This window comes from Sinohyriopsis cumingii, chromosome 3, assembly GCF_028554795.1.
Source record: "Sinohyriopsis cumingii isolate HCF-2022 chromosome 3, ASM2855479v2, whole genome shotgun sequence".
NCBI classification, from domain to species: domain Eukaryota; kingdom Metazoa; phylum Mollusca; class Bivalvia; order Unionida; family Unionidae; genus Sinohyriopsis; species Sinohyriopsis cumingii.
In genome coordinates, this window is record NC_142963.1 from 153636202 (window position 1) to 153924559 (window position 288358).

A 288358-nucleotide genomic window follows, 5' to 3' on the forward strand; every position below is an offset into this window, starting at 1 on the left:
CATTAAACAAAACTACACTATATATAGAAGACAAACTACACACAGTTCATCTAAAATATATAAAAAAATGCTCAATTTAATTAGATCTAACCAACTTCACACAGTTCTATAATTTTGTTTACCTCAATGACTGGGAATCTGTAAACCATAGCATCTACTGAAGATAGCTTTATTAGATACATCTGTAGTCTTACAATGAAGCTGGCGTGGAGCCACAATATACAGTGAATAAAAGCATTTACTTGTTTTACAATATACAGTGAATAAAAGTATTTACTTGTTTTACAATATATAGCTGTAGTACGGATGACTTTGTTAAAAACACCATAGTAGAATCGGAAAATTCTAACAATCATTTTCGTTCTTATATGAATTTAAATTACAATTCCAAAAATCATAATTTTATTAAAATTATATGAATTCAAATTACAACTCCTAAAATCGTACATTCTTAAAGTTTCTAAAATATTACACCATGAGTAGTGAATGGGGATCCTATAGGGTCTATGGGACTTATCATTAAAAATACCCTTGGGAACATATAGGGTCTATGTAAATTTAACATGGAGAAAAATCGTGGGAACATATAGGGTCTATGGGAATTAACATGGCCAAAAACCCTGGGACAATATAGGGTCTATGTAAATTTAACATGGCCAAAAACCCCTGGGACTGTATAGGGTCTATGTAAAATTGAAACAGGGAGGGTCTCTATTTTTTTTTTATAAAAAATTTAAATTTTAAAAAAAGGGGTAGGCAATGGAAAGGCTATCTCTTTTCGAGAAATATGGGGGCCCTAAAAAGGGCCTTTGGTTTATGTTAATATGCCCTTAACATAAAGGGCATTTGCGACATCTTCTTGTCCTCAAACTTCGTCTTACAGCAGGGCCATACATCAGAGTCCTCTTGAGGCAACCTTGTCTCTCTATATAGACTCTTCTTATCCACAGGCTGCTGCTGGTCCTGTGGACAACGGTCCACTTGGATCGGACATACATGAGCATGTCCGTCCTGAACATCATTGTTGACACAAGGGTTGAAGATTCAACGTCGGTCCACATGTTGAGGCTCCGAGAATAGGTGAATCAATGCAGTGAACTGCGCTTATTTATAGGGACAGAAAGGATTGAAACGGATTGAGTTCATTCACCAATCCGAACACGCGTTACAGAATTCAGTCAGCCCGCATCCAATCCGAAGAGAGCAGTCTGTGACGTCACGTAGTCAATATAGATTCGCTAGCGCTTGTGTGCAGTCAATCTATGCGACAGTGATTCAACATGACGGAAACTCAGAAAACGATCCAATGGGGTGCACCAGCAGGGGAGACCGCCCAAGGGAACCCGGACTTACTTTCAGAAGAGGTGAATTGGGATTTTGTGGATTTTCTCTCCTCGCAAGAATTTGTTCCGGAACCTTCGTTACCTTCTTCACTACCGCAAGTGGAGAATTTTAGACAGAGACAGAAAGAAGAATTGGAGAAATTTATACAACGACAAAAGGAAGCGGAACAGGCTTTTCTCCTACAGCAACAGCAACAAGAAGAAGAGGTAAGAAAAAAACAACAGCAACAACAGCAAGAAGAAGTAGCAGCAAAGAAACAAGAGGGTGAAAATCAAACGGTTACGGTACTGTTGGACATTTTAGCGGAGTTAAGAAGTCTGAAACAAATGTATCAGACTTCTTTATCACGACCGAAGAGAATACGACCTTCCCGAGCTAAACACGTCAACCCTGTGACTAAGCCTACCGTACCACCCTTAGTGATTTCAACCCAATCATTATCATCAACATTACGCAGTCCAGAAGTAGGCCTTGGCCGTGGCAAAGGCATAAGGCAGTTAAAGTTGATTGCTTAAACTCACCCCTTCACCATGAAGAAAAAAGGCCCTTTTCAGGGCCACCCACATTTCTCGAAAAGAAATACAATTTCAATTTGCCAATAACTCAAAAAATAAACCCCATCCATTTTACCCTTATATTACGTGTCTGTGTATGAGTGCGTGAGTGCACGTTCTTATTTTAAAATCAAAACTCAAAGACACTTACCTTATATCATTAATTTATTCTTTTATCCATTTTTTACAATCCAATTCACAATTCACAACACACTTTAATAAAAAGTTCATTGACTTCTTCTTTCTCCTTGTTTAGTCTCTCTGTTTTTTAAATTTCTTCACCGTCTTTTCCTCATTTTCTTCCCTTCTTCTTTTCTTCTCCTGTTTCTTTGCCTCTTGTAAATAGAATTGTCTTTTTTCTTCCTCTTCTTCCTCTGAAGAATCCCTCTCTTCTTCCGAAGAATCCCTCTCTTCTTCTGAAGAATCCTTCTTTTCTTCTGACTCCTCTTGTTTCTTTTTTGGGCAATCTGGAGACCAATGTCCTTTTTCTTTACAATAATAACAGGTATCTTGACTTTTGTCTTTTTTAGTCCCTGTTTTTGTTCTTTTTTGACGGTCTGGACACTCTGAAGACCAATGCCCTTTCTTCTGACAGATATAGCAAGTATCTTGACTTTTATCTCTAAAGGAAGGAGAGTAGTCCGTAGGCTGGTCTGAAGAGAATTTTCTAATGACCCCTCGCAAAGCTCTGACGAAACGTTCCATCTGGTTAGTCTCTTCCATCGTTGTGCTCGGCTTGAGAGTGAAATGAATAGTGAAAGGATAAGACACACACCCTTTTATATACGCTGGTCTGCTATCACTATAAAGTAGCTCATGGTGTTTGAACTTGAGTCATTTGACTTTTTGCTTTCAAGATGAAACGATCTAATTCATTCGAGAAGAAAGAAGAAAGTAAGAGGCAGAAACGTGATCTATCGCCTCGTACCAGGGCTGAAATCTTGGCACAAATTCATGCCAGTGATTTTGAAGAGGACATGAGTGAACCAGAATCAGAACCCTCTAAACCAAGTTCACCACCCTTAGTCAACCCTGAAAAATACTATTCCATTCGGAGACGGAAAAGCGTTCCTCTAGAAAATTTAGAACCACGGCTTACAAATACACGGTGAAGTTTAAAGATTTCAAGTCCGAAGTACCGTTAGAGAAAGCAGAAGGGTTCATCACCGGAGTGTGGGATTCTCTGCTCACTGCACTCAAGCAACAATGTCAACCCAAAGAAGACGATCGCTTGAGACTTTCCATACAACACGACGGTTTGAAATCCCCTGTTTGGATCGAGTTTAGCACCCCTGCAGAATTGACCGCTTCCAAAGTCATGGACAAGATTCAACACGTGCAACAATCTAATGACCAGTTTGACATTACCGATGGAAAAGCCACATTGGACATGACCCACGTCTCTCCTCCTCAAGGGACCGGACGCAAAAAGATGTTATTGGTGAACGACCTTCGCAGCATTAAGCGTAGCCTTGTCCAAATTCACAATCCTCATGACCAGATGTGTTTAGCCCGTGCCATCGTGGTGGGACGAACCTATGCCAACAAGAACGACACGGCAGAATGGAAAAGAGACTGGGAGAACATTCGACAATCGGACCGAGCCAAACAACGAAGTGAAGCAGAACTCCTGTTACGACAAGCTGGCCTGTCCAAAGACACACCCTGTGGCATTCCTGAGATGCAAAAATTGCAAGATGTCCTAGCTCCACGATACACTTTGAAAGTGCACCCTCAAGAAGTGCGCGGACCTCTGTTGTTTCGAGGGCAAGACTTTAAGGACGGAAAATACATTCATGTCTATTATCACGATGACCATTTCGATACCATTACCAGTATCACCGGATTCCTGGGATACGGTTATTACTGTGAGAAATGTGACCATGGTTATAATAATCGAGAGCAACACAAGCATTGTGGATCGAAATGCTCAGGATGTTTGGCCTCTTCACCCTGTCTGAGCGAAGAACCAGTGCCTTGTTCAACTTGTCTGCGCACGTTTGTCAGCCCTACCTGTTACCAACAACATCTGAAAACGCAAGGTTCACAGAAGAAATGTGCTTGTCAACTCCTGAGATTGTGCCCTACGTGTGAACAAGTCATACGTACCAATAGTACCAAGGCACACGTATGTCGAGGAAAGAAAAAATGTCACATTTGTCACCACATCGTGGACTTGGAACACCAATGTTACGTGCAAAAATACCAACCCCCACCAGAGAAAGAGGATGGTCACAAGAAGAAAGGCAATTTCATCTTTTTCGATTTCGAATGCATGCATGAGACCGGCATTCACATTCCTAATTTCTGCGTGGCTCATCGAGCGTGCGAGAAGTGCATTCAAGAACCTATCTTCAGTCATTGCCATCACTGCAGCAAGATTCCTGGAGGGCGTGAAAAAATCTTTCGGGGACCGAACACGTTAGCCAATTTTGCCCAATGGGTCTTAGACCCCATCGACAAGACGTGGAGCCAAGAGGACATCGAACTTTACGGAGATTGTCATCGTCATGCCACGGTGATGGCTCACAATTTCTCCGGATACGATGGACAGTTTCTTTTGAGGTACTATACGGAACAAGGCACCGAACGTCCTAAAGTGACTTTGAACGGAGCCAAAATCATTTTCATGCAAGTGGGACAAGTACAGTTTAAAGATTCGATGAGCTATTTGGCCATGCCTTTGAGTCGAATGCCTAAAACGTTTGGAATGACAGAAATGGCTAAAGGGTACTTTCCACACTTTTTCAATACGGAAGCCAATCAACACGCCGTTCTACCCCATTTACCCGAGGCTCACTATTACGACCCCGACAACATGCGTACCGAACAACGAGAAGCTTTCTACGCTTGGTACCAGGCTCACGCCTCGGACCCTTTCGACTTTCAGGAAGAAATGTTAAAGTATTGTCGTTCCGACGTGGACATTTTACGACGTTGCTGTGGAAAATTTCGAGAACTGTTCATGGAACACGGAGGGGTCGATCCTTTGAAAGAAGCTTGCACCATTGCCAAAGCGTGTTCCTTAGTGTATCGACAACGATTCATGCCTGAAAACACCGTGGCTGTCATCAGTCCTCAAACGACCCACTTTGTCAAACGTCAATACTCGGTCAGAGCCCTACGTTGGTTACATTACTTGTGCGACAAGGAAGACAAGTGGATTCAGCATGCCCGCAACGGAGGGGGCGAAAAGACCATCGGAACGTATTCGGTCGATGGCTGGGACTTAGAAAACCCCAAGATAGTGTACGAGTTTAACGGTTGCTTATTTCACGGATGTCCCGTCTGTTACCCTGACCGTGGCACTAAAAATCAGTTTTTGCAACGAACCATGGAAGACTTGTACCAGGACACTTGTCAGCGGCGCCTAAAGTTAGAACAGCAAGGATACCAAGTGGTGGAAATGTGGGAACACGAGTACGATCACCGTATGAAAACCGATCCCGAGTTTAAACGCATCGTGGAAAGTTACCAGTTCATGGACCCGCTGAAACCGAGGGATAGTTTGTACGGAGGAAGGACCAATGCCACCTGTTTGCTGTACCAAGCCGACGAAGAGAAAGGAGAAGAAATCAAATACTTGGACGTGTGTTCGCTGTATCCCTACGTGTGCAAATATTGTCGCTTTCCTGTAGGGCACCCGCAATTGCTGACGGAACACATCGACCTGAAAAACATTCGACAATACGAAGGCTTGATCAAGTGTAAAGTTTTGCCTCCCACGAACCTATACCATCCCGTCTTACCTCACCATTGTCAAGGCAAACTGATGTTTCCCTTGTGCCGTACTTGTGCCGAAACGTGCAACCAAGACCAACCTTGTCAGCACAGCCAGGAAGAACGGGCCTTGACGGGAACCTGGGTCAGCGTAGAATTGTTCAAAGCTTTGGACATGGGATACCAACTGTTAGAAGTGTACGAAATTTGTCACTTTCCCAAGACACAACAATACCGCAAGGGTGATCCCTGTCAGAAAGGCATTTTCGCTGACTACGTGGATGCCTTTTTGAAACTGAAACAAGAAGCCAGCGGCTATCCTTCCTGGTGTCACACTCCCGAAGGCCAATTACAATTCAAAGAGAAATACTACGAACAAGAAGGCATCACTTTAGACCACATCGAGAAAAACGAAGGCAGGCGATCGTTTGCCAAAGTGATGTTAAATTGCTTGTGGGGTAAAATGGCACAACGACCGTGTTTACCCAAGACGGAATATTTGACAGAACCTTCCCGCTACTTCCAGATGATTCACGACAAAACCAAATACATGAAACACGTGGACGTCGTTCGAGAGAATTTAATCTTGGTCAATTACGAAGAAGATCTGGACTTTGTACAAGACGACCCTTTTGGAAATGTCATCATTGCGGCTTACGTGACAGCTCATGCTCGCTTAAAATTGTACGAAGCTTTAGAACTGTTAGGGGAACGCGTCCTGTACTTTGACACGGACAGTTGCATTTACATCCATCACCCGATTCAACATCATCCTGACATCGAAGGAGACCGTTTAGGAGCCTGGACAGACGAGCATCCCGACGACAAGATTCTAAGTTTTGTCAGTGGCGGTCCCAAAAATTACGGCTACGAATACCGTGACAAACAAGGAGAAGTGCACACGACGTGCAAAGTGAAAGGACTGACTCTGAATTATCGTACCAGTCGAGTGGTCAACTTTGGGGTATTGAAAGAAGCCTTGCAATCGGGAGAGGATGGAAACTTTAAAGTGACCACTTACCAACCGAACAAGATTGTACGTTTACCCACTCACCACATCGTCAGTCGACCTTTGGAAAAAGTTTATCAAATCGTGTACCAGAAGCGAGTTCGACTTCCCAATCATTTCACCTTACCGTATGGACACGTTGGTATTAAACATTGGTTGTAAGAGGATAGCCACTCACCAGAAAGATGACTTCGTCACAGCAAGAATCGAGTGAGAAACCCGATGAGAACTCCAAGTTCAAACCCTACCATTTTCCAGTCTTCTTACCTGACTATTGTGATTGTGCCCGTCGATTGGACACGTTTCAGAAATGGCCTACGGATAGGGAAGGATTACCTTCTTCGCATGTTTTAGCTAGAACAGGATTTGTCTACTTGGGACCTGAGTCAGAATTGGGATACGAGGTACAGTGTTTCGCTTGCGGACTGAAGTTACGAATGGATCTATGTACCTATAAAGATTCAGCTATTCTGGAACATACTCGATGGTCTCCGCACTGCCCTTACCTTTCTATGGCCTTTCCACCCATCACACTACGGTACAATGTTGACGGTACCTTAGAGACGGTACCTTCCGAAACAAGACATAAAAAACGTAAAAAAGGAAAGATGTACAAGCTGGAGCCTGCATTGCGACTAGTATAAAAAAGGGCTATGGTCAAGATCGATAGTTCATTGTGACTACCAAGACCGAGCGAACAAGATGAATACTTTGAAAGAGACATCGTTCCAGTTTGGGGATTGTAAAAAAGTTGTATCTTTCTCTAGTGTGACTAATACTGGATGGATAAGACCCAGGCATTGCGACGGAAAATGTCCAGAAGGAAACTGCGATTGTCCATGTGGTTACCATTGTAATTGCGTAACGGAGTTTGCAGACGAGTGCGATTGTGAGCCTTGCGATGGGACCGATGCTGTACGTTGTGACCTGAGCGATGCCGTAAAGCATCATGGGAACTTTAGTGCCCCTACCCCTATCATGGAAAGTGATGCTGTGCGTGTCAAACCTGTGGGATGCGAAAGCGATGCTGCTCGTCCTCTTGGACATTTTACTGGGTTTCGTTTTAAAGGGGAATGTTCACCTTCACGTCTACCTCCCTACGGATGTCATCCAGCCCTGAGCAAACTCCTACCCATGTCACTCAACCCTCATCGAAACGAACCTGTGAAAGACGAATATTCGTTTCCTGTGCGTTTGTCGGAATACTGCGACTTTGAAAATCGTCTTCAATCGTTCAAAGGAAAATGGCCTAAGTATCTGGGAGGACCGACCCCCGAAGAATTAGCCAGAGCCGGATTTTTCTACTTGGGCGAAGGAGATAAAGTCAAGTGCTTCAGTTGCGGTGTGTCACTTCACCACTGGGAACCGCAAGATTCGGCCTACGTAGAACATGCTCGATGGTCACCGAATTGTCATTACTTACCTTTAGTGGGACCGAGACATTGAAGTAACTTCTTACCATAATAATTTGTTCATGGATACTTTACAAGAGAACATTCGTGCTTTGCCTGTGGAGTTGAGAGAACGCATTTACCGAGAGCTGGTCAAAATACAAGTCAAACGTAAAGAACAATTGCATCCGTTACGTCACCGGTGTTTGAACCACTGGTACCTTCAGGCTATACAAGGACTGATTGAGTTGAAAGTGTTCCATTGGACAGACATTGATCAACGACCTCCTGGTTATAAAAAGGAATGGTTTGGTATGGACGATTCTATCTACTACATTGTAAACGTACTGCATCGAATTCCAGAGGAAGAGTTAACGAATTACCAACATCTTTCACGCAATGTCAACTTGGTGAAAGAGGAAACTTCTGAACGAATTGTAATGTGTAGATTAGTGGTGAAACGATTTAGATTCGACAATGAATTAAAACCATGTTTGTGCAAACAGTACATTTCTTGTGTCAGACCAAAGAGGATTTAGTATGACCTATTCATGGATACTTTACAAGAGAACATTCGTGCTTTGCCTGTGGAGTTGAGAGAACGCATTTACCGAGAGCTGGTCAAAATACAAGTCAAACGTAAAGAACAATTGCATCCGATACGTCACCAGATCTTTAACCACTGATACCTGAATGGTATAAGAGAACTGATTCGTCAGAAATTCTTTCAATGGTCAGACATTGTTCAAAACTTTGAGGTCGCTAATGATCGACATGTTCATGATTATGGTTACTTCGAGATTCACCTAGTGCAACGCATTGAGGAAGACAAGTTAAAGGATTACAAACATATTTTACGTGGAATCTGCTTAGCGGAAGAGGAAACACCTAAACGAACTCTGACGTTTCGGTTACAGTATGCAAGATTTAGATTCCCTACTGGAGAACGAAGATCTCTGGCTAGAAAGTACGTGTATTGCATCCAAAAAAAAGAGAATATAAAAACAGGCTGCCATGCCACGGTTTATGTCACATGTCATCCAACAGATTCCGTGGAAGGAACTCAATGACCATATTCAAACCGTGGATCATTACCATCAATTATTACAAGAACTGTATCCATTCAATTTGGGACGACAAGTGGTGTGTGTCTTAGTGACTTGTTTTTTGGGATTTCGTTTACCAGCCGATTCTTTGTGGACTTTTTACGATCAGTACTTACCACCTCAATGGCCTTAAATGGTCACGAAAAACTCCTTTTGCTCAAAGCCTTGCGTTTTCATCTGGATACTTCTCGACCTCAACAGGAAAAAAAGATTCGTCAACTTTTAGCTACCCAAGACGTGTATGACGATGTGTGTGTAGCTTGTGACTTACATCCCCATTGGACAGATGTCCGTGCTTGGAAAGAATGGGGTTTTGAGGCTTGGACCCAAGAAGTGGCCCAGTATGCACGAGAGTTGTTCAAGGAAAAAAGTTACTTTTCAACCCGTGTTAGTGACGGTGCCAGAAGAACCCGTCACCCAGGACAGGACTGTCGTGGACAGGCCTGAAAGACCCTTTCGGGAGGACACTTGTGTGACCTTACCCCCTACTATAGAACTGGTTAGAACATTACCCAAAACATGTGACTGTTGTACAGACACTTGTGTTTATTCCACGTTCATCGTTATCATGTGCCTTTTATCCTTGTGCTTAAGCCTTTGGCTTTTATGCATTTTTGTCTTTCGTATTCATGTTTGAAAAAAAACATTCAATAAACGTGTTCTGAAAAAGTATATAAACTCTTGTCTTGTTTGTTTTCGTGTCACAAGTGACATTTCTGACACCATGGCTACCTCTACTGTCTCTGCTCCCTCTTCCTCTACTGTCAAAGTCATCGACGAACACTTAGATCGTGCCAGTTGGGAGGCTTTGTATCTTCGCCATCCCTTTAACATGCTCATTGCTGGACCTAGCGGTTCAGGCAAAACCGAATTCGTCAAACGTTTGATCGAACATAAACATCATTTGATCGACCGACCACCTCAACGAATCGTGTGGTGTTACAAAGAGTGGCAATCGGCGTACAGCCTCTTGCGAGAAAGTCAAGGCGATTCCATCGTGTTTGTGGAAGGCATTCCTAAAGAAGACGACGGCATCGTCTCTGACTCCCGTCAAACCCATTTGGTCATTTTCGATGACATGTTAGGAGAAGACGAAGAAGAAATTAAATTGTGGTTTACGCGCAAAGGGCATCACCGTAATGCCAGTGTCGTTTACATCACCCAAAATTTGTTTCAACAAAGTAAAGCCCATCGTACCATCAGTCTCAATGCACATTACGTAGTCTTGTTTAAAAGCCCTCGAGATAAATCGCAAGTGCAAGTCTTAGCCAAACAGTTAGGGACACCTTGGCTGACTCAGGCGTACGACGATGCCACTCAATTGCCACACGCCTATTTACTCGTCGATTTGAAACCTACGACTCCCGAGGATTTGCGATTTCGTACCCACTTGTTTCACCACTGGTGCCAAGACGGAGGGCCTGTCCTGTACACGTCTCCGTCCTTGACTTCATTTCACTCCCCATAAAAAAAATCTATAAAAACCTCAGACCCTTTTTCGTCTGTCTCACTCTCAGTGCGAACATGACGTCCCTTCAGTCGCATCTTCCCGTCAAATTGATTCGTGCCTTGTATGGCATCAGTCGAGAGAAAGATCCACAAACACGAGCTCGTGTCTTAGAAGCTAGTCTCAAAGAAGTCTTACGATGGTTCACGGTGACGGCACGTCAATTACTCCAAGGAATCATTCAGATTCCTCATCAAACCAAACGCTTTTTCGATCGAAACAAAGTCGCTTTGGTCCAATTGGCCGATCCCCGCATCGACACTCAAACCAAAAAACAAATCATTTTGAAACCTGGAGGGAGCGGTACTCTAGGAGGGGTCATCATTCGCTCTCTCTTAAGATGCGATCCTAATGCCCCCAAAGTTATCCCCAAGACAAAAGTCCAACGAAGCCCCAAGAAGAAAAAGAAAAAGACCAGGTCCCCAAGAAGAATAGCTTCTCCAGTGGCGGGACACTCCTCTTACCAGACACCACCCCGGAAAAAGAAAAGAAGCCCCCAGAAAAAGAAACAGAGAAAAAGTCCCCAGAAAAAGAAAAGTCCACAGAAGAAAACTAGTCGCAAGAGAGGCACCTCGGCCAGGACGCAACCTTACACTCGCAAACCACGACCTGCCACGGCAGTGACTGCGTCTTCGGCAGCCTCACGTTTGTCCACTTCTCCGTTGATGTCACCAGGAACTGAAGAGTACTTGGAGACGTTGATCACACCAAGAACTTCTCCGTTGATGACCCCCAAAAGAACTTCCCCAGTGGCAGGACCCTCCCATTTAGCGGCAGTGGCTGCTGCTCACAAAGTACCTTCTCCCAAAATCAAAGTCCAAGAAAGATCGGGCATGTTACAAAGTTTACTGGATTTGTCCAAGCAAGAACTGGCTCGATTTAGTCCGTTGCGTACCCCTGCACGACGTGTCATGCCTGTCCTCAAACTGATACGACGTAAAGACAATCAGTGACGACGCGTACCAGTATAAAAAAGACCTGTGACCAAGTCGGGGTATCAGTGAACTTGTAAAAGATGTCACCTCCAAGAAGCCACAAAAGAAAGAGACAAAGGCAGACGCGTCATCCGACAAAGCGCTTAGCCAAGCATCGACGTTACCCTAAGAAAAGACACAGTCGTTCCAAGAAAAAGAGGCGTCAACAAAGGGGAGGATTCCTTGGCGATTTTGGGAAAAACATTGTCACCTTTATGACAAAGCGATAGTCCCAAAAAAAAAGATAAAAGGGTGTGCGTTAAGTCATCGACGTTAGTGTCTGTTCGGTGAATGTCCCGGAACCCACAAGCAAAAAATGTCACCCTCCAGAAAACCCCAAGGAAAGAAAAGGAAAGGACTACCACCACGTTTAGCCAAACATGGGGACCTGTTATCTGTCCTGTCCAAAGCTTCTCCACCCCTACGAAAAAAACTCATTCAAACGGCCTCCAAAGAGGTCATCGATACCGTGTGCGAATGTTGTTTGAACGTTTTGAAAGGCACGATCCCTTTGTCCAAACACCAGAAACAATGCTTAAGCAAGCATCGTCACGTTCTTCGCCAAATGGTTCGAAAAAAAATTCCCATTCGTCAAAAAAAGAAGATGTTGGTCCAACGTGGAGGCATTTTACCTCTCTAGTTAGGCCCCATACTGAAAGGAGTCTTGGGAACCATGTTGGGAGGACTGGTGGGAGCAAGATAAAAAGGCCCTCGGAAGTCCCAAGATCTCAGAATCGACCCCTGACAACCCCATGGAAGGACGAAAACTAGCTTTAGTGCCTTACAAACGATGGATGGAATACCATCGGTGGCAAGAACAACGTACCCCGCATTTACCTCCCAATCCCCATTTGAGCGAGATGTCCCAGTTACAACACGAATTGCAATCCTTGATGGATCGCCAAGATTTGTCCGAAACAGAAAAATCGCAAAAGTACGGTCAACTCTTGCAACGACTGCAACTCTTTCACCAGAAAGCTTTAGACGAAACAGCTCTACCCACTCTGAAAGATTTTAAGACCTTGATGAAAAGTCCAGCACCATCACCAGTACCAGTACCAGTACCACCAGTACCCGTGACCAAGACAGAAAAAGGAGAAGAAGAGGAAGGGTTTCAAACTCCACCAGAAAAAGTACGCAAGTTAACAACACCACCTACCTCCAGAATTGGATGGATTAAAAAGATGATGGCCACCCCTTCTTCCTCACAAGAGAAAAAGAAAGTGAAGACAGAAGTGAAACAAGAACCGATATCCCCCGCTCAGACATCCTTCTCCTCTTCGACACCTATTGATGGCCGCACACGCAAAGCATTGCAATCCAAGAAAATACCCCAAGAGAAAAAGAGTAGCCTCTTCCAGGAGTGGGTGCCTTATTAACACACAAACACAAAAAATGGAAAAAGTCTTAGCCAGCATTTACTACGATCCCTCGCATCCTGCAGGTTACGCAGGAGTTCAAAAATTGTATCGTGCTGCCAAAACGCGACTGAAAAGTCTCCGTTTACCTCAAGTGCAACGATGGTTACAAGAACAAGCTACCTACACTTTACACAAACCCATTCGACGCAAGTTTGCCAGAAGTCGCACCCGAGTGGAAGGCATCGATCATCAATGGCAAGCCGATTTAGCCGATGTCTCTCATTTGGCCAGCTACAATCGTGGTTACAAATATTTGTTTTGTGTCATCGACGTCTTTTTCCAAATTTGCCTGGGTCGTGCCCTTGACTTCCAAATCGAGCAGCGAGTTAGTGCGAGCCCTACAACGGGTGTTGAAACAAAGCGGTCGTCACCCTCTTCGATGGCAAACGGACAAAGGCACCGAATTTCTGAACCAAGCTTTCCAAAAAGAATTAAAGAAACGTGACATTCATTTTTTTACCACCGAGAATCCCGAAACCAAAGCCAGCATCGTGGAACGTTTTCAACGCACTTTGAAAGAACGCATGTGGAAATATTTTACGCATCACCACACTCTGAAGTACATCGACATCTTACCGCATCTGGTGCAAGCGTACAACCAATCTTACCATCGAAGCATCGGACGTGCCCCGCAAGACGTGACTCCCGACAACGAAGTGCTGGTGTTTGAGCGCCTGTTCGGTACGTCCCCGACGAGGGCTGTCCCCAAGAAAAATGGAGAGTTGACCGTAGGAGATTGGGTGCGCATTGGCAAAACCAAACGCACTTTCGACAAAGGTTACTTACCTAACTGGACGACCGAATTGTTTCGCGTCACTGGACGAGTGCATGGCCGTCATCCTACCGTCTATAAATTGGAAGACATGAACGGAGAAGTACTCAAAGGAACGTTTTATTTGCCCGAGTTACAACGTGTCACCAAAAAAGAAGACGACGTGTACGACATCGAAAGCATTCTCGAACGCAGAACCCGTAAAGTGGGCAAACGACGTGTCAAAGAAGTCAAAGTACGTTGGAAAGGATATCCACCCAGTTTCGATTCTTGGATCGACGCTTCGCAAGTCATCGACTATAAAAAGAAGAAGTGACCATCATGCCCTTTCACACAGCAGATGCAGCTACGTCGACCACTTCTTCTTCACCTAGTTCTTCTGTGCAAGATTTACAAAAACAACCCTTGTGGGTGTGGTGTGGAGAACGTGTGCCTAAAACGCAAATCGTCTTTTTCTGCCAAATCTTCGTGGTGTATTGTGTCATCGGGGCAGCCATTGCCAATGTGAGTTTGCAACAAGGAGACAAACAATTGTGGACCATTTTATTGAGCAGTTGCATCGGTTACCTGCTTCCCAATCCCTCCCTGAAATTCTCCTCGAACGGGAACGTTGTGTCCAGTGCCAGTGCCAGTCACCACTCCAACAACCACACCCAGAACCCCATTTTGGGCGGAGACACGCCTCTGACGTCCACTAACCCCTCAGACAGCCACAGAACTCTAGAATTATGAGTCACCAAAACCAATTTTACTTAACCTTACCCAGTGACAGTTCCATGGAGGTGTTTCCCAACAACACGTTGTGCTGTTACACGGCCAAATTACCTCAAGCCATCCCCTTAGATCACGAAGCCCATTGGGAAGTGGCTTTAGTGGAAATGATTCACCCAACCCAAGTCCACAATGTCATTCCCAATCAAAATTTTTTCACGGTGGAAGTTCATGACGAGCAATTGCAACAGGAGTTGGATAAGAGAACCATACCTGACATTAAAACCTATAATGAGAAAACTAAAACGACCACCTACCACTTGTTCATTCTCCCAGGCTATTATTTCAGTGGTCATCATTTGGTCAGCGCCATAGCCTCCAGGTTTAATGGCGTGTTTGGGAAAGCTTTTGAGATTGTCAAGAACAAAAGTGTCACCATGGAGTACCACAAAGTAGCTCGTCGCTTCTTGATGAAATTTGAGCGGAGTAAAATCGTGTCCATTGAATTTTGTCCTGAATTGTTTGACATGTTGGGCGGTAACATGGAGCTGAGGAAGAAATTAAAAGAAGAAAAAAACGAATTACCAATCATTTACGACAACGCGACTTTTGGCCAGTATTTTAATACCCCGGTAGAACTGAACCAAGGACTGAATTTGATCTTTGTGTACTCCGATGTAGTGGAATACAACGTGGTGGGACACACCTCCGTACCGTTACTGCGTGTCATTCCTTTCAAAGTGGATTCTGCCACAAACGCTGACGAGGAAGGTGGAAACACTTACCACGTCCACCGCGAATTTGTCCATCCTCACTATTTGCCGGTCAGCAAGTCGTATTTGGACACGGTCAACATTACTATAAAAGGAGATCTGGGACAAAATATTCCATTCACCAAAGGAAAAGTCACGGTGAAACTCCATTTTCGAAAACGGTTCTCTCACGACTCGTAAGTAAGTCATGTATCCAGTGTACCAAGGGGTGGCTCGACAACGAGGACACAGTTTAGGAGATATGTTAAAATCGGCCTTTCGTTCGGTGGCCCCGGTGTTGAAACCGATGGTGACACGAGGATTGCACGCCTTGAAAGATGCGGCACTGACACAAGGCAAAGAATTTCTCCAAAATGTCATCATCGACAAACAAAACCCTAAAGAAGCCTTCATGAGGGCAGGCAAAAATGTCTTGCTGCAAACGGGAAAAGACATTTTGGGCCGACGAGACACACCTATAAATGCCCTGCACGCTACCGAGTCAGGCATTCAGCAAGGACAAGGCAGAAAGAGACGACGAAGAAAACACCCTTTCACCAGACTTCAAGCGAGAAAGGCCAAGAAAAGAAGAACCGTTCGAGACTTAGACGTTTTCGATTATTGAAACACAGAAAAAAATGATGCACCGAGAATCTTGCGCTTGTTCCAAGACGGAACTGGATCTGTTTGCCATGCCCCCCACGATGATGACGATGCAAGAATCCCAATGGGTGGAATTTCATCCCGTCTCCTCACTGACCGATTCTGCTCCCATCGAGTTTGAAATCAAAGGACAGCCTGAAGATTACATCGATCTGAATAGCAGTTACTTGTACTTGAAAGTCAAAGTTCTAGATAAGGGAGGAGATACTATAAGCGGCGATGAGAAAGTAGCTCCCATCAACAATTTCATGCATTCCTTGTTCAGCTCAGTGGACTTGTACTTGAACAACAAACTGGTTAGCAGCAGCATGGATACTTACCCTTACCGTGCCTACCTGGAAAATCTCTTGACGTACGGAATAGATGCCAAGGATACTCATCTCAATGCCTGTGTGCTGTGGCAACCTGACGAAGCGGGCGAATTTAATGAAACAGGTCTTGAACCTGACCCCAAATCAAAAACAACCACCAATGAGGGATTTGTAGAACGAAGAAACAGAATCAAAGATGGACAGAGTTTAGAACTGATGGATCGTTTGCATTTGGACATGTGGTTGCAAGAGAAATATTTGCTGAACGGGGTAAATGTCCGCTTGAGACTGAATCGTAGCAGTGCCGCTTTCCATTTGTTGGCTGATACTGCTGCTGGCAATCCTAAAAGCAAAATCGAGGAGGCCAAACTCTACGTACGACGCGTGGAAGTGTTACCTAAAGTAGGTAACGACATCAGTCAAACGTTGAGCAGAACGGCCGCCAAGTATCCCATCCGACGCGTGGAAGTGAAAACGTTCACCATTCCCGCTAACCATCATTCCATGATCGAAGATCATCTGTTTCAAGGACAGTTACCCAAACGTTTAATCCTTGGTATGGTCGAGAATTCAGCCTTCAACGCAGCCTTCAATGAAAATCCTTTCAACTTTCAACACTTCAACGTGAAGAAAATCGAAGTCAGTCGCGATGGCAAGACCTTGTGTACCCGACCTTTCGAACCTGACTTTGCCAACAAAAATTACTTGAGATCGTACTTGTCCTTGTACGAAGCCACGGGCCAGTTAGGAACCAACACCAGTCACGGCATTGAGTATGAGGATTATGCAGGAGGCTATGCTTTGTGGGCTTTCGATTTCACTCCAGACCAAGGCAGCGACGAGGGACATTTCCACCCTATAAAATCTGGCCAGATTCGTGTGGAACTTCAGTTTGCAGATAAACTGACAGAGACAGTGAACGTCATCCTGTATGCAGAATTCGATAATACGATAGAAATCAACAGTTTGAGAGAAGTCATTCTAGATTACTAGAAACCATGAAAGATTGTTATCCCTCTTTACCTAGTGGAGAAACTTTAAAGATGGAATGTGAGGAGACCGTGAAAAAAGAAGAAGTGATCATGATGAAGTCGAGATGGCCAGAACAAGAAGCCCATTTAGTCTCCTGTTTTGCCAAACACTTGGTCGACAAAATGACGGAATTGATCAAGAAAAATTGCTATGGATGTCAAAACGATCATCCCAGTCAAATTCATCACGATAAATGCCTGATGTTAAGTCAAGAAGAAAAATTGGACGAGTATCTGGACGAAGCTTGGAGTCTCATCTCGAACAAAGACGTGTTGCACCAGTGGTATAAAGACTTGCGTGAACATTCTTGTCCACCATTAACCACTCAAGAGATCCATCGTATCGAAGCTCTCCTGAATCAGAGTGAGGAAACAGAACGAATAACCGTTTATTCGTAGACATTTTCAAGCAAAAAGTCAGGATCGAATTGACGACTTATTATTACCTGTGAAGAAGAAGAAGAAAACACACAAATCAATGGATACCTGGGAACTTTATTACCTTTTGAACCACAGTTCGTATACGGCTACTTGGAATCCTGTCGTCTGTGCTAAAGATGAACTCCCTCATCGCAAACCTAAAGACCATCAAGCTTACGTGATCAACACGGACGACAGTCATCTCCCAGGAACCCACGGGGTAGCCGTCTACTTTCCTCAAGAAGGATGTGTGGAATATTTCGATTCGTACGGATTGCCCACTTTGGAAGACGATATCATCGACTTTATGAGAAGAAATGCTCAAACCACCCGATTCAATAATGTGAAATTACAAGGCACAGATTCCTTGGTGTGTGGACAGTACTGTGTGTATTTTCTGCATCATCGCAGCCTGGGCTATTCCTTAGAACATTTAGTGACTCATTTCGATCCTCGTTCTTCTGCTAGAAACGATGTGAAAGTAGATCGATGGTTTTGTGGCCATTATGCTTATCTTTTGTCTCAAGCTAGGAAACGTAGTGTCCATCAATGGCCTAATGATTTCCAACAGTGGAAATCACAATTTCATTCACAACGTTGTCAGCCCTGTTTAAAGTAGATTGTGCATTGAGAAAAAAATGTTTGTGATTTGAAAAAAATTGTTTGATGTTATAGTGTTGGATTATTGTTAAAAATGTTAGAGTTGTTGTTTAGTGTTAAGTGATTTTTGAATAAAAAATGTTGTGTTTTGAAAAAATGCTTTTGTCTTTTGTTTAGCTATAAGAATGTTGGATTGATGCTCTTTCATTTCTTACTATCCCTCTCATGAACGTTGCGGCTCGAAAAAACCGTGTGGGGATGTTTTCCTTCACGTCCGCGCTTTGACTTTAAGAACCGGTTTGTTCCCAGTCTAACCATCCATTGTCGACTCATCCTCCTACGAAGATGTGCTCCAAACTAGCTAAGCTCAACGAAGCCTACGTGAATTTGCATAGGGTCAGACACAGTCTGATACCGAAGCCAGAAGAAATAGAGAATGTGAGAATGTTAAAAATCACTGAAGACCTGATAGAAGAGCTCTTCAGAGAAGAAATGAACAGGGAAAAAGAAGAATGGACAGAGAAGTACAGACTTCAGAGACAGCAGCAACAGCAGCAACAACAGCAGCAGCAGCAGCAACCTGAAGCTGACAGAGGCTTTGTCGATTGCCGTAACGACACCAAAGAGTTCTTCTTCTCTTTCCGAAGAAGCAGACCTATCGCCAGAAAGTCTATCCTCAGAGGACATCGCATTCTTAGAAACTAAAAAAGGAATGCCATAGCAAACAAAAAAACAGCCCTTTTCAGGGCTACCCAATACTCTAGAAAAGAAATAACGATTAATTTGCCAATGTGTGTAGGTAGAGTAGTGTGAAAATAAACACTAACTCTTTATGAATAGTGGAAGTGTATTTGTTTGTGTGTTTGTGTTAGTAAGTGGTTAAGTAAGTTGGTATGGATAGTAGATTAAAATGATGTTTGTTTTTTTTTGGCTGTTAGAGGTGTATATTTGGGGTTAGATTGAATTGCTTTGCGTATGTGGATAGTCTATTAAAGTGATTTATAAAAAATTTTATAATAGTGATGGGTAGCATAAAAAGTGAGTGAGTGTTTCTTTTAGGTCCGCGCGTTGTTGTTTTTTGGTCATGATCTAGGTAAGATGAATTTTATGTTTTTAGGGGGATGTTTTCCATCACGTCCGCGCTTTCACTATAAATTGAAACTCGCTGGGCAGTCTAGCTACCCTTGTTGATTGATCAACACAGCCAGAAGAATGAATAGCAGAATAGTGAAACTGTTAGAACTCCAGATGCACCTGGAATATGCCAGGCGCATAGTAAACGAACTATCAGCGGAGGCTATCATAGAAGAAGCAAGAATGAAAAAAGAAGAGGAGGAGAGAAGAGAGAGGGAAGAAGAGGAAAAGAAAAGAGAAGAGAGGATGTCGTTCAATATTCCCGAGACAGAGGATTGGGGTGTTGAAGCGAATCATCCTCCCTCTGCGCTCCCCAGAAGAAAGGTGAAAGAAGACTGGGGAATAAGATGCGTGTGTGGCGCCAGGCCAGGAAGGTGCAACCATTAGATAGGTGCATCAGGAGTTCAAAAAAACCAACAGCCCTTTTCAGGGCTACCCAATACTCCAGAAAAGAAATAACTATCGAATTGCCATTGTGTGTAGGTAGAGTAGTGTGAATATAAACACTAACTCTTTATGAATAGTGCAAGTGTGTGTTTGTGTGTTAGTGTTAGTAAATGCTGAAGTAAGTTAGTATGAATAGTAGATTAAGGGTTTATTTATTAATTCTTAGTGTATGTAGAGAGTATAGTTAGGGTTATATTATATGAAATGAGAAAGTAGGGGGATGTTTTCCTTCACGTCCGCGCGTTGTTGGGTCATGATCTAGGTAAGATCCATTTTATGTTTTAGGGGGATGTTTTCCTTCACGTACGCGCTTTCACTATAAGAACCCACAGTGTTCGTCGTTCAAACCATTCTGCAAAGAATAAAAAGAAGATGGCGTCAAACCAAATGGACAAAATACAAACCTTGCAAGACGTTTTAGACAACTTAGGAATAATGGAACAGATGCTAATAAGACTGGTTGAAGACCATTATTCCTATAGTCCCCATCGTGTAAAGATGGAAATTAATAACTTAAGAAAAGCAAAGGACAAGATTAGTTGCGTTATGAAAGAGATAAAGGAGGAGAAGGAGGATGAAGAGGAAAGAATAAGAATACGCAAATGGAACGAAAAAATTGAAAAAGAAGAAGAAAATGAAAAGAGGAAGAAAGAAGAGGAGGAAGAGAAGAAGAAAGAAGAGGAGGAGAAGAAAAAAAAGAAAGGGAAGAAGAGTGTAGGAGATAAAATAAGAACTTGGTGGAGAAAAAGAAGAAATTAGAAGAAGAAAACCCAAAGGCCCTTTTCAGGGCCCCCATATTTCTCGAAAAGAGATAGCCTTTCCATTGCCTACCCCTTTTTTATTTTGTTTTTTTATTTTTTTTAAAAAAAAAAATAGAGACCCTCCCTGTTTCAATTTTACATAGACCCTATACAGTCCCAGGGGTTTTTGGCCATGTTAATTCCCATAGACCCTATATTGTCCCACGATTTTTGGCCATGTTAATTCTCATAGACCCTATATTGTCCCACGATTTTTGGCCATGTTAATTCCCATAGACCCTATATGTTCCCACGATTTTTCTCCATGTTAAATTTACATAGACCCTATATGTTCCCAAGGGTATTTTTAATGATAAGTCCCATAGACCCTATAGGATCCCCATTCACTACTACCATGTCGTAACACACACACACACACACACACACACACAGATATATATATATATATATATATATATATATATATATATATATATATATATATATATATATATATATATATATATATATATATATATATATCCCTTATTCCAGCTATAAACTTATAAACTTTCCTGAAGATGATGATGACAACGTTAGATATATTTTTGATGGTGAGTTACGACAGTCATATTTGAAAAGGGTATATGACAAAGATAAACTAGCTTAAAATCAAGAAAGCAAAAAGTCGGTTATGATAGATGTGTTTAGTCTTGTAGGGTTTTGTGACTTTGCTAAATTTATTGTCAAATTAAATCGCCTTTTTGATTCAACCACAACAAAATTTACTCAAAGTGTATTCTTAAAAGAACTTCAACTTTTTAAAAATGAAACAAATAAATGACAGGGCCTCGTGATGACGTCAAGGACTGGGGACCTAATAATGTCTTCAAGAACAGTGGACTAAAAATAAATAATCTAAATACCCTCGCTTGTAACAAGCGAATACTATATATAGTTCATCCAGTGGGCAAAATACTTTATGATTTTTGTATCCATTAGATTAAATATATCCGTTATTCACTCGAAGCAAGCAATTTTCTATATATTTAATGTTTAAAAGTATTGGGTAAAAATATGTATAACAGACTGAAGTAGAAGATTTTGTTAAGATATCCCACGTGATAATTTCAGATGTTTACCGTTTATGTTCTGCTGAATTTTGTGTATATTCGCTCGGAAAAATATCAGTAAAAACATAAATATCGTTTAAATAAAAGGAAAGAAAACAAAATACGGAAAGAATTTTTTTTTAAAGGATCTTCCATGACTTGAAGCTTATATTTGTGCCCGAGAAAAGACCATACTTATCGCTATATACCTGATGCTAATATTAGTACCCCAACTTCGTCTCAGAGGTACCAACATTAATATGCGTGTATCAACGGAGCAGCTGGCTTTGTGGGGCATACTATAAACAATTTTGAACAAGTTCCTCACACAGACTAAAAGAAATTAAATATTCCTCTAATATCAGAATTGCTACATATCTTTGTCGTAATATTTGTAAAATAATATTGCTTACCTTCTTTATTATACGTATTTTTTCATTTGAATCATCCGCCATATTAGTTCAACTGATAACCACTTCGTTTTCAGCCTCAAACATAGCCTCCTGATTTGGAAACGTAAACAGATCGTAGTAATTTGGTAAACATTGAATAATGTAACGTCACATATCCAAACATGGCATAGCCAGCCTTATTTTGAAAACGAATTACAACGAGAATTTCGTGGTATCTGTCATGGTGGACAATGTACGGTTAGCGTAAACATTCCACTATAATTTACCTGATATACTTTTAACAACTTTGTCATGTACAAAATTTACTGAAAAAAGTCTACTTAAGTAGTAGATTTTATCTACGGTCATCTTTTTTTCTTTGACATTAGTTGTATATCCTCCATTGTTAAGTATACGATCAGGTCGTAGCCTCAGCCATATTTAGGTTACGGCATCGTAGCTACACTATAGTCTGTCTGTACATCCCCATTTGTTTGTACCCCCAACTGATTTCAAAAAGGAGAAAGTTTAGTGTGATAAAAAGTGCACAGAACTAAGTCAATTGAATCATTGATTTATAATTTCTACTGACTGTGACCAGTATGGCACTAATGCTAGCAACTCCTGCACCATTTCATGCTTAACGGACTTTCCATACTAACACGGCGCCATCTTGCGTACACTATAGCTAGTTTATTTCCATCAGACAACATCATGACGTTGTTCATCCTGTTCGGCAACTGCTGAATAATTGCGTAAATTAAATAACGTTGAGAGTTTAGAATTATTATATCTCTCTGCATACATGAACATAGAAATTAAACCGCTTGTTAAATCCACATGAAGAGCAAATTTGTAGTTGTCATTATTTTCCTTTGCTTGATTCGACATTGTAAATATCGGAAGCAGACGACTTACGTATGTACATATGTAGTCATGATGCACCCCCTCGCTGAAAATGGACTTGTCCAGAAACTGGAAATGGATCCGAGCATGTCCGTCTATTACACTGAAAACTTCCGTTAAGCATGAAACGCGCATAAGATGACCGGTGTTACGGCCACTCTGCTCAGAGTCAGGTTAGAAACTATAAAGCAATGAATGAATTGACTAAGTTCCTTGCACTTTTTATCACATAAAAGGTTTCCATTAAAAACGGTGTTTCCTTTATTTTTTTTTACAAACAAACGGGTTTGTATTACCACACTATAGACATAGTAAGCGACAAAGTGGCGGGTCTAAGTTTATAACCATATTGTTGCCCATTGAGTGAATTGAAACTACATTTTTCGAATTTCACTCCAGTGAATTATCAAAATTATTTATATTACAAAATACACTAATTAACAGGCTAGCATAAAATAAGATGCAATATTGGAGTAAAAGACACTTGTTATGTGCCATACATTCCATGAAGCAATGATTTACCCTCGCGTGATGTCGGATTGATGCTGTTTCGACCAGTTCCGGTTAACATCCGCTCCGCATTGATTTTGCTATGATAAGTCTTTACCGGATCAATTTCAGTTAAACGTGTACACATCCGCACTCTTTTCTCTCGTCGCTGCAAAAAGAATGGAAAAATAGTTATCACAGCAATGTTTCCATTATTAAAGGTGATATAACAGCGTTGAGTATTGACAACAGTGTTTTTGCTTTTTCTTTTTCTTTTTAAAACGATTAACAGCTTTTGATTTTGAAGGTAACCCCACCAAAAAGACCCCCAAACTAACAAGTAAACTTAGAACATGTTTTTCTTAGATTTGCTTTGGTTGGTTTTATGAGTTAAATGCTATTTTTCTGCACGTGATAGGCGGCCAGTATAACTTTTAGAGGCAGAACCGGGGAAAACCCCAGGACCCAGTGTCCCACGGGAATCAACCGACAAACTTTCTCACATACCAACTTTCGCAGAGCCGAGACTTGGACCAACGCGGAACTAAGTGAAATGTAAATGATCTGAAATGGGAGTGTCTTAGACTACTAGGTACCCCAGACTTGCTTCGATTTTCTTGCATTTACAAGGGATGCGTGAAAGCAAATGAAAAATGGGAGAGGTAGAACATATAATATTGGACCTAAATTAATAAAGCTAATTTTTTTCTTAATAGTGACAGTGCAGAGAATATTACTGTAAGTATTTGATTAAAAGTTTGTCATATTTTATTTCTTTTGAAAGCATAACTTATTCTAAAAATGATAGAACCATACTGTATCTGACCACCAACAAAGACTGTCAAAAATTGGCAAACCATTTCGTTTCTAAATGCATTTATTTATTCACAAAAATGTTTCCCGTACAGTTCAGTCAGTTTTACAGGACCCTGCCAATATTTATTTATGTGTGCAGAACTTGTATACCAGCATGCTCATTGTGGCAACATGACCGTATTCATAGCCTTTTCCTTTCTTCTATTTCGTGTTCTTTTTTAAAATAATTTTTCAAAACTTCTTGTTATCAGTTAAAATCAATAATTTCCTCATCAAAATATAAATACCCACGTATCGCTATCGATACTGTCGCAACAGATTAATATGCAGGCAGGCATCATTAACTGATTGCATCACACCACGCAATTATAAACGAAATTGGAATATGCACCCACGTCTCCACCCCACCCCCCAAAACTCAAACAAACATCAACAATTTAGGAATAAAATGACATTTAAAAGAAATGGCACCGGAAATTGGTTGAAGTATGTAAAAACCTTGGTATTTTTAATTTTCATGTTATTTTGCCTGCAGTTTCATTATTCCAGTTTTTAATAGTTGCAAACATCAAAGACATTATGAAAGCAAAATAAAGTGGGAAATGCAGGAATTTAAAAAAAAGAAAAGAAAAATGTAACCACGTAAGTTGCGATCATGAAAAATATGCCCATTAGCTTTATCCTTTCACATATTTGCGAATATAATAAAAATGTTGAATGATCTGTATATGTGGTCAGCCTGATTGACTTCTCCTAGGTTTCTTGCCGCAAAAACCATTGGAATTATCACGCATTAGTTTGTGAGACCCAACACCGAAGGGTCTGTTTCAGTAGGATATACTCACTTTTAAGTGTTTCCCTTTTAACAAAATACCTCTGCCTCTAGCTGTCAATCAATACTTTCATATTCAACATTCGGATGGACCAATGACCGATCTCCTAACGGGCTATGCGTGAATCATTACGCAATTGTACCTTTGGATACATTTTACACCTTAAAGGGACATATTGCACCGATGGTTGGGCTCCTATTTTCCACCACCTGTCAAGTAAGTTTATTCAAATTGTATTTAAAAAGTGACTAGCTTTTTTGGCTGCTTAAAATAACTTTTATTTTTGATGAAAATTTTACGTTAAATTTGTAATAACATATAATATCCAGTATGTGAGCTGAATACCTCTCATGTTTGATGTTCAGATATCCATCCCTAGCGTATATAAACTGACACACAAAAAACATACAAGTTACAGTCACTCATTACATAGGAGGTAACATACAAACTTCACCAAAAATGAATAGACCCTTTTTCAGCGTCCTTAGAAAAGGCCGACATTCACAAAGAACGCAAGAACATGTTGTCACAAGCAGCAAATAATCATCCACTATCCCTGATCTCCGTTCTATGCAAAATGCTACAAAGGAACATTATTACGTCCAATCTACCGTGGCATATAAACCAAAGCAACCTTCTCTGTGTCCTACAATATGGATTCAGAGAAAGTCGCCCCTGCAAGATCCAGTTTGACATGAAGGTATATTTAGTCAGAAATGCAATAGTAGGTAAACAGACTGACATAATTTAAAAAAAAATAGATATTAATATATCCTCTGACGAATCATGAATAGTTTTATGAGGCAGTGCGCCGCTTGTCTCTTTCACTGTATTAATTATTTGGCTTCATACTTAATGTGTCTCATCTACTACAATAATTACTTGGCTTCATATTTAATGCGTCTCATCTACTACAATAATTACTTGGCTTCATACTCAATATGTCTCATCTACTACAATAATTACTTGGCTTCATACTTAATGTGTCTCATCTACTACAATAATTACTTGGCTTCATACTTAATGTGTCTCATCTACTACAATAATTACTTGGCATCACTCTACCTTGTATCTTCCATTATATTAATTACTTGGCTTCACACAACATGTGTCTCTTCTACTTTATTAATTAGTTGGTTTCACATTAAATTTGTCTCGTCTGCTACATTAATTACTTGGCTTCACACTACATTGGTCTCTTCGCGTCAGTGCCACCCTGCTGGTTGATAATGCTGCTCAGTTAAGTGAAGGACTCCATCTCTTCCAGGGGACTTCCCTGCAGTGTGACTGGGTTGATACTGGCATAAGTGATCTTGAGGATCTTGGTCTTGTCTTTGTGGATGCTGAGGTCAACCTGTGCTGATGTGGCTGCCATTAAGTCGGTCTTGTCCTGCATTTGCTGCTGACTATGGATCAAGAGTGTTAGGTCATCGGCAAAGTCCAGGTCCTCAAGTTGATTCCACAATGTCCACTGGATCCCATTTCTCCGCCCATTGGTGAACATCTTCATAATCCAGTCGATAGCGAGAAGGAAGAGAAACGGCGACAGCAAGCAGCCTTGCCTCACGCCAGTTTGCAGTAGGAAGCTGTATATGTGCTATCCTGCATGAATGACTCTGCAGGACATTCCATTGTAAGTGTTCTTGATCAGGTTCACCAGCTTGTTTGGGATGCCACAGTGGCGAAGAAGATACCACAGTGTCTCTCGGTCCACGCTGTCGAATGCCTTCTCGTAATCGACAAAGTTGATGTAGAGTGAAGAATTCCACTCCAACGATTGCTCGATTATGATGCGATGAGGAGCTATTTGGTCCGTACACGATCTGTTTTGCCGGAAGATTGCTGGCTCATCTCGTAACTGTGGGTCAACGGCCTTCTTCATCCACTCCAAGAGGACCCGGTTGAAGACTTTCCCTGGTACTGATAAGAGTGTGATTCGTCTGTAGTTGGAGCAGTTGCTGGGGTCGCTTTTCTTTGGGATCTTAATGAGGTGTCCCTCATTCCAGTCCGTCGGTATTTCTTCTTCCTCCCACATCTTCTCAAAGAGGTGGTATAACATTTCCACTGAAGCATCTAAGTCTGCTCTGAGGGCTTCTACTTGGATGCCATCAGGTCCAGCTGCCTTGCCGTTCTTCAGCTGGGTGATGGCTTTCCTGATCTCGTCTCTGGTGGGATTGTCACAGCGTATGGGGAGATCTGCGTTGGCTGGGTGGATTTCTGGGGGATTTAGTGGGGCTGGCCTGTTCAACAGTACTTCAAAATGTTCTACCCATCTATTAATCTGGTGTTGTGTATTTGCTATGGTCTTTCACTGCTTGTCCTTTATGGGTCTCTCTGCTTTGCTGTACTTGCCGGACAGCTTCTTGTTGATGTCATACAGCTTCTTCATGTTTCCACTTCCGGTCGTTTCTTCTGCCTCTGCTGCCATTCCTTCAACATAGTTTCTCTTGTCTATCTTAATGCTTCTTTTCACTTTTCTGTGGGCGTCAGTGTACACTTTTTGTACCTTTACTTTTTTAGTTCTTCTCCTACCGACCGAGTCATACCAAAGACTTATAAAAATGGTACATGCTGCATCTCTATGCCCTCAGTATTAAGAGGTTAGTGTTAGGACTGGTGAGCCTGGTGTCATGATAATATGAGTAGGTGGGACATGATGCTACATGTCTGCAGCATGATGCCCCAGTGCTAGACATCACTATAAACTGCCACACTGCAGACATCGTAGCGATATGACTGAAAAATGTTTAAAGCCACGTTAAAAATCAAACTTACACACACACACACACACACACACACACACACACACACACTTGTCTATTCTACCGTATTAATTACTTTGCTTCATACTATAAGTTATTTCTTCTACTACACTAATTACTTTGCGTCACACCGCTTCCAAATGACAAATCAAAGTTCACTTTACTCTCTTTCTATGATCGTTTAAAAAATGGATGTATCTAAAGATTACTACAAATACTCTCCTCCTCCTCTTTACAACAATACAATACTGGAATTCTCTCTCTGAAATTCATACTCTGCTTACTAACATGGACCTGTTTAAATTGGCAGTCAACGGCTTCCAAAAGACACAGACACACACACGTACACAATTATGATATTCTACGTCATTCACTGTGTCCAAATTTGAACATCACTAATCTTTCACTCGATCAGTCATAATTCAAGTCATTGTTCTGGCTGAAATGTATATCCCCCTTCAAACATACGAGTTATATACAACGATAGGACCTGAAGTATCAGTCTGACGAGGAAGTACATAAAAATAATAAACAAAGCCAATAATAGGACAATAATGAGTACCAACTGAGAACGGGGAGGGGGGATAATGAAAAATACGCAATCAAGTTATGACCTCAAGAATGGGAGAAGTACACATTTTATACAAAATTGGAAAGTTTGGAACTCGAGTCTAGTAATTTAAAATCTTACTGGACAATAGTCCAGCAAATCAAAATCTTTTTGGACAATACTCTAGCAATTAAACATCGTATTAGATAATAGTCTAGTAATTCAAAATCTTATTGGACAATAGTCCAGTAATTCAAAATCGTATTGCACAATAGTATATAATTTTGAAATATTATTGAACAATAGTCTAGCGATTAAAAATCCGATTGGACAATACATCAGCAATTCAAAATAGTTCATTTTATTGCCTAAGATATCATCACTAGCTTCATATCATCTTTAATTATTGAGTAAATTAAAAAGATATTAATGAAACTGAAAAAAAATCAGTTGTCATAAGGATTATTTTGTTTCTGTTTCAAATACCGATGATAAGGGTGCAATTCTTCCTACTATCAAATTATGTAATGTTAATGTTCTGATACTGATGTTATTAATACTGATGTTGTTAATACTGATGTTATTAATACTGATGTTGTTAATACTGATGATGTTAATACTGATGTTGTTATTAATACTGATGTTATTGATACTGATGTTATTAATATTGATGTTGTTAATACTGATGTTATTAATACTGATGTTATTAATACTGATGTTGTTATTAATACTCTCGTTATTAATACTGATGTTGTTAATACTGATGTTATTAATACTGATGTTATTAATACTGATGTTATTAATACTGATGATGTTAATACTGATGTTATTAATACTGATGTTGTTATTAATACTGACGTTATTAATACTGATGTTGTTATTAATACTGATGTTATTGATACTGATGTTATTAATATTGATGTTGTTAATACTGATGTTATTAATACTGATGTTATTAATACTGATGTTGTTATTAATACTCTCGTTATTAATACTGATGTTGTTAATACTGATGTTATTAATACTGATGTTATTAATACTGATGTTGTTAATACTGATGTTATTAATACTGATGTTGTTAATACTGATGTTGTTAATACTGATGTTGCTAATACTGATGTTATTAATACTGATGTTGTTAATACTGATGTTGGTAATACTGATGTTGTTAATACTGATGTTATTAATACTGATGTTGTTAATACTGACGTTATTAATACTGACGTTGTTAATACTGATGGTATTAATACTGATGTTGTTAATACTGATGTTATTAATACTGATGTTATTACTGACAATGAAGCACGATATATTAGTCAGTTATTCAATGTTAATGTTTTATGAATCTGATGTTATTACTGAATAGTAAAATAGATATTGTCCATTAATGTACTGTTAGTGTTTTTAATACTGATGTTAGTACTGACAAGGAAACACAAAATATTTTTAAAACATGTACCATTAATATATATATATATATATATATATATATATATATATATATATATATATATATATATATATATACAGGTGTCATTACTAACAAGGAAACGCCAGATAATATTGTCATAAGGCATGAAGATCAGATGGGAGAAGTCGCAAGTTACTGGAGAAAAACACAAATTTCAACATGATTTCTGAAACACTTGTACTACTTTGTACGACACAATTAACTTAAATTAAATATCTATCTCGGTGGAAAATTTCACATATTAACTGTTTACAAAAAAAGAAAGACAAGCTCACTCAAACTATAATCACATTTCGTAATTAAGTTGTGCTGGAAAATTGTTCGAGTAAGTAATTTTTAAAACAATTATGCAATTATTTTATAATCTTTTAAGTCGAATTTTGTCTAAAGTCTACAAGGTATTCCAGCTTATTGATATATACGATAAAATTTGTCAAACGTTTGATTCTAATAGGTACAGGTGCAATGTATTTCGTGACAAGTCTTAAGCTATTGACAGAGTTCATCAGTTATTCAACAGAGTTGGAAATGTTGTTATTTTAAACATTACTGTATCAGTGTTAGAAATGGTAAAGCTTGTGTACCACAAGGACTATATTAATCCTACTAAGCATATTTACTACAAGGACTATATTAATCTCAATAAGCATATGTACTACAATGACTGTATTAGATCCACTAAGCACATGTACCAGAAGAACTGTATTACATCCATTAAGCATGTGTACCGCAAGGACTGTATTAAATCAACTAAGCATGTGTACTACAAGGACTGTATTAGATATATTAAGCACGTGTACCACAAGAAATGTATTACATCCATTAAACATGTGTACCACAAGGACTGTATTAAATCCACTAAGCATGTGTACCACAAGAACTGTATTACATCCGTTAAACATGTGTACCACAAGAACTGTATCAAATCCACTAAGCATGTGTACCACCACAATGACTATATTAGTTCCACTAAGCTTGTGTACGACAAGGACTGTATTAAATCAACTAAGTATGTGTACGACAAGGACTGTATTAAATCCACTAAGTATGTGTACCACAAGGACTGTATTAAATCCACTAAGTATGTGTACGACAAGGACTGTATTAAATCAACTAAATATGTGTACGACAAGGACTGTATTAAATCAACTAAGTATGTGTACGACAAGGACTGTATTAAATCAACTAAGCATGTGTACGACAAGGACTGTATTAAATCCACTCAGTATGTCTACGACAAGGACTGTATTAAATCCACTAAGTATGTGTACCACAAGGACTGTATTAAATCAACTAAGCATGTGTACCGCAAGGACTGTATTAAATCAACTAAGCATGTGTACTACAAGGACTGTATTAAATCAACTAAGCATGTGTACCACAAGGACTGTATTAAATCAACTAAGCATGTGTACCACAAGGACAGTATTAAATCAACTAAGCATATGTACCACAAGGACTGTATTAAATCAACTAAGCATTTGTACAATCACAATGACTGTATTAAATCTACTAAGCATGTGTACCACAAGGACTGTATTAGATCCACTAAGCATGTGTACAATCACAATGACTGTATTAAATCTACTAAGCATGTGTACCACAATAACTGTTTTATATCCACTACATTTCATTAATGACATCAGTTATATTGTTTGTCGTAATGTAAACCATGCTAAGTTATTTAGTGATGATAATTGTTGTATTCGTGTTTCCAATAATTTGTTGGTTATTGAAAATGATTTACATTCCTGTTTGCGACACTTGTGCCATTGGGTCCAACAGTGGCTCGCAACATTTAGACTTCTCAAACAGAATATGTCTGCATTATCTTGCTTAGGTTTTAACACTTTTCTATTTTTAGTTTTTAAATACTTTTTTATTACCTTTCTTGATAAATATAAACATCTTAGCCCAACATTGTTTTCCGATGACAAATATAAACATCTTGACCCAACCTTATTTTCAGATGACAAATATAAACATCTTGACCCAACCTTATTTTCCAATGACAAATATAAACATCTTGACCCAACCTTGTTTTCAGATGACAAATATAAACATCTTGACCCAACCTTGTTTTCAAATGACAAATATAAACATCTTGACCCAACCTTGTTTTCAGATGACAAATATAAACATCTTGACCCAACCTTGTTTTCAAATGACAAATATAAACATCTTGACCCAACCTTGTTTTCAGATGACAAATATAAACATCTTGACCCAACCTTGTTTTTAAATGACAAATATAAACATCTTGACCCAACCTTGTTTTCAGATGACAAATATAAACATCTTGACCCAACCTTATTTTCCAATGACAAATATAAACATCTTGACCCAACCTTGTTTTTAAATGACAAATATAAACATCTTGACCCAACCTTGTTTTCAGATGACAAATATAAACATCTTGACCCAACCTTGTTTTTAAATGACAAATATAAACATCTTCACCCAACCTTGTTTTCAGATGACAAATATAAACATCTTGACCTAACCTTGTTTTTCAGATGACAAATATAAACATCTTGACCTAACCTTGTTTTCCGATGACAAATATAAACATCTTGACCCAACCTTGTTTTCCGATGACAAATATAAACATCTTGACCCAACCTTATTTTCCGATGACAAATATAAACATCTTGACCTAACCTTGTTTTCCGATGACAAATATAAACATCTTGACCCAACCTTGTTTTCCGATGACAAATATAAACATCTTGACCCAACCTTGTTTTCAAATGACAAATATAAACATCTTGACCCAACCTTGTTTTCAGATGACAGATATAAACATCTTGACCCAACCTTGTTTTCAGATGACAAATATAAACATCTTGACCCAACCTTGTTTTCAAATGACAAATATAAACATCTTGACCCAACCTTGTTTTCAGATGACAGATATAAATATCTTGATCCAACCATGTTTTCAGATGACAAATATAAACATCTTGACCCAACTTTGTTTTCTTGACCCAACCTTGTTTTCAGATGACAAATATAAACATCTTGACCCAACCTTGTTTTCAGATGACAAATATAAACATCTTGACCCAACCTTGTTTTCAGATGACAAATATAAACATCTTGACCCAACCTTGTTTTCAAATGACAAATATAAACATCTTGACCCAACCTTGTTTTCAGATGACAAATATAAGCATCTTGACCCAACCTTGTTTTCAGATGACAAATATAAACATCTTGACCTAACCTTATTTTCCGATGACAAATATAAACATCGTGACCCAACCTTGTTTTCCGATGACAGATATAAACATATTGACCTAACCTTGTTTTCAGATGACAAATATAAACATCTTGACCCAACCTTGTTTTCAGATGACAGATATAAACATCATGACCCAACCTTGTTTTCTTGACCCAACCTTGTTTTCAGATGACAAATATAAACATCTTGACCCAACCTTGTTTTCAGATGACAAATATAAACATCTTGACCCAACCTTGTTTTCAGATGACAGATATAAACATATTGACCCAACCTTGTTTTCAGATGACAAATGTAAACATCTTCACCCAACCTTGTTTTCAGATGACAAATATAAACATCTTGACCCAACCTTGTTTTCTTGTTAGAAAGAGAGCGATCACATTGATGATACAATTGGGTGAAATTATTAGACGTACAATGAGGCTTGAACCGACATGGCAGATTATCTTTTTCACCCTATGATATGCGTGCAATGTTATATGTTATAGTGAAATCAATTTAAGGAACTCAGTAAACAACCCTTTGAATACGTGTATTGTATTAGTCTCTGATCAGTACATATGCTTCATCTAGTGCTATCGTTTCGAACTGAGCGCAGTTATTTCTGCCTCGTGGAACTAAAATTTGACAAATATATAAAACTTTAGCTACTTACCTGTTTATATGGCACGTTAAACACAAACACACACACGCGCGCGCGCGCGAGAGAGAGAGAGATATAGAGAGAGAGCGCTTGCAGACAAAGAGGGAGATCATATTAGTGTTTGCTTAACAACGAAATTTATGTCTTTATAAATCAATATAACTGACTAATATAGGCTGTTAGTACTGAGCAGCCACTACACGGGAAGATACTATTTGCTTTTAATGCGAATTTGACAAAAATGTACTTGAATTCATTACAGAACCTTCCTGCCGTAGGAAGAGGCTCTTCAGCACAGTTTATTTAGTGTAGCTGGTTTATAGAAATGAACTATATGATGTAAGTTCATTAGCAATGCTGGAGAACGTGCTGTTTGGCATTGATACGACAGAAACGAACCCTAAGGTTAATTCAAACATTAGTATATACAATATTATACAATATTCTGCATCGTGTAGTGATAAGTTAATAATCATGTTTATGACATTAATTTGAAGCGTCTATTGCCGCGACAAAATCGAGTTTTGTGGTTTGTTTGAAAATATCTAAAGTCATTCATAGTAGAGAGCAATGATGTTGAGTAAAATAGTAAATTCCTTTTGTTTAAGACCACCCATTCTCAAAAGAAAAGATATCATGAATATATGAGGACAAAATGGCATGACCTCCAAATAATTCTACATTTCCTAACTTAGCACTCTTTCTGTATTGGAAAATATTCAATTAAAATTAGTACGAAACTTTTTATCATTATAAAATATTTATAAAAATGTATTTCTGCAACATAAAATATTCAGTGATATTAAGTCTTTAATTAAATCAAAATTCTCATTTCAAGAAATTTGTTTCTTACATGAAAATTCCACTTCAATAATTAAAAAAAGAAAAGAATTTATATGTGCTACTTTAGTCGTTGCATCATTGAATCTGGTACGGCAGGTTTTCGACAGCATCTTCACCATCTTCGGGTACTTTAAGTTACTTTAATACTTTTTGTTCTATTATTCACACTGTGATTTATCAGGAGCATATTTTTCATAATAGTTAATTTTGGACGCAACTGAAACGTTACTAATGATCAACGTTCGCTCTCATATAAAGTAAAAAGATTTAGAAGTCGATATCACCAGGCAAAATTTGTTAATGGACAGCAAAGGATTAAGATCTTATACCAAAACTTTATGCCTCTTTTTGTACGCGGCCAATACTGACTTACTTTCTGATATGCACGATGTGACAGAATTGTCATTGTCTTTGATACCTGCGGAGTTTCCCACCATAACTCTTTATTTTCTAAAGTATAGTAGATTGCACAGATGAAGACAGTGATGTGTGTGTGTGTGAGTTTCAGTCACATCGCTTCGATGTCTATAGTGTGTCAGATTATAGTGATGTCTAGCTGGGCTTCATGCCGCAGACATGTATTATCATGTTCCATCCAGCAACATTATCATGACGACAGGCCGACCTGTCCTAACACTAACCCATTAATGCTGAAAGCCTGGCGAGGCAGCTGGTTGTACCATTTTTATGTCTGTGGTATGACTCGACCGGGCTTAGAGCGAGTGACCCCGCATCCGAGGCGGACGTTCTAATCACTTAGGCCACTAGAGCAATCACGGTGATATATAAAGACAGCGATATATAAAGACAGCGATATGTAAAGACGGTGATATGTAAAGACAGTGATATGTAAATACAGCAATATATATAACGAGAGTGATATGTAAAGATGGTGATATATAAAGACAGTGATATGTAAAGAAGGTGGTGTGTAAAGACGGTGATATGTAAAGGTAGCGATATGTAAAGACGGTGATATGTTGTTGTTGTTGGGTTTAACGTCATTTTTCAGCACACGATAGGCTATACATGGCGGACAGTATTAATGGTGGAGGAAGAACCCGGGAAAACCCCAGAAAGAACAACCGACCCACGAGAATCTACTGGCAACGGTGATATGTAAAGACAGTGATTCGTAAAGACGGTGATATATAAAGACAGTGATATGTAAAGACAGTGATATGTAAAGACAGCAATATATATAAAGACAGTGATAGGTAAAGACGGTGATATGTAAATACAGTGATATGTAAAGACAGTGATATGTAAAGACGGTGATATGTAAATGCAGTGATATGCAAAGACAGGAAACATATTCTTAATGGGATGGCTTTTTCTTTGACTAGAACTAGTCTTGAACATGTTCACAGTGTAAGGGCACTGTTCAAAAGAGCAGTCTGGAACTAATTTTCTTTGATTTGATTCCACCATCAGTTGGTGATGGTGTGCAGTATTAGTGCTAATATGTCTGTACCCTTCTGTAGATAAGAAACTAAACATAATTCTGTCTGTATATCAAACATATATAATGCATGTTGTACATATATCTCTGTTTATATATACGACCAAATTATGGAACGATTTATACAAAATACATATTCTCTTAATTATTATGAATGTTACAATTCAGGTAAACCTCATCCTACATTACTGCATTGACCGTGTGTCTCGTGATCAATTTGTGTAATAATACGTTTTTCATGTGTACGTGTATTTACCGTGTGTCTCGTGATCAATTTGTGTAATAATACGTTTTTCATGTGTACGTGTATTTCATTTCATCATTCAATGCCGTATGCTTGCAGCAGACGTATCTTCAACCACAGTATATAAAAAACACAATTATATACAGTATTTTATTATTTTCTATGGTTTCTAACTACTGTATCATTGCATGGTTTCTACTGTTTATTTAATCACATTTTGATTATTTTTGTTCGTTGTTTCTGCTAGTATTCATTTGGTTTTTTACTTTCATTATTTGATAACACACATATGCGAATAGTTTGCGTTTTATTTTTGTCTTTTGATGAAGGACATTAACTAAGTAGGTATTACTTGTAAAATTGTCCATTTGCACATGTAGGCTGCAATAATTTATGTTTTTGTCGAACCGAAACTGATTGTAACATATTTAATTAGGTCTCATCACCAATCAGTACTATGTAATTGATCATTTCTAAGCTGTGGTGAATAGGTGGGATGTTGTAATTGAACCGAACTAGTGTACTTAGATGCTGTCGTCATCTTCGCTAGAAACGGTTCTGATACATTAACCCAGTGGTCTAAAACTCAAACCACCCTGAGGGCCGCATGAGGGCATTTTTGATGGCTCAAGGGCCGAACCGCCTTTGTTATCTCTCATAACACCTTGTGACGGCAATCATTTTGCGTGCCACATGGACCCTGTAAACCTATCTACATTGGTTAACAGATCGGAAACTTCAGCTAGCGAAGATCGGTTGTCTCGAGTGTCGAGAGACTTAAAAGACAAGAACAACAACTATGGCGCCGTATTTAAACTTACTTAAGGTGCTGCGAGATAAATTTATGAATGTAGGATAAATTTTGAACAATGATTTTGCCCCTGGATACTTGACATTTAGTACGGAATTACAAGCAGAAAGGAAAATGGGTGATCCTTAAACGTCTTCGGTCAAAATAGTCCTACAATGAAGACATAGCATATGTTGGTTTTGTTTTAGATCATCGTCACGGTCCTAAATGTAGGACTACGGTCATAACTGTTCAGGCTACACTACAGATTCGTCTCCTATAGATGGCTCAAGTCCATTATGACTGACTCATACCCTAGTCCTAAAGTGTAAGACGCATTTCCTGATATTTATAATTTGTATTGTATAGGCGACCTAGAGAAAACCCCACAAATATCGGGGGAGGTGACTTACACTGTTGTACTACCATAGTCCTACAATGTAAGACATAGCACAATTTGTTTTTAAGTGATATGTCTTACATCCAAATGTATAGCATGTTCCAATGTCGCTGACATCAGAACAAGTAGTCAGAGTTTCAGGAATATCTCACACATTTGGCAGCATATATTGATACTCATCCACTAATTAATGTGTAATTAATATACTTACTGTGCTGTCTTTATCCTGGTGGAATGAAAATATGACACTAGCAAATGGATGCATTTTCATGTTCCACTGACATACATTTGAATTTGTTGCAATGCGATGGTAGTCGAGGTATGCCAAAGTTTGTTTAAGTAGGTTCGTGTGACGGATATGTTTCTTGAACGAAACAAAATGTTGCTTTACAGTTCCAATAGGCATAATATGTTTTTACTTGTTTCATTAAAGAAAAATATTTCAGCTTAACCCGATTTTGACATTCTTGGCTTTCATCGCTTTCCAGCCAACTGAATTGTAGGCCAATGAAACTTGAAAACAGGTCCATTCCTTTTGTGAGAATTTGAATTTATTAGAGAAAAGACATCAGGGTAAGTAAAGTCTGACAAAAACATAACTTTACTTTGTAGGAAAGCATTGTTATTGGTTGCTAGTTGTGTGTGATAGTTCTGAAAATTTGACTTTTGTTATTCTGTTAGTCGACATCAAAACACGCTACACAGTGCCATTAGTTAGGCAGTAAGACCCATCACCCCCAGAACAAAAATATCGGGTGTTTTGTCTTGCATTGTAGGACTAGGACAACCCCTGACTGATAATATATTCATGTTTACTCTAGGAGTAAAGGAAAAGTAAAAGTGCAAAATTTGAAAATATTAAACCATGACCATGACTATGACCGTATGTTGTACTTTACATTCCTTCTAATGATAGTTCATAAGTAGCAAAGTTACCATAAACTCAAGTGTCTTAAAAGTTACAGACCTGAAAGATTCCATATGTGCAGTGTAGGATGAGTGACATTATGACACAGCTAAAATGTCCAAGTTACTTGACCTGCAGGACATGTAGCTAGCAGTTTTCCATCCCTGCTCAATGTGGTAAGCGACACCTAAGAAGGATGATGTACAAGCAGTTTCAACGCTTAATCTCAAACAACTTTAAAGTTATTTAGTGGATGGGAATGTATAATGACCTTAAAGATAGCACCCCCAGTTTGACAAGTGACACATCTTTGTGTGATGATGTACAAGTACATTTGTAGACTGATTTTCCAGCATACAAACTAAATATCACTCATTATGACATACAGGTTTGGATTTTTAAACCTTGTTAAATCTAAAAATGTACACAACTAGTCAAAATATGAGTCAGCCTGTAGTCGAAATCAATCTACCAGTAGTCAAATATTATCAGTCTGCCTGATGTCAAAATCAGTCATCCAGTAGTCATAATATGAGTCAGTCTGCCTGTAGTCACAATTAGTCTACTAGTAGTCAAAATATGTCTGCCTGTAGGTCAGTCTGCTAGGAGTTGAAATATTGTCAGTTCATCAGTAAGTCAAAATCAGTCCACCAGTAGCAAATGTCAGTCAACGAGCAGTAAAAATTGGTCTCAGTACCAATAGTCAAATTATTATATCTACAAGTTTTCTGCATATGACACAAATACGCACACCAATAGTCAAAATGACACATTGACAAATCTAAACCAATTGACTAGTAATCAGTATATTATACAGACAAATTACAATTTTTGAATGAACACCTGTTCAAATTAATTTTCCTACAGTGTAAACTGGCCATTACAAGTCATATTGGCAACAAAGATCATTTAATAATTAGAATTTCATGAAAGGGGAAAAAATACCAATATCCCATGAATCTCCTGAAATTGAGACCAAACTGGTCAATAGACTTATTCCACCAGATTAATACTTCTTTATTTACTTTATTACATAATTTGTATACAAAATTTTGCACGTACCCTAAGCAAAGATGAATGTAAAAGATTATGATTCAATCAGAACTAAGTATGTATTTTTAATATATTTTTCAGCAAATGCAGTAAACTCAGTCATACCAGATGTGATTGTTGCTAATTCAAGGTAAGATATGCTTTGTGCAAAATGCAGTTGAAAGGTCACTCATTTGGAAGAGCATAAGACTATTATTCCAAGGTTTGTGAGTTTGATACCTACTCAGACCAGCTTGTTTCAGCTGCCTCTCTCTGTCCTTGGAAACGACACCCAGCTCCCATTTCCTCAGCATAATATTGTCAATAATGTTTTGAAAGTGCCATAAAAATCCAACCAACAACATCAGTATGCAGGTGTACATTCTTTCACACACATTGACACTTTACAGTCACAACAATTTTCTCTGAAATGTGTGGACAATAATTTTTTAATTTTGATATCAACAACTTGTTGTTTGGGCAGCCATTGTTATGAAGACAATAGACTTGTAGTTGAAGAAAATTGTTGTGTAGCTATTATTATTATGATGATGATTGTTATTATTATTATTATTATTATTATTTTATATAGAGAGCCATGCTTCGTGACCGTGGCTTCAGCTACCTGTTGATTCACTTTTGTCTATTTGTTCCAGGAAACACTGGTATGCCAAGATTAAATCAATTTACCATCAATCATAAATGACATTTACTCAATGGGCTGAATTCTATTTAATAAATGGCTTTAAGATTGAGAATTAATTTCTAATTAAAGTTACTGGGAAAATAAAGTAAAAGAAAGACAAATTCCAAATTACATTTTTGCAACAAATAAGGTTTTGGTTTAAATTGCCAGACTGTTATGGATAGTGATCACCATCCATGGTGGATGTCTTACTGTGAACACCTTAGTTTTTCTCTTTCTTAAAAATTACTCAACATTTTATTCCCTGAGGAGTAGATTATGCCTGGATATCCATGAACAATTATTATGAAATATTAACAATGTTATTTCCATACCTTGGAAACAAAAATGCACTGTTTATAGCATGGCATGAATACACAAACTTCTTAACAGGTATGTGAGAAAGATTGCCAGTAGCTTCTCGTGGGTTGGTGGTTCTTTCCTGGATTTTCCCAGGTCTTTCCTCCACCATAATTACTGGCTGCCATGTATAGTGTGCTGAAAAATGGCATTAAACCCTACAACAAAAACAACCAACCACATGTAGCTTGACTATTGAAGTCTCATTCTAACGACATGTAGCTTGACTATTGAAGTCTCATTCAAACCACATGTAGCTTGATTACTGAAGCATCATTCCAACCACATATAGCTTGACTATTGAAGTTTCATTCCAACCACATGTAGCTTGACTATTGAAGTCTCATTCAAACCAAATGTAGCTTGACTATTGAAGTTTCATTTGCTTACAAGTATGTCTAATTATTTCATCCAGGTATGATAGGAAATAAAATGGCTGGCTTTCCATTTAATTCTAAAAGTACATTAATAAGTCAAAAGGTGACAGAATTAATATACTGTTCACTGTAAGGATGATCAGAAGAATTATCAGAAACAAACTTGATACTTTAAATATTTCTTTTTTTATAGAAATAATTGGGTTAAAGAGTGTTCGCTGATTCTTCCATGTGAAAGCACCCAGTTATTAAATATTTTAACATGTGAAAATTATTTAGACTGAAAAATAGTATAACTTGTCCAGATTTGGACCACAAAGTCAGTAGAACCCAATGATGCCAATGTTATGTGTTATCTTGATGATGAGGTGTTATGCCCTACCAAGAATGTTGTATGGGCATATAGCATTTGCCTTGTTTATACTTCATATATTAGTCATCCATATGTCATAAGGGAATGCAGTTTCTGCCTTGTTTATACATTCATGTATTGGAATCACACTGTCATAAGGGAATGCATTTTTTGCCTTGTTTATACATTCATGTATTTGCCATCTCAGTGTCATAAAGGAATGCAGTTTCTTCCTTGTTTATACTTCATGTATTTGCCATCTCAATGTCATAAAGGAATGCAGTTTCTGCCTTGTTTATACATTCTTATATTTGGAATCGCAATGTCATAAGGGAATGCAGTTTCTGCCTTGTTTATACTTCATGTATTTGCCTTCTCAGTGTCATAAGGGAATGCAGTTTCTTCCTTGTTTATACTTCATGTATTTGCCATCTCAGTGTTATAAAGGAATGCAGTTTCTGCCTTGTTTATACTTTCTTATATTTGGAATCGCAATGTCATAAGGGAATGCAGTTTCTGCCTTGTTTATACTTCATGTATTTGCCATCTCAGTGTCATAAGGGAATGCAGTTTCTGCCTTGTTTATACTTCATGTATTTGCCATCTCAGTGTCATAAGGGAATGCAGTTTCTGCCTTGTTTATACTTCATGTATTTGCCATCGCAATGTCATAAGGGAATGCAGTTTCTTCCTTGTTTATACTTAATGTATTTGCCATCTCAGTGTCATAAGGGAATGCAGTTTTTGCCTTGTTTATACATTCATATATTTGCCATCTCAATGTCATAAGGGAATGCAGTTTCTTCCTTGTTTATACTTCATGTATTTGCCATCTCAATGTCATAAAGGAATGCAGTTTCTGCCTTGTTTATACATTCTTATATTTGGAATCGCAATGTCATAAGGGAATGCAGTTTCTGCCTTGTTTATACTTCATGTATTTGCCTTCTCAGTGTCATAAGGGAATGCAGTTTCTGCCTTGTTTATACTTCATGTATTTGCCATCTCAATGTCATAAGGGAATGCAGTTTCTTCCTTGTTTATACTTCATGTATTTGCCATCTCAATGTCATAAAGGAATGCAGTTTCTGCCTTGTTTATACATTCTTATATTTGGAATCGCAATGTCATAAGGGAATGCAGTTTTTGCCTTGTTTATTCATTTATATATTGGAATCACCATGTTGTAAGGGAATGCAGTTTCTGCCTTGTTTATACATTCTTATATTTGGAATCTCAGTGTCATAAGGGAATGCAGTGTTTGCCTTGTTTATACATTCATATATTTGCAATCTGGTTTTGGTAAGGGCAAATAGTGTTTAATTTTTATTTCTGCTGCCCTTGGTTTCTTCCAATAAAGCTAAAACTGAGATAGGTCTGGAATTGTTTAAAAACAATCACAATTGATTTTTTCAAACTAACTTTTTTGTTACCAGTTGTATATTTAACAAAAACAAAGTCTACTCTATTCTTACATTGTTTAGCATTGGATTAAATACACGATCCTACACTGTTTATCGTTGGCTCATGTCCACTGTATTCTTAGACTCTGGTTAGTATTGGATCAAGTCCATTGCAATCTTAGACTCTGGTTAGTATTGGATCAAGTCCACTATATTGTTAGAGTGTTTAGTATTGGATGAAGTCTCCTTTATTCTTACATTTTGTTTAGTGTTGGATCAAGTCCACTGTATTCATACACTCAGTCTAGTATTGGATCAAGTCCACTATACTCTTACACTCAGTCTAGTATTGGATTAAGTCCACTGTATTCTTACACTCAGTCTAGTATTGGATCAAGTCCACTGTATTCTTACATTCTGTTTAGTATTGGATCAAGTCCACTGTATTCTTACATTCCATTCAGTATTGGATCAAGTCCACTGTAGTCTTACACTCAGTATAGTATTGGATCAAGCCCACTGTATTCTTACATTCCATTCGGTATTGGATGAAGTCCACTGTATTCTTACACTCAGTATAGTATTGGATCAAGCCCACTGTATTCTTACATTCCATTCAGTATTGGATCAAGTCCACTGTAGTCTTACACTCAGTATAGTATTGGATCAAGCCCACTGTATTCTTACATTCCATTCGGTATTGGATGAAGTCCACTGTATTCTTACACTCAGTATAGTATTGGATCAAGCCCACTGTATTCTTACATTCCATTCAGTATTGGATCAAGCCCACTGTATTCTTACACTCATTCTGGTATTGGATCAAGCCCACTGTATTCTTACATTCCATTCAGTATTGGATCAAGTCCACTGTATTCATACACTCTGTTTAGTATTGGATGAAGTCCACTGTATTCTTGCACTCAGTCTAGTATTGGATCAAGTCCACTGTATTCTTACACTCAGTCTAGTATTGGATCAAGTCCACTGTATTCTTACATTCCATTCAGTATTGGATGAAGTCCACTGTATTCTTACCCTCAGTCTAGAATTGGATAAGTCCACTGTAGTCTTACATTCTGTTTAGTATTAGATTGAGTCCATTGTACTCTTTCACTTTTACCTAGAATTGTATCGAGTCCACTACATTCTTAACTTCTGCTTATTATTGGATCAAGTCCACTGTAGTCTTACATTCTGTTTAGTATTGGATCGAGTCCACTGTATTCTTACACTCAGTTTAGTATTGGATTAAAACCACTGTATTCTTACACTGTCTGTTATTGGATCAAGTTCACTCCATTCTTATATTGTATTTAGTATTGGATCCAACAATTTTTTCCCATGAAAACAGTTCACCAAACATATATTATTTTAATTAGGTGAATATTTATTCTCAAACGGCTAAATTGTTAGTCTAATGTCTACTCAGTTTGATCATGTTCTCTAAGCTTTACACAAATGGTTATAACTCATCCATAAAATGTCACTGCTATTAGAAAACTCTTGTATTTTAGAAATTTTTTACAAACACTAACAGGCCATTTTTTCCTCAAAAGTGAAGGAGAAATGCTAACTCTAAGGTCATTGAATTTAGTATGAATAATTAATATGCCATTAATCATGACCATAAAAAATGAAGATAACTTTCACATGAAATGACTTCTAAGTATATTTGACTGACTGAGAATATTTCATGAAACCCGTATGACAGCTATGACATTGAGTGACCTTGATGATATTGCTACCCTTACAAATGTACTACACTTTAATCTTCTCCTGAATTCCTTTATCAGTTTTGTTTAATCTGCTGTGAAGACATTTTGATTTTGAAAACACAGCACCCCAAGACCTTGGTATAATTTCTGTTTATAAAGCCTACATTAGTACAAAAAAGTGAGACAAGAAACATCATGAAATTTGATGCTCTGATAAGTCATTGTGCAATGCATTCACGTTCCTATGACCTTGGGGTCAAGGTCAGTCATATAAAATTTGTTTTTTTTCTTCATTTGCTTATATTTCCTCAAACAGTTGATTGATTTTGGACCTACTTAACATGAATGATTATGAATCAGTTCACTCAAGGTTATGACCTTGGACACGATCTCATGATTTTAGTGCTATCATGGTCTCACCACGCAGACTTCGGCCTTCTTGTCAAATACAGCATGCAAGCTTTTATGACATTTGAAAAAGTATCCTTTTTTACTATGGTGAAAACTAAGTAAAGGATCTTGATTGCTCTAGTGTATCTTGCTTTGAGGGGAAAGAAATTATTAATTCTATTTCAGGCACTGTGAAAATGGGGTGTTGAGAGATGATGGGAAATGTGAATGTTTGCCCTGCTGGACTGGATTGGACTGCAGCAAGCATGGTAAGAAGCCACTTTTAAGTCAATTCGTTCTTTTTAATACGGTTGATATGTACATGTGGGAGCTGCAGATGGCAGACTGTTCTATCACCTTTACCAATCACTTCCATCTCACCTCTGTCCAAAAGTGTTCAAGCCTCGGGCTTGGCCAATGTTGGTATGTGTGAAAGCTTGCCAGTAGCTTTCTATGGGTCTGTGGTTCTTACTGGGATTTTCAAAGGCTTCTTCCTTCATCAGTTTTACTGAGCACGTGATTTAGCCTATCATGTGCTGAAAATAGTGTTAAACACACAACAACAACACATACAAATGTGTTTCAACTTGGCCATTGAAGGTATGTTAAAGGAAGTTTATTTCTTACCTTTGAAGGTATATTTAGGGAAGTTTATTTCTTACCTTTGAAGTTGAATATGACATTACACCTTGCTTGAAGTAGGCAAGAAATGTAGAGAACAGACAGAACACTGTACTGTATTATAGAGAGTAGGTAATGCATGTACTTATTCACTCATTATGGACAGCAGAACACTGTACTTATTCACACATTATAGACAGTAGAAGACTACTTATTTACACATTCTGGACAGCAGAAGACTACTTATTCACACATTGTGGACAGCAGAAGACTGTATTTATTCACACATTATGGACAGCAGAACACTGTACTTATTCACACATTATAGAGAGCAGAAGACTATTTATTCACACATTATGGACAGCAGAAGACTACTTATTCAAACATTATGGACAGCAGAAGACTACTTATTCACACATTGTGGACAGCAGAAGACTGTATTTATTCACACATTATGGACAGCAGAACACTGTACTTATTCACACATTATAGACAGTAGAAGACTACTTATTTACACATTCTGGACAGCAGACGACTACTTTTTCAGACATTATAGAGAGCAGAAGACTACTTATTCACACATTGTGGACAGCAGAAGACTGTATTTATTCACACATTATGGACAGCAGAACACTGTACTTATTCACACATTATAGACAGTAGAAGACTACTTATTTACACATTCTGGACAGCAGACGACTACTTTTTCAGACATTATAGAGAGCAGAAGACTATTTATTCACACATTATGGACAGCAGAAGACTACTTATTCACACATTGTGGACAGCAGAAGACTGTACTTATTCACACATTATAAACATTAGAATACTATTTATTCAGACATTATAGACAGCAGAAGACTATTTATTCACACATTATGGACAGCAGAAGACTGTACTTACACATGGACAGCAGAAGACTAATTATTCACATTATGGACAGCAGAAGACTACTTATTCAAACATTGTGGACAGAAGAAGACTGTACTTATTCACACATTATAGACAGTAGAAGACTACTTATTCACACATGGACAACAGAAGACTACTTATTCACACATTATAGACAGTAAAGGCTACTTATTCACACATGGACAGCAGAAGACTAATTATTCACACATGGACAGTAGAAAACTACTTATTCACATATGGACAGCAGAAGACTGTACTTATTCACACATTATGAACAGCAGAAGGCTGTACTTATTCACACATGGACAGCAGAAGACTGTACTTATTCACACATGAACAGCAGAAGGCTGTACTGATTAACACATGGACAGCAGAACTTCTGCAGAAGACTAATTATTCACACATGGGCAGCAATAGACAAATTATTCACACATTATGGACAGCAGAAGACTACTTATTCACACATGGACAGTAGAAGACTACTTATTCACACATGGACAGCAGAAGGCTGTACTTATTCACATATGGACAGCAGAAGACTGTACTTATTGACACATTATGAACAGCAGAAGACTACTTATTCACGCATTGAAGAGAGCAGACAGCACTCTACTTTATTCACACAGTATAGCACACTTTGTTATACTAAGACATTATAGAGAACAGATACTTCATTTTCAAAAACTTTATTTCAGACATTAATGCAACACTGTGTTTTTCCCTGTGCTGTTTTGCAACTTTTGTCATAATACATTCATTAAAATTTAATGAAAATAAAATGCTTCAATCTGCATTATTTATTCTGTCTTTTAGTGGAAGTTAAGCCCTACTTTCCCCTAGGGATTGACTACATCAGCATATCAAACTATGACAACTACACAAAGTGCATATACACAGTTCGGCCCCAGGTGCCATCTTGTAAGAACAGTGAGGAATGCCCATGCGCTGCCCATCTATCATACCATATCACACGAGGCAATGAGAGGGGCTACTTTACTATTGATCCTTCAAAAGGGGACATTTTCAGGACCAGAGGGGTTGATATCGCCAGTGGTATATATGAGCTTGAGATAATGGTCAAATCTTTGAGAGAGAACAATAAAAATGATGAAGACAGAATGGATCTGGTGGTGCAAGCAATTTCCTACACTGACGATAATGCCAACAACAGGTACAGCAATGGTGGTCCAAATGGATACGAAGAGGAAGTATCAACATTAGAGAAACCACTTCAGGAACATCCCCACCACATTCACAGAAGGGTAGGTGTTTTATCTCTTCCAATCTTTCCCAAGTGATATATATATATTTTCTACTGAGTTTTTAATGGTCATGGGTTCAGATCCCCCATATTTCTGATGTCAGTCCAGCTGTAAATTGGCATACCTGTCAGTTCTCACAGAGAAAAATAAAATCCTGATTTTTTGGGCCATTCCATGCCAACCTCCTGATTTTTGCAGAGAAATTCTGATTATTACATTATGTGTGATGTGATGTGATTTTGATTTTTAACGTAGCTTTAACAATTTCTCAGTCATATCGCTATGATACCTGCAATGTGGCAGTTTATAGTGATGTTTAGCACTGGGGCATCATGCCGCAGACATGTAGCATGATGTCCCACCCAGTCACATTATCCTGACACCGGGCCGACCAGTCCTAACACTAACCTCTTAATGCTGAGCGCCAAGCGAGGCAGCTGTTAGTACCATTTTTGTAAGTCTTTGGTATGACTCGGCTGGGGATCGAACCCACGACCTCCCGCATCCGAGGCGGACGCTCTAACCACTAGGCCACCGGAGTGGTTTACATTATGTCTGTCAGTATTTATTTCCCCTAAAAACAACCTTACATAAATAAATATATCTTATGCAAACCACAGAAGCCATGTTATGTTCTACTACCTGTGAATATTGTTTTGATGAAATAATTATTATCACACTACAAAGAATGTTTTCTTCAGTAAATAGAGTGTGAAGTTTAAGCATTAATTACATCAATTTGTGATTTTTTAAAAAACCATATAACAACACTAAAATCAAAATATAAACCACAACATAAAAGAAAACTATAACAATAAAATTGTCAGCAATTAGTTTAAATCCAAAGAATGATCACTGTGAATGCTGTAGTATCTCCATCCATTCCCACTCAAGAAGCTTATGCGAGTGAATGCTTTGCATTACTGTACCATGTATACAAATGTTCATTACCATCATGTAATTAAAAGAAGGACAGACCAAGCAGCTTACGTGTCCTCAGAAAACTAATTCAGAATAAATGTTATTTAGTCAAAAGTGCTAAATGCTGTTCGAGTTGAGAATTAAAAAAAGATTGGGTATAAAACGTGTGAAAAATAAAATAGTTGCCACATGTACAGTAATTCGAGACTAAGTGTTTAGTGTTTAGGCACCAATAGTTACAGTAAAATAGGGCAACGTTTATTTGCCAATAAATTGCTGGTGGTTACATAACACACGCTGTACAGAATGGTTTCTTTGAATTATGTCAGAGGCCAGTCCTTTTCGCACAAAAATTGCAATGTTAACTGTTAATTAATCACACTGGTTTTCTTGCTTTCCATTTAAGACTAACATTTAGCTATTGTACAATTTGGTCACTGTTGACCAGAATATGAAAAGAGGGCATATCCAGGGGGAAAAGAAGATGCATTACAGAGAAATTGTGTGTCCTTTGAGAATTTCACGCAAATTGGACATGGAAGATTAGTATATATTTAGTGAAAATGAAGCTAAAAAATGCTGAGAAAAACCTCCCAATTTTTGGTCCCAATCTCCCAATTTTTTTATTTACTCTCCCTACTTGGCTTCTGAAAAGTTTACAGGTATGAAATTGGTACCAACATAGTGATTTTAAATCCATTGTTTTGCAACCTGGTTCAGTTTGGAAATGTTTGCTGTGCATCAAAAGTTTGCTTCCAGGATCTCGTATTGAATTATGGAGGCAAAATGTAGACTTGTGTGCCATTTCATGAAAACCATAACCCAGGCCTGTAGATTATTTAACAGTTGTTTTCCAGCATAGTAGCATTATTGGGTGGGTTAGCTCAGTTTTAACCTGTAATGAACTGACATTCAGTCTTGAGTAATTCATGCATGACTTTGCTTGAGACAGCACAAGCTAGTTTAAGCTATAATCTCCTTACTAACATTGAAAGCTATTCTAGAAGTAAGATGCATGGGAGTCCTATCACTTTTCATTGGATTAGATTAGTCTGGAATGCCATCACCTCTCATCTTTAATTAAAACTACCAAGGACATATACCCTTTTATTTATTAGTCCTGTGTCGATTGGAGGAGATTTGTACATAATTTATATTAGTCCTGAGTTGATTGGAAGAGATTTGTACATAATTTTTATTAGTCCTGAGTTGATTGGAGGAGATTTGTACATAATTTATATTAGTCCTGAGTCGATTGGAGGAGATTTGTACATAATTTATAATAGTCCTGAGTCGATTGGAGGAGATTTGTACATAATTTATAATAGTCCTGAGTCGATTGGAGGAGATTTGTACATAATTTATACAGAAAACATTTAGAAATTCTGTTTATTCTTAAGGGAAGGCCTTACTGGTAGTTTGAATGTGTTCATATGTAAATTAAACTTGTATGGTGGGGAAATAATTATAGTATTGATGTTGGCAAAATTCCATTTGTGAAAATACTTTTGGAATCTTAATTGCTAAGCTTTATTTTTGTTCTTTGTATTTCAGGCAGTTGACACAATGAACTTGACATTCACTATTGAGAAAGTTGCACCCTATGACAACCTGACAATGATAAAGGTCGGCAGTCGTGTAATATTCCGTGTGACTGTCACATTTCCTGCAGTGGAGACAGATTTCTACATGGAGTTATTCACCCCTGACAACACCACAACAGTGATGATCCTGTGTAATGTTCAGGTCACAATTGGCAATAATCTACATATCACCAATGGTACCAGTCCAGCCATACAGTATGAGTCAAAGGATGGCAGTGTCCTGGTAAATGTCTGTCTGTCTGTCTGCCTGCCTGCTTCATTAAGCTGCTTTCAATGCCCTTATTAGTTCTACAGTGAAGTAGAATGGACTGAAATTTGATCATTATCTCTCAAGTTTCTTTATTTATATACAATACCTTACAGTTAATGAATGTGTTAATTACCACACCTTTATCTTTATTTATATACAATACCTTACAGTTAATGAATATGTTAATTACCACACCTTTATCTTTATTTATACACAATACCTTACAGTTAATGAATGTGTTAATTACCACACCTTTATCTTTATTTATATACAATACCTTACAGTTAATGAATGTGTTAATTACCACACCTTTATCTTTATTTATATACAATACCTTACAGCTAATGAATGTGTTAATTACCACACCTTTATCTTTATTTATCTACAATACCTTACAGTTAATGAATGTGTTAATTACCACACCTTTATCTTTATACACAATACCTTACAGTACATTAATTATGTCTGCTACAGTGTGTCAAATGGCTTCGACATTAATTATGTCTGTCACAATGCATCCAAAGGCTTAGATATTAATTATATCTGTTACAGTGTTTCCAGTGGCTTAGATATTATGTCTGTCACAGTGCATCCAATATCTTAGACATTAACTATCTCAGTCACAGTGTGTCAAATGGCTAAGATATTAATTACGTCTGTTACAGTGCATCCAATGTCTTAGACATTAATTACATCTGTTACAGTGCATCCAATGTCTTAGACATTAATTATGTCTGTCACAGTGCATCCAATGGCTTAGTCATTAATTATGTCTATTGCAGTGTGTCAAATGGCTTAGTGACATAGGCTGATTCAGTTTACTTTCAGTTTCATGGCCTCGCTCTTAGTGATCAAATACTGTCATTTCACACTTGCACAGCCAGAATATTGACTGATAACAATGCTTCAAATCAAATTGTTTTGTTAATATGGACGCAGTAATATGGTCTTCATATGGTTTTGGTCAACTTGTTTACCTGGAATGCACTAATTCCCTATTGACCCAGGGCACTGTGCATCCATCATGGGGTGGGGATTTCCAAACTCAACTGAAACATAGTCTTCTTGAAAGAATATTCTGATGGAGACAGTGTTTGAAGCTTCTTGATACCTACACCAAAGGTATCAGCAAGCATTTAGCAGGTTATATTTAATAGAATGCACAGTACTTACTTGTGAAAGCACATACAGTAAATAAAACCATGTGAAATCTGCAGGGGAAGTAACTGTGTATACTAGATTAGTACATACTTTGAAATGGTGAACTATAAGCCAATTGATGGTTGTTAAGTAATTATCTATGTACTTTTTGTTTGTTTATGTCATTGCTGATTGAGTGCTGACACCTGGGCATTTATGCTTACATAATATGTACAAATTCATCTTTTATTTTTATTGCCTAGTTTTTAGAAAATTTTCACTAATGACTCAGAAGTGTTGTTAAGGTATATAATTCAGTTTTCAAAACTTTATAATTATTTTGATTCAGAAGTGATATGCTAATGACTGGACAGCATAATTGATAGGTCACATGGAGATTTATATTTCAGAAATCAAGTTAAAGTAAATAAAGTAAACAAAAACCATAGGGCTAAATGGTCTTTACATACAGTATGATATTCATAAACAAAAACCATAGGGCTAAATGGTCTTTACATACAGTATAATATTCATTAACAAAAACCATAGGGCCTAATGGTCTTTACATACAGTATAATATTCATAAACAAAAAACATAGGGCTAAATGGTCTTTACATACATTATAATATTCATAAACAAAAAACATTGGGCTAAATGGTCTTTACATACAGTGTAATATTCATAAACATAAACCAAAGGGCCTAATGGTCTTTACATAGAGTGTAATATTCATAAACAAAAACCATAGGGCTAAATGGTCTTTACATACAGTGTAATATTCATAAACATAAACCATAGGGCTAAATGGTCTTTTCATACTGTATAATATTCATTAACAAAAACCATAGGGCTAAATGGTCTTTACATGCAGTTTAATATTCATAAACATAAACCATAGGGCCTAATGGTCTTTTCATACAGTATAATATTCATAAACATAAACCATAGGGCTTAATGGTCTTTAGATACAGTATTATAATATTCATGAACATAAACCATAGGGCTAAATGGTCTTTACATACAGTATAATATTCATAAACATAAACCAAAGGGCCTAATGGTCTTTACATAGAGTGTAATATTCATAAACAAAAACCGTAGGGCTAAATGGTCTTTACATAGAGTGTAATATTCATAAACATAAACCATAGGGCTAAATGGTCTTTTCATACTGTATAATATTCATTAACAAAAACCATAGGGCTAAATGGTCTTTACATACAGTATAATATTCATAAACATAAACCATAGGGCTAAATGGTCATTACATACTGTATAATATTCATAAACAAAAACCATAGGGCTAAATGGTCTTTACATGCAGTATAATATTCATAAACATAAACCATAGGGCCTAATGGTCTTTTCATACAGCATAATATTCATAAACATAAACCATAGGGCTAAATGGTCTTTACATACAGTATAATATTCATAAACAAAACCATAGGGCTTAATGGTCTTTTCATACAGTATAATATTCATAAACAAAAACCATAGGGCTAAATGGTCTTTACATACAGTATAATATTCATAAACAAAAACCATAGGGCTAAATGGTCTTTACATACAGTATAATATTCATAATAAGGACAAGGTAAATTAACAATACAAGAATATTAGCATCAATAAGAACCATTGCCTGTCAGTTGTGACATTTTGTATGCTAGTATATCACTAAATGAAATGGGCCCCATGACAATACCTACAACTCCTACCTTATAACAGTTACAGAAACCAATGGCAATAAACGATCTTCTAGTGAGGGATGGCTCTGTATACATTTATAGTATCAACTGGAACCAGTGTTAATAAAGGATCTTCTAGTGAGGGATGGCTCTGTATACATTTATAGTATCAACTGGAACCAGTGTTAATAAAGGATCTTCTAGTGAGGAATTGCTCTGTATACATTTATAGTATTGGGTCTCCTTAATCTTGGCGTTGGTGGAGGGGAGCAGGGTCCATTCAGATCTAGAGGGTCTTGATTTTACCTTGGGTTTTGGGTGAGTGCAGCAATATACATTCAAATCTAGAGGGTCTTGATTTTACCTTGGGTTTTGGGTGAGTGCAGCAGTATACATTCAAATCTAGAGGGTCTTGATTTTACCTTGGGTTTTGGGTGAGTGCAGCAGTATACATTCAAATCTAGAGGGTCTTGATTTTACCTTGGGTTTTGGGTGAGTGCAGCACTATACATTCAGATCTAGAGGGCCTTGATTTTACGTTGGGTTTTGGGTGAGTGCAGCAGTATACATTCAAATCTAGAGGGTCTTGATTTTACCTTGGGTTTTGGGTGAGTGCAGCAGTATACATTCAGATCTAGAGGGACCAAGTTTTCATAACCTTGGTATTACCTTGTGTGTTGGGGGAATTGGCAGTGAAAATATTGTCTTATGCTTGAAAAATAATTGAGAGAATTGAATACAGATATAACTTTTTGCAATTCATACTTGGTAAAAGTGAAGAAGATAATGCCTGATAAATCTAAAAAGTGGTCAAGATACCAGTACGCACAACAGACCTCTTCATAAATTTACAAAATATTCCATATTTTTCATTGTCCACTCCAGTGGCCTAGTGGTTAGAGTGTCTGCCTTGGATGCGGGAGGTTGCAGGTTCGAACCCCAGCCAAGTCATGCCAAAGACTTATTAAAATGGTACTTGCAGCTGTCTCACTTGGCACTCAGCATTAAGAGGTTTGTGTTAGGAATGTTTGGCCTGGTGTCAGGATAATATGGCTGGGTGGGACATGAAGCTACATGTCTGCGGCATTATTTCCCAATGTTGGACATAATTATAAACTGTCAAACTGCAGATATCTTAGCGATATGACTGAAAAATTGGTAAAGATAGATTAAAAATACCCCACCACACACACACACTATATATATTTCCTTCATTTTTCAAAGGAAATTCCAGGAGGTAACTGGAAATTTAGTTATCTAGCAAAACTTCAGGTTGACTCGAGATTTGTCCAGCACTACAGAAAAAACACTACAGTGTTCTATATATGCTTTCATTTTTCAGTATGATAGGGCTATGATCTACTTTGGCAATGTGACTCGCACTGGAGCAGGATCAGACAACTCTATAGTGGTGACATATGAGGCAGTTATGGTGAGCAACCCTTCCACTCAGAATGGCGCAGAATATTGGGTCAGTGCTGGAGCTGAATATAACAGTGAAAGTGAGGTCTGGGTTGGCCAGGCTTCCTTTACAGCCAATACAGTGGATATGGTAAGGCCTCAAAGATCCGATTTCTGACTTAAGGCAAATTATCTTTTAGAAGAGTTACATATTTCAGGACTCTTAACTTCACCGTTAAACTTTCATTCATCACTTTCTTGCAGCTAATATTTTTTATTTTGTATTTACATTCGCAATCCATATAAAATTTACCTAATCTGTCAATGTTGTCTTTTGACATTTATTGCCAGTGTATCTACGTCATAAAACAATGTTCTTGAATTCTATCATTTACCAAAATCCCCCCTCCCTCACTCTGTTGGTCTAGTGGTTAGAGCATCCACTTTGGATGTGGGAGGTCATGGATTCGAATCCCAGCTGAGTCATACCATAGACTTACAGAAAAATGGTACTAACAGCTGCCTCGCTTGGCACTCAGCATTAAGAGGTTAATGTTAGGACTGGTCGGCCTGGTGTCAGGATAATGTGACTGGGTGGGACATCATCCTACATGTCTGTGGCATGATGCCCCAGTGCTGGACGTCACTATAAACTGCCACACTGCAGACATCCTAGAAATATGACTGAAAAATTGTTAAACCTATGTTAAAAATCCAAATCACACACACACATACACACACACCTCCTTTGTTTTGGAATGGCAGTAAGGGGAATGTGGCAACTTCACTGCCTTACCCAAACTTGGAAAGTGTCATTGAAATGAGACAATAATGATGCTTAATGTTGTATATTTCTTTATTGATATCACTGAATTTGGACCCCAACTATTCACATGACAATACAGAACTAGACTTTCCAACAATATTTTAAAATTGTCAGAAATTGTATCCATTGATGATATAGTTAAGCAGATGAGTTTGAAAATTAAAATATGTGTTGAAGGAACCAAAGTTATGCAGTCTGTACAACCTCTATACACTTTGCCAGCTGAATTTCCTGTACAGCCTCTTTACACTCTGCCAGCTGAGTTTCCTGTGCAACATCCTTACACTCTGCCAGCTGAGTTTCCTTTACAGCCTCCTTACACTTTGCCAGCTGAGCTTCCTGTGCAACATCCTTAAACTTTGCCAGCTGAGTTTCCTTTACAGCCTCCTTACACTTTGCCATCTGAGTTTCCTGTACATCCTCCTTACACTTTGCCAGCTGAACTTCCTGCGCAACATCCTTAAACTTTGCCAGCTGAGTTTCCTTTGCAGCCTCCTTACACTTTGCCAGCTGAGTTTCCTGTACATCCTTCTTACACTTTGCCATCTGAGTTTCCTGTGCAACATCCTTACACTTTGCCAGCTGAGTTTCCTGTGCAACATCCTTACACTTTGCCAGCTGAGCTTCCTGTACAACCGTCTTAAACTTTGCCATCTGAGTTTCCTGTGCAACATCCTTACACTTTGCCAGATGAGTTTCCTATGCAACATCCTTACACTTTGCCAGCAGAGTTACACTTTGCCAGCTGAGTGTCCTGTACAGTCTTCTTACACTTTACCAGTTGAGTTTCCTGTACAACCATCTTAAACTTTGCCAGCTGAGTTTCCTGTGCAACATCCTTACACTTTGCCAGCTGAGCTTCCTGCGCAACATCCTTAAACTTTGCCAGCTGAGTTTCCTTTACAGCCTCCTTACACTTTTCCAGATGAGTTTCCTGTACATCCTCCTTACACTTTGCCAGCTGAGTTTCCTGTGCAACAGCCTTACACTTTGCCAGTTGAGTTTCCTGTGCAACATCCTTATACTTTGCCATTTGAGTTTCCTGTGCAACATCCTTACACTTTGCCATCTGAGTTTCCTGTGCAACATCCTTACACTTTGCCAGGTGTCTACATGCTGGGAGTCTTTGCATTTTTCATCTGCAGCCCCCCCCCCTTTATCTTTTTCCTTAAAACTGTTTTTTATTTATTTATACATATACATGTACTCATGAACCTCCTCCCTTGTCCTTGTTTAGTGGTGTCTCCTGTCTCTCCTGTTATTCACTGAAATCTCCTATGTACATAATTATTATTGAAAAATTAAATTTGTTCAATTTTTCACACTTAGATTCCATTGTAGTATATTTACAGTAACACTGCCTGCCATCGCATGACTGTAAACTGACATATGCAGGGCAAGACAGTTTGGTTGCTAATTTCAGAAACCATATAACAGTTACAGTTCCTTTGTTTCTGTTGACATGGTCATTTGGCTTCTGTGCTTGAAGTTTGTTGAGATGGATTATACTATGTGTGAGCAGAATTAATCCCAAAGGATTAAACATTGATTATGGTTAGGTTACTAAAGAGCCCAATCAGCATTAGACATTTAACATTATTTTGATTAGACATTTAACATTATTTTGATAAAACATTTGACATTGTTTTGATAAAACATTTAACATTATTTTGATTAGACATTGAACATTATTTTGATTAGACATTGAACATTATTTTGATTAGACATTGAACATTATTTTGATATAACATTTAACATTATTTTGATGTAACATTGAACATCATTTTGATATAACATTTAACATTATTTTGATGTAACATTGAACATCATTTTGATATAACATTTAACATTATTTTGATATAACATTGAACGTTATTTTGATATAACATTGAACAGTATTTTGATATAACATTTAACATTATTTTGATAAAACATTTAACATTATTTTGATTAGACATTTAAAATTATTTTGATTAAACATTGAACGTTATTTTGATTAGACATTGAACATTATTTTGATTAGACATTGAACATTATTTTGATATAACATTTAACATTATTTTGATGTAACATTGAACATCATTTTGATATAACATTTAACATTATTTTGATGTAACATTGAACATCATTTTGATATAACATTTAACATTATTTTGATATAACATTGAACGTTATTTTGATATAACATTGAACATTATTTTGAACGTTATTTTGATATAACATTGAACAGTATTTTGATATAACATTTAACATTATTTTGATGTAACATTGAACAGTATTTTGATATAACATTGAACATTATTTTGATATAACATTGAACATCATTTTGATATAACATTTAACATTATTTTGATAAAACATTTAACATTATTTTGATTAGACATTTAAAATTATTTTGATAAAACATTTAATATTATTTTGATTCTCCCTGAAGGGTATGTTCTGTTTCAGTGCTTAAAGTTGTCAAGATGGATTTGAGTCTGTACAATATATGATTGAAAGTCTGTACTATGTATGATTTGATTCTGTACTATGCATGATTTGAGTCTGTACTATATATGATTGAAAGTCTGTACAATGTATGATTGATAGTTTGTACTATGTATGATTTGAGCCTGTACTATGTATGATTGAAAGCCTGTACTATGTATGATTTGATTCTGTACTATGCATGATTTGGGTCTGTACTATATATGGTTGAAAGTCTGTACTATGTATGATTTGAGTCTGTACTATGCATGATTGAAAGTCTGTACTATGTATGATTTTTGAATGTGTACTATGTATGATTGAAAGTCTGTACTATATATGATTTGAGTCTGTACTATGTATGATTGAAAGTTTGTACTATGTATGATTTGAGTCTGTACTATATATGATTAGAGTCTGTACTATGTATGATTTGAATCTACTATGTATGATTGAAAGTCTGTACTATGTATGATTGAAAACCTGTACTGTGTATGATTGAAAGTCTGTACTATGTATGATTAGGTCTGTACTACGTATGATTGAAAGTTTGTACTGTGTATCATTTGAGTCTGTATTATGTATGATTGAAAGTCTGTACTATGTATGATTTGAGTCTGTACTATGTATGATTGAAAGTCTGTACTATGTATGATTTGAGTCTGTACTATGTATGATTGAAAGTCTGTACCATGTATGATTTGAGTATGTACTATATATGATTGGGACTGTACTACATATGATTGAAAGTCTGTACTGTGTATGATTGGGTCTGTACTACGTATGATTGAAGATCTGTACTATGATTGTTTGAAAGTCAATAATATTTATGATTGAAAGTCTGTACTATGTATGACTTGAGTCTGTACTACAACAATTACAAGGACTGCCACCAATATAATCCAGGCTAAGATCTACAATAATTACAAGGACTGCCACCAGTTTAATCCAGGCTGAGATCTACAATAATGACAAGGACTGCCACCAGTTTAATCCAGGCTGAGATCTACAATAATGACTAGGACTGCCACCAGTATAAACCAAGCTATGATCTACAATAATGACAAGGACTGCCACCAATATAATCCAAGCTAAGATCTGCAATAATGACAAGGACTGCCACCAATATAACTCAGGCTAAGATCTACAATAATGACAAGGACTGTCACCAGTATAAACCAGGCTATGATCTACAATAATGACAACGACTGCCACCAATATAAATCAGACTAAGATCTACAATAATGACAAGGACTGCCACCAATATAATCCAGGCTAAGATCTACAATAATGACAAGGACTGCCACCAATATAATTCAGGCTAAGATCTACAATAATGACAAGGACTGCCACCAGTATAAACCAGGTTATGATCTACAATAATGACAAGGACTGCCACCAATATAATCCAGGCTAAGGTCTACAATAATGACAAGGACTGCCACCAGTATAAACCAGGTTATGATCTACAATAATGACAAGGACTGCCACCAATATAATCCAGGCTAAGATCTACAATAATGACATGGACTGCCACCAATATAATCCAGGCTAAGATCTACAATAATGACAAGGACTGCCACCAGTATAATTCAGGCTAAGGTCTACAATAATGACAAGGACTGCCACCAGTATAAACCAGGTTATGATCTACAATAATGACAAGGACTGCCACCAATATAATCCAGGCTAAGATCTACAATAATGACATGGACTGCCACCAATATAATCCAGGCTAAGATCTACAATAATGACAAGGACTGCCACCAGTATAATTCAGGCTAAGGTCTACAATAATGACAAGGACTGCCACCAGTATAAACCAGGTTATGATCTACAATAATGACAAGGACTGCCACCAATATAATCCAGGCTAAGATCTACAATAATGACAAGGACTGCTACCAATATAATCCAGGCTAAGATCTACAATAATGACAAGGACTGCCACCAGTATAAACCAGGTTATGATCTACAATAATGACAAGGAGTGCCACCAATATAATCCAGGCCAAGATCTACAATAATGACAAGGACTGCCACCAATATAATCCAGGCTAAAATCTACAATAATGACAAGGACTGCCACCAATATAATTCACGCTATGATCTACAATGATTACAAGGACTGCCACCAATATAATCCAGGCTATGATCTACAATAATGACAAGGACTGCCACCAATATAATCCATGCTAAGATCTACAGTAATGACAAGGACTGCCACCAGTATAATTCAGGCTATGATCTACAATAATGACAAGGACTGCCACCAATATAATCCAGGCTAAGATCTACAATAATGACAAGGACTGCCACCAATATAATCCAGGCTAAGATCTACAATAATGACAAGGACTGCCACCAATATAATTCAGGCTAAGATCTATAATAATGACAAGGACTGCCACCAATATAATTCAGGCTAAGATCTACAATAATTACAAGGACTGCCACCAGTATAATCCAGGCTAAGATCTACAATAATGACAAGGACTGCCGCCAATATAATTCAGGCTAAGATCTACAATGATTACAAGGACTGCCACCAATATAATCCAGGCTAAGATCTACAATAATGACAAGGACTGCCACCAATATAATTCAGGCTAAGATCTACAATAATGACAACTGCCACCAATATAATCCAGGCTAAGATCTACAATAATGACAAGGACTGCCACCAGTATAATTCAGGCTAAGATCTACAATAATGACAAGGACTGCCACCAATATAATTCAGGCTAAGATCTACAATAATGACAACTGCCACCAATATAATTCAGGCTAAGATCTACAATAATGACAAGGACTGCCACCAATATAATCCAGGCTAAAATCTACAATAATGACAAGGACTGCCACCAATATAATTCAGGCTAAGATCTACAATAATTACAAGGACTGCCACCAGTATAATCCAGGCTAAGATCTACAATAATGACTAGGACTGCCACCAATATAATCCAGGCTAAGATCTACAATAATGACTAGGACTGCCACCAGTATAAACCAAGTTATGATCTACAATAATGACAAGGACTGCCACCAATATAATTCAGGCTAAGATCTACAATAATTACAAGGACTGCCACCAGTATAATCCAGGAAGATCTACAATAATTACAAGGACTGCCACCAGTATAATCCAGGCTAAGATCTACAGTAATTACAAGGACTGTCACCAATATAATCCAGGCAATGATCTCCTAAGAAATGCTAAAAATATTTGTGGTAAGGTGAGGATGAACTGCATGAAGTTACAGTGAAAGGACTGACTTGATATGATGATGTGCATATTTTAATATTAAACAAGTGTATATTTGTTATATAGTTGTAATTTTGGTCCATTTGCACTCTAAAATTGGTTTGATGAAAATCCTCTTATTTGAGGCAAACGTTCCTGACTAGACTTTGCAACTCTCCTGTTTTGTCCTGACCTGTCTTTTTCTGTCACATGTTGTATGTATACATACATTTCCAACACTTGTTTGAAAAGATTTAATAGAGTATACCATGTTTATTGTTATCAATTGAAAAAGAATTAAGTCTCAGTTAATTGTCTGATCCCAAAAGGATTTGCATAGTATATCTTTGTCAAGATGTTTCACATCACCCTGAATGAAAAAATCTTGAGTGTTCCATAATACTTACTTTATTTCATGCAGTATGTCAGTATTCTGATTTAATTTCTTGTTTAGACTCTGCCAGGCACACCCAACATTAGCATCAGCGGACCTGTCAATCTGGAACTGGGTAATGCTGCCATCTACATGGTAGATATGTTTATCCCGAATCCCATGAGTGACATAGTCGTGACAGCCTTTAGCCCTGCCAACACCTCTTCTCTGATGTCCATATGTGCTGTAAGGCTTGATAGCTATGGTAGTAACTTTGGCTGTGGATTTGATGCAGATGGGGTAATTGTCAGCAGTGTTGCTGATCCAAGTGGGAAAGGAAACACCGGTGGCATCATAAATTTGGGCAAGATGCTAAACAAAGGTACTGATACATTATGCAGGCATTCAGATAGCTTTCAAAGTATATTTGATTGCATTTTATACTAAATTTTACAACTTTTTAATAGTACATATTTGTGTGCATGTGCATGCCTTTTAATAGTCCATGTTTGTGTGTGTTTGTGTGTCTTTTAAATAATCCCACCCCACTTCTGACCAGTGAGTGAAAAAATAATTTAACACATTTTGTATGTTTATCTCAGTCAAGTTGGCAAAAATAATTTTTTCTGTTTTGTAGGTGAAGTGCCATGAACTTTGTCATTCTTTCAATCAAAGAATAATTCAGTAATAATAAATTATTCCTAAACAATCAAAAAATCTCTCAGCAGTCAATAATATTTGTAACAATTGTTGAAATACTGATTTCATGTTTTATTACTGCAGAACAGGAATTTGCCATATTAATCTAGTAATGCATTTTCGTGTTAATTTCTTGACAAAGGTTTGGGATTATTTGAGATACAAAGAGGGATCAAACAACTGTATGTTGATACAACTGTATATTGATACAACTATATTGATACAACTATATATTGATACAACTGGAAAGGTTGCTTCCTTGCTCTGGATAATTCAAGCTTATTAACATCTTCCCTTACTCAGAGCATACATTTCTTAGATATCTTTGAGTTCATGAATGTTTGGCAATATCACACTGCCTTCATCAGCAACTAATGTTGGTCACTAAACGGCATGTAATCAGATTACAGATTTATCAGTAGCAGAGAGCCTGAGGTGTGAGGTTGCAAGAATTCTAAAGAATAGTAAATTGCCCCACCCACGCCAAGTAATATAACCATCTAGGAGAGAGAAGCCACATGGGAATTAGCGAAAGATAAAAATATAGTGATCCTACCAGCGAACAAAACACATAGACAGTATTACTCAACATGGCTGATGATCTTAATAAAATGGAACTGTTGGTTGATGACAAAGGACACCCACAGTATTACTCAACATGGCTGATGATCTTAATAAAATGGAACTGTTGGTTGATGACAAAGCACACCCACAGTATTAATCAACATGGCTGATGATCTTAATAAAATGGAACTGTTGGTTGATGACAGAGGACACCCACAGTGTTACTCAACATCGCTGATGATCTTAATAAAATGGAACTGTTGGTTGATGACAAAGCACACCCACAGTATTACTCAACATGGCTGATGATCTTAATAAAATGGAACTGTTGGTTGATGACAGAGGACACCCACAGTATTACTCAACATGGCTGATGATCTTCATAAAATGGAACTGTTGGTTGATGACAAAGCACACCCACAGTATTACTCAACATGGCTGATGATCTTAATAAAATGGAACTGTTGGTTGATGACAGAGGACACCCACAGTGTTACTCAACATGGCTGATGATCTTAATAAAATGGAACTGTTGGTTGATGACAAAGCACACCCACAGTATTACTCAACATGGCTGATGATCTTAATAAAATGGAACTGTTGGTTGATGACAAAGCACACCCACAGTATTACTCAACATGGCTGATGATCTTAATAAAATGGAACTGTTGGTTGATGACAGAGGACACCCACAGTATTACTCAACATGGCTGATGATCTTAATAAAATGGAACTGTTGGTTGATGACAAAGCACACCCACAGTATTACTCAACATGGCTGATGATCTTAATAAAATGGAACTGTTGGTTGATGACAAAGCACACCCACAGTATTACTCAACATGGCTGATGATCTTAATAAAATGGAACTGTTGGTTGATGACAAAGCACACCCACAGTATTACTCAACATGGCTGATGATCTTAATAAAATGGAACTGTTGGTTGATGACAAAGCACACCCACAGTGTTACTCAACATGGCTGATGATCTTAATAAAATGGAACTGTTGGTTGATGACAAAGCACACCCACAGTATTACTCAACATGGCTGATGATCTTAATAAAATGGAACTGTTGGTTGATGACAGAGGACACTCACAGCATTACTCAACATGGCTGATGATCTTAATAAAATGGAACTGTTGGTTGATGACAAAGGACACCCACAGTGTTACTCAACATGGCTGATGATCTTAATAAAATGGAACTGTTGGTTGATGACAGAGGACACTCACAGCATTACTCAACATGGCTGATGATCTTAATAAAATGGAACTGTTGGTTGATGACAGAGGACACCCACAGTGTTACTCAACATGGCTGATGATCTTAATAAAATGGAACTGTTGGTTGATGACAAAGCACACCCACAGTATTACTCAACATGGCTGATGATCTTAATAAAATGGAACTGTTGGTTGATGACAAAGCACACCCACAGTATTACTCAACATGGCTGATGATCTTAATAAAATGGAACTGTTGGTTGATGACAAAGCACACCCACAGTGTTACTCAACATGGCTGATGATCTTAATAAAATGGAACTGTTGGTTGATGACAAAGCACACCCACAGTATTACTCAACATGGCTGATGATCTTAATAAAATGGAACTGTTGGTTGATGACAGAGGACACTCACAGCATTACTCAACATGGCTGATGATCTTAATAAAATGGAACTGTTGGTTGATGACAGAGGACACCCACAGTGTTACTCAACATGGCTGATGATCTTAATAAAATGGAACTGTTGGTTGATGACAGAGGACACTCACAGCATTACTCAACATGGCTGATGATCTTAATAAAATGGAACTGTTGGTTGATGACAGAGGACACCCACAGTGTTACTCAACATGGCTGATGATCTTAATAAAATGGAACTGTTGGTTGATGACAAAGCACACCCACAGTATTACTCAACATGGCTGATGATCTTAATAAAATGGAACTGTTGGTTGATGACAAAGCACACCCACAGTATTACTCAACATGGCTGATGATCTTAATAAAATGGAACTGTTGGTTGATGACAGAGGACACTCACAGCATTACTCAACATGGCTGATGATCTTGATAAAATGGAACTGTTGGTTGATGACAAAGCACACCCACAGTATTACTCAACATGGCTGATGATCTTAATAAAATGGAACTGTTGGTTGATGACAGAGGACACCCACAGTATTACTCAACATGGCTGATGATCTTCATAAAATGGAACTGTTGGTTGATGACAAAGGACACAGACAGTATTACTCAACATGGCTGATGATCTTCATAAAATGGAACTGTTGGTTGATGATAAATGACACCCACAGTGTTACTCAACATGGTTGATGATCTTCATAAAATGGAACTGTTGGTTGATGACAGAGGACACAGGCAGTATTACTCAACATGGCTGATGATCTTCATAAATTGGAACTGTTGGTTGATGACAAAGGACACCCACAGTGTTACTCAACATGGCTGATGATCTTAATAAAATGGAACTGTTGGTTGATGACAAATGACACCCACAGTATTACTCAACATGGCTGATGATCTTAATAAAATGGAACTGTTGGTTGATGACAAATGACACCCACAGTATTACTCAACATGGCTGATGATCTTAATAAAATGGAACTGTTGATTGATGACAAAGGACACCCACAGTGTTACTCAACATGGCTGATGATCTTAATAAAATGGAACTGATGGTTGATGACAGAGGACACCCACAGTATTACTCAACATGGCTGATGATCTTAATAAAATGGAACTGTTGGTTGATAACAAAGGACACCCCCAGTGTTACTCAACATGGCTGATGATCTTCATAAAATGGAACTGTTGGTTGATGACAAAGGACACCCACAGTGTTACTCAACATGGCTGATGATCTTAATAAAATGGAACTGTTGGTTGATGACAGAGGACACTCACAGCATTACTCAACATGGCTGATGATCTTAATAAAATGGAACTGTTGGTTGATGACAAAGGACACCCACAGTATTACTCAACATGGCTGATGATCTTCATAAAATGGAACTGTTGGTTGATGACAGAGGACACCCACAGTGTTACTCAACATGGCTGATGATCTTAATAAAATGGAACTGTTGGTTGATGACAGAGGACACCCACAGTGTTATTCAACATTGCTGATGATCTTAATAAAATGGGACTGTTGGTTGATGACAAAGGACACCCACAGTGTTACTCAACATGGCTGATGATCTTCATAAAATGGAACTGTTGGTTGATGACAAAGCACACCCACAGTGTTACTCAACATGGCTGTTGATCTTAATAAAATGGAACTGTTGGTTGATGACAGAGGACACTCACAGCATTACTCAACATGGCTGATGATCTTAATAAAATGGAACTGTTGGTTGATGACAAAGGACACCCACAGTGTTACTCAACATGGCTGATGATCTTAATAAAATGGAGCTGTTGGTTGATGACAGAGGACACCCACAATATTACTCAACATGGCTGATGATCTTAATAAAATGGAACTGTTGGTTGATGACAAAGGACACCCACAGTGTTACTCAACATGGCTGATGATCTTAATAAAATGGAACTGATGGTTGATGACAGAGGACACCCACAGTGTTACTCAACATGGCTGATGATCTTAATAAAATGGAACTGTTGGTTGATGACAAAGGACACCCACAGTGTTACTCAACATGGCTGATGATCTTAATAAAATGGAACTGTTGGTTGATGACAGAGGACACCCACAGTGTTACTCAACATGGCTGATGATCTTAATAAAATGGAACTGTTGGTTGATGACAGAGGACACTCACAGCACTACTCAACATGGCTGATGATCTTAATAAAATGGAACTGTTGGTTGATGACAGAGGACACCCACAGTGTTACTCAACATGGCTGATGATCTTCATAAAATGGAACTGTTGGTTGATGACAAAGGACACCCAGAGTGTTACTCAACATGGCTGATGATCTTAATAAAATGGAACTGTTGGTTGATGACAGAGGACACCCACAGTGTTACTCAACATGGCTGATGATCTTAATAAAATGGAACTGTTGGTTGATGACAGAGGACACCCACAGTATTACTCAACATGGCTGATGATCTTCATAAAATGGAACTGTTGGTTGATGACAAAGGACACCCACAGTGTTACTCAACATGGCTGATGATCTTCATAAAATGGAACTGTTGGTTGATGACAAAGGACACCCATAGTGTTACTCAACATGGCTGATGATCTTAATAAAATGGAACTGTTGGTTGATGACAGAGGACACTCACAGCATTACTCAACATGGCTGATGATCTTAATAAAATGGAACTGTTGGTTGATGACAGAGGACACCCACAGTGTTACTCAACATTGCTGATGATCTTAATAAAATGAACTGTTGGTTGATGACAGAGGACACCCACAGTGTTACTCAACATGGCTGATGATCTTAATAAAATGGAACAGTTGGTTGATGACAAAGGACACCCACAGTGTTACTCAACATGGCTGATGATCTTAATAAAATGGAACTGTTGGTTGATGACAGAGGACACTCACAGCATTACTCAACATGGCTGATGATCTTAATAAAATGGAACTGTTGGTTGATGACAAAGGACACCCACAATATTACTCAACATGGCTGATGATCTTCATAAAATGGAACTGTTGGTTGATGACAAAGGACACCCACAGTGTTACTCAACATGGCTGATGATCTTCATAAAATGGAACTGTTGGTTGATGACAAAGGACACAGACAGTATTACTCAACATCACTGATGATCTTCATAAAATGGAACTGTTGGTTGATGACAGAGGACACCCACAGTATTAATCAACATGGCTAATGATCTTCATAAAATGGAACTGTATGTTGATGACAAATGACACCCACAGTGTTACTCAACATGGCTGATGATCTTCATAAAATGGAACTGTTGGTGGATGACAAAGGACACAGACAGTATTATTCAACATCACTGATGATCTTCATAAAATGGAACTGTTGGTTGATGACAAATGACACCCACCGTATTACTCAACATGGCTGATGATCTTCATAAAATGGAACTGTTGGTTGATGACAGAGGACACTCACAGTGTTACTCAACATGGCTGATGATCTTCATAAAATGGAACTGTTGGTTGATGATAAAGCACACCCACAGTATTACTCAACATGGCTGATGATCTTAATAAAATGGAACTGTTGGTTGATGACAAAGGACACCCACAGTATTACTCAACATGGCTGATGATCTTAATAAAATGGAACTGTTGGTTGATGACAGAGGACACCCACAGTATTACTCAACATGGCTGATGATCTTAATAAAATGGAACTGTTGGTTGATGACAGAGGACACCCACAGTATTACTCAACATGGCTGATGATCTTAATAAAATGGAACTGTTGGTTGATGACAAAGGACACCCACAGTGTTACTCAACATGGTTGATGATCTTCATAAAATGGAACTGTTGGTTGATGACAAAGGACACCCACAGTGTTACTCAACATGGCTGATGATCTTAATAAAATGGAACTGTTGGTTGATGACAAAGGACACCCACAATATTACTCAACATGGCTGATGATCTTCATAAAATGGAACTGTTGGTTGAGAAATGCTTACTATTTATTATTGCTGATTGTAAACCTTGGTTGCCTTTTAATGTGACTTGATGATTGGAAACCTTGGTTGCCTTTTAATGTGACCTTTGCTGATTGGAAACCTTGGTTTCCTTTTAATGTGACCTTTGCTGATTGGAAACCTTGGTTTCCTTTTAATATGACCTTTGCTAATTAGAAACCTTGATTTCCTTTTAATGTGACTTGCAGATTGGAAACCTTGGTTTCCTTTTAATGTGACCTTTGCTGATTGGAAACCTTGGTTGCCTTTTAATGTGACCTTTGCTGATTGTCCTGCAGGCTCAGAAGCACCCCTTGACAGTTAGCTTGATGAACAAAATTATGATCTTGACAGAAGTAGCATTGGTTTTACCTAGTACCAAGCATTGATGTTATCTAGTACCAAGCATTAGTTTTACCTAGTACCAGGCAATGGTGTTAACTAGTACCAAGCATTAGTGTTATCATAAGAAACATTGGTGTTTCAATTCTACCCATATTTATGATATCAGACACTGTTTCATTATGATGACTTGGAAACTTAAAAGGAGTTTTCTTTAAGTGTCTGATGCACAAAAAAACCCAATAGCTTACAGTAGATATCCTTTGGAAAATTCGCAACCAGATGTTATGATCTGTATAGCTGCTAGACTGTGTGGTTGGAGAGTCCACCAGTTGCCTGCTTCATCACAGTCAATGGCAAATGGTGCCAAAGGAGTTGTCTCTTCACATTAACCTCCTAGAAATGAAGGCCATAGCAAATGCATTTTATTTCTGGAAGTATCATCTCTAGGGCAAGGTAGTTCTCATCATGTCAGACAACTTATTGGTAGTGGCCTACCTCAAATGGGATGACCAAATCACTTGACCTCAATGTTCTGGTTTTGGACTTTTTTTCACAGGTGCTCCCAGTTGAAGATAGGAGTCCAATCCTGGCCAGCTCACTCTCATACAGCGTGGTCTATTCTGGGCTTTCATCAGATTCAATTTAATTTTGGGGGCATCCCACAACAGTCATTTTAGAGTCAAGGTGGAATCACAAACTGACAAACTTTGTTTTTCTTTCCTGTCTGCCCTTCCCTCACTTCTGGTACCCACTTTAAACATGATATGAGGGGTCAGAAATGCAATTGATTCTGATAGCCCCGCAAAACTTGGACGAGTTTTGGGTGAACAGTTAGTCCATTCTAGTGACATGTCCTGCTGAATCCCCCAACCTGTTGCCATGGTTGCCAGTGTTTCACCCCTGCCTGGACAGGCTTCGCCATGCCTGGTTAGGATAGTCTTGTGTAGAAATGTGCTTGAACTTTAAGTTATGGAGGGGGCATTATGAGCTGCAAGGCCTTCCACTCTGAAGGGTTATGATGAGGGTAAGTGGTGGATTTTCAAGTCTGGCACAAAGACATCAGCATGAATCCTGCAGTTGACTTCATTTTTTCTCAGAGTTTTGAGCAGAAGAAGTTAGCCCCTTTACTATCAAAGACTTGCACTCCATGCTCTTTGGTACATTCATGCATCACAGTTATCTTAATGTATTTGATGGAGAAAGTAATTCTTATCTGGTTACATTAAACCATCCCACCACTTCGTACATATGCCACTTTGTACTTATACATCCTTGTTTGTGTATCAGTTAGCTTAAAGTGGTGTAGTTGATGGTGAGCCAAATAGTGGTGGAAATTATGGGCAAGAGTTTCTTTCTATTGTTGGTTTGTTATGTGGATGAGAAAAACTATATTTTCGTCTTCCCAGGATTGTAGGTTTTGATAAGTAGTGGAGTTTATTTCCTAACATTAATGTAATTAGGAAGGAGAAAAATAATTTACTAAAGAATTTACTTTTTAAGGCTGTTTTATTAAAAATATTTAGAGTTAGATGATTTCTAGATCTCCAACATGAGTCAGTATATCTTTTAATGTTACCCATATTTAAAGGATTAGACATGGCTTCATTATGATGACTTGGAACCATAAAAGGAGTTAGCTCCCCTGGCCAAGGAACCAAGTGAACTTAAAGTATGTCCATGTAATCATGGTGTGTCCTGTGTAGTCCATCATCTATTAACACATTTTTCTTATACTCCTGAGGCCCTATTTCTGGTCTATTTCAGTCAAACTCCTTATATGGGCATGTGTATCATGGTGTGTCCTGTGTAGTCCATCATCTGTTAACACATTTTTCTTATACTCCTGAAGCCCTATTTCTGGTCTATTTCAGTCAAACTCCTTATATGGGCATGTGTATCATGGTGTGTCCTGTGTAGTCCATCATCTACTAACACATTTTTCTTATACTCCTGAGGCCCTATTTCTGGTCTATTTCAGTCAAACTCCTTATATGGGCATGTGTATCATGGTGTGTCCTGTGTAGTCCATCATCTGTTAACACATTTTTCTTATACTCCTGAAGCCCTATTTCTGGTCTATTTCAATCAAACTCCTTATACGGGCATGTGTATCTGGTGTGTCCTGTGTAGTCCATCATCTACTAACACATTTTTCTTATACTTGACACCACAATTTCAATTGACTCGTCGTCACCATACAGTTGGGATACAGAATTTGAGCGGCAACCATTAGCAGTATTTGAACCTGTCTCTATGGATTTTGTACGTACAATCATGATGGAGAGTGCACCAAAGTCATGTGAACTTGATCCAATTCCAACATCACTGCTGCTTGAATGCTTAGATCCAGTATTGCCTTCACTAACTGATGTTATTAATACCTCTCTCTCATCTGGGGAATTCCTATCATTTTTCAAAACTGGCATTGTAAAGCCTCTGCTGAAGAAACCAACACTAGACCATAATGATTTAAAGAACTAACGCCCAGTTTCTAATTTCCCGTTCATTTAAAAAATCTTAGAAAAGGTTGTTCTATCCCAGCATGTATCTCATCTAAATTCAAATAGTCTTTTTAGCAATGTACAATCTGCAAATTGCCCTTGCCACAGTACTGAAACAACTCTTCTAGTTAATGACATTCTCTCTGTGTTGGATAGTGGAAAGATTACAGTCCCCACCCTCCTTGATTTGTCTGCAGCATTTGACACAATCCAGAATCAAATACAAAATTTATTCTCTGTGCTACATTTCACTGTTGGACTCTAGTCCAACATACCTATCTGACCTCACCCATGTGTACACACCAGTAAGATATTTATGCTCCTCTTCTGACAATCGTATATTCATTATTCCAAGTATGAAAACAAAGTCATATGGACAGCATTCTTTTGCATACCAGGGCCCAGCAACATGGAATGAACTGCCCACTGAACTTAGACACAAAGACACAGTGATCACATTCAAGAGGGCTCTCAAAGCTCACTTATTTCAACTGCAAGAACAAACTTAAAGACCTAATAATGTTTCCTACCTGAAATGTTCTCAGCATGTTTTTTATTTTTTAATGTTTTTCTAATTTCTTGTTGTTTGCTTTGTAATAATATTATGTTTCTTATCTTATAGGTGTTGTTAATGTTGTAAAGCGCTTAGAGTTTCTAAAAATTAGGCGCTATACAAAGTCCTCATTATTGTTATTATTATACTCCTGAGGCCCTATTTCTGGTCTATTTCAGTCAAACTCCTTATATGGGCATGTGTGTCATCAAAATCTCAGATGAATTTGATAATGAGCCAGATTCATGCATACTAATGAGATGATCTTGCATCTGATTGGCTGAGTTTGTTACACTTTAGAGGTCATATTGCTGATTTGATTTTGATGAAACTTGGAATATATACTTATGATCTTGGAGCAAGATATGCCAATATTTTGCGGTGATCTTGCATCTGATTGGCTGAGTTTGTTACATTTTGGAGGCCATGTTTCATAATTTGAGGAAACTTGGAATATGTTAAGATCATATAGCAAGATACACACATACTGAATGGGGTGATCTTGCATCTGATTGGCTATGCTTTTTACTCAAGGTTTTTAGCTTTTGCTGGGTTTGCCTTGAATGCTTTTCACTGATAAGACGTCACCATTATTCTTAGTTCTAAAATGGGGTAGCCTACAATATTATGCAGATGCTGTATTTCTGATTGTGCCGTCATATATTACTGAGGATATAATCATATTGCCCTCGAAGGGTGACTATTATAGAAGTTGGATGCTATTATAGCGGTTGGATGCTATTATAGAGGTTGGATGCTATGGTGTGTTCTGCTCTGTTAATGTGGCCTGGTAATATATACAATTGAGAAAGAAATATTTTGAGGAAATCTATTTCTCAGACAATATTTGCCTGATATCAGTATTGTTATAACCTGCAGATGTGAGCATCCTTGTTGTTTTGCCAGGGGAGGTAATAAGGGAAGGGTGTTTTCCCTTTGTCTATATGATAAATGGACTGGAAAGTACATTTTCATCTTTCGGGGAGGACTGGGTTTGGATGAAAGAAACATTTATCTAACAAATGTTAATCATGGTAGATTTGATTATAGAACCACAATTACCTTTCTAATTTAATCACTGCAGATATTGTGATAGCATCTACATTCAGACAATAGATAATATTTTAGAAGACTCATATTGCCCATGGCAACTTGTGACTTAACAAATACATGCAGCAGAGTTGCATGAATCTCAGCCATGGACACAAATTGTACAGAAATGGGGTGATAATTTAGAACTGGTTTTCAAATTATCATATTGATAATTTGGGGAAAAACCTTACAATATGAACAGAAGACATTTCCCACTCATAGCCTGTAAATGCATCAAATTTAGAAAAATGAATTGAAAATTTTGTGCTTAATCTCATCATACATTCAGCCCATTTCCATACAGTACATGTCTTCATCCCATCTCCATACAGTACATGTCTTCATTCCATTTCAATACAGTACATGTCTTCATCCCATTTCCATAAAGTACATGTCTTCAGCCCATTTCCACAGTACATGTCTTCAGCCCATTTCCATACAGTACATGTCTTCATCCCATTTCCATACAGTACAGGTCTTCATTCCATTTCAATACAGTACATGTCTTCATCCCATTTCCATAAAGTACATGTCTTCAGCCCATTTCCACAGTACATGTCTTCAGCCCATTTCCATACAGTACATGTCTTTATCCCATTTCCGTACAGTACATGTCTTCAGTCCATTTCCATACAGTACATGTCTTCAGCCCATTTCCATACAGTACATGTCTTAGCCCTTTTCCATACAGTACTTGTCTTCAACCAATTTCCATGCAGTACATGTCTTCAGCCCTTTTCCATACAGTGCTTGTCTTCAACCAATTTCCATGCAGTACCTGTCTTCAGCCCATTTCCATACAGTACATGTCTTCATCCCATTTCCATACAGTACATGTCTTCATCCCATTTCCATAAAGTACATGTGTTCAACCCATTTCAATACAGTACATGTCTTCATCCCATTTCCATACAGTACATGTCTTCAAACCATTTCCATACAGTACATGTCTTCAGCCCATTTCCATACAGTACATGTCTTCAGCCCATTTCCATAAAGTACATGTCTTCAGCCCATTTCCACAGTACATGTCTTCAGCCCATTTCCATACAGTACATGCCTTAGCCCTTTTCCAAATTACAGTACATGTCTTCAACCAGTTTCCATGCAGTACATGTCTTCAGCCCTTTTCCATACAGTACTTATCTGCAGCCCATTTCCATGCAGTACATGTCTTCAGTTTGTTGGGCATAGGAGAAACTATAAATGTAAAAACAAGTAACTGTTGGCAATAATAATTATAAAAGTGCAACAAAAAATTAAATACTTGATAGTTTTCTTAATAAAATGTTGCCTCCTACATATAAGATCATTGAACTGAAGTGTATTTCCCTTATTACTCATTTGATGCAAATCTTCATGTTAAATTTAGAAATGCAATGATGGCCCAATTGTTCCAGCTGTAATTGGTAACCACTGTATCCTTTTGCTTTGTAGTGATATGTTTGTGTCCTTCCTTGGTTCTTGGCATTATTCCACTCTTTGGAACCGCTCTGGTGGCCTAGTGGTTAGAGTGTCTGCCTCGGATGTGGGAGGTCATGGGTTCGATCCCCAGCCGAGTCATACCAAAGACTTACAAAAACGGTACTAACAGCTGCCTCGCTTGGCACTCAGCATTAAGAGGTTAGTGTTAGGACTGGTTGGCCCAGTGTCAGGATAATGTGACTGGGTGGGACATCATGCTACATGTCTGCGGCATGATGCCCCAGTGCTAGACATCACTATAAACTGCCACATTGCAGACATCGTAGCGATATGACTGAAAAATTGTTAAAGCTATGTTAAAAATCCAAATCACATCACATCACACACCACTCTTCTATGGTACTGACCATAAAGTCTTATACTGTTTGGTAGACATGGATCTTGCTGTACACTAAAATGATGTATATACATGCACCTCTTTTTACAATAAAATCAGGCTTGTACATGTACCTCTTTTTACAATAAAATGATGTACTTATGTGTACCTATTTTTACAACAAAATCAGGTTTATGCATGTACCTCTTCATGTACAATAAAATCAGGTTATACTGGTACCTCTTCATGTACAATAAAATAAGGTTTATGCATGTACCTCTTCATGTACAATAAAATAAGGTTTATGCATGTACCTCTTCATGTACAATAAAATAAGGTTTATACATGTACCTCTTCATGTACAATAAAATCAGGTTTATGCATGTACCTCTTCATGTACAATAAAATAAGGTTTATACATGTACCTCTTCATGTACAATAAAATCAGGTTTGTACATGTACCTCTTCATGTACAATAAAATCAGGTTTTTACATCTACCTGTTTATGTACAATAAAATCAGGTTATACATCCACATTATTTACAATAAAATCAGGTTTATACATCTACCTGTTTATGTACAATACAATCAGGTTATACATCCACATTATTTACAATAAAATCAGGTTTATACATCTACCTGTTTATGTACAATACAATCAGGTTATACATCCACATTATTTACAATAAAATCAGGTTTATACATCTACCTATTTATGTACAATACAATCAGGTTATACATCCACATTATTTACAATAAAATCAGGTTTATACATCTACCTGTTTATGTACAATACAATCAGGTTATACATCCACATTATTTACAATAAAATCAGGTTTGTACATCTACCTGTTTATGTGCAGTAAATCAGGTAAATACATGTACCTTTTGCTGCTCAGTAAACTTAGGTGTATATATGTACTTTCAAACACACACACACACACACACACACACAAACACACACACACACACACACACACAAACACACACATAAATACACAATATTCTCATTGAGACACTATGTTCAATTCCTTTGCATTCTTTGAGTGCTCCACAATTGAACATAAATGCTTTTTGCCCAGTAAGAGCTGTGATAGTTGTAAAAACTGAAATTAGTGATGCCAGAGTGTTTAATAAACGTTTTCCATTCCATTGTTTTCTAGGGTCTAGAGATGATTCTGTGGGTAACTATCAACCAACAAACAACAGGATCACAGTCAAGTTTGCAGCTCAACTGTATGATGATCTTTCCTTTCTTCCTGGCCTCTATGACCTTGGTATTGCTGTGGAAATAGATTCTGTACAGATTTTGACATCCAGTTATGCTGTCACAGCACTTGCACAGGCAGATCTTTCATCTGTTGTAAGCTTTACTTTTCTGTAACCTTGACAAATTGCTATATTTAGGGACAAACTTAAACATGGAAGTTACAAAGTCTTGAAAATATATAATGTGCTATAAGGTAGTTAATTACCTAAGGTAACCTTGTGTCTCCCACATGTAAGCCGGATGACAGGTATCACTTTCCTGGACTGATCAAAACACCTAGGGTAACTTTGTGTCTCCCACATGTAAGCCTGATTACAGGTATCACTTTCCTGGACTGATCAAAACTTTGACATGTAAAGATTTTGCTTCTCATATCCGAGGGGATATAGCAGAGTTGCATCCATGAATCTCAGCCATGGACAAAAAATTTGCAGAAATGAGAAGATAATGCAGAACTGGTTTTGAAATTATCATACATTTCACATTTAAATGACTTTGGTTCCATTTGACTTTTTTACTGTTCATGCATGAATCATTAAAGTGGGTGATTGTATAAATTTCTCTTTCTACTACACCCAAAAGAGAAGAGTCACTGTCCTTACATTTCACTTTCTACTGACTCGGTGTTTGCTTCATTTATCTCATGACCACATAGGCTTTTGTTATGCATACTATCCTCTACTGAATCATGAAACCTAGCAATGCCTCTTCATGAGTAATACTCCTCATTTCAATAGTAGGATCACTATCCATGATATTTTATGCTTCATTGATTGGGATTACATTTTATGTGTTTATTTGTCAGCTGTTCATGCTAAAATCATTAAATTGATGATAATACAGGCCTTACGTGTAGTGCTTATTCATGGAAATTATTGATGCATGAAGCACGTACTGCAGGCTGTCAATCCAAGGTTGCTGAAAACTTTTGAATTTCACCAAGTAAAATCTATTTTGTAGGGGTGGACAATGATACTAGTGGTTTAAGCAGAATTTAAGAACGTTGATGGGAATGAAAAAACAACACTACCTGTCTTATCTCAGCTTAATATTTTGATATGATGTGAAAGAATGTTTTTTGTCATTATTTTATGGCTTTTCACCATATATATGCATGTAGGTATAGATATGTGTGTAGGTATAGATGTGTTTAGGTATATATATGTATGTAGGTGGGTTGGTGGTTTCACACAATAGTGGGCCATATAGTGCAATTTTAAGTTCAAATTTCACATTTTAAAATGAATAAAAGTTATAATTTAAGGATTAAAGGTTTTTATTCAAAAAGAGGCCAAGAACACTTTAGTCTGAATATATTTTCTTTATGTCACTGAAAGTAGCTTCAGGAAACTAGTGGAGGTGAGGTATGTATTTCTCGATTATGTATTTCTCAGTTACGTTCTGGTTTATAACCTCCTTGCAGAGAAATGTGGTTGGGTAAAACGGAGTCCTTATGTCTTATTTTCTTCTTTACATATTTAATCCAATTATAATACCTTAGGAGAACTACTACAACCTTGCAAATCTAGCCTTTACAGATAAAACGTTTTTAGTTAAAAAAAAGGTATGAGTTATCTGCCCACTTAGGTTGTGATCATGCAGAGTGATCTCCCATAGATATAGGAATTGGAAGCAAAACTGATGAATATCTCTGTTACTACTTCTGCTCATGCTGAGAAGTGCATTGTCAGCAAGAGAGACCTCGCAAAAACCAGAATCAACATTGATATAAGTTGGAGGAATTCTCACTTCATAGGGAAAGTAGACTCCATCTATATTTCCAACTTCTCTCTCTATCTTGAGAAAGTTCTGCCTTTACAATTTTAGCCACACTTTGTCATCTTTACACACTTAATCGTAATTAGGTGCTTGCACGGGTACCCTATGCAACTTCATAACTAAATTGGGACTGTTGTTTTATTATGTTAAAGTGCAAGTCCCTGAGACAAAACTCTTAATATACATGTATAATATAATGTATGTATAATTCCACAATAACCGGCTACATACATGTAGTTTTCTTTGCTAATACGTTTAGTGTCAGGATGCCATGCTTTATTGCATTTACCTCTATGGGTCATCCTTGAACCTCTTACACGTTGTAAGGTGAATAATTTTGGGCAAATTCGTCTGTTGTTGTCCAGGTAACACTATAAAGCGTACTGGTGTGGGACATTCTAAAGTGTTGTGAGCAACAAATCCACGTCGAAGTTCGTCATATGCCTGGATGCCTAAACATAATAGCAGATTCTTCGTCTCAGAACATGCAACTCACACAGACAGAATGGTCTCCCATCCCTTGGTTTTCTCTCAGATATGCACCCAATGGAAATGAAAATGTTTACACAGTGGTGACCACAAGAACACAATCTGCCACCACTGGCATCTGTACCTGAAAAAGCTAACTTCCTCTTTTGGCTTTTTGATGAGAAAAAGCTAGCACCAAGTACAAAGAGGTTACCACTCTTTGATCGCTGACATCTTTTGTCATTATGGAAGAAAAGATATCAGACAAAACAAAGACTTATCCGACTTCCTCTCTAACTTTGATTATACATGGCCAGAAACATTGGCCCTGTGCCCAATAAGGAACCTGTCATGGGTATCGACATGGTTGAACAAAACACCATTTGAACCGCTTTCAAAGGCATATTAGGTTCACCTTTCATACAAAACCTGCTTCCTTAACACATTAGTGATTGCAGGCAGAATCAGTAAAATACATGACCTAACCGAATTACATGCAATGCTGATGAGATGGGTCAGTTTCCTCTTTCATTGCCAAGCACTGTCCATGATGGGCAATCAGACTTTTGTACTGAAATCATTGTCTACTCTGGACACTTCCACTCAAGGTCACCTACAGGATCCAGTACGAGCTCTGAAGTGCTCACATGGATAGAGCCATTGCCACAGGCATCACCTTTGACCGGAACTGTTCTCTAACTGATATTATCCTTGCAGTGGGATGGAGATTGAGCCCACATTCTCGATCTGGTAGACATAGCACAACAGTCTGCCTTCATTTAACACCTTTATAAGATGCGGCTTTCTATATCTGCCTGGATTTGCAGGAGGGAAAATGTTTCCCTTTCCAAAGTCACTCACTGACAGATGCAGTCTTCTACAGTCAGGTTACCCAGATGCTGTCTCACAAATTTTAGAGGACTGAAATTCTCATTTCTTGGGTAATGGGATGTACCTCCCACCACCTCTTACCTATTCTCCTAAGGTGTTATGATTAGGTAATGCATTTAAAGAAGAAATTAATTTTTTCTAGTAAAATATGTTTCTTTGCAAATACTTACCCAGTCATAATGCATATACACTTGCCCAGCCTTCATGCAGTTACATTGATATAGAGAGTGTGCCTTTCAGTCCAGTAGTAACTGAGATATTCATGGGTTTTGCTGCCAGTCCCTATATCAAGGGGAGATCACTTTGCCCTATTGTCACCTTGGCTGGTATATAACTTTTACCTCCTTTTAGCTAAAAGGTTTTATCTGGGAGAGTTGGATTTGCGAGGTAGTAGTAGTTCTTTTAAGGTATTATGATTGTGTAAACATTCATGAAGAAATGTTTTACTAGAAAAAGTTACTGTCTCTCTGTCATGGGGAGGGTTGCAATTGTTTTGAAACATTGTAAACATGTTAAGTGAGTAGGTCTTTTCTGCAATGAATTATGGCTCTTGTGACAATCCATTATATTTTTGTTGAATGTAGGATTGTGCAACTTGTATCAGTTTTCACTATTGTTCTGAAAATTGGTAGTTATTCTCAACATCATGCAGAGATGTGCACATCACTTGGTTGTAATGCCATGATAATTTGACCCATTATGACATGCAACAATCACTTGGTTGTAATGCCATGATAATTTGACCCATTATGACATGCAGCACATCACTTGGTTGTAATGCCATGATAATTTGACCCATTATGACATGCAACACATCACTTGGTTGTAATGCCATGATAATTTGACCCATTATAACATGCAGCACATCACTTGGTTGTAATGCCATGATAATTTGACCCATTATGACATGCAACACATCACTTGGTTGTAAAGCCATGACAATTTGACCCATTATGACATGCAACACATCACTTGGTTGTAATGCCATGACAATTTGACCCATTATGACATGCAACACATCACTTGGTTGTAATGCCATGATAATTTGACCCATTATGACATGCAACACATCACTTGGTTGTAATGCCATGATAATTTGACCCATTATGACATGCAACACATCACTTGGTTGTAATGCCATGATAATTTGACCCATTATGACATGCAACACATCACTTGGTTGTAATGCCATGATAATTTGACCCATTATGACATGCAACACATCACTTGGTTGTAATGCCATGATAATTTGACCCATTATGACATGCAACACATCACTTGGTTGTAATGCCATGATAATTTGACCCATTATGACATGCAGCTATAATGTGGTAATAAAATTTGTAAGCATCTTTCTAGTTTGTTTCTAGATTGTGATTTTGAAGAAGCTGTGTTACACGTTATCAATAGTGAATGCTTTTTTCTCACATTCCTGTAAGTGTATGATCATGTTTTCTCACATTCCTATATATGTATTGTCATTTTTCTCACATTCCTATATATGTATTGTCATTTTTCTCACATTCCTATATGTATATGATCATGATTTCTCACATTGTTATTATGTGTATGAGCATGTTTTCTAGTGTGGAACATCTGTGGAGAATATTTCTTTCATCAGATGATTGTTGTGGTAAAACATATGACTTCAAAATTGTGTTTTGATTGGCGCATGATCACTTTGGTATGTTTGTAGGACATTGTCATTTACATGACATCACAACAGTCAGCTATTTACATGACATCAAAACAGTCAGCTATTTACATGACATCAAAACAGTCAGCTATTTACATGACATCAAAACAGTCGGCTATTTACATGACATCAAAACAGCTATTTACATGACATCAAAACAGTCCGCTATTTACATGACATCAAAACAGTCAACTATTTACAGTGACTTTAGTTTCATTTATTTTATACATCTGTATTTTAGTTTCATTTCCAGTTTACATTGAAATGTTTGATTTGGTTTTGTGGGGCTGAGAGCTATTTTTCAGCACATGGTAGGTCATACATTATAGCCAGTAAATCTGGTAGAATAAGAACCGGGGAAGACCATGAACAAAACCATTGACTTGTGTGAAGGTACTGGCAATCTTTCTGATATATCCATGTTGATAAACTTGAAATGATGCATTCAGAGGTGAGATGTGTGAGTGATCTGTGAAGATGAGTTCTTAGTTAACTCTGTCCCAGAAAATTTTGGTGTAAACCACATATTATATCATCTCTCGAAATATGAAAACATTTTTAAGGTACATGTTGACCTTTTATCTGTATCTGTACCAGCTGGGGGAAATTTTTAGCTTTACCTGTAATTGACCTGAAGAAATTGTGGTATGGTTTGTTGTCCATTTGACCATCCATCCATTAGCACATAATTTTGTTATAACTCCTCTCAGAGTACTTAAAACTTGACACATATGCTCATCCCATGGTCCAGATTTTTCTAAATACAAATGAAACAGCTTGGACTTCCAATATAGCCACATTGGCAGCCATCTTGAAAATCTTGTTGTTATTACTACACCTGAATGGATGGTCATATCAGTCGGGGGTTTTCACCCCAAATCTTCTTATAATGTCTTGATGTTCCATAATGAAAATGGTGCTACTTGAACATATGAAATATCTGCCACAGTGACCATCTTGAAGATCTTGGTATTGCTACTCCTCCTTAATGAATGATCATATCAGAATGGGGTGACTTTTTATGATGTCGAGTTGTCTATTTGACTGTGAACAAAACTGGTGCCATTATGGCATCCAACATGGACACCGTGACAGATATCTTAAAAATATTGGTATTGCTACTTCTCGTTGACATGGGGTTTTAATCAAAAGAATTCTTCTGATGTCAGTTGGTCCGAATTGAGGATGGTGTCATTCTTGCATTCAGTACTATCATTGTGAACATATCTGTTAGTTTCATCAGCATTAATGAATGGCTAGACAGCTTTTACATCATTTTTCAGGTCAAGGCAGCAATGATGGTATTGCTGAGATTCTGCATTAAAAAATGCATGATCATAACATATCAAATGAAGTTTAGCAGCAGAGGGGGTGAACAGACCGAAACTAAAATAGTACTGAATAGACAAAAACAGTTTCGGTTTACTTATTTCGACGATAAACCTTTCCATGTAGACCATAAAATAAAAAAAAATATCCCTGAACGTCGAATAATTTCTCTCGGAGAGACTCTTTGACGACCCGGGAAATGCAATAACATCCTCCCGCTGACGTTCTTGGTTTACTTTAATAAATCTGAAACTATTTCCCCGCGGGGTCGTCATTGACACGGTCGGTCGGTCCAGCCCCCCCCTCTGCTGCTCTGGGAAATGAGTTTCCAAGGAAAAACATTTTTATGTTAACCATACAATGTATCAAGTCCGATACGGTATCGTGTCCGCGGGTCGTGTAAATTTATTGTTACAAATCCGTGCGGGGTTCTTTGAGCGCGACTAAAGAAATTTTTGAATTTATTTATGTCCATATCGCCGCTACACCAGGTTTGATGAATATTTCTCAGCGTATGAACATCAACTCCATTAAACACAGCAAGAAGATTACAGTTATCCCTGATTACTTTTGGTATTTGTGTGTAACGTTGAGTAACATAAATCACATCAGTGTTTTTATGACGACCCCGGGAAAATATTCTTGCAGGATTTTTTTGCTTGTCCAGCATCACATCATCATACACTACTAGGTTATTTATTTCCCCGTTAAGGTCTTCCACGGACGGAGCTTCTTCAATATCAGTTATAAATTCAACAACATCCTCGTCGCCGTCTTCACTCAGCGCTTTTGCACTCTCATTAAAATCTTTTATAACATTATAGCATCGCTGATCATCTACAGATGGTGCTACCAAATACAGCTTATCCCACTTCATCCACTTCATTATCATGTTCAGTAGCAGTTGCGTTTTACCTGATCCTGACGGTCCTATGATGATCATTCTGATAGAATTTGGTAGCACGGAATTATGCTTGACTGGTTCTTTCCTTCGCGTCGCAGAAAAATCAGTGATCTCCATTTGTATATAAAGAATAATAATTATGGATTTATATTGTGTAAAGTGCAAGGCATGAACCCCTACAAACGACATAACAACCATTACAACAAAAAATAACAGACAAGCACTCTCTGGTAAGTGTGTGCGATGTGGCACAAAAAAATTTAGATTTCAAAAAAAAAGCGAGGAGGTGACATTGCAGCCAAACTTGGAAAGCTCCCCGGAACTCCCTGGGCAAAATATCCAGGAGAAAAACATCTTCCGGGATACAATTACTGCGGTCCAGGGACACGACTAGATATCAGACTTGATGAACAATCTAAACCAAAACCGGGAGAGTATCCGATAAACGCTATCGACGCAGCGTGTCACATACATGATGTTGCTTATCTAAGTAAAGATCTACAAGACAGGCATATCGCGGATGTGAAATTAATTCATGCACTAAGCGCCATAAAAAATAAATCATTTAAGGAGTCACTCGCCAACTGGTTAATAAGATCAGCGATGAAATCTAAATTAGCATTAGGTGCTGGATAATTAATAAAAATGCAAATGCAAGCGATTTATTATTCCCCGGCCGGATACTGGAGAGGTAACTCAGCAATTAATAAACTCGCCAGCGCAGCAAAAGTAACACGCAAGGTTGCCAAAAATTGGCTATCAAAACAAGCAATATGGCAAATCTACCTACCACCACCTCGACAAATCAATTTTGCACATTTTGATGTTAGTGTGCCCAATGAAGTTCATCAGGCTGACATACTATTTCTGCCTCATGATACTGTCCGTAGAAAAACATACAAATACGCGCTAACAGTAGTTGATGTTGCTAGTAGATACAAAGAAGCAGAACCGTTAGCGACTAAAACAGCGTCCGAAGTCGCCTCTGCGTTTAAACGAATTTATCAACGAGGACCTCTAAACTGGCCACGATTATTACAAGTTGATCCTGGCAAGGAATTTCAGGGCGCGGTGTCATCACTGACAAAGCAGCATAACGTTACCATACGACGAGGACATACTGAAATTCATCGGGATCAGGCAATTGTTGAGCGATTTAATAGAACACTCGCTGAGAGATTATTCGGATACCAGTACGCGAGGGAATTCATTTACGATACGAGATCTCGTGAATGGGTTGCAAGACTGCCAAACGTGATAGCCGCACTGAATAATGAAATTACCAGAACAACAAACATGAGACCTGTAAATGCAATCACAAAAAAATATATACCCCCCGTCAGTGAACGCGGACAACAGCAACAAAATGTTTCAACGCAGCCAGGGGCGCTAGCGTCCCCACTGCTGGGTAATGTCACCGTTAGGTATTTATACGAACCAGGCGAACTAGAAGGAGGAAAAAAAAGAGCAACCGATCCCACATGGAGTGTTACTACACATAAGATATCCAGCATAACCAGATCAACTGGGAGAAACGCAATCTACACATTAGATTCGACTGCTCCTCAACGCGGATTTAAACGCGAGCAACTTCAGGTGATTCCCGAGGATACACAATTACCACCCCGATCACTAAAGTGATCCGCACTGAAGTGATTCAATCATTTAAATAACTGCAGCAACACCTCTGCGTCGGTTACACTCAAGACAGGTCAACATCACATTTTCACGTGTATGACCGCGACTGCTATCTATTCTATCTACGGTGAATTGCCTTGGGTCGTTTTTCGAATACTGCCACAGCAATAAACAATTACAACTCGCACAGTGATTATTCTGCTGTTGTTGTAATTGTATTACAAATTCAACATCCAAACTTTGTTTGGGATCAAACTCTCTACCATTTTTTTTGTCGCTCTGTTTGTAACCGGCTAATTTCTTTCTTATTGTGTCATCAGCGATTGAGCTGTCGTTGACAACATCATCTAATACAATTCTTCGTAACTGACCTATCCTTCTTACTCTTGACATGGCTAAATAAACTAAATTTGACCACTCGATGCGATCATCAACAATCCAAACTGTTGTATCTGAAATAGTTAGTCCCTGCGAACTGTGGATGGTCATAGCGTATCCTAGCGTCCACGGGGATTTGCTCATTTTCAGTGCCTGTTCAACAGCATCAACATCAACTGTGACAATATCATTTAATACTAAATTCTGTTTCTCCGGACCCGACGCAGTCAGGCGCCCTGGAATATCAACATCAATATTCTGCAATCGCGTATCAGCTGGTCTATAACACAACGGCACTGGCAACATGGGAAATTTCTTCTGATGTAACTGAAATAACTGCTGCTGAAGTGTGTCCCTGACTATCTTTCTACTTGCCACAATTAAATCACCTGGTTTCCACGTTTCCCAAAAGTCGCTCAGCGAAGTCTCTGGAATTATTTCACGCATTATCTCACACTGGACTTTATTGGTTTGTAGCCTGATCAGTGCCTTAAACTCTTTCAGCGTTTTATCGAGTGATCTGTGATCGTTAGTTATTTCCTCATAATAATCTACAAAAGTTTTCAGCCACTCGTGTGGAGATTCACCTGTAAATGGCGGTGGTTGACCATGATCGCCGCACATCACCACTGCGGTATTTTTCTTTAGCAGCCAATCCAGAAACTGTTTTAATGTATCCAACGGCACAGTGTCTATCTCATCCCAGATGATTTTCTCGGGAATATATTTCATTCCCATTCGTTCAGGTGTCCACGTGCCGCCGCTGTATTTGAAAAAACTGTGATACGTGCACGCGTTAACATCCCGTTGTCTCATCTCCCTGGCAAGTCTGTGTGTGGGAGTCAGCACGACCAAGTCAGAACCGCGAAATAATTCAATCGCCCGAGTTGTCTTGCCAGAACCACCAGGGCCGTTCAGATAAACTGTTTTGTGTCTTGTAACAGGATCGTGCACCGGCGGCAACAACGAAGTTGCCCCCGACGAAACCGTCGAAGACATTTCTGCGCTGCGATACTCATCCTTAATTTCAACGTCAGCTGATTCACAATATCCTTGTAACATTTCATTCTTTATTCTCCACGAGCCCCACGATGGATCATCCGATATAACATTATCCAACAGCGCTGAGTGTTTTTTATCAATATAAAATGAATCCGTTGCAACTCTCACTGCGACAACAGGGAATCTATTAATCATCGACAACAAATTTATGGATACATAAGCTAGCATCGAAGATCTCAAATGTGTGTACTGAGATGATTCTCCGTCGATATAACTAAAAACAGTCCCTAGTTTTTCCCCGTTTGACAGAAACACATCTTCGCGGTTACAGAACATGTTGTTCGTGGCTGCATCAGCGACAACAAGATCCAATTCAGTCTTGTCCATGATTAATCGACTGTGATGTTGTTTATGATCATACGCTCCACCTTGAGTGAATTTCCCTATTATTCTTCGTCCTAGATCTTTTGCTGTACTTTCGTCATTTCTGAGTTTGTTTTTAAGTACTTCAGGAGCTTTCTTGATGATAGCGTTGATAGAAGTTTCTGGATGTTCTCGTGACCAATCTTCGATGACTTCTTCTAACGTAACCGGCGTTGGAGTTGGCAACCAAACTTCGGTTTGACGACAATAACATATAATCGCTTCGCTGACCGTCAGCGACAACAGTATTCGACTGTCAAGCATGTATCGCAATAACACTATCGGTGCCCATCGCTTCTCAACGAAATGTCTGCCAAACCAAACATAACACACAGGATGTAAATCCTTAGCGAATTTAAACGACGACACACAAGCAAATCCGGTCAAGTCAAAATCAGGCAATGGTCCGTTTACAGCAACTCTTGTCATCGAGTTTGTAACGTGGCCAAACCGTTTAAAATATTCGCTGCATTCTCCACGCCCAAGGAAACTTCCTGGATAACACGCCGTCATGTCGACGGATATCATACCGCGGTGATCATATCGAGTATTCCACAAACCGCCGTGTCCGTATTCAACACAGCTCTGTTGGATATCCGCAAGAAAACTTTTCGGAGTTGGTCTCCATGAATTTCGTTCCCGGGCTACATGTGCGGCAACACCCGGGACAGTAAAACAGTGTGTCAGTAATGTATCAGTGTTGCCCGCATGATATTTTTCTGCGAGTTTTTTCATTTCCTGCTGTAACGCCGTTGTTCTATATATTTCCCCGTCGGGTCTCACAAACTGATCATATTCTCCATCTTCGGTACTTCTGAATAACCACACAGACACTGGATCGGTTTTACTTATCTGATAAATAAAATCAAACATAGAACCGTTAGCGGTTCCGCTTTGCAATTCCGGATAATACTTCACAACACGGTCTCGCGGGAATATCCTAACCGAGTCAGTCCAGGCGTGACTGTTATGATCGATAATAGTTATTGATGTTCCACGGGAATTGTATTTTGACTTATACAATACCTCACCGGTTAACGATGAAACCGTTATAGGAAATTTTAGTAATCGCTCTAGCTCAGCAACATCATTTATTGACGCTCCTTTATCCGCTACTCGTGTCGCCCACGCTGTTATTTTAGTTTGTCTTAGCGGTGTTAGGCCGTTTCCTCGCATTGCATTTTTAAAATGTTCCATTACTCGCTCAGCTACACAATTCAACACCGACACCTTCATCGGTTTGAGTTTATCAACGCTTGGTTTCTTCATCGGATAAATTCCATAAATGACTGCGGTCACAGGATACGCTCTGGCATAATATGGTATATCAATCCCAACAAGTACTCCCGGTTTTGAGTCTTTACTTAACAGAACGGTTTTTCCACGAACGCCTCTGGCATCAAGAACAGGGTCTAGTTTGTCTCTGATAATCCACTTTCCGTCGTCGACTCCAACAATAAATTTTATCTGTATGAAATATCTTCTATCGTCGAGATACCCAATTATGTTACGCGCGATTGTATCGTTCATGGTAGCATCAATGATAACGCTCGCGTCGGGGATAATTTTATACGAAGACCACGTGTGTGCGGCACCATCACGACGAAACTCTTCTTTGGCGTTCTTGATAACACCAATTACCGTTGCTAACTCTCTTCGTTGTGGATCAGCGGTTAACCGGTCAAGATCGAATCGAGAACCTGCGGGTTTTATTCTGGATAGTCTTTCAAATTCCTCCATATTATAATTAAGACAAGTATTTAAATAGACAAAAATATTATATATAATGAACGGAAACTCAAAGAGTTTCTCATGCAAGTGGATCAAACTAAATTCATAAGCGCCGTGTAACAGACGTTGCAGAGGCGAATACTGTGGACAACATGCTCAACAGGTCCGCGGCGGGAGTCTAGGACCGATACCGTGTATCAGATGCGGCATTGGAGTACGAGGAAAAACGCAATTATGTTCAGCGTGTGGTGGAAAACGCTATCGAGAACTAAAACGGTATTATGATAAAAAATATCCAGCCTCGAACACTCTCTCGGAGCGTGATTACATAAATAAGTTTTCAGACAAATTATGAATTAGACAAATGATTTGCTTATAGTATAATGAATCAAGAATTCGTCCCCGAACAAGAATTTGTTCCACATCCAACTATTCCAAATTATGAAGCGTCACACGATGGTACAGTCAGACACTGCCGGCGACGGAAACCAATCGGTATGGTATCCAATACCGGTTATCTAAAATTCCATGCTGGAGGAAAAGATTATCTCTGTCATCGTTTCGTCTATGAATGTTTCCATGGATTGATCCCTAAGGGTCTTGTCGTTGACCACGTTGACGGGAATCCGACCAATAATGCCATAAACAATCTTCGGATGGTCACGCAACGCAAGAACTGCTTACTGGGTAACACAGGTCATTGTAAAACAGTTGGAAAACGGGCTGTTAAGTCTCGAAATACAGAGACGGGCCAAGAAATGATATTTCAATCAATGGCCGCAGCTGGCAAATATTTCGGTATTTGTCAACCTTCGGTACAACGAGTCGCAAATGGGATCTACAAAACAGCATTTTCAAAAAAGCTCAAACAATATATTTCATTTTCCTACATACAGCTTATCCTCGACGATAACTCGTAAACACTCTCATGCAATTTAAAAATATAAAAAATATAATAATATGAATCACGAAAACATAAATGTCATAATTGTTGAACTTGAAAAATTGCAACAGCGTGGTTTTAATATTTTACTAAACGCTGAAACAATTATGTCAGATTTTGAATCGTTGAATGAGCGCGCCGGCAAGAACAATCTCGCCGCGTGTTATAGGTTCATTAAAAATATACAGAATTACGTTTACGGGTCACTTGCGTCGATAACTGACGATCAGGTATCTGAATTCGTTCCACTGTGCGGCGCAGTTGAGAAGATCAGGCTTGGATTGTCACAACAATATGAGACTCGAAAATTAATCAACACCAGGGTACGACGGCTACAAGGTCACATAAAGAATCTTGGAAACGCTAACACTTCCGAAAACTCTTCGAGTTCTGACACGGAAATGCCTACGGGTACTAGTGTTTGTGACTCCGTCGACGAAGTATAAGTGCGTGGAAACGCTATGCGTGGAAAACTCTTTGAGTTTCACACACTGAAAGTGTCTCACGCTTTGTACATTTTCACGGTAAAAAAAAATAATACATTTTTTTTTTGCCCTTGGAAACTCTTTGAGTTTCAGGGATGCTAGCATCGCCAATTTCAGATTTTGGAAATGTTTTACATTTTCAGGATTAACTCGAGCGCGGGCGCATCAATACAACAATGAGAATAGTTCATAATCTGTTCTCGTTGACACCAAACTGTGATCATATGATTTTGCTGTAACTGCGTCAATTGTGACGGAGTTAACAAGAAGTCTTCGTTGCCATACACGTCAACGATTATTTTAACGGGGAAATACTGTTCCGGGGGCTGTCCCGAGAAACTCTTTGAGTTTCCAAATGCGGTTTTTATTGCCTCGTAAAGAATTTGCTTATCATGAATATGAACTCGTGCGTGAATGTATTCACATTGATACATTATATACAACCGTTTTTTTTAAATGCGTGCGAGAAACTCTTCGAGTTTTCAACGAGAAACTCTTCGAGGAGAAACTCTTCGAGTTTCCAACGATAACTTATGCCGAACCACCGGGGAGAGCATTTTAGGATTTCACCAGTAAGTTCACCGAGATTGTCTCGCCACGCAGGTCCAACAAATTTCCCCGTTGGTCGGTGAGTTTGAAATTTATCGTTGACAACCACACGGTATGACACCGCAGATAGACCACATTGATTGGTTCTTGCACAATCAGAAAACCAGGGGGGTCTTTTGGTGTGAACGTATACAGGATAAACCCCTGTTGGGCCGTAGTATTATCTGATGCGCTGTAGCTACCGTCGATGACGTCACATACAAGATTGACCGCGATAACATCTGTGATATTTACGATCCCCGGTGAGATGTGTCTGCCGTCCGCGGTAGTGCTGTTGTCGTGCTTGAGAATAACCGGCTGCGGTTTTGTTCGCGTGTACGCGGCGAAAATATCTTCGAAAGATTCCGCGACAAGATCAGAGACCGATTTTCTCAGCGTGTGCGCGTTATATCCAGGAAGTGTAAAATCTGGAATATCCTTCACCAAAATACCAAATTTGGCTGCAAACTCCGATCTTTTTCAGTTTCCATAATCATCTTTGTAATCCAGTAGATTCTGAATTATTTTTTGATTTATAATTTCCATCGCGGATGCGAGTTTGTTTAGTTTTTCTATGGCTGTGATAATTTTATCGCGTGAACTTGTTAAATCAGAAATATAATCTTGAAAATATACTCGCAACAGTTCTAGCTGTTGTTTATGTGCTTGTTTGATCGGATTAAAAAAATGAGCTTCTATATCTTCTGGCTGGTATTGACGGTATTCCCCCCCCATGAAAGCTGCCTCTATTATATCTACGGGAATTCTAGGTGATGTTGAAAACCAGGCTTCTCCGGATATTAATTTATCTACAAATAATAAATAATCCCCGACGAGGTCGTGTGGGTCTTGCTTAACGGTCTCGAAATCTGATTTTTGGGGTGGTGGTGGGCCCGGTTCAGGTTCGGGTCGGGATCGTGGCCATCCTAATACGGTCCGAATTGAGCTGTTGTAAATATCCACGGCGTATCCCGGTGTTGAGATTTCAATGACCGCAGACAGCGTTGGTTCGTGCGCGGTCACAGATATTTTGGCTTCCTTGCCGGTGATTCGTTTTATTTGGCGTTGTATCTCATTGTTGATTTCTTCGATCTGATAACTCCCAGTGGGTAGCGTAATTGTATCCCATTCAAGTTCACGTTGTTGTGGGTCCGCGCTGGGTCTCCCGAACACGAACGAATTATTCGGCTGCAGATCACCAAATGATTCCGACCTGATATTGGGCCAGCTGTGATACACGCTGAGCTTTGCCAACGCGATTTCGTTCACACGAATTGGAGTTCGAAAATTAATACCAAATTCTGGTGTCGTCGAGGACACTGAGATCATTGTGGTCCTTACCGGTGTTGTGTTTGTGACTATTTGTTGAAGCAGTTCCGTTGACATTATTTATTTGTTTAGTTTTCAAATAGTCATTGTACGCATCTGACATTAGTTTAAATTCAGAATCTGATATCGACGCGGCGTCGCTACTTTGCACGTCTAACGATGATGATATCAGTGATGATAATTTCTGATATGCGGTCGTGGCTGTATTTAATTTTGTCGTGTAATCGTGTAATTTTGTGTTAGCACATGATGATATTTTTTTTGCTATGATGCCGAAAACTCCAGCTGTTGTTGTGGCCGCACAAACAGAGATCGTGGCGGCGACTGCTGCAGTTACCGGAGTGACCGCTGATAGTATTACTCCCGCGGATGCAACAACGGCGGATACTGAATAAACCATAACGTCTAACACTGTTATGCGTCTGCGGTATTTTTTTACTTTTTGGGATGTCGCGTCGATGACAGTTTTTAACTCAGATTGCCACTCACGGACTTGATTGTATCTATACGCGGATGCTTCCATTATTACTTTACCCGGTGACCAATTAAGGTGTTTCGGCGACAAATTCCAGACAATACCAGTAATTGACTGTGGCTAATCCTTCCGGATTTTCGGCTTCCAGCGTAAAAGTTTCTTCGGTTCTTTTGTTTATCACCACAGACGCAACTCGGGAAAACTTGCTAGTTAAATCATGTCTGGTAGATATCTTAAATTCTACAGCAGAGAGTACTGTCAGTCTGTATATTCCAGTAACATCTGCAGTATGTGTAATAGTCTTGTTTTGTTGTGACCATGTTTCCCTTCCTGATTTTATCGTACACACAAGGTTTTTTGGGGTTACTCCGGCAGGAATTTTAATTAAATTAAATTTTTCCATTATCTGCGGAATTCCATTTACTACGTTATCTAATGTTTCCTTAATTTCGGTGAGTTTCATACTGACGGCATTAGGTTTCCCGAAGAACTCATCTACGGTGTTAAGAACGTTTCTGCGAAGTCTTCCAAACTGGGTCACATGAACATCATACTCAGCTCGTAACGTGGATAATTTGGTATCTATGACGCTGTCGGCTGTGTCCACATACTGTTTGTTTGCTGCATCGTCGTTCGAGGCTGGATCTCTGAGTACGGTTATTTTGTTTCCATTCATGCTGAGTTCTCCTGTCATCGTGTCACCGTCTTTTTTCACGCACTTGTCAACACCTTTATCAATACTGTCTTTGATGCTTGTGATTGATATATTCGAGTCCTTGATCCGGCCGCCATCACTAAATGCAACGAAGTTATCCTTGGTAGCTCCAAGAATTCTGCGAATTATATCATTCCACTTAATGTTGCTCGTTCTTAGTTTTCCTTGCCTGTCTTGAAAAATAGCAACTTCATCTGGGTCAACTCCAGCTATATTCAAAAGATTATCGACTTCATCTCGGGTCGCATATTTTGAGAGATCAACATCTGTGCTTGGTTTACCTCTTCGTGTGAAAGGTCTTCCGTAAATATCCACCATTATTCTTATTGCTGTTTTTCAAATGCGAGCATGAAAATGCTAAGCATTTCTCGATGCGGTATATTCATGCACTACTCGATGCGGAGACGTTGCTGGATTTCTTGAGATTGCATCAAGAACATTTAAAACCTCGTTCCCACAAATGGGCGGATCAACTAATGTTTGTGTTGGTAGCGTCGACTGCCACACTGGAACATTATAAAATCTGCTGACATACCTGAGAAACTCAACTGGCGGTGCTAAACCGTACGAATCAAAATAGATAATTCCACGTGGATCGATCGCGTAAGCAACCCAGTGAGTTCCAGGACCGTCTTTGTTGTCGAGATTGATAATGCCAGTTTCTGGATTATTTGGTCGTTGCGGTAATTGATCTCGCATAAATACTCCTCTGAAATGTTTTATACGCAATTTTTTAACAGCATCTAATAAATCAAAATTGCTCATTGGAGACTGCGTCTCACGAAGCGTTTTTAAACCCGTTTTGGGTACCATGATGCCGGAGTTCCTGGTAGTCTTAGCCCTGATCCGCGAGCGGATCTCCCCTTTTTTTTGTATCCATTTCCGGTTGCTTTCTTTAGTGCCATTCCAGCTGCGGTTCCAACTGCACCAAGTGCTGCTGCCTTTGCTACGGCTGGTGCTGCCGCGGCAATCAACGCCGGTATTGCTGCGAGAAGAGGAAATATTCCACCGGTTTTAGTCATGTCCTTGATAGCTGCAGCAGAGAAATTAAGTCGGACACCGGTTTTTGCTGTTAGTGCCTTATTAAAATGTTTAATCTGAGTATTAGTCAACGACAGCTTGTCTGGACCACCAACAAGTTGATCTCGTTTTAGTGTTATTGATGTCCCGCACGTGCTTGCGTTCTTTGATTGCAATTTCTTTGTCTGACCGGAAGTCAAGGTGACATTAACGTGACTGTATGACATTATATTTCAGAAACTAATCTAATTGTTACATGTTTTCTACGGGAGCGTCAATAACTCTCATTCGTCCGCCAACACCTTCAAGCAGCATTGCTTTATCGGAGAGTATAACCGCGACAGCTCTAAAACCAGCAGGCGGGCCGGCGGGAAACTCACCTACATGAGCTTTGAAGTGTATATCAACGACAGATTGTTTGGTTAGATCCAAATGTTCCAGCGAAAAGTAATAAATCGGATACAACGTTGTGAAATCCAACTGTGATATCTGCAAGCCGGTATCAATATTTTGATCACGTCCCATAAATGTCATCAAACGATGATACGCACGCGCAACTTGATTATTTTCAAAATCTATCACTATATCTTCGGATGGTTCTTGATGTCCGTTTATTCGCAGCGAAACTTCAGAGACAGCAAGTTTGTCAAATATCATATGACTCTGTAGTTGGGAAGTCAACCTCGCATTTTGCTGGAGTGCAACAAAAATATGTCGCGGCGCTGATATTCCCTGTTGTGATGATATATGCCACGTAAACTGCCCGAGACCGGCACCTTGAATGGAATCTGTTGATGTTGTTAACCACGATATCAGTGATTTACCACCTGTGTCCATAAAAGAGAGTAACCGTTGCTCTTCAACGAGTGATGGAGACATCACTGGCATCCACAAAGCAAGCTTGAATAATATTACTTTACCGCCAGCAACACCGTCTTCTCGCCAGATGGCGTCAACGTCATCACTTTTTCGGTTAAGTACAACTGTATGTTTGGCTCCAAAAATAACCCTTCTGACATGTCTGCAAAATCCAAAGATGTGAGACAGTGGAATTGCGCATGAAAATCTCCTACGGTCACCTGATAACATTAATTTACGCGTAGCAAAACCTAAATTGTACTCTGGACTAGGCCTTAATATTGGAAATGCAGCACCTGGTCTGGCCGCAAATCCAGCCGGTTGCGGGTCTACAGCAGTGCCTTGTGCTGTTTGGACCGGAATAACAGATCTGTGTTCAGGATGATCAGAATTATCCTTAGCGAACATCATAGTCGGACCAGCTGATCTAGTGTAATCATCTGAGTATCTCGCTAATCCCAGGATTGTTGTAGCAACGTCAACATTATCCTGAATTATTTCAATTTCTCTTCCGTCAATGCTGTATGAAGCACTTTTGAACAGCGCCATGATACCGTTGTTAACAAAACCAACTCGAACATTAGCTCCGTATGCTGTATTAGCGGCAACATCTGTTACAAGTTCACCCGTGACTTCAAGAAATGCTTCAGCGGGCAGGAAATATCTACTTGTATCCTGGACTCGTAATTCAATTCGTCCGCGTTGATTAGGTACTGTTGCCTCATAAGAATAATACTGATAATCGCGCACGGACTCATCTTTTAGTGTTGGTGCATCCATGTCGAACGCTGGATCAGATATAGGTTTAAACATTTTATATAAAATTATTGTCTTCTAAAACGAAATCCGCTTCCTGATATCAGGCTTGTATTTATTTGTTCGGGTGTTTGGGTTACAAGCTCTGCAAGTTTTTGATTGGCAGCCTGATTTATTACTTTACCGACATCCGCGGGCATAAGTTCAGTACTGGCCAGTTTCACCGGTGGTGGTTTTTTTAATCTACGAGTTAACCGTAACAGTCTATCCTTGATTGACGCGAATGCCTTCCCGGCGAGATCACCAACAGATCCAAGGGCTTTATCCTTGACAACATCAATAGCTTTCATCGACAATTGTTTTGCAATCGGTAACACCTTAGGGGCTATTCTTGAAAACAAACCAGTAACTGTATCGCCGAGACCATCTCCGTAGGTTGCTCTGTAGACTGGTAATCGCGAGTTCACTACGCGGACTGGTAACACGCTAGCGTGTCTAGGTTGAGAATTGTGCACGATCATTTATTTAATTATTATTTCTCTAACTAAATTTGCTAGTCGCTGTAGTAACCATCCGCGAGTTCATCAATGAGCCCCCGGTATGTACTTATATCCATAAGACCACGCTGAAATAGTCGCTGACAGATATCTGCGGCTTCATTTATAATTTCCGGAGAGTTGTTTCCGGCACGTCTTCCTCCGATGAGAACTTCTAGTCTGGACACATCGTTGACGACGCTATCAGGACAGATGTGGTCGTATCCGCTGCCTGTTTTCTCTTTTTCTTGTTGTTCTAATTCAGCAATTTTTTTGTTTATTGCGTTAATTTCTCTTTTATTTTTATAATATGCAGCAATTGCGGCTTTGAGTTTAGCCTTATTTTCCGGATTGCTTTGGTCCAGTTCCTCTGTTTTTTGTTTATTTATTGAAAGATCGAACTGTTCCCTCATCAGTTTATCTTTTTTCATTATTAATTCTCCTATTTGTTCGGGCGGCGGAATGGACGACAAAACAGGAGTGGAAAAATCATCATCGTCATCGGGAGCGCTAGCGCCCACGGGTTTACGCGATAAAAATTCAGGCACTGGATCGGGCAGTGTCATTTGCGGGGTCTGTTTTAGAGCTTGTGTTTTCTTCGCCGGTATTTTTGCCTGCTTTTTCATTTCCCTTTCCTGTATTTTTGCCTGCCTTTCACTTTCCTTTGCCTTCATTCGTTGGTCTCTTAGTTCCTTATTAACCCCAATTACGCCAGTTTTTATAAAATTATAGGTATCATCAATGCTAGATATCCGAGAAATGCCTCGGTTTACTTTATAAACATAATCCCGCCACTCACCCTGAGTCATACCCGAGCCAGCTCCTGGTTTTAGAAATTCTTGCCGGTTAGGATAATTTAAGACAATCCAAGCAGAAAACTCCCTAAGCTCATCTATGTTAGTAAGCGGAATATTTTTTATTTCAGTAATACCATCTTCGGTAAATTTATTAATAAATGTTTCCTTAGCAACTGTCACTACTCCGGCGGCACCTGGATCAGCTGCGGCACCTGCATCTGCCTGTTGTTGTTTAAGTTCTTCTATTGCTTGAAGTAGCCCTCGTTTTGATTTGGTAGGGTCAGCAGGATCAGGTTTTCCTACAATTGCAGTTTTAACTTCACCAGTAGCTGCTGTAATAGGCTTAAATAATTCCTCCGCAGATGTTGCAAACTCAACTCGCGCTTCTTGTCTTGCTTTTAATTTTTCTTTGACGGAATCACGAACCGGAAGAAATTTTTTAATCGCGGCTAGTCGTTGTCGTGCCAATCTAGTTGTAAGTGCTTCTCCGATATTTGCCATTATTTATTTATCAATGATTTAATTCCATTAACATAAAAATGTTTTTCCTTGGAAACTCATTTCCCAGAGCAGCAGGGGGGGGGCTGGACCGACCGACCGTGTCAATGACGACCCCGCGGGGAAATAGTTTCAGATTTATTAAAGTAAACCAAGAACGTCAGCGGGAGGATGTTATTGCATTTCCCGGGTCGTCAAAGAGTCTCTCCGAGAGAAATTATTCGACGTTCAGGGATATTTTTTTTTATTTTATGGTCTACATGGAAAGGTTTATCGTCGAAATAAGTAAACCGAAACTGTTTTTGTCTATTCAGTACTATTTTAGTTTCGGTCTGTTCACCCCCTCTGCTGCTAGTTTCCATACATGAACTTTGAAGTCAAGGTCGTAGGTTATAAAATGATATCAATGCACTTACCTCTCAGGGTAGGGGACAAACATTTGCCTCCTATGTATGAAAAAAAGAAGATATATTTTGTAGAAGAAAATATGCAGGGGCAAATTTTAGAATCAATTAGTTTTATATGGTTGCCTCAATAACTTATCTTTTATTTTAAAGTGGTTTAAAGAATATTGTTATCTGTTTTGTAGATAGAAGAATATAAACATTCTTTTTTTGGACTGAAACCTGAATTGCTAATCATGAACCGTTTCTTACAGGAAACGATATTTTACCCTTTAAAGAATATTCTGTTTCAACCCCATTTTATTACAGATTCCACCCAGTGTTACACTAACCCCATTTTATTACAGATTCCACCCAGTGTTACACTAACCCCATTTTATTACAGATTCCACCCAGTGTTGCACTAACCCCATTTTATTACAGATTCCACCCAGTGTTACACTTACCCCATTTTATTACAGATTCCACCCAGTGTTACACTAACCCCATTTTATTACAGATTCCACCCCGTGTTACACTAACCCCATTTTATTACAGATTCCACCCAGTGTTACACTTACCCCATTTTATTACAGATTCCACCCAGTGTTACACTTACCCCATTTTATTACAGATTCCACCCAGTGTTGCACTAACAGCTGTCACTACAAGTGTAAATATTGGAGACCCATTTGTTGTTGAAATTGACATCACAGTGCCCAACACAATAGCATCACAGTATATTCTTGAGGTTTTAGCACCAATGAGTGGAACAGATGCCCTCTACCAGGTCTGCCAAGTCTCTTTGGTATCAGTGGGGCAAAATATGCCATGTGTGGACAGAGACCAGACTCCAGTGTACACAGCCAGAAATGTGCCAGGAACAGTACCTGACAGAGCGGTAATAAATTTTGGGTTTGTAAAGTGGCTGGCTATGAGCAATGACACAGCTGATAATGTCATCAAGGTCAATGCTGTTTTCAAGGCTCTTAATCATCCATCAAACACAGCTCTTTCCATAAAATTGCTGACTTTTATTGTACATTATGGGGACGGCAACGTTCAGGTCAGCGTAACAAAGAATATCACCATCAATTCAACGACTTCAGCTCTTACTGTAGTGGTAAGTTGTGTTCATACTCAAATACTTTTTTAAATATAGTGATGACAAAATGCTACATGGATACATTACTAATGGTCAATATAGTGATGACAAAATGCTACATGGATACATTACTAATGGTCAATATAGTGATGACAAAATGCTAGATGCATACATTACTAATGGTCAATATAGTGATGACAAAATGCTACATGCATACATTACTAATGGTCAGTATAGTGATGACAAAATGCTACATGGATACCTTACTAATGGTCAATATAGTGATGACAAAATGCTACATGGATACATTACTAACGGTCAATATAGTGATGACAAAATGCTACATGCATACATTACTAATGGTCAATATAGTGATGACAAAATGCTACATGCATACATTACTAACGGTCAATATAGTGATGACAAAATGCTACATGCATACATTACTAATGGTCATTATATCATATGTTAAATTTAATTTATCTGACAACACAATATTTTTATGCATATATATCTGTGTGTGTATTTATATATATATATATATATCTGTGTGTGTATTTATATATGTATATATATATCTGTGTGTATTTATATATGTATATATATCTGTGTGTGTATTTATATATGTATATATATCTGTGTGTATTTATATATGCATATATATCTGTGTTTGTATTTATATATGTATATATATCTGTGAGTATTTATATATGCATATATATCTGTGTGTGTATTTATATATGTAAATATCTGTGTTTGTATTTATATATGTATATATATCTGTGTTTGTATTTATATATATGCATATATATCTGTGTGTGTATTTATATATGCATATATATCTGTATTTGTATATGTATATATATCTGTGTGTGTATTTATATATGTATATATATCTGTGTGTGTATTTATATATGCATATATATCTGTGTATTTATATATGTATATATATATATCTGTGAGTATTTATATATGTATATATATCTGTGTGTGTATTTATATATGCATCTATATCTGTGTTTGTATTTATATGTGTATGTATATATCAAATTGTGAATACAATATCAACTTAAGATTTTTTATAACTTTGAACTGAAATGGCATATAGCAATTTTTAAATGCCTGATATTTTTTATTATTATTTTGCTATAAAAAATTCAATGGTTTTATTTGTTTTCATATGTCTCAATTTTCATGGTCTTTAAAAAATAAATTCTGAGTACATAAATTTGTGGATTTGCCTGTCGAAATTGGCATATTTGTGGTATTTCATTTTGTGAAATAGCCTCTATAGAGGCCCAGACTTTAGAATAGAAGAAAGATATGCTGACATCAAATGAGAGTCACTTTTAATTAATGGTATCAGTAATAGACTGCTCAGGTGGCCTAGTGGTTAGAGCATCCGCCTTGGATGCAGGCGGTCAAGGGTTCAGTTCCCAGCTGAGTCATACCAAAGACTTTCAAAAATGGTACTAACAGCTCCCTCGCTTGGTGCTCAGCATTAAGAGGTTAGTGTTAGAACTGGTCGGCCTTGTGTCAGGATAATATGACTGGGTGGGACATCATGCTACATGTCTGCGGAATGATGCCCCAGTGCTAGACATCACTATAAACTGTCACACTACAGACATCATAGCGATATGACTGAAAAATTGTTAAAGCTACGTTAAAACTCCAAAGCACACACATGTATCAATAATACTAACACCTGTATGAGCACAAATTAAAAAAGGAGCAAAGGAACGGACAACATGAAACAAATTGGTTATTAAAGTAAATAGTGTATGAACTCTTATTTAAAACACTGTCCATAAAGTTGCACCTTCAATTACTTTTTGATGACCTTGCTGTTAACACAATGACTTAAGAGTGATAAAATTCAAATTAGATCCTCATTAGTTTGTATAATGTCATTATTCCACATGTGAACCAAACATGTACCCAGCTGCCAGTTCCTTGAAGCATTAGATAGGAATATCAGTGTTCAAGGATCACCAAAGTAACAGGCAGGTAATGTCAATATTCAGGGATCATTAAGCAGTAGGCATCCAGTGTCAGTATTCAGGGATCATTAAGCAGTAGGCAGCCAGTGTCAATATTCAGGGATCATTAAGCAGTAGGCAGCCAGTGTCAATATTCAGGGATCATTAAGCAGTAGGCAGCCAGTGTCAATATTCAGGGTTCATCAAAGCAATAAGCAGGGAATGTCAGTGTTCAGGGCTCATCAAAGCAATAGGCAGGCAATGTCAATATTCAGGGATCATTAAGAAGTAGGCAGCCAGTGTCCATATTCAGGGTTCATCAAAGCAATAGGCAGGGAATGTCAGTGTTCAGGGCTCATCAAAGCAATAGGCAGGCAATGTCAATATTCAGGGATCATTAAGCAGTAGGAAGCCAGTGTCAATATTCAGGGTTCATCAAAGCAATAGGCAGGCAATGTCAATATTCAGGGCTTATCAAAGCAATAGACAGGTACTGACAATATTCAGGGCTTATCAAAGCAATAGACAGGTACTGACAATATTCAGGGCTTAACAAAGCAACAGACAGGTACTGACAATATTCAGGGCTTATCAAAGCAATAGACAGGTACTGACAATATTCAGGGCTTAACAAAGCAATAGACAGGTATTGACAATATTCAGGGCTTATCAAAGCAATAGACAGGTACTGACAAACTTCAGGGCTTATCAAAGCAACAGGCAGGTACTGTCAATATTCAGGGCTTATCAAAGCGATAGACAGGTACTGAAAATATTCAGGGCTTAACAAAGCAACAGGCAGGTACTGTCAATATTCAGGGCTTATCAAAGCAATAGACATGTACTGACAATATTCAGGGCTTAACAAAGCAACAGGCAGTTACTGTCAATATTCAGGGCTTATCAAAGCAATAGACAGGTACTGACAATATTCAGGGCTCATGAAAGTATGAAGTTGCTGAATATATTGCAAGAAAATGGAATCACTCTTGTTTGAGCCCGACACTTTAGTTTTGAGTAAGTTTTAAATCTAAATTTCATATGCTAGTATAATTTATTCTTGTCTTACATTTTCAATAATGCTTGTGTTTGAAGATGTTATGATTTTTCTTTTTGTTCTCTATCCTTACTTATTTCACAAGCTATCAGTTTAAGGCAGTGAGTGAAAATTATATCTACTAGATACTGTATGCATATGTGTCTATTGAAAATTATATCTACTAGATGCTGTATAAATATGTGTCTATTGAAAATTATATCTACTAGATACTGTATACATATGTGTCTATTGAAAATTATATCTACTAGATACTGTATAAATGTGTCTATTGAAAATTATATCTTCTAGATACTGTATAAATATGTGTCTATTGAAAATTATATCTACTAGATACTGTATAAATATGTGTCTATTGAAAATTATATCTACTAGATACTGTATACATATGTGTCTATTGAAACAATGTAAAATGCTGCATTATTCTATCACCAAAAGTACTGGTGATTTGTAGACTGTTATTTTTCTGTCATTCATGTACCCATTGGGATTGAACTTTATTCTTGTTTTTAAAGTACATTTACCTGTATGTGTGTTTTGTAATCTTGCATATTCATTTTTTTCAGTCAACAAAATCTAAACAGCTAACAGTATTTCATGAATGCAGTTTTTATTACAAAATGAATGTCACAGTTTTTCACTGTTTATGTTAATTTTTATTATGTGTCATGTTTTCAGAACAATACCAATCCATCATTTTCCATGTCGTATGCGTTTGGAACTGAGAATGTTCCTGTCACTGCCACAGCAAAGGTTCTACTTCAAATGACCACCAGCAGGTCTACAGTTTACCCCACCACGGATGTTGAGTTTATTGTGCCGCTTGGTGACACCTCAGCCATTTTCACCCTCTGTAAAGCCAAACTGGCTAGTGTAGGCAAGAATATCCCCTGCATGGCTCCAGAATGGATCAATGCCAAAGTTGCATACTATTCAAAGTAAGATATTTTGATCTCAGTTTAATTTTTTGGTCACTTGATGTCAGACTTAAGATGCATCATTAGTTGTATTATGATTGCATTATGGTATTACAGATTTAAACATGTTTTTTATTCCAGGTATCTGAAATCCAGATTTAAATGGCTGGTATTATCATCAGAGTGTATTCTTGAACATAACATTTTGAAGGGTAATTCCCTCCTCCATTTGGGGGCCCTGAGTGGGCAAGTGGTCTAAAGTGCTCACCTTTATTGATCATGCCTGTCTCACCTTTTGTCTGCATGGGTTCGAGTCTCAGGCTCAGTCATTGTGGGTATTTGAGAAAGCTTGCCAGTAGCTTCTTGTGGGTCAGTGGTTTATTCCGGGGTTATTCTGGGTTTTTCGTCCACCATTGATACTGGCCACCATGTATAGCCTTGCTTGTGCTGAAAAATGGCGTAAAACCCTACAATGACCACAACTCTCCTCCATTAGAAAAAGATTGAATTTTCAAAATATGGGAGAAATTAAATAAAGAAATAATGGTAGGGCTTGAAGATGTGATGCATTTATTAATGTGTATTTTGTTGACTTTTCAATTTGAGAGATTAGTAAGTAAATTGAAATTGTAAAGTGATAAAAGAGAATGTTAAAATTGTGTTCAAATGTTTGCCAGTCTTTGTTATTTACAATTGTTAGTTTGTTGAACATTTAGAAATGTTAAAGTCATCTTATACATATATGTCAAAAATGAAATAAGCATTTTTTAAGACTCATTACATTTTTCTGACCTGTGCAGTCTGAGAGATGTTGAATATTTCCCATCTGACTCTCCATGCTGTAAGAGGCGTTAATGGAGGCAGGAACCATGGTGGCTCATTGTTTAACATGGCAATCTGGTGACTGGTATTCTATCATTGGATCAGTCTGGTTTGGCTACTGTGGGGTGTCCTTGGCAAGGCACTTTACTCCTGTTGCCATAGCATTAAATAGCCTATTTATGTTGCTAATCCGTAAAACACCAAACCAGTCTTATCAAGTGTCCATCGTTTTTGTGTGTGCCATAAAACACCAAACCAGACTTGTCAAGTGTCCATTGTTTTTGTGTGTGCCATAAAACACCAAACCAGTCTTGTCAAGTGTCCATCGTTTTTGTGTGTGCCATAAAACACCAAACCAGTCTTGTCAAGTGTCCATTGTTTTTGTGTGTGCCATAAAACACCAAACCAGTCTTGTCAAGTGTCCATCGTTTTTATGTGTGCCATAAAACACCAAACCAGTCTTGTCAAGTGTCCATCGTTTTTTTGTGTGCCATAACACACCAAACCAGTCTTGTCAAGTGTCCATCATTTTTGTGTGTGCCATAAAACACCAAACCAGTCTTGTCAAGTGTCCATCGTTTTTGTGTGTGCCATAAAACACCAAACCAGTCTTGTCAAGTGTCCATTGTTTTTGTGTGTGCCATAACACACCAAACCAGTCTTGTCAAGTGTCCATTGTTTTTGTGTGTGCCATAACACACCAAACCAGTCTTGTCAAGTGTCCATCGTTTTTGTGTGTGCCATAAAACACCAAACCAGTCTTGTCAAGTGTCCATCGTTTTTGTGTGTGCCATAAAACACAAACCAGTCTTGTCAAGTGTCCATCGTTTTTGTGTGTGCCATAAAACACCAAACCAGTCTTGTCAAGTGTCCATCGTTTTGTGTGTGCCATAAAACACCGAACCAGTCTTGTCAAGTGTCCATCGTTTTTGTGTGTGCCATAAAACACCGAACCAGTCTTGTCAAGTGTCCATCATTTTTGTGTGTGCCATAAAACACCAAACCAGTCTTGTCAAGTGTCCATTGTTTTTGTGTGTGCCATGAAACACCAAACCAGTCTTGTCAAGTGTCCATCATTTTTGTATGTGCCCCATAAAACACCAAACCAGTCTTGTCAAGTGTCCATCATTTTTGTGTATGCTATAAAACACCAAACCAGTCTTGTCAAGTGTCCATCATTTTTCTGTGTCATAAAACACCAAACCAGTCTTGTCAAGTGTCCATCGTTTTTGTGTGTGCCATAAAACACCAAACCAGTCTTGTCAAGTGTCCATTGTTTTTGTGTGTGCCATAACACACCAAACCAATCTTGTCAAGTGTCCATTGTTTTTGTGTGTGCCATAACACACCAAACCAGTCTTGTCAAGTGTCCATCGTTTTTGTGTGTGCCATAAAACACCAAACCAGTCTTGTCAAGTGTTCATCGTTTTTGTGTGTGCCATAAAACACAAACCAGTCTTGTCAAGTGTCCATCATTTTTGTGTGTGCCATAAAACACCAAACCAGTCTTGTCAAGTGTCCATCGTTTTTGTGTGTGCCATAAAACACCGAACCAGTCTTGTCAAGTGTCCATCTTTTTTGCGTGTGCCATAAAACACTGAACCAGTCTTGTCAAGTGTCCATTGTTTTTGTGTGTGCCATAAAACACCAAACCAGTCTTGTCAAGTGTCCATCATTATTGTGTGTGCCCCATAAAACACCAAACCAGTCTTGTCAAGTGTCCATCATTTTTGTGTATGCTATAAAACACCAAACCAGTCTTGTCAAGTGTCCATCATTTTTCTGTGTGCCATAAAACACCAAACCAGTCTTGTCAAGTGTCCATCGTTTTTGTGTGTGCCATAAAACACCGAACCAGTCTTGTCAAGTGTCCATCGTTTTTGTGTGTGCCATAAAACACCGAACCAGTCTTGTCAAGTGTCCATCGTTTTTGTGTGTGCCATAAAACACCAAACCAGTCTTGTCAAGTGTCCATCGTTTTTGTGTGTGCCATAAAACACCAAACCAGTCTTGTCAAGTGTCCATCGGTTTTGTGTGTGCCATGAAACACCAAACCAGTCTTGTCAAGTGTCCATTGTTTTTGTGTGTGCCATAAAACACCAAACCAGTCTTGTCAAGTGTCCATCGTTTTTGTGTGTGCCATAACACACCAAACCAGTCTTGTCAAGTGTCCATTGTTTTTGTGTGTGCCATAACACACCAAACCAGTCTTGTCAAGTGTCCATCGTTTTTGTGTGTGCCATAAAACACCAAACCAGTCTTGTCAAGTGTCCATCGTTTTTGTGTGTGCCATAAAATACTGAACCAGTCTTGTCAGTGTCCATCATTTTTCTGTGTGCCATAAAACACCAAACCAGTCTTGTCAAGTGTCCATCATTTTTCTGTGTGCCATAAAACACCAAACCAGTCTAGTCAAGTGTCCATCATTTTTCTGTGTGCCATAAAACACCAAACCAGTCTTGTCAAGTGTCCATTGTTTTTGTGTGCCCCATAAAACACCAAGCCAGTTTTGTCAAGTGTCCATCATTTTTGTGTGTGCCATAAAACACTAAACCAGTCTTGTCAAGTGTCCATCTTTTTTTAGGGTTGATTTGTTGTTTTCTGTACGTTTTTGTACTGTCATGATCATGGTCTATTTTTGTTATTATCAATCAGAATGAAACAGAGATTGCCAATATTTGACTGATATCACACTATTGTATTTGACTGTTATCACACTATTGCATCATACTTTGCTATTTTGTTTGATTTCTGATTATTTTGTTGCTATTAGTTTTCATTTCTGCCTAATGATGTCAGAAGGGTTCCTTTATTTGACATCAGAATTGGAAAATGAATTGTGATTGCATCTTGCAAGGTGATATTTTATGGATGTATAAATATAGATTTTCTGTAATGTATGCATTTAAAACTTTTCATCTACTGCAAGTTTAGTGTTAAATCAGAAAGAGCTGAGTGTTGGAAAAGAGCCTAAATCCTCCAAACCGTTAGACTGATTTTGAATTCAGCTCCTTCCAAAAATGGACAATAATAGAAAAAGATATTTACGATGCTGCAGTATTGTTTCCTTTGCTAAGGTTACAAACACATGTTGTGTTGCAAGATATCTTGATGGTGTCATGAGTACAGTTTCCTTTGCTCAGGTTACAAATGTGTTGTATTGCAAGATATCCCAATGGTGTCATGCAGTATAGTTTCCTTTGCTGAGGTTGCAAACACGTGTTTTATGGCCTCATATTGCAATAGTATCAGTTTGCTTTACTAACATTTGCTCTTTACTGTTACTTGGTTTAAGACTAACGAGTTGTAATAGTAGTGATGAGACTTTTGTACAATTTTTTTATTTCTGGTTTTCCATGACATTGATTACTAGAGTCTGATTGCCCATACACGACCCATATTTCCATATCAGAACTTTACATATGGCTATTGGATTTCAAGCATTTGCCATGTAACTTTATAGTGTTATTACCAAGAATGATTTTCCCATGACAAATTCCTTTCTTTAATTCTGTGCTGAGCAAAACCATGCACACACTGCTAACTGACTCAGTATTATGAAGAAGGATTTTTCTGTAATACAAAGCAATACACCAATAGCTAATTGTATTTATAGTTAAGCAGGATGAACTCATAATGCAAAGTGATGCCCTCATTGCTAATTGTCTCTGTAATATAAAATAGGATTATCCCTTAATGCAAATTGATTCCCTCATTGCTAATTGTCTCTGTAATATAAAGTTGGATTATCCAATAATGCAAAGTGATGCCCTCATTGCTAATTGTCTCTGTAATATAAAGTAGGATTATCCCATCATGCAGAGCAATGCAACTAGTGCTAATTGTCTCTATTGCATAAACTAAGATGATTCCATAATGCAAAGTGATGCCCTCATTGCTAATTGTCTCTGTAATATAAAGTAGGATTATCCCATCATGCAGAGCAATGCAACTAGTGCTAATTGTCTCTATTGCATAAACTAAGATGATTCCATAATGCAAAGTGATGCCCTCATTGCTAATTGTCTCTGTAATATAAAGTAGGATTATCCCATCATGCAGAGCAATGCAACTAGAGCTAATTGTCTCTATTGCATTAACTAGGATGATTCCATAATGCAAAGTGATGCCCTCATTGCTAATTGTCTCTGTAATATAAAGTAGGATTATCCCATAATGCAAAGTGATGCCCTCATTGCTAATTGTCTCTGTAATATAAAGTAGGATTATCCCATCATGCAGAGCAATGCAACTAGTGCTAATTGTCTCTATTGCATAAACTAGGATGATTCCATAATGCAAAGTGATGCCCTCATTGCTAATTGTCTCTGTAATATAAACTAGGATGATCCCATAATGCAAAGCGATACACTTATTGCTAATTGTATCTGCAGTATAAAGCAGGATCATCCTATAATGCAAAGAATCATCTAATTGACCTTCAAAGTCTAGGTCATAATTTTAGGTTTTACTCACTCATGATTGGAATACAGTAATACCTATCAAGACTAAACCCATGGGACAAAACTAAAATTTGGGTTTCATTGAACATTTTTTCCAATCATAATAGCTTTGGAGAACTACTACCTAACAAACCCAGCCCTCTCAGATAAAACGTTTAGGTAAAAGAACTAAAAGTTATATGCCCACCTAGGTGGCAGTCAAGCAGAGTGATCTCCTCTTGATACAGGGAATGCTGGCAAAACCCATGAATATCTCAGTCACTACTTTTGCTCATGTCAAGAAGCACACTCTCACCACAAGATACCCCTCAATAGCCAGAATGAATTTTGATACAAGTTGATAGAGTTCTCATTTGTAAGGAAAGTATACTCCATCTTTATTTCCAACTTTTCTTCCTGTGTTGACAATGTTCTGCCTTTACAATTTTACCACGCTTTGTCATCTTGACTTTAGACATTCAGGTATGGGTATGAGCCTATGTGACTTCACCTTAAGTTTGGGCTGTAATTTGTTTTTATGTTTGTGCATGTTCCTGGAACCTTTAGAAAACTCTTAATATATGTATGATTCCGATACAACTGGATGATTACAGGTGAGTTTTCTCTATTAATATGTCTAGCATCTGGATACCATGCTTCATTGGATTTACCTGTACAGGTCATCCTTGAAATTTCCCACAGGTAGTATGGTGAATTAGCTTTGTTTTATCTGGGTGCTTTGTAGCTTTGTCTGCTATCACTAATTTTCAGGTAACACTACAAGGTATAGCTCTGCACTGATTTTTGTGTTCAGTAATAAGAGACCGGTGCAGAGCTACTACAGCTGCTCTGTTTGTCTTACAGATTAGACTATGGACAAAGAAACACACAGTTAAGGACAATGATATCATGTTGACATGTCCTCGATGTGAGAATTTTCTAGTAGATAAGGGAGATAAATCAACAAAGGACACTCCAGTTACAAAATGTCAGGACTCTACATGATCAGAGACAGCCCCAGCACCAATGTCACCACAACAGGACTAATAATTGTTGGCAATACCTATAGGCCTTGCCTGTACATCTCTTAATGAACAGTGAGAAAAAGAGCAAAACAAAGCATTATCTGACACAGCCAATACATGGACCAGTTACGTGTATCTAACATCCCATAACCCATTCCAAGTATTAAGCCTCGGGCGACATCCTTTATTAAAAGATGGCTTACTTTTGTTTTGATGAACCTAGGCTTTGTATAAGGGATCATATGGGTAAAAGGCTCAAAATATACATGATAATTTACTAGAAGTCAATCAGGGCCCCGAGTGGTCTAAAGCGCTGTCCATTACGGATCACTGCCATCTCACCTCTGTCTGCGTGGGTTCGAGTCTCGGATTCAGCCAATGTGGGTCTGTGAGAAAGCTTGCCAGTAACTTCTGTGGGTCGGTGGTTCTTTCCAGGGGTTTTCCCGGGTTCTTCCTTAACCATTAATACTGGCTGCCATGTATAGCCTATCATGTGCTGAAAAATGGTGTTAAACCCTACAACAACAACAACAACAACAACAACCAGAAGTCAATCTGTTGTCCAGTCTAATGAACCCAGTGTATACAGGCATTTATGGACACAAGTCTAACCTAAATACTACCTCATTATTTAGGATGCCTAGCTTAATACCTCAACTTCGAACAGATGTCACTTCATAATTCTCTCAACCCTTTGTCAAACAAAGGAAACTCTTAAATCAATGACAGGTTAGAAATCACTGTTTCTCCTTCAAGGCACTCCATGAATTTAGTCAGCAGCAGACCTCGACCCTCCTTCAGGGCACTCCATGAATTTAGTCAACAGCAGACCTCAACACTTCTTCAGGGCACTCCATGAATTTAGTCAGCAGCAGACCTCAACACTCTTTCAGGGCAATCCCATGAATTTAGTCAGTGGCAGACCTTGACACTCCTTCAGGACACTCCATGAATTTAGTCAGCAGCAGACCTCAACACTCCTTCAGGGCACTCCATGAATTTAGTCAGTGGCAGACCTCGACACTCCTCAGGGCACTCCATGAATTTAGTCAGTGGCAGACCTCGACACTCCTCAGGGCACTCCATGAATTTAGTTAATGGCAGACCTCAACACTCTTTCAGGGCAATCCATGAATTTAGTCAGTGGAAGAGTGAGACATTCATTAAGGGCACTCCATGAATTTAGTCAGTGGCAGACCTCGACACTCCTTCAGGGCACTCCATGAATTTAGTCAGCAGAAGAGTGAGACATTCATTCAGGGCACTCCATGAATTTAGTCAGCAGAAGAGCGAGACATTCATTCAGGGCACTCCATGAATTTAGTCAGCGGAAGACCTCAACACACTTCATCACCTCATTCTGAGGCAGCTCAAGGGTCATCAGCCTCACCTCATGCAAGCAGAGATTATACACTTGTTCTCAGGTTCCTTTGTCACTTTGTGACTATACCATGTCGCAGGAGACTCAGACTTTAGAGCTTTGATTGAAGAAGTTTTCTGTGTTTTACCACCAGAGTTCTGCCATCCTCCTTCAACCCTATCAACCACCAGGACCAGAGATCCAGTTTCTGTTGATCTTATCACAAAAAGAATAAGGATCCAACTTCCACTATCTGGCAGAATTACAGACATCATCAATTAGAAGATCCCAGAGACCACTCCATTGGCCTAAGTGGATAAAATGGTACAAGCAGCTGCCATCCCTGGCACTCAGCATTAAGAGGTTAGTGTTAGTACTGGTGTCAGGATAATGTTACTAAGTGGGACATTATAGTGATATGATGAAAAATTGTTAAAGCTACATTAAAAAACAAAATCTCACATACAGACACAAAATTCCAGCATAAAGCAATTCTTTTTCTCACAAAAGTGCCTTCCATTAATTTTGTTTGGCTGTTCCGCAATTGCCATACACCACTATTTCATTTTGACATCCCGACAGTTGACTAACATCACAGCTTTAGGGATGACAAAACCATACTCTATTCATATGAATCAAACATCTTTCAATAACACTAGATTTGGTTCATAATAGCTGTTGGTTCTGAGTTAGACATGGTATCAATGGCTATCTTCCAACAGGCAGAACAGAGCTCATTTTCTTCTACTCTGAATTCCATAAGATTTGCATGGTCTCCAGAATGACCTGGGTCTTGAACAGACCTCATCTTCTTCTACTCCGAATTCCACCGGACTTGCATGGTCTCCAGAATGACCTGGGTCTTGAACAGAGTTCATCTTCTCCTACTCTGAATTCCACTGGACTTGCATGGTCCCCAGAATGACCTGGGTCTTGAACAGAGCTCATCTTCTCCTACTCCGAATTCCACTGGACTTGCATGGTCCCCAGAGCTGCTTAGCATAATTGAACCAGTCCCATTACAGCAAATCTGCAATATGTGGAACGAGATGCACTTCTCTCAACATCCACCTTCCTTAAAGCTCACCATAAGGCCAAACTACAATTTTAACCATTGTCCACTAATTTGCTGATGAATTACACAAGCAAGCCACTCAAGGGACACATTATCGGGCTCCACAACTGCAACATCAGTACAAGAGCCTTTTGTGAAATCAACAAAATAGGGACATGACTTTAACACAAGCCTCTGACAAGCTCTCCTAGTGAAGTTCCTCCTGTTGAAAACCACCAAAGTGGATAACAGAAGTAGCAATTTGCTTTCACCAAAGTTTTTCTTCACAGCTGCCTCCGTCTTTCAAAAACTGACATCTGTACTCCGTCCTTACCACAGATCCCTGTAGGAGGAACCACAGTAATCAGTGGACCAAACAACCACAGCAATCAATGGACCAAACAAGCTGTTTGAGAGACTTTGCATCACCTTCAAAACACCTCCTCCTTTATCCAGAGTCCTGTCAACTACAAACATTCCCATAGACCCATTCAATGCCACCACCTTGAAGCAAGAAATAAACAACCCTCTCCAGATAAGGGCATTCAAAATTATTCCAAATATAAATTATCTGGGATTTTATTTCAGACTTTTCTTTGCCTAAAGACAAATTGTTCTCTGTTCTCTGTCATTGATGTAAGCACCCTCAATTCATTCATGTTCCTTAGTTGTTGATGGAAACACCATGGTGCATTTTGAATGCCGTTCAAGAGGGAGACTTAACAATCAGCAGGGACTTATAAGTTGTGTATCTTCATGTCCCAGTTCACAAGGTTTCCAGAAAACTCCTGTGATTTGCCTACAATCACATAATTTATTAGTTCTGAATGCTCCCATTTTGATTCAACACCAGTCTCTGGGTGTTCAGTCATCTGATGAACTGTGTTATGGCTCATGCCAGGACCATCTCCAAGATGGCAACGTCAAGTTACCTGGATGACATCCTACAAAAACATCAGGTGAGTTATATATTAGAACGCGATACGATAACCCTCATTACACTGCTTAGGGCTAGATTTGTGTGGTAGTAGTAGTTCTTCTAAGGTGTTATGATTGGGTAAGTGTTCATAAAGAAACATTTCACTATAAATTTTGTTCTGTAGTGTTTGATTTACTGGGATTTTCCAGAGTCCCCACTCAGATAGTTGGCAGAGCCCTGTAGTAATCACAATTTTAGTTGATCCAACAGATTGGTTTCTGCAAGATGACTGTACTGGGAATTTGTTGAATTTCAACCAAATAAAGTTAAACTTTGCAGTTTTATATTGATGGGACCATGAATGGTTCAGTTTTCATCTCCTGATTTTCCATAGCATAACATTACAGAGAGTTTCAGCTAGATTTGGTATGCAACTTTACATAGATAAGACATTTAATATGTTTGTTTTTCTGCTACATTCTGTAACATCACTGGGGCCCTGCTGCACTTCTTTGGCATCACCCAGGTCCTGCTGGACATATGTGGCTTTACTAGGGCCCTACTGGACATCTGTGGCATCACTAGGACCCTACTGGACATCTGGCATCTCTAGGGCCCTACTGGACAAAGTTGATGGAGTCTTAAAAAAATAACTTGTCCATCCATCTACCAATTCACCCATCTTTCTGTCTGTTCATTTATGAACAATTTGTTTTCCACTAGTTAACTGGGAATTGTTGAATTTTAACCAGATTTGGTTTTCAGCTTTAATACTAATGAGGCCTGGGAAGTGTTTGATTTCCAGCTTTCATACCGATGAGGCCTGGGAAGTGTTTGATTTCCAGCTTTCATACCGATGTGGCCTGGGAAGTGTTTGATTTTGCTACCATCATTTAGAGAACTTTCGGCCCCTGATTGCCTAATTCCATAACTTTTAATTAATGTTGGATAAAGTCGAAATTGGCTTTTGTTCTATGTTGATGTGACCTCAAATAAGTTTGATTTTCTAGCATTCTGTACTGTCATTTCCAGGTGTTACATGCTCTGAATGGGTCTCTTACCAAATGTGCAGTGGGTTTTATTGCTGTTCATTTACATCTGAAATATATCAGAATTTCATTTTGTTTGCAAAAGTTTGCATGGACATTGTCAAAATTCAGGCTGTTACAAACATAAGACTTTGGATGTGTTTGATTTTCTTTGTTACATGATATCATTTTAAGAAGCTATGACCCCATCCTCCGAAAATCTCCTGACTTTTGTTTCTGCCGCATTGCGTTACCAAGGATTGCTGGATTTAACTGAACTTGGTATGCAGCTTTATACAGGAGAGATCATGAATGAGTTTAATTTCCCTGATTGATGTTCTCTTTACTTTGGTTTTCCAATACAATTTTCTGTTTGAAGCCCTGTCAGACAAATTATAGAGGTGGGACCCATCACTAATAACTCTAGTATAAAGATGTTATTACCCCCCCGGCTCATTCACCAAACATTGATTTTTGAAGTATAACTTTACCAATGATTGTTATTTTTGATCCGTATTTGACTTGTACCATTTTATAGATTGGACCTCAAAATTAACATGATTTCCAGCTTCACATGACATCGTTTGTTGGAGTTATGACCCCTGATTGCATAGCCACCTAACTTTTAATTCCAGTCTTTACATTTACCAAGGATATTTTGAATTTGAACCATCTTGGACATTCACATTTATCTTTGTTGATGAGACATCGAATGATGTATAGTGTTCAGCAGCATTATTTGTATGAGTTATGTCCCCTGATCACTCATCCTTGTGAGTTTGGTTCGAGGGCGTTCACCAGTTAATATGTACTTTTGAGAGAGTGACATATGTAAGGTGAAGTAGTTCGCATATAAAACATGCACAATGGCGAGAATGTTGGCATACTTCTATGCTACATTAATGTAATGTGGATGATATTTCTTTGGATATTGTACTTTTGGAAATTTTACATGATTTAAGCACACTGCTAACTAAAATGACTGCTCCCTTGAGTTAAAAAATCTGCCAGAATTAGTCTAAAGTACACTATACATAGCAGATATTAAAATAGGGAAAATGAATTTTGCCAGACTAGACAATACCAGATTCTGAAAGTGCAATGAATGAATTGCCAAATATATAAAATGTAAAAAAAAGTTATTGGCTCTTTTTTATATAATTTACCTCTGAAGTTCAGGAAGTGAAAATGACCAAGTAGAGCTAGCACTTTTTTGAAAGGTGCACATCTGAAGTAAGGCCAAGCTGTATACTCTATAACTCATAGTACACCAAAATAAAGGGAATTAAAAGTTCTTTGAATTATACCTAAGATATACAAGATCTTTTTTGAATAACCAGTATAACTAGTGAGGAAAACTGGGGAAATTCTTTTTCTTTAAAATCCTAACCCTATACAAAATATGAAACTGTAGAGCGACACCTTCTCTACATAAGTTAACTTTGAATTTTTGTACCAAAATTAGGCATTTGGCTTCAAATTGATGACACTATGAAAAATTAAATTTCCAGTATTCCCGTTCCATATTTGCAGGACTTATAGCCATTGATTACACATTTCCATATATAGCTTTGCTAAGGATTTTTTAAAAGTATTATCTAAATTTGGCAAGCATCTTGATATTGAAGAAACCTTGAATAAACTTTATTTTTAGAGATCCACACTTGCAGGAGTTATGGTCCCTGAACACCAGTAAATGTAATCTTTAGTTTTAGAGATCCAAACTTGCAGGAGTTATGGTCCCTGATCACCATACCCCCTAATTTTTTGTTTCTGCAGCATAACTTTACATAGATCATCAGATTTCAATCCAGATTTGGTGTACAGCTTTATATTGATGAGGTTTTTAATTTCTGATTCTACTTCCCATAATATTCATTGTATGGTTATAATATCAATAATTAGTGGAACAATTATCCAGTTTTTCCAGCACAAGCTCACCAAGATTTGAAGCAAATATTATATGCAGCTTAAAGTTATTTAATTTTTGCATGAGTTTGATTGCCATCATGTTACATTATCATTTTGCAACATTATAGTCATTATTTTTGGATGCACCTCCCCAATGTTTTTAGAAAATTCCTTATTTTAAGGCCTCCCTGAACAAATTGTAGCAAACATTGCTCTTTGCAATGAACCTATTGCCAATAGCTCTTGTTCATTTTATGTACCACTGCACATTGCCAATAGCACTTCTTCATTTTACATACCTCTGCACATTGCCAATAGCACTTGTTCATTTTATATACCACTTCAAATTGCCAATAGCACTTGTTCATTTTATATACCACTGCTCATTGCCAATAGCATTTGTTCAGTTAATATACTACTTCAAATTGCCAATAGCTCTTGTTCATTTTATATACCACTGCACATTGCCAATAGCACTTGTTCATTTTACATACCACTGCACATTGTCAATAGCACTTGTTCATTTTATATACTACTTCAAATTGCCAATAGCACTTGTTCATTTTATATACCACTGCACATTGCCAATAGCACTTGTTCATTTTATATACTACTGCACATTGCCAATAGCACTTGTTTATTTTTATCTAATGACATACTTTTCTATCCTGCAGTTTCAGTGATGGTATAAATGACAGGGCTGTATTTGGAATTGGTAGTGTCTGCAACATGGAACAAGTGTCTGATAGTAATGAAGACAAAGCGACCTTTGAACTGTATGTGAAGGTTAACAATCATACAGATTTGGCAGATAACACACAGAAGTGGATCACTGCAGGAGTTATGTATTCCACAACAAAGATGTGGGTTGGCCAACTGGCACTTTACGCACAAAGAGGAGAAAACATCTATCCAGTAAGATACAGACTTTTTCTGTAGTCGATTTAAACAACATATTTTGTTACTTTTGTTTCTACGTTGCACATACTTTCTGTTGATGCTTCTGCTGCTGATGATGATGACAAGAATAACAATGATGATAATGTTGGCATTGATAGTAATTATGTAAAGATGAGTCATTTCTGTTTCAGAATCATGCTGGAAATGAGATTTTGATATAACAGGTGACCTGTATTAATAATTAAACTTTTTAAAACTGATACCTATATTGTTACCAGTTATCAACATAAATAATTTTGGATAAAATCTGATAACTATATTAATATCAGTGATCTGGACCAATGATTGGAATAAAAATTGATTCCTACATTGGTGCCAGTGACCTATATCAGTAATTGGAATAAAAATTGATTCTTACATTGGTGCCAGTGACCTATATCAGTAATTGGAATAAAAATTGATTCCTATATTGGTGCCAGTGACCTATATCAGTAATTTGAATAAAACTGATACCTATATTAGTACCATTGATTCTTAATATTACATTGTTTGAATATGTGACCTGTTTTAAACCTGCTTTGAGCTTGCAAGATGTATATCTTACCATCATGATTGTCTTTTCCAGACAACTACTCCTGGGTTCACTGTAATTAAGAACACCACATTGACAAATGCCCCTTTAGGAATGGCCGTTCAGTATAGTCTGCTGGTGAAGGTGATGCCACAGGAATCCATTGATTTCTATGTAGAGGTCTTATCCAACACTGAGGGACTTGATGTATGTACAGTACGGGTCTATTCGGTTGGAGAAAATTTCCCCTGCCTCAACCGCTCTGCAGAACCAGCTATTCTACTGTACCACAGTGGTGGAGGTCAAAAGAAAGCTGTGTTAGATCTGGATATTGTCACTAATGTTGGAGGTTAGTGGATAGTTTTGTCAGTCATTTGTTTCCTCGTTTTGAAAAAAAGAAGCAGGAAAAACTTTTGATGTTAAAATAGTATGATATACAGAATAAATGAGGACATACAATGACGAAAATTCAGAACTTTTATATTGTTGTTGTTGTCATTATGGACATACAATGACGAAAATTCAGAACTTTTATATTGTTGTTGTTGTCATTATGGACATACAATGACGAAAATTCAGAACTTTTATATTGTTGTTGTTGTCATTATGGACATACAATGAAGAAAATTCAGAACTTTTATATTGTTGTTGTTGTCATTATGGACATACAATGAAGAAAATTCAGAACTTTTATATTGTTGTTGTTGTCATTATGGATTTAATGCCATTTTTCAGCACATGATAGGCTGTATATGGCAGCCAGTATATATGGGGTAGGGAGAACCAGGCATAATGTTAGGATTCTTTTTTTTTTAGCCTTGATGCCTCATTAGTTTCTGATGAGATTTACGCATATTAATGAGGTGATTTTGCATCTTATGAGATTTATGCATATTAATGAGGTGATTTTGCATCTGGTGAGATTTATGCATATTAATGAGGTGATTTTGCATCTGATGAGATTTATGCATATTAATGAGGTGATTTTGCATTTAGTGAGATTTATGCATATTAATGAGGTAATTTTTCGATCTCATTAGCACAGCTTCTTACCACCTGAAGTCAGTATTTCTCCATCAAATAAAATTCACTGATCGCATTAACATTAGGAAATATGGTTTGGCACGTCTCTAATGGTTGGTCCACCTGGAAAGACAAATGTTTGTTTTTCTCATCTGTATTTCATGTAGACATAGTGAAGAAGTTATTGCCCACTACCATATGTCATCAAAGTCTTGGATATGTATGATTATGAGTGAGATCTATACAAATGATTTTGAACCTGATACTTGCCAACACTTTATTGACTCCATTTCTTTTAAATTGTCTTATATCACCAAAATCTTGGATAAGTCTGATGATGAACAGGTTTTGTTTGAATTTTGCTCAGACTTGGTAAATAAGCTTATATCATCCTGGCCTTGGACATATTCTCAAATAAATGCGAATTATACACATTAATGTAGTAATTTTGTATCTAATTGGCTGTGTTTATTACCTCTCTAGCAAGAATATATATCATCTGATTTTGATAAAACATGGAAACTCAGCAAGATATAAATTGTGGGAAGATATATTTACCGTATGCAGGGTTGTCTTCTGGCAATACTCCAGGTTGTCTTCTGGCAATACTCCAGGTTGTCTTCTGGCAATACTCCATAAGTTTGCTTAGTGAAAAGGTCTACTGTTAAAGTATATAATGCAGGTGAACAGTATCAGGCTCACTTGGGCCTCTTGTTTTATTAGACCTTAAAGGATCCCTTGTAGCCTATCTTTTGTCCAGATTTAGAGCTATCTCACATGTTACTTTTGATACCAAGCTTCATTATTAATGTAATTAGATGACATGATAAATAATGAATTTAAATCTGTGAAACTGACAGTGTGGCTGATCTGATTTAAGATCTGTCAGCCAGTGGAATTGATCTGTTTTAAACTTTGTTGTTCTGTCATTGGGGTTGATCTATTTAAGATCTGTCAACCAGTGGAATTGATCTGTTTTTAACTTTGTCCTTCTGTCAGTGGGGTTGATCTATCTAAGATCTGTCAGCCAGTGGAATTGATCTGTTTTAAACTTTGTCATTCTGTTAGTGGGGTTGATTTATTTAAGATCTGTCAACCAGTGGAAATTGATTTCATTTAGAATTTGTCAGTTTAACAGTGTGGTTAATCTGATTTTAAATTTGTCAACCTGTGGAATTGATTTGAATGTAAATTTATCAGTGGGGTTGATCTGATTTCAGATATGTCAACCCGTGGAATTGATTTGATTTTAAATTTGTCAAACTGTCATTGTGGTTGATATGATTTAAAATTTGTCAATTTGTCAGTGTGGCTGATCTGATTTTAGATCTGTCAACAAGTGGAAGTTGATTTGATTTAAAATTTGTCATTCTGTCAGTGGGGTTGATCTGATTTAAAATCTGTCTAACATTTTGAGTTGAACTGATTGTGTTAAGTTAGAGAGATTTCTTTAATCAACAAGACCAGGCTGTATTTAGTGCTTCTTTCTTCAGGCCTTCTGGTGTTTCTGTAAATAGTCATATGACTTCTAACACAATTTTCAGGCACAGATCTATTTTCCAACAATGGACTTTTTGACCAGAATGCCTTCATTGTGGAGATAGTCCTCAGCCTGAACCCAGCAGCCAGTATCACGAGTTATAGTTTTGGTATTACAGCATTCTACAGGACAGACCGAACAAGTCCTTTTACTGGGTCTGAAACAGTCACAGCAACTAATGATTTCTCATCCGTTAACACAGTGAGTATAACATGATAACTCTAATCCTTTACTCTAATCCACTACTCCAGTTTTTATTCCAGTACTCCAATCCAGTACTCCAGTTTTTATTCCATTTATCCAATCCAGTACTCCAGTTTTTATTCCAGTACTCCAATCCAGTACTCCAGTTTTTATTCCATTTATCCAATCCAGTACTCCAGTTTTTATTCCAGTACTCCAATCCAGCACTCCAGTTTTTATTCCAGTACTCCAGTTTTTATTCCAGTTCTCCAATCCAGAACTCCAGTTTTTATTCCATTTATCCAATCCAGTACTCCAGCTTTTATTCCAGTACTCCAATTCAGCACTCCAGTTTTTATTCCAGTACTCCAGTTTTTATTCCATTTCTCTAATCCAGAACTCCAGTTTTTATTCCATTTATCCAATCCAGTACTCCAGTTTTTATTTCAGTACTCCAATCCAGCACTCCAGTTTTTATTCCAGTACTCCAGTTTTTATTCCATTTCTCCAATCCAGAACTCCATTTTTTATTCCATTTATCCAATCCAGTACTCCAGTTTTTATTTCAGTACTCCAATCCAGCACTCCAGTTTTTATTCCAGTACTCCAGTTTTTATTCCATTTATCCAATCCAGTACTCCAGTTTTTATTTCAGTACTCCAATCCAGTACTCCAGTTTTTATTCCAGTACTCCAATCCAGTACTCCAGTTTTTATTCCAGTACTCCAATCCAGCACTCCATATTTTGTTTCAGTACTTATTTTATGTCAGTTATAGTCTTGATCTGCCCAGGGTTGATTGCATAAAGAATTGGCAGATATTGGTCTGGTGATAAAATGGCAAAAACTATGCCCTTGTGGTATATCAAGTGGATATAATCTCATCCTTCATGAAGAATACAATGTCACCATGTATGCGGTTTCCAAAAATTGCTGGGCTTGCATACATCTGAATTATTCTTATAAGTTTCTTCCTGATATATATATATATATATATATATATATATATATATATATATATATATATATTAAATTGGTATGCCTTGTATACTTTATTAATTTAATTTAAGTTAATCAACATTTAAAGTACCTACCATCTTGTACCCCAAAATTTGCAGTGCCACATTTTTGTTAACTTCTTTTATTCACTTGGCCCTTTATTTTTCGTCAGGTATTACAGTGGGTGTCTTCATTCTCTTCATAACTTGTTTGACAGTTTAAAAACTGCTTAATATGTTTAATGAACAGGAGATAGTATTATCAGTATTCCAAGCATAAGGAAAAACCATCAAGCTGTTGGTTTCTTACATAAGCTACTGTACTCAAGCCAGACTGTCGGCTGTCTATCCTGGTCACTTGCCAGGCTGTCGGCTATCTATCCTGGTCACTTGCCAGGCTGTCGGCTATCAATTCTGGTCACTTGCCAGGCTGTTGGCTATCTATCCTGATCACTTGCCAGGCTGTCGGCTATCAATTCTGGTCACTTGCCAGGCTGTCAACTATCTATCCTGGTCACTTGCCAGGCCACCAGCTGATTTTCAATGTCAGACCCTGATAAAGTATCAATTTTTATAGCATCCTGTTTTTCCTTATGCTCATGTTTTCTGGAAAAAATTATGGAATTATGGCCCTTCTTAGACTTAGAATTTTGCCCGTCCAAATAGTTTCTGCCCTTTTACTTTGAAAGACTTCATAAATTTAAATCAGATTTTGCCTGTACATTGATAGGATCCTGTACTGGTTTTAATTGTACTTTTTTCCAGTAAAGTTGTATCAAGTTATTGCCTCATTTTCCAATGAATAAAGAATGCACTGATGGTGCTAATAAAGGAAATATCCAATTGTGGACCAAAAAATCTTTCAGATTTAATTAGTGTCCTATTTACAGTACCTGAACTTGTGTGCATTATACTGCCAGCATGTGACTTATGTTCACTCCTTTTGTTTCAGAATCTAAACACTGCCTTTGCCACATTTGAGGTTGGAGAAATCGCTGGGAATGACAGTAGTCTGAATATTGCTAAGGGTGAGACCAAGAGGGTCATACTCAAGGTCAACATGACTGAGGGTGTCCCACAGCAAATACAGGTTCAATTCTCAACTCCCCCTGGTAACACGGGACAAATTGAATTGTGTGCTGCATCAATTGTGTCTGTTGGCAAGAACATCCCCTGTTTGAGGCCCAGTATTATACAGCCAGTCTACTCTTCAAGGTTAGAATTTGTAGGGAACCATTCATAGTACAACTGTCAAATTTAACCTTTTTTAGGGGACTCAGAGAATATCTTGGGCAATGGGGTAGGAGTATCATGGTGAATGTGGTAGGGAGACTGTACTTAGCACAGACCTGCCAACTCTTATGATTTTGCTGTAAGTCTTATGAAAATTACCCTTAAAATACAAACTTGTGGCATAAAAGCAAAAGCTACGGAAATTGATCATTGCTTAAAAATCCGGATGTTTGGTTCATCTGTGGGTTTTTTTGTGGATCCGGGTTTCATATTAGAAGTAGTGAAATTAGTCAGGGAAGCAGACTAACTTTACAGTAGCACCCCAGATGCTTTAAACTGCATCTATTTGTTCATGTGAAGTGTCTGCATGATCAAACTGTTGATTATATAAACAAATTTAAATAGCATCCCGAAAGTGATGCATGGTTAAGATGAAAGAGAAAATAATCCTCCAAAAAAGTGTTAATAATCAGCACAGAAGCATAAAAAGGAGTATTCAGATTCTTGTGAATAAAAGATGGAAAGGATAATTACGTTTTATTGGACATCACATGCCAGTTTGAGCATGTCTTACTGAGACAGGTTCATCTGGGTTGGCAAGTCTGCTTAGCAGGATTACAGGAGTCCATCATTAAAGATTTAACCTGCTTGATGCTCAGAGTCAATATTCTTCTAAATGGCACCATGCAATGTCCTTGGACTAATGGCACCATGCAATGTCCTTGGACTAATTTAGTTGAAGTTAGTTTATCAGATGAAGATATTTTAACAGGTTTAATTACATAATTAGAATAGTCAAATGAGACTGCTTTAGTCAAGCCCACATCATATTTCAGTAGCAATGTCAAATGAGACTGCTTTAGTCAAGCCCACATCATATTTCAGTAGCAGTGTCAAAGGTTTGTTAAAGGTTTGGTTAAATGTTTTCATTTAAATATATTTCCCCAATAGATTCTTACCCTACATCGTATAAATAAATTATGAATTTTGGACAATCCGTTCTGTATGTTCACTTTGAGGGTACCAGTTGTAGATAGCTTGTGTTACATTTTTTCTTTACAGTTTTTTTCGTTTGCTAATATTTTCCAAACCTAATAGATTCATAATTGGTATTATACATTATGACTTTAAGACAATTAATTCTAAGACATGCCTGCTGGCCCATATTATCATGGAGTCCAAGTTATTGTCATACATAATTGATGTGGGGGCCCCAAGTGGCAAAGTGGTCTAAAGCGCTTACCATTCGGGATCACTGCCATCTCACCTCTGTCTGCGTGGGTTCGAGTCCAAGGCTTGGCTAGTGTGGGTATGTGGGAAAACCTGCCAGTAGCTTCTCATGGGTTGGTGGTTCTTCCCTGGGTTTTCCATTGTTCTTCCTCCACCAGTTATAATGGCCACCATGTATAGCCTATCTTATGCTGAAAAATGGTGTTAAACCCTAGAGCAACAACAACAACATAACTGATGTTATGGTTTTGATTCAGGAGTTTTGTTTGTATATATTTCCTAAACTCCCTTGACAGATTTTCTTTGTACTTGAGATGAATCATTATGAAGCTAAGACATTCACTGACGTGTTCTCTTACCTTTTTTAGCATGAAGTCAAGGTCAGTCATTGAAAATGTGTGTCAATGTTTTGGGTAAAATTTGTACATTTGCTTATATTTCCTAGACCTCTTGATTGATTTTATTCACACTTGGAATGAATTATTATGAAGCTAAGACAGTTCATGTACTGACACGCATTCTTGACTTTTGACCTAGGAGTAAAGGTCACAGAAAATATGTTACAACATTTATTAAAGTTTTTTTGTATCTTGTGCTTATATTTTCAAAATTCCTTAATGAAGTTTCATTATGCTTGGGTTGAATGATTATGAAACTATGACAATTCATTTGGTGACATGCATATATAGTTTCATTATGCATGGGTTGAATGATTATGAAACTGATAATTCATTTGGTGACATGCATATATAGTTTCATTATGCTTTGGTTGAATGATTATGAAACTATGACAATTCATTTGGTGACATGCATATATAGTTTCATTATGCTTGGGTTGAATGATTATGAAACTATGACAATTCATTTGGTGACATGCATATACAGTTTCATTATGCTTGGGCTGAATGATTATGAAACTATGACAATTCATTTGGTGACATGCATATACAGTTTCATTATGCTTGGGCTGAATGATTATGAAACTATGACAATTCATTTGGTGACATGCATATACAGTTTCATTATGCTTGGGCTGAATGATTATGAAACTATGACAATTCATTTGGTGACATGCATATACAGTTTCATTATGCTTGGGCTGAATGATTATGAAACTATGACAATTCATTTGGTGACATGCATATACAGTTTCATTATGCTTGGGCTGAATGATTATGAAACTATGACAATTCATTTGGTGACATGCATATATAGTTTCATTATGCTTTGGTTGAATGATTATGAAACTATGACAATTCATTTGGTGACATGCATATATAGTTTCATTATGCTTGGGTTGAATGATTATGAAACTATGACAATTCATTTGGTGACATGCATATATGTCCCACTGACCTTAAGGGTCAAGGTAATAGTCGTTGGAAATGTGTGTTGTTTTGGTTACAGAGTTTTCATTTTCTTATATGTCCTAAACCCCTTCATGGATTTACTGGATAAACAATTATGATACAAAGACAAATCATTTTTTGACATAATTGCTCAAAATTTTTAACTTTGTGGTTAAGATCACACAGTTTAGAATTTATATTACCAATCTTCATTGATGGATTTTACTTTTGATTAGAAAAAGATGCATGTTGATTTTACGTTTGGAAAAAGTCAAAGGTCAAATTTGCTATTAATAAATGGATTCTGTTTAATAGCTTTTGTTCTACTTTGCAAACTTGGACTAAACTTTGTGAATTAGTTTTTCTTGGAGTAAGGAAATTATGTAGATTTTGGAGTTAAAAGGTCCAAGGCCAAGGCCATCAACTGAAAAAAACATAAAGTTTCAACCTTGCACCTTCACCAGATTTTGTGGCTGCTTCATTCTTTGGTTAGAAAAGAAACTTGCTAATTTTGAGGCTGAAAGATCAAAAGTTAAAGTCACTGTAACGTAACAATAACACCTTGACCTTGTACCTTGACCAAAGTTTGCAGTTAGAAATAGGTCTGTTGAATTGGGGATCAAAAGGTGAAAGGTTAGGGTCATTGTTGCTCAAAGAAAAATGGTGTAGTAAAAGTAACTGAAATGGGATTCATGCTTTTCCTTTCATACTCTATTGATATTCTTTGTTTCTATTTATAGGGCTGGCTCCCTGTACAAAGACATTGCTACGTTCAATCTAGGATATGTGTGTAACTATCCATATGATCGTGGAGTTGATGAAGCCAACACGGTAAGCATTTGAGGTTATGTTAATGGATGCAAAGTTCCTACGGTAAATTCAGATGTCTTTGTTCATAAGTACAATGTAATTTTATCTTACATGCTTTAATTTTCTGTATTTCAATACTCTGAACACTTTGACTGTAGAATCAAGAAACTTTGGCCATTTTCACATCCACACCCCACCCCACCCCACCCCACCCCACCCTTAGGTAGAATCAGTATCATTTAAAAATCCTGGTTAGATTTTTGGTTCAGATTGTTTTTAATGGTCATGAGTTGTAAATCCAGGGAGGAATTACTATCATTCATGGATTGTAGAGTCAGAAAGGTTCGCTCTTTCATATCTGTGCAACAACACCATCCTGTGACCCTCATGAAACTGCAGGGTCATTCAGAATTCTTGGTTAATTGTTTGGTTTTATTTTTTTTTGACAATTGTAAATCCAAAACCAAGGAAGGATGACTATCATACTGTGTGAAAGTGGAAGTCTTTACTGGCCCAAAGTGGAATTTATTATTGGCCCAAAGTGGCAGTCATTACTGGCCCAAAGTGGAAGTTGTTGCTGGAACCACAGTGGAAGTCGTTACTGGCCCAAAGTGGAAGTTGTTACTGCAACCAAAGTGGAAGTCACTATTGGCCCAAAGTGAAAGTCGTTACTGGAACCAAAGTTGAAGTTGTTACTGGCCCAAACTGCATATATTTAGCATTAACAAGTTGTAATAAGCATGTAAGTGAAATAGAAAAAAATAAAATGTAGAAATAAACATATTAAGGTCTGTAATTATTATATATCATAGTTTACATTACAATATTCTTAGAGTTCCTTTCTATGCTTAGGTGCATACAATAAAAAATTTGCCTATTGAGTTCAGTTTATTTCTGTTTTGCAGGGCAGATCAAAATTTATCATCTGAAGGGTTTCAAAAAAAATATATAGGTAAATGCAGTTCAACAGCTTTACACCCCATATAAAATGATATTCTTTTTTACATAAATACAATTTATGATGCAAGTTCTGCACCCCCATACAAAATAGTATTCTGTTTAAGTAAATACAGTTTATGATGCAAGCTCTTCACCCCCATACAAAATGATACTCATTTTATGTAAATACAGTTTATGATGCAAGCTCTACACCCCCCTACCAAAGGGTATTCTGTTTATGTAAATACCATGCAAGCTGTACACCCCCATACAAAATGGTATTCTGTTTATGTAAATACCATGCAAGCTGTACACCCCCATACAAAATGGTATTCTGTTTATGTAAATACAGTTTACTGTGCAAGCTCTACACCCCCATACCAAAGGGTATTCTGTTTATGTAAATACCATGCAAGCTGTACACCCCCATACAAAATGGTATTCTGTTTATGTAAATACCATGCAAGCTCTACTCCCCCATACAAAATGGTATTCTATTTATGTAAATACCATGCAAGCTCTACACCCCCATACCAAAGGGTATTCTGTTTATGTAAATACCATGCAAGCTGTACACCCCCATACAAAATGGTATTCTGTTTATGTAAATACCATGCAAGCTCTACACCCCCATACCAAAGGGTATTCTGTTTATGTAAATACCATGCAAGCTGTATACCCCCATACAAAATGGTATTCTGTTTATGTAAATACCATGTAAGCTCTACACCCCCATACAAAATGATACTCTGTTTATGTAAATAAAATTTATGATGCAAGCTCTACACCCCCATACAAAATTGTATTCTGTTTCAGTATCAATTTTACAATTGACTTATTCTTTCATGGCATGAAGGATGATTGTGTATACAAATATTGATAATAACATTCAGATAACTGCCTCTAAGCTTGCAAAATAAGTCAAAGTACAATGGGTTTTATCTAGATAATGATTCTCATGTAATGCCTGACTTAATTTTGAACAACTGTAACATTTCTTTATCATTATTATGCATTTTGTATATCAATATCATCTTCCCTTGAATTTTAAATTTTTCAATCAAAATTAAAAGATACAATAATACCTATGTGCTCATTTAAGTCACAATCATCAAAACAGTTCTTTTGAATAATTCTCCTTTATTTCCCCCCACAGAACAATATTTATTAATGCCAGAGTCTCACACAAGTCCGAACCCCCCCCCCCGCCCCTTATGATAAGAAGTGAGCTATTTTAAAAATGCACATTACATTTTGTCAACATAGCAACCAATGTTATGCTGAAAGACAGGAACATGAAACTAGCCAGAATTATTCCTGAGATGTCAACAATAAATTTTACAGTTTGAAAAGGGATGGAACAGATGAGGTTCATAAAGGTCAGAGGTCAATGGGTAAAATATTTGCCTATTGTTTAATATGGAAGAAGCGAATTTGCTAAGAGAAACATTTTCACTACATATTTCTTTCACTTAATGCAACAGTTTAAATTTAAGTTGACTCTATTCCTATATTTTAAGACCTCTAATTTCCCCATAATTAAGCTCACTACTCACACAAACATGCCACATGGCAAATTATGTAAGCAAGAGCAAAATGAGCATAATTAGCTTATTTTCATGATTAACATCAATATTAATGTACCATTTTATTCAGAACATTATACAGAATGATCTTAATATAAAACAAATTTTATACTTCTTTTAAGGTGGCACTCTACAGTTTCATATTTTGCATGCTATTAGAATTATAAAGAAAAACAATTTCCACAGTTTACCTCACTGGTTATACTGCTATTTTAAAAAGGCCTTGTAAATCTTAGGTATAGTTAAAAAAGAACCTTTAATTCCCTTTATTTTGGTGTATGATTGATGGGTATAATGTGGGTTATAGAGTATACAGCTTGGCCTTACTCCAGATGTGCACCTTTCAAAAAAGTGCTAGCTCCACTTGGTCATTTTCACTTCCTGAACTTCAGAGGTAAATTGTATAATAAAGAACCAATAACTTTTATTTACATTTTATACATTTGGTAATTCATTCATTGCACTTTCAGAAGCTGGTATTATCTAGATTTACCAAATTCATTTTCCCTATTTTAATAGCTGCTATGGATAGTGTACTTTAGACTAATTCAGGCTGATTTTTTTAGCACAAGAGAGCAGTCATTTTAGTTAGCAGTGTGCTTAGATTATGTGATTATGTACAATTTCCAAAAGTACAATATCCAAAGAAATGTCGTCGACATTAGATTAAAGTAGCATAGAGGCATGCCAACATTCTCTCCACTGTACATGTTTTAATTGCAAACAACTTCACCTTACATATATCACTCTCTCAAAAGAACATAATAACTGGTGAGCACCCCTGTACCATACTCTCCAAAGGTGGTGCTATACAGTTTCATATTTTGCATAGGGTTAGAATTTTAAAGAGAAAGAATTTCCCTGGGTTTCCTCACTGGTTTCACTGGCTATTTAAGAAAGACCTTGTATATATTAGGTATAGTTCAAAGAACCTTTAATTCCCTTTATTTTGGTGTATGTATGAGTTATAGAGTATACAGCTTGGCCTTATTCCAGATGTGCACCTTTCAAACAAGTGCTAGCTCCACTGGTCATTTTCACCTTTGAAATATTGGTTGCTATGTTGAATAAATGTAATGTGCATTTTTAAAATAGCTTACTTTTCATCATAAGTTGGTGGGGGGTGGGGGGTGGCTGGGGTTGTGTGGGGCTCTGACACTAATATATACTATTCTGTGGGGGATATAGAGGAGAATTATTCAGATGGAATCTTTTGATGATTGCAGCTTAAATGTTTCAGTCATAAAGCCAAAATTAAATCATGCAATAATAATACCTATGTATGTGTTCTTTATGGGGGTGCTCTACAGATATTATGAACTTCTGAGAAAGTGCTCGGTGTAAGGTGAAGTTGTTTACATTTGCAACATGCACAATGGACAGAATGTTGGCATACCTCAATGTTACTTTCATGATCTGTGGCTGAAATGTCTTTTTATACTGTACTTGTGGAAATTGTAAATGATCTAAGCACACAGATAACTATAATGACTGTGACCTTGTGCTAAAAAAATCAGCCAGAATTAGTGTAAAGTACACTATCTTTAGCAGTTATTAAAATAGTGAAAATTAATTTTGCCAGACTAGACAAAAGCAGCTTCTGAAAGTGCAATGAATGAATTACCAAATATATAAAAATGTAAAAAAGTTATCAGCTCTTTTTTTTTACAATTTACCTCAATCATTCACCAAAATAAAAGGAATTAAAGGTTCTTTGAATAAAACCTAAGATGTACAAGGTTGTTTTTAAATAGCCAGTATAACCTGTGACGAAAGTCATTGAAATTCTTTTTTTTTGGTTACTTTGTATAATATTAATTGTCATAGATACCAAAACTGGGAGGGGGTAGCTGTCATACTTTGACTTTAGAATCAGAAAGCTCTGTCAGTGAAAATCTATGGACCCCCAATGTGATTAAAACCATGTCCTGTGTGAAGATCTGACAGTGACTGCTCAGGGGTTATGTTTTGGTGATTTATGATATTACCATAATTGCTAATTTATCAGCCATTCAGATAAAGTCTCATACCATTGCATCTGGAAGACAGCAGTATGGTTGAAGAGCACCATTATGCACTGAAAGATTTTATTCACTTTCAAATTTCTGAAAGCTGCATTTCCTTTGCCTAATTCAAAGGTCACCAGAACATGACCCTTAAGCAGTCGCTCTCAGATTTTCATGTAGGACAGTGGCGATCTTGACTTTAAGATTGATGGACCCCTACCCTTCTTCTGGCCTTCAGACAAAGTCATTGAAAATATTAGTGTATCAAGCATTGGAGCAATCAGGACATACAGTTCCTATGAATTTCATATTAAATGGATCCATGTTAGAACTGCATTATTACAAAAAGCCTGGAAGAAGAAAATATGTTCATAATAGATTGTTGATCAGAATAAAAGTATTATCTGCACCCTTGAACTAACCCTGTCTGTGGCCTTGGGAATATAGAAAAAGCCTGGTGAGCCTTTCTTTGGGATACAGAATAGGCCTGGTGAGTCTTCCTTGGGGATATGGAATAGGCCTGTTGAGCCTTCCTTGGGGATATAGAAAAGGCCTGTTGATACTTCCTTGGGGATATAGAATAGGTCTGTGGAGCCTTCCTTGGGGATATAGAAAAGGCCTGGTGAGCCTTCCTTTGGGGATATAGAAAAGGCCTGCAGAGCCCTCCTTGGGGATGTAGAAATGGTCTGGTGAGCCTATTGGAGTTTATTTTAGGAGAAGTGACTCATATGCTGTTTTTCATCTTTTCACAGATTGAATTTGAAGCCTACTTCAGGTTGCTGACAGGTGTCACAATATTAACTGGAGATAATATAAATGTGTATGCCACTGTCAATGTGTTTGGAGTGTCCATTAGTGTTAGTCCTATTACCTTTACAGTTACTGACACATTTGTGGATAAATACATGGTAAGTCTAGTATGCTTGTATATTTTTGTTTTCCTTATGACTGAAGGTCTGGAAGGTTGTAGCAATAGCAGCATCTCTCTGTCTGCCTATCCACCCTTTTGTTTGGACAGGGTGGTTTTGGCAAAGTAACTTTTTTTTTTATTGTCTTTATTTTCTCAAGCCTATGTTTTCAAATGACAAAAATGGTCACTGCTTTTTAAATGTCCAGATACTTTACAGACAAAGAATAAAACTTAGGGTTTGGGTCATTGGGGGTAAGATTGACCTTTGTTTTTGTTTCTGGACTCAACTGATTAACAATAGTGATTGCAATGTAGATGTAACAAGATGAGACTCTCTCTCTCCCTCTCTCTCTCTCTCTCTCTCTCTCTATCTATCCATCTATCTATCTATCTATATATATATATATATATATATATATATATATATATATATATATATATATATATATTTTTTATTTTATTTTAAATAATGTATTTTTATATATACATAATTATTGTAGTAGTCCATAAATTTTAATTGTAATAATCTATATGTTGATTTTTACATCTTCAATATCAGTACTCTGGTTTCCAAATGAGTGCCTACATTGAAAAATCATGCTGATATCTGAATGGGTTGGAAGACATTCAGCAGGGTGTACAGTAATCATGCTTATAGCTGAATGGGTTGGAAGACATTCAGCAGGGTGTACAGTAATCATGCTTATAGCTGAATGGGTTGGAAGACATTCAGCAGGGTGTACAGTAATCATGCTTATATCTGAATGGGTTGGAAGACATTCAGCAGGGTGTACAGTAATCATGCTTATATCTGAATGGGTTGGAAGACATTCAGCAGGGTGTACAGTAATCATGGTTATATCTGAATGGGTTGGAAGACATTCAGCAGGGTGTACAGTAATCATGCTGTCATCAGATGGCATTCAGTAGGATGAGCATGAGTATCATGTATGCAGCTCTTTCTCTCTTGAATGTAAAAGAAGGAGCAGATGTCACTGATAAATTTATTAGACTAATGCAATTTTCCTAAATGGAGAAATGAAGCAGTATTTATTAACTCCCCTGATTAGAATGGGATTTTTAAAAGTAAATGTCAGGCAAATCTACAGTAAATATAAAATAAATTTAGTAATCTAGTAAACCATTATAATTTTTTTTGGGTGGGGATTAACAATATATTTTAGATAATGGGGTCAGTACATTCATTGTATGTGCTGTATGAGGCACTTTATAATTAAATTAGGGCATCAACAGTGTGACTTAAATTGGGCATCAACAGTGTGACTTAAATAGGACATCAACAGTGTGACTTAAATAGGGCATTAACAGTGTGACTTAAATAGGGCATCAACGGTGTGACTTAAATAGGGCATGAACATTGCGACTTAAATAGGGCATTAACAGTGTGACTTAAATAGAGCATCAACAGTGTGACTTAAATAGGGCATCAACGGTGTGACTTAAATAGGGCATGAACATTGCGACTTAAATAGGGCATTAACAGTGTGACTTAAATAGAGCATCAACAGTGTGACTTAAATAGGGCATTAACAGTGCGACCTAAATAGGGCAATAATAGTGCAACTTAAATAACAGTGTGGCTTAAAATAGGGCATTAACAGTACGACTTAAATAGGGCATCAAAGGTGTGACTTAAATAGGGCATTAACAGTGTGACCTAAATAGGGCAATAATAGTGCAACTTAAATAACAGTGTGGCTTAAAATAGGGCATAAACAGTGTGACTTATGAGGGCACAGTCATTTTAAACTGAAGAGTCCTATTGCAGCATAGAATGGATTCAAATGATTTTCCATGCACAACTAAATATTATTATAAAAATGTTTATGCATACAAATTTCATCAATTTATTCTTTCATTTTTGTGGATATTTTGGTCTGCTTAGATGGAAACAATTGATTTAGAAACAAAGCTTCTTGCTGCAAATGTAGCAAATTTCTCTTTTATCATAAAACCCTGACCATCGATAGATGGAAACTTGAAAATGATAACCATATATGATATAAACTTAAGAAATCATAATTCTGAGAATTTTTCCACAAGATAAGCATGTAAAACTATGGTAGATAATTATAAAATGGCAACTGTTGACAGTCTTTTATAGGAAGTGCGCATCATACCATGACTGTCAAGAATGCAAATACATACCATGACTGTCAAGATTGCAAATACATACCATGACTGTCAAGAATGCAAATACTTACCATGACTGTCAAGAATGCAAACACATACCATGACTGTCAAGAATGCAAATACATACCATGACTGTCAAGAATGCAGATACATACCATGACTGTCAAGATTGCAAATACATACCATGACTGTCAAGAATGCAAATACATACCATGACTGTCAAGAATGCAAATACATACCATGACTGTCAAGAATGCAAATACATACCATGACTGTCAAGACTGCAGATACATACCATGACTGTCAAGAATGCAAATACATACCATGACTGTCAAGAATGCAAGTACATACCATGACTGTCAAGAATGCAAATACATACCATTACTGTCAAGATTGCAAATATATACCATGACTATCAAAAATGCAAATACATACCATCATTGTCAAGAATGCAAATACATACCATGACTGTCAAGAAGGCAAATACATGCCATGACTGTCAAGACTGCAGACACATGCCATGACTGTCAAGAGTGCAAATACATACCATGACTGTCAAGAATGCAGATATATACCATGACTGTCAAGAATGCAAATACATACCATGACTGTCAAGAATGCAAATGCATACCATGACTGTTAAGATACATACCATGACTGTCAAGAATGCAAATACATACCATGACTGTCAAGAATGCAAATACATACCATGACTATCAAGAATGCAAATACATACCATGACTGTCAAGAATGCAGATACATACCATGACTGTCAAGAATGCAAATACATACCATGACTGTCAAGAATGCAGATACATACCATGACTGTCATGATACATACCATGACTGTCAAGAATGCAAATACATACCATGACTGTCAAGAACCTTTGGGGTGCATAAAAACATTGTTCAGAGAAAAGATCTAGGCCATCTGAAAACTTAGGGTATTTGAAGACTTTAGGTATTTAAAGACTTTGGGTATTTGAAGACTTTAGGTATTTGAAGACTTTGGGTAAAAAAATCATTCTCGATTGTCAGTGTGTTCATGACAACAATAACCTATACTTATTACTTTTAATTGGATGACATGTTACTACTTTATGAAGTATTTGGATACAGATTGGAACTTTTAAAAAGAGAGATCAAAAAACTGTTTACAATTATCAGCCATTATATATATATATATATATATATATATATATAGAGAGAGAGAGAGAGAGAGAGAGAGAGAGAGAGAGAGAGAAAGAGAGAGAGAGACAGAGCAAATAGTGTCAGACTAGTTTGCAAATTAATTTGAAGAGGAGGAATATTCCTTGACTATTGACTTCAAACTAATTTATAGGAGTGCATTGCTGCTAAAGCAGAACACATTCATTCACACAGTCTGTGAAGAAACGAAATACATGAATCACAGTCTGTGAAGAAACAAAATACATCAATCACACAGTCTGTGAAGAAACAAAATAAATCAATCACACAGTCTGTGAAGAAATGAAATATATCAATCACACAGTCTGTGAAGAAACAAAATAAATCAATCACACAGTCTGTGAAGAAATGAAATATATCAATCACACAGTCTGTGAAGAAACAACACATTCATTCACAGTCTGTGAAGAAACAAAATACATTATTCACACAGTCTGTGAAGAAACAAAACACATTCATTCACACAGTCTGTGAAGAAACAAAATACATCAGTCACACAGTCTGTGAAGAAACAAAACACATTCATTCACACAGTCTGTGAAGAAACAAAATATATCATTCACACAGTCTGTGAAGAAACAAAACACATCAATCACAGTCTGAAGAAAGAAAATACATCAGTCACACAGTCTGTGAAGAAACAAAATACATAAATCACACAGTCTGTGAAGAAACAAAATACATCAATCACACAGTCTGTGAAGAAACAAAATACATCAATCACACAGTCTGTGAAGAAACAAAATACATCATTGACACAGTCTGTGAAGAAACAAAATACATCAATCACACAGTCTGTGAAGAAACAAAATACATCATTGACACAGTCTGTGAAGAAACAAAATACATAAATCACACAGTCTGTGAAGAAACAAAATACATAAATCACACAGTCTGTGAAGAAACAAAATACATTAATCACAAAGACTGTGAAGAAACAAAACACTCATTCACACAGTCTGTGAAGAAACAAAATAGATCAATCACACAGTCTGTGAATAAATGAAATACATGAATTACACAGTCTGTGAAGAAACGAAATACATCAATCACACAGTCTGTGAAGAAACAACACATTCATTCACAGTCTGTGAAGAAACAAAATACATTATTCACACAGTCTGTGAAGAAACAAAGCACATTCACACAGTCTGTGAAGAAACAAAATACATCAATCACACAGTCTGTGAAGAAACAAGATACATCAGTCACACAGTCTGTGAAGAAACAAAACACATTCATTCACACAGTCTGTGAAGAAACAAAATACATCATTCACAAAGACTGAAGAAAAACACACAGACTGAAGAAACAAAACACATCAGTCACACAGTCTGAAGAAAGAAATTACATCAATCACACAGTCTGTGAAGAAACAAAATAGAAAATACATCAATCACACAGTCTGTGATGAAACAAAATACATCAATCACACAGTCTGTGAAGAAACAAAATACATCGTTCACACAGTCTGTGATGAAACAAAATACATCAATCACACAGTCTGTGAAGAAACAAAATACATCAGTGACACAGTCTGTGAAGAAACAAAATACATCATTGACACAGTCTGTGAAGAAACAAAATACATCAATCACACAGTCTGTGAAGAAACAAAATACATCATTGACACAGTCTGTGAAGAAACAAAATACATAAATCACACAGTCTGTGAAGAAACAAAATACATTAATCACAAAGACTGTGAAGAAACAAAACACTCATTCACACAGTCTGTGAAGAAACAAAATAGATCAATCACACAGTCTGTGAATAAATGAAATACATGAATTACACAGTCTGTGAAGAAACGAAATACATCAATCACACAGTCTGTGAAGAAACAACACATTCATTCACAGTCTGTGAAGAAACAAAATACATTATTCACACAGTCTGTGAAGAAACAAAGCACATTCACACAGTCTGTGAAGAAACAAAATACATCAATCACACAGTCTGTGAAGAAACAAGATACATCAGTCACACAGTCTGTGAAGAAACAAAACACATTCATTCACACAGTCTGTGAAGAAACAAAATACATCATTCACAAAGACTGAAGAAAAACACACAGACTGAAGAAACAAAACACATCAGTCACAGTCTGAAGAAAGAAATTACATCAATCACACAGTCTGTGAAGAAACAAAATAGAAAATACATCAATCACACAGTCTGTGATCAAACAAAATACATCAATCACACAGTCTGTGAAGAAACAAAATACATCGTTCACACAGTCTGTGATGAAACAAAATACATCAATCACACAGTCTGTGAAGAAACAAAATACATCAGTGACACAGTCTGTGAAGAAACAAAATACATCAATCACACAGACTGTGAAGAAACAAAATACATCATTGACACAGTCTGTGAAGAAACAAATACATCAGTGACACAGTCTGTAAAGAAACAAAATACATCAGTGACACAGTCTGTAAAGAAACAAAATACATCAGTGACACAGTCTGTGAAGATAAGATACTGATAATCATTTAATTGCTTATTTTCCTACCTGTAATGAAGAAAGCAAATGATAAGATTTGTCTGTCCCTTTAACTGATTGGTAGTAATAACTGTACATTCTTTTGGTCCATGTCCATTGAGGGTTCTGGATTTAAATCACATGGGTTGTACTAACTGAGCTATGCATAAAGACAATTTGTTTTGCTGTAGGTTCCATTTAGACATATCACATTGATATATGTTCATTTGGGGATTTGGGAACATTAATAACTAGTCATAGTCACATACAAGATACATTCATCATGATGGTACAGTTTGAACTTTTTCCACAGCTGTCTACCTCTGTTGAGTACTACAATGCCTCACTTCTTGCTATCAGTGTGGACGAACTCACACTTAACATGACTGTTGGACAAGTGATTACTGTGCCAATAAATGTCACTGTCCCACGTAATTCTGTTGCCAAGATGGAAGTAGACGTAGACCTTCCTGAGAATGGGACAGCATGCCTGACAGTAGAGGACATTCGTCTCATCACAACTGGTAAAAACATTGCCTGTCTGGAGTACAATGTGACTAGTGGCAAGGTCTACACTCCCACATACAACAACACCTTGGGTAACAATCAGAGGCCATATGGTTACATCAGTCTGGGAATCGTCACTAACATGGGTTAGTATTTATCAGCTTCTGCTACACATTCTCATTTAGTCCAGCCGTTATCTTTAGCTAACCTGGCCAGTAGACATTTATGGTATGACCCTGTGTCTGTTGTATGACAGATAAATCATATAAAATAACAGGCTGTGCCCCAGAAAGTTGAAATTAGTGGGGGAGGGGGAATCCTGAGGGTCAGCTTTATTCTTTCTTAGGTTTGGCATCAGAAATGCATTTTTAAATTGCCAGCCTTTATAATTAACAAAAACATACATTTTATAACAGGTGTCTGGTGAATTTTATTGGTAGGAATTGAAAGGACTCTTTTAAAGATGAGTGACTAAAAAGGCGTAAAGATAAAAATTATACAGAAATGAACCTTACTGCTTAACTTCCTTTTAAACAGATTGAAATAAATATCCAGGTTCCTCTTTTTCCTAAACAAAACTGATAACATGACTGGTGTCCTAGTCCTACAGGAGTCTTAGAACATTATGTTTACAGAAAATAAACTCAGTAACAAGTCAATGGAAAACAACTTAATCAGTATGCAGTACATTTAGGATGTACAAAAGTAAAATATCAAGAAATCTGGACTTAGTAATCCTTTATAGGCTTGTCAGCAGAATAATGAACTAAACAGTGTGAATATTCATAATTTTACTGAAATACTGTAAGCATCACTTGGATTAGTTCATGATTATTTCCAGCACTTGGGCTTGACAGTGAGTTATTGTCACCAAAAGCCTAGTAAGTAAAAATGTATCCATTTGAGGGGATCCTCATTAGAGGGCGCTACTTATTGCAAATAAATTATCAATGCAGCAGGATGACCCCAAGGTATTTGTATAAAATGTGTTTATTGATTAAAATAGTCCATCTGTCAGTTGTTGACATCATGATGGACACATTAAATGGTTATTTGCAAGATTTAGAGTGTTAACATCAGGATGGACACATTAAATGGTTATTTGCAAGATTTAGAGTGTTAACATCAGGATGGACACATTAAATGGTTATTTGCAAGATTTAGAGTGTTAACATCAGGATGGACATATTAAATGGTTATTTGCAAGATTTACAGATGAAGTGTTAACGTTAGGATGGACGTATTAAACCAAGGTAAATATATAATTGAACCATCAACTGCTACTAATTAATGGTGGTTTGATGCATTAGAACTAGATTTAATCCCATTAGTTTCTTGGACATAATTTCTGATGTATTTTGATTTTTAGAAGTTTTAAATAGAATAAACACTGAAATATGGAGGAAAACATATTCTAATAGGATTATTAGCTTATCAGGGTATGAAGTCGAATGTTTTCAAAATTCTGATGTGTTTACAAATTTAGAAAATGTCTAGATATAGAACAGGAAAGTTTCTCACATGAAACTATGCTATTTATACAGTTGGTACTGAAAACACATTAAGTTGCAATGCATTTGTATAAGAGATAAATGGTAAAAAATGTTTTACAATGATACATGCTTGCTGGCACTACCCAACTGAATAACTGGTTTCACACCATCTTAGTCATTATATTTACAATTTCTACCAAATTTAAATGATTTTGTCACTTTTCATTGACCTCATGTTGTCATTTACATTTTAGCATGACACTGTTTCTTGCTTGCTCTGTTAGTAACGGAGTAGCAATATCAACATGCTGCATTGCTAATGTAGTCTACCATGACTCTTAGTTTGTATGAGTATGACTCTTAGTTTGTATGAGTATGACTCTTAGTTTGTATGAGTATACTAATGTAGTCTACCATGACTCTTAGTTTGTATGAGTATGACTCTTAGTTTGTATGAGTATGACTCTTAGTTTGTATGAGCATGACTCTTAGTTTGTATGAGTATGACTTTTAGTTTGTATGAGTATGACTCTTAGTTTGTATGAGTATGACTCTTAGTTTGTATGAGTATGACTTTTAGTTTGTATGAGTATGACTCTTAGTTTGTATGAGTATGACTCTTAGTTTGTATGAGTATACTAATGTAGTCTACCATGACTCTTAGTTTGTATGAGTATGACTCTTAGTTTGTATGAGTATGACTTTTAGTTTGTATGAGTATGACTCTTAGTTTGTATGAGTATGACTTTTAGTTTGTATGAGTATGACTCTTAGTTTGTATGAGTATGACTCTTAGTTTGTATGAGTATGACTTTTGGTTTGTATGAGTATGACTTAGTTTGTATGAGTATGACTCTTAGTTTGTATGAGTACATGTATACTAATGTAGTCTACCATGACTCTTAGTTTGTATGAGTATGACTCTTAGTTTGTATGAGTATGACTTTTAGTTTGTATGAGTATGACTCTTAGTTTGTATGAGTATGACTCTTAGTTTGTTTGAGTATACTAATGTAGTCTACCATGACTCTTAGTTTGTATGAGTATGACTCTTAGTTTGTATGAGTATGACTTTTAGTTTGTATGAGTATGACTCTTAGTTTGTATGAGTATGACTTTTACTTTGTATGCGTATGACTCTTAGTTTGTATGAGTATGACTCTTAGTTTGTATGAGTATACTAATGTAGTCTACCATGACTCTTACTTTGTATGCGTATGACTCTTAGTTTGTATGAGTATGACTTTTAGTTTGTATGAGTATGACTCTTAGTTTGTATGAGTATGACTCTTAGTTTGTATGAGTATACTAATGTAGTCTACCATGACTCTTAGTTTGTATGAGTATGACTCTTAGTTTGTATGAGTATGACTTTTAGTTTGTATGAGTATGACTCTTAGTTTGTATGAGTATGACTTTTAGTTTGTATGAGTATGACTCTTAGTTTGTATGAGTATGACTCTTAGTTTGTATGAGTATGACTTTTGGTTTGTATGAGTATGACTTAGTTTGTATGAGTATGACTCTTAGTTTGTATGAGTACATGTATACTAATGTAGTCTACCATGACTCTTAGTTTGTATGAGTATGACTCTTAGTTTGTATGAGTATGACTTTTAGTTTGTATGAGTATGACTCTTAGTTTGTATGAGTATGACTCTTAGTTTGTTTGAGTATACTAATGTAGTCTACCATGACTCTTAGTTTGTATGAGTATGACTCTTAGTTTGTATGAGTATGACTTTTAGTTTGTATGAGTATGACTCTTAGTTTGTATGAGTATGACTTTTACTTTGTATGCGTATGACTCTTAGTTTGTATGAGTATGACTCTTAGTTTGTATGAGTATGACTTTTAGTTTGTATGAGTATGACTCTTAGTTTGTATGAGTATGACTTTTAGTTTGTATGAGTATGACTCTTAGTTTGTTTGAGTATACTAATGTAGTCTACCATGACTCTTAGTTTGTATGAGTATGACTCTTAGTTTGTATGAGTATGACTTTTAGTTTGTATGAGTATGACTCTTAGTTTGTATGAGTATGACTTTTACTTTGTATGAGTATGACTCTTAGTTTGTATGAGTATGCTAAGTGTATATCATCTGTATGCTTTATTTCCCTCCTTTGTTATTTCAGTAGAAATGTCAACTACAAGAACGAAATGCATAAGTTCAAAGTATAGTCTAGAAGGTATCAAATGCAACACTATTTTTGAATAATCCATTAGTAATGGGTATATATTAGTGAGTTAGTAAGATGGTGAATTATGGTTTGTTTTCTCTTGTGTCATTTCAACAGAAGTGTCAGCTGTATGAATGAAATGCAAATTTAGAGCAAGGTAGTCCACCATGACTCTTAGTTAGTATGTACTAAGTGTATATCGTCTGTGACATGCAGTGTGTGTGTAACACAGATTTTGACTTATTGGGGGAGTGTCCCCCTAATTTTCATGGCTGGCAATTCTGACTTAATGGGGGGGTGTCCCCTTAATTTTCATAGCTGGCGATTCTGACTTATTAGCAGGGGGGTCCTCCTAATTTTGGGAAGTCCAGGGGGTGTAAGTCGCCCCCGAATCTCTGAGCATAGCATTTGGGCATGTAAGTCAGGATGCTTGGGGTTTATACCAGAGCCATTGGATCCATTTCATAATACAGCCTTGCTGTCACCAGCCATAACCAATCATCCATATGAGGGACCTTTTGAGAAAACAGACCTGCCAACTAGTTAATCACCTGCAATTTCGAGCAGGATGGGCATAAGTCCCCCTACACGTCTTAGCATGGCCTTTGGACCTTTAAGTCAGGGCATGGGATTTGTAGGGATCCATTGGAGCCAATTCATAATATTTCCACACAGTTACCAGTCGTCCAGCCTTTACCAGTCATCTGGCCATCCAGCCATCCCACCATGGGGATCTTTTCATGAAATGGTCCAGCCGTCTTGGATGTACAGAGATCTTAATGACAGATCAGTCTGCTGATCCACAATGTCAGCAACTTACCATTACTTTGCCAGAGATTTTAGTGAGAAATCTGTCCGTCCAGCCAGGTCTTTAGAGCAGCTGGTACCAGTGACTGTATTCTATACCACCAGCATCTTGGTTAACCATATTCTGGGCAAACTAGCCGGTAGTTCCGCAATGCCTTACTTCCGAATGTTCGCTGCCTATCTACAAGGTAGAGCTAGTGTCATCTTTCAAAGATGACTGGCTGAGGTCATCAGTGCCAAGCAGACCCAGAATGGGACTTACAATGAGTGTGATGAAGCTCCGTCAAATCGGCCATATTGAGATCCGACCATGGAATGGATTGAATTCAGCTTTAAAGCGACAGTCAAGGAAATTTATTGGGTGTTGGCCACTTCAGAATGCCCCTTCCACCCCCTACTGCTACTCAAGACTATAAAGTTAAAGGATATTAGGTAGATTTCAGTGAAGATGGAGATACACCCTCCTTCCGACTCCTTCCCCAATTGGCTGTATTTAAGGAGATCAATGACCTGCCTTTGGTGATCCAGGAAATTCCTGGGCTTTCTTCTCAGAAAGCCAAGTCCCAGCAAACTTTTCATTTCGCTGGTATAAATCTCTATGTCTTCAATGTTAGATTTGGCCTGATTTGCAGTTTTCTAACTCGCTGAGAAATCTTACAATAGCCACACTTGGGAGACATGAATAAGATTGCTAGAGTCATTAACTGGGCAGCTCACTATACCATGGCCAACGTATTGACTGCTTCAGCCAACTTAGACCTGATACGGGTTGACACATGTCTGTGGTCCACATCACTCAAACCTCTTCATACCCTGGCTTTATGGATGACTCCACTGGGATGACCATTGCTTTCTTGGAGGAAGAATCGAAGAAGTTCAAAGGTAGGCAGCTCAGAAACTGCCCCTCCGACTCACCACTCAACCTACATATGCATTTGGCAACATTCAGACCCCACCAGTGAGGAGGGACATCAAGTAGCATTGGGATATTTTCAATCAGCTGTGAAATAATATTGATCTCATCCCAATGTCAGGAGATGAAAGTCTAAACTAAGAGGCAATTGTAAGAAAACACATTTTGATGTCGTCAAGCCTCCTAACCATAAACATTGACCTTGATATAACCTTTCATGCCCAAGCATTATTGTGCAAGTGGATAATATACAAGGCATACTCAGAGATATCAAAAGATAGATATGCTTCATGTTGCTCTAGGCTCAATAGATAAAAGTGATCTCTGCAAGCCATGTGTTTGAACATAATGTTTTGATCGAAGACATAATAGAACCTGTTGGCTTCCATGCACAGTCAACAACTGCTCCGGTGGCCTAGTGGTTAGAGTGTCCGCCTCGGATGTGGGAGGTCGTGGGTTCGATCCCCAGCCGAGTCATACCAAAGACTTACAAAAATGGTACTAACAGCTGCCTCGCTTGGCGCTCAGCATTATGAGGTTAGTGTTAGGACTGGTCGTCCCGGTGTCAGGATAATGTAACTGGGTGGGACATCATACTACATGCCTGTGGCATGATGCCCCAGTGCTAGACATCACTATAAGCTGTCACACTACAGACATCGTAGTGATATGACTGAAAAATTGTTAAAGCTACATTAAAAATTCAAATCACACACACACACACGCACAGTCAACATTCTCAGGCTTTTTTTATGATCTAGCTTAGTGTAGTCAATAATTATGTGGCTGCAGTCTAGATTAATAACCAGACCAGTTTCATATTAGCACAACCTCCTCATGGGTGTGAGTTAAGTGCTTTCTTCTGGATTCAATCATATATTTTTTCCCTCTCAATGGAATGTTGCCCTTTTACCTCATTGTGGTACCATCATCAAGGTTTTGTGGTCATCACTTTGCTGCCCTCATTCTTGGAGAGCGGTTTATCCTTCATGACTGGAATGTAGCCATTCCTTCAGAGGGTGGTCGTGGTAAAGGTAGGATGACCGTACAGTTCCTATTACCTCTTCTCCATTTGGTAATGTGTTTGGTTAATGTATTAGATTGAGAAAGTAAAGTTTTTAGTCCAGTATAGTAAGCTTACCAGATCACAATAATATTAAACACTCCATCGATCACCACAAATGTGGCCATCTATATTGATATAAAATTTAGTTTAAACTTGTTACTAAATGTCTAGCTAGTGGGTAGCTCCTTGGCAAGGGGATAAATGTCTAGCTAGTGGGTAGCTCCCTGGCAAGGGGAGATAACAAGTAACCATCTTGTCTTTCTTTATATGTTATGTTGTAAGTAAAGATGTATTTTGTATTTCCAAGATTGTTGTTTTTGAAACATATCAAGGTTTATTTCCTAATGTTAATGTGATCAGGTAAATATTCTTGAAGAAACATAATTTCCTAAGAAAATGTAATATTTTATTGACTTTAATGTTGAAAACTGATTGAAAATGACGTATCTGTTTCTTACATATTTTATATACAGTTGAATTTATCAAGGAGAAAATGAAGCAGTTGTTATTTTATACACTTGTGAAGTGTACTATAGCAAAATGTTAGTGATTAGCGATATAAAAAATGTAACCTTTTGTCCCAGCTTATGCCAGATGTAAATATTGGTGCCTGCATAATTTTCTGGTTGCAGTGAAATAAACAAACTTGCTCATGTATTCGTAAAAACAAATGATATAGTGTTGACCTGTGTATTAAGTATATAAACATATTTTCTTACCTGGAAAAGAGTAATTTCAATGGATATTGAAACACAGGTGTACAAAATATCATCATAAATTATACATTTCTATAACTGGTTGTGCCAATAACTTACAGATTGCATCATTATAAAGGTAAATGTTCAACAAAGTTGTTGTGAAAGCCATATCTGCTGCATACCAGTCAGAATGTCTAATATGTATGAATTATGAATGTATGAATTATGAATGCATGCCAGTCAGAGTGTCTAATATGTATGAATTATGAATGCATACCAGTCAGAGTGTCTAATATGTATGAATTATGAATGCATACTAGTCAGATGCATACCAGTCTAATATGTATGAATTAACATTTACATTCACCTTAATTTGACACAAATGTAGGTTACTGTTTTGGTCCAAGTTGGTATGATTTTTAATCTTCTATGCAGCCACCATCTTTTTACCTTGATGCACCTTAAAATTGTATAGTTAACATGAAGTTTGTAATTTCATTGGACCTCTCTGAAGCAAGCACATTTTCTCTGTCAAAATTCTTTACAAATATGTAAGCAGTCCCTTTAACATTACACATTCTGAGTCTAACTTATGCGTAAGATTTCTTTGTCTTTGTTTTTCTTGTCCATGAAGTTGTTTTTGTAAAAGAAACTAAATAAGATTATTTTCTTAGTTTATCGAAGCTGATACATTTCATTGTTTTGTTCAAACAAGCTATTGAGACAACTTTTCTGGTTCCCATTTCTTAGGTATATCTCATAGACAGGGTACATACCTGACCGGGGATGATGATGTTCATTTAGAGGCAGACATCAGGATGTGTGACTGTATTATGGCTGAAAACTTGCAGGTGTTCAAGATGAGTTTTGGAGCTAAAACAGCACAGTTTGTTGTTATCCATGATTACAATGTGACAGTGTTCAGAGATGGCTCAGAAAAACCAGATATAGAACTTATAACATCGATAAGGAATGATTCAAACAGGTAGATTAAGTGTAATTACTACAAGATAGAACAGGTAGATTAAGTGTAATTACTACAAGATAGAACAGGTAGATTAAGTGTAATTACTACAAGATAGAACAGGTAGATTAAGTGTAATTACTACAAGATAGAACAGGTAGATTAAGTGTAATTACTACAAGATAGAACAGGTAGATTAAGTGTAATTACTACAAGATAGAACAGGTAGATTAAGTGTAATTACTACAAGATAGAACAGGAAGCAAGTAGCTTACTCTAAATTTATCTCACTGCTGCTAAATGATAGTGACAGTAATCGATTGAAATCTGAAATTAAAGCATAAATTTGGATGTACTCATTGCAAATTTTACAGTTTGGACAGATCCCCATTCCTGTAACTGACTCTTAGTGTGCATTTTACAGCTCCATGTTTGTTAATTAAGTATCATCAGATCTTTTTTGTTGAACCTGCAAATAGCAAATATAATCACTTTTTCACTGATAACAGTGATTGTATGAGCATATGATTTTAAGTTAAAGTCATCTAGATTCATAAGGTGCTCCATTCAACTGAAATCCTGGTAGAGTAGTACTAACTGTATCTCCAGTTTGTTTGTTAGCAGATACCAGTTGTGCCACACATTATTGGCAAGTAGTAGTTGTTGTTGTTGTTGTTGTTGTAGGGTTTAACATCATTTTTCAGCACAAGATAGGCTATACATGGCAGCCAGTATAAATGTTGGAGGAAGAACCTGGGAAAACCCCCAAAAGAACCACTGACCCATGAGAAGCTACTGGCAAGCTTTCTCTCATACCCACATTGGCCGAATCCGAGACTTGAACTCACACAGGTAGAGGTGAGATGACATTGATCCGTAACAGTGTGCACTTTAGACCACTTGGCCACTCAGGGCCCCGTATTGGCAAAAAAGACATTTCTGCAAGTCCTTGTTCAGCTCCTTTGCTCTGAGAGAATTTGGATTATTGACTGATAGTGGGGCAAACAAAAACAATCCCTTATTTGTCCCAAGTAAATTTAAGAAATCCTAATTGTACATGATTTTCCTATTGATAGATAATTAGATGTTGTTTGGAATTTGCTAGTTTGTCATGACTTGTGGAGAGAAATAAAACTTGGACATCTTTCATTTTGCTTTTTGGTCTGTGATTTTAGTCTCTTGGTCTCTCTTTGGTACAAATGTAAAACCAGTCTTAATTTTCTCAAAGTTCTGTATGTCTCATTGCTAATTTTAACCCAACTAATTTAGCTCTTACACAAGGAGGTCTAGATCCAAACCTGATAAGGGAGGATTTTTACTTGGAGAAAATGGGTTTTAAAATTTCTCCTTTTTTGGCAGAAACTTTGTAAAATACATAGAGAAATCTACATTCCTTGATGTCATTTTAAAGCTTGGTTTGTAAAATACATAGAGAAATCTACATTGCTTGATATAATTTTAAAGCTTGGTCTTTACTGTCTTTGCTGAGACCTTAAATATGTGTCTGATTAAACAGTAGAGCTGTTATGATCCTTGATAGAAGGCTACCAGCCCATGCCATGTAGATCTGTTGCAGCCAGTGGTGTAATAAGAAATGTATGCCCCCATGGCCCTGTGGTTCTAGGTGTTGTTTGGGTGGTTACTATGCTTCTAGTCAGCCAGTGATCTGTTTTTCAATGCCAACCCTAGGAAATTTACCCACCCACCCGTTTTAAAAAAAAAATTCCCAAAAATATTTTATTACTGGCTAGGAAAAAATTTAAAAAAAATATTTTTGGGAAGTTTTTTTAAACTGGGTGGGTGGGTAAATTGGCTAGGGTTCGTATTGAAAAACATCACTGGCTGACTGGAAACACATTTGTTCCCCTAAATAACTCTACAAAATTGCCATAGACCAACACCTATAAATTTGTGTATGAGGTACACTAAAAAATGTTATCAATGAACAACATACCTTGCACGAGTATGAAAGGACATTTAACCATAGCACAACTTGCCATGCCTGAATATGAAAGTACAATATATACTTGCATTTAAATGGATTCAACTGCAGACAACATAGAGCCAGTGTTAGGGATAGATCCAGGGTCCACATTGTTTGCAGTCAGATGTAACATAGACCCAGGGTCTATATTGTTTGCAGTTGGATGTAACAGAGATTATGGGTCTACATTGTTTATAGTTGGATGTTTCAAATTTTTTCTCTCCAATTTATACCAGTGTAAAATAATAACTGCATCACTACAACAATAAAAAGAATTTCCAAAATTTGAATTCAATAATCTTAGGAGAACAACATTTAAAATTTAGCTTATACATATCATGTTTCAAATTGTTTATTTTGTGAAACTAATGTTTTCATTTTAGAAAATATATTTTTATTTTTGTTAACACATTTCTGCATGGACTGATACAGTGAATGTTGCTGGGTAGGGATACTGTAGAATCATGACAAAAAGGTTGTATCCAACCAACTTTGGAGGGTATCATCCATAAACTATGGAATTTAATGATTATTAGTTTACTTGTAAGGAGTTTTATTTACTAGTATTTTCTTTTCTGCATTCAAAAACAAATTTTGTGTGGCCTTGGCAAGATTGCTGTCTATTACTGTACCCAAATCTCAGTTGTCACCTAATTTCAGGTGTCACATAAATTCAGTTGTCCACCTAATTTCAGTTTGCAATCAACACTCATCAAGGCCTGATTTTTCCAATGTTTTCAAACAGGATTATGATTGTGATGAGAGTTAAAAGTGCTACATCAACAATTTTATTGCTGTATTTGATCTTAAATGGGTGGCAATGTTGATTACAATCATGTCTTGCAAGTCCAGTCAGTGTTGATTAGAATCATGTCTTACAAGTCCAGTCAGTGTTGATTAGAATCAGGTCTTGCAAGTCCAGTCATTGTTGATTAGATTCAGGTCTTGCAAGTCCAGTCAGTATTGATTAGAAACAGGTCTTACATGTCCAGTCAATGTTGATTAGAATCAGGTCTTGCAAGTCCAGTGAGTGTTGATTAGAATTAGGTCTTGCAAGTCCAGTCAGTGTTGATTAGAATCAGGTCTTGCAAGTCCAGTCAGTGTTGATTAGAATCATGTCTTGCAAGTCCAGACAGTGTTGATTAGATTCAGGTCTTGCAGGTCCAGTCAGTGTTGATTAGAATCTGGTCTTGCAAGTCCAGTCAGTGTTGATTAGAATCTGGTCTTGCAAGTCCAGTCAATGTTGATTAGAATCAGGTCTTGCAAGTCCAGTCAATGTTGATTAGAATCAGGTCTTGCAAGTCCAGTCAGTGTTGATTAGAATAAGGTCTTGCATGTCCAGTCAATGTTGATTAGAATCAAGTCTTACAAGTCCAGTCAGTGTTGATTAGAATCAGGTCTTGCAAGTCCCGTCAGTGTTGATTAGAATCTGGTCTTGCATGTCCAGTCAATGTTAATTAGAATCAGGTCTTGCATGCCCAGTCAGTGTTGATTAGAATCTGGTCTTGCAAGTCCAGTCAGTGTTGATTAGAATCTGTCTTGCAAGTCCAGTCAGTGTTGATTAGAATCAGGTCTTGCATGTCCAGTCAATGTTAATTAGAATCAGGTCTTGCATGCCCAGTCAGTGTTGATTAGAATCTGGTCTTGCAAGTCCAGTCAGTGTTGATTAGAATCTGGTCTTGCAAGTCCAGTCAATGTTGATTAGAATCAGGTCTTGCAAGTCCAGTCAATGTTGATTAGAATCAGGTCTTGCATGCCCAGTCAGTGTTGATTAGAATCTGGTCTTGCAAGTCCAGTCAGTGTTGATTAGAATCAGGTCTTGCAAGTCCCGTCAGTGTTGATTAGAATCTGGTCTTGCATGTCCAGTCAATGTTAATTAGAATCAGGTCTTGCATGCCCAGTCAGTGTTGATTAGAATCTGGTCTTGCAAGTCCAGTCAGTGTTGATTAGAATCTGTCTTGCAAGTCCAGTCAGTGTTGATTAGAATCAGGTCTTGCATGTCCAGTCAATGTTAATTAGAATCAGGTCTTGCATGCCCAGTCAGTGTTGATTAGAATCTGGTCTTGCAAGTCCAGTCAGTGTTGATTAGAATCTGGTCTTGCAAGTCCAGTCAATGTTGATTAGAATCAGGTCTTGCAAGTCCAGTCAATGTTGATTAGGATCTGGTCTTGCAAGTCCAGTCAGTGTTGATTAGAATCTGGTCTTGCAAGTCCAGTCAGTGTTGATTAGAATCTGGTCTTGCAAGTCCAGTCAATGTTGATTAGAATCAGGTCTTGCAAGTCCAGTCAATGTTGATTAGAATCAGGTCTTGCAAGTCCAGTCAGTGTTGATTAGAATCTGGTCTTGCAAGTCCAGTCAGTGTTGATTAGAATCTGTCTTGCAAGTCCAGTCAGTGTTGATTAGAATCAGGTCTTGCATGTCCAGTCAATGTTAATTAGAATCAGGTCTTGCATGCCCAGTCAGTGTTGATTAGAATCTGGTCTTGCAAGTCCAGTCAGTGTTGATTAGAATCTGGTCTTGCAAGTCCAGTCAATGTTGATTAGAATCAGGTCTTGCAAGTCCAGTCAATGTTGATTAGGATCTGGTCTTGCAAGTCCAGTCAGTGTTGATTAGAATCTGGTCTTGCAAGTCCAGTCAGTGTTGATTAGAATCTGGTCTTGCAAGTCCAGTCAATGTTGATTAGAATCAGGTCTTGCAAGTCCAGTCAATGTTGATTAGAATCAGGTCTTGCAAGTCCAGTCAGTGTTGATTAGAATCAGGTCTTGCATGTCCAGTCAATGTTGATTAGAATCAAGTCTTACAAGTCCAGTCAGTGTTGATTAGAATCAGGTCTTGCAAGTCCCGTCAGTGTTGATTAGAATCTGGTCTTGCATGTCCAGTCAATGTTAATTAGAATCAGGTCTTGCATGCCCAGTCAGTGTTGATTAGAATCTGGTCTTGCAAGTCCAGTCAGTGTTGATTAGAATCTGTCTTGCAAGTCCAGTCAGTGTTGATTAGAATCAGGTCTTGCATGTCCAGTCAATGTTAATTAGAATCAGGTCTTGCATGCCCAGTCAGTGTTGATTAGAATCTGGTCTTGCAAGTCCAGTCAGTGTTGATTAGAATCAGGTCTTGCATGCCCAGTCAGTGTTGATTAGAATCTGGTCTTGCAAGTCCAGTCAGTGTTGATTAGAATCTGGTCTTGCAAGTCCAGTCAGTGTTGATTAGAATCAGGTCTTGCATGTCCAGTCAATGTTAATTGGAATCAGGTCTTGCATGCCCAGTCAGTGTTGATTAGAATCTGGTCTTGCAAGTCCAGTCAGTGTTGATTAGAATCTGGTCTTGCAAGTCCAGTCAATGTTGATTAGAATCAGGTCTTGCAAGTCCAGTCAGTGTTGATTAGAATCAGGTCTTGCATGTCCAGTCAATGTTGATTAGAATCAGGTCTTGCAAGTCCAGTCAGTGTTGATTAGAATCAGGTCTTGCATGTCCAGTCAATGTTGATTAGAATCAAGTCTTACAAGTCCAGTCAGTGTTGATTAGAATCAGGTCTTACAAGTCCAGTCAGTGTTGATTAGAATCAGGTCTTGCAAGTCCAGTCAGTGTTGATTAGAATCAGGTCTTGCAAGTCCAGTCAATGTTGATTAGAATCAGGTCTTGCAAGTCCAGTCAATGTTGATTAGAATCAGGTCTTGCATGCCCAGTCAGTGTTGATTAGAATCTGGTCTTGCAAGTCCAGTCAGTGTTGATTAGAATCTGGTCTTGCAAGTCCAGTCAGTGTTGATTAGAATCAGGTCTTGCATGTCCAGTCAATGTTACTTAGAATCAGGTCTTGCATGCCCAGTCAGTGTTGATTAGAATCATGTCTTGCAAGTCCAGTCAGTGTTGATTAGAATCTGGTCTTGCAAGTCCAGTCAATGTTGATTAGAATCAGGTCTTGCAAGTCCAGTCAGTGTTGATTAGAATCAGGTCTTGCAAGTCCAGTCAATGTTGATTAGAATCAGGTCTTGCAAGTCCAGTCAGTGTTGATTAGAATCTGGTCTTGCATGTCCAGTCAATGTTGATTAGAATCAAGTCTTACAAGTCCAGTCAGTGTTGATTAGAATCAGGTCTTACAAGTCCAGTCAGTGTTGATTAGAATCAGGTCTTGCAAGTCCAGTCAGTGTTGATTAGAATCTGGTCTTGCAAGTCCAGTCAGTGGTGATTAGAATCAGGTCTTGCAAGTCCAGTCAGTGTTGATTAGAATCTGGTCTTGCAAGTCCAGTCAGTGTTGATTAGAATCTGGTCTTGCAAGTCCAGTCAGTGTTGATTAGAATCAGGTCTTACAAGTCCAGTCAGTGTTGATTAGAATCAGGTCTTGCAGGTCCAGTCAGTGTTGATTAGAATCTGGTCTTGCAAGTCCAGTCAGTGTTGATTAGAATCAGATCTTACAAGTCCAGTCAGTGTTGATTAGAATCATGTCTTGCAAGTCCAGTCAGTGTTGATTAGAATCAGGTCTTGCAGGTCCAGTCAGTGTTGATTAGAATTAGGTCTTGCAAGTCCAGTCAGTGTTGATTAGAATCTGGTCTTGCAAGTCCAGTCAGTGTTGATTAGAATCTGGTCTTGCATGTCCAGTCAGTGTTGATTAGAATTAGGTTTTGCAAGTCCAGTCAGTGTTGATTAGAATCTGGTCTTGCAATTCCAGTCAGTGTTGATTAGAATCTGGTCTTGCAAGTCCAGTCAATGTTGATTAGAATCAGGTCTTGCAAGTCCAGTCAGTGTTGATTAGAATCATGTGTTGCAAGTGCAGTCAATGTTGATTTGAATCGTGTCTTGCAAGTCCAGTCAATGTTGATTAGAATCAGGTCTTGCAAGTCCAGTCAGTGTTGCTTTGAATCAGGTCTTGCAAGTCCAGTCATTTTTGATTAGAATCAGGTCTTGCAAGTCCAGTCAGTGTTGATTAGATTCAGGTCTTGCAAGTCCAGTCAATGTTGATTAGAATCATATCTTGCAAGTCCAGTCAGTGTTGATTAGAATCATGTCTTGCAAGTCCAGTCAATGTTGATTAAAATCAGGTCTTGCAAGTCCAGCCAGTGTTGATTAGATTCAGGTCTTGCAAGTCCAGTCAATGTTGATTAGTATCATGTCTTACAAGTCCAGTCAGTGTTGATTAGAATCTGGTCTTGCATGTCCAGTCAATATTGATTAGAATCATGCTTGCAAGTCCAGTCAGTGTTGATTAGAATCATGTCTTGCAAGTCCAGTGAGTGTTGATTTGAATCATGTCTTGCAAGTCCAGTCAGTGTTGATTAGAATCATATCTTGCAAGTCCAGTCAGTGTTGATTAGAATCAGGTTTTGCAAGTCCAGTCACTGACATTTTGCATGATTCATATGGAAAACTAATTATAAATAGTCAATACTTGAAGCTTACTTTACAATGTTTGGGATTTGTTGGCAGTACCTTCTGACTGATTAAATAAATGTTTGGGATTTGTTTTTTTTAGGCAGTGCCTTCTGATAGATTACATAAATGTTTGCGATTTGTTGGCAGTGCCTTCTGATTGATTACATAAATGTTTGGGATTTGTTGGCAGTGCGATTGATTACATAAATGTTTCGGATTTGTTTGTTTTTAGGTGGTACCTTCTGATTGATTACACAAATGTTTGGGATTTGTTTGTTTTTAGGTAGTACCTTCTGATTGATTACATAAATGTTTGGGATTTGTTTGTTTTTAGGCAGTGCCTTCTGACAGATTACATAAATGTTTGGGATTTGTTGGCAATGCCTTCTGACTGATTACATAAATGTTTGGGATTTGTTTGTTTTTAGGTGGTACCTTCTGATTGATTACATAAATGTTTGGGATTTGTTTGTTTTTAGGTGGTGCCTTCTGACTGATTACATAAATGTTTGGGATTTGTTTGTTTTTAGGCAATGCCTTCTGACAGATTACATAAATGTTTGGGATTTGTTGGCAATGCCTTCTGATTGATTACATAAATGTTTGGGATTTGTTTATTTTTAGGCAGTGCCATCTGACTGATTACATAAATGTTTGGGATTTGTTTGTTTTAGGTGGTACCTTCTGATTGATTACATAAATGTTTGGGATTTGTTTGTTTTTAGGCAGTGCCTTCTGACTGATTACATAAATGTTTGGGATTTGTTTGTTTTTAGGTAGTACCTTCTGACTGATTACATAAATGTTTGGGATTTGTTTTTTTTAGGCAGTGCCTTCTGATTGATTACATAAATATTTGGGATTTGTTGGCAGTGCGATTGATAACATAAATGTTTCGGATTTGTTTGTTTTTAGGTGGTACCTTCTGATTGATTACATAAATGTTTGGGATTTGTTTGTTTTTAGGTAGTACCTTCTGATTGATTACATAAATGTTTGGGATTTGTTTGTTTTTAGGCAGTGCCTTCTGACAGATTACATAAATGTTTGGGATTTGTTGGCAATGCCTTCTGACTGATTACATAAATGTTTGGGATTTGTTTGTTTTTAGGTGGTACCTTCTGATTGATTACATAAATGTTTGGGATTTGTTTGTTTTTAGGTGGTGCCTTCTGACTGATTACATAAATGTTTGGGATTTGTTTGTTTTTAGGCAGTGCCTTCTGACAGATTACATAAATGTTTGGGATTTGTTGGCAATGCCTTCTGATTGATTACATAAATGTTTGGGATTTGTTTATTTTTAGGCAGTACCTTCTGACTGATTACATAAATGTTTGGGATTTGTTTGTTTTAGGTGGTACCTTCTGATTGATTACATAAATGTTTGGGATTTGTTTGTTTTTAGGCAGTGCCTTCTGACTGATTACATAAATGTTTGGGATTTGTTTGTTTTTAGGTAGTACCTTCTGACTGATTACATAAATGTTTGGGATTTGTTGGCAGTGCCTTCTGATTGATTACATAAATGTTTGGGATTTGTTGGCAGTGCCTTCTGATTGATTACATAAATGTTTGGGATTTGTTTGTTTTTAGGCAGTGCCTTCTGACTGATTACATAAATGTTTGGGATTTGTTTTTTTTAGGCAGTGCCTTCAGATTGATTACATAAATGTTTGGGATTTGTTGGCAGTGCCTTCTGATTGATTACATAAATGTTTGGGATTTGTTGGCAATGCCTTCTGATTGATTACATAAATGTTTGGGATTTGTTTTTTTTAGGCAGTGTCTTCTGATTGATTACATAAATATTTGGAATTTGTAGGCAGTGCCTTCTGATTGATTACATAAATGTTTGGGATTTGTTGGCAGTGCCTTCTGATTGATTACATAAATGTTTGGGATTTGTTGGCAGTGCCTTCTGATTGAGTACATAAATGTTTGGGATTTGTTTGTTTTTAGGAAATGCCTTCTGACAGATTACATAAATGTTTGGGATTTGTTGGCAATGCCTTCTGATTGATTACATAAATGTTTGGGATTTGTTTATTTTTAGGCAGTGCCTTCTGACTGATTACATAAATGTTTGGGATTTGTTTGATTTTAGGTGGTACCTTCTGATTGATTACATAAATGTTTGGGATTTGTTTGTTTTTAGGTGGTGCCTTCTGACTGATGACATAAATGTTCGGGATTTGTTTGTTTTTAGGCAATGCCTTCTGACAGGTTACATAAATGTTTGGGATTTGTTGGCAATGCCTTCTGATTGATTACATAAATGTTTGGGATTTGTTTATTTTTAGGCAGTGCCTTCTGACTGATTACATAAATGTTTTGGATTTGTTTGTTTTAGGTGGTACCTTCTGATTGATTACATAAATGTTTGGGATTTGTTTGTTTTTAGGCAGTGTCTTCTGACTTATTACATAAATGTTTGGGATTTGTTTGTTTTTAGGTAGTACCTTCTGACTGATTACATAAACGTTTGGGATTTGTTTTTTTTAGGCAGTGCCTTCTGATTGATTACATAAATATTTGGGATTTGTTGGCAGTGCGATTGATAACATAAATGTTTCGGATTTGTTTGTTTTTAGGTGGTACCTTCTGATTGATTACATAAATTTTTGGGATTTGTTTTTTTTAGGCAGTGCCTTCTGATTGATTACATAAATATTTGGGATTTGTTGGCAGTGCGATTGATAACATAAATGTTTCGGATTTGTTTGTTTTTAGGTGGTACCTTCTGATTGATTACATAAATGTTTGGGATTTGTTTGTTTTTAGGTGGTGCCTTCTGATTGATTACATAAATGTTTCGGATTTGTTTGTTTTTAGGCAGTGCCTTCTGACTGATTACATAAATGTTTGGGATTTGTTGGCAATGCCTTCTGATTGATTACATAAATGTTTGGGATTTGTTTATTTTTAGGCAGTGCCTTCTGACTGATTACATAAATGTTTGGGATTTGTTTGTTTTAGGTGATACCTTCTGATTGATTACATAAATGTTTGGGATTTGTTTGTTTTTAGGCAGTGCCTTCTGACTGATTACATAAATGTTTGGGATTTGTTTGTTTTTAGGCAGTGCCTTCTGACTGATTACATAAATGTTTGGGATTTGTTTTTTTTAGGCAGTGCCTTCTGATTGATTACATAAATGTTTGGGATTTGTTGGCAGTGCCTTCTGATTGATTACATAAATGTTTGGGATTTGTTGGCAGTGCCTTCTGATTGATTACATAAATGTTTGGGATTTGTCGGCAGTGCCTTCTGATTGATTACAAAAATGTTTGGGATTTGTAGGCAGTGCCTTCTGATTGATTACATAAATGTTTGGGATTTGTTTTTTTTTAGGCAGTGCCTTCTGACTGATTACATAAATGTTTGGGATTTGTTTGTTTTTAGGCAGTGCCTTCTGACTGATTACATAAATGTTTGGGATTTGTTTTTTTTAGGCAGTGCCTTCTGATTGATTACATAAATGTTTGGGATTTGTTGGCAGTGCCTTCTGATTGATTACATAAATGTTTGGGATTTGTTGGCAGTGCCTTCTGATTGATTACATAAATGTTTGGGATTTGTTGGCAGTGCCTTCTGATTGATTACATAAATGTTTGGGATTTGTTGGCAGTGCCTTCTGATTGATTACATAAATGTTTGGGATTTGTTGGCAGTGCCTTCTGATTGATTACATAAATGTTTGGGATTTGTTGGCAGTGCCTTCTGATTGATTACATAAATGTTTGGGATTTGTAGGCAGTGCCTTCTGATTGATTACATAAATGTTTTGGATTTGTTTTTTTTAGGCAGTGCCTTCTGATTGATTACATAAATGTTTGGGATTTGTTGGCAGTGCCTTCTGATTGATTACATAAATGTTTGGGATTTGTAGGCAGTGCCTTCTGATTGATTACATAAATGTTTGGGATTTGTTTTTTTTAGGCAGTGCCTTCTGATTGATTACATAAATGTTTGGGATTTGTAGGCAGTGCCTTCTGATTGATTACATAAATGTTTGGGATTTGTTTTTTTTAGGCAGTGCCTTCTGACTAATTACATAAATGTTTGGGATTTGTTGGCAGTGCCTTTTGATTGATTACATAAATGTTTGGGATTTGTTGGCAGTGCCTTCTGATTGATTACATAAATGTTTGGGATTTGTTTGTTTTTAGGCAGTGCCTTCTGACTGATTACATAAATGTTTGGGATTTGTTTTTTTTAGGCAGTGCCTTCTGATTGATTACATAAATGTTTGGGATTTGTTGGCAGTGCCTTCTGATTGATTACATAAATGTTTGGGATTTGTTGGCAATGCCTTCTGATTGATTACATAAATGTTTGGGATTTGTTTTTTTTAGGCAGTGCCTTCTGATTGATTACATAAATATTTGGAATTTGTAGGCAGTGCCTTCTGATTGATTACATAAATGTTTGGGATTTGTTGGCAGTGCCTTCTGATTGATTACATAAATGTTTGGGATTTGTTGGTAGTGCCTTCTGATTGATTACATAAATGTTTGGGATTTGTTTGTTTTTAGGCAATGCCTTCTGACAGATTACATAAATGTTTGGGATTTGTTGGCAATGCCTTCTGATTGATTACATAAATGTTTGGGATTTGTTTATTTTTAGGCAGTGCCTTCTGACTGATTACATAAATGTTTGGGATTTGTTTGTTTTTAGGTGGTACCTTCTGATTGATTACATAAATGTTTGGGATTTGTTGGCAGTGCCTTCTGATCGATTACATAAATGTTTAGGATTTGTTGGCAGTGCCTTCTGATTGAGTACATAAATGTTTGGGATTTGTTTGTTTTTAGGCAATGCCTTCTGACAGATTACATAAATGTTTGGGATTTGTTGGCAATGCCTTCTGATTGATTACATAAATGTTTGGGATTTGTTTATTTTTAGGCAGTGCCTTCTGACTGATTACATAAATGTTTGGGATTTGTTTGTTTTTAGGTGGTACCTTCTGATTGATTACATAAATGTTTGGGATTTGTTTGTTTTTAGGTGGTGCCTTCTGACTGATGACATAAATGTTTGGGATTTGTTTGTTTTTAGGCAATGCCTTCTGACAGATTACATAAATGTTTGGGATTTGTTGGCAATGCCTTCTGATTGATTACATAAATGTTTGGGATTTGTTTATTTTTAGGCAGTGCCTTCTGACTGATTACATAAATGTTTGGGATTTGTTTGTTTTAGGTGGTACCTTCTGATTGATTACATAAATGTTTGGGATTTGTTTGTTTTTAGGCAGTGCCTTCTGACTGATTACATAAATGTTTGGGATTTGTTTGTTTTTAGGTAGTACCTTCTGACTGATTACATAAATGTTTGGGATTTGTTTTTTTTAGGCAGTGCCTTCTGATTGATTACATAAATGTTTGAGATTTGTTTGTTTTTAGGCAGTGCCTTCTGACAGATTACATAAATGTTTGGGATTTGTTGGCAATGCCTTCTGATTGATTACATAAATGTTTGGGATTTGTTTATTTTTAGGCAGTGCCTTCTGACTGATTACATAAATGTTTGGGATTTGTTTGTTTTTAGGTGGTACCTTCTGATTGATTACATAAATGTTTGGGATTTGTTGGCAGTGCCTTCTGATTGATTACATAAATGTTTGGGATTTGTTGGCAGTGCCTTCTGATTGAGTACATAAATGTTTGGGATTTGTTTGTTTTTAGGCAATGCCTTCTGACAGATTACATAAATGTTTGGGATTTGTTGGCAATGCCTTCTGATTGATTACATAAATGTTTGGGATTTGTTTATTTTTAGGCAATGCCTTTTGACTGATTACATAAATGTTTGGGATTTGTTTGTTTTTAGGTGGTACCTTCTGATTGATTACATAAATGTTTGGGATTTGTTTGTTTTTAGGTGGTGCCTTCTGACTGATGACATAAATGTTTGGGATTTGTTTGTTTTTAGGCAATGCCTTCTGACAGATTACATAAATGTTTGGGATTTGTTGGCAATGCCTTCTGATTGATTACATAAATGTTTGGGATTTGTTTATTTTTAGGCAGTGCCTTCTGACTGATTACATAAATGTTTGGGATTTGTTTGTTTTAGGTGGTACCTTCTGATTGATTACATAAATGTTTGGGATTTGTTTGTTTTTAGGCAGTGCCTTCTGACTGATTACATAAATGTTTGGGATTTGTTTGTTTTTAGGTAGTACCTTCTGACTGTTTACATAAATGTTTGGGATTTGTTTTTTTTAGGCAGTGCCTTCTGATTGATTACATAAATATTTGGGATTTGTTGGCAGTGCGATTGATAACATAAATGTTTCGGATTTGTTTGTTTTTAGGTGGTACCTTCTGATTGATTACATAAATGTTTGGGATTTGTTTTTTTTAGGCAGTGCCTTCTGATTGATTACATAAATATTTGGGATTTGTTGGCAGTGCGATTGATAACATAAATGTTTCGGATTTGTTTGTTTTTAGGTGGTACCTTCTGATTGATTACATAAATGTTTGGGATTTGTTTGTTTTTAGGTGGTGCCTTCTGATTGATTACATAAATGTTTGGGATTTGTTTGTTTTTAGGCAGTGCCTTCTGACTGATTACATAAATGTTTGGGATTTGTTGGCAATGCCTTCTGATTGATTACATAAATGTTTGGGATTTGTTTATTTTTAGGCAGTGCCTTCTGACTGATTACATAAATGTTTGGGATTTGTTTGTTTTAGGTGGTACCTTCTGATTGATTACATAAATGTTTGGGATTTGTTTGTTTTTAGGCAGTGCCTTCTGACTGATTACATAAATGTTTGGGATTGGTTTGTTTTTAGGCAGTGCCTTCTGACTGATTGCATAAATGTTTGGGATTTGTTTTTTTTAGGCAGTGCCTTCTGATTGATTACATAAATGTTTGGGATTTGTTGGCAGTGCCTTCTGATTGATTACATAAATGTTTGGGATTTGTTGGCAGTGCCTTCTGATTGATTATATAAATGTTTGGGATTTGTCGGCAGTGCCTTCTGATTGATTACATAAATGTTTGGGATTTGTAGGCAGTGCCTTCTGATTGATTACATAAATGTTTGGGATTTGTTTTTTTTTAGGCAGTGCCTTCTGACTGATTACATAAATGTTTGGGATTTGTTTGTTTTTAGGCAGTGCCTTCTGACTGATTACATAAATGTTTGGGATTTGTTTTTTTTAGGCAGTGCCTTCTGATTGATTACATAAATGTTTGGGATTTGTTGGCAGTGCCTTCTGATTGATTACATAAATGTTTGGGATTTGTTGGCAGTGCCTTCTGATTGATTACATAAATGTTTGGGATTTGTTTGTTTTTAGGCAGTGCCTTCTGACTGATTACATAAATGTTTGGGATTTGTTTGTTTTTAGGTAGTACCTTCTGACTGATTACATAAATGTTTGGGATTTGTTTTTTTTAGGCAGTGCCTTCTGATTGATTACATAAATGTTTGGGATTTGTTTGTTTTTAGGCAGTGCCTTCTGACAGATTACATAAATGTTTGGGATTTGTTGGCAATGCCTTCTGATTGATTACATAAATGTTTGGGATTTGTTTATTTTTAGGCAGTGCCTTCTGACTGATTACATAAATGTTTGGGATTTGTTTGTTTTTAGGTGGTACCTTCTGATTGATTACATAAATGTTTGGGATTTGTTGGCAGTGCCTTCTGATTGATTACATAAATGTTTGGGATTTGTTGGCAGTGCCTTCTGATTGAGTACATAAATGTTTGGGATTTGTTTGTTTTTAGGCAATGCCTTCTGACAGATTACATAAATGTTTGGGATTTGTTGGCAATGCCTTCTGATTGATTACATAAATGTTTGGGATTTGTTTATTTTTAGGCAGTGCCTTTTGACTGATTACATAAATGTTTGGGATTTGTTTGTTTTTAGGTGGTACCTTCTGATTGATTACATAAATGTTTGGGATTTGTTTGTTTTTAGGTGGTGCCTTCTGACTGATGACATAAATGTTTGGGATTTGTTTGTTTTTAGGCAATGCCTTCTGACAGATTACATAAATGTTTGGGATTTGTTGGCAATGCCTTCTGATTGATTACATAAATGTTTGGGATTTGTTTATTTTTAGGCAGTGCCTTCTGACTGATTACATAAATGTTTGGGATTTGTTTGTTTTAGGTGGTACCTTCTGATTGATTACATAAATGTTTGGGATTTGTTTGTTTTTAGGCAGTGCCTTCTGACTGATTACATAAATGTTTGGGATTTGTTTGTTTTTAGGTAGTACCTTCTGACTGATTACATAAATGTTTGGGATTTGTTTTTTTTAGGCAGTGCCTTCTGATTGATTACATAAATATTTGGGATTTGTTGGCAGTGCGATTGATAACATAAATGTTTCGGATTTGTTTGTTTTTAGGTGGTAGCTTCTGATTGATTACATAAATGTTTGGGATTTGTTTTTTTTAGGCAGTGCCTTCTGATTGATTACATAAATATTTGGGATTTGTTGGCAGTGCGATTGATAACATAAATGTTTGGGATTTGTTTGTTTTTAGGTGGTACCTTCTGATTGATTACATAAATGTTTGGGATTTGTTTGTTTTTAGGTGGTGCCTTCTGATTGATTACATAAATGTTTGGGATTTGTTTGTTTTTAGGCAGTGCCTTCTGACTGATTACATAAATGTTTGGGATTTGTTGGCAATGCCTTCTGATTGATTACATAAATGTTTGGGATTTGTTTATTTTTAGGCAGTGCCTTCTGACTGATTACATAAATGTTTGGGATTTGTTTGTTTTAGGTGGTACCTTCTGATTGATTACATAAATGTTTGGGATTTGTATGTTTTTAGGCAGTGCCTTCTGACTGATTACATAAATGTTTGGGATTGGTTTGTTTTTAGGCAGTGCCTTCTGACTGATTGCATAAATGTTTGGGATTTGTTTTTTTTAGGCAGTGCCTTCTGATTGATTACATAAATGTTTGGGATTTGTTGGCAGTGCCTTCTGATTGATTACATAAATGTTTGGGATTTGTTGGCAGTGCCTTCTGATTGATTATATAAATGTTTGGGATTTGTCGGCAGTGCCTTCTGATTGATTACATAAATGTTTGGGATTTGTAGGCAGTGCCTTCTGATTGATTACATAAATGTTTGGGATTTGTTTTTTTTTAGGCAGTGCCTTCTGACTGATTACATAAATGTTTGGGATTTGTTTGTTTTTAGGCAGTGCCTTCTGACTGATTACATAAATGTTTGGGATTTGTTTTTTTTAGGCAGTGCCTTCTGATTGATTACATAAATGTTTGGGATTTGTTGGCAGTGCCTTCTGATTGATTACATAAATGTTTGGGATTTGTTGGCAGTGCCTTCTGATTGATTACATAAATGTTTGGGATTTGTTGGCAGTGCCTTCTGATTGATTACATAAATGTTTGGGATTTGTTGGCAGTGCCTTCTGATTGATTACATAAATGTTTTGGATTTGTTTTTTTTAGGCAGTGCCTTCTGATTGATTACATAAATGTTTGGGATTTGTTGGCAGTGCCTTCTGATTGATTACATAAATGTTTGGGATTTGTCGGCAGTGCCTTCTGATTGATTACATAAATGTTTGGGATTTGTTTTTTTTAGGCAGTGCCTTCTGATTGATTACATAAATGTTTGGGATTTGTAGGCAGTGCCTTCTGATTGATTACATAAATGTTTGGGATTTGTTTTTTTTAGGCAGTGCCTTCTGACTAATTACATAAATGTTTGGGATTTGTTGGCAGTGCCTTCTGATTGATTACATAAATGTTTGGGATTTGTTGGCAGTGCCTTCTGATTGATTACATAAATGTTTGGGATTTGTTTGTTTTTAGGCAGTGCCTTCTGACTGATTACATAAATGTTTGGGATTTGTTTTTTTTTAGGCAGTGCCTTCTGATTGATTACATAAATGTTTGGGATTTGTTGGCAGTGCCTTCTGATTGATTACATAAATGTTTGGGATTTGTTGGCAATGCCTTCTGATTGATTACATAAATGTTTGGGATTTGTTTTTTTTAGGCAGTGCCTTCTGATTGATTACATAAATATTTGGAATTTGTAGGCAGTGCCTTCTGATTGATTACATAAATGTTTGGGATTTGTTGGCAGTGCCTTCTGTTTGATTACATAAATGTTTGGGATTTGTAGGCAGTGCCTTCTGATTGATTACATAAATGTTTGGGATTTGTTTGTTTTTAGGCAATGCCTTCTGACAGATTACATAAATGTTTGGGATTTGTTGGCAATGCCTTCTGATTGATTACATAAATGTTTGGGATTTGTTTATTTTTAGGCAGTGCCTTCTGACTGATTACATAAATGTTTGGGATTTGTTTGTTTTTAGGTGGTACCTTCTGATTGATTACATAAATGTTTGGGATTTGTTGGCAATGCCTTCTGATTGATTACATAAATGTTTGGGATTTGTTTGTTTTTAGGTGGTACCTTCTGATTGATTACATAAATGTTTGGGATTTGTTTGTTTTTAGGCAGTGCCTTCTGACTGATTACATAAATGTTTGGGATTTGTTTGTTTTTAGGTGGTACCTTCTGATTGATTACATAAATGTTTGGGATTTGTTTGTTTTTAGGCAGTGCCTTCTGACTGATTACATAAATGTTTGGGATTTGTTTGTTTTTAGGTGGTGCCTTCTGACTGATTACATAAATGTTTGGGATTTGTTTATTTTTAGGCGATGCCTTCTGATTGATTACATAAATGTTTGGGATTTGTTTGTTTTTAGGTGGTACCTTCTGATTGATTACATAAATGTTTGGGATTTGTTTGTTTTTAGGCAGTGCCTTCTGACTGATTACATAAATGTTTGGGATTTGTTTGTTTTTAGGCAGTGCCTTCTGATTGATTACATAAATATTTGTGATTTGTTGGCAATGCCTTCTGATTGATTGCATAAATGTTTGGGATTTGTTGGCAATGCATTCTGATTGATTACATAAATGTTTGGGATTTATTTTTTTTAGGCAGTGCCTTCTGATTGATTACATAAATATTTGGGATTTGTAGGCAGTGCCTTCTGATTGATTACATAAATGTTTGGGATTTGTTGGTAGTGCCTTCTGATTGATTACATAAATGTTTGGGATTTGTTGGCAATGCCTTCTGATTGATTACATAAATGTTTGGGATTTGTTGGCAGTGCCTTCTGATTGATTACATAAATGTTTGGGATTTGTTGGCAATACCTTCTGATTGATTACATAAATGTTTGGGATTTTTTTTTTTTAGGCAGTGCCTTCTGATTGATTACATAAATATTTGGGATTTGTAAGCAGTGCCTACTGATTGATTACATAAATGTTTGGGATTTGTTGGCAATGCCTTCTGATTGATTACATAAATGTTTGGGATTTGTTGGCAATGCCTTCTGATTGATTACATAAATGTTTGGGATTTGTTGGCAGTGCCTTCTGACTGATTACATAAATGTTTGGGATTTGTTGGCAATGCCTTCTGATTGATTACATAAATGTTTGGGATTTGTTGGCAATGCCTTCTGATTGATTACATAAATGTTTGGGATTTGTTGGCAGTGCCTTCTGACTGATTACATAAATGTTTGGGATTTGTTGGCAATGCCTACTGATTGATTACATAAATGTTTGCGATTTGTTGGCAATGCCTTCTGATTGATTACATAAATGTTTGGGATTTGTTTGTTTTTAGGCAGTGTCTTCTGATTGATTACATAAATGTTTGCTCTATGGTCTGCAGTCTTGATTTGTTCATCTGGATTGGAGAGAGAAAGGATGGGATGGAGAGAGAGAAGGAGAAGAATAGAAAACAAATTAAATAGGACCAGATATTTAAACAAAGGTTTGAATAACATCCATAAAGACAGATATATTCCTAAATAGAAAGAGGAAGTATGTCCAAAAGTGATATCACCGCTGTGGCAATAGAAGTCATATTCTAACTGTGGCATTAGCATTTTCTCCTATGGATATATTTTAATATCACATTAAGAAGTATGTAATGAAGAGTTTTATTCATATTGGTACGTGTCGAGCTAAACACATTCATACCTAGAAAATAGTTATTCATCAAGTCAGTTTTTGATACTTCCCAGGGAAGTTTTTTCATTTCATAATTTTTATTCACTGAGTGACTTGTTTGTTTATCTGTAGCAACATGGTGTACCTAGAATGCCTAATGAAACACACAAATGTCTCATCGGCTGAGGGAAGAAATACCAGTGCTTTCTTCTATTTGCCACCATACTTAATACCCCCAGGATCCGTGATAGGTAACAACATGACAACCTCTGTGTTTGACACATCCAACCCAGGGATGGTGGAAGTTCAGGTAAAGTTACAAGTAAACGCCAGTATTCATAACCTAGCAAATTGTATATATTGCACTTGCATGAACAGATTTAAGGTGACAGGTCATTTTATCCACAATATAGATATGATTTGTGTTCAGCTGTTAGTGGATCTCTTCACCTATCCATTCTTCTTGTATCCTGTTCAAACACTAAGGGCACATGAAAAAGTTGCTCAGAGAATTGTAACCAGAATTCCATTTATTCCATTCTAGGGTAGATGGTGATATTTAGCATGATGTTTCACAAAGATAATTTGATGATAAAAAATAGTTGTGATCCTACAGTTATTGGTTTGACAAATGGGGTTAGGGTTAGTAGTCAAAAAGGGCAGATATTTATGATTTGCTTCCATCACTATTTTTCTTAAGAATATTTAGATCAATTCATTTTAAGCTTGAAAACTTGTATTCCGCACCATCTATATTAAATTTATTGTAATCTTTAGGAAGGGAACTGCCTTCAGTCATAATGCATTAAAAACATTCATTTGTATACATAATACAGACTTCTGTGGCCTGTAACTGGTTGAAGTTTTGCCCAGAGACTGTCATGGTGCTTTTTATTTTCAGTTCGGAGAGTTCCTGTTTGCTGATGTAGCATCATTTGTTCTGGCGCTGATGACAAACACATCTTCAGCCCTGCCATCTGAAATTTCAGAATCTAACACAATTCTGGTGTCCCAGATTGGGACAGATTTTATTGTACGACTTGGAACAACGCTGTCTGGTCAGTCTTGGTACCCGTACTGGACCTCCATGCCACAGAACATTACAGCTTCTGTCAGTTTGGGAGCAGGACTGGGTGAGCTTCTGTAGTAGTGTTTTGTCTATGTGTCTGTCCCATTCGGTCTAACTGTTTATGTGTGTATATCTTCCAGTTTGAATATAAAATTTCTGATTGAAATGCTCCTTATCAAATTTATCTGCCATACAGCATGAACACCAAATTTATCTGCCATACAGCATGAACACCAAATGTATCTGACATCATGAACACCAAATTTTTCTGCCATACAGCATGAACACCAAATTTATCTGACAGCATGAACACCAAATTTATATGTCATACAGCATGAACACCAAATTTATCTGACAGCACGAGCACCAAATTTATCTGCCATACGGCATTAACATCAAATTTATCTGCCATACGGCATGAACACCAAATTTATCTGCCATACAGCATGAGCACCAAATTTATCTGCCATACAGCATGAACACCAAATTGGTTTTTTTTGGCTAACATTTAATGATAGGAAAAGCTTTAAATTCATAAATTTACTTAGTGGATCTTTGGATCTTGCATAATTGAAAGAAGAAAAAATGTAGATCACTTGTAACCATCCAGTTGTAAAGTTTGAGTAACTTTCATTTGGTCCTGTCCATCTGTATCCTTTTTTCTGATTAATGGCCTTTTTAATGATCATTGGCCTTTTTAATGATTAATGGTCTTTTTAATGATCAATGGTCTTTTTAATGATCAATGGCCTTTTTAATGATCAATGGTCTTTTTAATGATCAATGGCCTTTTTAATGATCAATGGTCTTTTTAATGATTAGTAATCTTTTTAATGATTAATGGTCTTTTTAATGATCAATGGCCTTTTTAATGATCAATGGCCTTTCTAATGATCAATGGTCTTTTTAATGATCAATGGCCTTTTTAATGATCAATGGTCTTTTTAATGATCAATGGTCTTTTTATTGATCAATGGTCTTTTTAATGATCAATGGTCTTTTTAATGATCAATGGCTATGATCAATGGCCTTTTTAATGATCAATGGTCTTTTTAATGATCAATGGTCTTTTTAATGATCAATGGCCTTTTTAATGATTAATGGTCTTTTTAATGATCAATGGTCTTTTTAATGATTAATGGTCTTTTTGTTTGGGTTAGGGTTAGGGTTAACCCTGGTTAGATGTCTTTTTGTTTTACAAAAATATTAAAAAAAAAAAAATTGCTGAGAAAATAAAAAGAAGTTTACTTGAAAATCGTCATATAAAAACTAACATTTTTAAGTTCAAACTTTTTTCAGTTATTTGACCTTGACCTTTTCGTGAACTGCCATAAACTATGGAGAGGACATATGCCTTACATTTTATGATCATGTATCTGCAAGTCCATCCATTGGTTGTATTGAGCCTTACATGTATGTCCATTTGTCTGCAAGTCCATCCATTGGTAGTATTGAGCCTTACATGTATGTTTGTTTATCTGCAAGTAAATCCACCGCTCCAGTGGCCTAGTGGTTAGAGCATCTGCCTCGGGTGCGGGAGGTCGTGGGTTCGATCCCGGCCGAGTCATACCAAAGACTTACAAAAATGGTACTAACAGCTGCCTCACTTGGTGCTCAGCAATAAGAGGTTAGTGTTAGGATGACTGGTCGGCCTGGTGTCAGGATAATGTGACTGGGTGGGACATCATGCTACATGTCTGCAGCATGATGCTCCAGTTCTAGGCATCACTATAAACTGTCACACTGCAGACATAGTAGCGATATGACTGAACAATTGTTAAAGCTACGTTAAAAATCCATATCACACACATACACACGCAAGTAAATCCATTGGTTGTATTGAACCTTACATGTATGTCCGTTTATCTGCAAGTCCATCCATTGGTTGTATTGAGCCTTACATGTATGTCCATTTATCTGCAAGTCCATCCATTGGTTGTACTGAGCCATACATGCAAGTCCATCCATTTGTTGTATTGAGCCTTTCATGTATGTCCATTTATCTGCAAGTCCATCCATTGGTAGTATTGAGCCTTACATGTATGTCCATTTATCTGCAAGTCCATCCATTGGTAGTATTGAGCCTTACATGTATGTGAACGAATTCTTGATCCATCCTTGCTTTATTTTGCCCTTCGACCACTCCAGTGGCCTAGGTGGTTAGAGCATGTGCCTCAGATGCAAGAGGTCACGGGCTTGAACCCTGGCTGAGTCATACCAAAGACTTATAGAAATTGGCACTTAGCAGTAAGAGGTTAGTGTTAGGACATGTTGGCCTGGTTCTGGATAATGTGACTGGGTGGGACATGATGCTATATGTCTGTGGCATGATGCCCAGTACTAGACATCACTATAAACTGCCTAAATCATAGTGATATGACTAATATTGTTAAACCTACATTAAAAATCCTAATCACGCTGACACATTTTACCCTTATGGTTGGGGCATCTGTTTTCTCTAGACATATTTTGCTTTAACATGCTGCCATTGCTTCCAGGATTTGTAATGTTGACATTATTGATGAATTTAAAAGCTGTCATAAATAATTTTGGCAATTACTGCCTTTTCATCTTTTCTGAAGCTGATATTTTTTGATAAACTCTGTGTATTTAAAGATTATGCCCCTTTTTGTCATTTGTATGCATTGTTTGCATGTAATGCTCATTTCAAAGGACAGTGAATTCAGCCATTCTTTTGTATCCACAGGTTGCTCTGACAATCTGGGTATGCAGTCTGGATTGATTTTGGATTGCCAGATTTCATCTTCATTTGAAAATGATCCCACAGGACCACCAGCCTATGGTAGAGTCAATGGACCTGGGTGTAAGTTACAATGATTTCAGGGGAGACTACTCCTCTAGACAATGAATTTTTATTAGTAATATGAAGCATATTAACAACGATTATGTATAAACTACTTGTAGACAACTAAAATTTGGTAGCTATGTTTCATTGTAAATGCCGGTTAATTGATTAAAATTTCACTTCATTCAAATAGATTTGTTGAATTATTTTTTGGAATATTTTTTCTTTTTGACCTTTTTATTTCAGTAAAGATTATCAGGTTGATTTGTAAAAAAAACAACATGTGAAACAACTTTACTTAGACACATGAAATTCCATTGGCATTTTCTACCATTACATAGATGAATGGTGGTTGTTCTTTAATGACATAAATTAGGAAATGAAATTCGCTGACAAATAATCTACAACTGTATTTTTACACTTATTGCAGTTTTAATTATTGCAGTCTTAATTTAATTTATTATAAATTCATTGTGCTCTTTTGCATTTTATGCATTTGCTGTTCGTTAATGACAAGTTTTAATAAGACAAGGTACACAAGCTTTTATTATACCTCATAAAAGTAACAGTGTAAATGATTGGTGCAAAGTAACAGTGTCAGTGATTGGTGCAAAGAATGTCATGTATCAGGAAACAATATATAATATTGCCCATTTATGATTTTATCTCATTACATGATCATGTTTCCCTGTCTTGTTTAATTCAGTACAATAAAAAAATTGGGTGAACCTATCGTCATATCATCCCCAACAAGAGCAGTAAATGTTTATTGTTCTTTCACATTAATACTAAAAGGAAAGGAAAGCTAGACTTAAGTAAATTCATTTCATTCCAAACTAGTGAAAAGGAAGGGAGATAATAACATAAGGGAGATAATAACAATTATAAAAAAATAAAGCTCTGGCCAAGCAGGTCAGACATAGTTACACTTGTGTATGACATGAAGATCTTGGTTGTGTAACTAAAAATTATAATGACCCTGTATCAGATATTGACCACTGTCATGAAAATTATATCATCAGACAGTTGATAAACAGAGTATGACCTTTGCCATTTCAGTTTGGATACCACAGATTCGATCAAAATCATTTGCCAGTTTGCGTTACTTCCAAGTCCACTTTGGCAAATTAACAAAAGTCACCCAGATTCAAGTTCAGCACAACTTAGCAAAACCACACAGGGCTTCAAAGCTGACCACTGCATTCAGCAATGATGGAGAGGGATGGACAGCTGGAGAAATGGTATGTATTTATCTCAGACTTTTTGAATCCACCTTTAAAGCTAACCACTGTATCCAGCAATATAGGAAAGGGATGGGCAGCTGGAGAAATGGTACGTATTTATCTCAGACTTTCAAATCCACCTTCAGAGCTGACCACTGCATTCAGCAATGATGGAAAGGGATGGACAGCTGGAGAAATGGTATGTAGTTATCTCAGACTTTCAAATCCACCTCCAGTCTCAGATACAACTCCTGTATTTCTTCTTTAAATATGTTAATACTACTACCTTGCAAATTCAGCTGTCCCAGATACTATTTTTAGCTAAATGTCAAATCAGTTTCCTTGATCACAGTATCCTTCGCCTTGGAACACCATGCTTCAATGATTCTACCTGTATAGGCCATCCTGGAACTTCCCTGCAGGTAGTATTGCAATTGTCTGCTATCACATTTTTCCATGTAACCATCATTTGATATAGCTGTGCCCACATTGTATTCAGACACATATGTAGGCCCACAGGTTAATACTTATCCTCCTTACAGGTAGTATTGTTATTATATTTTACCTGCATGCTTCATTTCTTTATTTGTCTGTCTTTTATCAATTTCTGAGTCAACTTTTTAAGATTTAGCTCTGCACAGACATTGCATTATAAAAGATATGTGTGGAGCTACAGTTTTGTACATTTTGCTCTATTTGTCTTACAGACTAGAACTATGGGCAAAGTGCAAAAGCACATAGCTCGGGACAAAGACGCCACCAGTCTGCATGCTGACCTTTCCTCAGTGAGAGAATTTCTGGTGGACAAGGGAGATAAATCAACTTACCCTTAAGCCATGAAGCACCAGACATTGACATGCTCTGAAACAGCTCTGGCACCCAAGTCACCACAGCTTCCTCTACTTTGCCTCCTCAGGGTTCAACTTGATTCCTGTTGCAAACAGCACAGGACAGAGCTAACAAACAGCCATGTTCCCCCTCACTCCGCAGGCTTATGGACAGGTTAAAGGATAAACATCCCATGACCTGTCCCAAACATGATCCTAATGATATTGTCCTCACACGGATGGCCTGTTTCTCTTACAACCGGCCTAGGCCATATACTAGGGTTCATGAAAGGCCAAAACATCAGTATTACAGGCTCTATCACTAACAACCCAGCTCCCAGTATGTCAAACCTGACTTTTGCAGACATGTGCAGGGACCAGTCTAATAATCATATCACCTCGAGACATTCGTTTGGCTTTATGCCACAAATAGTTACTCATGCCTCTACTGATGCTTTGCAATTTCTCTACACTTCCATGTGAAAAGACTATACTGAGCAACTGTCTTGAAGGCATGGTTTCTAATTCAGGATGTTCTATGAGTTTAGTGAGTGACAGAGCCTGTCACCCTTTGCCAGCTAAGTTTTAAGCATTACAGGGTACCTTAGACTCACCTCATGCAAGCAAGCTGATTTTGATCAGATTAAGCCTTCCAAGCCTCCATTGAGGATATTTTCCACCTTTGACTCCTGGAGTTTTGTCCAGCAGTTGACAGTGATATTGCTGCTTTGGGGATGACAAAGCCACACTCCATATGTATGGACTGGATGGCCTTTGATAACCATCTGCAGTTTGTGCACAATATTGTTGCTATGGCTTCAGTGTTGGACTTTCATTTGTATAGCTTCCAACAGGTGGAACGTAGCTCATCTTGTCCCACTCCAAATTTCAGGGACAGCTATGGGCAAAAATATGGCCCCGAGCTACACTAACATCTTTATGGTGAACTGGGGAAAAAAAGTTTTTAGGAAATGTCAGTTTCTCCTTTTGGTCTATTTTAGATTCCTAGATGACATTTTCTTATTTAGACTTTTTCAAGGGACGAGTTTGATAGACTTTTCTAGATTTTGAATAAGTTCCATCACTCGATTAACTTAAAGGCAACTTTAAATGAAAATTCCATTGATTTTCTGGATAATACTGTTTTTAAAGAAGCCAATTTCAGGAAGATGGGGATTTTAGACACTAAAGTCTTTTTTAAACCCATGAACATGCACCAACTATTACATGAATCTTCCTTCCATCGAAAACACACTTTCAGGGGAATTCTGAAATCCCAAATTATTAGGTTTCTTAGACTTTGTATGAGAGAGGAAGATTTTCAAAGAGCGACAAATACACTGTTTAGATCACTTCAGGAAAGGGGTTTTGCAAAATGATTTCTGAGGAAAATTAAAGCTGGCACAATAAAGGAATTCAATTCATTTACACATATATTCAGAATAATAATAATAATAATGAGGACTTTGTGTATAGCGCCTAATCTTTAGAAGCTCTAAGTGCTTTACAACATTAGACATCACCAGTAAGATAAAAAACATATATAATGATATGAACAGCATAAGCCTTCCAAAATAATTCATGGAATCCAAATAATTAGAAGAAAAATAAAATAATTAGCCCCAAAACTGGTCACAACATAATACACTTTGACTTCTCAAGTGTTATGGCAAGAATGACAATACTTTCTCGAAACATCAATAATAAATCTAGCTACAATGCAGAACAGATGCCCAGATATGGGTCAATCCTCTGGAAAACCTAATTGATACATGTTATTTGACATGTAGGCCAGATATGGCCTTGAATCCACTCTATAATTCTTACTCTGAGAAAGAATCTTTTTAAAAAGTTGTTTACTAGAAACCATCACTGGTTCTGAATCAAGGTCAGGAACTAGGTCAACATTAGATACAAAGTTTCTGTTATTAGTTGTTTACTTTGAAAATTTTAAAAAACAGTCAGAATTGAACTCTATTCCAGTAAATAAAGTTACATTACAATAGCATGTAATGGAATTTTAAAAAAATTTAAAACTAACAAACAGACAATTAAATTAAATCAAATATAAATTAAATCAAATATACATAACAGGGGAAAATAATTATTGTAACTAAAAAAAGTGAAATAGAGCAGTCCACTCTCAAAAAAGCAGTTTAAACATCGGTAAAACAAATTTAGGTTATAAAGGAAAAGGAGTAAATCAGAAACGATTTCATATGCTAATATATGTATCTTCAAATGTAAATGTGATTTCATGTTTAATGATAGAAGTATATCTTTATTGCTATATAATTTTGTTTTAGATGAATGCATACAATATTTTTGCAAGAACTATTTAATAAAGAATAGAATATATGTACAGTGATTGTGGTTATTTTTCTTTTAATTATTCTAAAACTGGACCTTGGAAACTGGTCTTTTTGTACAAACCTGCTATGAGAGACCTGTCCTGAGAGACCATTTTTTTTGGCCAAAGGGGCGGTCTCTCATAACAGGTTTTATTGTATGTGTTAGATGGGACCAACCTTTGGTGGACCTGTTTGCAAAAACATGGATTCCCAAATTCCCAACCCTCACATCTCCAGTCCTGGATTCCAAACCTGGGCAGTCGATAGATTGGAAATGGCCTGGATGCATATGCCTACCCCCTGATTCTGAAATTGATACAGAAAGCAAGAGAATCAGAGTGTTGCCCTATCCTCATTGCACCACTCAGATGGAAGAAGTCATGGATCAGTGACCTCATCAGTCTCACAATGAGAACTCCTCTGAGAATTCAGATTTTCCCTCATCTACTCAGACAACCATGACAACAGCTGTTTCATTCCTACTAAGAGCTAAGGAATGTGCATGTCTGAATCACATTGAACAGTCCCTCAGAAATAAATGTTTCTCACAACCAGCCATGAAGAGAATCATTCTAGCAAGTAAGCCATCCACTAAATAACTCTAGCAAGAAAGCCCTCTATTCAATCACTTTAGCAAGAAAGCCCTCCACTAAATCATTCCAGCAAGAAAGCCCTCCACTCAATCACTCTAGCAAGTAAGCCCTCCACTCAATCACTCTAGCAAGAAAGCCCTCCATTCAGTCACTTTAGCAAGAAAGCCCTCCATTCAATCACTTTAGCAAGAAAGCCCTCCACTCAATCACTCCAGCAAAAAGCCCTCCACTCAGTCTCTCTAGCAAGTAAGCCCTCCACTCAATCATTCTAGCAAGAAAGCCCTCCATTCAGTCACTTTAGCAAGTAAGCCCTCCACTCAATCCCTCTAGCAAAGAAAGCCCTCCACTCAATCACTCGAGCAAGATAGCCCTCCACTCAATCACTCAGCAAGTAAGCCCTCCACTCAATCACTTTAGCAAGAAAGCCCTCCACTCAATCACTCTAGCAAGAAAGCCATCTCAGTCACTCTAGCAAGTAAGCCCTCCACTCCATCACTCTAGCAAGAAAGCCCTCCACTCAAAAGCATATGAAGGCATATAGTTCATTTTCACCCAGTGATACACAAATGAACACATCATACCTCTCTAGGCATCTATACTGCAAATAGCTAACTTCCTCTGACTCTTCCAAGAACTGGGGATGATTGCTGACACCTTTCATCATCAATGAAGAGAGGATATCAGACAAAACAAGGACTTATCAACCTACTCACCAACTTAAAGTATTCATGTCTGAAAACAACTACCCTATGCCGAAGTGGAACCTATCTTGGGTATTAACCTGGCTGAACCTTTTGAAATAATTTCAAGGGCATCTCTCATGCACCTTTCCTTCAAGACCTGCTTCCTCATGGCATTAGTGAATGCAGGCAGAATTAGCGAAATATGTACCCTGTCAGCAGACCCGAATTACATGGCAGTTCTGACAGGACAGGTCAGTCTTACTTATAATGACATCCTTTTTCATCGCCAAGAACCACCTTCCTTCCATAGGTAACTAGACTTTTGTCATGAAACCTCTGTCTTTTCAGGACATATTAGCTGAAGGCCACCTACAAGACCCAGTTTGGGCTTTGAAGTGGTGCTTAAATAGAACAGTGCCTTTGTGTTGAGGGAGGTCATACCTCTCAAGACAGGATGGGAGGATATATCAACTCAGACTATCTTGTCCTGGATTAAGTGGGTTATTTTCTCATCATAAAGGAAAATAATCCCAGCTCAAATAAACTTATTATGCATTTTAGCTCATGAAGTTAGAGCATTTGCCACCCCCCTAGCATTAGACCAGAACTGTTCGCTAACTGACATTCAGGCTGTGGGACGGAGATTGGAATCCACATTCTCTTGCTTTTATCTCCAAGATCCATCATCCCAGAAAGCCTAATTTCATCTGGTAGGACCCATATCCACAGCTCAACAGGTCCCCCCTTCCAGATAGATCGATAGCTTCTTAAAACACAGCTTTCGCTGGATTGGGAGGGGGATCTGCCAGTCAAGTTACCTGGAAGCTGTCTCATATACCTTAGGGAATCGGAGATGGTATCTATGGGGTAAGGAGATGTACCTCCCTCCATCTCTTACCTACTCTCCAAAGGTATTATGATTGGGTAACGTATGTAAAGAAGAACCAATGTTTCCAAGCAAAATATGTTCAAGAATACTTACCCAATGATAATGCACATACACCTTTCTGGCCTCCCTGCAGTTAGCTTGCCTTCAACTCCACTGGTAAATGAAGGGTTCTTGCACTTTGCTGTCAAGTCTTATACCTTAATGAGGATCTTGTTGTTGTTGTTGTTGTGGGGTTTAACGCCATTTTTCAGCACATGATAGGCTATGCATAGCGGCTAGTATAAATGGTGGAGGAAGAACCCGGGAAAACACCGGGAAGAACCACTGACCCACGTTAATGGGGATCACTCTGTTAGATCACCACATAGGTTGACAGACAACTTTTAGCTCTCTTTAGCTAAAAGGTTTTATCTGGGAGGGCTGGATTTGCTTGGTAGTAGTAGTTCTCCTAAGGTATTATGATTGCATAAGTATTCTTAAAGAAACATATTTTACTAGGAATAGTTGGTTGCTCTCTTTCAAGACATTTCCTAAGACTCTAATAAACGTTATCCTCTCCTTCTCTGATAATATGAAACTAATATCAGGAAACAGACATTCACATTTCAATACACAATGATACAGACCTCTGTGTTTACATTATGTACAGAGACCTGAAAACACACCATTTAGAAACAACTTGATAAATCATACAGATCACATGAATGATGCCAGTTCTCCCCTACTCCATCCAATCAACCATATTCATTATCCTACCTTTTTACAAAGAAGACTCCAATATTTAATAAACTAATTATGTGCAGATCAAATCCTCGATGTTTTCACATCGTCATTCCCCATTGAGTCACATCCTAGTAAACTCATAGGTTGACCATCTCACATTTCAAAAACCATCTGTCCAACACATTCTCCAATGGCATGGAATTACATAAACATTTATTTTTATATTTAATTGCAATTTGTGACACTAATACATTGTAATGTTTATATCACCTGTACAGGGAAGAAATGTAAGTATTACCTGGTAGTTTTAGTATGTGAGGCTGGTAAATATCATGCCTAGTAGGTAGTTTTAGTATGTTAGGTTTGGGGGTTTTCAGTGTTACAAAGCAGAAGATGGAGTACAGCACAATACACATGCGTTTATTTTACTGACATAAAAGTGTTTCTGTTTGTCATGCTGAAGAAAACATTTGTATGTTTATATAGATGTTGTGGACCTATAAATCCAACAGAAGCAAATAATGCAAAGCAGAGTGTGTAGGTATCCTGGAACTATACTAAGGCAAATTCTCAGACTGGTACCCTAATATACACATGTGTTGCTGTCATATATTTAAGACAGATTCTCAGACTGGTACCCAAATATACAAATGTATTGTTATATATTAAGGCAGATTCTCGGTCTGGTAACCTAATATACAGATGTATTGTCATACATTTCAGGCAGATTCTCAGACTGGTACCGTAATATACAAGTGCATTGTTGTCATACATTTAAGACAGATTCTCAGACTGGTACCATAATATACAAGTGTATTGTTGTCATACATTTAAGGCAGATTCTCAGACTGGTACCGTAATATACAAGTGTATTGTTGTCATACATTTAAGGCAGATTCTCAGACTGATACCATAATATACAAGTGTATTGTTGTCATACATTTAAGACAGATTCTTAGATGGGTACCATAATATACAAATGTATTGTTGTTATATATTCATTGGCCTATAATAGTAGAACTTTATTTGTCATACATTTACTGGTCTATAACAGTGGAAATTTATTTGTTGTTGTACATTTACTGGTCAGCTTTAATAGTGGAACTTTAATTGTTGTCATACATTTACTGCCCTATAATAATAGAACTTTATTTATTTTTATGCATTTACTGGCCCAAAAGGTGGAATTTTATTTGTTGTCATACATTTACTGGCTTATGACAGTGGAAGTTTTTTTGTTGTCATACATTTACTGGCTTATGACAGTGGAAATTTATTTGTTGTCATACATTTACTGGCTTATGACAGTGGAACTTAATTTGCTAAGTTATTTAGAAGATATTAACTAGTAAGCTGTTATAATTTTGTTCAAAGTCATATGAATAGCCATATAAAATTATTTATGTGCTAATGGAATAATTAGTATTTGACTGGGTCAGTCATATTTGCAGTTGGACTCGTAAGCAAGTAAAATTATAGTTGGACACATTTACTGATAAATAAATATGGTTACAGTTGCCTATGGGTACATGTTATATACAGATAAATAAATATGGTTACAGTTGCCTATGGGTACATGTTATATACAGATAAATAAATATGGTTACAGTTGCCTATGGGTACATGTTATATACAGATAAATATGGTTACAGTTGCCTATGGGTACATGTTATATACAGATAAATATGGTTACAGTTGCCTATGGGTACATGTTATGTACAGATAAATATGGTTACAGTTACCTTGGGTACAAGTTATATACAGATAAATAAAGGTATGGTTACCTATGGACACATATGCAGATCAATATATCTGATTACGGCTACCTATGGATACATGTTATATACAAATAAACAAATAAGACTATGGTTACCTGTGGACACAGGTTATATACATTTAAACACATAAGGTTTCAGTTATCTATGGACACCTTATATATAGAATTTTAAATACAGATAAATAAATATGGTTATGACTAAGCATAGTTCCTTGGATGATAAGGGTTAGGACAAGTTCTGTTGGCTATGTAGATGATATGGATTAGGACGAGTCCTGTTGGCCATGTAGATGATAATGGTTTGGACAAGTCCTGTTGGCCATGTGGATGATATATGTTAGGATGAGTCCTGTTGGCCATGTAGATGATAAGGTTTTGGACAAGTCCTGTTGGCCATGTAGATGATATGGGTTAGGACAAGTCCTGTTGGCCATATAGATGATCTGGGTTTGGACAAGTCCTGTTGGCCATATAGATGATATGGGTTTAGACAAGTCCTGTTGGCCATGTAGATGATATGAGTTTAGACAAGTAATGTTGGCCATGTAGATGATATGGGTTTGGACAAGTCCTGTTGGCCATGTAGATGATATGGGTTTAGACAAGTTTTGTTGGCCATGTAGCACTCAGACTAATCAGCTGCACTGATTTTTTGCAGATCACTTTGTCAACCCTTGATGAGACAGTAGTGGTGAACAGCCCAGTTGAGGCCCGCTACATCCGGCTGTACATTACCAACGACACTGCCTTCCAAGTCAAACCCCAGCTAGGCCTTCGATTTGAGTTCTTTGGCTGCTACACATCTAATGATTTACCCAACCGTAAGGGCTGAAAAAATCTTTGATTAGGTGTCTTAAATGTAAATGATTTTTTCCCTATTGTTTTCTGCTGGACCCAACTTAATTTGTTATAAGTTTGGGTTTCTTACAAAATGCTGGTCTTTATGACCCAATTTTCTTTAAATGTTTGGGGACATCAAAATAATTTCAAGTAGTAATGTTGTAATTTTTTTACCTTATCAGGAATTATAATTTGTATTGCTCTTTTGTCTTCCTTATTGACTCATGATTAACACATTTCCATTACTTGCTTTTCAGAATTCAAGTTATGTTTTTTTTAGAACCTCACCACTGTCTCCCTCATTGACTCTTGATTAATACATATGCATTACTTGCTTTTCAGATTTCAAATTATGTTGTTTTAGAACCACACCACTTCCCTCCTCAAAACCATTAATTTGTTTGTAAAATTTGACTTTTAAATGCATCGGTATTATTATACATATTGCCTTTAAAATGACATACTTGTTTAATTTATCTCTTTAGGAAGAGAAACATTGTTTATGTACTTGTAAATTCACAAACAAAAACAAATCGTTTTATCAAAAACAAAAATATTGATTTAATCTATTTGCTTGAATCAGATTCTTCATTACAATTTAGCATCTTAGTGATTAAACCTTTAAAACTTGTAAAGGCTATCACTTTCATAAATATTATTTAGAATTCTAATTGGCTGATCACATTAATAGGACATGTTGGTTTTCTCACAGTGATATCGTAAAGCAATATATTGTGCTCATGTGAGGATGTTTTAGATCATAGCATGAAACTAATAAAAGAATTACAGGCTTTTGTTTTGCTTGAAGCATTGTTTTATTGTGCTGTGAAATATAGATATTTGCAACTATTTATGTCTGCCAGCTTCATATTTCACAGCTCAATAACACAGTCTACATATATTGAATTCAACAGAAGCCCACAATTTTATATTTTCAATTAGAAGTTTTTACAACTGTTAAAAAAAAGGTCTTCTCCAAGATCAGGTAAGGGCTGTTCAAGTAAAATATACTTGACATTCGAGGAAGACACTTTTATAATGTAGTAGTCTCCCTTGATTGCTTGATTGCAGTTTAGAATTTTGTATCATTTTCACATGAATGGAGTAATAAGGGTACACGGACATATATTTTTTAAAAGTTTAAAGGTTCCTTCAGTGGGTACCATGTATGTTTAAATGGAATAGCCCATAATATATCGGATTGAAAATGAATACCTGGGTATTTTAACAGGCATATATATATATATATATATATATATATATATATATATATATATATATATATATATATATATATATATACACAAATCCTTAAAATTAATTCCTTTGGTATACATCATGTTCAGGAATAAGCAGATAAGAATATTTGCACAAATTTAGTTTCCCCCCCCCCTTCCTAAACCAACAAAAGAACTGGTATCATCTGTTGAAATTATAGTAAACTTAATTGTTTAAACATTTTTTAAATCTAAATCTGCAAATTTAGATGGTGGCCACCAAGATAGCCAGCTATACAGTATTATCTGCTTGTTATGAAATCACAAGCTGTACGGTATGCACATTGATAGTATTAGAGTCTACATATAAGTAATATACACATTGACAGTGATGTACATTAGAGTCTACATATAAGTAATATACACATTGACAGTGATGTACATTAGAGTCTACATATAAGTAATATACACATTGACAGTGATGTACATTAGAGTCTACATATAAGTAATATACACATTGACAGTGATGTACATTAGAGTCTACGTATGAGTAATATACACATTGACAGTGCTGTACATTAGAGTCTACGTATGAGTAATATACACATTGACAGTGCTGTACATTAGAGTCTACGTATGAGTAATATACACATTGACAGTGCTGTACATTGACAGTGCTGTACATTAGAGTCTACGTATAAGTAATATACACATTGACAGTGCTGTACATTAGAGTCTACGTATAAGTAATATACACATTGACAGTGCTGTACATTAGAGTCTACGTATAAGTAATATACACATTGACAGTGCTGTACATTAGAGTCTACGTATAAGTAATATACACATTGACAGTGCTGTACATTAGAGTCTACGTATAAGTAATATACACATTGACAGTGCTGTACATTAGAGTCTACGTATAAGTAATATACACATTGACAGTGCTGTACATTAGAGTCTACGTATAAGTAATATACACATTGACAGTGCTGTACATTAGAGTCTACGTATAAGTAATATACACATTGACAGTGCTGTACATTAGAGTCTACGTATAAGTAATATACACATTGACAGTGCTGTACATTAGAGTCTACGTATAAGTAATATACACATTGACAGTGCTGTACATTAGAGTCTACGTATAAGTAATATACACATTGACAGTGCTGTACATTAGAGTCTACGTATAAGTAATATACACATTGACAGTGCTGTACATTAGAGTCTACGTATAAGTAATATACACATTGACAGTGCTGTACATTAGAGTCTACGTATAAGTAATATACACATTGACAGTGCTGTACATTAGAGTCTACGTATAAGTAATATACACATTGACAGTGCTGTACATTAGAGTCTACGTATAAGTAATATACACATTGACAGTGCTGTACATTAGAGTCTACGTATAAGTAATATACACATTGACAGTGCTGTACATTAGAGTCTACGTATAAGTAATATACACATTGACAGTGCTGTACATTAGAGTCTACGTATAAGTAATATACACATTGACAGTGCTGTACATTAGAGTCTACGTATAAGTAATATACACATTGACAGCGCTGTACATTAGAGTCTACGTATAAGTAATATACACATTGACAGCGCTGTACATTAGAGTCTACGTATAAGTAATATACACATTGACAGCGCTGTACATTAGAGTCTACGTATAAGTAATATACACATTGACAGCGCTGTACATTAGAGTCTACATATAAGTAATATACACATTGACAGCGCTGTACATTAGAGTCTACATATAAGTAATATACACATTGACAGCGCTGTACATTAGAGTCTACATATAAGTAATATACACATTGACAGCGCTGTACATTAGAGTCTACATATAAGTAATATACACATTGACATTGATGTACATTAGAGTCGACATATAAGTAATATACACATTGACAGTGCTGTACATTAGAGTCGACGTATAAGTAATATACACATTGACAGTGCTGTACATTAGAGTCAACGTATAAGTAATATGCACATTGACAGTGCTGTACATTAGAGTCGACGTATAAGTAATATGCACATTGACAGTGCTGTACATTAGAGTCTACATATAAGTAATATGCACATTGACATTGATATACATTAGAGTCTACATATAAGTAATATGCACATTGACATTGATGTACATTAGAGTCTACATATAAGTAATATGCACATTGACATTGATGTACATTAGAGTCTACAGATAAGTAATATACACATTGACAGTGATGTACATTAGAGTCTACATATAATTAATATACACATTGACATTGATGTACATTAGAGTCTACATATAAGTGATATACACATTGACAGTGCTGTACGATAGGGTCCAAGTGTAAGTAATAAATACATTGACAGTGCTGTACCATAAGGTCCAAGTACAAGTAATAAATACAGTGACACTGCTGTACCATAAAGTCCAAGTACAAGTAATATATACAGTGACAGTGCTGTACCATAAGGTCCAAGTACAAGTAATATATACAGTGACAGTGCTGTACCATAAGGTCCAAGTACAAGTAATATATACGGTGACAGTGCTGTACCATAAGGTCCAAGTACAAGTAATAAATACGGTGACAATGCTGTACCATAGGGTCCAAGTACAAGTAATAAATAGGGTGACAGTGCTGTACCATAGGGTCCAAGTACAAGTAATATATACGGTGACAGTGCTGTACCATAAGGTCCAAGTACAAGTAATAAATACAGTGACAGTGCTGTACCATAAGGTCCAAGTACAAGTAATAAATACAGTGACAGTGCTGTATCATAGGGTCCAAGTACAAGTAATAAATACAGTGACAGTGTTGTACCATAAGGTCCAAGTACAAGTAATAAATACAGTGACAGTGCTGTACCATAAGGTCCAAGTACAAGTAATAAATATAGTGACAGTGCTGTATCATAAGGTCCAAGTATAAGTAATAAATACAGTGACCGTTCTGTACCATAAAGTCCAAGTACAAGTAATATATACAGTGACAGTGCTGTACCATAAAGTCCAAGTACAAGTAATATATACAGTGACAGTGCTGTACCATAGGGTCCAAGTACAAGTAATATATACAGTGACAGTGCTGTACCATAAGGTCCAAGTACAAGTAATATATACAGTGACAGTGCTGTACCATAAGGTCCAAGTACAAGTAATATATACAGTGACAGTGCTGTACCATAAGGTCCAAGTACAAGTAATATATACAGTGACAGTGCTGTACCATAAGGTCCAAGTACAAGTAATATATACAGTGACAGTGCTGTACCATAAGGTCCAAGTACAAGTAATATATACAGTGACAGTGCTGTACCATAAAGTCCAAGTACAAGTAATATATACAGTGACAGTGCTGTACCATAAAGTCCAAGTATAAGTAATATATACAGTGACACTGCTGTACCATAGGGTCCAAGTACAAGTAATATATACAGTGACACTGCTGTACCATAGGGTCCAAGTACAAGTAATATATACAGTGACAGTGCTGTACCATAAAGTCCAAGTACAAGTAATATATACAGTGACACTGCTGTACCATAGGGTCCAAGTACAAGTAATATATACAGTGACACTGCTGTACCATAGGGTCCAAGTACAAGTAATATATACAGTGACAGTGCTGTACCATAAAGTCCAAGTACAAGTAATATATACAGTGACACTGCTGTATCATAGGGTCCAAGTACAAGTAATAAATACAGTGACAGTGCTGTACCATAGGGTCCAAGTACAAGTAATATATACAGTGATACTGCTGTACCATAGGGTCCAAGTGTAAGTAATATACACAGTAACAGTACTGGACCATAGGATTCAAGCATAAGTGTTGTATACAGTGATAGTGTTGTATAGTAATGGGTACTATAAGTTGGAGTCTTTACAAAAGCTATGGGCTGGGGAATATATCATCTCTACATGCTTTTTTGTTCTGGAAGGATCAGAACATAGCAGACCTCCTATGATTCATGTATGTCCAAATATAACAGACTTATTTAATTCCTGTATTATATTGATATCTGACTATAGCAGACCTCATTTGATTCCTGTATTATTGATATCTGACTATAGCAGACCTTATTTGATTCTTGTATTACATTGATATCTGACTATAGCAGACCTTATTTGATTCTTGTATTATATTGACATCTGACTATAGCAGACCTTTGATTCCTGTATTATATTGATATCTGACTTATAGCAGACCTTATTTAATTTCTGTATTACATTGACATCTGACCATAGCAGACCTTATTTGATTCCTGTATTATATTGAAATCTGACTATAGTAGACCTTATTTGATTTCTGTATTACATTGACATCTGACCATAGCAGACCTTATTTGATTCCTGTATTATATTGATATCTGACTATAGCAGACCTTTGATTCCTGTATTATATTGACATCTGACCATAGCAGACCTTATTTGATTCTTGTATTATATTGATATCTGACTATAGCAGACCTTATTTGATTCCTGTATTATATTAATGTCTGGTTTTTCTTTTTCAGCACTATGTCCAGCAGTGACTCCAGATCCTACAGGTAATTCTCAATCTGTCATCCAAATTATTGCTTAGAAAAGATTATTGTGAATTCTAAATGGTTAAACATGTAACAGTCACTTAACAGTAATACAATGTTTTGGTTTCCTCACTGATTTCAGCTGCACAAAACATTGTTGTGATCAGGTGGGGATATATTTATATCTCAATATTAATACAATAAAACAGTTATGAGATTTTGCATTGCTCAGTATATTTTGTGTTATTCAGCAATGAAATACAGCTATTGGCCAATACAGCATGCAGGCCAGTATCTTTCCTGTCCAGCTATAATTATTATTTTAGTACACCTGTTGAGACCAAATTTGCAGTGTTGGGCATCTTGGGGTAAGATGTAATATTATTTGCTTTGATATCCTTGGGGTAAGATATCATGCTACTTGCTTTGATATCCTTGGGGTAAGATATCATACTACTTGCTTTGATATCCTTCGGGTAAGATATAATACTACTTGCTTTGATATCCTTGGGGTAAGATATCATACTACTTGCTTTGATATCCTTGGGGTAAAATATCATACTACTTGCTTTGATATTCTTGGGGTAAGATATCATACTACTTGCTTTGATATCCTTGGGGTAAGATATACTACTTGCTTTGATATCCTTGGGGTAAGATATCATACTACTTTGATATCCGTGGGATAAGATATCATACTACTTGCTTTGATATCCTTGGGGTAAGATATCATACTATTTGCTTTGATATCCTTGGGGTAAGATATCATACTACTTGCTTTGATATCATCCCTTTTGCCAATAAACAAGCAGTTCATTCATTTGGTTTATTAGATTTGTTTATGGATGAACTAAACAAGCAGTTCATTCATTTGAAAGTAGAGATGATAAAGTTAATGATGTGGATGAGATCACCAAGTCACAAATGAAACTTTCAAACAAATGAAATGTGATATATTGAAAATACCATTCTGATCATTTAGAGTTATTCAGGAGAAATGTTTGTAACTTTTCGCAAATAGAATGGTTTGGACTATGACTAGTGCTCTCTATAACAATAGCATGACTAGTGCTCTCTATCACAATAGCATAGAAAAGTGTATTGATGCCAAGGGCTCTTACCTGTCTATCAGAAACATAGCAAGTCAGCCAAAATACTTAATTCAAGGAAAAAATGCAACTGAAGGTTTTGCTTTGGAACTAAGAGTTTCAGAGCCATGGCAAGAAGTCTTATTTCCATTAGGTGTCACACAGTAACTGCTTTTGTGAATTTTCCCATTAAAATTTTGGATACAGTGTTTAGATTTAGAATAGTGACAGAGGCCATATTTTGGATACAATGTTTGGATTTAGACAGAGGCCATATTTTGGATACAATGTTTGGATTTAGACAGAGGCTATATTTTGGATACAGAGTTTGGATTTAGAGTAGTGATAGAGGCTATATTTTGGATACAATGTTTGGATTTAGACAGAGGCCATATTTTCAATACAATGTTTGGATTTAGACAGAGACCATATTTTGGATACAATGTTTGGATTTAGACAGAGGCCATATTTTGGATACAATGTTTGGATTTAGACAGTGGCTATATTTTGGATACAATGTTTGGATTTAGAGTAGTGATAGAGGCCATATTTTGGTTAGTGTTTGGATTTAGAGGAGTGACAGAGGCCATATTTTGGATAAAGTGTTTGGATTTAGACAGAGGCCATATTTTGGATGCAATGTTTGGATTTAGAGTAGTGATAGAGGCCATATTTTGGATACAGTGTTTGGATTTAGACAGAGGCCATATTTTGGATACAGTGTTTGGATTTAGAGTAGTGACAGAGGCCATATTTTGGATACAGTGTTTGGATTTAGACAGAGGCCATATTTTGGATACAGTGTTTGGATTTAGACAGAGGCCATATTTTGGATAGTGTTTGGATTTAGAGTAGTGACAGAGGCCATATTTTGGATACAGTGTTTAGATTTAGACAGAGGCCATATTTTGGATACAGTGTTTGGATTTAGACAGTGGCCATATTTTGGATAAAGTGTTTGGATTTAGACAGTGGCCATATTTTGGATACAGTGTTTGGATTTAGAGTAGTGATAGAGGCCATATTTTGGATACAGTGTTTGGATTTAGACAGAGGCCATATTTTGGATAAAGTGTTTGGATTTAGACAGTGGCCATATTTTGGATACAGTGTTTGGATTTAGAGTAGTGATAGAGGCCATATTTTGGATACAGTGTTTGGATTTAGACAGAGGCCATATTTTGGATACAATGTTTGGATTTAGACAGTGGCCATATTTTGGATACAATTTTTGGATTTAGAGTAGTGATAGAGGCCATATTTTGGATACAATATTTGGATTTAGACAGAGGCCATATTTTGGATACAATGTTTGGATTTAGACAGAGGCCATATTTTGGATACAATATTTGGATTTAGACAGTGGCCATATTTTGGATACAATGTTTGGATTTAGAGTAGTGATAGAGGCCATATTTTGAATACAGTGTTTGGATTTAGACAGAGGCCATATTTTGGATACAATGTTTGGATTTAGACAGAGGCCATATTTTGGATAGTGTTTGGATTTAGGGTAGTGACAGAGGCCATATTTTGGATACAGTGTTTGGATTTAGACAAAGGCTATATTTTGGATACAGTGTTTGGATTTAGATTAGTGATAGAGGCCATATTTTGGATACAATGTTTGGATTTAGAATAGTGACAGAGGCCATATTTTGTATACAGTTTTTGGATTTAGACAGTGGCCATATTTTGTGTTTTGATTTAGAGTAGTGATAGAGGCCATATGGGTCATATATATACTAAGCTGAGGTCTGTCCCTTCAACAGAGAGCATGCAAGTGACAAGATATAAATGTCTTTAATTGGTAACAAGAATGGCAACAATATACTTATATTTTTGCATCTTGAATTTCCTCAAAATGTACTTTCTTAATTCTGCAAATCTGGATTGCATGAGCTATGTCATGGGTTCCAAGACTTGATACTCACCAGAAAATTGTACTGTAGTTTCGACTACATTTCCAACAAAAATCATTCTTCTTTCTGTATTCAAAATGAAATGAATGTGATATTCCGTAGCGTCTTTTGATAATTTCTATTAAAAGAATTAATATTTTTCACACATTATAATTCCAAACATTCAATGATGGAAAAGAGGTGCAGTTGATTCAGTGCTAGTGCACTGCTCAGATCACACATACATTGTATGAAATTGACTCGGGTAATAAATCCAGTCCATCACAAACAAAAAGTAAAACTGAGTTGGATGAACAGTAAAACAACATCCTTCCATTCCAGACCAACTGGAAACTTTGTTTAAATGTGCATTCATTCAAAATATGACTCTAAATTTCAATTTTAAGTAGACCAAAATGAGAAATTTTTAAAACTAATGTTGAGTGCAAAGTTGAAAGGTCACTGGATGGTGCTCTATGCACATTAATATTGTCACTGTGTATTGATGAATCTGGGGTTGTGTATTTGTTTTGGAACAAAGCATCAATTCAATTACTTTGTTTCTTGTAGTGTCTTCTTTTATTATTAAGCCTTAAGTATGAAAATGAAATGAGTATATAATAAAAAGGTTACTGCATTTGTATCTGAAAACATGAATTGATTTTTTTTCTCAGACTAATGCTGCAGTATTATGCAGAAAAACATGTTCATTTTTTCCCATACAAATACAGTAACCTTTAATTATGTTTTAATATAATGTGTACATATATTAGTAGTCCAGTGCCTCTGTCTTTGAACTATAGAGTCAAGGCCTTGGTAGATGCTGATGGTGAGATTTCTTGTCGTCTCCTGGACAAAATCTGAGACCCAGTCAATTCTAGACTTTTTCTTGAAAACTTGTTAGCAGTATCTGATTCCACAAGATGGTACTGCACACACTGAGACACGTTGATGTTCTGTATCTGATTCCACAAGATGGTACTGCACACACTGAGACATGTTGATGTTCAGTATCAGATTCCACAAGATGGTACTGAACACACTGAGACACGTTGATGTTCAGTATGTGATTCCACAAGATGGTACTGAACACACTGAGACACGGTGATGTTCAGTATCTGATTCCACAAGATGGTACTGCACACACTGAGACATGTTGATGTTCTGCATCTGATTCCACAAGATGGTACTGCACACACTGAGACACGTTGATGTTCTGTATCTGATTCCACAAGATGGTTCTGAACACACTGAGACACGTTGATATTCAGTATCTGATTCCACAAGATGGTACTGAACACACTGAGACATGTTGATGTTCAGTATCAGATTCCACAAGATGGTACTGAACACACTGAGACACGTTGATGTTCAGTATCTGATTCCACAAGATGGTACTGCACACACTGAGACACATTGATATTCTGTATCTGATTCCACAAGATGGTACTGCACACATTGAGACACGTTGATGTTATGTATCTGATTCCACAAGATGGTACTGCACACATTGAGACACGTTGATGTTATGTATCTGATTCCACAAGATGGTACTGCACACACTGAGATACGTTGATGTTCTGTATCTGATTCCACAAGATGGTACTGCACACATTGAGTCACGTTGATGTTATGTATCTGATTCCACAAGATGGTACTGCACACATTGAGACACGTTGATGTTATGTATCTGATTCCACAAGTTGGTACTGCACACACTGAGACATGTTGATGTTATGTATCTGATTCCACAAGATGGTACTGCACACACTGAGACACACTAATTTTATGTATCTGATTCCACAAGATGGTACTGCACACACTGAGACACCTTGATGTTCTGTATCTGATTCCACAAGATGGTACTGCACACACTGAGACACGTTGATGTTCAGTGTCTGATTCAACAAGATGGTACTGCACACATTGAGACATGTTGATGTTCTGTATCTGATTCCACAAGATGGTACTGCACACACTGAGACACGTTGATTTTCTGTATCTGATTCCACAAGATGGTACTGCACACATTGAGACACGTTGATGTTATGTATCTGATTCCACAAGATGGTACTGCACACATTGAGACACATTGATGTTATGTATCTATTTCCACAAGATGGTACTGCACGCATTGAGACACGTTGATGTTATGTATCTGATTCCACAAGATGGTACTGCACACACTGAGACACGTTGATATTCTGTATCTGATTCCACAAGGTGGTACTGCACACATTGAGACACGTTGATGTTATGTATCTGATTCCACAAGATGGTACTGCACACATTGAGACACGTTGATGTTATGTATCTGATTCCACAAGATGGTACTGCACACACTGAGACACGTTGATGTTATGTATCTGATTCCACAAGATGGTACTGCACACACTGAGACACGTTGATGTTATGTATCTGATTCCACAAGATGGTACTGCACACACTGAGACACGTTGATGTTCTGTATCTGATTCCACAAAATGGTACTGCACACACTGAGATACGTTGATGTTCAGTATCTGATTCCACAAGATGGTACTGCACACATTGAGACACGTTGATGTTCTGTATCTGATTCCACAAGATGGTACTGCACACACTGAGACATGCTGATGTTCTGTGTGCCAATAAGAACATTGTGGCAGTACAGATGTCTACTCCAATAGTCACCAAGATCAATCACCTGACATTTGATGTGACTTCAAAGCTTGTTTGGATTATGATGGTGACAGCGTTAGTATTGGACTTGGCCTCATAAGTAAATTTTTCAACTGGCTGAAAATGGGCAATGAGATGGCCTGTATAGTCAAAGTCACAAATAAGGCAGTGCATCACTCCAGGGCCAGTGACCTTATGGTTTCTTCTAATCTCGATTTAATATGACAAGATGTGTTTCTGGCTTTATGCTTTATAATATTTAGTTTCTGTTCATGGGCTATATCAAGGATATTCAGAAAAAGTGTGATAGCAGGTAGTGTGAATGTCCTTACTCCCTCCATGTTTTGGACCTGAACATTGTTGGCCATCATGGAGAGATGACCAGAGGCAGAGGGATAGGCTGCTACTTTGATCAACCACAGCCCAGTCTGAAATGGTAACAGACTTTTCACTTTAAGAAGAAATTTAATACAGGGGAATGGAAAAAGAGCTTCTCTTTCCCAAAACCTCCCAGCCCATCCCACAACCCACAGAGAATCAAGTGATGCCAAACTTCTCCGTTATTGTCAAGATTGTTCCTGTACAATGAATGGATGATACAAGCAGTCTCAGAGAGGGCTTTGAAGCTTGCTTATGCAGCCCCTCCACTTTTCATTTTCTTATTAAAGATTCCAACAGATCCTTGGAAGTCAGAGAATTTAATGGAGAACACTTCCTTGCTCTTCAGGCAGACGGTGGATAGAGTTAATAAAGCCAGTTCTCCCAGGTTTTGACCAAGGCTTCTTCTGGTACAAAGAGCTAATGGCAAACTCAGTGTTTTGACCAAGGCTTCTTCTGGTACAGATAGCTAATGGCAAACTCAGGGTTTTGACCAAGGCTTCTTTGGTACCAAGAGCTAATGGCAAACTCAGGGTTTTGACCAAGGCTTCTTCTGGTACAAAGAGCTAATGGCAAACTCAGGGTTTTGACCAAGGCTTCTTCTGGTACCAATAGCTAATGGCAAACTCAGGGTTTTGACCAAGGTTTCTTCTGGTACAAAGGGCTAATGGCAGACTCAGGATTTTGACCAAGACTTCTTCTGGTACCATGAGCTAATGGCAAACTCAGACCTGTGATAAATTTTAGCTGGCTTAATGGATACATATTAGCACCAAACTTCAAGATGGAGATGTCATGGTCAGTTAACCTTTCCATCAACAGGGTGCAGTGATCAGTCGGAGTACGACAATGCATACTTTGATGCTCCTGTCCATCCAACTTTGCACAAGTTCCTTTGTTTTGTCATCCAAGGAACAATTGATCAGTTTTTAGCTCTGCCTTTTAGCCTCAGTTTTAACCTATGGACAGTTACAAAATAAGTCAAATGCTTTGTCTCCTAGCTCAGAATCTGGACAGTTACAAAATAAGTCAAATGCTTTGTCTCCTAGCTCAGAATCTGGACAGTTACAAAATAAGTCAAATACTTTGTCTCCTAGCTCAGATTCTGGACAGTTACAAAATAAGTCAAATGCTTTGTCTCCTAGCTCAGAATCTGGACAGTTACAAAATAAGTCAAATGCTTTGTCTCCTATGGACAGTTACAAAATAAGTCAAATGCTTTATCTCCTATGGACAGTTACAAAATAAGTCAAATGCTTTGTCTCCTAGCTCAGAATCTGGACAGTTACAAAATAAGTCAAATGCTTTGTCTCCTAGCTCAGAATCTGGACAGTTACAAAATAAGTCAAACGCTTTGTCTCCTAGCTCAGATTCTGGACAGTTACAAAATAAGTCAAATGCTTTGTCTCCTAGCTCAGAATCTGGACAGTTACAAAATAAGTCAAATGCTTTGTCTCCTATGGACAGTTACAAAATAAGTCAAATGCTTTGTTTCCTAGCTCAGAATCTGGACAGTTACAAAATGAGTCAAATGCTTTGTCTCCTAGCTCAGATTCTGGACAGTTACAAAATAAGTCAAATGCTTTGTTTCCTAGCTCAGAATTTGGACAGTTACAAAATGAGTCAAATGCTTTGTCTCCTAGCTCAGAATCTGGACAGTTACAAAATAAGTCAAATGCTTTGTCTCCTATGGACAGTTACAAAATAAGTCAAATGCTTTGTCTCCTAGCTCAGAATCTGGACAGTTACAAAATAAGTCATATGCTTTGTCTCCTATGGACAGTTACAAAATAAGTCAAATGCTTTGTCTCCTAGCTCAGAATCTGGACAGTTACAAAATAAGTCAAATGCTTTGTCTCCTATGGACAGTTACAAAATAAGTCAAATGCTTTGTCTCCTATGGACAGTTACAAAATGAGTCAAATGCTTTGTCTCCTATGGACAGTTACAAAATAAGTCAAATGCTTTGTCTCCTAGCTCAGAATCTGGACAGTTACAGAATAAGTCAAATGCTTTGTCTCCTATGGACAGTTACAAAATAAGTCAAATGCTATGTCTCCTAGCTCAGAATCGCCTCATTAACAGTCTTGACAACATCCTTCAAAAAACAGGGGTTTTTTTTGCTGCAGGAATTGAATAACTATATTTTATTCATCACTCACCTAAGCTTTCTAGTGAACTGTGAGAAGTTGAATCATGTCCTCTCTCAACACTTCCTCCGTTTTGATATGGAATTTCTGACCCATCTCAATCTTGTTCATTTCCATCAGCTGTGATTTGCATGGATTATCAAGATTTCAGTATTGATCTCAGACAAGAATTTAGTTTCTGTAAGAGTTTCTGCAATTTCTTTGTTGACCACATGAAATGGTGGATTGATTCCCCATGGCTGCCTTTGGCACTGCTGAATCAGAGTTACTCATTTCCAGTCACTTAGATGAGTGTATTTTAACAGCAACAGAGTGTGTGTGTGTGTGATTAGGACTTTTAACATAGCTTTAACAATCTTTCAGTCATATTGCTATGATGTCTGCAGTGTGGCAGTTTATAGTGATGCCTAGCACTGGGGCATCATGTCGCAGACATGTAGCATGATGACCCACCCAGTCACATTATCTTGACACCAAGCCGACTGGTCCTAACACTGGTTGCCTCCCTTCACCAGGTAAGTAGTAATTGGAGCCAAGAAAAGATACCTTGTATAAACCTTTTAGAAATGAAGGCTATAATGAATCGATTTTGTCAGAAAGATCAGTTGTGTTGGAAAGTGATCCTGGTAATATCAGACATTTTTTAGTGGTCACTTACCTCCTCAAACAAGGGGAAACCAAATCACCCAACTTATGTATTCTGATTTGGGAGTTTGACACTGATGCTCTAGACACAAGATCATAATACAGATCAAACACATATCTGGCAGACTCCATGTTTTGTCCAATTCTCTGTCAAGAATGGGCCATACATTGCACACTGAGTAGTTCCTTCACCCATTGGTACTTTAGCAGCTTTGCACACTTTGCAAACTGATGATAGATCTCTTTGTGTCTAGGTGGAACAACAACACACTTTGCACACCGATGATAGATCTCTTTGTGTCTAGGTGGAATGACAACACACATTGTACACCGATGATAGATCTCTTTGTGTCTAGGTGGAAAAACAACACACTTTGTACACCAGTGATATATCTCTTTGTGTCTAGGTGGAATAACAACACACATTGTACACCAATGATAGATCTCTTTGTGTCTAGATGGAACAACAACACACTTTGTACACCGATGATAGATCTCTTTGTATCTGGGTGGAACAACAACACACTTTGTACACCGACGATAGATCTCTTTGTGTCTAAGTGGAACAACAACACACTTTATACACCGATGATAGATCTCTTTGTGTCTAGGTGGAACAACAACACACTTTGTACACCGATGATAGGATGATAGATCTCTTTGTGTCTAGGTGAAACAACAACACACTTTGTACACCGATGATAGATCTCTTTGTGTCTAGGTGGAACAACAACACACTTTGTACACTGATGATAGATCTCTTTGTGTCTAGGTGGAACAACAACACACTTTGCACACTGATGATAGATCTCATTGTGTCTAGGTGGAACGACAACACACTTTGCACACCGATGATAGATCTCTTTGTGTCTAGGTGGAACGACAACACACATTGCACACCGATGATAGATCTCTTTGTGTCTAGGTGGAACGACAACACACATTGCACATTGATGATAGATCTCTTTGTGTCTAGGTGGAACGACAACACACATTGCACACCGATGATAGATCTCTTTGTGTCTAGGTGGAAAAACAACACACTTTGTACACCAGTGATATATCTCTTTGTGTCTAGGTGGAACAACAACACACATTATACACTGATGATAGATCTCTTTGTGTCTAGGTGGAACAACAACACACTTTGTACACCGATGATAGATCTCTTTGTGTCTAGGTCGAACAACAACACACTTTGTACACTGATGATAGATCTCTTTGTGTCTAAGTGGAACAACAACACACTTTATACACCGATGATAGATCTCTGTGTGTCTAGGTGGAACAACAACACACTTTGTACACCGATGATAGATCTCTTTGTGTCTAGGTGGAACAACAACACACTTTGCACACCAATGATAGATCTCTTTGTGTCTAGGTGGAACAACAACACACTTTGTACACCGACGATAGATCTCTTTGTGTCTAGCTGGAACAACAAGCTGTTCGTGTATCTGGTCCAGGATGCATAGGCTTGGGCTGTGGATGTGCTGGCATTTCAATGGGTTCCATCTTCCCTCCATCCCAAGAGTCATTCAAAAAATCAGAGACCAGACTTGCAGAGTAGTTCTGGTAGCTGCTCTCAGGCTGCTTACAAGTCCTGGATGTATAGTTTGCTCCACTTTGTGACAGACTTCCCAGGAAAGTCTGGAGTCTTGTTAAGATCAACCTGCTCAAACATCCCTGCTTGCATCTCTGCCTGGAGAGACTTCTTTTCTCACACATTTGGCTCTGGTCAGGAGAACACTGCATTGGAAGAGTTTCAACTTTCAGTTAGCGAGAGAATCTCACAACCAAGAAGACCTTTCACTTTAAAGGCTTATGAGAGAAGGTAGTGAGTTTTCAGGGACTCATCAGATGATGTCATTCATCCAATCTCTCAGCTGGCTGATTTTTGTCACTGGCTTTTTGAGCAGAATGATTTTTGACACATTCAGCCATCATGGTAGAACAAATATAGGCCACAACAAGGACCTGTCAGACTTGCTGGCCAAAATGAATATAGGTCACAACAAGGACCTCCTATCAGACTTGCTGGCCAAAATGAATATAGGCCACAACAAGGACCTGTCAGACTTGCTGGCCAAAATGAATATAGGCCACAACAAGGACCTCCTATCAGACTTGCTGGCCAAAATAAATAGTCACCTTGTTTCTTAATTGGAATCTGTTATGGGTTTTGACTTGGCTTAACTCAGATAAGTTTGGCCAGAACATCGTTCAAGCTGCTTATCAAACAAGACATGCTTTCTGATGGTGCTAGCCTATTCATAAAGGGTGACAGAGCTGCCTGCTATTTTACTTGTTTCCAGTTCAATCAGATGGTTCCATGGTCATAATGACACACCTGTGTTTCATAGCTAAGATCATGTTGCCACCTGTAGACAATCAAAAAGTGATCATCCACCCTATCTCCTCCAGAGTGCAGTGAGGCAAGACCCTGTCAAGTGTTACTTGAGATGCACAGAGAAGAGCTATCAGTCCTGAAAATCTCTGTTTCTTTTGGTTAAGGCAGAAGAAATATATAATCCCAGGCCAATTTGATGTCAATAAAACAACCTCATAACCATGGGGTTAGCGCTTTTACTTGTTTCTCCCAAATAATTTGTGCTTAGCTAATAAAAACTCTCTCCTTCACACTCTTATTGTTGTGTCACACAGCTATTGATTGTATTATGTTATTGATACTGATACATGATTGGTATGTGCCACACAGCTATTGATTGTGCTGTCTTCATGTTAGGAGAGTGATTTATCCTTTTATAGGAAAATCAGCTATTCTTCCCTTGAAAGATGATGGTAGCGGTTGGATGCATTTCCTCCTCCCCTTACATGTTAATGTGATTATGCTTCTTCATGAATTCTTACCTGATCCCAATACTTACCTGATCCCAATACTTACCTGATCACATTACTTACCTGATCACAATACTTACATAATCATATTACTTACCTGATCACAATACTTACCTGATCACTTTACTTATCTGATCACATTACTTATCTGATCACAATACTTACCTGATCACAATACTTACCTGATCACATTTCTTATCTGATGACATTGCTTATCTGATCACAATACTTACCTGATCACATTTCTTATCTGATCACATTATTTACCTAATCACATTAATTACCTGATCACAATTCTTACCTGATCACATTACTTACCTGATCCCAATACTTATCTGATCACATTACTTACCTGATCACGATTCTTACCTGATCACATTACTTACCTGATCACATTACTAAAATCATCTCCAGGCAAATGTGAACATCCTTATTGATGTGTTGTTTGAACAACACACTGAATTTGATTCAGTGTAAACAGCCGGTCAGTATCCACCACGCAATGGTATGGGGAGGTAGATGGTAAAATTTTCATGTGTGTGGGGGGGGGTATCAAATTTTAACCTTTCTGGATTGCTGGACTTGAAATGTATTGATGGTAATGTAACCAGGTAAGCATTCTTGGAGAAACATTTACAAACAAATTTACTTTCCAAGGCATATAAATTTATTTTTCATTGCAGATTTTTACCATCGCAGTTTTGGGGTTTGTGGTGGCAATATGTTTGCATGTGACTTGGATCCAAATGATAAGTAAGTGAAAATATATGTGTTCAGTCCAAGCAGGGATACAGTGTATGATATAGTGGGTTATTTTCTCAGACTTAAAATGTAAACAGTTATGTTCAAATTTTTTTTTTTTAAATTTTGGCAATTTATAATTTAGTGTTTGTAGATATAGGATTGATTTTTGTCTCACCTATTTAAGCATGCCAAGATATAGTAACTTTTCTGGCAACAGCATTGATGACAACATCACCCAAGTCAGCTGTGTTGTTGTTAAAGTTTTGTGTTCAAGTTTTCGAAAGTATGTACCTTTTACATCAATTTTTAACTAGAAATTTTGGATAATAATACTATAGGTAAAGTTTATATGACGATATGAGAGCTCCTGTCTTGATTGTATCACTTGCTTGTGGAGAAAGCTTGGTTTATCATTGTTAATGATGTGTAAATTTTGGAAATAAAGATTTTAAAGCCACACGTCTTGTAAGCTGTAGGCAGGATAATATAGTTCTAATAAATTGATAAATTGATATGCAAGAAGTTCCTGACAGTCAAAGCAGCTTTTTTACTATTTGGTAAGGAAAAGATCAAGAGAAACACATTTTTTGGTGTACTTAGATTATGTCACATTATTGACCTGTCAGTTTGTTCCATTAGAAGAAAACAAAATTAATGGTTTCAAATTAATTTGGTACGTTGTCTGGGATAACAAACACAAATTGCTCTCTACTCTTTCTATTTCCATGATCAGTGGCTGCCTTGTGTTCATAGTTGCTATCTGAAATGCATGATGTGAACTGTCCATCATATTATCCATAAACAGTTGCTATTTGAAATGCATGATGTGAACAGTCCATCCTATTATCCATAACACTTGCTGTTTGAAATGCATGATGTGAACAGTCCATCCTATTATCCATAACAGTTGCTATTTGAAATGCATGATGTGAACAGTCCATCCTATTATCCATAACAGTTACTGTTTGAAATGCATGATGTGAACAGTCCATCATATTATCCATAACAGTTGCTATTTGAAATGCATGATGTGAACAGTCCATCATATTATCCATAACAGTTGCTGTTTGAAATGCATGATGTGAACAGTCCATCCTATTATCCATAACACTTGCTGTTTGAAATGCATGATGTGAATAGTCCATCATATTATCCATAACAGTTGCTGTTTGAAATGCATGATGTGAATAGTCCATCCTATTATCCATAACAGTTGCTGTTTGAAATGCATGATGTGAATAGTCCATCCTATTATCCATAACACTTGCTGTTTGAAATGCATGATGTGAACAGTCCATCCTATTATCCATAACACTTGCTGTTTGAAATGCATGATGTGAACAGTCCATCCTATTATCCATAACACTTGCTGTTTGAAATGCATGATGTGAACAGTCCATCCTATTATCCATAACAGTTGCTATTTGAAATGCATGATGTGAATAGTCCATCATATTATCCATAACAGTTGCTATTTGAAATGCATGATGTGAACAGTCCATTCTATTATCCATAACAGTTGCTGTTTGAAATGCATGATGTGAACAGTCCATCCTATTATCCATAACAGTTGCTATTTGAAATGCATGATGTGAACAGTCCATCCTATTATCCATAACAGTTGTTGTTTGAAATGCATGATGTGAACAGTCCATCATATTATCCATAACAGTTGTTGTTTGAAATGCATGATGTGAACAGTCCATCATATTATCCATAACAGTTGTTGTTTGAAATGCATGATGTGAACAGTCCTTCATATTATTCATAACAGTTGCTGTTTGAAATGCATGATGTGAACAGTCCATCCTATTATCCATAACAGTTGCTATTTGAAATGCATGATGTGAACAGTCCATCCTATTATCCATAAGACTTGCTGTTTGAAATGCATGATGTGAACAGTCCATCCTATTATCCATAACACTTGCTGTTTGAAATGCATGATGTGAACAGTCCATCCTGTTATCCATAACACTTGCTGTTTGAAATGCATGATGTGAACAGTCCATCATATTATCCATAACAGTTGCTATTTGAAATGCATGATGTGAATAGTCCATCATATTATCCATAACAGTTGCTATTTGAAATGCATGATGTGAATAGTCCATCATATTATCCATAACAGTTGCTATTTGAAATGCATGATGTGAACAGTCCATCCTATTATCCATAACACTTGCTGTTTGAAATGCATGATGTGAACAGTCCATCATATTATCCATAACAGTTGCTATTTGAAATGTATGATGTGAACAGTCCATCCTATTATCCATAAACAGTTGCTTAAAATATTTATTCATGTCATTAGTGACCTCAATTTATTTCTTATTCAAATTATGTATCAGTACCAATGATGAGGCCTCCCTGGGAAGAAAGACACATTAATTTATTTTTTACTGTCAAAGCTTATTGTTGTATTTTAACCATACATGCTTACATTGGAAACTACTGATCCAGCATTCTTGGTAAACAAAATAGAGCACTGTTACACAAAATAGAACACTGTTCCACAAAATAGAGCACTGTTACATTATGTTATAATTCAAAAGTTTCATCAATGCTAACAAATTTTGAACACATTTATATTATTGATATTACATTTTTATGGAATTTATTTTTGAATATCAGTTTGAGACAGCTAAATGCAAAATTTCTTCAGTCCTATATATAATATATGCAGTATGAACCACTATGCATAGTGTATGCATAGTGAAACCCATAAAACCACAAACCTTTGGGAACAAATTTAAATGTTGGTTTTGAGAGGTTTTCAGTTTGGTGGAAAATTCATAAAGGTGAAAAAAAAAGAGAATAATTATGAGAGAATATCTGTATGTGGGAGTAAGAGCGTACAAATTAAGAATTTAAAAGCTGTCAATTTTTTTACATACAATAAAAACTTGCTTCGGACTGGAGCATAAATTCCACACAGAAATACAGTCATTGTCTCAATGACCCTTTACCTGATAGTGTCTGTTTAGGCTGTAAATATACATGTGCTGTCAATAGAACATGCTACCTTCATGATTTTACAAATAGTCCTACCTGTAAAATTTATAGCAGTGTGGTTAAGTTCAACATAAATTTGAACCATTTTGCCTTTTTTGTACATACAGTGTGACCCCGCTATAGCACGCTTTGTTATAACACAAATTCAAATATAGCATGGTCATGGTGTGGCTCCTGAAATTTCATATACACTAGAAGACTCATTGTGAAGCCTAGCTGGTGCTAATCTGACGTCTAATATGGTTACCATGATTACAGCAGTAATTTTGAAAAGTCTGTTATATCTAGGCCTTCTGAACAGAAATTCTTATTGAAATTTGATTTTCATCAGAAGAGTTCCTTGATGGTTCTAAATAAATAAGGTACTCCTGCACACCCAATATTACTTGCACTGCTGCCATCTTGAGATATTTGTTCTTGCTACTTCTTCTGAATGGATGGTCTTATTAACTTTGAGTATTTACAAAAGATTTCTTATGATATCTAGTTTGTCCTAAATTAAAATGGTGTCACTCAGACATCCAGTATGGCCACCTTTTCAATAATCATATCAGCACAGGGACTTCACCAAGTCTTCTTAGGATGTCTAGTTTGTCCTAAATTAAAATGGTGTCACTCAGACATCCAGTATGGCCATCTATTGAATAATCATATTAGCATAGGGACTTCACCAAGTCTTCTTAGGATGTCTAGTTTGTGCTAAATTAAATGGTGTCACTCAGACATCTAGTATGACCATCTTTTGAATAATCATATATGCATAGGGACTTCATCAAGTCTTCTTATGATATCTAGTTTGTCCTAAATTAAAATGGTGTCATTCAGACATCCAGTATGGCCACCACATTGGCCATCTTTTGAATAATCATATTAGCATAGGGACTTCACCAAGTCTTCTTAGGATGTCAAGTTTGTCCTAAATTAAAATGGTGTCACTCAGACATCCATTATTGCCATCTGGAAATGGCCATATGGAAATCTTATTACAATTACTCCTAGATGGCTGGCAATATTGTAAGAATGATTCTGGTGAAAGCACAATATTGATATCTAGTTGCTCCTCAACGGAAATGGTGTACAAAATATAGCCATTGTAGCCACCATTACAGCCATCTTGAAAATATTGTTGATTTACCCATCCAAAATGGAAAGTCATCACATGTGGTTTTCACCAAAGGACTTAATATCTTGTTGGACCCAAATTAAACTGGTGCTGATCTGATGTCCAATATATCACCATGGTGACCATCTTAACAATCTTGTCATTGCTAATCCTCTTAAATGGAAAGTCATTCTGACATGCTGTTTTCACCAATAGACATTTCATGATACCCAGTTGGCATTAAATGGAAAGTCATTCTGACATGCTGTTTTCACCAATAGACATTTTATGATACCCAGTTGGCATTAAATGGAAAGTCATTCTGACATGCTGTTTTCACCAATAGACATTTTATGATACCCAGCTGGCATTAAATGGAAAGTCATTCTGACATGCTGTTTCCACCAAAAGACATTTTATGATACCCATTTGGCATTAAATGGAAAGTCATTCTGACATGCTGTTTCCACCAATAGACATTTTATGATACCCAGCTGGCATTAAATAGAAAGTCATTCTGACATGCTGTTTCCACCAAAAGACATTTTATGATACCCAGTTGGCATTAAATGGAAAGTCATTCTGACACGCTGTTTTCACCAATAGACATTTTATGATACCCAGCTGGCATTAAATGGAAAGTCATTCTGACATGCTGTTTCCACCAATAGACATTTTATGATACCCAGTTGGCATTAAATGGAAAGTCATTCTGACATTCTGTTTTCACCAATAGACTTTTTATGATAACCAGTTGGCTTTAAATGGAAATGTTGCCATAGTACATCCAATATGGCTGCCATGATGGTCATGATGAAAATCATGCTGCTGCTACATTCCCTTCATAGAAGGTCATACTGACACGAGGCTTCCACCAAACGACTTCTAATGATGTCTTCTTTGTCCTAAATGAAAATGGTTCCAACCTGACATCCAGTATGTCCACCACAGCAACCAATTTGAAAATCTTGTTAGGAGAGATGGTTTTAATACTCTACAGTTAAAATGAATAAATAGTCTAATCTTGAATTCCTGAACAATTTTTAGCCCAGTAGAGCATCATACCTATTGAGTAATTTTAGTTCTAAAAGTTGCAGCCTTACCAAAGGGATAGGTGATCATCAAAGTGGCTCTTGTTATCGTTGTTATTTTTCTTCATAGATACGGCCGTCAGAAATGTGTGTCGACAACAGATGGTAACAGTTTTAGAGGTGAGCAAGTTAAAGATTGTTATAATTTAAAACTCATTTGATGCATGTGTGTGTGATCAGTTGCATGAAAAGGGTACCTGATGCACACTTGTTCTCTGTGTGTGTGTGTGTCTGTGTGTATATGGGTATATATGGGTCAGCAGCAGAGAGGCTGAACAGACTCTAATTGAAATTTCTCAAAACTATTACTCGGAGGCTTCCTACGAAGATTTATTCCGTGGAGAGCTTATTTAGCCAATTGGAAGCTTCTAATAAATTTACTATTTGAATAAGATCTGGAGTCACGCCTCTCTGATGCTCTACTATTTTAATCAGATTTTTGTTAGAGAATTATCCAAAGATTTTATCAAGACCGATTCTGTATCGTGTTCGTGGATCATGTAAATTTATCATTATAAATCCATGCGGTGATGACTGAGCATGACTAAATAAGTTTTTTAATTTAATAATATCCATATCACCGTTGCACCAGGTTTGGTGAATATTTCTCAGCATGTGTGTGTCAACGCCGTTAAATACAGCTAAAATATTGCAATTATCTCTAATTACTTTTGGAATTTGTGTATACTGCTGAGTAACATAAATAACATCTGTATTTTTGTGTCTGCCACGAGAAAATATTCTGGCAGGATACGACTGTTTATCTAGCATCACATCATCATATACAACCAAATTATTAACGCTAATGTCAAGATCATCAACTGACGGTGCTTCTTCAATGTCGGTAATAAATTCGATAATGCTATCATTATTTTCACTCAACAATGACGCGTTTTCATTAAATTCTTTAAGTACCTCATAGCATCGTTGGTCATCAACAGATGGTGCAACTAAATATAATTTGTCCCACGCTAGCCATCTCATTATCAAATTAAGCAACAATTGCATCTTTCCACTACCAGATGGACCTATTATTAGCATTCTAATAGAATTTGGCAGCGCAGCATGATGTTTAACTGGTTCCTGCTTTACTGTCGCGGAAAAATCAATTACATTCATGATATAAATATACCATGAATCTATATTGTGTGAAATGTAAATCACACACATCAACAATTGATCCAATTACAGTTACAACTCGCAATAAAAAATCAGCTATTACCGGCAAGTGCGCTATTTGTGGCACAAAAAAAGTTTAGATTTGTAAAAAAAAACCTACGGAGGTGATATTGCCACAAAATTAACATCATTGCCAGGTGTTCCCTGGGCTAAATATCCTGGAGAAAAACACATTCCCGGATATAATTACTACGGTCCAGGAACGCGACTCGATATTAGACTTGACAAAAATAATCAACCAAAATTAAATGAAAATCCGATAAATACCATTGACAGAGCATGTTACGTTCATGATATTGCTTATCAAAGCAATGATCTGCAACAAACGCGGATGTAAAATTGATTCACACGTTAAATTCTATCCCTGGTAAATCTATCAGAGAAAAATTATCAAGTTGGTTAATAAAATCAACGATGAAAGGTAAATTAGTTAGTAAATCGATTTATTATTCTCCTGCTGGATTTTGGAAAGATAAATCAGCAATAAGTAAACTCGCCAAGGCCGCTCGGGTAAAGATTCCAACTGCATCATTATGGTTATCTAAACAAGCTGTATGGCAAATTTATTTACCACCACCAAAACAGATTCCTTTTGCTCATTTTGATGTTAGTGTTACTAATGAAGTTCATCAAGCCGATATAATATTCTTATCTCATGATATTATTGGTCTAAAAACATACAAGTACATATTAACCGTTGTTGATATTGCAAGTAGATATAAGGAAGCAGAGCCGCTAACAGGAAAAACTGCCGTTGATGTTGCAGATGCGTTTAATAAAATTTATCAACGAGGACCATTAAAATGGCCAAATTTACTTCAAGTTGATCCTGGCAGGGAATTTTTAGGTGTGGTGTCATTTTTAATGAAACAAAATAATGTCAAAATATGACAAGGACAAACTGGAATTCACCACAATCAGACAATTGTTGAGTGGTTTAATAAAACACTCGCTGAGTGGCTATTTGGATATCAATACGCGAAAGAATTTATTCAGGATTCAAGATCATTCGAATGGGCCAAAAGATTACCAGATATGATATCAGCGATAAACAGGGAACCAACACGAGCAATAGCGATGAAACCAGCTATCGCGATCACAAAAAAAATTATACCAATAAAACGATGCGATTTCTCAACACAGCCGGTGCTAGGTAGTATCACTGTTAGATATTTATATAAGGACGGTGAACTTGAAGGCGGCAGAAAAAGAGCAACAGATCCTATTTGGAGCATTACAACACATAAAATATCTACTGTAACAAGATCAACTGGTAGACCAGCAATTTATATGCTTGATTCGAATGCTCCTCAACAGGGATTTACCCGTGAAGAATTACAGGTAATTCCCACTGATACTCAGTTACCGCCTAAATCACTTAACTAGCTCCGTGATTACGATTACACTCCAGACAGGTCAACGTGACATTTTCTCGTGTGTGACCATAATTGTTATCTTTCCTATCTGTGGTAAATTGTCTTGAATCATTTTTTTTATATTTCCATAACATCACACAATTACAAATCGCGCAGTGATTATTTTGCTGTTGTTTCAGCGACATTACAAATTCCACATCTAAGTCAAATTTGTAACCATTTTTTTTGTCATACCGCTCATAGCTGGATAATTTTTTCTCTATTGTATCATTGGAGGTTTTATTGTCAATTATTATTGAATTTAAAACAATTCTACCGAGTTGGGATATTTTTCTAACCCGAGATCTGCCAAATAGACTAAATTTGACCACTCAACGTTATTATCAACAATCCAGACTCGTGTATCAGCGATAGTTAACCCCTGTAATGAGTGAATCGTCATGGCATATCCTACCATCCAAGGAGATTTTTCCATATTTAGTGCACACTCAACAACATCAATATTAACCAGAACGATATCATTCAATACTAAATTTTGCTTTATTGACTCTCCTGGTATATCAACGTCAGTATTTTGTTGTTGCATATCTGCTGGTCGATAACAGAGTGGAACTTTCTCGTCAAGGAATTTTATTTTATGTAGCTGAAATAACTTTTCTTGAATTTTATCACGGACTGTTTTTCTGCTAGCAACTATTAAATCATTTGGTCTCCATAAATTTAAAAAATCCCTCATTGATGTTTCTGAGATTACTTTTCGCATTACCTTGCATTGAATTTTATTCGGCTGCAATCAAATTAATTTTTTAAATTCAACTAATTTTTCGTCAAGGGATCTATAATTGGTATCAGATTCTTCATAATAGTCAACAAAATTCTTCAACCAGTCATGAGGAGATCCTCCCTCAATAGGATTAGGTTGACCGTGATCGCCACACATTATCACGGCCGTATTTCTCGTTAATAACCATTCGAGAAATATTTTTAGTATTTTTCTCCCATTCGTGAGTGAGTCCATGTGCCACCGCTATATTTGAAAAAGCAGTGATATGTGCACGAATTAATTCCGCGTTGCTTCATTTCTCTAGCTAATCTATGTGTTGGTGTTAGCACGACCATATCAGAGTTGTGGAATAATTTTATCAACCGCGTTGTTTTACCCGAACCACCTAATCCATTCATGTAGACTGATTTATATCGCGATATTGGATCATTTACAGATGGTGCCAACGATATTTCTGATATCATATCGCGATAATAATTATCTCTAATTATCACATCAGCTGATTCACAGTAACCAAGAATACTTTCATCCTTAATTCCCATGTTCCCCATGAACCATCGCCGGTTAATTTTGATATCGTTGTTAAGTGTTTAATATCAACGTAGAATGAATCAGTAGCAACTCTAACTGTGTCACAAGGGAATTTATTTATCATTGATAATAGATTTATACTTACATATGCCAGCATCGACTATCTTAAATGAGTATATTGCGGAGACTCTCCCTCAGTATAACTGACAATAGTACCTAATTTTGTTTCGTCAGATAAACATTTTCTCGGTTGCAAAATACATTTTTCACAGCCGTATCGGCGATTATAAAATCTAATTCAACATCATCCATAATTAACAACATCATTTATAGATGCTCCATCAGTAAGTGATTCAGCCCAGGACGTTATTTTTTCACGTTGCAAATCAGTTAAACCCGATCCTCATTTTGATTTTGGAAAGTGCTCTATCGCTCGTTCTGCTACACAATTTAGCTTCACAGACATTTTCATTGGAGCAAGATTTCCGATATTGGGTTTATCATTTAATTTATAAACGCCATAAAGAACCGCGGTAACAGGATAAGATCTTTCGTAATATGGTTTGTCGATACCTGTTAATAGTCCTGGTTTTGAATTTTTGTGCAAAATTACAGTTTTTTCCCACTAACAATCGGATCGTGTTTATCTCGAATTATCCACGTGTCATCGTTTGTCTGCATGATAAATTTTATTCGAAAAATATATTTTTCATCGCCAAGACTCTCAATTAATTTTTTCGCTCGCTTATCGTTCATTGTATTATCAATATCCCTAGTTTTCCAAGTGGACCATACATGAGATGCACCATCCTTGTAGAATTCTTCCTGGGCAAAATCGGTCTCAGTCAAAATCTGCTCAACTCCGTCAAGATCGAATATTTGAATATTATATTTTAGACAAATATCTAAATAATAATGAACCAGTGCAAGAGATTAATGGTCGGTTCGCTGACTTGTTGTAATAAATCATGCAAAGGTGAATTCTGCGGTGAGCATTTACAAGGTATGCGTAAAGGTCATTTAGGACCAATAAAATGCATAAAATGTGATGTTGGAGTTAGAGGAAAAACTCAGTTGTGTTTAAATTGTGGCGAAAAACGTTACCAAGAGCTTAAATGACATTACGACAAAAAAGATAACATCAATGACAGAATTATCAAATCCGAGGAGGATTATCTAAATAGATTTCCAAACAAATCTTGATTTAGATAAATGATATTGTTATAATGAGCAATATCTTTACGAGACATCCTATCATTGATAACTACGAAGCATCCAGTGATGGTGTTGTTGGAAACTGTAAAACAAAAAAAATGTGTTGGCAACATCAGTAATTCTGGTTATCTATTATTTACCAATAATTCAAATCCAAAGAAAACTTATTTCTGCCACAGGTTTGTATTCGAATGTTTTAACGGATTAATCGAAGATGGCCTTGTATTTGATCATGTTGATGGGAACAGACTCAATAACTCAATACAGAACCTTCAGGCGGTCACACCGAGTGAAAATTCTGTTCGGGGAAAAACTGGTAAATGTAAAACAGTCGGGAATAGAGCAGTTAAATCAGTAAATTTAGAAACTGGCGAAGAAATTATATTTCAGTCAATGACCGCTGCTGCGAAATATTTTGGTATTAACTCAGCTTCAGTGTGGCGAGTTGTGGAAAAAATATACAAATCTGCATTTTCGTATAATTTAGGAGATGGGATTTCATTCTCATATGTTCCTCTAATATTAGATAATTAAATTAGTCCTATTTAGGTAATTAATCTTGATATTATAATTTTTTTTTACTTTTAGACAAATGATATTCAGTATAATGAACAACGAGAATATCAACTACGTGATTAATGCTGTTGAAAAATTAAAATTATCAGGAATAAAATTATCAGATCATCTAATTCCTGAAAAAATAATTCCCGACATTGAGACAATATTACAAAATAAGTACGATGGCAGATACACATTACCGTCCGAGTACAGATTAATAAAGAAAATTCAATCCGCGGTTTATAAACTACTAGCTACCGTAGAAGTGTCGCAAATAAACAAATTTGTTAATTTATCTTGCACAATTGAAAAAATCAGATCAGAGTTATCTAACGAGTATGAGTCAGCAAGAACGGTTAGTGTTCGCGTAAGACAATTAAAAAAATTGATGGACTGTGAAGAAAAATCAACAGAGATTTAAATTATTTATTTTATTTGCTGAAATTAATTTATTTTATTTACAGAATTAATTTTTTTTACTGAAATTTTAGGTAATTTGCATAAATTTCTTGATTTTGACTACCAATCACCATATCAAAATTAATAAATCGAACAATTTTGTAATTTTGACTACCAAATACCCCATCAAAATAATAAATCAAACAATTTTGCTAATTTTGACTACCAATCACCATACCAAAATTAATAAATCAAACAATTTTGTAATTTTGAGTACCAGTCACCCCATCAAAATTGAATATTTCAGTAAAAAACAAAAAATAAATAATTTCAGTAAATAAAATAAATATTTTTCAGATTAGTTTGATTATTATATAAAATTATTCTGCAAAATTAAACAAATTTCTTGATTTTAACCACCAGTTACCCCATCAAAATTAATAAATCAAACAATTTTGTAATTTTGACTATCAAATACCCCATCAAAAATTATTAAATCGAATATTTTTCAGTAAAAATATTGATTATTTATAATTTTAGCAGTTACTGCTAATTTTTATAGGTTTTTATTTGATTTTTTTTATATTTTTTCCCCAGTTACAGGTTTAAGATTTTACAAGTAAATTAATACTTAATATTTTGCCATGTAAATCTAATTAATTTCCATATTGATCCGTTAATCTGAAATTCATTCTTGATAATAACTGATTATGACATCGCAGATAAACAGGATTGATTGGTTCTTGTACGATTAAAAAGCCAGGAGAGTCTTTTGGTGAAAATGAATAAAGAATAAAACCCTGTTGAGCCTGATTTGATATTGTTGCATCTGCGCTATAGCTGTTTTCAACGATATCACACGTTAAATTGACTGTGACAACTGTTGTAATATTTACTGGTTCGAGAGAAATATGTCTGCCGGTTCCATCTGGGTCATTATTGTGTCTAAGTACAGATGCTGGTAGTAGCAATTTTCTCCACGCGGCATGTCTTTTAGGGAAGTATTTATCAATAGTGTCACTGACAGATTTTCTTAATTCAGGTACAGTATCACCGGGAAATTTATAATCTGGCAGCGTCTCTTCTGTTAGCGAGTACACGGTTAAAAAGTTTTGTTTGTTGACTGTTTTATCATCAAGTAATACCTGAACCAATCTCTGGTTAAGATATTCCATGTCGGATGCGAGTTGATTTAATATTTCTGCGCGTTTGATGACTTTGCAACATTAACTTGACGTGTTAAAGACACAATCCTGAAAATACTGTCGCAGTAACTGCAGTTGTTTTTTAATTTCTTGATTAAAATATTCAATAATCTCACTTAGTTCAGCAATTGTACCTTCCCTTTTTGTTTTTGATTCCTCTTGAGTAAATATTTCACTATAAAAACTCCATATTATCCTGTCCTTACTTTCAAAGAAAAAATTACTTTTTGAAGTATATTTTTTTATCCTGAGTAAATGAAATTTATATTCTGGATCAATTTCATGATAAGATAACCTGTCTGTGGTATAATCAGATTTTACAGGTTCTAGTGGCATCGGTGGTGTTTGTGGTTGAATTTCAGGCCATCCTAAAACAGTTCTAATTGAACTCGCATAAATATCTACGGCATAATTAGGTGATGTTATTTCAATAATTGAAGATAACGTTGGTTCGTGAGCTGATATTTTTATTCCGGGTTCTTTTTCTCTGGTGATATTTGCTATTCTGAGTAATAACTCATTATTAATTTCTTCGACTTGATATCTACCTGTTGGTAACCCAAGGACGTTCCAGTCAGGTGTTCCATCTGATTTGTTTTTGTTCGCAAACACGATCGAGTTATTCGACATTAACGCGCCAAATGATTTTGATCTGACATTGAGCCAGCTGTTATATACGCGTAATTGTGATAGCGCAATTTCGTTAATAGGAATCGTGATTGGAAAATTAATACTAAATTCTGGCTTAGTCGAGCTTGCCAAGATCATTGTTGTTTTGTACGGGACTGTGTTTGTGACTATCTGCTGGAGAATTTCGGTCATTATTATTATTTATTTTTTTAATACTGTCAGAATTGTACACGGTGACCATTTCTAAAAATTCAACATCAGATATAATCCCATCATTGAGGCTTCTTGATAGCAACAAAGATAATTTTGAATAAGCAACTTTTGCTGTGTGTAATTTTATCACGTAATCAGATAATTTTTCTACGGTGCAGGTACATATTTTTTTGTGATTATATTAAAAACGCCAGCAATTGTTGTTGCTGAAATGCAGATTGTAACGGCAACCGGAGCTAGCATTGTTACTGCAGACAATATAACACCTGCAGCAACAACAACCGCTGATACCGAATAGACAAGTACATCAACGATAATTAATCGCCGCTGATACTTTTTTATCTTCGACGTGTACGCGTCAATGATATCTTTTAATTTAATTTGCCACTCACGGGCTTGATTGTACCTGTATTGGGATGCACCATTGCAAGTGATCATTATATTTTTTATCATGATTTAAATGATTGAGATGTTTTAGCAACAAATTCTAACGTGTATGAGTAAGATGCTCTAGATAAATCATTGTTGGTTGGTTGTAACTTAAACACTTTTTCGATATCTTTGGATAATTCAACAGTTACCGGATAAAAATATTCACTGTTTACTCCGGATGCGATTATTCTAAATTCCACGGAACTAATCACGGATAATCTGTCTATACCTGTAATTGTTGGGGTATATTTTATGGTATTGTCTGTTTTTGTCCACGTTGAAGATGAAGATGATACTACGTGAACTATATTGGTAATACCTGCGGTTAGTACGAGTAACCGTTCTATGTAGGTATTAAGAAGATTAATGTCTTCAACGGCTTTTCTAATTGCACTAATATTGGTTCTGGTTTCTGTAAGTTTTATGCCAGCTAGAAGGGGATCTCCAAAGAATTCTTCAGCGACTCTGTTTAATTTTGAAAAATTTCTTCTAACGTTTGTAAACGCGGTTACATGAACGTCGTATTCGGTACGTAGTGTGACTAATTTAACATTTACGTCATCGACATATTTTTTTGTTGCGGCGTCTTCTTCAGTTGTTGGGTCTCCAAGCGAAGATATTTTATTTTTGCTCATGTTAAGTTCTCTTAACATTGTATCGCTGGTGATTTTTACGCAACTAAATGCTAATCTATTAATTTCTTCGTTGATATTTGCAAATGACTTTTTCGAATCTTTAATTTTACCATCACTGGTAAGGACTGGAATATTGTCCTTGACAGCATCTAAAACGCGTCTGATTATATCATTCCACGAGATGTCGCTGGTTACTAATTTACCTTGTTTGTCCAGAAATATAACAACTTCATCACGATCAATGCCAGCTAGACTAATAATACTGAATAACTCATCCTTTGTTGCATATTTTGATAAATCCACATCGACAAGTTTTTTTTTTTTAATGTTCGTGATAGCAGGGATCTTCCGTAAATGTCAACCATTATCTGTTAATGATTTATTTAATTTATCAGACGTGTACTCATGAACAACTTTATGATACGGTTTAGTTGATGTTGATATCGCATCAAGAACATTAATTGCTTCACGGCCACATATCGGAGGATGAGTTAGTGTTTGTGTTGGTAACGTTGAATACCAGATTGGAATACTTAATTGTTTTGCGTAACTTAGAAATTCTCGTGGTGGCGCTAATCCATACGAGTCAAATAATTTCACGTGGATTAATCACGTAAGCAACCCAGTGTGTTCCTGGACCATCACTGTTATCGAGATTTATTATACCGGTCTTGTTAAGATTTGGATGTTCCAGTAGTTGATTTCTCATAAATACACCTCTGAAGAATTTTATTTTTAGTTTTTTAGCCACGTTAGTTAAATCAAAATTCGACATCGCGTGATGTTTTGTTTTAAAATCTTTTTGGGTACCATGACGGAAGTGTTCCTGGTAATCGAAGGCCTTTTCCGTACCATGACTGAGGTGTTCCCGGTAATCTTAGTCCGTGTCCTTTTTTTTTACCATTTTTTCCTACTATTGGTGCAATAGTTGCTATTTTAGCGATTAGCGCTGGTAATAAACCTAAAAGCGGGAAAAAACCCACCTATTTTACTCATATCTTTGATGGCGCCCGGAGAAAGATTAATCTGAATTCTGGTATTTGCTGAATTAGCTTTATTGAAATTTTTATGTTGGGTTTTAGTTAGCGAAAATTTATTTGGACTATCACTGGAAATTTGATCGTGTTTCAAGGTCAGTTTCACCCCACAATTGTTCGTTAAATTCGATTGAAGTTTTTTTAGCTGACCGTGAGTCAGAGTTACATTAACATGGTCGTATGGCATTATAGTTAACCTGATTGATCTAATTGTCTCACATTTTTTCTACTGGTGCATCAATAACTCTCATTCGTCCACCAATACCCTCAAGGATCATGGTTCTATTGCTAAGTATAACCGTGATCGCTTTACAGTTAGTACCAGCTGCATTACTTACTCTCGCTTTAAAATGTATATCAGTCATGGATTGTTTTAATAAATCAATGTGTTCTAGCGAAAAATAATAGATCAGATATAATGTTGTAAAATCTAATTGTGATATTTGTAAACCAGTATCAATATTTTGATCTCGTCCCATAAAACTTATATCCATGCACCACCGAATTACCATCAAAATCCAGCAATATTTCCTCAGATGGTTCCTGATGTCCATTTATCCTTAATGATATTTCGCTAGCATTATAATTATCAAATATCATATGACTTCTTTGCTGATGATACTGATTAACCGCTTGAAGAGCAATAAAGATATGTCTAGGTGCAGAAACACCTTGCTGTGATGCTATGTGCCAGGTAAAATTACCATTAATGTTGCTAGGGAAACTATCGGTGGTTGTTGTTAACCAGGACATTACTGATTTACTACCTTGATTCATGAATGAAAGTAATTTACTTTCTTCAGATAATGAAGGTGTTATTGATGGCATCCACAATGTAAGTTTAGATAATACTATTTTACCATTATTAGCAGCATTATCATCATCTTCTCTCCAAATAGCATCGTTACTATCACCCTTTCGATAGAAAACAATTGTATGTTTGGCTCCAAAAATTACTTTTTTAAAATCTCTGCAAAATCCAAATATATGCGATAATGGAATTGCACATGAAAATCTTCTATGAGTACCTCTTAATATGTTTTTACGCGTGGCAAATCCTAGATTAAAATTAGGGTTGTTACTTATAACAACTGGTTCCACATCAACATCAGCAGCAGCAGCAAATTTCTTGGTCGTCATACAATATTAGGTGCGCTATCAGCGTGATATGTATTATCCTTGGAAAACATCATACTCGGACCAGCCAACCTGGTGAAATCATCTGAGTATCTTGCTAAACCTATAATTGTTGTAGCAATATCAACATCATTATTAATCGATTCAATTTCCCTTCCATCAACCATATATGTAGCGCTCTTGAATAATGCCATAATACCATTATTGACAAACCCAACTTTGTAATTGATTCCATATTCAGTATTGTCGTTCTTTAAAATTTCACCTACAACCTCAATAAACGCTTCACATGGCAGAGAATATCTGCTCATGTCGTGTACTTGTAATTCAATTCGACTATCACTGTTTGGCGTTACTGCGTCGTATGAGTAATACTGATAATCGTGAACAGACACATCTTTACCTACTGGTTCGTCCATATCGAAAGCAGTGTTAGATACTAGCGTAAACATTTTATTATAAAGGTTATCTTCTAAAACGAAGACCGCTTCCTGATATTAAACTAGTATTTATTTGTTCGGCTCCTTGATTTATCAATGACGCTAGTTTTTGATTTGCTGCTTCGTTTATTACCTTGCTAATATCGCTAGGCATTACATCTGTGCTTGGCAATTTAACCGGAACAGCAGCTGATTGTTTTTTTTGCATATTAAATTTAATATTCTGTCTTTGATGGTGCTAAACGCCTTACTAGCAGCGCTACCAATAGCAGCGGTGGCTTTATCACGAACAAAATCCATAGCTTTCATCGATAACTGTTTTACAATAGGTCCAGCTTCAGGAGCTATTCTTGTGATAAAACCACTAACAGTATCACCTAATCCGTTTCCATAAGTGTCTCAATACATGGGTAACCTCGTGTTCACTACTCGAACAGGCACAGATCTATGATAATTTTTGTGCACGATCATCTTATTTAAATATTTATTTATCTGACAACTAGTCACTGTAATCGTCAACAAGTTCATCAATGAGATTTCTATAAATGCTAATATCCATGATGCCGCCACGAAATAATCTTCAGCAGATATCAGTTGCTTCATTAATTATTTCTGATTTATTATTTCCAGTTCGTTTACCCCTGATAAGAACTTCTAATCGTGATACATCATTGATAATGCTATCGGCGCAGATAGAATTATTTCCAAATCCTTCACCGGTAGTACCAAGAGATTGTGGTGCATCCTGAAATTCTTCTTCTGGGGATTGTGGTCGCTGAGATTGTTGTTGAGATTTTTTTTGTAATGTTTCCACATCCCTGTTAAATTGTTTATAACCTTGATCTTGTAAATCAATCCTTCTATTTGCGTAAGCAAAATATAATGAAGGGATCCAATCGGACCTGATTACTTTATTAACATATTTTGGTTTTACATATTTTTCCTTTTCATCATAACGAAATGCAGCAATACGAATTAATTCATTTTGATCATCAAAAATTTTGAGAGCATTTTTGCTAAACATTAATGAAGGTACCTGTTCAGTTGTTTCTTTCTGTGTTTGCGCAAGTGGTGGTAATTTTTTAGGCTGAGGTGATTTTTGTTTTTTTTGTTGTACAGGTGGTGGTTTTTGTTTTTTTTTGTATTTGCACGGGTGGAGGGAGCTCATATAAAGGTTCTTGTTCTTCTTCCTCTTCTTCTTCCTCAATTTGTTTTTGTAATTTTACTCCGGCACTAAAAATTTTATAAAATCTATCATTATATATCTGTGGAATATTTCGTCTTAATTTATGCCACCAATTATTCCAGGTCTTACGATTTTTGACGTTATTAACATATTTGGGTTTTAAATATACTGTTCTGTATGGAAAACTCGAATATGCAAAATAAACCAAATTCAGATATATCTTTAGGATTTATAAATAGAAGCTTCATCACCTCAGATACACCTTGTTCAGTAAATTTTTCTTTAAGAGGAACACCTTGTTCAGGTTCAGGTTCAGTTTCAGCTTCAGGTTCAGGTTCAGGTTCAAATTGAGCTTGAGCTTGAGGTCGAGTTTGTTCTGCAATCTGTTTTAATACCAGAAGAATACCCCTTTTTCTCTCCTTAGGATCTTCAGTATCTCCTAACAGAATTCGTTCAGTAGTTGTTGTAACAGGTTTAAAAAACAATTCAGTTGACTCCGTAAAACCTTGCTTTGCATCCTCAACTGCTCATATTTTTTGTTTAACTGATTCTCTCAGCGGAAGATATTTTTTTATTGATTCTAATAGCTCTCGTGCTAATCGAGTAGTATGTGCTTCTCCAACGTCCATTGATTATTAATATATCAATGATTTTAATTATTAATAAAAAAAATTAATTGAATCGGCCTTGACAAAATCTTCGGATAATTCTCTAACAAAAATCTGATAAAAATAAGGAGCAGCAGAGAGGCGTGACTCCGGATCTTATTCTAAATAGTAAATTTATTAGAAGCTTCCGATTGGCTAAATAAACTCTCCACGGAATAAATCTTCGTAGGAAGCCTCCGAGTAATAGTTTTGAGAAATTTCAGTTAGAGTCTGTTCAACCTCTCTGCTGCTGTGGGTCAGATTGTGAGAAATCCTCCACTTATCCCCATCAGACAATATAACATCAAAGAAATGTGAGGTAATATGAAGGGATTTCTAATTATTGCATTCATTCATTCACTCACTCACTCACTCACTCATTCATTTGGGCTGTTGTATATTTTGTAATATTCATATCTGCATGATATTAACTGCATTGTATCAATGAAAGATTGTAATTTTCAAAATACACAAAATCAAAAAATGTTCAATTCAGGACATTCTTTGTGAAAAATCTGCTCCTGTGTGTAGATCAATGGACTAGGAAAATACTAACCCAGTAGTGTCAAACTACTCCTTTGTGTGGATCAATGGACTAGGAAACTCCTAACCCAACAGTGTCAAAAATCTACTCCTGTATGTGGATAATGGACTAGGAAAATCCTAACCCAGTAGTCATATGTGTGGATCAATGGACTAGGAAACTCCTAACCCAGTCGTGTCAAACTACTTGAGGCAGCTCACTATTTTCAGTTGCAGGATGAAAGGCAAAATAGCTAGAGGTCTTGAGGCAACCTTAATATGAGGTCTTGAGACCACCTTAATATGAGGTTTTGAGACCAACTTAATATGAGGTTTTGAGACCAACTTAATATGAGGTCTTGAGACATACTTAACATGAAGTCTTGAGACCAACTTAATATGAGGTTTTGAGACCAATTTAATATGAGGTCTTGAGACCAACTTAATATGAGGTCTTGAGACCAACTTAATACGAGGTCTTGAGACCAACTTAATATGATGTCTTGAGACCAACTTAACATGAAGTCTTGAGACCAACTTAATATGATGTCTTGAGACCAACTTAACATGAAGTCTTGAGACCAAGTTAATATGATGTCTTGAGACCAACTTAATATGATGTCTTGAGATCAACTTAACATGAAGTCTTGAGACCAACTTAATATGAGGTTCACCAGTTGCACATAATTTGAATCTCATTTAGAAAAATATCTTAAGAAATTCTGCAAAAGTTGTACCTTTTAGACCTTTATCAACACACGGGTAAATCTTTTGCAAATGAAGTCTTAGATTCCCCTTTCTTCAGTTGTATATTTTGTGTAAGAATTAATAAATCCACAATTTTTGGAAAACAGAGATAAAAATCTGTAGTATGTAATCTGATTTTGGATTAACCCTAACCCTGACTCTAATCTCTTAAGGTTACCAGTTCAACCTGTAATACATCTTTCTTATGTGTTCAACTTGCAGTAAACAAAATTTAGGTCTTGAGACCAACTTAACATGAGGTCTTGAGATTTAGGTAAGATGTAAAAGGAATTTATCTAGTAGTAATATACATATTTTAGGACTCACTGAAACCAAATTAAATGCTAACCACAATGATGATCTATTTCACTGTCAAGGCTACAATAAACCATTTCGTAGGGACAGAGAGACAGCGGGGGGGGGTCTTGTTGTATACATTAGGGAAGATGTAAATGTAAAAAGGCGACTTGACTTGGAGTCACATGAAATTGAGAGTATCTGGGTGGAAATTTTTCAAAATAATGCAAAATCTTTCCTAGCTGGTTTCATTTATAGACCACCTTCCTCCAAAGCATTTTGGAATGATAACTTTTTGAAACAAATAGAAAGTGTTCTAGCACAGGAGAAAGAAACATATATACTCGGAGATATAAATAAGGACCTTCTCAATACTCAAATAAGGAACAACTGGATGGAATTTATTGAATCATTAGGCCTAGACCAGCTGGTAAATGAGCCTACAAGGGTAACAGAAAAATCAAGCACTCTTATTGATCACATTTATACTAACCTACCAGACAATGTGGCTTGTGTTAATGTACCAAATGTTGGTCTTAGTGACCACTATCCTACTTTTTTGACAAGAAAGGTTAAATGCAAGAAAAATAAGAAAAATACACATAAAACGATCACTTACAGATCGTTCAAAACTTTTAATGAAGAACAATTTCTCAATGACCTATATAAAGTTCCATGGAGTATGATCCAAAATTTGGATGACATAGATGAAGCCATGAGGGTGTGGACTGACTTATTTATGGATGTAGTATCTAAGCATGCACCACTGAAAGTACATCGAGTAAAGACTGATTTTCAACATAATTGGCTTACTACTGAAATCCTAGATGCTATGAAAACACGAGACAAATTCAAGGCTATGGAAAACCATGCACAATATAAAGTATGGAGAAATAAAATAACAAGTATGATCAAAAAAGCTAAAAAAACTTATTATCAATCATTACTTGAAAACAAAAAGAGCAACACAAACTCCATTTGGAAAGTCTTCAATGAACTCACTGGAGGAACGCACAAAAAACAGACAAATAAAATTCACTCACTTCTGGTAAATGACACCATAGTCACTGATGAAACTGACATTGCAAATGTTTTCAATGATTTTTTCATCAACATTACCACAAAGTTAAAAGAGCCAGTGACAGAAAACAACTTTAATGAACTGAAAAAGTTCTGCAGCAGTAAAATCTCAAAGGAGGTATGTTTCTCTATCCCACCAGTGTCAAAAAACTTTGTTAAAAAATGTCTCAGTGAACTTGATACCAAGAAAGCTACAGGACTTGATCAGATTGGTCCACGACTCATTAAATCTTCTGCCTTTGCTATTGTAGATAGCATAACATTCATAATTAATTTAAGTATTGCAACCTCATCTGTCCCCAAAATATGGAAAACTGCAAAAGTAACTCCTATTCACAAATCTGGTTCTAAGGATGATGCTGATAACTACCGACCAATTTCAATACTACCAAACTTGTCAAAATTGATTGAAAAACATGTCCATGACTCATTCATGTCATATTTAACCAAACACTTGCTGTTACACCCTAATCAATCAGGCTTTAGACAGAACCATTCCTGTGAGACTGCCTTGATCTCCCTAACTGATAAATGGCTTCAAGCACTTGACCAAGGTAGAATAATAGGAACTGTATTTGTAGATTTCAGGAAAGCTTTTGACATGGTGGATCATGAAATCCTTTTGAAGAAACTGAAAATCTACCAGTGTGATGAAAGAACAATTAGATGGTTTACTTCATACTTAAATGAGAGAACACAACATGTTTACATAAATAATGTTCCGTCTGAACCTGAAACAATTAGATATGGGGTACCACAAGGCTCAATTCTAGGTCCACTACTATTCATTTTATTTATTAATGACCTACCACTTTTACTAAGAGACTCAATATCATCTACAGATCTCTATGCAGATGACACAACATTGTCAGACATCCAAAACACAAAGCATGAGCTCGAAATTTCTTTACAGAATGCACTAAACAAACTGGAAAACTGGTGCACATGTAATGGCATGGTGGTAAATACTGGTAAAACTAAAATATTACTTATCTCAACACGGCAAAGAAGGACAAATCTTGATAGTGATGAACTATGTCTGACATGGAAGGATACAAATCTGCAAATAGTCTGTCATGATAGGCTACTTGGTGTTCTGGTAGATAATAACCTATCATGGACTGAACATATCAAACATACCAGTAAAAAAGTCAATTCAAGTTATTGGCTTCTCAGTAGGATAAGACATTTTCTCCCTGAAAGGCACAGGAAACTATTTTATAACAGTTACATACAACCCTATTTGGACTACTGTAGTACAGTATGGGGTAATTCAAATGATAAAAACATAGCAAAGCTGGCACATCTTCAAAAAAGAGCATTTGGGCTAATATCAATCCAGAAAGAAAGCAAGGAAAGTTTAGCTGGTAGGTTAAAAATATTACCTATTAAAGACCGAATCTGTTTGAGAAAAGCCAAATTAATGTACAGGATATCTCAGAATAGTGCTCCTGAATATTTACAATCACTATTCCAGTATAGGCTACCTGGTAATACTCCCCACCTGCGATCCATGTCTACCAAACAGTATAAAATTCCCAAACCAAATAAGGAGTTATTTAAAAAAAGTTTCCAATACTCTGGAACTCTGCTCTGGAATAGTATTCCAGCTGAGATTAGAAATGCCCACTCTATTTCCTTCTTCCAAACCCAATATATTCAGTGGCTTCAGAGATGCAGCTTAAATAAATAAATTCCTTTGTATGAGGGCCTCAAGGTAGATTAGTTTTTAGCTAATTGTGTTACCCTCTTTAAATAAGGTCATTATAGTAGCAGCATTAAACATTAAGAAAGATATTTCTTTATACACCAACTGCACACATTGATCCATCCATTAGGCATCATTATCTTAATTAGTTTCCAGGTATTTTTCCATAATTAAATATTTCTCATAGCTGGTTTGGCTTCATTGTCATATGATGGAATTGCTAACCTTCTTAGAGAAGTCAGACTTTTCCCACAATGCCACAAAAATTAGGTATAATTGTGAAATTTGTTTTTCAGAAATTAATTTTTTATTTCTTCCTGGAAAAAAACAACAATAATATAGTTTGCTTATCATTTCATTTTTCTGTCCACACTAAAAAATGCAAATTTGTTTCATCACCAATGACATTTGGATCCTAGCTGCGTTAATTGATAGTATTACTGAGAAAGAAAAGCATTATTTTGATGTCATATCCTCCAGCTATCTAGCTGCACCAACATAATGTGGCTGCACCAGCTGATGGGGGGGGCATATATAATCCTTATATCAACAACACATTGACATCCTAAATATCATCCTTTATATTTCCTTTTGACGAGTTACAATGCAAACAAAACCAGTCAGGGACCTGGGCTGACAAGACTACTGTCACAGCACATGGGAGGAAATGTCTCTTGTCATACTTCAAACATATTTATCTTTGCTTACTTTTTTCTCCCAGTCTAACTCATCCCTTTTCAATTCATTTACTAATTTGTTGCCCTCTCTTACTTGTTGCCCATTCTGACATGTTGCCCTCTCTTGTTGCCTAGTCTGATATGTTGCCCTCTCCTTACTTTTTGCCCCATCTGACATGTTGCCCTTATTATTTCAGCCCTAGATGAGAGCCTGGGTAGTCTTTTGGGTTGTGATGGTGGGCTTATTCGTATGTATGGCTATGCCAATAACAAGCAATCCATTATGGCCTCTGATGATTTAGGACTGACCTGGCATACTATATCGCAGAGTATTTTGACTACTTCAAAAGCAAGTGTTATGTGGAGTGCTGCCAAGAATGTGCCATTCACCACTACACTCCTTGATCAAGTCAATCCAGATGCTTCATACACCATTGGCAGCTGGGGAGGTAAGTGGATAGAAGGCATAATTCATTTTTTGCATGGTGAATTTAAAGGAATGTAGGATTTATAATACATCTTTCTTATCCTTGTCAATTAACTTTGCATTTTATTATTTCCAAGAACATGTAGGTCTTTATAAAATAATTTCTTCCCTTTTTAAATGCAAGATTTAATTGTCTGACCTGACTCAGTAACCTGAACTCTACTGATGTTAAAATCATCTACTAATTGTGTTAATAGCTACTTGTCTTAGTGTCAGCCAGATTTCAGTTTCATGACAATAAGGCAGTTGTTTATATGAGTTTTAAAAAGGCTTGAAAACTTATGATATTTTCTCAAATTAAAGGCTCAGTCTCGTTCAAATACTGGTGAACTCGGGGTCAGGACTCGTGCTATTTGAATTCATTAAAGATTCTACAATAACATGGAATATTCATTTAAAAGCAAGCCCTAGAACATATTTTTCTGGGTTTAATACCTATATACAGTACACAATAGGCTATACATTGTGATCAGTATAACAAATGATGCAGAAGTCGTAATTTACATCACTACCCTTTGTATTCCTACCACTAAGAATATTATCCCTATGCATCATTTGTTTTGGCACTGGAGAAAATAATCTGACTCTCATCTACATGATGTATCAGTACATTCTTAATCAGTTCTTTTTTCCATATAGCTACCTATTCAGGAATGATGATGTTCAATGGTGCCACCTGGAACAAAGTGCTTGACTGGTCCACAGCCTGCTGCCCTTAAATCTCTGTAGAAACGAACAGCAGCAGCCAAAACAGAACACGGACCAGTATACACTAGACTGATCATTAATCTCACTTTTATATGATAATTTAGTATTTATAGCTGGTTTGTTTTATTCAGTTTTGTTACCCAACATAAATGTCTACTAACACAGGAAAATTATACAAGTATTATTAATAAAGTTTAACCTCACATTAAGATAACTTGAGGGAAAATATTTTTGTCAAACAACTTCATTTTCAGAGCTTCAACATCTCTTATCTTTTATCACACTTCACAGATTTTATCAAAACATGTAGCAGAGTTTTCCAGTTTCCATGCTAGCTATAGATATCTATATTGCCTGCATGTTGATATCTGCCACAGTAAATTATGAACTTCTATAGACATGTGCAAAACACTCTTAAAAACATATTCTTTCCATGTTTATTTGTCATATTTTACCAGGTGACTTTGAGTTAGAATATTACATCCCTCACTACTCATTTATTTATATGCCAAGTTCATGGTTAGACCAATGCATTCAAATTTTATAACACAAAATGAAGTGAAAAATACCACTTACCTTATTTAACATAATATGTACACAATACATTTCTGAAATTATCTGTAATTTTCCTGAAGTTTACCTTATAATATAAAGAGCCCACTGTTATCATCAAAATTTCACAATCACGTGTACATGTATGGGTATCAGATGAGTTACCTCCTCTTGACTGTTGGAAGATCTCATCTTTGGCAGTGCATTCTCCTTTTCCCAGTACTGTCAGACTGAACAAAGGCACTGAATATAGGCACTGAATTAACCCACAAACTGGTGAGACACAGTTATTGTAGTAGATTGAACAAAGGGCATGTAAAATATAGGCACTGAATTAACCCACAAACTGGTGAGACAGTTTTTATAGTAGGTTCCATGAGAATTAGGATTTAAAAGTGTTACTGCTGTTTTGCTTCTTGACTGTTACAACAGACCAGACACACGCATTTAAAAAGGTTATTGTATGAAGAAGATGTACATCGTGTTTATTATGTCAGTATTTAATAAATTATTTTATTGTGTGTCAAGCATGTCTCTTGCAAAATTCCTTACATTATGTGGCATACTTTTTTTAAAACACTTTCAGACATTTTTGAGAACCAAAACTTTAGGTACCATAAAGTAAAGTTCTAGGACATATTTTCTGGAGACTATTAATACTACCAAAAACAAATTCTTCCAATACGCCTTGTTGCAGATAACTATACATCAGCTATAAAAAACAACATTCATCTGTTCTGACACCTGAAGATAGGGCGGAACTCCTCCTAATTGTAACTTGTATATTAATCTGTGTTTTTCGAAAGAAAACTTTACATTTCTGAAACCTAGATAGCATTTGACTTGTTTTTCCCCACACAGACATTTAAACGAAAGAAAGCTTTCAAGGCTGTTATATAGCTGTGACAATTAGAACTGATGTTGGAAGGACTGTCTTGTGACAATTAGAACTGATCTTGGAAGGATTGTCCTGTGACAATTAGAACTGATGTTGGAAGGACTGTCTTGTGACAATTAGAACTGATCTTGGAAGGACTGTCCTGTGACGTTTAGAACTGATCTTGGAAGGACTTTCTTGTGACAATTAGAACTGATCTTGGAAGGACTGTCCTGTGACGTTTAGAACTGATCTTGAAAGGACTTTCTTGTGACAATTAGAACTGATCTTGGAAGGACTGTCTTGATCTTCGTAAGGAAAAATGGATTAAACGCTATTCATCTGATAATATTCTGTCTGTAATAATCATGACTTACATCACAAGAGTTACACAATAAGAAGTTTACTTACAGTATATACTCGTTTGTAAGCCAAATAATTTAAGAAAAAATAAAATCCTGGAAGAAGGGGGTTGGCGCATCCAAGGCCAAGGTCTAAATTTGAAAATTGTTAAGTTTTTTTGTTCTCTACCATAATGGCTAAAAATCTTGAGACATGAAAAAAATGATTATTGTCCCAGGATTTATAAGAATGTAAAAAAAACATATTTTCGATGTCCCAACACTTACTAAACTGTTATAAACTACTATGATTGTTTATGTTATTATATTGCAAATGCTTATTTTCTGTTTTTTCCAACATGACTTTAAATAAAGGTAAATAAAGACTTCATATAATTTAAAAGCTGATTCAAGTTTACCCAGAGACCAGGCCGTACTGTTATGTACAGTACTTACACAGTGCAAATTGTGCTTGGTGTCATTAAAATCCTTGTTTATTTCCAAAAATATTTGAAGTAGATTTTGCTTTATTCATTGTTTCTACCAAATCACATACTTCCAGATCACATTTCAGCAAGATGTACATAGATGTTTCATTTATGTTGATCCACATGTTACTTTTTGTCAGTGATACATATGATCCAACAAAATGAGGTAATTTTATGAAATGGTGCACATGTTAATTGTACAAGGTACATAACCAGCGTATATTCACATAACTGTTACATGTTCATGAAAAAATGGTAATAATAAAGGCTAAAATTCTGAATATAGATCATCTAAGATATCATTGATCTATTTAAGTTTTGTGTTTTAACAAAATCATAATTTTCCACACATTGGAAAGCTGGTTCTTTCAGTGACTCCATAGTTTATAATTGGCAGATTTGTCTTTTGTTTTCTGACAGCAATTCCAGGCAAGTTGATTGTTAAAACTCTTAAAGTGGCTTGGCTTAAGAGGGAGTTTTGTCTGGCAACTATGCCAGTACTTTGATGTGTAACTGCCTTTTACTCCATAATATTACCACAATTACCTTTGCTGTGTAAAACAAGGGTTGATGGTTGCTTAGATCAAAACAAACTACTCATTTTTATACAGTATATTACAACAATTTTAGAAGTACTATTTTGTAAAACTTTATTATTGTATTTTGGATATGTTATATTAGTTTATTGCAGTGGTGCCTATGATTCAAATCCAAGGGATTTACTTCATTTAGTGGGATGTACTTCATTCAGCACAAGTTCAGATCTTTAATGTACATGAGGTGAAACCATGATGTAAATATGCTTACTAGCCTAAATGCGAGATTTGAACCAAACCCTAATGTTCGTTGTTGTCATACTGGGATCACAGTTTATTGAGTTAAGTATTTACCATTTCAAGGCAAAATAAAAACATAGTTAGTGGTGCACTGATACAAAATTCCAAATGCAATAACGCATAAACAAACAACAATAATTAACTAGAGTCAGAACAGAGAAGTACTATTACAGCAACAAGCAAATGCTCAATTCTTGTCACCATATTATCAAATCATACACAAATCTGAATAAGTCAGAAACACTAAGGAAAGAGAAAATTAAATCGATCAACTTTTCAAACAAATTATATTAACTTATAACATTTCCATGTAGTAATCATACATAACAACCCCAAGATAAATATACGTGTAATTTTTGCTAATATAAGTTTGCCTAAATAAATGCAATTGGAACTTACCATGTGCATTTTGTGATGTCATCTTGGACTTGTAGGTTGGTTTATGCACGGGTCATGCACTTTTTAATGTTTCTACATATTCAGTTCAGGTGGTCAGCTTATACATGAATGAGCTTATACATGAGTATATACGGTCAGCTTATACATGAATGGGCTTATACATGAGTATATACGGTCAGCTTTATGTAACCAAATAAAAGAACATCTTGTAGCCATTCTGCAGATATACACCTCTGATATACTGTGATCGAGTGACAGTGTAAAAAAGGGAAACTATAAAAAGGGGAAAATTGTTATTAGAAAGTGGCAGTAAACTCAGTCACACATAGAAATAAACATGGCAAAATAGAACGAGGTCTGAAGCATGAAGCATTATGATACCCTTTGGAATTATTTGCACAAGTAAATAAAAAATTTCCTAAAAGCTCAAAGTTAAAAAGAGGAATGTTTCAGCCAAGAAAAATTCATCTCAATTCACAAGTTGCCATAATAAAAACTATGTTAATTTGATGTGCACATAAATTCATCTCAATTCACAAGTTTCCATAATAAAAGCTATGATAATTTGATGTGCACATAATGTTGTTTGGTCATCCAGCTATGGATAAGGAATGACAACTACTGTATTATCTTGGAGGTGTTGTTCTCATCATTTGACAGATAGGTTTCAATTGGTCATCGAGGTATGGATAAGGAATGACAACTACTGTATTGTCTTGGAGGTGTTGTTCTCATCATTTGACAGATAGGTTTCAGTTCATGCTGTAAGGGATTTTTTTCATTGAAGCTCTTCTCAAAGATGAAAGAATTTCTTTTTACATTCAACAGTTTTGTCAAGGACAGATGCCATCTTTGGTTTCACTTTTGGGATGTGGGGGTGAGTGGGTTGACATAAAATTACAACTTGAAAACATTAAGTCATGATGTAAGACAAAGCCGAATTCAGACAAATCAGTTTTTTCTTCCAAAGGGATTTTCCTCTAGTTTAATCCTTGAAATGTATATTGGGTACATATGAGATAGATAAATGTAAACCTGCTAAATTATTCAATCTTAGATGCAGTTTGATTGTAATATTATATTACTTTATGATTCTAACTCTGATGGTACAAAGACTTCAAAAGTCTGCTTTAATTTGAATTGATTGTTCCAAGCGTTTGGTTGAATACAATGTCCTTTTGTGATAAGTCTTGCTTTTTTCTTAGAAGATTGTGCACAACAAGTAAAGGGATAATTTGTACATTCTGTTTTTAAACTCTTGCAATTCAGAAACATTAAGGCCTGAAAAATCCTCAGTTCTTAGTAGTGCATGTTTTTTTTTTATAAAGAATATTTTGTGAATTTGCATTCATTCCATTAGAGTTAGGATGCTGGATGTCAGCATTAGTGTAAGTATGTTTATATTCACGTTTTGTCTTCTGCTTATTTTCACATTCTGATATCCATTTGAAATTATAAACACTCTTTAGACACCTATATACATATATCTAGCAGTTCAAATTATATACACTCTTTGAACAGCTATATACATATATCTAGCAGTTCAAACTATATACACAGTACTCTTTTGACACCTAAATAGATATATCTAGCAGTTCAAAAATAAAAAAAACTTTTGACAGCTATATACATATATCTAGCAGTTCAAACTGAAATGATTAATGACTTGGGTAATTGGAACTACTTGTTATCTTTCTTGAAGGTTTCACAAATGAGGTTTGATAACTATTTGGTCATGTAAGGTGATATTTAAAAATTCTTTTGGATTGATTTTTTTTCACTTAATATGTTTGTTGATAAATTGTTCAGTTACATATATAATGCAAAAATTCATAAGTATCAAATAATTTTAGGATGCTAACTTTTAACCTTTAAAAGAAGGCTAGTATTCTTTAAAATGTATATGTTTGTAGAATAAAGCTTTATTTATATAAATATGCACAGATTTTGAAGATATTTATTGTTATTATTTTGACTGTGATAGAATTATATATCGGATTGCCATTAGAGTACCTGTATTTATCTAAATCAGTCCCTCCTCATTTTGATGAAAACTTAGAGCATACTTTGTAAATGGCTATAGTTATGTATCTGTTTCTGACTTTGTTATATAATCAGGTTGAAATGAAATAAAGACGTTTGAATATTGATTAGCATAGTTTCATTTATTAATGCAAGAATATACAGAACCAATTATGCAAAACCAACAGCTGTACATTTGGCCATAAAATCATAGGAATTATACCAAGGAAACCAACAGCCATACATTTGTCCATAAAATCATAGGAATTATACCAAGGAAACCAACAGCCATATATTTGTCCATAAAATCATAGGAACTATACCAAGGAAACCAACAGCCATACATTTGTCCATAAAATCATAAGGAATTATACCAAGGAAACCAACAGCCATACATTTGTCCATAAAATCATAGGAATTATACCAAGGAAACCAGCAGCCGTACCTTTGTCCATAAAATCATAGGAATTATACCAAGGAAACCAACAGCCGTACATTTGTCCATAAAATCATAGGAATTATACCAAGGAAACCAACAGCCGTACATTTGTCCATAAAATCATAGGAATTATACCAAGGAAACCAACAGCCATACATTTGTCCATAAAATTATCGGAATTATACCAAGGAAACCAACAACCGTACATTTGTCCATAAAATCATAGGAATTATACCAAGGAAACCAACAGCCGTACATTTGTCCATAAAATCATAGGAATTATACCAAGGAAACCAACAGCCATACATTTGTCCATAAAATTATCGGAATTATACCAAGGAAACCAACAACCGTACATTTGCCCATAAAATCATAGGAATTAAACCAAGGAAACCAACAGCCGTACATTTGTCCATAAAATCATAGGAATTATACCACCAGCCGTACAATGGTATAATTTTAGGAATTATACCACCAGCCATACATTTGTCCATAAAATCATAGGAATTATACCACCAGCTGTACATTTGTCCATAAAATCATAGGAATTATACCACCAGCCATACATTTGTCCATAAAATTACAGGAATTGTACCAAGGAAACCACCAGCCATACATTTGTCCATAAAATCATATGAATTATACCAAGGAAACCAACAGCCATACATTTGTCCATAAAATCCTAGGAATTATACCAAGGAAACCAACAGCCATACATTTGTCCTTAAAATCATTGGAATTATACCAAGGTTCACCCATGTTGAGAACGGTTTCATGAATGGCATGATGTGTCCGAACATCTCAGACCTGTTAGTCGGTATAATCATGAAAAGTGATGAGTATCAAGCCTGAAAATACTATTTAAAGAAGGTCACTGTTATATGGCTTTACACCAAAAGAATGTCACTGTTATATGGCTTTACACCAAAAGAATGTCACTGTTATATGGCTTTACACCAAAAGAATGTCACTGTTATATGGCTTTACACCAAAAGAATGTCACTGTTATATGGCTTTAAACCAAAAGGTCACTGGTATATGGCTTCAGTGCCACAAAATTTTTAATTAGTTTATTTCTACTAAAATTTGATATAAGTGATGCAATTTTATTTCATTTCTGTTGAATAAAAAAGATTTTCAAGCATGTGGAGGATAAAAAGGTACAATAATGCACAACAATTTAGGTTTCACCAATGAATTTGATGTTTGATACAAATTTTATAAAATGGGTGTCAGAATGTATTATTTATATATAATTCAGAAGAATTATTAAAAAAATTAACAGGCATAAAATATGAGAGATATTCAAAAACTGTCATTGTTCCATTGAGATAACCATTTGCTTCATTTAAGTGTTAGATTGCCTTGTTAATGTAGTTGACTAAACCTTACTTGAATAGTTATTTTCTTTTTTATCTCTTCTGACTCCTAGTTTGGTCCAGACAATAGCTACCTTTAGAGTGATGTTAGTATCAAGAGATAAAGGATCTGATATGAATTTACAGTTATTTATTTCATCACACTTGATGGAAATATTTTTTCTCAGTGATTAGAATTAAACATTGTACAAGTTATAGCAATTTATATGCATTACTGTCAGTGACATTGAAATGTACAGTCTGCATATCGCCCTCACCCTCATAATGAAACTGCCCTTCCAAGAATAGTTAATTACCTTCTGTCTGCTTTGGCTATTGAAAAGATTACAGTCCTCACCCTCCTTGACACAACAGACGATATATTTCTTAAGCATCTCCAACATGTATTTGGAATTCATGATACCGCCTTACTATTGTTCAAGTCATATTTATAATAATAATAATAATAATAATGAGGACTTTGTATAGCGCCTAATCTTTAGAAGCTCTATCGCTTTACAACATTAGACAACACCTATAAGATAAAAAACATATAATGATATGATTACAAACACAAACACCATGAAATTAGAAAACATAGAAAAAACATGCTGAGAATATTTAAGGTAGGAAACATTATTAGGTCTTTAAGTTTGTTCTTGCAGTCAAAATATATGTGAGTTTTAAGATTACTCTTGAATGGGATCACTGTGTCTTTGTGGCTAAGTTCAGTGGGCGATTCATTCCATGTTGCTGGGCCCTGCTATGCAAAAGAATGCTGTCCATATGACCTTGTTTTCATTGTGGGAATAATGAGCATATGATTGTCAGAAGAGGAGCATTAGTATCTTGATGGTGTGTACACATGGGTGAGGTCGGATAGGTATGTTGGACTAGAGTCCATCAGTGAAACGTAGCACAGAGAACAAATTTTGTGCTTGATTCTGGATCGAATGGATAGCCAGTGTAGGGTACAGAGCAGTGGGGAGGTGTGCTCTGATCGTGGTACTCTAAGTATGATCTGAGCAGCTGTGTTTTGAACTTTTTGAAGTTTTTGGAGTAGATATTGAGATGAACCAGACAGAACTGAGTTACAATAGTCCAGTCTTGAAAGTACTAATGAACACACAAGTGTTTTAGTGGCATCAACTGAAAGATATTTGCGAATGGAGCTGATGCGTCTCAGCTCAAGATATGCAGCCTTGCATATGTTCATGACATGTTGGTGCAATGTGAGAGTACTGTCCAGAGTAACACCTAGGTTTCATACTGATTGTGTGAATTTAATGTTGGTGTTGCTGATATTTATTGTTCGAGGTAAAGGATGTGAATCAGAAAGTCTTTGTGTTGTAATCAGAATGGCTTCAGTTTTATCATCATTTATCTGCAGCTTGTTATATGTCATCCATAATTTCACATCAGAAATGCACCTCTCTACACCTTGAATGGTAGCATCAACTTCATCTGGGTGGCTAGATTTGTATATTTGGGTGTCAGCAGCATACAATTGGTGAGACACTGGATGGTGATCTGTGACACTTGAGAGCGGCTGAGTGTATAGAATGAAGAGAACAGATCCAAGAACAGACCCCTGTGGAATACCACAACATAGATCAACTGGGCTGGAGTGTATTCCATTTGCAGACACAATTTCTGTCCTGTTGACCAAGTAGGACTTGAACCACAGTAAGGCTGTATCATGAGTGCCAATACATGCTGGTCAACAGTCAACAGGTCACAAATTGTGTCCATAAATGGAAAACATTGCAGCCCAGTTGATCTGTGTTTTGGTGTTCCACAAGGCTATGATCTTGTTTCTTTTCTGTTATTCTATACACTCTGCTGCTGTCAAGTGTCATGGAGAACATCCAGTGTCTCACCAACTGACAACACTCAATTATACAAAACTAGCTGCCCAGCTAAAGTTGACGCTTCGATCCATGGCAATGAGAGGTACATTTCCTATGTGAAGTCATGAATGACATACAAAAAGCTACCGATGAATGATGAAAAAAATGAAGCTATCATGATCACCATGCAATGACTTTCTTATTCGTATCCTTTACCTCAAACAATATGTATGAACAATGCCAACATTTAATTTGCACAACCAGAATGAAGCTTATGTGTCGACAGTACGCTGTCATTACACCAACATGTAAGGCTGCATACCATTTGCAATTCTCTTTCAGATGATGCCACTAAAACATGTGTGTTCCTTAGTAATTTCAAACAGGGATTGTTGTTATTCACTTCTATCTGGTTCACCTCAGTATCTACTACAGAAACTTCAAAAGGTTGAAAATGCAGCTGCTCAGATCATCCTTAGAGTACGAAGAACTGAGCACACCTCCCCCTGCTCTGTAACCTTCACTGGCTATCTGTTAGATCCAGAATAAAAAACAAAATCTTTTTGCTATTCTTATTTTCATTAGCTTGCTCCAGTCCATTATACCTATCTGAGCTCACCCATGTGTACAACCCATCCAAAACTTTACGCATCTCCTTGGACACTCACATTTTCATTGTTCCTACTGTTAAAACAAAGTAATATGTTCTTCTGCTAACCAGGGCCCAGCTATGTCGAATGAGTTGCCCATAGTTCTTAGACATAAGGACACTGTGCCATCTGTTTTCTGTACCAAGCCGACGCGTAGAAAGGAGAAGAAATCAAATACTTGGACGTGTGTTCGTTGTATCCATCATCATCATCATTGGCGACTCGGTCTCGAAAGACCATGCGAATAGCACCCTTGGGGTGTTGTCTGTCTCTGTTGGCATCGTCTGTTGTGGCTGTGCAGGCCTATACGTGAGTGACAGTCCCTACTGCAGTTGGTGCAGACATACTGGGAAGTCTGCGATACTGTGGTTGCTGCTGCGTTCTTCTTTCTCTTACGTTTCTCTGCCGCCAACTGGCCTCTCCTCGCATCAGCGACTGATATGTCATTGTTTACCATCAGTCTCCAGGTGCCTCGGTCCTCGGCCAGCTCTTCCCAGCCATCGGGTGAAATGTTGCATGCCTTCATGTCCCTCTTGCACACATCTTTGAAACGGAGTGAGGGGCGTCCGACTCTTCTCATGCCAGTGGCCAGCAGTAGTTAAGTGGGCCACTTTACCGTCAATGGGAATTAGCATTACAAGACCCCTTGGGCAACTCTAGCGTCAAGGGAAATTTAACATGGAGAAAAATCGTGGGCAACTCTAGGGACAATGGGAATTTAACATAGAGTTTGGGTCTGTCTAGGGACAAGGGAAATTAACATGGGGAATAGAGTTTGGGCTTTTGGGATTTTTTTTTTTTTTTTTTTTTTAAAGTTTTTTTAAATTTAAATTTAAATTTAAATTTAAAAAAAGGGGTAGGCAATGGAAAGGCTATCTCTTTTCGGGAAATATGGCTGGCCCTGAAAAGGGCCTTTGGGTTTATGTTAATGTATTCATTAACATAAATGGTACCGCATTGGTCTTCTTCTTGTCCTTAGGCTACGTCTCACTGTTGGTCCGTAAATCAGCACTCTTTTCAGGCATCCTTGTCTTTCTATGTAGATCTTACGTATCCACAGGCTGGTGTTTGTCCTGTGGACAACGGCCCACTTGGATCGGACATACGTGGGTATGTCCGTCCGGAACATCATGGAAGACACAAGCGTAGAAGATTGCACATCGGTCCACATCTTGAAGCGACGAGAACAGGTGAATCAATGCACTGAACTGCGCTTATTTATAGGTAGAGGCAGGATTGAAACGGATTGAGTTCATTCACCAATCCAAACACGCGTTACAAAATTCAGTCAGCCCACATCCAATCGGAAGAGAGTAGTCTGTGACGTCAGTTGGTCTATATAGATTCGCTAGCGCTTGTGTGCAGTCAATCTATGCGACAGTAATTCAACATGACGGAAACTCAGAAAACGATCCATTGGGGTGCACCAGCAGGGGAGACTGCCCAAGGGAACCCGGACTTACTTTCAGAAGAGGTACATTGGGATTTTGTGGATTTTCTTACCTCGCAAGAATTTGTTCCGGAACCTTCGTTACCTTCTTCATTACCGCAAGTGGAGAATTTTAGACAGAGACAGAAAGAAGAATTGGAGAAATTTATGCAACGACAAAAGGAAGCGGAACAAGCTTTTCTCCTACAGCAACAGCAACAGCAACAAGAAGAGGTAAGAAAAAAACAACAGCAACAACAGCAAGAAGAAGTAGCAGCAAAGAAACAAGAGGGCGAAAATCAAACGGCTACGGTACTGTTGGACATTTTAGCGGAGTTAAGAAGTCTGAAACAAATGTATCAGACGTCTTTATCACGACCGAAGAGAATACGACCTTCCCGAGCTAAACACGCCAACCCTGTGACTAAGCCTGTCGTACCACCCTTAGTGATTTCAACCCAATCATCAGAAGTAGGCCTTGGCCGTGGCAAAGGCTTAAGGCAGTTAAAGTTGATTGGTTAAACTCACTCCTACACCATAAAGAAAAAGGCCCTTTTCAGGGCCAGCCATATTTCTCAAAAAGAAATACAATTTCAATTTGCCAATAACTCAGAAATAAACCCACCCATTTTACCCTTATAGTACGTGTCTGTGTATGTGTGCGTGAGTGTAGCTTCTTATTTTAAAATCAAAACTCAAAGACACTTACCTTATATCATTCATGTATTCTTTTATCCATTTTTTTACAATCCAATTCACAATTCACCACAGAACACTTTAAAAAGTTCGTACACTTCTTCTTTTTCATTATTTAGTCTCTCTGTTTTTTGAATTTCTTCACCGTTTTTTCCTCATTTTCTTCCCTTCTTCTTTTCTTCTCCTGTTTCTTTGCCTCTTTTAAATAGAATTGTCTTCTTTCTTCCTCTTCTTCCTCTGAAGAATCCCTCTCTTCTTCCGAAGAATCCCTCTCTTCTTTTGAAGAGTCCTTCTTTTCTTCTGACTCCTCTTGTTTCTTTTTTGGGCAATCTGGAGACCAATGTCCTTTTTCTTTACAATAATAACAGGTATCTTGACTTTTGTTTTTTTAGCCCCTGTTTTTGTTCTTTTTTGACGGTCTGGACACTCTGAAGACCAATGCCCTTTCTTCTGACAGATATAGCAAGTATCTTGACTTTTATCTCGAAAGGAAGGAGAGTAGTCTGTCGGCTGGTCTGAAGAGAATTTTCTAATGACCCCTCGCAAAGCTCTGACGAAACGTTCCATCTGGGTAGTCTCTTCCATCGTTGTGCTCAGCTTGAGAGTGAAATGAATAGTGAAAGGACAAGACACACACCCTTTTTATATACGCTGGTTTGCCAAGACTATAAATTAGTCTATGGTGTTTAAACTTGAGTCATTTGACGTTTTGCACTCAAGATGAAACGATCCCATTCATTCGAGAAGAAAGAAGAAGAAAGTAAGAGGCAGAAACGTGATCTTTCGCCTCGTACCAGGGCTGAAATCTTGGCACAAATTCATGCCAGTGATTTTGAAGAGGACATGAGTGAACCAGAATCCGAACCCTCTAAACCAAGTTCACCACCCTTAGTCAACCCTGAAAAGTACTATTCCATTCGAGAGACGGAAAAGCGCTCCTCTAGAAAATTTAGAACCACGGCTTACACCTACACGGTGAAGTTTAAAGATTTCAAGTCCGACGTACCCTTGGAGAAAGCAGAAGGGTTTATCACGGAGATGTGGGATTCTTTGCTCACCGCACTCAAGCGACAATGTCAAGCCAAAGAAGACGATCGCTTGACACTATCCATAGATCACGACGGTTTGAAATCCCCTGTTTGGATCGAGTTTAGCAGACCCGCAGAACTGACCCCTTCCAAAGTCATGGACAAGATACAACACGTACAACAATCTAATGACCAGTTTGACATCACCGATGGTAAAGCCACACTGAAAATGGCCCACGTCTCTCCTCCTCAAGGGACAGGACGCAAAAAGATGTTATTGGTGGACGACCTTCGCAACACCAAAAAGAGTCTCGTCCGAATTAACAACCCTCAAGACCAGATGTGTTTAGCCCGTGCCATCGTGGTGGGACGAACCTATGCCAACAAGAACGACACGGTAGAATGGAAAAGAACCTGGAACACTATTCAACAATCCGACCGAGCCAAACAACGAAATGAAGCAGAACTCCTGTTGCAACAAGCTGGCCTGTCCAAAGACACACCCTGTGGCATTCCTGAGATGCAAAAATTGCAAGATGCCCTAGCTCCACGCTACACCTTGAAAGTGCACCCTCAAGAAATGCGCGGGTCTCTGTTGTTTCGAGGCCAAGACTTTAAGGACGGAAAATACATTCACCTTTATCATCACGATGACCATTTCGATACCATTACCAGTATCACCGGATTCCTGGGATACAGATATTACTGTGAGAAATGTGACTATGGTTATAATAATCGAGAGCAACACAAGCATTGTGGATGGAAATGCCCAGGATGTTTGGCCTCTCCACCCTGTCTGAGCGAAGAACCAGTGCCTTGTTCGACTTGTCTGCGCACGTTTGTCAGCCCTACCTGTTACCAACAACATTTGAAAACACAAGGTTCACAGAAGAAATGTGCTTGTCAACTCCTGAGATTGTGCCCTACGTGTAGACAAGGCATACGTACCAACAATGCCAAGGCACACGTATGTCGAGGAAAGAAAAAATGTCACATTTGTCACCACATCGTGGACTTGGAACACCAATGCTACGTGCAAAAATACCAACCCCCACCAGAGAAAGAGGACGGTCACAAGAAGAAAGGCAATTTCATCTTTTTCGATTTCGAATGCATGCAAGAGACTGGCATTCACATTCCTAATTTCTGCGTGGCTGATCGAGCGTGCGAGAAGTGCATTCAAGAACCTATCTTCAGTCATTGCCCTCACTGCAGCAAGATTCCTGGAGGACGTGAAAAAATCTTTCGGGGACCAAACACGTTAGCCGATTTTGCCCAATGGGTCTTAGACCCCATCGACAAGACGTGGAGCCAAGAGGACATCGAACGTTACGGAGATTGTCATCGTCATGCCACGGTGATGGCTCACAATTTCTCCGGATACGATGGACAGTTTCTTTTGAGGTACTATACGGAACATGGCACCGAACGTCCTAAAGTGATTTTGAATGGAGCCAAAATCATTTTCATGCAAGTGGGACAAGTACAGTTTAAAGATTCGATGAGTTACTTGGCCATGCCTTTGAGCCGAATGCCTAAAACGTTTGGAATGACAGAAATGGCTAAAGGGTACTTTCCACACTTTTTCAATACGGAAGCCAATCAACATGCTGTTCTACCCCATTTGCCTGAGGCTCACTATTACGACCCCGACAACATGCGTACCGAACAACGAGAAGCTTTCTACGCTTGGCACCAAGCTCACGCCTAGGACCCTTTCGACTTTCTGGAAGAAATGTTAAAGTATTGTCGTTCCGACGTGGACATTTTACGGCGTTGCTGTGGAAAATTTCGAGAACTGTTCATGGAACACGGAGGGGTCGATCCTTTGAAAGAAGCTTGCACCATTGCCAAAGCGTGTTCCTTAGTGTACCGCCAACGATTCATGCCTGAAAAGACCGTGGCTGTCATCAGTCCTCGAACGACCCACTATGTCAAGCGTCAATACTCGGTCAAAGCCCTACGTTGGTTACATTACTTGTGCGACAAGGAAGACAAATGGATTCAGCATGCCCGCAACGGAGGAGGCGAAAAGACCATCGGAACGTATTCGGTAGATGGCTGGGACTTAGAAAACCCCAAGATCGTGTACGAGTTTAACGGTTGCTTATTTCTCAGATGTCCCGTCTGTTACCCTGACCGTGACACTAAAAATCAGTTTTTGCAACGAACCATGGAAGACTTGTACCAGGACACTTGTCAGCGACGCCTAAAGTTAGAACAGCAAGGATACCAAGTGGTGGAAATGTGGGAACACGAGTACGATCACCGTTTGAAAACCGATCCCGAGTTTAAACGCCTCGTGGAAAGTTACCAGTTCATGGACCCGCTGAACCCGAGGGATAGTTTGTACGGAGGAAGGACCAATGCCACCTGTTTGCTGTACCAAGCCGACGAAGAGAAAGGAGAAGAAATCAAATACTTGGACGTGTGTTCGCTGTATCCCTACGTGTGCAAATATTGTCGTTTTCCCGTAGGGCACCCACAATTGCTGACGGAACACATTGACCTGAAAAACATTCGACAATACGAAGGTTTGATCAAGTGTAAAGTTTTGCCTCCCACGAACCTATACCATCCCGTCTTACCTCATCATTGTCAAGGCAAACTGATGTTTCCCTTGTGCCGTACTTGTGCCGAAACGTGCAACCAGGACCAACCTTGCCATCACAGCCAGGAAGAACGTGCCTTGACGGGAACCTGGGTCAGCGTAGAATTGTTCAAAGCTCTGGACATGGGATACCAACTGTTAGAAGTGTACGAAATTTGTCACTTTCCCAAGACACAACAGTACCACAAGGGTGACCCTACTCAGAAAGGCATTTTCGCCGACTACGTGGATGCCTTTTTGAAACTGAAACAAGAAGCCAGCGGCTATCCTTCCTGGTGTCACACTCCCGAAGACCAAATACAATTCAAAGAGAAATACTACGCACAAGAAGGCATCACTTTAGACCACATCGAAAAAAACGAAGGCAGGCGATCGTTTGCCAAAGTGATGTTAAATTGCTTGTGGGGTAAAATGGCACAACGACCGTGTTTACCCAAGACGGAATATTTGACAGAACCTTCCCGCTACTTCCAGATGATTCACGACAAAACCAAATACATGAAACACGTGGACGTCGTTCGAGAGAATTTGATCTTGGTCAATTACGAAGAAGATCTGGACTTTGTACAAGACGACCCCTCTGGAAATGTCATCATTGCGGCTTACGTGACAGCCCATGCTCGCTTAAAATTGTACGAAGCTTTAGAACTGTTAGGGGAACGCGTCCTGTACTTTGACACGGACAGTTGCATTTACATCCATCACCCGAGTCAACAGCACCCTGACATCGAAGGAGACCGTTTAGGAGCCTGGACAGACGAACATCCCGACGACAAGATTCTAACTTTCGTCAGTGGTGGTCCCGAAAATTACGGCTACGAATACCGTGACAAACAAGGAGAAGTGCACACGACGTGCAAAGTGAAAGGACTGACTCTGAATCATCGTACCAGTCGAGTGGTCAACTTTGGGGTATTGAAAGAAGCCTTGCAATCGGGAGAGGATGGAAACTTTAAAGTGACCACCTATCAACCGAACAAGATTGTACGTTTACCCACTCACCACATCGTCAGTCGACCCTTGGAAAAAGTCTATCAAATTGTATACCAGAAGCGAGTGCGACTTCCCAATCACTTCACCTTACCGTACGGTCACGTCGGTATTGGTCTGTATATGAAAAGGAACCCTAGGCAAGATCGATAGTTCATTGTTCATTGAAGTAACTTACCATGTCGTTGACGAAGAAGAAACCAGATTGGTTAGGAGTCAGGGTTTTGAGGCTTGGACACAAGAGGTGGCCCAGTATGCACGAGAGTTATTCAAGGAAAAAAGTTACTTTTCAACCTGTGTTAGTGACGGTGCCAGAAGAACCCGTCACCCAGGACAGGACTGTCGTGGACAGGCCTGAAAGACCCTTTCGGGAGGACACTTGTGTGACCTTACCCCTACTATAGAACTGGTTAGAACTTTACCCAAAACATGTTGTACAGACACTTGTGTTTATTCCACGTTCATGGTTATCATGTGCCTTTTATTCTTGTACTTAAGCCTTTGGCTTTTATGCATTTTTGTCTTTCGTATTCATGTTTGAAACATTCAATAAACGTGTTCTGAAAAAGTATATAAACTCTTGTCTTGTTTGTTTTTTCGTGTCACAAGTGACATTTCTCACACCATGGCTACCTCTGCTGTCTCTGCTCCCTCTTCCTCTACTGTCAAAGTCATCGACGAACACTTAGATCGTGCCAGTTGGGAGGCTTTATATCTTCGCCATCCCTTTAACATGCTCATTACTGGACCTAGCGGTTCAGGCAAAACCGAATTCGTCAAACGTTTGATCGAACATAAACATCATTTGATCGATCGACCCCCTCAACGAATCGTGTGGTGTTACAAAGAGTGGCAATCGGCGTACAGCCTCTTGCGAGAAAGTCAAGGCGATTCCATCGTGTTTGTGGAAGGCATTCCTAAAGAAGACGATGGCATCGTCTCTGACTCCCGTCTAACCCATTTGGTCATTTTCGACGACATGTTAGGAGAAGACGAAGAAGAAATTAAACTGTGGTTCACGCGCAAAGGGCATCACCGTAATGCCAGTGTCGTTTACATCACCCAAAATTTGTTTCAACAAAGTAAAGCCCATCGCACCATCAGTCTCAATGCGCATTACGTGGTCTTGTTTAAAAGCCCTCGAGATAAATCGCATGTGCAAGTCTTAGCCAAACAGTTAGGAACGCCTTGGCTGACTCAGGCGTACGACGATGCCACTCAAACTCCACACGCCTATTTACTCGTCGATTTGAAACCTACGACTCCCGAGGATTTGCGATTTCGTACCCACTTGTTTCACCACTGGTGCCAAGACGGAGGGCCTGTCCTGTACACGTCTCCGTCCTCGACTTCATTTCACTCCCCATAAAAAAATCTATAAAAACCTCAGACCCTTTTTCGTCTGTCTCACTCTCAGTGCGAACATGACGTCCCTTCAGTCGCATCTTCCCGTCAAATTGATTCGTGCCTTGTATGGCATCAGTCGAGAAAAAGATCCACAAAAACGAGCTCGTGTCTTAGAAGCTAGTCTCAAAGAAGTCTTACGATGGTTCACGGTGACGGCACGTCAATTACTCCAAGGAATCATTCAGATTCCTCATCAAACCAAACGCTTTTTCGATCGAAACAAAGTCGCTTTGGTCCAACTGGCCGATCCCCGCATCGACACTCAAACCAAAAAACAAATCATTTTGAAACCTGGAGGGAGCGGTACTCTAGGAGGGGTCATCATTCGCTCACTCTTAAGATGGGATCCTAATGCCCCCAAAGTTATCCCCAAGACAAAAGTCCAACGAAGCCCCAAGAAGAAAAAGACCAGGTCCCCAAGCAGAACTTCTCCAGAGGCAGGACCCTCCTCTGACCAGACACCACCCCGGAAAAAGAAAAGAAGCCCCCAGAAAAAGAAAAGTCCACAGAAAACTAGTCGCAAGAGAGGCACTTAGACCAGGACGCAACCTTACACTCGCAAACCACGACCTGCCACGGCGGTGACTGCGTCTCCGGCAGCTTCACGTTTGTCCACTTCTCCGTTAATGACACCCAGAACTGAAGAGTACTTGGAGACGTTGATCACACCAAGAACTTCTCCGTTGATGACCCCCAAAAGAACTTCCCCAGTGGCAGGACCTTCCAATTTAGTGGCAGTGGCTGCTGCTCACAAAGTACCTTCTCCCAAAATCAAAGTTCAAGAAAGATCGGGCATGTTACAAAGTTTACTGGATTTGTCCAAGCAAGAACTGGCTCGATTTAGTCCGTTGCGTACCCCTGCACGACGTGTCATGCCTGTCCTCAAACTGATACGACGTCAAGACAATCAGTGGCGACGCGTTCCAGTATAAAAAAGGCCTGTGACCAAGTCGGGTATCAGTGTTTTTTCGGTGCTCCTGAAGACTCAAAGATGTCACCCTCCAGAAAACCCCAAGAAAAGAAAAGGAAAGGACTGCCACCACGTTTAGCCAAACATGGGGACATGTTATCTGTCCTGTCCAAAGCTTCTCCACCCCTACGAAAAAAAAACTCATTCAAACGGCCTCCAAAGAGGTCATCGATACCGTGTGCGAATGTTGTTTGAACGTTTTGAAAGGCACGATCCCTTTGTCCAAACACCAGAAACAATGCTTAAGCAAACATCGTCACGTTCTTCGCCAAATGGTTCGAAAGAAAATTCCCATTCGTCAAAAAAGAAGATGTTAGTGCAACGTGGAGGTATTTTACCTCTCTTGTTAGGCCCCATACTGAAAGGAGTCTTGGGAACCATGTTGGGAGGACTGGTGGGAGCAAGATAAAAAGGCCTTCGGAAGTCCCAAGATCTCAGAATCGACCCCTGACAACCCCATGGAAGGACGAAAACTAGCTTTAGTGCCTTACAAACGATGGATGGAATACCATCGGTGGCAAGAACAACGCACCCCGCATTTACCTCCCAATCCCCATTTGAGAGAGATGTCCCAGTTACAACACGAATTGCAGTCCTTGATGGATCGCCAAGATTTGTCCGAAACAGAAACATCGCAAAAGTACGGTCAACTCTTGCAACGAATGCAACTCTTTCACCAGAAAGCTTTAGACGAAACAGCTCTACCCACTCTGAAAGATTTTAAGACCTTGATGAAAAGTCCAGCACCATCACCAGTACCAGTACCAGTACCACCAGTACCCGTGACCAAGACAGAAAAAGGAGAAGAAGAGGAAGGGTTTCAAACTCCACCAGAAAAAGTACGCAAGTTAACAACACCACCTACCTCCAGAATTGGATGGATTAAAAAGATGATGGCCACCCCTTCTTCCTCACAAGAGAAAAAGAAAGTGAAGACAGAAGTGAAGACAGAAGTGAAACAAGAACCGATATCCCCCGCTCAGACATCCTTCTCCTCTTCGACGCCTATTGCTGGCCGCACACGCAAAGCATTGCAATCCAAGAAAATACCCCAAGAGAAAAAGAGTAGCATCCTCCAAGAGTGGGTGTCTTATTAACACACCAACCAACACAACAAAATGGAAAAAGTCTTTGCCAGCATTTACTACGATCCCTCGCATCCTGCAGGTTACGCAGGAGTTCAAAAATTGTATCGTGCTGCCAAAACTCGACTGAAAAGTCTCCGTTTACCTCAAGTGCAACGATGGTTACAAGAACAAGCTACCTACACTTTACACAAACCCATTCGACGCAAGTTTGCCAGAAGTTGCACCCGAGTGGAAGGCATCGATCATCAATGGCAAGCCGATTTAGCCGATGTCTCTCATTTGGCCAGCTACAATCGTGGCTACAAATATTTGTTTTGTGTCATCGACGTCTTTTCCAAATTTGCCTGGGTCGTGCCCTTGACTTCCAAATCGAGCAGCGAGTTAGTGCGAGCCCTTCAACGAGTGTTGAAACAAAGCGGTCGTCACCCTCTTCGATGGCAAACGGACAAAGGTACCGAATTTCTGAACCAAGCTTTCCAAAAAGAATTAAAGAAACGTGACATTCATTTTTTTACCACCGAGAATCCCGAAACCAAAGCCAGCATCGTGGAACGTTTTCAACGCACTTTGAAAGAACGCATGTGGAAATATTTTACGCATCACCACACTCTGAAGTACATCGACATCTTACCGCACCTGGTGCAAGCGTACAACCAATCTTACCATCGAAGCATCGGACGTGCCCCGCAAGACATGACTCCCGAGAACGAAGTGTTGGTGTTTGAGCGCCTGTTTGGTACGTCCCCGACGAGGGCTGTCCCCGAGAAAAGTGGAGAGTTGGCCGTAGGAGATTGGGTGCGCATTGGCAAAACCAAACGCACTTTCGACAAAGGTTACTTACCTAATTGGACAACCGAATTGTTTCGCGTCACTGGACGAGTGCATGGCCGTCATCCTGCCGTCTATAAATTGGAAGACATGAACGGAGAAGTGCTCAAAGGAACGTTTTATTTGCCCGAGTTACAACGTGTCACCAAAAAAGAAGACGACGTGTACGACATCGAAAGCATTCTCGAACGCAGAACCCGTAAAGTGGGCAAACGACGTGTCAAAGAAGTCAAAGTACGTTGGAAAGGATATCCGCCCAGTTTTGATTCTTGGATCGACGCTTCGCAAGTCATCGACTATAAAAAGAAGTGACCATCATGCCTTTTGACACAGCAGACGCAGCTACGTCGACCACTCCTCCTTCCCCTAGTTCTTCTGTGCAAGATTTACAAAAACAACCCTTGTGGGTGTGGTGTGGAGAACGTGTGCCTAAAACGCAAATCGTCTTTTTCTGCCAAATCTTCGTGGTGTATTGTGTCATCGGGGCAGCCATCGCCAATTTGAGTTAGCAACAAGGAGACAAACAATTGTGGACCATTTTATTGAGCAGTTGCATCGGTTACCTGCTTCCTAATCACTCCCTGAAATTCACCTCGAACAGGAACCCCGGGAACCTTGTGTCCAGTGCCAGTGCCAGTCACCACTTCAATCACAACCAGAACCCCATTTTAGACGGAGACACGCCTCTGACGTCCAGTAACCCCTCGGACAGCCACAGAACTCTGGAATTATGAGTCACCAAAGCCAATTTTACTTAACTTTACCCAGTGACAGTTCCATGGAGGTGTTTCCCAAGAACACGTTGTGCTGTTACACGGCCAAATTACCTCAGGCTATCCCCTTAGATCACGAAGCCCATTGGGAAGTGGCTTTAGTAGAAATGATTCACCCGACCCAAGTCCTCAATGTCCTTCCCAATCAAAATTTTTTTGATGTGGAAGTTCATGACGAGCAAATGCAACAGTGGATGGATAGCAATGTCAAATATGACAAGAAAACCCGTACACAAAAGTACACCACCTATCACTTGTTCATTCCCCCAGGCTATTATTTTAGTGGTCAACATTTGGTCAGCACCATAGCCTCCAGGTTTAATGTCGTGTTTCTGAAAGCTTTGGAGCATGTCAACAAAAGTGTCACCATGGAGTACCACAAAGCAGCTTGTCACTTCTTGATGAAATTTGAACGAAGTAAAATCATGTCCATTTTATTTTGTCCTAAATTGTTTGACATGTTGGGCGGAGACATGGACATGAGAAAGTCCATGCTCAAGAAAAACGAATTACCCATCGTTTACGACAACGAGTCTTTTAGCAAGTTATTTCGTGCCCCGGTAGAACTGAACCAAGGACTGAATTTGATGTTCGTGTATTCCGATGTGGTGGAGTATAACGTGGTGGGATACACCTCCGTACCGTTACTGCGTGTCATTCCTTTCAAAGTAGATTCTGTCACGAACGCTGACGAGGAAGGTGGAAACACTTACCACGTCCACCGCGAATTTGTCCATCCTCACTATTTGCCTGTCAGTAAGTCGTATTTGGACACGGTCAACATTGTTATAAAAGGAGATCTGGGACAAAATATTCCATTCACCAAAGGAAAAGTCACGGTGAAACTCCATTTTCGAAAACGGTTCTCTCACGACTCTTAAGTCATGTATCCAGTGTACCGAGGGGTTGCTCGACAGCGAGGACACGGTTTAGGAGACATGTTAAAATCGGCCTTTCGTTCGGTGGCCCCGGTGTTGAAACCGATGGTGACACGCGGATTGCACGCCTTGAAAGATGCGGCACTGACGCAAGGCAAAGAATTTCTCCAAAATGTCATCATCGACAAACAAAACCCTAAAGAAGCCTTCATGAGGGCAGGCAAAAATGTCTTGCTGCAAACGGGCAAAGACATTTTAGGCCAACGAGAAACACCTATAAATGCCCTGCACGCTACCGAGTCAGGCATTCAGCAAGGACAAGGCAGAAAGAGACGACGAAGAAAACACCCTTTCACCAGACTTCAAGCGAGAAAGGCCAAGAAAAGAAGATCCGTTCGAGACTTAGACGTTTTCGATTATTGAGAAAAAAGAGACAAAAAAATGATGCACCGAGAATCTTGCGCTTGTTCCAAGACGGAACTGGATCTGTTTGCCATGCCCCCCCCCAACGATGATGACGATGCAAGAATCCCAGTGGGTGGAATTTCACCCCGTCTCCTCACTGACCGATTCCGCTCCCATCGAGTTTGAAATCAAAGGACAGCCCGAAGATTACATCGATCTGAATAGCAGTTACTTGTACCTGAAAGTCAAAATTCTAGATACGACTGGAGGTGCTATAGACGATGAAGCAGTAGCTCCCGTCAACAATTTCATGCATTCCTTGTTCAGTGGAGTGGACTTGTACTTGAATAACAAACTGGTCAGTAGCAGCATGGATACTTACCCTTATCGTGCCTACCTGGAAAATCTCTTGACGTACGGAATAGATGCCAAGAACACTCATCTCAATGCCTGTGTGGTATGGGAAGCTGACGAACCTACCAAGTTTGAAATATTGGAAACTGATGAAAAGAAAGACAACAATGATGGATTTGTAGAACGAAGAAAGAGAATCACGGGAGCCGACACAAGTTTAGAACTGATGGATCGTTTGCATTTGGACATGAGGTTGCAAGAAAAGTATTTGCTGAACGGGGTGGATGTCCGCCTGAGACTGAATCGTAGCAGTGCCGCTTTCCATTTGATGGCTGATAGTGACGGTTACAAAACCAAAATCCTAGAAGCCAGACTCTACGTACGCCGTGTGGAAGTGTTACCTAAAGTGGGAAACGACATCAGTCAGACGTTGAGTAGAACGACTGCCAAGTATCCCATACGACGCGTGGAAGTGAAAACCTTTACCATTCCCAAGGGACAGCGATCCATGATCGAAGATCATCTGTTCCAAGGACAGTTACCCAAACGTTTGATCGTTGGTATCGTCGAGAATACAGCCTTCAACGGAGCTGCCGAAAAAAATCCTTTCTACTTTCAACACTTTGGCGTGTCCAAAATCGAAGTCAGTCGCGATGGCAAGACCTTGTGTACCCGACCTTTCGAACCTGACTTTACCAAGAAGAATTACTTGAGATCGTACTTGTCCCTGTACGAAGCCACCGGACAGTTAGGAACCAATACCAGTCACGGTATTACGTACGAGGATTATGCAGGAGGCTACGCTTTGTGGGCTTTCGATTTCACTCCAGACCAAGGCAGCGACGAGGGACATTTCCACCCTACAAAATCCGGCCAGATTCGTGTGGAAATTCAGTTTAAAGACCGAGACCCTGATGAAACGGTGAACGTCATCCTGTATGTAGAATTCGATAATACGATAGAAATCAACAGTTTGAGAGAAGTCATCCTAGATTACTAGAAACCATGGAAGACTGTTATCCCTCTTTACCTAGTGGATAAACTTTTAGTGTTGGATTATTGTTAAAAAATGTTAGAGTTCTTGTTGTTTAGTGTTAAGTGATTTTTGAATAAAAAATGTTGTGTTTTGAAAAAAATTGTTTGATGTTATATTGTTGGATTATAGTTAAAAATGTTAGAGTTGTTGTTTAGTGTTAAGTGATTTTTGAATAAAAAATGTTGTGTTTTGAAAAAAATGCCTTTGTCTTTTGTTTAGCTATAAGAATGTTGGATTGATGCTCTTTCATTTCTTACTATCCCTCTCATGACACTCACTAAACGTTGCGACTCAAAAACCGTGTGGGGGATGTTTTCCTTCACGTCCGCGCTTTGACTTTAGGAACCGGGTTGTTTCCAGTCTAACCATCCATTGTCGACTCATCCTCCTAAGAAGATGTGCTCCAAACTAGCTAAACTCAACGAAGCCTACGTGAATTTGCATAGGGTCAGACACAGTCTGATACCGAAGCCAGAAGAAATAGAGAATGTGAGAATGTTAAAAATCACTGAAGACCTGATAGAAGAGCTCTTCAGAGAAGAAATGAACAGGGAAAAAGAAGAATGGACAGAGAAGTACAGACTTCAGAGACAACCAGCAACAACAACAACAAGAGCAGCAGCAGCAACCTGAACCTGACAGAGGCTTTGTCGATTGCCGTATCGACACCAAAGAGTTCTTCTTTTCTTTCCGAAGAAGCAGACCTATCGCCAGAAAGTCTATCCTCAGAGGACATCGCATTCTTAGAAACTAAAAAAAGAATGCCATAGCAAACAAAAAAAAAAAAACCAGCCCTTTTCAGGGCTACCCCAATACTCTAGAAAAGAAATAGCGATCGATTTGCCAATGTGTGTAGGTAGAGTAGTGTGAAAATAAACACTAACTCTTTTTTAAAAAATGTGAGGGTATGTGTTTGTGTGTTAGTAAGTGCTTAAGTAAGTTGGTATGAATAGTAGATTAAAATCATGGTTTTTTTGGTGTTTGAGGTGTATATTTGGAGTTAGATTGGATTGCTTTGCGTATGTGGATAGTGTAATGAAGTGATTTATAAAAAATTTTAAAATAGTGATGGGTAGCATAAAAAAGTGAGTGAGTGTTTCTTTTAGGTCCGCGCGTTGTTGTTTTTGGTCATGATGTAGGTAACATCAATTTTATGTTTTTTAGGGGATGTTTTCCTTCACGTCCGCGCTTTCACTATAAATTGAAACTCGCTGGGCAGTCTAGCTACCCTTGTTGATTGATCAACACCAAAAATGAACACGAGACTGTCTAAACTGTTGGAACTTCATGTGTATCTGGAATATGCCAGGCGCCTGTTGAATGAACTGGCCGCGGAAGCCATTGTGGAGGAGGGAAGGATAAGAGAGGAGGAGGAAAGAAGATAAAAAGAAGAGGAGGAGAGAAGATATAAAGAAGAAGAAGAAGAGGAAAGAAGATACAAAGAGGAGGAGAGAAGAAACAAAGAAGAGGAGGAGGAGGAGAAGTAAAAGAAGAGAAGAAGAATAAATTTCAGAATCCCAGAGAGCGAAAATTGGGATTCTGAAGCGACATAACCTGCCTCTGCTCTCTCCCCCAAAAAAGTAAAAAGTAACTGGGGGATAAGATGTGTATGTGGCGCCAGACCTGGAAGGTGCCACCATTAACCAGGTGTCCATGAAGTTCCAAAAAAACAGCCCTTTTCAGGGCTACCCAATACTTTAGAAAAGAAATAACCATCAATTTGCCAATGTGTAGGTAGAGTAGTGTGAATATAAACACTAACTCTTTTCTAAGATAGTTTGAGGGTATGTGTTTGTGTGTTGGTGCTTGTAAGAGCTAAGGTATGTTTGTGTGAATAGTAGATTATGGGTTTCTTTATTGTTTCTTAGCGTATGTGGAGAGTATAGTTTGGGTTTTGTAACCGCTCACGTACGATTGTGTGGATAGTAGATTATGGATTTGTTTATTGTTTCTTAGCGTATGTGTTTGTGTTTGTGTGTTTGTGTTTGTACCCGCTCACGTACGATTGTGTGGATGGTAGATTATGGATTTGTTTATTGTTTCTTAGCTTATGTGAAGAGTATAGTTTGGGTTTTGTAAGCGCTCACGTACGATTGTGAGGATAGTAGATTATGGATTTTGTTTATTGTTTCTTAGCGTATGTGTTTGTGTGTTTGTGTTTGTACCCGCTCACGTACGATTGTGTGGATAGTAGATTATGGATTTTGTTTATTGTTTCTTAGCGTATGTGGAGAGTATAGTTTGGGTTTTGTAACCGCTCACGTACGATTGTGTGGATAGTAGATTATGGATTTGTTTATTGTTTCTTAGCGTATGTGTTTGTGTGTTTGTGTTTGTGTGTTTGTGTTTGTGTGCTTGTGTTTGTACCCGCTCACGTACGATTGTGTGAATAGTAGATTATGGATTTGTTTATTGTTCTTAGCGTATGTGAAGAGTATAGTTTGGGTTTTGTAAGCGCTCACGTAAGATTGTGTGGATAGTAGATTATGGATTTTGTTTATTGTTTCTTAGCGTATGTGGAGAGTATAGTTTGGGTTTTTATTATATGAAATGAGAAAGTATAGTTTGGGTTTTATTATATGAAATGAAAAAGTAGGGGGATGTTTTCCTTCACGTTCGCGCGTTGTTTGGTCATGATCTAGGTAAGATCAATTTTACGTTTTAGGGGGATGTTTTCCTTCACGTACGCGCTTTAAGTATAAGAACCCACAGTATTCGTCGTTCAAACCATTCTGCAAAGAATAAAAAAAGAAGATGGCTTCTAACCAAATGGACAAAATACAAACATTACAAGACGTTTTAGACAACTTAGGAATGATGGAGCAGATGTTAATAAGACTGGTTGAAGACCATTATTCCTATAGTCCCCATCGTGTAAAGATGGAAATTAATAACTTAAAAAAGGTAAAGGACAAGATTAGTGGTGTCATGAAAGAGATAAAGGAGGAGAAGGAGGATGAAGAGGAAAGAATAAGAATAAGCAAATGGAACGAAAAGATTGAAAAAGAAGAAGAAAATGAGAAGAGGAAGAAAGAAGAGGAGGAAGAGAAGAAGAAAGAAGAGCAGGAGAAAAAAAGAAAGAAAAGAAGAGAAAGAGTGTTGGAGATAAAATAAGAACTTGGTGGAGAAAAAGAAGAAACTAGAAGCAGAAGAAAACCCAAAGGTCCTTTTCAGGACCAGCCATATTTCTCGAAAAGAGATAGCCTTTCCATTGCCTACCCCTTTTTTTAAATTTAAATTTAAATTTAAATTTAAAAAAAAAAAAAAAAAAAAAATCCCAAAAGCCCAAACTCTATTCCCCATGTTAATTTCCCTTGTCCCTAGACAGACCCAAACTCTATGTTAAATTCCCATTGTCCCTAGAGTTGCCCACGATTTTTCTCCATGTTAAATTTCCCTTGACGCTAGAGTTGCCCAAGGGGTCTTGTAATGCTAATTCCCATTGACGGTAAAGTGGCCCACTTAACTACTGCCAGCTGTCCATATAAGATGTCCTTTGGCAGCCTTCCATCCTCCATGCGTCGGACGTGACCCAGCCATCGAAGGCGGCGTTTAATTAGCAGGGAGTACATGCTGGTGGTACTTGCACGCTGCAGGATCTCGCTGTGTGGAACACGGTCTTGCCAGCTGATTTTCAGGATGCGTTTTAGGCACCGTATATGGAAGGAGTTGAGCCGGCTTTCTTGCCTCATGTAGGTACTCCAGGTCTCACTTCCATATAGAAGGGTGCTGAGAACGCAGGCCTGGTAGACTCGGACCTTGGTGTGCTCTGTCAGCGCGTTGTTTTCCCACACCCTCTTCGTTGTATCCATACATGTGCAAATATTGTCACAGGGCATTCGCAATTGCTGACGAGAAACATTGACCTGGACAACGTTCGACAATATAAGGATTGATTAAACATAAAGTCTTGCCTCCCACAAACTTGTACCATCTGGTTTTACCTCACCATTGCCAGGAAAACTTATGTTCTCTTGTGCTGTAGTTGTGCCGAAACTTGTAACTAAGACCGACCTTGTCAGCACACCCAGGAAGAATGCGCCTTAACAGGAACGTGGGCCAGCGTGGAATTGTTTAAAGCTCTGGACTTGGGATACCAGCTGTTAGAACTGTACAAAATTTACCCCTTTCCCAAGACAGAAAAATACGACAAGGTTACGAATACCCGGGGACTCAGAAAGGCATTTTTGCAGACTACGTGGATGCCTTTTTGAAGCTGAAACAAAAAGCCAGCGGCTATTCTTTCTGGTACCAGACACCCGAAGACTAAGAGAAATTCAAAGAAAAATGCTGGGAGCAGGAAGGCATCACTTTAGATGGCATCGAGAATAACGAAGGAAGGCGATCGTTTGCTAAAATGATATTAAATTGTTTGTGGGGCAAAATGGCATAACGGCCGTGTTTACCCAAGACGGAGTATTTGTCCGATCCTTCCCTCTACTTTCCGATGATTCACGACAAAACCAAATACATGAAACACGTAGATGTCCTTCGTGAAAATTTGATCCTGGTCAATTACGAAGAACAACTTGACTTTGTAGAGACCGACGAATTTGGAAATGTCATGATTTCGTCCTACATGACAGTTTATGCTCGCTTAAAATTGTACGAAGCGTTACACCAATTAGGAGATCGTGTGCTGTATTTTGACATGGACAGTTGGATCTACATCGATCGCCTGGGTTACCAGCACATTGACATCGAGCGAGACTGTTTAGGACAAGCACCCAACGACAAGATTCTAAGTTTTGCTAATGGCGGTCCCAAAAATTACGGCTAATAATACCGGGACCAACAAGGAGAAGTGCACACCTAGTGTAAAGTAAAAGGATTGACTATCAATTATCGCACTAGTTAAGTGGTTAACATTGGGGTATTGAAAGAAGCCTTGCAGATTGGAGAGGATTAAGATTTTAAAGTGACCACCTACCTACCTCACAAGATTGTACGTTTAGCCACACACCAAATCGTCAGTCAACCTTTGGAAAAAGTGTATCAAATTGTGTACCAGAAGCGAGTGTTACAAAGGTTACTTACCCAACTGGACCGAATTGTTTTGTGTAACTGGACGACAGCATGGCCGTCATTCTACCGTCTATAAATTGGAAGACATGAACGGGGAAGTGTTAAAGGGAACGTTTTACTTTCCCGAGTTACAACGTGAAACCAAACCAAAGAAGACGAAGTGTGCGACATCGAAAGCATTTTCGAACGAAGAACTTGTAAAATGGGAAAACGATGTGTCAAAGAAGTCAAAGTACGCTGGAAAGGATATCCTCTCCGTTTTGGCTCTTGGATAGACGATTCCCAAGACATAGATTAGAAAAAGAAGTAACCATCATGCCCTTCCACACAGCCTCAACCAAAGCCATAGTGACAACTCCTTTACCCAGTTCTTCTCTGCAAGATCTACAAAAGCAACCCTTGTGGGTGTGGTGTGGAGAACGTATGCCTAAAACGCAAATCGTCTTTTTCTGCCATATCTTTGTAGTGTATTGTGTCATCGGTGCAGCCGTTGCCACTTTGAGTTTTCAGCAAGGAGACAACACTTATGGACCATTTTTACTAAGCATTTGCATCGGTTACCTTCTTCCCACTCCTTCCCTGAAATACTCCTCTAACAGTAACAACGGAAGCCTTGCGTCCGACGTCAATCACCCTCCCAGCAGTCACCAGTCAAACAGCTACCACAACAATCCTCTTTTAGACACTCATCTGACTTCGAGTGACCCCTTGGATAGCAGAACTCTGGAATTATGAATAACCAATTTTACCTAACGTTACCTCGTGACAGTTCCATGGAGGTGTTTCCCAACAACATATTGTGCTGTTTCACGGCCACATTGCCTCAAGCTATCCAGTTGGATCACGAAGCCCATTGGGAAGTGGCTTTGGTTAAAATCATTCACCCTACATGAATCCTAAACATCATTGAAAATCAAAACCCTTTTGCGGTCGAAGTCTATGACGAGCAAATGCAAACTTACATCACAAATCACCCATCTGTTTTAACTGCAGCTGACGCTAAGCCAAAACCACGGAGCGAGAAATTTAAATGGCTCACGTATCTGTTGCATATTTCTGCAGGCTATTCTTTTAGCGGTCAACATCTAGTGAACGCGATTACTTTGGGGTTCAATGTTCTGCTTGGCAAAGCCTTGGACAAAAAAATCTCACCCTTGAGTACCATTAAGTAGCTTGTCGCCTACTGTTGAAATTTCCAGAGGACAAAGTGGTAGGTGTAAGATTTTGTCCTGAATTGTATGACATTTTGGGTGGAGACGTCAACATGATCAAGGGTGGACACATACCAGCCATTACCAACAACCTGGATTTTGCGAAGCATTTTCGATCTCCTGTAAGACTGAATCAAGGACTCAATTTGATTTTTGTGTACTCCTGTGGGATGGAGTACAATGTGATGAGACACACCTCCGTACCGTTACTGCGTGTCATTCCTTTTAAAGTAGATTCTGTCATGAACGCTGACGAGGAAGGTGGAAACACCGTGAATTTGTACATCTCATTATTTGCCCGTCAGTAAGTCGTATTTGGACACTGTCAACATTGCTGTAAAAGGAGATCTAGGACAAAATATTTCATTCACCGAGGGGAAAGTCACGGTGAAACTCTCCATTTTCGAAAACGCTTCTCTAACGATTCGTATGTCATGTATCCTGCGTAACGAGGAGTCGCTCGACAGCGAGGACATGGTTTAGGTGATATGCTGAAATCTGCCTTTCTTTCGGTCCCCCACCCCACCCCCCACACGCCGTTTTGAAACCGACGGTGAAACGAGGATTGCGCGTCCTGAAAGATTCAGCTTTGACGCACGGCAAAGAATGTCTCCGAAAATGTCATCATTGAAAAGCAAATTCCCAAAGAAGCCTTCTAGAGAGCAGGCAAAAATGCCTTGCAGCAAACGGGAAAAGAGGTTTTGGGCCGACGAGAAACTCCTATAAATGCCCTGGATGCTGATGATTTAGGCATTCTTGCATCCCTGACGCCACAGCAAGGATAAGGCAGAAGGAGACGACGACGAAGACACCCCTCCAGAGGCCTCCACACCCCCAGAGCTAGAAAGACGATCAAGAAAATAAGAACAGTTCGTGACTTAAACGTTTTTGATTATTACAAAAATCACAGAGAGAAAGAAAGAAAAAGATGCACCCAGAGACTTACGCATGTTCCAAGTCTGAACTTTATCTGTTTGCCATGCCGCCCACCATGATGACAATGCAAGAATCCCAATGGGTAGAATTTCATCACATCTCATCTTTGAGAACCTCAGCTCCCATCGAATTTGAAATCAAATTAGAGCCCGAAGATTACATTGATCTGAATAGCACTTACTTCTACCTGAAAGTCAAAGTTTTCGATCCGATTGGAGGTCGTGTAGATAGCAACGAGGAAGTAGCTCCCATTAACAATTTCGTGCATTCCTTGTTCAGTGGAGTGAACTTGTACTTGAATAACAAACTGGTGAGTAGCAGCATAGATACTTACCCTTACCGAGCGTACTTAGAAAATCTTTTGACATACGGAAAAGAAGCCAAGAACAGAGAACAGGCAAAAATGTCTTGCTGCAAACGAGAAAAGAGATTCTGGACGAGTAACTGGATGGACGCTTGGGGTCACATCTCGGAAGAAGCAATGTTGCATCAGTGGCATAAAGATTTGCGTGATCATTACTCTCTTCCACTGACTGCTCTAGAGATCCATCATATCGAAACTCTCTTAGCCCAGAGTGCGGAGAAGAAAGGTTACTTGTCAGAGATTTTCAAGCAAAAAGTCAGGATTAAATTGATGACTTATCATTACCTGTGAAGAAACAAGAAAAAACAAACAAACAAACAACAAAACAAACAAATGGATACCTGGGAACTTTATTACCTTTTGAACAACAGTTCGTACACAGCTTCTTGGAATCCTGTCGTGTGTGCTAAAGATGAGCTGCATCGTCGCAAACCTCAAGACTATCAAGCTTATGTCATCAACATGGACGACAGTCATCTCCTAGGAACCCACTGGGTAGCCGTCTACTTCCCTAAAGAGGGTTGTGTGGAGTATTTTGATTCGTATGGATCACCACCTTTGGATGACGACATCATCGACTTTATGAGATGGAATGCCCAGGCGACACGATTCAACAATGTGAAATTATAAGGCACAGATTTCATGGTGTGTGGACAATATTGTATTTTCTTCATCAACGCTCTCTTCTAGACACGATGAAATAGTTGACTGATGGTTTTGTAACCATTATGTATATCTCTTGTATTTAGCTAGGAAACAAAGTGTACATCAATGGCCGTTGACTTCCATCCGTGGAAGTCTAACATGATTTCACAACGTTGTCAACTTTGTTAAATATAATTTGTTTGTTTGTTTGTTTTAAATTATATGTTGGTTAATGGTTGTTTGAATAAAATTGTTCTGTTTTGTAAAAAGTCTTGGTGGCTTGTTCTTAAAAAATGAATACTGTGAATATATACTCTGTGACTTCTATCTCTCACCATAAATGTAAGCTCTATAGCGTTCCGACCGTAAACATTGTCGGGATGTTTTCTATCGCGTCCACACTTGAGCCATATAAAGCAGGGTAGTCTCCAGTCTGACCATCCATTGTTGACTTGCCAACCTATGAAGATTTCTTCAAGACTAGCCCAGGCAAAACCTGATAACCAAGCCTGATGAGACAGAGAATGACAGGATGTTGAAAGTGGTCGAATACCTAATAGAAGAGGTCTTCAGAGAGGAAATCAAGAAAGAACAAGAAGAATGGACAAAGAATTACAAACTTCAGAAGCAGAACATCAGCAGCAGCAACAGCAGGAGCCAAACAGAGGTTTTGTGGACTGCCGTGTGGACAAGAAAAAGTTCTCCTTCTGTTTCCGAAGAAGCAGACCTTATGTGGGAAAGTCTGCCGCCAGACTTGGACGCAGTCTTAGACGATAAAATATTGCCAAAACTCCCTATCAACACAACAACTCTTTTCGTAGCTACCCAACCCTCTAGAAAAGAGATACTCGTCAAATTGCATAACTATATGTCTGTCTTTGTGTGTTTGTTAGTTAAAAAATAGAAGTGTGTCTATAAGCACTTCGTTTCTTTGTTGTATGTATAAAAATAGAAGTGTGACTATAAGCACTTTGTTTCACTGTCTTGTCAGATAATATGTGTGTTTGTAAGTAAAAAGCGAACTTTTTTCTTTTAGGTCTGCTTGTTCACGTTTGGGGGGGGGTGATATGGATATTGTGAGTTTTGGTGTAAGGGGTGTTTTACTTCACGTCCGTACTTCAGATATATAAACGGAGCAATCGTCAGTCTGGCTATAGAAGCATCATCAAAGGATCATTAACCGAATCAACACAGGAAAAACCTTACTTGCAAGCAGTATGGGGAAATATGTCCTGACTAATCGTGGATTTGGAGCAAAGTGCTCTAAATGCGTTGATGATGTAGACCTTAGACATGTTTTCAACATATGCCCGAAATATGACAAAGGAAAAAATTGATCAATACTCTAAAGTCAATTAATTCGTCATATACCTACACCTGAATTCCTTCACCAATCTAACCCAAACCCCAACCAAATGATTGATGCCATGTTGATTTTCCTTAAGGAAATTGGCAAAATCAATAATTATAAGCCATATTTCCATACTTAGACCGACTGGACACTTAGTACGAGCATATAAGTAATATATACTAAGTTTAAATTAAGAAACAGAATAAATTAATTAATTAATTAATATATACGCTACTGGGCACCACTCTTAGTGCGGCTGGATGGGGAAGTGGGGCCAGGAGTGGCATAAGTTTTACAACCTAATCGGGGTGAGTACCGTCAGTGCGCGGGCCGATACTACACCTGCACCTATCAGGTACTTCAGCGCCATGAGCTGCCCAGATGTATAGTCCATCAGGCAGTGTAACCGGTAACTGATCAATATGACTGCAACTTATATACTAACATCTTTTTCTATTTTTCTATTCCTACTTAAAGCATCATGAATTGCAATAAAAAGTGCTAATTATAACTGGCCTACAACATTAAAAGTATAAGTATTATTCAATTAAATAATCTCTCCCCTAAAATAGATTAGGAGATTCGTCTGGCTATCTATATATTCTTCCTACAAACAGCACAAATGATTTTCCAAACTATAAATACGGCAAACAACGCCTTTACTATTCGAAAAATGGGGACAAAATAGATACCGGATGTACGGTGCGACCCTATGCTGAGCCTGATCCTCTTTTACCACCTCCGGACATGTACTAACTAGGTGAGTGCGTGTGGACCAGTCCAACCCACCTTTAGTCCCGTGAGACATAAATGTCTCGAAATCGGACCAATCTAATAGCACTTTCTAAGTGCATTAATGCGTTGGGGGAAGTGGCACCATACCTTCCCCCTCGAAACAATCTAATATTCCCAAATGGGAAATAAATCAGTCGTGAATGCCCGAAAGGGTGATATACGACTTTAATTCAAATAGTTAGTCTGGCTATGCATGACAGGCGGACTGTAACACCAAAACAACAAGAAGCTGTGGTTTGAAGGAAAGAGGCATTAACACCATCACCGCCACCACTACCATCACCACCACAACTGATAACTCTACCCATCAACAACAACAACAACAACAACAACTATCACCCTCATTAGAAACTTAACAACAGAAGGTTACAAGGCAACAGTTAAAGAAGAGTCCAATCAAAGTATTAACTACAGATGAAAAAGGAAAATGAGACAAAACACAGGAACCGATACCAATGGTACCTCAGATTCCCGCCCGGAGCCCTAACTAAAAAAAAAACAACCTACAGCAAATGTAACTGAACCACCCCAAGAAGAGGAAAACCCGTTCACCGAACTATACCAGCACCTTTATGATAAAGCTAGTGAAATGGGAACTGGAGGCCACTATTCAAATAAAGCAGCGGCGGTTCAGTACATTGAAGGCCATAAAGTTTTGAGGGAGTTAGATGCATCTAAAATAAAAACAGCTAAGACCAGGTGGAGGAAAGTGGTCAACAACAACCTTGGGGGATAAATACCTTGAGTGCCCTATGCCGTTTGTTTGTGATATCTGTAGTGGGTCGCAGAGCTTCCGCGACCTCAAAGATGTAATCCACAACCGTTTTGAGCTTGTCCACTTTTCGATATTAAAAGAAGCCTACCCTAGAGGGCGTCCCAGGCGCAGCTTTGATTTTCCAAAACATCTGGAGAGATTCTTCACCTGTCATAAATAGCCCTTTTAATGGCTACTGATTGCTTTACTGTTATATGCGCTTTTCATTTTGGCTTGGACAATACTTTCGATTATATCTCTATCTTTGGTTCGAGTTTGATCATTTCGATACCACTGTGAATTTTTTAAAATTCTGGTTTAGTTTAATGCGTGATACAAAATAATATGAGCCATTTAGACTTAGAGGATTGGTATTGTATAGTTTATACAAGTACAGTTTGTACACTAAATTCTAACTTCATAATGAATCAATTAGGAAAATGTTTAACTCATTTGATTTGATTAATTGCACAGGTGGCTTACACATTATTGGTATTTTAATATTGTCCATTAGAAAAACTGGACTAGATTTGATCAAGTACGAGCTGCGGTTTCAGAACCCTGTTGTGTTTGCACCTTCTGCCGGGTCTCTTGCCTCCTTGCCTCTCCCGGTCATTCGTACCATGACGGAGATGTGGAACAATTTCCACCGGTTCAAATAACCAGGTGTCCCAAAGTGATGTCATAGTCGTGACCGATCGCTGCTTTGGTTGATACCTGGTAATACTGAAATTACAGATTCAAAATTCAGATTTTAAAACTTGAGTGCGTGTTGGGTCCATTCTCACTCATGGTAACATTACACACAGGTCGAACAGGGCTTAATGTACCACGACGACCTGTTGGTTGTAGTAAATAGCACTCTTTGAGTGCAGTAATGCGCTGGGCATGCGGCACTCTTTTCTTTCCCCGCGAATAATTAATTAACCCCTGTGTGGGGGTACTAACTGGTCGCGCATGCCTTATGGGCATGCTACTCTAATCAAAAAGTCAGTCAGTCAATCTGGCTACCATTGCGCAGCGAACATAGAAAGAAGAAACACACAACTATTAAGAGCGCTAGCCATAGATCCTATTCCCGCCCTTGTACGGAGTTCCTTGTGAAGTCTTGAGATATGACGATAATAGATATCACCGAAGAAATAGACCAAGGTCATAATCAATGTCATATCCAAATAATCCACCTCAATATGGACGGAATTTACCTTGAAGAAATGAGCCAACACAGCCTACTCAGCCGGAGAAGTCAACATCTAAAGCTACAAGCCTGGACACAGCTCAGAAGCCGCAAGAAAACCCATTGAGGTGAAGGGAAAAAAATCCATTCTACTCCAACTCTCCCACCTCCACCATCGCCACCACATGATCTTGTGCAGGAGCAACCGGCATCAGTCCAGTACCAGTCCAACTGACAGAAACAGAAACTATAGTGAATGCACGATTACAATCTGGGCTCTCAGAGAGGTAGATGCTGACTGAAGAAGAAGAACTTCAAATGAAATTACATCTACATGTCCTACAAGCAAGTAACTGACATGGGCATAGAACATCTCTATACGAATAAATCGGCAGCTATAAAACATCTGGAAGATCATAAAGTGGTATGGGACATGAGGAGCCATGAAGTACATCATACTATACCGGAACCCTCGAGAGCGAAATTGAGAAAAGCTTCAAGCTGACTCAGATCAAGAGGCTCAAGGTACACCAGCTGTTCCGTCAAACTGTCCAGCCTGATATGTTCCTACCTAAGATTAGTACATGATATTGATGGAACTAACACTAACTAACCCATACTTGAACTGGTGTGTTGCAGATATGATCGACTCAGGATCCTACATAATCCACACAAGAAGGGAATGGAAATTACCAGACTACTTGGAAGCCGATGCAGTAAAATCTATTTTCAGCCCTTTTCAGGGCTCAAGAGTGGAGATTAATTTGCCTTTTTGGCTTTCATTTTGGCTCGAAAACCGTTTTTGACAACATCTCTATTTTTAAAACCTGATTTAATATTTTATTACTCTCATCAAAATTATTCTGTTTAATACACAAAGTTCACATTTCATTTAAGAATCACTAAGAAATATATTGACTTATTTGATATGATTAATTGCACCGGTGCCTCACACATTAATGTATTTTAATATTGTCAATTAGAAAGAACTGAACTAGATTTGATTAAGTACGAGCTGACGTTTCAGAGTTCTGTGCGCTTGCCCCTTCTGCCGGGTCCCTTGCCACCTTACCTCTCCCGGTCATTCGAACCATGACGGAGATGTGGACAAATTTCCACCCGCCCAAATAACCAGGTGTCTTTATGTGACGTCACAGTCGTGACCAATTGCGACTGACGTCTCATTCTGCTTTGGTTGACAAGTGGTATCTCAGTAGAACAGACTGGATAAACATTTTTAACATGAGTGTATGTTGGTCCATTCCCACTTATCAATAGCCTTACATTTAGGTCGTTTGGGACTTTATAGTCCCACCATCTGATGGCTAACTTTAATAGTGCTCTTTAAGCACATAACTGCGTGAGATATGTGGCACAATTCCGCCCCCCCCCCGCACGAATAATTAGTTAATCTGCTGTGCGGACATAAACCAGACGTACATGTCCTGATGGGTGAAAACGTCTTTAATTTAACTAAGCAAACAAACAATTCTGGCTACCCATCGTTGACCAGTCAACTGCAAAAAAATGAGTAGAATAGCTAAATTGTTGGAGCTTCAGATGCACTTTGAATATGCTAGAACCCTCCTTGACGAGCTGGCTATGGACGCGATTCAGGAGGAAGCCAGAATAGAAGAGGAAGAGAAGGACAGTAAAAAGAAGAAAGAGAACGAAGAAAGAATCCTGCCTCATCTCATGCTAAGGCCTCTGTGTGAGGTCAAGCCTGAGGTGAGGACACCTCCACGGTCAGTACCAGCACCACAACCTCTACCACCAGAACAAAGACCTGATGTTCCCCAGCCTAAAAATTGGGAGGAAGATATAAGGAGACTTCATCATCATCCACGGGTCTGGCGGAGTATAAGACAGAGGGAACAAGTCTTCACTATCCCTCAAAGTGAAGACTGGGAGACTGAAACCATTCACATCCCCACCCCACCCCGAGCTATCAGCTACACTATTCAATTAGGAGCAAGACTGGAGCCGGCGATGTGTCTGTGGTGCCAGGCCTGGAAGGTGCCATCATTAACTGGGTGCATCTGAAGTTCGAAAAAAACAGCCATTCTCAGGGCTAACTAGATCTCGAAAAGAGACACTGTTCAAGTTGCCAATTTGTGTGAGTTTGGAGAGTAATGTGACTATAAACACTAACTCCTTTACTGATATGGTTGTGTGTTTGTCTGTCCTGGTACGTTTTGTGTGTTTGTGTATGTGTGTTTATGTGCATGTATGTTTGTGTGTATGTGTGTTTTATCTTAACAAAAAGCCCTTGTCCCTACACCATTTAAAAGTATATAATGGTTTTTTCTTCAGTTCTGTGTTGATAGTAGATATTGGGGTTTTGTTCCTTCCCTTCTGTGTTGATAGTAGATAACATGTGAAGTTAGTATAAGGGATCTTTTCTTTCACGTCTGTACTTGAAGTATATAAAACATAGCGATCGTCTTTCGCGCCTGGGACAGGGAGGGGGTCTAGTCATTTTTATCCTAGAAAACCTACCGAATATCACACCAGTTATTAATGAAAACTTTCAAATACAATCCCTAATAATCCATATCGGGAGGGGAAGCCTTCAATTTTTTAACATATACCACCCGGGTGGAAACACCAACGCCTCAAATTTGGCAATTCTTAGGCAAATAACGAACAATAAAGTAGAAAATAACATCGTCATCTGCGGAGATTTCAATGCACACAACGAGCTGGAACTTAAGATTAAGTCAATTTCTGGAATAGAAATAATACCCTAATTCAGTCAAAATTTACACTGATGGATCCAAAATAGCTGAACGCCCCAGAACAGCAGCATCAGTAGTAATCCCTGAATTGAACATTAAAATGGGAAATAGACTACCGGAAGCAGCAGAGAGGGTGAACAGACCAAGGGTCGAAAAGCGTCGAAAGATTAAAAATAAGCCTTCCTACGGACGATCGAAAAATAAAAAGCGTCAACAGATTTAAAAAAGCGTCGACACTTTACTGAGAAAATCTTTCAGGAATTTGTCTAATTAATATTACTCCATTGTCGTTGGTGATCTTTTCTAGTTTATTATGCACGCGTTTTACACAATTACGTCTTCGCCGAGGTCCCCCACCCTCTCTGTTGCTATTCATCCAAATATTTTATCACGACCTACACGATATCTTGTTCTAGGATCGTGCAAATTTATTGTTTTAAATCCATGCGGAGTAGCTTGCGCTCGTGAAAAGAAATTTCTGAATTTAATTATATCCATGTCACCGCTGCACCAAGTTTGATGAATATTTCGCAACGTATGTGTATCAACTCCATTAAACACAACTAAAATATTACAGTTATCTCTGATCACTTTTGGTATTTGTGTGTATTGTTGAGTAACATAAATGACATCAGTGTTTTTATGTCTACCTCGAAAAAATATTCTAGCTGGGTTTGTTTGTTTATCCAGCATCACATCGTCGTATACAACCAAATTATTAATAAATCCATCTATGGAATCTACTGATGGTGCTTCATCAATATCGGTTATAAACATCGTCATCCAGTAATCGCGCGTTTTCATTAGAATCCTTGAGCACATCATAACATCGTTGATCATCAACTGACGGGGCTACCAAATACAATTTATCCCATTTTAACCATCTCATTATAAGATTAAGTAACAACTGTGTCTTTCCACTTCCAGATGGTCCTATTATTATCATTCTGATGGAATTCGGTAACGCAGGATGATGCTTGGCGAATCTTCCTGAAAAACATATATTATAAAGAATCTGGAAGCTTCGCTATATTTTGCAAATCTGTCACTGTGAGATCGGAATTCTGCGAGGTAAAAACCAACCCTAAACAAACGGAACCTTCTGGCCGGACAAAAATAATTGTTGAGCCTGACATATCCATGGTGGGGAAAGTGGCAGATTTACTATAATAATATTGTTTTGTGCTACTTTCCCCATTCGTCATAGAAGGGCCATTTCATTGATTTGAATGTTATTTGTGAACATTTCGCGCTTGTTCATTTTGGTTAAATATCAGAAAAACAATAATTATTTAGTCGCATGGGCAGGTCATATCATCAAATTTCACTATTTTTATCAATAAACTCATCTACGGTTGGTGGTGATTTTTTACGGACAAAATATTCAGGAGACCTTGTCATGTAATAAGAATAAATTGCCCGATAATTATTTCCGCCGCAATCTCTACAAAGTTCAAATTGACCTCGCACGCCCTTCTGGCAGATTTTACAAGGACGAGGTCCAGAAAAACCTTTCCGAATGAATTGATTATGAAACCAACAATAATCACCTCTGCAACTTCGTCCACATTTATCTGTCGAGCTCATAATCAACCATGAACATTTGCTCATGATTATATATAATTATATCTTTAAAATATATTTCAAATTTTTTAATTAGAGTTATATTTTAGTTATAAGATACATAATGAGCGAAAAAAATAACGGAGATGAGGCTATATATTCAGGCAAGTATTTAATTGATAAAAATAATTTTGTTTGTCTCGAAAATGATCCAGAGTTTATTTTGGAAAACTTGTTTGAGAACACCGAAGAAGAGATTCAAATTCTCGCTTCGGCTAATTATTCAATGTTGCGCGATTACTACAATATTTTCTCAATAACAACGTTAGATAAATCTGTCTCAGCAACATCGAAAGAAGAAGCGATTCGGGCCCTTCGATCTGATTCTCACAGCGATTGTTATTTACCTGGCATTATTATTCAACATTTTAATAAATTTTACGTTTTTGCATCCGATGATGATTTTGAACACGTCGCTGATCGATTTATCGGTCAGACATCAGTAACTGAAATAATACCTCGATTTCGGTCAAGATATCCTGTGTTCGATATTGATTCTTTTTATAAATTACAACGAGACCACGAGAATAAATTTGATAAAGTGGGCAAATTAATCGAATCTGATGAAAAAATCACCCATGAAGAAATTATTAATTATTTTGCTAAATTATGCAACTGCGATCGTCATCGCGTTTATTTGTTCACGACAACGAGCGGCTATCATGTTATTGCAAAATCTACGCCAGTATCATTTGAGGAGCAAACTAAATTGACCGATAGCGCTATTGCTGATAATCCGTGCTGGAAAATTGATCGTCAAGCTGGATTACATAGTATAAAATTAGCTGGAACGAAATCCAACAAACTAAATTCAGTCTGCAAAAAAGTAATTACCAACCAGATAACGTCTCCACGAGATCTTTTGATTTGCCCAACAATTATTCAACCGCGCGAGGTTAAACACTAACCGCAGCAAGAAAATGTCCCCGGTGATTATTTTAGCGATATTTCTCAACAAGATCTTGAGAAAATATCATTAGCGTTAACAGGCGAACCGGATCAACTTATTTCTGTTTCAGCGGCATCAAGAAACAGATTAACTGTTCAACGTCGGCCAGGACATTTTTGTATAATTTGTCAGCGCAGGCATGGTTGGAATCATATTCATGATCATCCAGAGGATAAATACGATAATTGTCTCGTTTATGTCCACTCTGATTGTTTCATTGTTGTCTGCCCACGTGGTAACGGAAAAATAACCGTCCAAAATGATTATAGCGATCAAATACGAGATTATTTTGCGGGGTCAACAAATAACGCCGTTGACGCCGTTGTGAAAACCCTACCAGAACATCAACGAAATCCTGATTATATAAAATATTTAATGTCATCAAAATATCGAAGCAAAAATTGTCCCGGTACCATCATTGATAAAACGACTGATTTTACTTATACCGCATTACCAGCACATGAATCCGGTCCAGGCTGCAAAATCATCGGCGGAGACTACATTGATGGATCAGCATGTGGTATGGGGAAATCGATTGCAGCGATATCATCAATCGAATCAGATAAATCGGTATTATATTTATCCTATCGAAAAACCTTCACACAGAAAATAAAGTCAGATCATAAATTTGAATCTTATTCGGATATAACCGGCGATATTATCATCGGTGGATCTCGGCGCGTCATAGTCCAGTGGGAATCACTGATACGAGTACGAGGCGTTCCTGATGTTATTATCGTTGATGAACTACACGGATTACTGCGGCAATGTTTTTCAAATAGCAATAGATTTATTTGGGATAAATTCGCTGTACTAATCACAATGGCGCCACGAGTTGTTGTCGCCGACACCGACGCTAACAACGACGATCTTGTATTATTTCGTGATTATTTATCGAGGCCAGACATGAAATTTGTTATAAATAATTACCAGTCCGATCACGACAAAAGGTTTATTGTGGAACCATCTCACAAGGATAATTACATTAACGTGGTGAATCATTTATCCAGAAATAATAATAATCGTGCGGTTGTTTTTACACATAATAAAATTAACGGCGTTTATTCCGTCGAGAATCTAGCAAAGCAATTTCAGCATCTAAAATATCGCGTCAAATATTACCACGCCGATACAAATTTAGCAGAAAAAATAAAAGATTTCTCTGATACTAACACGGTTTTTAACGACGTCGATGTTGTGATATTTAATCATACACTAGAGGCTGGAGTGAGTATTGTTGATGAGCGCTTTAAAACGCTATTTGTGGTCTCGCCCGAGATCGGATCCGTAGAAGCGACAAAACAAGCTCTACACAGGTTTAGATGCGTCAACGAGATTCATTATTCAGTATTATCACGGCGGCACAAGAATCTGCCGCTGACTCGATCAGATATAATTGCAACCATTATCGATAATGAGAAAAATCTCACTGAGAAGGAGAAATCCTTTAGAACACCAACGCCTGGCGAGATTAATACTGCATTCGTTCATCAGCAACATCATCGAAGAAAATAATTCGAAAACATACTTTATTTCACGGCTGATTACGTTAATGAAAATACCGGATATGAAATAATTCGAACACCACCTGATGAGTATAAAATCTGGTTAACAAAAAAAAAAATCTGAAGAAAGCCTCAGCGGATGAAATTGATGCTAATCCGGGTGTTGATGATTTTCTTAAGACGTCAATCGGTGTCAGAATAAAGAAATCCTGTATCGGTGAAAATACCGATTTTGAGAATAATACCGAGAATAACATCGAGAATAATACCGAGAATAACATCGAGAGTAATAATACCGAGAATAACATCGAGAGTAATAATACCGAGAATAACATCGAGAATAATAATACCGGCGAGAATAATGATGATATGCCAAAATATTACCATTATAAAATCCAATGATCGGTTGGAACCGTACCAGAAGAAATTAAAATATCTTAATTACTTATTCCAGTGCGATTGTAGCAAGCTCGATTCTGACGACCTAGAACATCTTTATAAGAAATCAACAATGATAGTGAGGGCAGTAGTGAAAGGGGACGATTCAGCCTCAATGGGAATTAGCATTACAGACCCCCCCCCCCGGGACGGTTTAGCCTCAATGGAAATTTAACATGGAGAAAAATCGTGGGACTGTTTAGCCTCAAGGGAAATTTAACATGGACGAAAAATGGTGGGACTGTTTAGCCTCAAGAGGAATTGAACATGGGAATATGGGACTGTATAGCGTCAAAGGAATTTAAACAGGGTGGGACTGTATAGCGTCAAGGGAAATTGAACATGGGATTTTTTTTTTTAAAAAAAAAATATAAAAAAAATGGGGTAGGCAATGGAAAGTCATTCTCTTTTCGAGACATATGAGTGGCCCTGAAAAGGGCCTTTGGGTTTATGTTAATGTATCCATTAACATAAGTGGCACCGCATTGGTCTTCTTGTCCTTAGACTGCGCCTCACTGTAGGACCGTAAATCAGCACTCTTTTGAGGCATCCTTGTCTTTCTACGTAGATCCTACGTATCCACAGACTGGTGTCTGTCCTGTTGACAACGGTCCACTTGGATCGGACATACATTAGCATGTCCGTCCTAAACATCATTGAAGACACAAGGGTGGATGATTCAACTGTGGTCCACATCTTGAGGCGACGAGAACAGGTGAATCAATGCAGTGAACTGCGCTTATTTATAGGTAGAGGAAGGATTGAAACGGATTGAGTTCATTCACCAATCCAAACACGCGTTACAAAATTCAGTCAGCCCGCATCCAATCCGAAGAGAGCAGTCTGTGACGTCACGTGGTCTATATAGTTTCGCTAGTACCTGTGTGCAGTCAATCTATGCGACAGTGATTCAACATGACGGAAACTCAGAAAACGATCCATTGGGGTGCACCAGCAGTGGAGACCGCCCAAGGGAACCCGGACTTACTTTCAGAAGAGGTAAATTGGGATTTTGTGGATTTTCTTACCTCGCAAGAATTTGTTCCGGAACCTTCTTCACCTTCTTCATTACCGCAAGTGGAGAATTTTAGACAGAGACAGAAAGAAGAATTGGAGATATTTATACAACGACAAAAGGAAGCGGAACAAGCTTTTCTCCTACAGCAACAGCAGCAAGAAGAAGAGGTAAGAAAAAAACAACAAGAAGAAGTAGCAGCAAAGAAACAAGAGGGTGAAAATCAAACGGTCACGGTACTGTTGGACATTTTAGCGAAGTTAAGAAGTCTGAAACAAATGTATCAGACTTCTTTATTACGACCGAAGAGAATACGACCTTCCCGAGCTAAACACGTTAACCCTGTGACTAAGCCTACCTTACCACCCTTAGTGATTTCAACCCAATCATCATCATCAACAGTACGCAGTCCAGAAGTAGGCCTTGGCCGTGGCAAAGGCTTAAGGCAGTTAAAGTTGATTGCTTAAACTCACCCCTACACCAAAAAAAGGCCCTTTTCAGGACCACCCACGTCTCTCGAAAAGAGATAGCCTTTCAATTTGCCAATAACTCAAAAATCAACAAAAAAAAAAAACATTTTACCCCTATAGTACGTGTATATGAGTGAGTGAGTGTAGCTTCTTATTTTAAAATCAAAACTCAAAGACACTTACCTTATGTAATTATTTTATTATTTTATCCATAGTTACAATCCAATTCACAATTCACAACAAAACACTTTGAAAAGTTCATACACTTCTTCTGTCTCCTTGTTTAGTCTCTCTGTTTCTTAAATTTCTTCACCGTCACACTCTTTTCCTCTTCTTCCTCCTCGCTTTCTTCCCTTCTTCTTTTCTTCTCCTGTTTCTTTTTCTTCACCTGTCTGCTTTCTTCCTCTGAAGAATCCCTCTCTTCTTCTGAAGAATCCCTCTTTTCTTCTGACTCCTCTTGTTTCTTTTTTGGGCAATCTGGAGACCAATGTCCTTTTTCTTGACAATAATAACAGGTATCTTGACTTTTGTCTTTTCTAGTCCCTGTTTTATTTCTTTTTTGACGGTCTGGACACTCTGAAGACCAATGCCTTTTCTTCTGACAGATATAGCAAGTATCTTCAATTTTATCTCGAAAGGAAGGAGAGTAGTCCGTGGGCTGGTCTGAAGAGAATTTTCTAATGACCCCTCGCAAAGCTCTGATGAAACGTTCGATTTGGCTAGTCTCTTCCATCGTTGTGCTCGGTTAGAGAGTGAAATGAACAATGAAAGGACAAAGACACACACCCTTTTATATACGCTGGTCTGCCATGACTATAAATTAGTCCATGGTGTTTAAACTTGAGTCATTTGACGTTTTTTACTCAAGATGAAACGATCCTATTCATTCGAGAAGAAAGAAGAAAAAAGTAAGAGGCAGAAACGTGATCTATCGCCTCGTACCATGGCTGAAGTCTTGGCACAAATTCATGCCAGTGATTTTGAAGAGGACATGAGTGAACCAGAATCCGAACCCTCTAAACCAAGTTTACCACCCTTAGTCAACCCTGAAAAGTACTATTCCATTCGAGAGACGGAAAAGCGCTCCTCTAGAAAATTGAGAACCACGGCTTACAAATACACAGTGAAGTTTAAAGATTTCAAGGCTGAAGTACCGTTAGAGAAAGCAGAAGGGTTCATCACTGGGGTGTGGGATTCTTTGCTCACCGCACTCAAGCGACAATGTCAACCTAAAGAAGACGATCGCTTGAGACTTTCCATACAACACGACGGTTTGAAATCTCCTGTTTGGATCGAGTTTAGCACCCCTGCAGAATTGACTGCTTCCAAAGTCATGGACAAGATTCAACACGTGCAACAATCTAATGACCAGTTTGACATCACCGATGGAAAAGCCAAACTGGACATGACCCACGTCTGTCCTCCTCAAGGGACCGGACAACGCAATAAGGTGTTACTGGTGAACGAGCTTCGCAGCACCAAAAAGAGTCTCGTCCAAATTCACAATTCTCAAGACCAGATGTGTTTAGCCCGAGCCATCGTGGTGGGACGAACCTATGCCAACAAGAACGACACGACAGAATGGAAAAGAGCCTGGAAAACTATTAGACAATCGGAAAGAGCCAAACAACGAAACGAAGCAGAACTCCTGTTGCAACAAGCTGGCCTGTCCAAAGACACACCCTGTGGCATTCCTGAAATGCAAAAATTGCAAGCTGTCCTAACTCCACCATACACCTTGAAAGTGCACCCTCAAGAAGTGCGCGGACCTCTGTTGTTTCGAGGGAAAGACTTTAAGGACGGAAAATACACTCATGTCTATTATCACGATGACCATTTCGATACCATTACCAGTATCACTGCATTCCTGGGATACGGTTATTACTGTGAGAAATGTGACCATGGTTATAATAATCGAGAGCAACACAAACATTGCGGATTGAAATGCTCAGAATGTTTGGCCTCTCCACCCTGTCTGAGCGAAGGACCAGTGCCTTGTTCAACTTGTCTGCGCACGTTTGTCAGCCCTACCTGTTACCAACAACATTTGAAGACGCAAGGTTCACAGCAGAAATGTGCTTGTCAACTGCTGAGATTGTGCCCTACATGTGGACAAGGCCTACGTACCAATAATGCCAAGACACACGTATGTTCAGGAAAGAAAAAATGTCACATTTGTCACCACATCGTGGACTTGGAACACCAATGCTACGTGCAAAAATACCAACCCCCACCAGAGAAAGAGGACGGTCACAAGAAGAAAGGCAATTTCATCTTTTTTGATTTCGAATGCATGCAAGAGACCGGTATTCACATTCCTAATTTCTGCGTGGCTCATCGAGCGTGCGAGAAGTGCATTCAGGAACCTATCTTCAGTCATTGCCCTCACTGCAGTAAGATTCCCGGAGGGCGTGAAAAAATCTTTCGAGGACCGAACACGTTAGCCGATTTTGCCAAATGGGTCTTAGACCCCATCGACAAGACGTGGAGCCAAGAGGACATCGAACGTTACGGAGATTGTCATCGTCATGCCACGGTGATGGCTCACAATTTCTCCGGATACGATGGACAGTTTCTTTTGAGATACTATACGGAACAAGGCACCGAGCGTCCTAGGATGCAAACTTTAAAGTGACCACCTATCAACCGAACAAGATTGTACGTTTACCCACTCACCACATCGTCAGTCGGCCCTTGGAAAAAGTCTATCAAATCATGTACCAGAAGCGAGTGCGACTTCCCAATCATTTCACCTTGCCGTATGGACACGTCGGTATCGGTCTGTATATAAAAAGGAACCCTAGGCAAGATCGATAGTTCATTGGGACTACCAAGACCGAGCGAACAAGATGAATACTTTCAGAGAAACACAAAACAAGTTTAGACAGGCACACTTCAAGTGTGGGGCTTCGGAAGTGGAATGCGATTGTGAGCCTTGCGATGGGTACGATGCTGTACGTTGTGACCTTAGCGATGCCGTAAAGCATCATGGGAACTTTGTTCTCACTACCCCTATCATGGAAAGGGATGCTGTGCGTGTCAAACCTGAGGGATGCGAAAGCGATGCCGCTCGTCCTCTTGGACATTTTACTGGGTTTCGTTTTAAAGGGGAATGTTCACCTTCACGTCTACCCCCCTACGGATGTCATCCAGCTCTGAGCAAACTCCTGCCCATGTCACCCAACCCTCATCGAAACGAACCTGTGAAAGACGAATATTCGTTTCCTGTGCGTTTGTCGGAATACTGCGACTTTGAAAATCGTCTTCAATCGTTCAAAGGAAAATGGCCAAAGTATCTGGGAGGACCGACCCCCGAAGAATTAGCCAGAGCCGGATTTTTCTACTTGGGCGAAGGAGATAAAGTCAAGTGCTTCAGTTGCGGTGTGTCACTTCACCACTGGGAACCGCAAGATTCGGCCTACGTAGAACATGCTCGATGGTCACCGAATTGTCATTACTTACCCTTAGTGGGACCGAGACATTAAAGTAAATTACCATGTCGTTGACGAAGAAGAAACCAGTTTGGCTAGGAGTCAAATGTTGGACATCACCGAGACCAGTATTTAAACTTCATTTCAAAAACGATATTGAATCATTACCTAAAGAACTGCAAGAGAAGATTTACAAGGAAGTTTGGCAGGGACTTGCCAGAGTGAAATCTCAATGGGTCACTGTAGAACTTTTCTGCCGTGAAATTCACAAGAGGAAAGTGAAAAAAAGTCAAACAGTGTGTTAGATTTCTTTGGGTCAAGTGTGCATTCGTCCTATTGTATTACTCTAGACCGTTTACATCAAAAGAGTTCAGTGACATTCTTGGACGTTACCCTGAATGGCAGTGGTCAGAAATTACTCACTATGTGGATTACTTTTGCTCTAGGAGAAGATTGTGAATTGTACGGACTGACCTATTCATGGATACTTTACAAGAGAACATTCGTGCTTTGCCTGTGGAGTTGAGAGAAAGGATTTACCGAGAGCTGGTCAAAATACAAGTCAAACGTAAAGAACAATTGCATCCGTTACGTCACCAGATCTTTAACCACTGGTACCTGAATGGTATAAGAGGACTGATTCGTCAGAAATTGTTTCAGTGGTCAGACCTTGTTGAACACTTTCAGTTTGTGAATGAACGAAACGTTCGTAATTTTGGTTACTTCGAGATTCACCTACTGCAACGTATTGAGGAAGACGAGTGAAAAGATTTCCAACATATGTTACGTGGAATCTGCTTAGCGGAAGACGAAACATCTAGACAAACTCTGACGTTTCGGTTACAGTATGTAACATTTAAATTCCCTACTGGAGAACGAAGATGTCTAGTTAGAAATTACCTTTATTGCTTCCGAAAGAAAGAGACTATAAAGTCAGGCTGCCATGCCACGGATTATGTCACATATCATTGAACAGATTCCGTGGAAGGAACTCAATGACCATATTCAAACCGTGGATCATTACCATCGATTATTACAAGAACTGTATCCATTCAATTTGGGTCGACAAGTGGTGTGTGTCTTAGTGACTTGTTTTCTGGGATTTCGTTTACCAGCCGATTCCTTGTGGACTCTTTACGATCAGTACTTACCACCCATTCAACATGAAGGTGGTGTCTTTAAATGTTCACGAGAGACTCCTTTTGCGCAAAGCCTTACATTTTCATCTGGATACTTCTCGACCTCTACGGGAAAAAAAGATTCGTCAACTTTTAGCTACCCAAGACGTGTATGACGATATGTGTGTAGCTTGTGACTTACACCCCCATTGGACAGATGTCCGTGCCTGGAAAAAATGGGATTTTGAGACTTGGACCCAAGAAGTGGCCCAGTATGCTCGAGAGTTGTGATCCTTCCTTTCAACGTCCAAAGAAAAAAGTTACTTTTCAACCAGTGTTAGTGACGGTGCCAGAAGAACCCGTCACCCAGGACGGGACTGTCGTGGACAGACCTGAAAGACCCTTTCGGGAGGACACTTGTGTGACCTTACCCCCTATAGAACTGGTCAGAACTTTACCCAAAACATGTTGTACAGACACTTAAGTTTATTCCACGTTAATGGTTATCATGTGCCTTTTATCCTTGTACTTAAGCCTTTGGCTTTTATGTATTTTTGTCTTTCGTATTCATGTTTAAAACATTCAATAAACGTGTTCTGAAAAAAAGTACATAAACTCTTGTCTTCTTTGTTTTCGTGTCACAAGTGACATTCCTCACACTATGGCTAACTCTGCTGTCTCTGCTCAATCTTCCTCTACTGTCAAAGTCATCGACGAACACTTAGATCGTGCCAGTTGGGAGGCTTTGTATCTTCGCCATCCCTTTAACATGCTCATTGCTGGACCTAGCGGTTCAGGCAAAACCGAATTCGTCAAACGTTTGATCGAACATAAACATCATTTGATCGATCGGCCACCTCAGCGGATCGTGTGGTGTTACAAAGAGTGGCAATCGGCGTACAACCTCTTGCGAGAAAGTCAAGGCGATTCCATCGTGTTTGTGGAAGGCATTCCTAAAGAAGACGACGGCATCGTCTGTGACTCCCGCCAAACCCATTTGGTCATTTTTGACGACATGTTAGGAGAAGACGAAGAAGAAATTAAACTGTGGTTCACGCGCAAAGGGCATCACCGTAATGCCAGTGTCGTTTACATCACCCAAAATTTGTTTCAGCAAAGTAAAGCCCATCGCACCATCAGTCTCAATGCGCATTACGTGGTCTTGTTTAAAAGCCCTCGAGATAAATCGCAAGTGCAAGTCTTAGCCAAACAGTTAGGAACGCCTTGGCTGACCCAGGCGTACGACGATGCCACTCAAACGCCACACGCCTATTTACTCGTCGATTTGAAACCTACGACCCCAGAGGATTTGCGATTTCGTACCCACTTGTTTCACCACTGGTGCCAAGACGGAGGGCCTGACCTGTACACGTCTCCGTCCTCGACTTAATTTCACTCCACAAAAAAAATCTATAAAAACCTCAGACCCTTTTCGTCTGTCTCACACAACGTCAACATGACGTCCCTTCAGTCGCATCTTCCCGTCAAATTCATTCGTGCCTTGTATGGCATCAGTCGAGAAAAAAATCCACAAATACGAGCTCGTGTCTTAGAAGCTAGTCTCAAAGAAGTCTTACGATGGTTCACGGTGACGGCACGTCAATTACTCCAAGGAATCATTCAGATTCCTCATCAAACGAAACGCTTTTTCGATCGAAACAAAGTCGCTTTAACCCAACTGGCCGATCCCCGCATCGACACTCAAACCAAAAAACAAATCATTTTGAAACCTGGAGGGAGCGGTACTCTAGGAGGGGTCATCATTCGCTCTCTCTTAAGATGGGATCCTAATGATCCCAAATTTATCCCCAAGAAAAAAGTCAAACGAAGCTCCAAGAAGAAGAAAAAGACCAGGTCCCCAAGGAGAACTTCTCCAGTGGCGGGACTCTCCTCTTACCAGACACCACCACCACCCCGGAAAAAGAAAAGAAGCCCTCAGAAAAAGAAACAGAGAAAAAGTCCCCAGAAAAAGAAAAGTCCACAGAAGAAAACTAGTCGCAAGAGAGGCATTTCTTCGGCCAGGACGCAACCTTACACTCGCAAACCACGACCTGCCACGGCAGCCTCACGTTCATCCACTTCTCCGTTGATGACACCAAGAACTGAAGAGTACTTGGAGACGTTGATCACACCAAGAACATCTCCGTTGATGACCCCGAAAAGAACTTCCCCAGTGGCAGGTCCCTCCAATTTAGCGGCAGTGGCCGCTGCTCACAAAGTACCTTCTCCCAAAATCAAAGTCCAAGAAAGATCGGGCATGTTACAAAGTTTACTGGATTTGTCCAAGCAAGAACTGGCTCGATTTAGTCCGTTGCGTACCCCTGCACGACGTGTCATGCCTGTCCTGAAGTTGATACGACGTAAAGACAATCAGTGGCGACGCGTTCCAGTATAAAAAAGGCCTGTGACCAAGTAGGGTACCAGTGTTTTTGGTGCTGAAGACTCAAAGATGTCACCCTCCAGAAAACATCCCTCTTCTAAACAACCCCAAGGAAAGAAAAGAAAAGGACTGCCTCCTCGTTTAGTCAAACATGGGGACATGTTATCTGTCCTGTCCAAAGCTTCTCCACCCCTACGAAAAAAACTCATTCAATCGGCCTCCAAAGAGGTCATCGATACCGTGTGCGAATGTTGTTTGAACGTCTTGAAAGGCACGATCCCTTTGTCCAAACACCAGAAACAATGCTTAGGCAAACATCGTCACGTTCTTCGCCAAATGGTTCAAAAGAAAATTCCCATTGGTCAAAAAAAGAAGATGTTGGTCCAACGTGGAGGCATTTTACCCCTCTTGTTAGGTCCCTTACTGAAAGGAGTCTTGGGAACCATGTTGGGAGGACTGGTGGGAGCAAGATAAAAAGGCCCTCGGAAGTCCCAAGATCTCAGAATCGACCCCTGACAACCCCATGGAAGGACGAAAACTAGCTTTAGTACCTTACAAACGATGGATGGAATACCATCGTTGGCAAGAACAAAGCACCCCGCATTTACCTCCCAATCCCAATTTGAGCGAGATGTCCCAGTTACAACACGAATTGCAGTCCTTGATGGATCGCCAAGATTTGTCCGAAACAGAAAAATCGCAAAAGTACGGTCAACTCTTGCAACGACTGCAATTCTTTCACCAGAAAGCTTTAGACGAAACAGCTCTACCCACTCTGAAAGATTTTAAGACCTTGATGAAAAGTCCAGCACCATCATCACTACCACCACCACCACCACCACCACCACCACCACTACTACCATCCCCCGGGGTCACCAGAGATGCTACCCCACGAAGACCTGAGGAAGAAGAGATGCGAGAAGTGTTTCAAACACCGTCAGCAGCTCCCATTTCGAGTAAGATTGCAGCATCCTTGTTCACCCCGTCCCCCACACCCCAACGAGAAGAAATGAAAGCTTGGGTTAAAAAGATGATGTCCACTCCTCCTTCGACAGAAGTGAAAAAGAAAGAAGGGAAGCCAGAAGTGAAAAAAGAAAAGAAGACCAAATCCATTCCATTGCCACCTCCACCACCACTACCTTCGACTTCCACTCCCGTAGCCCATCGGACACGTAAATCCGTTTCTAAACCACCCATTCGACCCACCCAAAGTAGCATCACCGAAGAGTGGGTGACTTATTAACACACAAACAAACATAAAAAATGGAAAAAGTCTTAGCCAGCATTTACTACGATCCCTCCCATCCTGCAGGTTACGCAGGAGTTCAAAAATTGTATCGTGCTGCCAAAACGTGACTGAAAAGTCTCCGTTTACCTCAAGTGCAACGATGGTTACAAGAACAAGCTACCTACACTTTACACAAACCCATTCGACGCAAGTTTGCCAGATGTCGCACCCGAGCGGAAGGCATCGATCATCAATGGCAAGCCGATTTAGCCGATGTCTCTCATTTGGCCAGTTACAATCGTGGCTACAAATATTTGTTTTGTGTCATCGACGTCTTTTCCAAATTTGCCTGGGTCGTGCCCTTGACTTCCAAATCGAGCAGCGAGTTAGTGCGAGCCCTGCAACGGGTGTTGAAACAAAGTGGTCGTCACCCTCTTCGATGGCAAACGGACAAAGGCACCGAATTTCTGAACCAAGCTTTCCAAAAAGAATTAAAGAAACGTGACATTCATTTTTTTACCACCGAGAATCCCGAAACCAAAGCCAGCATCGTGGAACGTTTTCAACGCATTTTGAAAGAACGCATGTGGAAATATTTTACGCATCACCACACTCTGAAGTACATCAACATCTTACCGCACCTGGTGCAAGCGTACAACCAATCTTACCATCGAAGCATCGGACGTGCCCCGCAAGACGTGACTCCCGAGAACGAAGTGTTGGTGTTTGAGCGCCTGTTTGGTACGTCCCCGACGAGGGCTGTCCCCAAGAAAAGTGGAGAATTGACCGTAGGAGATTGGGTGCGCATTGGCAAAACCAAACGCACTTTCGACAAAGGTTACTTACCTAACTGGACAACCGAATTGTTTCGTGTCACTGGACGAGTGCATGGCCGTCATCTTGCCGTCTATAAATTGGAAGACATGAACGGAGAAGTGCTCAAAGGAACGTTTTATTTGCCCGAGTTACAACGTGTCACCAAAAAAGAAGACGACGTGTACGACATCGAAAGCATTCTCGAACGCAGAACCCGTAAAGTGGGCAAACGACGTGTCAAAGAAGTCAAAGTACGTTGGAAAGGATATCCACCCAGTTTCGATTCTTGGATCGACGCTTCGCAAGTCATCGACTATAAAAAGAAGTGATCATCATGCCCTTTCACACAGACGCAGCTACGTCGACCACTCCTTCACCTAGTTCTTCTGTGCAAGATTTACAAAAACAAACCTTGTGGGTGTGGTGTGGAGAACGTGTGCCTAAAACGCAAATCGTCTTTTTCTGCCAAATCTTCGTGGTGTATTGTGTCATCGGGGCAGCCATTGCCAATTTGAGTTAGCAACAAGGAGACAAACAACTGTGGACCATTTTATTGAGCAGTTGCATCGGTTACCTGCTTCCCAATCCCTCCCTGAAATTCTCTTCGAACGGGAACCACGGGAACCTTGTGTCCAGTGCCTGTGCCAGTCACCACTCCAACAACAACCACAACCAGAACCCCATTTTGGGCGGAGACACGCCTCTGACGTCCAGTAACCCCTCGGACAGCCACAGAACTCTGGAATTATGAGTCACCAAAACCAATTTTACTTAACCTTACACAGTGACAGTTCCATGGAGGTGTTTCCCCACAACACGTTGTGCTGTTACACGGCCAAATTACCTCAAGCCATCCCCTTAGATCACGAAGCCCATTGGGAAGTGGCTTTAGTGGTAATCATTCACCCGACCCAAGTCCTCAATGTCCTTCCCAATCAAAATTGTTTTAAGGTGGAAGTTCATGACGAGCAAATGCAAAAGTACTTGAATACCCATGTTAAATATGACAATAAAACCTATAATGACAAAACTCAAACGTGGACCTACAACTTGTTGATTCCCCCAGGCTATTATTTTAGTGGTCAACATTTGGTCAGCACCATAAGCTCCAGGTTTAATGTCGTGTTTCTGAAAGCTTTGGAAAGTGCCCAAAAAAGTGTCACCATGGAGTACCACAAAGCAGCTCGTCGCTTCTTGATGAAATTTGACCGGAGTAAAATCGTGTCCATTTTATTTTGTCCTGAATTGTTTGACATGTTGGGCGGGGACATGGAGCTGAGGAAGATAGTAGAACAAAAACCCGAATCAGCAGTCATTTACGACAACGAGTCTTTTGCCAAGTTTTTTCGTGCCCCGGTAGAACTGAACCAAGGACTGAATTTGATGTTTGTGTACTCCGATGTGGTGGAGTATAACGTGGTGGGACACACCTCCGTACCGTTACTGCGTGTCATTCCTTTCAAAGTGGATTCTGCCACGGTCGCTGACGAGGAAGGTGGAAACACTTACCACGTTCACCGCGAATTTGTACATCCTCACTATTTGCCGGTCGGCAAGTCTTATTTGGACACGGTCAACATTGCTATAAAAGGAGATCTGGGACAAAATATTCCATTCACCAAAGGAAAAGTCACGGTGAAACTCCATTTTCGAAAACGGTTCTCTCACGACTCTTAAGTCATGTATCCAGTGTACCGAGGGGTTGCTCGACAGCGAGGACACGGTTTAGGAGATATGTTAAAATCGGCCTTTCGATCGGTGGCCCCGGTGTTGAAACCGATGGTGACACGCGGATTGCACGCCTTGAAAGATGCGGCACTGACGCAAGGCAAAGAATTTCTCCAAAATGTCATCATTGACTAACAAAACCCTAAAGAAGCCTTCATGAGGGCAGGCAAAAATGTCTTGCTGCAAACGGGCAAAGACCTTTTGGGCCGCCGAGAAACACCTATAAATGCCCTGCACGCTACCGAGTCAGGCATTCAGCAAGGACAAGGCAGAAAGAGACGACGAAGAAAACACCCTTTCACCAGACTTCACACGTCTAAAGCGAGAAAGGCAAAGAAAAGAAGAACCGTTCGAGACTTAAAGGTTTTCGATTATTGAGACACAACAACAAAAAAAATGATGCACCGAGAGTCTTGCGCTTGTTCCAAGTCGGAACTGGATCTGTTTGTCATGCCCCCCACCATGATGACGATGCAAGAATCCCAATGGGTGGAATTTCACCCTGTCTCCTCTTTGACAGACTCCGCTCCCATCGAGTTTGACATCAAAGGACAGCCCGAAGATTACATCGATCTGAATAGCAGTTACTTGTACTTGAAAGTGAAAGTGATCGAACCACCCAACGCTAACATAGACACTGATGATGTAGTAGTTCCCGTCAATAATTTCATGCATTCCTTGTTTAGCGAAGTGGACTTGTACTTGAATAACAAACTGATGAGCAGGAGCATGGATACTTACCCTTACCGAGCGTACCTGGAAAATCTCTTGACGTACGGAAAAGAAGCCAAGAACACTCATCTGGATGCTTGCGTGGTATGGAAACCTGACAAAACAACTAAGTTCAACAGCGTTACAGTTGCTGGGGATGCTCAAAATACAACGGGATTTGTAGAACGACGAGCGAAAATTCATCTAAGTCGTAGTTTAGAACTGATGGATCGCTTGCATCTAGACATGTGGTTACAAGAAAAGTATTTGCTGAATGGGGTGGATGTCCGCTTGAGACTGAATCGCAGCAGTGCCGCTTTCCATTTGATGTCTGCAGAGAATTCCACTTACAAAACCGTCATCGAAGAAGCCAGACTCTACGTGCGTCGTGTGGAAGTGTTACCTAAAGTAGGTAACGACATCAGTCAGACATTGAGCAGAACAACCGCCAAGTATCCGATACGACGCGTAGAAGTGAAAACGTTCACCATTCCTGCTGGACAGCGATCCATGATCGAAGATCATCTGTTCCAAGGACAGTTACCCAAACGTTTGATTGTTGATATCGTCAAGAATTCAGCTTTCAATGGAGTCTACAACGAAAATCCTTTCTACTTTAATCATTACAATGTGTCCAAGATTGAAGTCAGTCGCGATGGCAAGACCTTGTGTACCCGACCCTTTGAGCCTAACTTTGGTGCCGCGAAGAATTATTTGAGATCGTACTTGTCCCTGTACGAAGCTACCGGTCAGTTAGGAACGAACACCAGTCACGGCATTACGTACGAGGATTATGCAGGAGGTTATGCTTTGTGGGCTTTCGATTTCACTCCAGACCAAGGCAGCGACGAGGGACATTTCCACCCTATAAAATCATGCCAGATTCGTGTGGAAATTCAGTTTGCAAACCGAGACCCTGATGTAACGTTGAACGTCATCCTGTATGCAGAATTCGATAATACCATAGAAATCAACAGTTTGAGAGAAGTCATTCTAGACTATTAGAAGCCATGGAAGACTGTTATCCCTCTTTACCTAGTGGAGAAACTTTGGACATGGAATGTGAGGAGACCGTGGAAAAAGAAGAATTTATCATGATGAAGTCCAGATGGCCAGAACAAGAAGCCCATTTAGTCTCCTGTTTTGCCAAACACTTGGTCGAAAAAATGACGGAATTGATCAAGAAAGATTGCTATGGATGTCAAAACGATCATCCCAGTCAAATTCAACACGATAAATGCCTGATGCTGAGCCAAGAAGAAAAATTGGACGAGTATCTGGACGAAGCTTGGAGTCTCATCTCGGACGAAGTCGTGTGGCATCAGTGGTATAAAGACTTGCGTGAACATTCTTGTCCACCATTAACCACTCAAGAGATCCATCGTATCGAAGCTCTCCTGAATCAGAGTGAGGAGACGAAACGAAGAAACGGTTATTTGTCAGACATTTTCAAGCAAAAAGTCAGGATCGAATTGATGACTTATTATTACCTGTGAAGAAGAAGAAAAAAACCACACAAAACACGGATACCTCGGAACTTTATTACCTTTTGAACCACAGTTCGTATACGGCTTCTTGGAATCCTGTCGTCTGTGCTAAAGATGAACTCCCTCATCGCAAACCTCAAGACCATCTAGCTTACGTGATCAACACGGACGACAGTCATCTCCCAGGAACCCACTGGGTAGCCGTTTACTTTCCTCAAGAAGGATGTGTGGAATATTTTGATTCGTACGGATTGCCTCCTTTGGAAGACGATATCATTGACTTTATGAGAAGAAATGCTCAGACCACCCGATTCAATAATGTGAAATTACAAGGCGCAGATTCCTTGGTGTGTGGACAATATTGTGTGCATTTTCTGCATCATCGCAGCCTGGGGTATTCCTTAGAACATTTAGTGACTCATTTTGATCCTCGTTCTTCTTCTAGAAACGATGTGAAAGTAGATCGATGGTTTTGTGACCAGTATGCTTATCTTTTGTCTCAAGCTAGGAAACGTAGTGTCCATCAATGGCCTAATGACGTCCAATAGTGGAAATCACAATTTCATTCACAACGTTGTCAGCCCTGTTTAAAGTAGAGTGTGAATTGAAAAAAATATTTGTGATTTGAAAAAATGTTTGATGTTATATGGTTGGATTATTGTTAAAAAAAATGTTAGAGTTGTTGGTTAGTGTTAAGTGATTTTTGAATAAAAAATGTTGTGTTTTGAAAAAAAAGTGCCTTTGTCGTTTGTTTGGCTATAAGAATGTTTGATTGATGCTCTTTGACTTCTCTCTATCCCTCTCATGACACTCATTGAACGTTGCGGCTCGAAAACCGTAGAGGGATGTTTTCCTTCACGTCCGCGCTTTGACTTTAAGAACGGGGGGAGTTTCCAGTCTAACCATCCATTGTCGACTCATCCTCCTACTAAGATGTGCTCCAAACTAGCTAAGCTAAACGAAGCCTACGTGAATTTGCACAGGGTCAGACACAGTCTGATACCGAAAGCTGAAGAGATAGAGAATGTGAGAATGTTAAAAGTCACTGAAGACCTGATAGAAGAGCTCTTCAGAGAAGAAGTGAACAGAGAGAAAGAAGAATGGACAGAGAAGTACAGACTTCAGAGACAGCAGCAACAGCAACAACAACAACAACAGCAGCAGCAGCAGCAGGAACCTGAACCTGACAGAGGCTTTGTCGATTGTCGTATCGACACCAAAGAGTTCTTCTTCTCTTTCCGAAGAAGCAGACCTATCGTCAGAAAGTCTATCCTCAGAGGACGTCGCATTCTTAGAAACTAAAAGATTGCCATAGCAAGCAAAAAAACACAGCCCTTTTCAGGACTACCCAATACTCTAGAAAAGAAATAACAATCGATTTGCCAATGTGTGTAGGTAGAGTAGTGTGAAAATAAACACTGACCCTTTTTTATAGTGTGAGTGTATGTGTTTGTAAGTGCTCACGTAGGTTGGTGTGGATAGTAGATTAAGATAATTTTTTTTTGGTGTTTGAGGTGTGGGGAGAGTAGATTTGGGGTTTGATTGCTTTGCGTATGTAATAGTATATTGAAGTGATTAATGAAATGTTTTTTTTAGAATAGGAATGGGTAGTATAAAAAAGTGAGTGAGTGTTTCTTTTAGGTCCGCGCGTTGTTTGGTTATGATCTAGGTAAGATCAATTTTATGTTTTTAGGGGATGTTTTCCTTCACGTCCGCGCTTTCACTATAAATTGAAACTCGCTGGACAGTCTAGCTACCCTTGTTGACTGATCAACAATAAAAATGAGTAGCAGACTTGAAAAACTTTTTGAACTGCAGATGCACCTGGAATATGCCAGATGCCTCCTGAACAAGCTGGCTGCAGAGGCCCTTGTGGAAGAAGCCAGGATAGAACAGGAGGAGGAAGAGAGAAAAATGAAAGAAGAGGAGGAAAGAAAGAGAGAGATCAGGTGTCACCCTATGATGAACCCTGTGTGCAAGGTGACACCTAAGGCAAGAACATCTCCCCAACCTGTAGCTGCACCACATTTACAACAGGAGGTAAGGATGCCAATTCATCCTAGAATAAGAAATAGAAGAAGAGAAAGGGAAGTCTTCACTATTCCAGAGACAGAAGATTGGAATAGTGAAGCCACTCAACCCTCCTCTGCGCTTACAGCAACAAGGGTGAATTGGCAAGGAGACTGGAGTCGAAGATGTGTGTGTGGTGCCAGACCAGGAAGGTGCCAGCATTAGATAGGTGCATCTGGAGTTAAAAAACAGCCCTTTTCAGGGCTACCCCAATCTCTAGAAAAGATATAACAATCGATTTGCCAATGTGTATGTAGAGTAGTGTGAATATAAACACTCTTTTTTTCTTGTGTGTGTGTGTGTGTGTGTGTGTGTGTGTGTTTGTAAGCGCTCACGTATGTTTGTGTGGATAGTAGATTTGGGTTTCATTTTAATGCTTTGCGTGTGTGAATAGTAGATTTGGGGTTTGTTTATTGATGGTTCACTTATGTGAATAGTATATTATATGAAATGAGAAAAGTAGGGGGATGTTTTCCTTCACGTCCGCGCGTTGTTAGGTCATGATCTAGGTAAGATCAATTTCGTTTGAGGGGGATGTTTTCCATCACGTCCGCGCTTTTCGTATAAGAACCCACAGTATTCGTCGTTCAAACCATTCTACAGAGAAGATGGCTTCAAACCACCTCGATAAATTGCAAACGTTGCAAGACGTCCTGGACAATTTGGGCATGATGGAACAAATGCTAGTGAGACTAAACGAAGATCACTATTCTTATAGTCCCCATCGAGTGAAGATGGAGATTAACAACTTAAGAAAAGTAAAGGACATGATAAGTGATGCGATGAAAGAAATAAAGGAGGAGAATGAGGATGAAGAGGAAAGGATAAGGATAAGAGCATGGAATGAAAAAATTGAAAAAGAAGAAGAAAATGAGAAGAGGAAGAAAGAAGAGGAGGAGAAGAAGAAAGAAGAGAAAAAAAGGAAGAAAAAAAGAAAAGAAGAGAAAGAGTGTAGGAGAGAAAATAAGAAGTTGGTGGAGAAATAGAAGAAATTAGAAGCAGAAGAAACCCAAAGGCCCTTTTCAGGGCCACTCATAGGTCTCGAAAAGAGAATGACTTTCCATTGCCTACCCCATTTTTTTATTTTTATTTTATTTTTTTTTTTAAAAAATCCCATGTTCAATTTCCCTTGACGCTATACAGTCCCACCCTGTTTAAATTCCTTTGACGCTATACAGTCCCATATTCCCATGTTCAATTCCTCTTGAGGCTAAACAGTCCCACCATTTTTCGTCCATGTTAAATTTCCCTTGAGGCTAAACAGTCCCACGATTTTTCTCCATGTTAAATTTCCATTGAGGCTAAACCGTCCCAGGGGGGGTCTGTAATGCTAATTCCCATTGAGGCTGAATCGTCCCCTTTCATTACTGAGGGCTCAACGGGCCATTGTTGATAAAGATAATGATGGCACCGCGATAACAGAAATATTTCGATCTGATAGAATTTCACCTCGAGAAAAACTAACAATAATTCGAGATGTTCTTGAAATATTCTCGCTGCCCGTTATTGTCCCGGATAATCTATCAACGACGTCAGTGATGATCAACCGAGAAAAACTCGTCGCGGACATAAAATCGGCGTTAACTAATCCTGCTCACGTAGAAAAGTATAGCAGGTTTATAAAACATTTCTCAGTAATATTTCCTGAAGCACACAGAATACGATCAACAACGATAACAATAAAAAATATCATCGAGAAGATAAAATCGATTTATAAAGGTTTTGGTGCAGAATTAAGACCAAATGATAACAAACACACTGATAGATGCAATTATACACTATTTTATCCACAATGGCCTGAATCAGATTTTATTAACAATGAAACGTGGAAAAAAACAATAACAACCGAAGATGGATTCGCCGGCAATGATGTTAAAATCGTTGACGAGCATACGAGTTTGTTAAAATTTCATGTTTGGATCGTTAATAGATGGTTTGGCCGATATGACATACCAGACCAGTAATATTACGAGTGGGGAAAGTGGCTGATTTACTATATAATATTGTTTTTGTGCCACTTTCCCCACTCGCATGTGTTGATAAAAAATTAACAGTAATACTCGTGAATAACAAAATGAAAATAACATTCAGATCAATAAAATAACCCCTCTTAGAAGTTTCGCCATACCCGTGATGATACAAAAAAAAATAATCAACTTTTTTCATCATCCACATCGTGATGGTTGAACTGTCATAAAATAAGAAAATGATAGTTCATTCATATACCTGCGCGGATTATCAATACACGTTAACAATGCCCAAATCAACTTTTATCATCCACATCGATCAGTAAATAGTTATAATTATTAAGAAAATGATACTTATGTACTGCAATAAACACAGTAATTAACCGTAATTACTTACAAATAATAATAATAAGGGTTCTTTTTGTCAATCTGATTGTAAAAAAGGTCATTTATTTTTGTATTTTTTTTGTTATCATCGAGTATATGGCGAAAGTAGCATAAAAACAATATTATATAGGAATTCTGCTACTTTCGCCATATACTCGATGACGTCATTTTATTGATCTGGTATATCGTATCGACCAAACCACCTATTAATGATCCAAACATGAAATTTCAACCATTTTGTATGCTCGTCAACGATTTTAACATCATTACCGGCAGGTAAGTATCATTTTCTTAATAATTATAACTATTTACGCTTTTCGACCATTGGTCTGTTCACCCTCTTTGCTGCTCCGGATCATTGCTCCAAGTACACAGCCTAATTCTTGGCCATCTTGGAAGCCCTAAGATGGATTGAAGAAAATAATATTTAAAAAAAGCAGCAATATTAAGTGACTCTAAGCGTCGTCTCATCTATCCTCAACAATAACAATGACTCAAGAGAAAATGTCCTTAAACAAACTTATCTTTCATTTAAAGAACTTAATAATAACCATCAAATAGTTGACTTCATGTGGATACCATCCCACATTGACATCAAAGGAAATTAATTAGCTGACCAAGTAGCGAAGCAAAAACTACATGACCCAACTTTTACTAACCTCCATTTCAGTGTCAGTGAATTAATAAGCATAACCGAAAATTATATCAATAGGATATGGCAAGACAACTATACTCTATCATGAAAAACGTCACCAGATCTATAAAACCACCAAAAGTGAACAATAAAGATCAAAGGACCATAAACAGAATTTACAAAAAAACAAATTGGCCAGCATCTTTGGTAATACATAGGACCCCAACCCCAAACTGCTACTACTGCAGGGTTAGTAGTAAAGGGGGCCACTTTACGGACAATGGGAATTAGCATTAAAAACACCCCTGGGCCACTTTACGGACAATGGAAAATTAACATGGAGAAAAATCGTGGGCCACTTTACGGACAAGGGGAATTTAACATGGCAATAAATCGTGGGCCACTCTACGGACAAGGGGAATTTAACATGGGATTTTTTTAAAAAAAAAAATTTTTTTAAAAAAGGGGTAGGCAATGGAAAGGCTATCTCTTTTCGAGAAATATGGCTGGCCCTGAAAAGGGCCTTTGGTTTATGTTAATATGCCCTTAGCATAAAGGGCATTTGCGACATCTTCTTTTCCTCAAACTTCGTCTTACAGCAGGGCCATACATCAGAGTCCTCTTGAGGCAACCTTGTCTCTCTATATAGACTCTTCTTATCCACAGGCTGCTGTTGGTCCTGTGGACAACGGTCCACTTGGATCGGACATACATGAGCATGTCCGTCCTGAACATCATTGTTGACACAAGGGTTGAAGATTCAACGTCGGTCCACATGTTGAGGCTCCGAGAATAGGTGAATCAATGCAGTGAACGGCGCTTATTTAAAGGGACAGAAAGGATTGAAACGGACTGAGTTCATTCACCAATCCTAACACGCGTTACAGAATTCAGTCAGCCCACATCCAATCCGAAGAGAGCAGTCTGTGACGTCACGTAGTCAATATAGATTCGCTAGCGCTTGTGTGCAGTCAATCTATGCGACAGTGATTCAACATGATGGAAACTCAGAAAACGATCCAGTGGGGTGCACCAGCAGGGGAGACTGCCCAAGGGAACCCGGACTTACTTTCAGAAGAGGTGAATTGGGATTTTGTGGATTTTCTCTCCTCGCAAGAATTTGTTCCGGAACCTTCGTTACCTTCTTCATTACCGCAAGTGGAGAATTTTAGACAGAGACAGAAAGAAGAATTGGAGAAATTTATACAACGACAAAAGGAAGCGGAACAGGCTTTTCTCCTACAGCAACAGCAACAAGAAGAAGAGGTAAGAAAAAAACAACAGCAAGAAGAAGTAGCAGCAAAGAAACAAGAGGGTGAAAATCAAACGGTCACGGTACTGTTGGACATTTTAGCGGAGTTAAGAAGTCTGAAACAAATGTATCAGACTTCTTTATCACGACCGAAGAGAATACGACCTTCCCGAGCTAAACACGTCAACCCTGTGACTAAGCCTACCGTACCACCCTTAGTGATTTCAACCCAATCATCATCAACATTACGCAGTCCAGAAGTAGGCCTTGGCCGTGGCAAAGGTTTAAGGCAGTTAAAATTGATTGCTTAAACTCACCACTACACCATGGAGAAAAAGGCCCTTTTCAGGGCCACCCACATTTCTCGAAAAGAAATACAATTTCAATTTGCCAATAACTCAAAAAAAACTCACCCATTTTACCCTTATAGTACGTGTCTGTGTATGAGTGCGTGAGTGTAGCTTCTTATTTTAAAATCAAAACTCAAAGACTCTTACCTTATATCATTCATTTATTCTTTTCTCCATTTTTTACAATCCAATTCACAATTCACAACAAAACACTTTAATCAAAAGTTCATTGATTTCTTCTTTTCTCCTTGTTTAGTCTCTCTGTTTTTTGAATTTCTTCACCGTCACACTCTTTTCCTCTTCTTCTTCCTCCTCACTTTCTTCCCTTCTTCTTTTTTTCTCCTGTTTCTTTTTCTTCACCTGTCTTCTTTCTTCCTCAGAAGAATCCCTCTCTTCCTCCGAAGAATCCCTCTCTTCTTCTGAAGAATTCCTCTTTTCTTCTGACTCCTCTTGTTTCTTTTTTGGGCAATCTGGAGACCAATGTCCTTTTTCTTTACAATAATAACAGGTATCTTGACTTTTGTCTTTTTTATCCCCTGTTTTTTTTCTTTTTTGACGGTCTGGACACTCTGAAGACCAATGCCCTTTCTTCTGACAGATATAGCAAGTATCTTGACTTTTATCTCGAAAGGAAGGAGAGTAGTCCGTCGGCTGGTCTGAAGAGAATTTTCTAATGACCCCTCGCAAAGCTCTGACGAAACGTTCCATCTGGTTAGTCTCTTCCATCGTTGTGCTCGGCTTGAGAGTGAAATGAATAGTAAAAGGACAAGACACACACCCTTTTATATACGCTGGTCTGCTATGACTATAAAGTAGTTTATGGTGTTTGAACTTAAGTCATTTGACTTTTTGCTTTCAAGATGAAACGATCCCATTCATTCGAGAAGAAAGAAGAAGAAAGTAAAAGGCAGAAACGTGATTTATCGCCTCGTACCAGGGCTGAAATCTTGGCACAAATTCATGCCAGTGATTTTGAAGAGGACATGAGTGAACCAGAATCCGAACCCTCTAAACCAAGTTCACCACCCTTAGTCAACCCTGAAAAGTACTATTCCATTCGAGAGACGGAAAAGCGCTCCTCTAGAAAATTTAGAACCACGGCTTACAAATACACGGTGAAGTTTAAAGATTTCAAGGCTGAAGTGCCGTTAGAGAAAGCAGAAGTGTTCATCACCGAGGTGTGGGATTCTTTGCTCACTGCACTCAAGCGACAATGTCAACCCAAAGAAGACGATCGCTTGAGACTTTCCATACAACACGACGGTTTGAAATCCCCTGTTTGGATCGAGTTTAGCACCCCTGCAGAATTGACTGCTTCCAAAGTCATGGACAAGATTCAACACGTACAACAATCTAATGATCAGTTTGACATCACCGATGGTAAAGCCACACTGGACATGACCCACGTCTCTCCTCCTCAAGGGACAGGACGCAAAAAGATGTTATTGGTGGACGACCTTCGCAACACCAAAAAGAGTCTCGTTCGAATTAACAACCCTCATGACCAGATGTGTTTAGCCCGTGCCATCGTGGTGGGACGAACCTATGCCAACAAGAACGACACGGTAGAATGGAAAAGAACCTGGGACACTATTCAACGTTCCGACCGAGCCAAACAACGAAACGAAGCAGAACTCCTGTTACAACAAGCCGGATTGCCCAAAGACACACCCTGTGGCATTCCCGAGATGCAAAAATTGCAAAATGTCCTAGCTCCACGCTACACCTTGAAAGTGCACCCTCAAGAAATGCGCGGGCCTCTATTGTTTCGAGGCCAAGACTTTAAGGACGGAAAATACATTCACCTTTATCATCACGATGACCATTTCGATACCATTACCAGTATCACTGGATTCCTGGTATACAGATATTACTGTGAGAAATGTGACCATGGTTATAATAATCGAGAGCAACACAAACATTGTGGATGGAAATGCTCAGGATGTTTGGCCTCTCCACCCTGTCTGAGCGAAGAACCAGTGCCTTGTTCCACTTGTCTGCGCACGTTTGTCAGCCCTACCTGTTACCAACAACATCTGAAAACGCAAGGTTCACAGAAGAAATGCGCTTGTCAACTGCTGAGATTGTGCTCTACGTGTGAACAAGTCATACGTACCAATAATACCAA

At 38.0% G+C, this 288358-nt stretch overlaps 1 protein-coding gene across 1 annotated transcript; it reads left to right on the forward strand.

Annotated features, from left to right (window-relative positions):
- The first annotated feature begins 33310 nt into the window (after positions 1-33310).
- Positions 33311-227011, forward strand: LOC149804176 (uncharacterized). Its single transcript, XM_089954057.1, has 28 exons — positions 33311-33476; positions 39609-39657; positions 44978-45060; positions 47138-47586; positions 50062-50334; positions 54533-54742; positions 61588-61888; positions 75872-76071; positions 98235-98723; positions 102423-102682; positions 115897-116137; positions 116748-117042; positions 119261-119457; positions 121389-121651; positions 124989-125079; positions 130342-130497; positions 136667-137006; positions 144770-145004; positions 164487-164664; positions 165256-165487; positions 168131-168247; positions 169289-169470; positions 177954-178116; positions 183892-183924; positions 196272-196341; positions 201611-201660; positions 220373-220624; positions 221302-227011. Exons 1-28 carry the CDS (start codon positions 33311-33313, stop codon positions 221379-221381), a joined length of 5655 nt encoding a protein of 1884 aa, XP_089810183.1. The 3' UTR covers positions 221382-227011.
- The last annotated feature ends 61347 nt before the right edge of the window (positions 227012-288358 follow it).

Bases quoted from the DNA above. Each gene is read 5' to 3' on its own strand.
- LOC149804176 (XM_089954057.1), top strand. From the start codon at position 33,311: ATGACCCAACCTTGTTTTCTTGACCCAACCTTGTTTTCAGATGACAAA. The intron at 50,335-54,532 runs GTAAATGTCTGT...TTCATTTTTCAG, and splicing joins CAAAGGATGGCAGTGTCCTG to TATGATAGGGCTATGATCTA. The intron at 61,889-75,871 runs GTACTGATACAT...ATTGTTTTCTAG, and splicing joins GGGCAAGATGCTAAACAAAG to GGTCTAGAGATGATTCTGTG.